Source organism: Neovison vison, chromosome 1 (assembly GCF_020171115.1).
Source record: "Neovison vison isolate M4711 chromosome 1, ASM_NN_V1, whole genome shotgun sequence".
In the NCBI taxonomy this organism is placed as follows: Eukaryota; Metazoa; Chordata; class Mammalia; order Carnivora; family Mustelidae; genus Neogale; species Neogale vison.
In genome coordinates, this window is record NC_058091.1 from 178,501,072 (window position 1) to 178,722,500 (window position 221,429).

Here is a 221,429-nt window from a genome sequence, read left to right on the forward strand (position 1 = left end):
CTTGTCATCTCTCTCTGTCAAATAAATAAAGTCTTTAATAAATAAATAAATATTTTAGAAAAATAAATAAATTTTCCAGATTTTTATTTCAAATGTTCTCACTATATAAGTGTGTGTGGATTTGTATGTGTACATAAATATTTGTGTACATGCATCACTGTAGGCTTCTCAAACAACTTAGGTTCTAAATTTCAGTTTAAAATGTTTCCCTGCCTCCTGTAGTTGAGACATAAAACAAACTTTTTATGCTGTCATTTATGGTGCTTGGTACCATTATTTTACCAAGACCGACTTGAGTTGATTCTGTTTCTGAAATGTATTCCCTTCTTACTTTTTCTCTCCCAGAGTCCAGATCTTGTGACCAGATACCAGAACTGTCTTACGTCTATGAAATACACATTCTTTCACTCCCCATATACTGTCAGTCCTGCAATCTGCTACTAAAATTACCTTTCTAAAGAATTCTTGCCACAGTACCATTCACAGAATTCCTCAGTAGACACCCCCCCCCCTTACAGACTACAGATCAAGTTCCAAATGATACAAAATCTGGTCTCAAACTACTGCCTGTCCTGGCCTTATTACCCTTTACCTTTGCTTTAATCGCATGATGCTGCTGTCTTGTGTGCATGCTCTAAGCTTTCTGGGTCCATGCTGTTGTTAATGTTACCTTGTCTTGAGTTAAACTTTTCCCCTTTACCAGCAATCATTTAAAATCCTATCCATTCTTTAGACTAAGGTCAAATTTTAAAAGTCCACATCCTCCATATATCCTTTTTAGACTCCTAACTAGAAGGACTCTGGTAACACCTCGTGCCTTTCAAACTGTACTAAACTGTTTGCTTTGTTGCATTATAGCTGACGGTTGTCTGGGCTATCTACTTTGATTAGTCTGTGTGCCCCTTGAGGAATGACTATGCCCTTGTTAGTTCTCATAGAACCTACAATGGTACAGTCACAAGATGTGTATAGTGCTGCATCTAGCCCACAAGTTTAAACCCTGGCTCTAGAATCTACGTGATTGACTTTGAGCTCATTATTTTTCTATAAAACCTAGTTTCCATCATCTGTAAGGGGAGAGTACTGATAGTACTTGTTCAGGTGCTCCTTAAGGGGATTAAGAAAATTGATGCAACTTTCTCAGCAGTAGCAAGTGCTTAATAAATACTAGCTATTTATCCAGTAAGTGTTTACTTAATATCTCCATCTGGATGAAGTACCTGCATTTTGGCTATTTGGGGCTTCTATAATAAAACGGGTGTGCGCTTGACTAGATAAATGGGTTTACCAGAAGGATTTCCTCGAAGAACACTGCCCTTGAGATCTGCTCTTGGAGCCCTGGGGTTGAGAGTTTATCGTGGAGTTGGGGTGGGGGGGCACTTCTAGTTAAAATCAGTTTGTATTCCGCCAGGAAAAGTTCAGAACTACAAACGGGTCTTGTCAAGAAATGAGCTAGAGAACTTTAAAGGAGCCTGGGGACAAAGAACAGAAGGGTGCCAGAAATGTGGGACTTGCTTAGAGAAAGAAGTTTATTTCCACCCACAAGAACTTTGTGAGAACTTTGAATATGTTGCAGACTAAAGGAAGTCATAAACAATGAAGAAAAATCACAGAGAATACAAATGTGATCATAGTTGAAGGAACAGGGGTCAGCCAGCCAGGCGTTGGTGAGGGTTTGACTACTCAGTGGAAGAAAGGAGATAGTCGAAGCAAATGGGAGATATAAGTGGGTAAGTTTCATTTAATAAATATTTGTTCAGTCTCTACTTTGTGTCAGGCCCTGAAGCAATGGATTGAGATCAGGAAAATACAAGAAAATTGCCTACAATGATGCCCAGAGTTTGGGCTTTGATGACTTCAGATACTGCTGCTTTGCTTAACCGAGATCTTAGAGGAGATGTAGGTTTGGGGAAAGTGAACTTCTTTGGGGGTGTGTTGTCTTTGAGGTACTTTTGGACATCCAACATGAAAATACGAAAGCAAGTCAGAACTAGATATTGTATCATTATAGAAATGCAAACATGCTCTCCCTTCAAACCATGACTGTTCATTGAAAGCGTCAGAGAACAAACAGATTAGTTTGTGAAGGACAAGTCCCGGGTAAAACTAATCTCTCGGGTGAAAATGAAGTTAAGAAGTCTGGTAGATGGAAAGAGTCTCAGTAAGAAGTAAAGATATTTCTGAACGAAAAGGAAGGGAAGGTTGCATGTATTTGGAAATAAAGACTGAAAGCTCTTTTCTTGGGGAAGTAGGAAATTAAGCCCTCGGGGTGCTATCAACAGGAAAGTCAAAGATTGCTGGTCAAGGAAATGGTACGTGTTTGGAAAACAAATGCGATGAGTAAGAGGGGTAATGACTCAAAAGTTGGAGATCATGAATTTACAGGGAAGCCAACCAAAGAAAGTATCCATTTTTTCAGCCATGAGGCCTCACACAGATGGTTGGATTCATTCAGAACTAGGGATTGTTGACAGGTGTAAGAGAAAGTCAAGGAGAAGGGGATTTCAAAAATCAGTTTCAAGGACTAGTGAGACAGGCACAAATTGGGAGATACAGATGCGATGATAATGGTAAAAGGAGAAAGTCAAAGAAGGAAGCCTAAGTTACAAAAATGATATTAACTATTAGTAATATTGGCATTAAAGATTTTATTTCTTTATTTGACAGCGATCACAAGCAGAGAAGCAGGCAAAGAGAGAGGGGGAAGCAGGCTCCCCACTGAGCAGAGAGCCCAACACTGGGCTTGATCCCAGGACCCTGAGACGACCTGAGCCAAAGGCAGAGGCTTAACCCACTGAGCCACCCAGGGACCACCTCTGCTGTTTATTTCTAAGTAAATTGCATGTCCTATTTTTTGAGGTGTCAATTTTAGACATCATCTACTCTTTTTTGTGGCAAATGGACATCTTGGCCATCTGTCTTCCTCAACCTTTTGCGCCCCCCTCCCCAGTGTAATTAGGTTAACAATTCCCAGTTAAAACAGTATTTAATACTTGGAATATTGTGCCTATACAAATATTGTTTGTCTACAGAAAGTTGTAGTATATTTAATGATTTTCTTTCTTTTTTTAAAAAAAAGTTTTTTGGGATTTGCTTTGTGGTTTTTTGATTTGATTTAAATTCAAGTTAGTTAAAATATAGTATGTTATTAATTTCGGGGTAGAATTCAGTGATTCATCAGTTGCATGTAATACTCAGTGCTCATTATGTCACGTGCCCTCCTGAATGCCTATTCCCCAGTTATCCCCATCCCCAGCCCACCTCCCTAAACTTTGTTTTTCAGAACAATATTAGATTTATGGAATCTTGTGAAAGTAGTATATATAGAGTTCCCCTCTCCATCTCCTTCACTCATTATTAACATCTTCCATTAATATATACATTGGTTAGAATTAATGTAGTAATTATGCTGTTGTTAAATAGAGTGCATTATCTATTCACATTTCTTAGCTTTTGCCTTAATGTCCTTTTTCTGTTCCATGATGCAGTCCAGGATGCCACATTACATTTAGTCTTCTTGTCTCCTGCTCTTCTTGGTTGTGACAGCTTCTCAGACTTCCCTTGCTTTCAGTGACTTCCTACTTTTTTCCCGAGGTAAAACATGCCTTGATTTTTTCATTTGGTTGGTGCGTTTCTTAAAATGTATCGCTAATCTTCATGCCTTCAAATAGTCTCTTAGTCCGTCTTCCCATGAGACCACTCACATCCAGGTTATCTAGCCTGATTGTTTTCTGTAAGCAAAGTCTCCTGGGACCTTCTGTTTTCCCTGGACCTGTTATCTAATTGGATATCCCTTGCTTTTGATTTTGGAAGTACCTTTAGCTTTCTCCTGGGGTTTATTTCCTACATCCTGGGTCTTGTGCCTTCCTCTTTCTTCACTTATGCTCCTCTGTGGGTGTAGTATATTTTGCAGTACTTTTGTAGGTTGAAAAGAAGATCTGTTAGAAAACATTGTGAAGACAGCTTTCAAAATGTCTGTTGCTGGAATGAGGTTGCTCTAGTCTGGACCTTTTCATACCTGGCCCACAGTGGTAATTCTGAGGATTCCCTTTGCTTCTCCCTAGGTTTTGCCTCCTGTTCTCGATAGCCCATGCCTTCCTCTTTCTTGATTCAGCCCTCATTTTGGTGGATATACAGAGTATCCTGGAAATGGATACATAGAAGCCATACTTTGAGACTTTATTTTACCTTAATTTTTCAATGATAATTTAACTGAGTATATGTTGAAAATCATTTTCTCTAAAATTTCGAAGACATGGCCTCATTGTCTTCTAGCTTCCAGTGTTGCCGTTGAAAATTCCAAAGCCATTCTGTTTTCTGATCTTTTGCATGTAAGCTGTTTCCCACCCCCACACTGCCCACCCCTCTGGAATCTGTAGGATCTTTTATCGCCAGTGTTCTGAAATCTTACAGAGATTTGCTGTTGTGTATGTCTGTTTTCATCCAGTGTGGGTGCTTTCAATCTGGAAACATGACATTCAGTTCTGGAAATTTACTTGAGCTGTTTTGCTCATGATGTCTTCCCTTCTGTATTCGTCTTCTCCTTCTGGAAGACCCATCGTGGATATTGGATGTCCTGGACTAGGGCCATTGTTTTTCTTCTATTCTGTCCCTGTCATTTTGTTCCTACTCTCTGATTGTACTTTTTAAATTTCTGACCATTTCTATTTTTAAGTCTTCTATCGCTCTGAGGATATTAGTGACAGTTTACTTTTAAAATTATTTTCTTACTTTTCTGTGTTTCTGTTTCCTCAAAATTATTTTCCTATTTTGATCTCTCTTCCATGGTAGATGGTTTCCTCAGACATCTGTTGATTTTTTGGATATCTCTTCCTGTTTAGCAGTGGGAATTGAAAGCTAATTAGATGGTCTGAGCATAGTCATGGGACCCGTGAAATTTGAGTGTCACTGAAGAGTGATATCATTGGGCTCTTTGTAGGGAACTTCAAATGTGGGTGTCTCCAGATTTTTCTTCTTGGGCTGCTCAGATTGTCCAGAGAATACTTTTCCTGTGTCCTGCCTGGAAGGTAAAGGTACACAGCTGCAAGCCTCTGTCCGCTATCAGCATTCATCATTCCATACGTGTATCATCATCAAAGCCCAGACCCCAGCTCTTTTTGGGTAAAAGCTTTCATGCCCTCAGTCAGGCTATCAACTTCCAGTGCAAAGACTCTCTTTTACCCTCTCTTGTGGACATACCCTCCAGAATGGTGTGGAGCTGGGGAGGGGATTAAGTCATCTTTTGATTCTCAGCTTTCCCTGCATCTTCCTTATTTTAGCCAGCTACCTCCCATTCTAGAGGTACCTGCTCTTCCCTATTCCCTGTTACTGGGCCTTTTGACTTGTGCTGTGTAAATGAGGTTGGTTTTCAGCTTCCTCATTTAAATTTGGCTTTTTCTTGTTTGCTAAAACAGTTACTTCTCATCCATCTGCTTTCTAGCTTACAAAAATCTTGTTGCTGTTCCCTCTCTTCCTGTTTTCCCTATTTTTATGGGTTTAAAAAAAAAAAAAAAGGAAAAGTTCCTTGTCTTATATTGAGGCTGGAGGAAGAAGTGAAATTAGTCATGGATGTTCAGTTTGCTATCCTAACTCAGACATTTCTACATGGGGTTTTTTAACAGCAACATTATATTCATAGTATAGATACACTAACATTTTTAAATCCATAACATGATAGAATTTGTTTCCAAATTTTTGCCATCAAATTCTTGTACATACCTTTCCTAACCTGCACATAAAGAACTACTTTTAGAAGTGAAATTTCTTTTTTATTTCTTTTCTTTTTTTCTTTATTTTGTGTTGTTGTTGTCATCGTTATCAACGACATCATTGTCGTCGTCATGTTTAATGCTAAAATAATGCAGGGCACCTTGTGGCTCAGTCAGTTAAGTGTCTGACTTGGTTTCAGCTTAGGTCCTGATCTCCAGGTTGTGAGATGGAGCCCCAGGGAGCCCCAGCAGGGAGTCTGAGATGCTTTCCTTTTCCCTCTCAGTCGGCCCCTCTCCTGGCTCGTGTGCACTCTCTCTCTCTCTGTCTCTAAATATAAACAAATAAAATCTTTAAATAGATACTTAAATAATACCTTGTCTTATTTTTTAATTCCTTTTTAAGTTTTTACTTAAATTCTAGTTTGTTAACACAGAAGTGAGATTTCTAGACTGACTGTGTCCATTTGGAACTGAAATAGCTACTGTCAGCGTGTCGTTGTTCTGAGATGGTCCCAGTGTACGGACTTACCAATAGTACTTACTTCCCCACATCTAATAGTACTTACTTCCCCACATCCTTTCCGATACTGGAATAACCTTTGAAATTTTGCCAGTCTATAAGTTGCAAAGTGATACCTCATGATTCAATCTGCATTGCCTTGATTACCACTGGATTTGAGCATCTCTGGTGGCTAGCCTCCAGGATGGCTCCATTTAATTCCTGCCTCGTGAGACTTAAGCCACTGTATAGTCTCTTCCCTCATGGAATGAAGCCAACCTGGGTAATCAGTAGCATGTTACAAAAACGATGGAGTGTGACTTCTGAGGGTAAGCAATAGAAAGTCATGGTGGTCTCTTCCTTGAGCTCGTGCAGATTTCTTGCCTTTGGGGGAAGCCAGCCTCCCTGTCTTCAGGACATTTAGAGAGACTGATGGAGAGGTCCAAGTTGCCAGGGATAGAGGTCTCCCACCAATGACAAACAGTAACTTGCCAGGCATGTGAGTGAACCAACTTGTGGCCTACTAAGTAGAGTCTGAAAATGACTGAGTCTTGGTGGACATTTTGACAATGGCCTAAGCTGCTCCCAGATTCCTGACCCACAGAAACTGTGGGAGAGAATAAGTATGTATTGCTTTAAGAAGCTAAATTTGGGGGTAATTTGTTATGTATTCATAGATAATTCATGCAGACTTTTGGGTTTATTAGCATTCTTCTGAGAAATACCTGTTCAAACTGTGTCCATTTCTTATTCTTCCCTTAAAAAAATATGTATTCTTTCATATAAAATACACATTAATCCTTTGTTACACATGTTGAAATATTTTTCTCTTTTATTAAATGTTTTTTAAACTTAGCGGTCTTTGGTTTACACTGCAGGTTGACCTTTGAACAATGTGGGTTTGAACTGTGCGGGTCCACTACCATGTGGGTTTTTTTACAGTACCGTATGTATATTTTCTTTTATGATTGTAACAATATTTTCTCTTCTGTAACTTACTTTATTGTAGGAATAGAGTACATAATACATCTAACATAGAAAGTACGTGTTAATTGAAGGTTTGTGTTTTGGGTAATGCTTCTGGTCAGTTGTAAGCTATTAATAGTAAAGTTTTGGGGGAGTCAAAAGTTATACGTAGATTTTCAACTGCAAGGGGGAGGGAGCCAGTGCCTGGACCCCACTTTTATTCAAGTGTCAAGTGTAATTTTAAATCCTTATATAGTCTAAAATATCTTTCCATTAATGCCTTTGACATTTTGTTTATTGCAATTAGAAGACATTGTCCACATTAAGGTTTTAAAGCTTTAGTTTTTCATAGAGATTTTTTACTATATATGGAATTCATTTTTAAAACCTATTTTATTTTTCTTTCAAATGGATAGCCAGTTATCCATAAACTATATATTATACCTTTTATTTAAACACTACTTATTTTTAACATATAATAAAATTTTACAATTTAAACATTTATGAAAACTACGTAAACACCATATATTGAATACTTTTTTTTACCCCCATGAGTTTGAAATACCACAGTTGTTCCATACTATGTTGCCATATATTCAGGATTATGCTTCTGGACTAGTTGGTTCCCTTGATCATTTGTCTCATTCTGTTCCAGGATCACACTGATTTCATTACAGACTGTCCCTGACTTACAGTGGTTTAACTCAAGATTTTCGGACCTTACAGTGCTGCGAAAGTGATCCCCACTGCGTAGAAACTATTCTTTAAGTTTTGAATTTGCCTCTTCTTTCCAGTGACGTGACATCCAGTAGCCTGGGTGACGCTGGGCAGCTGCAGGCAATCAGAAGGGTAAACAACTGACACACTTAAACAATCTTTTTTTTTTTTTTTTAACATTCAGTACAATAGTCAATAAATTACATGAGATACTCAACAGTTGTTTTGTAAAACAGGCTTTGTGTTTGATGATTCTGCTCTAATGGAGACCAACAGAAGTGTTCTGAGCATGTCTGAGGTTGGCTAAGCTAAGCCACGATGTTCAGTAGGTTGGGCTTATGAAGTCCATTTTTTAAAAAATGTTTTTTATGTATTTATTTGACAGAGAGAGAGATCACAAGTAGGCAGAGAGGCAGGCAGAGAGAGGGGGGGGAAGCAGGCTCCCTGCCAAGCAGAGAGCCTGATGCGGGGCTAGATCCCAGGACCCTGGGATCATGCCCTGAGCTGAAGGCAGAGGCTTTAACCCACTGAGCCACCCAGGCACCCCTATTAAGTCCACTTTTTTACTTCATGTTATTTTCAACTCACAGTGGGTTTATCAGGACAAAACCCCATCATAAGCCAAGGAAGATCTGTATTATGGCTTTATATATTTTGATGTCATATAAATTAACTTATCCCCTCATTCATTTTTCTTCTTGTTCAAATTTGCCCTGACTACTCATTCTTCAAATGAATTTTAGAATGTACTTGTCACTTTTCTTAACCTGTTGGGGTTGTAATTGTATTCTCTTAATAAATCATGTTGGTGAAAACCCCTACCTTTAAAATATTGATTTTTGAGGTGCCTGGGTGGATCAGTGGGTTAAGCCTCTGACTTTGGCTCAGGTCATGATCCCAGGCTCCTGGGATCAAGCCCCACATTAGGCTCTCTGCTTGGCAGGGAGCCTGCTTCCTCCTCTCTCTCTGCCTTCCTCGCTGCCTCCTTGTGATCTCTCTCTCTCTCTGTCAAATAAATAAATAAAATCTTTAAAAAAAATATTGATTCTTCCTGTCCAGGAATGTGATATAGCTATTTTCAGATCTTCTTTTATGTCCCTTAGTAAAGTTTTTTAGGTTTCTTCAGAAGGTCTTGAATGTTTGTCATAAAATTTATCCTTAAACATTATGAGGTTTAAATGTTAATGAAATCTTTCTGTTTTTCCTGTTATTTTTTAACTGATGAATGTTGGTGTGTAAGAAGTCTGTTTTATAGGAAATCTATTGAGTAGTATACATTGATTTAGTATATGGCACCTTACAAAACTTTTATTAATTCTAATCATTTTTTAGTTGACTCAGTTCTGTGTAGATCATTTCATCTACAAACAGCTTTGGTTTTCTGTCTTCCTACCCAGTATCTGTACCTCTTAGGTCTTTTGCTTGTCCTATTTCACAGGTGAGGGCCTCCAGCAAAATGTGAAAGAATAGTTGTGGTAAAGAGGTGCCGGGGTGGCTCAGTTGGATAAGCATCAGACTCTTGGTTTTGGCTCAGGTCATGATCTCAGGGTGGTGAGATGGAGCCCCGTGTTGGGCTCAGTGCAGAGTCTGCTTGAGATTCTGTCCCTCTCCCTCTTCCCCTACCCCTTGCTCATGCTCAGTCTCTCTCTAGGAAATAAATAAATAAAATATTTTTAAAAATAGTTGTAATAAAATTATCAGCACTGTTAATGATGTTTCCTCAGAGGAAGCTGAGTAGGATATTTGCTTTGGGATTATGGTAGCTAAACTTTATTAACTTAAAAATGTTTCTTGCTATTTCTAGCCTGCTAATGATTGCTAGGAAGAGGTAGACTGATGTACTAATGGTTTTTTAGGATTCACTGAGATATTCATTTATTTTTCTAATAGGGCAATGTTGAGAAGTACATGAACAGATCTCCTATGTTTAGCCATCTTTATGTTCCTGGGATAAATTTATTTGGTCATGATGTATTAGTCGTACAATCAAATGTTGAATATGTAATATACATTCCTGACAGATTTTGCTCTAAACTTCTAATATAAGGGCACCTGGGTGGCTTAGTCATAAAGCATGAAACTTTTGATCTCGGGGTTGAAAACCAATATAAGTTGGTATTTAGAGCAATTTATCATTAAATTTGCTGAAATACGTTTGTAACTCAATATTAGGTAAATGTGGCATTTTTAGTATAAGGATTTTATACCCAGATTCTAGCAGAATTTTATTATTTTGCTGATGTAAATTTTTTGCTTCTATTAGCAGATATTAACTGTTCAGTGTCTTACATAGGTATTCACCATGTATTTTTGTTAAGGTTCTGAGAAGAAATCTAGCTAGCTTGTCTCAGAGGGTAGATTCAGTCTAAAAGTTGTATAGGAACAACACAATAATACATTTGCCATGGTCTCTGTAGCACTATTCTTTTCTCCCCTTCTTAGGGATCACTCACAGAACTTGGATAGAAATTTAGCTCTTCTAACTATTAGCTAGTAATTTCATAGTATTTATTTCCTCTGAGCCTCAATTATGCCTCTGTAATCATTGAAATAGTAACAGTCCCTATCAGAATCTTAGAGGAGAACATAGGCAGTAATCTCTTTGATATCAGCCACAGCAACTTTTTTCAAGATACGTCTCCAAAGGCAAAGGAAACAAAAGCGAAAATAAACTTCTGGGACTTCATCAAAATCAAAAGCTTCTGCACAGCAAAGGAAACAGTCAAAAAAACAAAGAGGCAACCCACGGAATGGGAGAAGATATTTGCAAATGACAGTACAGACAAAAGGTTGATATCCAGGATCTATAATGAACTCCTCAAACTCAACCCACACGAAACAGACAAACACATCAAAAAATGGGCAGAAGATATGAACAGACACTTCTCCAATCAAGACATACAAATGGCTATCAGACACATGAAAAAATGCTCATCATCATTAGCCCTCAGGGAGATTCAAATTAAAACCACATTGAGATATCACCTTACACCAGTTAGAATGGCCAAAATTAACAAAACAGGAAACAACATGTGTTGGAGAGGATGTGGAGAAAGGGGAACCCTCTTACACTGTTGGTGGGAATGCAAGTTGGTGCAGCCTCTTTGGAGAACAGTGTGGAGATTCCTCAAGAAGTTAAAAATAGAGCTTCCCTATGACCCTGCAATTGCACTCCTGGGTATTTACCCCAAAGATACAGATGTTGTGAAAAGAAGGGGCATCTGTACCCCAATGTTTATAGCAGCAATGGCCACGGTCGCCAAACTATGGAAAGAACCAAGATGCCCTTCAACGGATGAATGGATAAGGAAGATGTGGTCCATATACACTATGGAGTATTATGCCTCCATCAGAAAGGACGAATATCCAACTTTTGTAGCAACATGGACGGGACTGGAAGAGATTATGCTGAGTGAAATCAGTCAAGCAGAGAGAGTCAATTATCATATGGTTTCACTCATTTGTGGAGCATAACCAATAGCATGGAGGACAAGGGGCGTTAGAGAGGAGTCGGGAATTTGGGTAAATTGGAAGGGGAGGTGAACCATGAGAGACTATGGACTCTGAAAAACAGTCTGAGGGGTTTGAAGTGGGGGGGGTGGGAGGTTGGGGTACCAGGTGGTGGGTATTATAGAGGGCACGGCTTGCATGGAGCACTGGGTGTGGTGAAAAAATAATGAATACTGTTTTTCTGAAAATAAATAAATTGGGAAAAAAAAAAAAGAAATAGTAACAGTCCCACTTATGGCTGAGAGCTTACATAGATTTTCAGCAAGGCTAAAGTAAAGTACACACTGCTATTAGTAGAATACAACAAATATTGTTATTAATATTCACATTAATGCATTTAATTATATATTATGTAATAATAGATAATTTTGTAATAATGTAGTTAATATTAGTAGGATCCAAAAATTAGTAGAATGCAACAAATAGGCTTCACTCGGACCATCTCTCAGATCTTCATAGAGCCACACATTTCTGCCTTTTAAGTTCAAATAAGTGAGCCATGCCAGACAAAAAGGTATATGCCAAGCTATCAGCAGGCTTTGGGGAAAGGAAGGTATAGAAAGCATTTTAAAGATTTTATTTATTTTATTTGACAGATAGAGATCACAAGTAGGCAGAGAGGCAGGCAGAGAGAGAGGGAAGAGGAGGCAGGCTCCCTGCTAAGCAGAGAGCCCGATGCGGGGCTCGATCCCAGGACCCTGGGATCATGACCTGAGCCGAAGGCAGAGGCTTTAACCCACTGAGCCACCCAGGCGCCCCATAGAAAGCATTTTAAAAGCTCAGTCAGGGGGCAGCTGGGTGGCGCGGTCAGTGAAGCGCCTGCCTTCAGCTCAGGTCATGATCCCAGGGTCCTGGGATGGAGCCCTATATCGGGCTCCCTGCTCAGAGGCGAGTTGGCTTCTCCCTTTCCCCTGCCCCTGCTCTCTGTCTCTCTTGATCAATCTAATAAATAAAATCTTTTTAAAAAATTAAAAATAAAAGCTAATCAGCAATCACTAGTGAAAGGACTTTATAATTACAAAGTCCTGTGTTACATTACCCACTGAGACTTTTTTTTTAAAGACTTTATTTTTAATCTCTGCACACAACATGGGGCTCCAAGAATCCCAAGGTCAAGTCATACGCTCCACTGACAGAGCCAGCCAGGCACACCTAACCACTGAGACTTCTAACAAGTTGTTTCAACCAATCTGGAAATTGTTTTTGGTCTTCTGCCATCAGCAGCCATTACTATTTTATTTTATTTACTTTTTAAACTTGAAGACTCACCATTTTTAAATTTTAATTTTAAATTTTATTTATTTATTTATTTATTTATTTATTTATTAAAGTAATCTCTGCTCCCAATGTGAGCTGTGCCCTCTTCTGACCGAGGATTCTTATTCTAACAATAAAATACAGGAGCACTCCTCCTTAGTCCTTTCCAGTCCTACTGCAGGTAACACTTCGTGGGGTTATTAGAAAGCTTAGTACTGAAACATGCTTGTAACAGTATCTGCTACAGTAACTGCTGCATTCTACTGTTTTTGTAAAGATGGAATATTCTAATGCTCCTATAAAGCTTTCAAGAAAAAATGTGCAGGCAACAGGCCAAGCGGGGATTTAAAAAAAAAAAAAAAAATTTTTTTTTTTTTTAAAGCTACACGCCGAGAAGTAGAAAAGAAGAAGAGAGGGTCTGGTCACAGAGCACAGCTCTCTGCTGAAGCAAGGAGTTCTGAGTGGCAAATCCTGGAGTTGCAAGTGTGTGGGCAAGGAGGATGGGTCTTCAGACTAGGCTAAGGTAAGATGGGTCTTCAGAGGAGGCTAAGGTAAGAAGACTCTGCGGGGGGGGGCGGGGGAAGACTCTGCGGGTCCCCATCAGGCAAGTTCTTAAAGCAAAGGAAGGGATTCGTCCTCTTCTCCAGGACTTAGGGACTCAGCGTCAGCTTTAGAGTTGACCAAGTTGCAATGTCCCCTGGCTCAAGAGCAAGCTGAGTTAGAAGCAGTTGTACGCCTGCAGCCCTAAAGATCACTGGCCCACAAGTCACCTCCAAGTTTCTGTTCTCCTCCAAGCTCCGACCTAAGGAAGAAACTCAAGAGTTTCCAAAGGTAACCTGATCAAGTTTCCTCAATTGAGACACTTCATCTTTTAGGTTAACGTTCAGGTTATTTGGTCCTGGCCTGACATTTGAAAGCAAAAGAAAATAGGTCTTAAAAATGAATTCCACAGATAGTAAAAAATCTCTGGGAAAAACTATAAAGCTATAAAACCTGAATGTGGACAAAGTCTTCTCATTACAGTATACAGTTAACAGTTAAAACACGCAGCTGCTCAAAGGAGCATTTTTTTAAAAAACTGGAGCCAGAAGCCAGAGTGTGCGTCTCCGGGACCCGCTGACGTTCGGGTTCTGTATTACAAACACCATTCCCAGCTCCGTCGGCCAACTGAGAACGAGACGCCGACCTTGGACTCAAAGGCAAATAGAAAAAAGTCTTGGTACAAGTTGGAGGGTTCACTGCTGTTAACGCCAGTCGAGAGTTAAAAGACGAAAATCCTAATCTCGGGAAGAGAAGGCGCTCCATGCTTTTCAGCTCCCCGCCGTCCTGCACATCGCTCAGGGTAGCGTCTGGCGAAATGCAAACGCAGCGCCCGCCGGCGCCCGAAGGCCACGGAGCGCCCGGGTGCGGCCGGGCCCCCGGCGCCTGGCGCGGAGGCGCGCACACCCCTTTTCTGCAGACTCACAGGTTTTCAGGCCCCGCCCCCTCCGGGCCCAGCTCCGCTCCGTCACCCTGTGGGCCCCGACCCAGGGGTCCCCAGCCCCGCGCCCTCCGCCGCCGCCGCGCCCCCGGCACCCGCCCCGAGCCCCCAGGGAGCGCGGCGCGCGGCGGGGGCGAAGGCGGCGCCTCCGGTCCGCGCGGCGCAGCGTCTGGGTCCCGGGGGCGCAGGGCAGGGAGGCGGGGCGCTCGGCCGGGGGCGGAGCTGCGGCCGCGAGCCCGCCCCCCGCTCGCCCTCCGCCGGCCGGCTGGAGCGGCCATGGAGGTCTACATCCCGTCCTTTCGCTACGAGGAGAGCGACCTGGAGCGGGGCTACACGGTAGGCGCGAGCCGCGGCCGGACAGGGCCCCCGAGGCGGGACCGCGGCTGCTGAGCGCGGAGGTGTCCCCGGCCGCCGCCGGCCCTGCGCGGGGTGTCCCCTGGCTGCCCTCCCTTCCGCGGGGCCTGAGGCTGGGCTGCGCCCCGGCGCGGTTGTCAGGGAGACGCCCCCCACCCCCCCCCCCCCCCCATCTGCCCCTCGCCCGAGCTCGGCGGCCGCGGGCGCCCGGGGCTCCGCCGGTTCGCTCCCTTCCCCCTCCCGGCCCCGTTCCCGGCCTCGGGGCAGCAGCGGCGGGACTCAAGCCCTGGCTCGCAACGCTCGCCGTTCTCCCCGCCGCCCGCCCTCTGCAGCCCGGGGTGGGCTGCGTCCGCGTCTGGCCCAGCTGCCCCCGCTGCCCAGGCCGGAGTGGCCGCGCGGCGCATTGATGTTGGCTTCCAAGTTCTGTGGGATTCATTCAGATGGAAAACATGCTAATCAAAAAAAAAAAAAAAAAAAAAAATCATTTGCAGCCCTTTATTAGCCAGAGTGAACACATGCGTTGCTTTGAGATGGCTTCCAAAGTTTTTTTTTGTTTTTTGTTTTTCCTAGTTCTGGTGGGCCATGAAAGGATATAATCAGCTGCTTATTGCGCACCTGTTCCATACCTAAGCGGGATCCCTGAGAACTGAGAAACAGGGCCCCTGATCTCCAGAGTGGAAGAGAGGGTCGGGAGGGTGAAGACCAGGGCCTGGGACCTTTGCACGAGTTAGCAAGTGAACTGTAGGTGGTTGGTTTCCCAGTGAACTTAAGACACCTTCATCTAGACGGTTATTGCCAGAGGGAGAAGTGCCTTACCCGGGCGCGACCTCGGAACAATCTGTGTCCAGTTGTTAAAGACCAGGTAGGCGGAGAAGATTGCAGAGGGCAGTCTGAAAGGACTGATGGAATGTTCATTTCCAACTCACTCACTTGCTAAACAGCAGTTCTATTAATTTGGCAGAGTATTTTAACCTTTCTTTTCCCTAACTATTCGTGGGTTTTGGTGACAGCCTGTTTGGAACCTTCCGTGTTTTTATAGGGAGAATTAATCTCCCTCTCAAGGGAGTTTTTAGAATTAGGAGTGGTGATTGAAAAAAAAAAATCCAGGGAGTATGTGGATTTTTAGGATTAAGTAGACCTCTGGGTTCAAGTGTTCAAGTGTCCTAAGAGAAGTACTGAATGCCTTCCTTTGGGGTGGAGACTGGGGCGGTGGGGGGGGGCAGCTGAGCTCTGTTTGGCCATTATTTATATAAGCTTTATATAAATAACTCTTCCTGATGAATTAATAGTTGGTTAAATATTCTGCATCTTCCTTAAAAAGGGGGGGAATTGAACTTAAATTTGAACCTGTGCGAGGCCTTTTTCTTAAAGCCTTGAAACCTTGCTTGTCTTTCATTAATCCAGGTGTGTCAGCCCCACCCCTCCCCACCGCCGTCAGCATCAGCAGCCTAGGAAGGCCTGCAGTCTTTGGGGCATTCTTTAGGATCTGAAGATTACAGCCTGCTTGTTTAGTCTTTTGATGTGTTTAGATGAAGGTGGTCTCAGTAGTCCAAACTAAAAGTTACTTACCTCCGCAAATAAGGACTTTGAAGTAGATGGGAATTAAGGCTTTTTGGCCATTACTGGTTATTCTTTTCTTACAGGATCTGTGTTTTCCCACACTGTTTTCCAGTATCTTTTGATTACTCGTATTACGACCTGGCGTGTGCCGGCTTGTGACTTAAATTGATTTGGAAGGAGCCCTTTTCTTGGCAACCGTGGCAGTCTGGAAATTGCTTATATGATGAAAGTTTGTGTGCTTTGTAAAAGCTTACTTTTTAAAAAAATCCTAACTCATTTAGATTGATAACCATATTGTCGAGATACCTCTGCAAGTGATTTTTTCCCTATGTGCGTCAATGAAGCAGCTGTTGGATACCTTGTTCCCTTTGAGCAGCTGTTTTATCATTGCACAGCAGAAGACTATACTTTTGGGGATCATTTTCTTTCAGGGATCATTACTATAGTTTGTTATAATTGCACAGCAGTTTTATTCATTTAGTAAATATTAACTGAGTGCCTGCTTGGTGTCTGTATTCTAGGTCCTAGGAATTTAGCGGTGAATAACATTTCATCTTTTTAAAAAACCCTTAGAATTTACAAATATAATCTCAGTTTTCTGAACAAGAAACTGGTGAAATAATGTATACGTCAGAGTAAAAAGCATCTTTTTTCTAAGGTGATTATGTGTATTTAAGAATATGTAAGGAGTATTGCATTAGAGCAAATTCAGTGATTGGAGGCTTATAGTAAAGAAGTGTGGTTCTTCCTTCTAGTCCCATGCCCTCAAAACATAAAACATGGGGTTGCATTCTTAGAGACTTTTTATGCCATGAAAACATATGGGTTTCTTTCTTAGAATAAATTGTAAGATTTGACTATAACTGTCATCCTGCAACATGAATATCTTTCTGTACGGATATGGATAGGTCTGTCTCCTAGCTACTAGCAAGGGGACCTTCCTCATAAGGAACATGCCATCATTTGTTTACCCAGATCTCTTGTTGCTGGCCACTAACACTTGCTTCTAATTTTTAGCAACTGTGTCAGAGATGTTGAAATGAGACATCCCTATACATGGCTTTTTTTTTTTTTTTTTTTTATGCCTACGGCTAGGATTTTTGTAGAGCCTTAACTAGAGTTGGTACTTCTGGGCCTTTTAAAGTTTTCATGGGTAATGCTCAGTTGTTACTCAAGAAGTTTATACAAAGCTATGCCCAATGTACAAGGTAATCTACCTTTAAAGAGTGAATTTTTGCCTTTTGAACCCTTAAACATTGACTGTGGGCTTGTGGGATGTTAGGTGTGGAATTGAAAGGTAAAGGGATGTTGCTCCTGTCCTTAGAATTCTCAGCCAGCAGGGGCAAGGTAGGGAGGGGCTAGGGTGCCCTGGTGTTATCTGGCAATCTTGAGGAGGAAGAGGGCTCTTCTGCACTGCCTTGAGGTCATGTGTGGTGTGGGGTTGGGGGTTGCTTAGGAATGCTGACTTTTGAAATCTGGCTAGGTTTTTGCTGGCACTGTGAATTCTAGAAGGAGGAAGTGTAACACAAAATCTCATCTCAGGGGAAAGGCATTTTAAACTCCCAGATTCATCAGAACTAAAAAAGAAAAAGAAAGAAAGGTGAGGGGGGAACCCTTCTAAATCATCTTAATTTATAAAGAATCAGGAAAGGATCTGCTACCGAAATTCACATGAACTCAGATGTACTTTGTGGGAAGGTTATTCTCTACCTGCCCTCTGTCCGCATAGCTTAGATGTTTACTGTCTGTTTCCCAGCTAGGCTCTAAACTCCTTGAGACGAGCGTAGTGCCAGTTTCTACTGCTGTATTCCAGTGCCAGGGTCTATCCCACAGTAAGAATTCAGCACTTGTGTGATGAATAAATAATGAATGCATGAGTCTTCTAATAGGAGAAGGAAACCCAAAGAGCAGTGATTATGAAGCATGAAGCAGCTCGGTGGGTAGAAAGGGGTCAGGGTGCAGACTGGAGTTTCCAGTAGCAGAAAGGATTGTGCAGGCACTTGACAGAGGAAGGTGGAGAGAGATCCCCTCTCCAGCCTGAAGAGCTGGAAAGGAGTATGGACTTCAGCCGCAGACACTGAGTTTGAGGAAGGAAGGAACATGATGAGCTTTGCATTTAGAAAGATGACCCTGGAGTTTTAATCATTTAAGGGATGGTAGCAGAAGGAGAGAGGTGTGAGGTGGAACTGAGGCAACTGTGAAAGGAAGATGACAAGAATCTGCAGGATCTGGTGACCAAACGTGAGGCAGGAATGTGACTCTCCTGGGTGCGAGTGCCGTTGGCCTACTCAGAGCTGAAGCAAGGGGGAGATTTCATGTGGGGACCTGTTGTGTTTTTCGTGATTGGTGAGGCTGTTTGATTTTGAAGCTCAGGATAGAGGTCTGGGCTAGGAATATGGCTCTAGAGGGTCATTCAGCACAAAGGATGAGAAAAGCGTAGCAGTTAATGCTATTCCCAGGAAGAGAATGTAGAGTGAAGAAAGATGAGGGACTTAAGGTAAAATCCCACAATTTGCCTGAGCAAAGAATTCTCAGCACTGTGTGCTGAGGGAGAGGAGAGAAGGATAAAGGACGAAGGATGGGCAGGGGTGAAAAGTGGGAAGACAGAATGGTAGATGCTTTACAGGAAGGAAAGGGCTGGATGTAGCTGAGTGGTCTTGTAAGGTGACGATGGAGGACAGTCCATTGGATGTGAGAGTAAGCGGGTCTGGGGTGTGAATATAGGCTAGTATTTTCAATTTTCAGATCCGTTTTTGGGAAATAACAAAAATAGAATGACTACCTAGGTTGCAACCGAAAAGTTTGAATGTATTAGATTTCACTATTTTATAGCTGTAAAAATCAAGGCATTGGATTAGATGGTGTTTCAAGTTCGTTTTAACTGTCTGTGACTCTGTTATGGTTATACAAATATATCTTTTTCTTATATTCCGGTCTCTTTGATTTACTTGATGTATCATGCTTTTCACTATGTAGGGCAGCTTCATATTTACATGATCATAATGCTGAGACATATGCAGGGATCATTGCTTTAATATTTTATGGACTAAAATTCAAAAATAGAACAATACAAGGAACCATTTACCAATTCCTTATCTTCAGTCTTTTAAATTATTACTTCATTTATCACCCCCTATTCTTCCACTTTTTAGGACTATTTTGGGGCACCTGGGTGACTCACTGGGTAAAAGCCTCTGCCTTCAGCTCAGACCATGATCCCAGAGTCCTGGGATCAAGCCCCACAGTGTCCTGCTCTCTGCTCAGTGGGGAGCCTGCTTCCCTTCCTCTCTCAGCCCGCCTCTCTGCATACTTGTGATCTCTGTCTGTCAAATAAATAAATAAGATCATTAGAAAAAAAAATTCTGGAATATTTTGAAACAACCCCAGAACATAATTTCACTGTAGCTTTCACTTTGAATACCTGACAGGTACAGACTTTTAAAAAATATATAACCAAAATGTCAGTCTTGTCACAAAATTAGCCATGCCTTCAGACCATCCCAATTCTCACTTGTTTTTGTTGTTCTTAGCGTGACCACAATGTCGACATTTCCTTGGAATTAACAGTGATCTGCTGGAGGTATTTTTACTGCCATTTTGTATTTGTGAGAATGAGAGGTTGAGTAAGGGCACTTCTCTACCCATGAGGAGCCCTCCTCTGTGCTTTCATCCTCAGAGTGCTCCCATCTGGAGCAAGTTGCAAAGAAAAAATTTGTGTATGTGTGTGCTACAGCTAGCAGAGGAAGAGAGGGCATTTCTTCAGAGTACTGGCCCTGTTTTTCCCCAGAAGCTCTGAACAAATCCATGCCCTTTCGTATCTTGTTGTCCCCAATGGGTTTTTAAACCAATTCTGTTGCCAGGGGAATTCTCTGTCCTGATTGGCTGAGGCTGGGCCGTCTGAACCAATCACCGTGGCAAGGACACATTAATTAGATGGAGTTAAAATAATGGGCCTTTCTGGAGCCGGGAGTGAGGTCAGCCTCTTCCTGCCACCTAACCCTGCAGGCATGACAGTGAGACCACAATGTCCGCCACGATGTCTTCAAGTCATCCATTATAAGCATCTGTGATGAAGGAGGCCTTTGTGTGACAAGGACATAGCTGCCTCAGGGCTTACTCACAGTAAACCGACAGCATAAGCAAACATTAAATGTGTGTCGCATAATGAAATCAAGCACGTGTAGGCTATGTTCCTTACCCTTAAGGACAGGAAATACAAGTGTGGAAATATATATTTTTTAAATTTTTATTTATTTATTTGAGAAAGAGACAGAGTGAGAGAACATGAGAGGGGGAGGTCAGAGGGAGAAGCATCCCCATGGAGCTGGGAGCCTGATGTGGGACTCGATCCTAGGACTCCGGGATCATGATCTGAGCTGAAGGCAGTCGCTTAACCAGCTGAGCTACCCAGGAGCCCCACAAGTGTGGAAATATTCTTAAAATCCTTCTTAATTCATTTATTTAAGAGAGAGGGAATTCATTTATTTAAGGGAGAGGGGATGAGAAAATGCATGCGTGGGGGCTGTGGCCCCCTGCAAGTGGGGGGAGGGGCAGAGGGAGAGAATCTCAAGCAGACTCCCCACTGAGCTCAGACCCCCCACCAGAGGCTCCCTCTCAGGCCTCATGAGATTAGGACCTGAGCCAAAACCAAGAGTCCCAGGCTTAGCCCACCCAGCCACGCAGGCTCCCAAAGGGTGAAAATATTCTTGAACATTAGCCAATAGAATGCTACCTTCACTTAAGAATCAAAATAGGTACAAGGGAATTGAATTTTGCAAGTTCCTTGCTTAGAAATTTAGAGACAGAAGTAAGTTTGTTTTCACTGAGCAAGAAATACATTGTAATCTTTTTTTAGTAGTTTTCATTTTGCAATTTATGTTTTTTAAAATAAACTTTTAATGTAATTTTAGATTTGCAGAAAAGTTACAAAGTTAGTAAGTGAGAATTCCTATATAGCCCCCAGCCAGTTTCCCTTGTTGTTTTAACATCATACATTACCATGGCAATGTCAAAACAAGGAAACTAGCGTTGGTGCATTACTGTTGACTAAGCTCCAGACTATTTGGATTCCACTGATGTCCAATCCAGGATATTGTGTTGCATTTAGTTTTGTCTGTCCTGATGTGAAACTAAGTTAATAGTCCAAATTACAGCACAGTGTCTCAAAAATGAGGCAGGAATGGCATTAGAAATAAAGCCATACAGATCAAATCAGATTTTGTCTATTTTAGATACTTTATGTGTAACTTTCACCATTTGACAAAAGCCCCTTAGACTGTTCTACCCATTTATGACAGAGGCTGGCACAGTCTAAGGGCAGAAGCTCAGGCTATAGATTCATGCTGTCTGTATTCAAATTTTGCCTCCAACATTTAGCTTGAAGTCTGATTTTGGACAAGCCACTCAATCTCCTATGTTTTTTTTTCCCCTCTCAACTGTGAGAAAGGAGAACACTAGTACCTACCTTGTAGAGTGGCTGGGGCATTAAATGACATAATTCTTGCAAAGTGCTAGGAAAGAGGTTTGTGATTTTTTTTTTTAAGATTTTATTTATTTATTTGACAGAGACACAGCAAGAGAGGGGAAACATGCTGGGGGTAGTGGGAGAGGGAGAAGCAGGCTTCCTGCTGAGCAGGGAGCCCAATGCGGGGTTCTATCCCAGGACCCTGAGATCGTGACCTGAGCTGAAGGCAGACAAACGACTGAGCCACCCAGGTGCCCGGTGATTTATTCTTATTATTTTGAATAAGGACTGCCTTCAAGTTCTTTTTTTTTTTAAGCATTTTTTTTAAAAAAGATTATTTATTTATTTATTTATTTGACCGACAGATCACAAGTAGACAGAGAAAGAGAGAGAGAGAGAGAGAGAGGAGGAGAGCCTGCTTCCTCTGCCCACTGAGCAGAGAGCCTAATGTGGGGCTTGATCCCAGGACCCTGAGATCATGACCTGAGCCTGAAGGCAAAAGCTTTAACCCACTGAGCCACCCAGGCGCCCCCTTTTTTAAGCTTTTTAAGTCAGTAGTGTAAACGAAAGTCCAGGAAAAATATTCATGCTATATAAAATAAATTCTTTGCAAATACTTTGAAGTAATTCGGAAGTAATTCATATGGAATCAACTGGTACTCTTATAACAACTTTCATTCAGTTCAGGTTTAGTTTTGTAGCATTATTGACTACTTGCGTGTGTTTTCTTTTTCCTTCAGGATGCTGAAGGCTACTATATTTACGTAAGTGAGTGGTATATATTACAGAGAGCACCAAGACACCTGCTTCTCACCTCCTGCCATCTCTTCCATCCCCCAGCATCCCTCCAAAACACAGGGACCATCAGGCTCATACCTTGGATTCTTACGATGGCTTTCCAGGTGTACGTTCAGATTTTTAAAAATAATTTTTGAATAGATTTTATTTATTTGAGAGAGAGATCATGAGTGGGATGGAGGGGCAGAGGGAGAGGGATAAGCAGACTCCCCACCAAGCCAGGAGCCCAACAAGGGGCTCCAGCCCAGGACCCTGAGATCATGACCCAAGCTGAAGGCAGAGGCTTCACCGACTTAGTCACCCAGGTGCCGCCACATACTCAGATTTATAATGGAATTTTCTGTTATTTTGCTTCATATGTGCCTTTTCTGTTTCAATTTTCTGTTTTCTTGCTCTCCTTCCCTTTTGAAAGTACGTGTTTTGTTATGAAAAATGTCAACATATGGAGAAGTGGAGAGGTGGAGAGGCTGACCCCTTTACTCAGCTTTTAAAATGATGAGCTCTTGGGGCACCTGGGTGGCTCAGTCATTTGAGCATCCGACTCCTGATTTTGGCTCAGGTCACAGGTCCCAATGGAGACCGACTGAACCACCCAGGCATCCCTCCCTATGTCATTGTTAATACCTTTTTCAATTCCTTACCTTGTATAAAGGTAGAGACTTGATCATTTTCAGATTTGATTTGCAGTGCTAGCGATCACTGAAGAACACTGCCTAGATTTTTTTCATTCCTTAGTGGTTGCTAAGTATTGATAGTTTAATTTTATCATTCTTTCTTCATTTATTGGCTTGGATACATGTATACAAAGCAACTTGGTCTCATAAGTTAGTTACTGTGAGGTTTTTAATAGGAAAAGCAGGAGAAAGGCCTGATTCTTTCTTTGGTTATTTACTTTTCAGGACAATGAGTTGGCTGTCTCCAAAGATAAAGATTATCACAGAGGCTCTTTTAAAAAAATCAGTATTGGGGTGCATGGGTGGCTCAGTGGGTTAAGCCGCTGCCTTCGGCTCAGGTCATGGTCTCAGGGTCCTGGGATCGAGCCCCACATTGGGCTCTCTGCTCGGTGGGAAGTCTGCTTCCCTTCTCTCTCTGCCTGCTTGTGATCTCTCTCTCTCTCTCTCTGTCGAATAAATAAAAATCTTTTTAAAAAGTCAGTATTATTAGGGATCTGTGGATATTAGCATCTTTGATGTAGTTGGGCCCCTTGCATTTATTATTCTTGGATACTTTCTGTTCTTCTTTGGCCATTTTCGTATTTGGCGTTTTCAAGTTGGGTGCTGTGTCCTTGACATAGCCTCAGTGGTCTTTGGTAACTCCTTGCTTCCTGGCACAACAAGATACATCTTTTACCTTTCCCACCCCAGATCTGGAATTAGGTTTTTCTCTAAAGATCCCTGGTTGTTTTTAGTGGGAAATGATCTACAGACAAGGTACTTGTGAAGGTTTTGAGATCTTTTCCATTCTCGCAGGAGAGGAATGTTTCTCTTCAGACCAAATACACAGTTATGTTGAGGACAGCAGGAATTTTTGTCTTGTCTTTTATCTTCAGCTGTGTCTTTCTCCTGCCTTGAAAATCTCAATACTTTAGATGCTGAGATTGATGGAACATTGTATGATTAGCTTTACTTTCTCTCCCATCATACCCATCAGTGTGTCTCCATTATGATACCAGTACTACCATCAACACCACGATTACTGAATACAGATTAAAAAAATTTTTAAGAAGTTATTTTGTTCTTTGATCCATCCCTCTAGAAGTGGCCAATCAAATGACTTTCAAAATCACTTGGTTTGGTTCTTCCCTGCTTATAACTCCAATGAGCTACCCAGTGTCATTTTCTTTTGTGTACTTAGGGATTTTTATAGAAGTTGATTTTGTTTTATATTGTGTAAAGTATATACTGCATTAGGTTTATTTGCTGAAATCTAGCTGCTTTTTATATTCCCTTCATTCTGTTTTCTTCCCTTTCCCTTGATGACCATTAAAAAAAAAAAGTTGTGGTTTATCTTTTCATTAAAAAAAATAGAAATACGGTGCACCTACCTGTTCAGTCAGAGGAGCATGCAATCTTCATCTCGGGGTTGTGAGTTTGAACCCCTCCCCACGTTGCATGTAGAGTTTATTGAAATGAAAACTTAAAACAAAAAGAAACAAATACAGGTACATTTGTGCCCTTAGATTAAACAGCAATCTAAAATTAAACAGTAGTATATGAAAACATTTTCTTCCACCTGTTTTGTGGGTTTTTTGTTTGTTTGTTTTCAGATTTTTTTTACTTTACAGGCATTCTGTTGTTCACTCCCAGGGGCATATATCAAGATGCAGACTCCTTTCCTATAGCTTAATTCTTCTGCATTGTTGTCTGCAGTCACTAGCCTTGTGTGTCTGGTTCTTGCATTTTTGTCAGGGTATCTTTAGAATAGATTCTTAGCCGTGGGTTACTGGATCAAAAGGTACATGCATACATACTTAATTTTGCCAGATATTGTCAGATCCCTTCCTTTGGGATTGTGCTACTTTGTATTCCCATAGCAGTTTATGACAGTGTGTATTTCCTCACAAGCTTGCCAACTGAGTGTGTTGTCAGGCCTTTGGGTTTGTGCCGATCTGATGAGGGGAGCAGTGGTGTCTCCTTGTAGATCCATTGTAATTTGCTCAGTTCTGAGGACTAGCTTCGACATTTTTGAAACATGCTAGTGTCCCTTGTAGTTGTGTTGCATTGCTTTGCTTTGTTTTTTTCTTTTCTTCCCTTCCCTCCTCCTCCTCCTTCTTCTTTTTCTCCTCCTTTTTTTTTTGGAAGTAGGTAGTGGGTAGGTGGGTATTTGAAATAAGCGAGTATCCTCTTGTTGATTTTTATTAAAAAGGCAAATGACGAGGGAGGCAAGATGGCGGAGGAGCAGGAGGCTGAGACGACATCAGGTAGCGGGAGTTCAGCTAGATAGTTATCAAACCATTCCGAACACCTACAGATCCAACAGGAGATCGAAGAGAAGAAGAGCAGCAGTTCTAGAAACAGAAAATCGATCACTTTCTGAAAGGAAACAACTGAACCGGAGAATAGTCTTGGGGACCTTGGACACACGAAGTGCCATTCGTGGAACAATATGACTTCCTGATCTTTAAGAGTCTTAAAGTATTTTGTAAATTTTGAAACTTTATATATTTTTTTCTGCTGACTGAACATCCCCACTGTGCACACCCTGCCCAGGTGACCAAGTGCACCAGAGTGATAAGGATGACCTTTCCCTGACCTGAGTTCCCCTTCCTGTCATGCCCTATGACCTAGTAACATTCAAACACACCATTGAAATCTCCTCTTGCCTTTCTCTTGTACTCCACCTTGACCTCCAATAAAGGCACGTTGTTTGTGGGGGGTGGGGGGAAGGCAAATGACATCGGTTTTCACCTTACAAATCTTACTTGAAGGAAGAACCAATATGTGAGTGGAGTCCTACCGGCCACCTTTCCTAAATTCTTTGAATTTAGATGAATTGAGGAGTTTAGAAATTGTTTTAGAAACTATTAGCTTCTCTCCTTCATCCTCACCCTTCTCTCCACCTTGCTGGTGGATATTCCTCTTACGGTCAAGATTACCTAAGGCAGGTAAAGCAAGCATTCATTCGTGTGATTAAGTCTTATGGGCTTACCTATCCCAGTCACTGTATTGGTATTGTGGGCTTCAGGCTGGCTGACAAGGAAGCTTGCTCTGGAAGGATGAATGAAAGTTAGCCAGTTTATGAAAGGGAAGAATATTTCACTGATAGCCTACAACTTCAATACTATGATATAAACATTAACAGTGCTTAAATTCTATGATATAAAGGCATTACCTCTTATGTTACATGATAAGGTGACAAGAGAAGAAAGAAAAAGATATGTCGTGTGTGTGCGTATATATATATATGCACACACACACATATATGTATATATACATATATATATATATTTATATATATAAATATGGGGGTGCCTGGGTGGCTCAGTGGGTTAAGCCTCTGCCTTTGGCTTGGGTCATGGTCTCGGGGTCCTGGGATTGAGCCCCGCATCAGGCTCTCTGCTCGGCAGGGAGCCTGCTTCTCCCCTTTCTCTCTGCTTGCCTCTCTGCGTACTTGTGATCTCTCTCTCTGTGTCAAATAAATAAATAAAATCTTTTTTAAAAACCATGAATATGTTAATAGAGATGCACATAAACATACTAGAGACAAAGTAAGGGAATACTTGGGACAATTACAGTCCTCACTCCTGTAACTTGTCACATGGTCAAGGCTGGTATTTATAACTTCCTTCTTTTACTACTTACTTGTATTCCTTTTGCCTTCAGCAAGTACTTCCCTGGTTGTGGATCTTTGCCATGTAGGGTAACTCGAGCCATTAGAATCTTTGAATTGGGGCGCCTGGGTGGCTCAGTGGGTTAGGCCGCTGCCTTCGGCTCAGGTCATGATCTCAGGGTCCTGGGATCGAGTCCCGCATCGGGCTCTCTGCTCAGCAGGGAGCCTGCTTCCCCCCTCTCTCTGCCTGCCTCTCTGCCTACTTGTGATCTCTGTCAAATAAATAAATAAGTAAAATCTTAAAAAAAAAAAAAAGTCTTTAAAAAAAAAAAGAATCTTTGAATTGGGTTGTGGGAGCTTTCTGTTGACTTTAATCACAGGGCATCTTACGCTAAGAGACACCATCAGGTGTAGACAATCTTCCTTGCCCCCTCTGTGCTTTCGCAGTCCTCTTTACTCTTGCTAGGCAGGATCCATCACACCAGCCAGCACACTCATTCTCTTTCTAGCTGTGGAATCAGAGATACAAGGAGCTGAAAGTGGCCAGTTGACAGTCTTGACTTTAAGTTCAGTGAAATTCCTGCTGTGTCTCCTGGTGGAAGTGTTCATCCTTTTGGAACTAAGACCTCTAGACCAACAGAGCATCAAGTCACAGAGACCGGAAGCAAAAAATTGGGCCGGTGGGCCACTAGGGGTAACGGTGAATGATGTCACTCCCATTTCCACCCCTTGATTATTTGGCCTATGAAGTCTGGGTATGGGGACACAGCATCATGTTGCCCCACAGAGGGTCATGTACCTGAGTCTACAGAAGGCTGTTCCACTGTTCCGTCAATCTAGGTGCTGGACGATGGTGGGGAGCTTGGTGTGAGACCAGTGAATTCCATTTTTTGTGGATCCACTGCATCATTTCATTTACCGTGAAGTGAGGTGCTTAAATAGAATCCGTGCTGTGTGGAATACCGTGGCAGTGGGAAGGGATTCCGTAAGTCGATGAATGGTAGTTGTAGGGATGTAGCATGCAGGGAAGGCAAATCTCTATCCAGAGTACGTGTCTATTCTAGTAAGAACAAAACACTGTCCCTTCCACAAGGGAAGTGGTCCAGTGTAATCCACCTGCTACCAGGGAGCTGGCTAATCACTTCACAGAACGGTGCCATATTGGGGGTTCAGAATCGGTCTCTGCTGTTGGCCGACTGAGCCAACAATCAATGTTGGTCAGAGCCAGCTGGGCCTAGGTAAGTGGAAATCTGTGTTGCTGAACACTGGCATTACCTACATCCCTCTCACTGTGATCACTTTGTGAGCCTGCTGGGCGATGACAGGAGTGGCTGGGGAAAGAGGCTGAGCAGGTCATCCTATCTACTTGATTAGTATAATCGCCCTTAGCTGCAGTCACTCTTTGATGAGCATTCACATGAGACACAAATAGCTTCACTTTCTTCTCTTTCTCCTTCTCCTCCTCCTTGTGCCTATTCAGAGAGGTCTATTTATGTACCTCATCTTCACCTTTCCACAGTGCCAATTTTCCAACCATGTTCTTTTCTATTTCCCCAACCATCCACCCAAACCATGGACCATGGCTGGTGCCTTGGTATCTAATCTCACATCTGGCCACTTCTCCTTTTAAGCAAAGTGAACAAGGTGCATTACTTGAAATCTGACCCCAGAGAAGATTTCTGTTGACTGTTGACTTTCACAGCTGTCCCGGAGAGAGAATAGCATGGTACAGGTGCGCCCTCACAGGTGGTGTTTGCTTATGTTGCAGACTCATCTGCAAACGAGGTCCAAGTCTTCCCTTCCTCTGTCAGCTAATTCTAGGGAATGCCTCATGAGGCCACAGGTGCAGGCTGGAGAGAGTAAGTAGTATAGCAGGAGTGGGGACCATGAGCATTTGGGCCACTTCTTTTTTTTTTAGAATGTAACTTTTTTAAAAATTTAAATTCTGTTTTTGCGTATAACACCCAGTGCTCATCACATCACATGCCCTCCTTGATTGGGCCACTTCTTCATGCAACTTATTTGTGCCTTCAGGGCCTGCTTGGGCCCAATCACATGTATGCCAATTCCATTTGGTAACCAAGTGTTGCTGTCCCCAGCTGTGTAGCTTGGTGGGTCAGATAACACCTAGTTCATGATGTGCAGCTCAGGTCACCTGATAACTTGATAGTCTCTGGTCAAGTGTCCAGCCCTGCTAAGGTGCAGTAGCAAGCCAAGAACTCTTTCTCGAAAGGAAAGTAGCTATCCACAGAGAATGGTGGGGCTTTGCTCTGAGGTCCTAAGGACCTGCCCTGACCTTCACCCGTGGAGGCCTGCCAAAGGTTCAGACAACATCGCTATGTATTTCTGTCACTTCATGCATTATTGGATCTGGTGGATCATAACCCAAGTGGCAGGGCAGCTTGGACCTGTTGCAGAGCCTTCTCTTGGTCTGGACCCCACTCAAAAGTCATAGCTTTTTAGGTCCTTTGGTAAAAGGGTGGGAATAACCTACCTGGACCGTTTGCCTCCAGAATCAAGAGGACCACCACATTATGGAGGGCAAACTGCTTTGCTCTGTCGATAGGTTTAAATATTAATCTCACCCAAAACCACTTCACAGAAACTCCCAGAACAACATTTGACCAAATATCTGGCCACCCCACTGTAAAATTCACCAACATATTTCCTTCTAAAATTGCAATCCACAGTTCATTCCTCAATAAACCTTGTGGTGTTTTTCTCCCTTTTGTTTTAGTAGATAACATGAGAAAATATGTTTTTTTATTTTAGTATCCACTGTTTATTGTAAACGAAGTTAGTCCTTGCAGTTGGAAATGTTTTGTTTGTTTTTTTCCTTCAGATGCATGCCCATGGAAAGTTTGCATCTCCGTTTTGCAAACGTGATCAAAGTGCAGGGAATAAAAGTTTACAGAAAAGGTCTGTTTTCCTTGTTTATTATTAGTGGACAATTAGATCTCGTTGTCAGTAATAATTGATGGCTGCAGCTTCCAAATTATTGAGCCTGTGCTAATAAATGCAACAGTTGTTCATAATTTGGTGGTAAATGACCTTTAAATGTAGATGTTTACGGAGGCAGTCCTTGGGGAACAATTTAACTTCCAAATGACACCCATGAGTCCTTGTTATCATTTAAATATGCTTCCTTTTGTCAATAACAGAATAACAAATACTGGTTAGATTTCTAATGTTGATTCAGATACCAGGGAACCTGCTGAATAAATTAGTGTACATTTGATTCATATTGACCAAAATTTTTTACATTGCTGTGTTACAGGTCAAGGTGACATGCATTTAAATGCATTGTAGCGCAGAGGTCATGCTTGACTGACAGGAATGCTTACACGGTTTTTAATTAACTTTTAAATATTATCCTAAAATTCCTTCTCAAATACCAACTAAATGATTAGGAACAGGACTGAAATTAACTTAGTAGAGAGAAACCTTATTTTGAAAGTCAATAATCTTGATCTTTCCCATAAAAATTATTGGAGTAAATCACTGCTACATTTTTATCTTACGATTTGTGAGGAAATCAGATCTGCTTTTTCCGTCGTAGACTCTGAATTCATTATCTGTGGGTTTTGCATGGATAATTTAGCAGAAATAACCCGAGACAGTACTGAAACAAATTTGTGAAATACTCAGCAGTTCTACCTAGTGCAGGAAGTACTTTATCAAAGGAATGCATTTTCTTAGTGCTATGAACTTTTTCACTGATATTATTGTTATGTATGTGGAAGGAGGATGCTTTGCAGGGCGAAGGTGTGAATTAATTTTGTCAGCCACTCATTAGTAGTCCAAAGTAGTATATGTTTTAGGGAAGCTTTAATCAACACCTCATTTGCCCTTTGAGAGAATATCTTCACAATCAGTGCTGCTTCTTTTGCACATAAATATTATTGGCTAAAAAGCATTTTGCTATCCGTGTAAAATTTATTTCATGTGTGACCCATGCAGGGAGGTTTACCTAGTTAAAAAGTTTTGAACCAGGGCGCCTGGGTGGCTCAGTGGGTTAAGCTACTGCCTTCGACTCAGGTCATGATCTCAGGGTCCTGGGATAGAGGCCCACATCCGGCTGTCTGCCCAGCGGGGAACCTGCTTCCTCCTCTCTCTCTGCCTGCCTCTCTGCCTGCTTGTGATCTCTCTCTGTCAAATAAATAAATAAAATCTTTAAAAAAAAAAAAAAAAGTTTTGAACGAAAATGCACAAAGGTTTTTGTTCTTTCTTTTTTTTTTTAATCATGAAGATCTTTGTAGTTAATCAAAAAGTGTGTTTTGGGAATTTAAGATAACCTTCTGAGCTTTGTTTCTGGGGGAGCTGCGTGTGATCAAAAGGCAGCACAGAGCTCCTCTCCTTTAAAACTTTGCATCCATCTGAACTTTTTCATGTAAAGAGAGCTCCCCTCCATGGGTTCCTGGGTGGCTCAGTGGGTTAAGCCTCTGCCTTCAGCTCCGGTCATGATTTCAGGGTTCTGCGATCCAGCCCACATCAGGCTCTCTGCTCGGCAGAAGGCTTGCTTCCCCTTCTGTCTCTCTGCCTGCCTCTCTGCCTACTTGTGACCTCTCCGTCAAGTAAATAGATAAAATCTTTAAAAAAAAAAAAAAAGAAAAGAAAAAGAAAGAAAGAGAGAGAGAGAGAGCTCCCCTTCAAAGCCAGAAAGGACATCGTCTCGGCCTGCCTGCAGCTAATGGCATCCATCCAGCCACAATGTGGTTCCTTAGCCTGGATCTTTGTCCCTCAGTTTCTTGTACCCAGAACAGCATTAATCCCAGCTTGTCCAGAACAGCAAAAACCGTAACAGTGTGGAAAATACTAATAAGAGAGACAAAGAAGTGGACATTGGAAAATTGAAAGTGGTGAGAGAATGACAAATGTTGCTTGTGCACAGGGAATGAATCATTTATTCAGAAGTAAGAATGCTTCTGAATGACGGAGGGAGAGAGTCCTGTAGCATTCCTCTTAAGTGGGCATGCACTGGGAGCGCCTGGGAGGCTCAGTGGGTTAAAGCCTTTGCCTTCAGCTTGGATCATGACCCCAGGGTCCTGGGATCGAGCCCCACATCAGGCTCTTTGCTCAGCGGGGAGCCTGCTTCCCCTTCTCTCTCTACCTGCCTCTCTGCCTAGTTGAGATCTCTCTCTCTCTCTCTCTGTCAAATAAATAAATAAAATCTTAAAAAAAAAAAAAAAAGGTGGGCATGCACTGAAGAAGCGATTGGCGAATGGAAAGGCTTCTGGGTGTCAGCCTGATGCTGAGAGAGGAGACGTGGCATTGGAGAAAACTGGCTGTCGACGTGATGATGCCATTGGTAGATGGTGCACCTGGTGGACGGGATGTTGGAACTCCATCCAGAGGAGGGGTGGCTTCTGATGCAAATACCCAGCTGCCAGGGCTCTGGTGCCTGGCCCATGCTGTGTGCTAGGGATTGTCACAAAGTGCCAGTGTCTGGGTCCCACCTTGGGGAGTCTGATGGTTCTGGCTTATACATTGAGCTTGAGAACTTTGAAAAGGTTCCTGGATGAGTCTAATGAGTAGCAGCAATAGAGCCCTGCCCTGAAAATGTCCCCAAGATGGTTGTTCAGCTCATTAAGGCAGCTTACTTGCCCCAGTACATCTTAATTGGATAAGTCATTGCTTCTTGGGAATGATTAAATATACAAATTTTCAGGCTCTCTGCCCAAAGATTCTCATGTCACTGGGGCTTATGCTTTGGGATGGTTTGAAAGTTCTCATGTTGATTTTACTTTGTAGCCCAGCCTGCAAATTATAGAGTAGGTGACTTACCCTCTTTTGAAAAAGGCACTGTACAGAGTGCACAGTTAACATGAAGGAGAATGTCGGCATTGTTTTAAAGCTTTAAAGGACTAGTTCACATTCTCATTCAGCGGAAGAGCATCGAGGACCTAGGACCTGAACCATGAACCACTCTTGAGTCTTTGAAGTCATAAACCAAATGAACTGAGGCTTTTCTTCCTGCCCTCCAATGCCCCCCAAAGATTTCTTTTTTAAAGCCATCTCTACACCCAATGTGGGGCTCAAACCCCGAGATTAGAGTCACATCCTCTACCAACTGAGCTAGCCTCGTGTCTAACTTTCCTGACATGCACGAGTTTGAGCAACTTCTAAAGAGGGTCATTACTAAGCTTTGGAGCCAGACAGACCTGGTTCCACATTCTGGGTTTGTTACTCACTAGTGAGGGCATTTGTGCAAGTCATAAACCTCCCCCAGTCTCATTTCCCTAAAATGCTTACTTCATTTTTCTCTCAAGCCTCCCCTGTTCCAGGCACATGGTAGGAAGTCACCACATGTACAGCTCTCGTGATTGCTAGTACTTGTAATTCAGTTTTTGCCAGTACGGACTAATACATCATGATGTATTTTACCTTCCTTTCATCTAATAGGAGAATTTTCCTTTCTCACTTTTGAATAAACTGCACATTGAACGCTTTAAATGCATTCTTTTAAAAAGAGTAATATCAGCAGATCCTTGCAGTGCTTTCACATTAGGGAGTGACATCTGAAGTGTCCCGGTCACCTTGTCTAGAAGAACACAGGAAGGACGTTGATTATGTGATGAAACGACCAATTGTGGAAAACCGCTGTTTCTCCATCACAGAACCCCTAGGTGACATTCCAGCCACTCTGCTTTGCTTTAAATGCTTAACAGGGGTCTCAGGTAAAACTTTGAAGTGGTTTTCTACATTCTTGAAATATAAAGTCTTCCCTTAGAAGAGGCCAGACAATCAAACTTCTGTTTGTAAGTGTTTGAGTATATGGCGTCAGCTTGGTAATGGAAGTGAGGTCAGTCCCTACCCAGATCCATTCTTGGTGCTTTGCTCTGAGCAGGAAGTAGAACTTTTTCTTTTAAGATTTTACTTATTCATGAGAAAGAGAGAGAGAGCATGCAGGGGAGGGGCAGAGAGAGAGAGGGAGAAGCAGACCTCCCACCAAGCAGGGAGCCCCTTGAGGGACTCGGTCTCAGGACCCTGGGATCATGAACTGAGCCAAAGGCAGAAGCTTAGCTGACTGAGCCACCCAGGTGCCCCAGCAAATAGAACTTTCATCTTCTCACTCATCTGAGTTTAGCTTGAGGCAGATTCAGGTAAGGCCGGCTTTAACCTGAGTTTTGTTTTTGAAGTTGTGTTTTGCAGTCAGGATTTGCTTCTTGGGTGAGCTCTGGGTCTAGGAAAGTTCTGTGGTTCCCTCTCCCTGTGGCCCAGAGGATTCTGAAATGTGCAGCAGGGCAGGTTAGCAGTCTCTTTAATGGGAAGTTGAGTTCTAGTCAATGTGACCTGCCGGGAGTACATTTGAGCACTGGGTACCGTGTGTGGTCTGAAGAGGAAACTGTCCAGGAGAGCCAGGCAGAAAGGCCAAGCAGGAGCTGTTAAGAGGTGGCGGTGGAGTTAGAATGGTCAAAATTAGCAAGACAGGAAACAACATGTGTTGGAGGGGATGTGGAGAAAGGGGAACCCTCTTCCACTGTTGGTGGGAATGCAAGTTGGTGCAGCCACTTTGGAGAACAGTGTTGAGATTCCTAAAGAAATTAAAAATAGAGCTTCCCTATGACCCGGCAATTGCACTCCTGGGTATTTACCCCAAAGATACAGATGAGTGAAAAGAAGGGCCATCTGTACCCCAATGTTTATAGCAGCAATGGCCACGGTCGCCAAACTGTGGAAAGAACCAAGATGCCCTTCAGCGGATGAATGGATAATGAAGATGTGGTCCGTATACACTATGGAGTATTATGCCTCCATCAGAAAGGATGAGTACCCAACTTTTGTAGCAACATGGACGGGACTGGAAGAGATTACGCTGAATGAAATAAGTCAAGCAGAGAGAGTCAATTATCATATGGTTTCACTTATTTGTGGAGCATAACAAATAACATGGAGGACAAGGGGAGTTAGAGAGAAGGGAGTTGAGGGAAATTGGAAGGGGAGGTGAACCATGAGAGACTATGGACTCTGAAAAACAATCTGAGGGTTTTGAAAGGGCAGGGGGTGTGAGTTTGGGGGAACCAGGTGGTAGGTATTAGAGAGGGCCCAGATTGCATGGAGCACTGGGTATGGTGCAAAAACAATGAATACTGTTACGCTGAAAATTAAAAAAAAAAAGAGGTGGCAGTCGGTGAGGGCTGGGGAGAGGCAGTGATGTGGTGTGGGACACAATTTTATCAGTCCTAGTATTTACTTACATTCATTTATTCAGCCCGTGGCTCTTGAAGACCTGTAGTCCCCCAAACTCCGAGCTGGGCCCTAGAGATGCCATCATCATCATCCCTCCTTTTCTCTCCAAGGCCCTCAGGACATTCTGAAACTCTTTCTCAAAGGGATTCTTCCCATGTCTGAACACAGGATATGCTAGAGCTGGGGTAGATGAGTCCTGTATTGCTCCATGAGGAGCTGAATGTGTGAATACAGTTCTATTAACATGCTTAAATAGGAACATATGGTCAACCTTCACTTCCTTGTCTTCAGAGTGGGCTAACAGTACTCCCTAACCCCGTGGTCATTGCCGAGTGCCTGCAGGGTCATAGCCAAGGTGACATGAAGCAGCACGTGTGAGATGCCCGGCAAGGGGTCGGCCTCCGACGACAGGTAGCTTTTTTCCCTGCAGGCCAGGCACTAACGCACAGTCTGGAAACCTGTGTGAAAGACTGGAGGGCGTCTGGGAGAGGGGTCTCTGGACAGCTGTGTGGCACTGGGAGAGCAGGGCTGGAGCAGTAAGTAGGAGAGCTTGTTCAGCCTCAGTGGGCTTTGCTGCATTTGCTGCTGAAGCGTACAGCCTCGGTGCCATCTCTGGCGAACCAGGCAGGAGCTGAGGTTGCTCTTGGGGAAGCTGTTCTCTGGGAAGGGAAGTAGCATTGTGGTTGAAAAGTGCACCTTGCAGCTGATCACCCCTGACCCCTCCCTAACCCTGTGTTTAATGTCACCATTGCTCAAATGCTGAGCCTCGACTCCTTAAATAATACCTGCTTCGTAACCAATAGGGGATGTTAAAGCAAATGAAATAATAGATGTAAAGCTCTTAACACATAGGGTTAGTGCTGTAGTACTTCTTGTTGGCATTTATTTCTGAAAACTGAAATCCTTACATTGGTTTCTATAGAGAGTTGCCCCAGTGAGGGTTGTGTGGGATTTCTGACTGGAGTACCGTTGAAACTGTAAATTCAACGCCTGCTTCTTTGCTTTTCCACCAAAGTGAAACAGAAACACACACAAAAAAATTTGGTAGAAGTTTCAGTATGACAAAGAGATTTGGGATTCATGAAGTTGAGTAGAGTTTGGCCTGTGTTGATTTTTTTTTTTTAAGATTTTATTTATTTATTTGCCAGAGAGAGACAGAGCAAGCGGGGGAGAAGCGTGCTCTCCACTGAGCAAGGACTCTGACTCTGGGCTCGAACCCAGGACCCTGGGATCGTTGACCTGAGCTGAAGGCAGATACTGAACCGACTGAGCTACCCAGGTGTGCCATGGCCCATGTTGATTTTATCCATAAACTGTGTAGAACTGTTCCTTGTGTCCAGTAGACACACCTGATCAAAACCAATTAATGATAAGAGTTGTAACAGATGAAATATACAGTACATAGAAAGAGATTACAGAGGACACCAGGGAGCTCACATATTAAGCTTTCATTTTTATTGGGGGAAAAGTGCACACCTTTTGGCTTGCCCAGGCAAAGAAGTCTTCTCTTTGAATTTTTGCCATCCCTTGCTTGAGGCTTATGCCGTCTACTGGGAGAACCTCAGAGCAGAAAGTGCCTGGGCTTGACCTGACTTCTCACCTTGGCTCCCCTTCTCAGGCTTCATTCTCCTTATCCGTGAGATGGAAGGGGGGGGGCGTTGCTAGCATGGAGAGCCTCGGGGATAAAAGAGGAATGCAGATAACAAATGACAAGCTCCTTGTACAGGGCGAGGCTCTGACGGAAAGGTAATTGCTGTTACTGTCCCCGACCTGCAACAGGTAGGAGAATGGTGGTTTCTCCTTAGTGCAAGCAGGCCATGAAACCGGTCGTTTCACTTTCTTGGTGGCAGCTCTGTCTCCAGCCTGGACATCCCTGCTCTGCTCCCAGCCACCTGCTCCGGGGCTCGCAAGTCTCATGGGTTTATGCTGCGTGGCAGTGGGGGGGAGTGGGGGAGCTGTTGAACCTGCTAGACCGATTGCACGTGGTGGACTGTGTGCTCTGGAGATTGCTGTGATTCTGGGGGCTAAGCAGGGTTTCTCTGGACAGAAGAGCCAGCAGCCCCAGAGACCAGAATCCCACTGGACCTGTCTGGGTCTGGAGGGCTCTGGTGTTGCTGGTGCCTGAGTGGTTCTGAGGGGAAGGTTGTGCCAGTGCCTGATGGAGGGTGTCCCTAGGTAGCCCAGAAACCGATTCGGGGGTCAGATTTGAAACATCCAGCCGGTTCATTAAGAGTTAACTTCGGCGATCAAAGAGAGTTTTCCAGTCCTGTCATTAAGCTCTAAAGAGGACCTTAACCCAGAAACTCAGTCCAAAGGCTGACCCATGGTACAGTGATTTTGAGAAATTTGACAAAGTGTTCTGCAACCTGAAATGTCCGATGATGTATAAGAGTTAAAATATAGGAAACATTTTTATATAAAAAATGGATATAGAACCAAATGCCAAGAACTGGCTCATTAAATAATAATGGCCAAAAAGGATTTTATGTTGATATGGACTTTAGCACTTCTCTTGTTTGATTTGCCCTGTTTTTGCTTCCTTCGGCTGCCCTGGGTCTGTTCGAGAGCAGGTCCAAGTATGACGGAGCCCTGTGGGACTACAAACTTGCCTCTGAACTTCCTGTGTACTGTTTTGTGTCGAAGCCTTCATACACAGTTCCGCTGGTTTTCTTCAAGTGATGTACAGACTGTTATTAAATGAGTGTGGGTGGACACTGGGTTCTTAAGCTGACTATAGTGCTGTCGTCATCATTGCCTTCTTCTTCCTCTGCCTCTTCCTCCTCCTCTTCCTTTTCCTCTTCATTTTTTAAGCGAGGCTCCATGCGCAATGTGGAGCCCAGTGCGGGGCTTGAACTCATGACCCTGAGATCAATACCTGAACAGAGATCAGGAGAGTCTGACACAACCACCTGAACCACCCAGGCATCCCTGAAAGTGTATATTTATTTTACATGTGTTTTTTTTTCTTTTGTTTTGTTTTTAGGTTTGGAGGTTTTTTTTTTTTTTCTTTTTTTGAAGAAACATTTACTTTATGTTACAGATACATTCATTTTTGTAGGCCACTGATAACAGCATCAGGTTATAAAAATGAAGAAATACTGGTCTTTGAAAGCACCATAATGTATTTTGAACTGATCATTTCCTTAATTAATATATTTGTCATGTTGTATGATGGTAAATTTTAAGGAAGAGTTCCCTAAGAGATGGATGGGGAATTAGAGATGATCAGTGCCTCTTAAATTCTATGCTGTTAGTGTCAACATAACAGTGGAAGCAAAGCCTTTCTCTGTTACAAAGAAGGATAATTAACAATATAACTTACTAGATCAAGTATCTGAATGCCTGCTTGGGGCCGGACACCTGTATGCGGACAATGTTAGGGCCTGATTCTAGCCCATCAAAGCCTTTGCAGTTAGACACTCGCACCCAAAGACACAGTGTTTATGAGGCAGGAATGAATGCTCTTTGGTAACAAATACCAAATAGTAAACTGCTGTTGAATGGAGATTTTGAGAATGAGATCAGAGGAGTAAATACCTTCAAGAAATCACGCTTTAGCTGCATGAGTAGGACTTAGATAAGCAGCTGGAAAGGATAAGGCTTGATCCAAGCACCACCCCCCTCCACCTGCCCAGTGGGAGAATATAAATGAACATTATATGATGGGGGTTGGGAAGGGAGCCATGTCCTGTGTGCAGGGGTCGGTTGTGGGAAGAGAATGAACGTCTTTTGGACACATGGGACAGAGCCACATGCAGAAGTCCCCAGGGGTGATTATTTTTGTTCTCTGTGTTCCTGGAGGCTAAGCATTGACCAGGATGGAAGGTGTCCAGATCCCTTCCACTTATGATAAGGAGTGGGGAGAGGAGGGCGCATTCTAATCGGAGAAGTGTCTGTTGTTCTGAAGGGAGAGGTGCAGAGGAGAGAATGTCCATCCCTGGCATCAGACGAAGGTGGGGTCAGAAACTCTGAAATCTGTGCACTTTGTGCAGAAATAAGCAGGGCTGCATGGTGCCTTTCTGAAGAGCCAAGCCAGACGGAAGTGAGACCATCAGGTTGATCACACTTAGCTTGGTGTACAGACTGTTTCCAAAGGGGGTTGTTGTTGTCCCCTGGGGGACTGTTGCTGTGGCCTCGGCTACGCTTGGGGATTGGAAGGAGGGTGGGTGCAGATGACCAGGGCTGGCCTGGGCCAGTGGCACAGGATGGACCTGAAGGATTCTGAAGAGCATGCCAGTGGGCTTGGGAAACTGTCTGGAATTGGCAGCTAAAAAAAATTTTCATTTGTTTTATGAAAAATAAAATGTAATGGCCCCTGTCTCACCTCTTCACTCCCCACCCACACACAGAGCTGAACTGCTCCCCCCTCCCCTCAGTTCCTGGAGGTCCAGGCCATTCCTGTCCCCCGAGGGCCAGAAGCCTCTCCCACTGGCCCCGTCCTGCCCTTGATTAGCTGTGTTTTCCCTTCCAGAACCAGTTCTGGTTTCTCTTACTTCCTCCAGGCAGTGCTGCAATTTTCACTTTTGCCCAGAACCTTTCTTCTTACTTCCTTGTCTTCAAGCCTATAAACCAATGAGCCATACATAATTCTCCGAAGGGGGCCGCCGTGCTTGAGCGTCCTCCTAAGTCCACCTTTCCCTAGAGGGGAAGGGCAGGCGGGGAGGGAGAGCACACTGCAGAAGCAGGGCTGAGCCGGGACGGTCTGTGACCAGCACATCTGCAGTGAGCTACATCTGCCTGGAGCAGGAATTCCCAGATAATGAGAGAACATCCTGCTCTGGACCAGGGATGGGAGAATGGGGTGGGGAAATGGGTGTCCCTTCCAGATGCCTGGGTGATAGTGCAGGGAGGCACAGGGTTGCTGAGACCCCTGTGTGCTCAGGGGGTTCCTGAGAGGACAGAGCATTGGAACCAGATGAAAAAGGAACCTGTGGAGGAGATGGGGGGCCTTGGAGGAGCAGCAGGAAGGGAATCAATCCATCAGGTAAAGGCTTTTTCTCAGAAGAGCGCAGTCAGTGTTTTAAGGTCATGAAGAGGCAGGGGTATGAGAAAGGAGAAAAGAGAGGGAAGGAGTGGGAACGCGGCTGAGCAGGAGGGGGCCAATGGCAGCTTGTGGAGTTGCTTTTCCTGTCCCGGTACAGATTCCGTGTTGAGAATTCTGCCCATGTCAAGTTTGGGTTTCAGGGATGAGTTTCAAACAGCATTGTCCAGAAATCCAATGCGAGCCACACAAGAATTTTCTATTTTCTTGTAGACATGTTTTGCCTTATTGTGTTTTGTTTTTTTTCTTTTGAAGATTTTACTTGAGAGAGAGAGTGAGCAGGAACAGGGGGAGGGGCAGAGGGGGCGGGAGAAGCAGACTCCCTGCTGAGCAAGGAGCCCTACCTGACATGGGGGGCCTGATCCCAGGAACCTGAGATCACAATCTGAGCCGAAGACCTTCGCAGCCTCCCAGGCGCCCTCTGGTAGACGTTATTTTAAAAAGTAAAAAGAAACAGGTGAAATGAACTGTAGTGATGTATTTCATTTAGCGCAACAAATCCAAAGTATTATTTCTACATGTCAGCAGTATAAAAATTACTGATGAGATCTTTTACTTTTTTTTTTTTTTTTTTGTAGTAATTCCTTAAATGTGACATGTCTTTTATACTTACCAGAACACCTCTCTTGGGACCAGGCACATTTCAGATGCCCAAGGGCAGTGTGGCCTTTGCCAACATATCGGACAAGACAGATTGAGGGACAGAGAGAGTCCAGCTCTCAGCAAAACCTCTAATGAAGCTGGAATAAAGCTGTCCAGTCTGGGGAGCTAAAATCTCAAGTTTTAGCTTCTTTAGCTGCTGGGGAAAATTTTTTTTTTTTTAAATTTTAAGAAAAACATGGGGCTTGAACTTAAAACCCTAAAATCAAGAGTCGCCTGTTTTATCCACTGAGCCAGCCGGGCCCCCCTCCCCCTGCTATTGGCCCGCTATTGGTGAGCATGCAATCTCACTGTGATTTGTATGTCCAGTCAACCTGAGTACACTCAAGGCTCTTGATTTCAGCTTGGATGAGGTATATTGTGCCTGTGGTTGACCCGCACACAAGTAGGTGGGGCTGTGGAACTGGGAAGCAGTACTGAAGGGGGTTCAATTCCCAGCCCCGCTATTTTCCAGCTGTGAGTCACTGCGCACCTTAGGTACTTTTCTGTGCCTCAGTTTTCTGGTCTCTAAAAGTAATAACGCAGTAATAGCACACCTTATCGGAAATTCTATACCTATGTTAGGGTTGTTGCGAGAATAATGTGGAGGGCTGACCCAGTTAAGGCTTAACAAATAAATTTCAGAAGAAGAAGTTTAGATTAGTTAATCTGAGTCCATGTTCCTCATCATTATAGATCAAAACAAAAACCAAAAAAAAACCACCAAAAAACCAAAAAAACCAAAACCAAAAATCTATGTAGGGACTGTAACTTTATGAAGTGTTATTTGAGTTTGGATTTTATTTTATTTTATTTATTTTTAAAAGATTTTATTTATTTATTTATTTGACAGACAGAGATCACAAGTAGGCAGAGAGGCAGGCGGAGAGAGAGGAGGAAGCAGGCTCCGCACTGAGCAGAGAGCCCGATGTGGGGCTCAATCCCAGGACCCTGAGACCATGACCTGAGCTGAAGGCAAAGGTTTTAACCCACTGAGCCACCCAGGCGCCCCCTATTTTATTTATTTTTAAATAAGCCATTTATTTTTTCATATGATATGAAAAATATGAAAAAATATGATAAAGCCATATTTTTCATATGATACACATTTTTTAAAAATTTATTTGACAGACAGAGATCACAAGTAGGCAGAGAAGCAGGCAGAGAGAGAGGAAGGGAAGCAGGCTCCCTGCTGAGCAGAGAGCCCAATTTGGGGCTCGATCCAAGGACCCTGGGATCATGCCCTGAGCCGAAGGCAGAGGCTTCAACTCACTGAGCCACCCAGGCGCCCCTACACATTTTTTTTTAAAGAGTCCATTCACTTATTATGGAGAGAGAAAGAGCCCAAGCAGGAGGTGGGGCAGAGAAAGAGGAAGAAGCAGACTCCCTGCTGAGCAGGGAGCCCTATGGGGGACTCTGTCCCAGGACCCTGGGATCATGACCTGAGCTGAAGGCAGATGCTTAACCGACTGAGCCACCCAGATGCCCCTGGGGTTGGATTTTAAACAAAAAACTGCCTCCTTTAATCATGCACTTCGGAAAAATATAAAAACATGCACTTTCACATCTAGCAAATTAAAATGCATGGAGCAACGATCGGCATGTTATTCTTAGGAGCTGCCCTAGGGTGGGTGCTAGGTTCTTTACAGTCTTCCACAAATGGAGTAGCAGTCTTGAATCGGAGACTCTGGGGTTTTGGAGAAGTATGCCATGGAAACAACACGGCTTGGTTCTCAGGGCATCCCAGGTTGGAAAAACGTTTTCATTAAGAACATCTGATGGGGGCACCTGGGTGGCTCAGTGGGTTAAAGCCTCTGCCGTCGGCTCAGGTCATGGTCCCAGGGTCCTGGGATTGAGCCTCACATCAGGCTCTCTGCTCAGCAGGGAGCCTGCTTTCCCCTCTCTATGCCTGCCTCTCTGCCTACTTGTGATTCCTGTCTGTCAAATAAATAAATAAAATATTAAAAAAAGAAAGAACATCTGATGGAAAAGGCTGATAGAATGGAGTTGGGGGTGAGGGGAAAGGGAACAGAGGAATTACTGCAAAAACCTACAGGGCCACAGCCCATGTGCCCTTTATCTGTCAGTCAATGTCCCATTTCTCAGATGAGCTTTTCCAGTAACTGTAGGGCTGGACCAGGAGCCTGCCTGCCTGCCTGCTTATGTCCAGTTCGAGCCTTCCACCTGAGCCCACAGCTGACTTTTTCCCTCTAAAAACGTGGAAAATGGGCCTGACAAAAATGTTGAGTCTGCAGAGCCTCGTTTTATTTATCATATCAGGAAAGAACAATGTTTTGTTGTGTCGTGGTCAACATGGAAGCCGACCTTGCTTGTTCACACAAGCTCCACTCCTGGAGATAAGGGGGGCAAAATAATAGAGTACAATGGAAAGAGTGGAGTGCAATTATTTGTAGCTTGTCAAGTGAAGCCCTTTCAAGCCCCGAGTGATTCAGATCTGGGAACTCTGCACGATTCTGCAAGCGAAGCGCAGCCGGCATCAGAGAGATCTCCCCCGGCCCACAGACAGCCCTGAAATTGCTTCAGTTTGTCAGCCTCACACAATATCATTTGGTTGCAAATGGGCCTGCCCCCAAAGCCCCGGAACGCATTCTCTGGTATCTGACTCTTGGCCTGTGATTCGTCATGTCCCGGCTGCTATCAGTGTCCCGTAATTTTAATAGATTCTGATGGTTTCCTCGTCGAAGCACAGGGTGCATCGGGTTTGGGCCTCGGATAGTGGGAGAGAATCCCGCTGAAGGCGACAGGGGCGTGTGCAGAACCGGAGATGCATTTTCTTTCGTTAAGAACTGGTTTTAGGGTGGTGTGATTGGAATTTAAAAAAAAAGAAAGAAAGAAAGAAGTGATTTCCCCACCCAGTTGAATAGCTGTAAGACCATACTGCATTTTTTAAAAAAGATTTTATTTATTTATTTGACAGAGATCACAAGCAGGCAGAGAGGCAGGCGGATGGGGGGGGGAGAAGGCTCCCCGCTGAGCAGAGAGCCTGATGCGGGGCTCGATCCCAAGACCCTGAGATCATGACCCGAGCCAAAGGCAGAGGCTTTAACCCACTGAGCCACCCAGGCGTCCCCATACTGCATGTTTTTATCCATAAAGCGGGTCCCTCCTTAGCAATGGGCAGCTGGCATCCGTCTTGGTGTTCAGAAGTCACAGTGTACATGTGGAAGCCATTGCATGTCACGGTTGCCGGAGCCCCTTGCTCCTCAGAGCGAGGTCCAAGGATGAGCAGGCGGTGTCGGGAGCCTGTTGGAACGCAGGCTCGCAGGCCCCAGGCCGGACCTCCCGGAACCTGGGAATCTGCGTTGTCACGAGATCCCCGGGTCATTCGCCTTAAAGTGTGAGAGGATGAGAAATTCAGGCACAGAGCACAGGCTTTGGATTCTGAGAGATCGATGGTTAAAGCCCATCTTTCTGACTTCGTTATGTTTGTTTGACTTTCTGTCCATGTTGGTTCTCATCTGAGTGGGGATTGCGTGACCACATCCTGCCGTTCCTTTGGTGATTAAACTACAGATACATGGAGATAGAAAGATCTCTTCCTATACCTCTCCAATATTTTGTAAGATTTTATTTATTTATTTGAGAGAGAGAGAGAGCATGAGAGAGAGCCCAAGCAGAGGGAGGGAAGAAGGAGAAGCAGGATTCCTGCCGACCAAGGAGCTGGATGCTAGGCTCGATCCCAGGGCCCTGGGATCATGACCTGAGCTGAAGGCAGACGCTGAACCCACTGAGCCACCCAGGTGTCTACGTCTACCTATTTGTATATACACAGAGGTTGACATGGGAAAAGTATTCAATAAAGGGAAAGAGGATGATGCTGCCTCCCAGAACTTTACCTTAAGAACATGAAACTTTGTCCACTTGTGAAATAATTCACCTGCAGATAATTTCCACAGTCCAGGGATGGTGAACTTTACAGACGAACTGTAGCTGAGTATTGATACATTCGGTGACCCTCCGCACATTATCACGTATCTCGTTAACCTTTGTCCCACAGCCTCATCCCATCGCGATCAGAGTATGTAATAGAGCCATGGACAGTGCCTGCTGCCTGGAGAGGGGTAACATGCACCTGCCAGCTCTTGGAGGCTGGGCTCAGTACCATCGCAGCATCCATGGGTTCTGGTTTTAGAGCCCTCCCCTGGCCATGGAAGAAACTCCTGCCCTTGTACCCGTGTGCAATGTTGTGGTCCCACACTGGGTGCTCAGGGTTTTCTCTGTTCCTGAAACCCCCTGATTGCCACAGGCACTTTTTCCTAGTTTTGACCTCAGGGGAGAAGTACAGAGACAAAATTAACAGATTTAAGGGATTTTTTTTTTCTTAAAAAGCACTCTTTTTCCCTTCTTTCCTCTCTGTTTTCTTCTTTCTCATCATAAATCTCTCTCTTTTTTAAGATTTTATTTATTTATGTAAGAGAGTGGATGAGGGCGCCTGGGTGGCTCAGTGGGTTAGGCCGCTGCCTTCGGCTCAGGTCATGATCTCAGGGTCCTGGGATCGAGGCCCACATCAGGCTCTCTGCTCAGCAGGGAGCCTGCTTCCTCCTCTCTCTCTGCCTGCCTCTCTGCCTGCTTGTGATCTCGCTCTGTCAAATAAATAAATAAAATCTTTAAAAAAAAAAAAAAGAGAGTGGATGAAAGGGAGGAAAGGAAGAAGCAGGCTCTCCGCTGAGCAGGGAACCTGATGCGAGGCCGATCCCAGGACTCCAGGATCATGACCTGAGCCCAAGGCAGACGCTTAACCCACTGAGGCCTCCAGGCACCCCTTCATGATCAATCTCTTAATATCTGTCAGTAGATATAAAATTTTCAGCTTACCAATGTATAAAATTAGGAATAACAAAATGAAAATTCAGTTTGTTGAGCCACTCAAAAATAGGATTTATTTCCATATCTGGAACAGTTAAGGAATTGGAAGTGGGAGAATATCTACAGAGAACCGGGGGTGGGCCAGGAACTGGGAAAAGCAGGGCTGAGCAACAGAGGGATGGGAAGTAGGAATAGAGGTTGCAGATCAAGGTCAAGGGGAACAGGACAAGGTGAAATGGAGTCCAGAGCCTGGGAGTGTACGGGCTGAGAAGAGGAATCAACTCAGCTACTAAGGTTTGTTCGTAAGAATCAACTAGCTCATCAGTGTTTCAAAGATCGGAGGTAACTTCTTCAACACAGGTTCCTCATCTCGTGATTGCGTGGGAAATTTTTTTTTTTAATTTTTAATTTTTAAAAATATTTTATTTATTTATTCATAAGAGACACAGAGAGAGGCAGAGGTAGAAGAAGCAAGCTCCCCATGGAGCAGAGAGCCCAATACGGGGCTCGATCCCAGGACCCTGAGATCATGACCTGAGCCAAAGGCAGATGCTTAACCGACTGGGCCACCCAGGCACCCTGCATGGGAAATCGTGTGTGAATGTATGTTTCCACGGAGATCCCAGATTATCAGATCTGTAATGCCAAGAAGGTTTGAAAGTCCAAATCACAGGTGCGAATGACCTTCCTGTGAAAGATGAAACTGTTCTCTGAGTTGTATTTCTGTGTATTTAAGGATTTCCTTATTTGATAAGCAGTTACTAATGTAGTAACACCTTTCTTTATTTGCTCTTTGGTTAGTATCTGGCAAAATCTCCTGATGTGTCTTAAAATGAACAAGGGGCATATATTCCTGAATATTACATTTTTTTCTTTAGAGATTTTAAGCTACCGTGATTAATGGGTTGCTTTAGTGATGGTTTGCTTCTGCCATTACTCTGTGAACTTCTATTAATGTTTATGCATTGCATTAAAGTGTTAATGCATCCAGTAAGCTTTCAGAACTGTCAGAAATGTATTACTCAAGAATGTCACATCATTGATTCTTAACGTTCGGACTTCGCTTGGATGGATTGATAAATATTTTCTGTGGTAATGTCATTGGTTCTGGAGAAGAAGCAAATTTAGTGTCAGAGTGTTAATGAACAGTACTTGATTTATTCAGCTGAATATATAAATGTCCGTTTTAACTTATGAAATTAGAGTTCGGACGTGTTAGATAGGAAACACATTTTCTAACTTTTCCTTGGGTTCCTGTAGGAATAAGTTGGTGTGGAATGAATTATGGATTGTCTCTCTACTTATTATTGCTCTATCGAATTACCCTCGGTTTTTTCTTTATCTGACAAAACGTATGTCAGACAGTTCTTCTCTCTCTCAGTCAAGTCTGTATTCAGTAATTACAGCCCCAATGGTGCTTGACTCACCTTAAACTTAAATAATAAAGAATATGCAGTGGAGACGGTAGAGGTTGTCAGGTGAGGGTTAAAAAGCAGGTTCTGACTGAAGGGGGGGCGGGGGAGGTTTGAGGTTGAAGAACCCATGTCAAGGAGTTAGGGAGCTGCATGGTGACCAGGAGCCAAGAGCATGTCCCTGTTGAGGGGTTTGTGTTCCAGTGGAAGGGACGGAGCCTCTCTGAGTGGAGAGCTTAAGATTTACGCCCAGCCTCTCAGAAAAATGCATCCACTGCAGACAGTGAAATTGTTTTTGCTCTAACACTTCTGCTACCGACAATGGTAGCAAGTGACACACATCTTCTTACAACTACATTGGCCATTGCAGAAGCATTTCTGCTTCCCCCCCTCCCCAGCCCCAGAAAAGGACATATTTGAAATGGGAGTCATATAAACAGTTTAGAAGTGAACAGGTCAAAGAGTTCAGTTTTTAAAAGGCACAAGCAAAGAGCTGGCTTTGAATAGTGGGAGGGTCTCCCTTTGTGAGAAGAAAAGGAAAAGATGCTCCAGGGCTGGGTGGGGTATGCCAGTAGCCAGCCCACTGTACTGTGGGGGCTCCCCATTTTTCTTGGGTGTCACTGCCTTCCTGACTGTCCCCTGCCGCCTTTTCTCAGGCTTATTCTCTGTGTGCCCGCTGGGGCAGACACCTGTTGCTCACAGCCTGGCCCAAGATGTCCAGGGCCCCAGACTCCCTCCTGTTCCAGGGTCTTCTGCCTCTGGTCTTTGAGTCCCTTGCCCCTCTCTCCAGTTTTATATCCTCCTGTTTCGTGCATGCTCTGAGAATCATGGTTTTCTCCATTTCTTCTTTGTAATACTATTATCTGTGACAGATGTTGGCCTGTTGAGAGTACCCGTTCTTGTTTTCTACCGTGGGTATGGATTTGTCATTCTAAAATCCATCTCTAATGTCATTTCCAGGAATTCAGGGCAGAGGCGGAGCCCACAGCCTATAGTCACTGAGCCCACCCATGTAACGCTGTACCGAGCAGGTCCTCCTTCACTTGGTGCGCTGACGTTCATAGATGAGCAGGCCGTTAAGGAATCCGTGGCATCTGAGGACGGAGTGTTTGGAGGATTCTGGGTTTGAGCAAAGAAAGAGCAAAGGCGCTGTAGTAGAACTGGGTATAGTGTGTGCCAGAGAACGGGAAGGGAGGTACTGAGCAAGGGGTAGACCTCAGAAGTGTCAGGAGTGTGGTTGTAGGTAGGAAGACTGCAAGGAGCTGCTGGAAGTTCATGGTGGGTAGCTTAGATTTGATTTAGAGTAGACTAAAAGATAGTTAATTGATGATTGACATGGGGATAGCACTGCTTTTTAGTAATTTGCAAATATCTTTGTAGAAGAAAATCAACGTTGAGTTGATCTCAGTTGACTTATAGAGTTCTCCCTTTACTTTGATCTTTTTTTAAAAGATTTTATTTATTTATTTGACAGACAGAGATCACAAATAGGCAGGGAGGCAGGCAGAGAGAGAGGAGGAAACAGGCTCCCTGCTGAGCAGAGAGCCCGATGCGGGGCCCGATTCCAGGACCCCGGAATCATGACCCGAGCCGAAGGCAGAGGCCCAACCCACTGAGCCACCCAGGTGACCCCATTTCCATCTTTTTAGCTTGTGTTTTCTGCTCATTAAGCTTCATTCCTGCCCCTTTCTCTCCTTTCCTGTCTCTTATTGGATGGGTAGTTTTCTTTTTCTCTCCTTTACGTGCACCTCCCAGATATTTTGCAAACTATATATTTTAGAATATTTAATGTTAAAGTTAACGTTTATTCTTTGCCTTACATATTTCCAATAAAATTAAAAATTTCCTATTATTGGGGCACCTGGTTAGCGCAGTTGGTTGATTTCAGCCCAGGTCATGATCTGGGGGTCCTGGGATCAAGCCTGCACTGGGCTCCTCGCTCAGCCTAAAGATTCTGTTTCCCTTTGCCCCTACCCTGACTCACATTTTTTTTCCCTCTAAAAGAAATAAATCTTCAAAAGACAAATACCTCATTTTTCTCCTGAGCAAGGGAAGAAACTTCCACATCCTTAACACATGTACCCTCCCCCATCCTATTTCCCTTTATATTCCAGGGAGGAGGAGGGAACCTAGAATTTTTGTTCCTTTTTTTTTTTTTTTTTTACATTTCTTTTTCTCTCTCTTTCATCCTTTCTCTCTCTCTCTCTCTCTCCCTTTTTTCCTTCCTTTCTTTCTAGAATTTTATGTATTTGAGAGAGAGACCAAAAAAAAAAAAATTATGAGCTGGGGGAGGGGCAGAAGGAGAGGGAGAAGCAGGCTCCCCACTGAGCATAGAGCCCAATGCAGGACTCGATCCCAGGACCCTGAGATACTGACTTGGACCGAAGGCAGAGGCTTAACCGACTGAGCCATCCAGGCACCTGTCTGTTCCAATTTTTAAACAAAATTATTTTAAAATTTTATCAATCTCTGTACTCAGTCTTTTTTCTTACATCCTAGTTTTTCCCTCTGAATTTCCATTTTATTTGCTGTGAAGTGTAGTTCATTTAATTTTATTTCTGGATGGTACACATTAATAAAACTAAAATAATAAAAAGAGGTCTTAATTTTGCTGGTACTCTTGGATGACAGTTTAGTTCCATTCACAAGTTTATTTTATCTGCACCTGGGATATATTCCTTGGTTATCTTTTGCATTTTTGTTGCTGATAAAGTCTGCAGTCAGCCTAATTGTCATTTAGCTATAAATCTGATTTTCTCTCTAATGGTTCGTGAGAGTTTCTCTTTATCTTTTCTCTCTTTTTTTTTTTTTTTAAGATTTTATTTATTTGACGGAGAGAGAGAAATCACAAGCAGGCAGAGAAGCAGGCAGAGAGAGGGGAGAAAGCAGGCTCTCCGCGGAGCAGAGAGCCTGACGTGGGGCTCGATCCCAGGATCCCGGGATCATGACCCGAGCTGAAGGCAGAGGCTTTAACCCACTGAGCCACCCAGGTGCCCCACCCGTTCTTTTTACATTGTTGCCTAGTGTGTTGTTAAACTGATGCACTGAGTTCTTAATTTCAGTGACTACATTTTTTATATCTGGAATTCACATTTGGTCCTTTTTCTTGCTCACCTGTGTACGTTTGGTTTGATGTGCTTTTATGTTTTAATTCCATTGTGCTTTTGTGTTAAAATTTTTTTATCTTTTCTAGTGGATATTGTTCCTCCCTTTCTCCATTTATCCCGTTAAGCATATTAAGTGTTGTTTAAATTCTGGGGGTTGTTCTTTTATTTGCATTGGTCCCCAGTCATGGTTTGTCGGTTTCCCTCACATGTTCTAGAGTTCAGTCCACAAACTTACTTGGAGAGAGGGCCCACCTTCCCTTCTACTATCCAAGTGTCATGGTTTGGGGGACTCCTATCCATCCCCTCTGCCCTGCCCCATCATCTCGGTTTCCAGTTCACTCCAGGCTGCTATCGTTTAGTGAAAAACAGTGTTGCACAGAAACACGCTAGAGCTTCCCTTGTCTGGAGCCGGGCATCCTGAGTTCAAATCCTGGTACTGATGATTACTCGTGTATTATCTTGGGGGATATTATTCAGCATTTCTGTACCTCAGTTCCTCATCTGTCAAATGAGGATAATGCTAGTATCCATGTAAAATGGTCCTCTTGAGAGGAGCATCTGACACATAGTATATGCTCAGTAAATGTTCTCATGTATTGGGAATATTGGATATCCAGAGAAAGACAACAGGACTTTTCCCAGTGGTTTGCTTGACTGCCCCCGTTCTCTCCTGCTACTTTGGATATAGAGCTTTGTTCAAGCTGTAGCTCTGGGTGGTAGTAGTAATAATCTTCAGCTTCAAGCAGTGAGTGATCCTCGTTCCCCTGTTTTCTCATTATGGGCTTTTGATCCCCATTACATCACAGGAAAGGAGCCATCAGCCCCATGTACCTGCCTCTGCTCTGCATTCAACAAGTAGATCTGAGGGGACCAGTCAGAAAATACTTTTAACTGTATTCTGAAATCATTTCAAGTGTACAAAAAAGTTGCTGAATAATACAAAGAATGCTCATTTCTGTGTGACCGGATTCATCGTTTTTAATGTTCTGCTGCTTTTGCTTTTTCCTTCTTCCCTCTGCCCTCTGTCGTGTGTATGTAATTTATTTTCTGAACCATTTGAGAGTAGGTTTTATACGTGGTACTTCTTTACCCCTCATTATTTCAGTCTGTATGAGACAAGAATCTTCTTTTCACCACAGTAAAATGGTCTAAACTGGAAATTGAACATTTTGTAGTTTATATCCCAGATTAGTCAGTTGTCCCAATAATGTTCTTTATGGCATTTTTCCCCCTCCTGGTATAGGACCCAGGTGCACATTGCATGTAGTTTGTGAGGTCGTTTAGTACCCTTTAATCTGAACTGTCATTCTTTCTTTGCCTTCCATGATACTGGGATTTGGTGTAAAAGATAGGGCACTTATTTCAGACTGTCCTTCAATTTGGCTTTTTCCTGTGGTTCCTGATAGATAGATTCAGGTCATGGGTTTGGGGCTGGGAAACTCCATTCGGGTTACTGTGTTCTCCTAGGGAATCTCATCCAGAGGCTGTCTGCTTGCCTGTAATTGGTGATGCTAATTTTGACCCCTTGGTTAGGTTTGGGTGGTTTTCATTATTGTATATCTACTATTTTTTTCTTTTTGTAATTCGTAAGTTACATTTGGATGTAACTTTACATAGGATGATGTAAATACTCTCTTCCTCATTAAATGTTTCCTCCTTGATTCAGCATCCACTGATGATTCTTGCTAAGTTTTTACTGTGATGCTGGCCAAGTGGAGATTTTTGAACTCTATTACTCCTTTTCTGTTAAGGAAGTTTTACTTCAGAGAGGGCTTTTTCTTTTTCACCCTCCCCAGAGAGGATTTTAAAAGCCTGAGTTTACCACCAGGTCTTGGCCATTGAGCCCCCAAGGGTGACCCTTTCTTTGACTATCACTGCTTATTTTTAAGGAAATGAGCCTTAGATGAGCAGTGAGTTTAATCCTGTTCCTTTTTGTACCTATCAGAGACATTCATTATCAGTTGAAACCTTTATCCCTTCAATAACTTTCTGTAAAAATGAGAAAATAAAACTTAAATAATATAGAAGTTTGTGAAATAAAAACTAAAAGCCTCTTTTCTTCCCCTTCTCTTATTTCTCTGGGGTAATAGTTGGGTATATGCCCTTGCAGATAAACGTATAGTCATGACATAATTACTATTCTGCAGATTGTTGTGTTTGTTTTTTTTTTTAATTAAAAAATTATTTGAGTGCGCCTGGGTGGCTCAGTGGGTTAAGCCACTGCCTTCAGCTCAGGTCATGATCTCAGGGTCCTGGGATTAAGCCCCACCACGGGCTCTCTGCTCAGCAGGGAGCCTGCTTCCCTGCCCCCCTGCCTTCCTCTCTGCCTACTTGTGATCTCTCTCTGTCAAATAAATAAAATCTTTAAAAAAAAATTATTTGAGGGACGCCTGGGTGGCTCAGCTGGTTAAGCAGCTGCCTTCGGCTCGGGTCGTGATCCCAGCGTCCTGGGATCGAGTCCCACATCGGGCTCCTTGCTCGGCAGGGAGCCTGCTCCTCCCTCTGACTTTGCCTACCATTCTGTCTGCCTGTGCTCGCTCTCTCTCCCTCTCTCTGATGAATAAATAAAATCTTTAAAAAAAAAAATTATTTGAAAGAGAGAGAGTATGAGTGAGAGTGTGAGAATGCAAGTGGGGGTTGGTGGGGGAGAGGGAGAAGCAGACTCCCTGCTGATCAGGGAGCCTGATGTGGGGCTTGATCCCAGGACCCTGAGAGCATGGCCTGAGCCGAAGGCAGATGCTTAATAGACTGAACCACCCAGGCACCCCATAAATCATTTTTTAAATGGAGAATTGATGTATCATGTATCTTGACTTAGATATTTTTTCCTGGTTAAAATTGTTCTAGAGTGTTGACTTGAAGTGCTTATTTTATTTGTTCTAATATTAATATTTTTGTCAAAATACTGATTGGTAGGTAACTTCAAAAACTGTCTAAGGCGGGGTGCCTGGGTGACTCAGTCGGTTAAGCAGCTGCCTTTTCGGTGAGGTCATGATCTCAGCGTCCCGGGATCGAGTCCTGATTGGAGCTCCCTGCTCAGTCCGGAGCCTGCTTGCACCCCTGCTTGTGCCATTCCCCTCTTCTCTATCTGCTTCTCCCCCTGCTTGTGCCATTCCCCCCTTCTCTCTCTGCTGCTCCCCTGCTTGTGCTTCCCTGCCCTTTTCTCTCAAATAAATTAAAAAAAAAAAAAATCTTCAAACAAAACAACTGTCTAAGGCAAAGTGTTAAATAGAAAAAAAAAGCCAGTTGCCAAATGCTGTATACCGTGTGTGTCTAGTTGTGGGGAAAAGTACTGAATCAGCTTTCTCTCTGCGGGTGCGCACACACCAAGTTGAAAGTCAGGTTTGCCTCTAGGGAACATACTCTTTTAGGGGAAGGAGGATGTGAGCATTTGAATGTCGTTTGGTTTGCAGTTTTTGTAGTGGTAATTTATCCATATTCAAAAAAATACAGGGGCATCTGGGTGGCTCCGTTGATTGAGCATCTGACTCTTGGTCTCAGCGCAGGTCATGATCTCGGGGTCGTGATCTTTGAGCCCCATGTTGGGCTCCACGCTCAGCGCAGAGTCCGCTGGAGAGTCTGTCCTCCTCCCTCCGCCCCTCCCCCGTTGGTGCGAACGTGCTCTGTCTCTGGAATAAATAAACCTTTAAAAAAAATACAGTCCATTTTTTTGAAAGTGTAAGTTTGGGATTATTACCTGAAGTTTTCCGTTGTCTCCTACCACCCTTATTGGTATTCCAGCAACAGTGCATCTCCCCCCAAAAATGCCTCTCATTATTCTGGAAGAGTAGTACACCATACTCAAGTTTGATCACATTACACTGGGTCTGAGTCATCTCTGTATAAACTGATTTTTTTTTTTAAACATGTGTTGCTTTGTTCAGCAGTGTTATTCTTTGAGTAGCCTTTTTGGGCCAGCCTGGAAAATTGATTCTGTGCAAAAGCGTGTGTTGCGTGTTACCTACTGACTTCGGAGCAGACTTGTGCAAGGTGGAGACTGTCCGGTGAGCAAAATGGCACTTCTGTCAGTGAGATAGGAATGGTACATGTAGGAATAGAGGTGTGTCCTGAGGTCAGAGGTGTAGGTCTGTGTGCCGTTGTTAGCTCGTTCTTCCAGCAGACTTCTCTTTGTTTTTTTCCCAGTGATTAGTTTTGAAAAAATTTCAATCTACAGGACTGTTGAAAGCCAAATACAAGGGGTACATTTATTCACTCAAGTTCACCACTTGTCACATTTTGTCACTTGTGCTTTATATTTTCTCTGTGCCTCTCTGTCTCTTTTTCCACACACTCCCTTTATTTTTCTTGGATGAATCCTTTGAAAGTACTTTCACCCTTAAATTACAACATTTCACTCCTTTGACTCACGGGTTACCCAGAGTAATGATCATTGCCTGAAGAAGCTACTGTGTTGTTAGTTGCTAAATGGTGGTTTTCTAATTTTATCATTTTTTCCACATCTGTTATTTGGCATTCTTTTGTCAGGAAGAGCTTCTTCTCTTTCTACTTCCTCACTTGTATCTCTATAGACTCACGGCTTTTCTTTTTTTTAATTAAAAGGTTTTTTCTGGTAATGTCATTATTCTTCTTAATGCCAGATTGTCACACATTTGTCCCACGGAACCTCCTTCAGTTTGATTCTTTTTTTTTTTTCTGTTAAGACTTTATTTATTTATTTGACAGACAGAGATCACAAGTGGGCAGAGAGGCAGACAGGGGGGTGAAGCAGGCTCCCTGCTGAGCAGAGAGTCCGATGTGGGGCTTGATCCCAGGACCCTGAGATCATGACCTGAGCTGAAGGCAGAGGCTTAACACTCTGAGCCACCCAGGCACCCTCTTCAGTTTGATTCTTATGTCCTTTTGACATGACCCTGTTTGTCTTTGATCAACATTTCTTTCTGTCCAACGAGACATGCGGGTTCAGTTCCTACTTTCCCAATTCTGGGCTTTTCCAAGGACCCTGCTTCCTTTTAGTAGGGAATGGTATTCAGAGCCAAGATCTAGATGCTAAGTGTGCTGCTGGATCCTTCCAGTAGGTAGAAGTGGGAAAGAGATATATTAACGTGTGAGCATATACACATTTTAAATTAGGACTGCATTATTAGGACTGCATTTTATGTATGGTTCTTCTTCATACCTAAAAATTGTGGCTTCTTAAGACCAACATTTTTCTAACAGTAAACTTAATAAAATGTAAGGCTTTGATGCAAGTCTTTATTTCTTACAGACTATTTCCCTTTATGTTTGTGTCAGTACTATTTTTTTAAAGATTTTATTTATTTATTTGACAGGCAGAGATCACAGGTAGGCAGAGAGACAGGCAGAGAAAGAGGAGGAAGAAGGCTCCCTGCTGAGCAGAGAGCCCGATGCGAGGCTCGATCCCAGGACCTTGGGATTATGACCTGAGCCGAAGACAGAGGCTTAACCCACTGAGACACCCAGGCACCCCTGTGTCAGTACTATTTTTATAAGGTATTTATTATACATCCTGTGTTTCTCTTTTGTACACCTTCACACACTTATCCCTAAATATTTCCACCTCTTGTTATATTTCCGTTCCTTACTTTCTCTTTCATAACAGCTGGAATCATGCTAAGTATGATCTTTCTTCCATGATTATTTTTTAGTCCGTATATCCTGGAAAACACTCCATCTGTGTTTGTAAAAAACTTTCTTTATCACGGCTGCATGGTACTTCCTTGAGTGGGTTACCATATTTGATCCACCCGGTCTCCTTTGGTTGCAGATTTGGGGTTTGCTTTTACAGATCATGCTTCCATAGCAAATGTGTTAGGAGCAACTACTGCAGACAAGGCATTGTCTGAGTATGGCTTGGTGACATTAGTGAAGAGTGAGGTGTATTTTCTGCCCTGGAAATGCTCACTGTCTTAGTGGAGGGAAGTTGTCCTAAGTGTGCTAGCCAAAGGAATGGGCTATATTGAATAGCTGAATATGATTTAAATGTTATCAGTAATTTGCAGTCTCTGCCTACCCATGCTCATAAAAGCAGGATGAAACAGATACATGGGAATATGCTGGAATCTGGCTTCCAAGGAAAAAATAAAAAGAAACCTTTTTTAAGTAGGCTCCATGGCCAGTGTGGAGCCCAACATGGGGCTTGAGCTCATGACCCTGAAGTCAACACCTGAGCTGAGATCAATAGTTGAATGCTTAACTGACTGAGCCACCCAGGTAGTCCTTATAAAGCCGACTTCTAAAAATTTTTTTATTAACATATAATGTATTATTAGCCCCAGGGGTACATGTCTGTGAATCCCCAGGTTTACACACTTCACAGCACTCACCATAGCACATACCCTCCCCAGTGTCCATCACCAAACCACCCTCTCCCTACCCCCTACCCCCAGCAACCCTCAGTTTGTTTTGTGAGATTAATAAGAGTCTCTTATGGTTTGTCTCCCTCCCAATCCCATCTTGTTTCATTTTTTTCCTTCCCTACCCCACCAAGCCCCCACATTTCTTCTCAAATTCTTCATATCAGGGAGATCATATGATAGTTGTCTTTCTCTGGTTAACGTATCTCGCTAAGCATAATACCCTCTAGTTCCATCCACGTCATCGCAAATGGCAAGATTTCATTTCTTTTGATGGCTGCATAGTATTCCATTGTATATATACCAGTTTTTCTTTATCTATTCATCTGTTGATGGACATCTAGGTTCTTTCCATAGTTTGACTATTGTGGATATTGCCTATAAAGCAGCCTTTTAAGCAGTGTAAATAGTCTTCACTAAATCAGTGTTTCATAGCTCCAACTGCTAGGTTTCATTAAGTCACTTCATTTTAATAGCACTTTCTAAAGGTAAATAGTGTTAGGGGAACGTTTCTCTTACTGGTGTTATCTAGCTAAAATACTAAGTCTGTTTTATTGATTTTATCTTTTTTTTTTTTTTTAATATCTAATTTTCACTTCCGCAAAGTAAAAACAAATATCATTCCACAACCCATTCGTGGTTCTGGGGCACCTAGTTACCCTGGTTTTCAGACGGTTTGTTTGATTTTGTTTTAGAGTCCCCACGTTTAATGCGCCCTCTATCAGGATTCCTTTTTCGCTCCATGCACTTATTGCATGGTGTTGTAGAATATTTAATGTAGACGTAGAAACATGTAATGAATATGTTGGCATTGTTACATTCATTGCAAATTATGTGTGTTATCCGTATATGATGATTACAATTTTCGGGTTTTGGTTTGTGGTTATACCTGAACTATATACATCAGCGTTCAGGTTTGAGCACAGGGACTCACGTGGCCTTGATGACCATTTTCTAACAGACTTGAGCAGCATTTGGCCTCTTTCTTTTTACAATCCCCTGCCTCATTGTGTAGGTTTGTTCCGCCTTGGAAATGCCCATTGACTATATTCCCACTTTGACGTTCATTCTGCAGTGGTCAGCCCCCTAAAACCTGTAGGTAGTCATTTTCCGAGAAAGTTTCAGATGAATACTTACTATATCTAAAGGACAGTTTTGTAAATTTTTTAAAATTTGTCTCAAGGATAGCTTACATTTTATTCTAAGTAAGCCCCCAAAAATATCCCACACCCCCCCCCCCGGCCCCATGTTATGACAAAGCTAAGAGTTTATACAGTTTTTAATAATTGTGCAAGAAATGGTCATCTTTTGTTTCATCACATATTAATATGTTTTCCCTGCACTGCTTTCTCGTAATTCTTTTTGTAATACTGTCTTGCCTTTATGGTACTTAATCTTTTAGTATTTTTTTTTAAAGATTTTATTTATTTATTTGATAGACAGAGATCACAGGTAGGCAGAGAGGCAGGCAGAGAGAGAGGAGGAAGCAGGCTCCCTGCTGAGCAGAGAGCCAGATGTGGGGCCTGATCCCAGGACCCTGAGATCATGACCTGAGCTGAAGGCAGAGGCTTAACCCACTGAGTCACCCAGGCACTCCGGTACTTAATCTTTTAAATGGTTTGTGTAATCCTAAATCTGGCATGCTACTCTGCTTCCCATACATCTCATTTCAAAACATTGCAAACCCTGCTGATTGGTTTTCAGCTTTTAGAATCACTGTATAGATGAATGCAGACTTGCTGGTGGTGGTAAAATAATCAATGTTAAGAATTTCTGAGACTATGAAACAGCTGTGGGTGACAGATAAGGAGAAGTTCAGGGGAAAGTTTGAAAGTACTGATGAGTATGGAGTTATTTAAAGTTACAAAAGTAACCAGCAGAAGAACTAGAAGGAGTTATTTAAAGTTACAAAAGTAACCAGCAGAAGAACTAGAAATAAAATAACTTTCTGACACTGAAGAGGGATAAGCAAAGTGGGGAGTAATGTCATGTCATGTCCTCATCTTTCATAAAGAGGTCATTAGATGCTTTTTAAGGTTGGCAAATCAAAAAGGAGAACCAGATGCCTCTTGGTCCACCTCCAGAGGTAACTACCAGAGGACCTAAAAGTAGAAACCTTTAAAAGTTGTCTCTTGCTGGAGTAGGGAGCTTTTGCTTTCCCTCACAGTGCCTGGTCTACACATTTGGTGTGCTACTATGTATACCAATTACTTTACTAAAAAACAAAACAAAACAAAAACACCTAGATATTTATAATAGGCTCTAAAACAGAAATATACAGAGGAGAAAATAACCTAGAGGACAGGTTTAGCTGCAAACTTATCCGTGACTAACTTATTCCATTTTCATTAATTTTAAGTAAAACACATTTTCCTTGTAACATGATGTCATCTCTAACTCATGGGATATTTTGCACGCAGGCTTAGAGGCCAAGAAACGTGCTGGTGGCAAGTTCATTGCCGTTGAGATTTAGGACTCCGTACTGCTGAGGCAGCTTTCGGCCATCTCATGTCCTGCACCAGGGTGCAGGCATCTTTGCCTACTGGTGACCAGACACAAAGCCTTGCCTATGCTGTGTGTTGCGTTAAATGTCCTCCGTGGAGGGACCACCTGTCACTCTGGTAGAGGACACTTGTGTGGAGTGTGTCTCATGAGCACCCCCCAGGCCCTCCCTCTCCTGGTTAATGTGCCCACTTCATCCCTGCCACCCTCCCTGTGCCTCTCCAGCCAGCCAAGGACAATCTCCCCTGGGTCGATTTCAGCCCAGGTGGGGGCGGTTTTCACAATCAATTTCCCTGAAAAACAAAGGGAAAGGCCAAATGCACAAGCAAAAAATGCAGCAGGATGGAAATGGCCGAGGTTATGAAACACATCTCTTTGTTTTAATCTTAGGATAATGAGGTTACAGATCTTTGGCACGCATGGTGTCCTTTCCCCTCTCCCTACCCACGACAGATGTGGCTTATTGATCCCAGCACTCATTCTGGTGACTCAGCCTTGGAAACCTTAGCAGTACTGTGGACCGGATCTAAGACAGTCAGATTTGGCATGGGGGGTGTGTCTCCTATTATTAAGATGGTTACATTCTGTCAGCAAGTAGACTTTGTGGAACTTCGCCCGCCCAAATCCATGGCATTCTGTCTGGTTCCACCAGGTCTACCCTCATACCTTGGTGTCTCTAGGACAGCCACCGCCCTGTATTCTTGGCAACCTCCTGTCCTATCCCAAACCCTTCTCTTTCTAAATATTTTTTTTTAAGATTTTATTTATTTATTTGACAGAGAGAGATCACAAGTAGGCAGAGAGGCAGGCAGAAAGAGAGGAGGAAGCAAGCTCCCCGCTGAGCAGGGAGCCTGATGCGGGACTCGATCCCAGGACCCCGAGATCATGACCCCAGCCGAAGGCAGAGACCCAACCCACTGAGCCACCCAGGCACCCCCAAACCCTCCTCTTTCTGTTTTAAAGTTAGACCACCTATAGTTTACCAGATAATTGATGGGCATTCTGCTCACTTGTCCATATTTTTTCTACCTGATTTCTCTTGAGCTTTCCTTATAACTAACACTTGCACTTCTATAGTCTGGGGGGAAAAAAGTCTTATAAGTCTGGTCTTGTTTCTGTGATAGACTATAGCTTATTTATAAAAGGACACCGTTTATTTATCATGGGCCCCACCTTGTTTATACAGCAGCTAATGCCTCCCAGCTACGACTTTCTTGGTTTATATGATTTTTAAAAATTATCACGTTCTGTGACTGCTCTCAACCAAACATACCGACTTTAGTGAGGTCTGAGGTTTAACTCCAACCACCAAAAATAACTGCTTATGGCTTTTGGAAAATGTGAACTGAATGGTGAAGGAAAGCCTCCAAGTCCTGTGTGTGTCTTTTTCCCTGTGATGCTCCCCAGCCTGAAACTGAACACCAGGAGTGTGGGCTTTCCTGGAGCTTACTTCCATCTTAGTTTGATACAGTGTTTCAGAATATTGTACTTAACTCAGTGTCATTTAACAGGAGACGTGTCAACATAGTATCTCGGGGGCCCCTGCCTGTGTGTGACTTTTCAGATCTTGTCTGCATTGCCTCATCATTATGCCAGTAGGTGTCACTGTGTACATTAAATGGAAATCGAAGATGTCATTAGTGAGAAGTTTCCAAAAGTATCATTACAGGTCTTTCCGAGAGCGCTCAATACTAAGCAAGAATGTATTTTCCCCCTTCCTATTTTTATGTTTGAAAATTGCCCTCTTAGGCTATTTTAAGAAAACATGACTGTGTTCTTTCTTTGCCCCGTCCTGCTACCTTACAACCTTGCATACAGGTGAAAATACCTGGTTGGGATGAATTTGCAAGACTCAGATGACAGTAGATAGCCATATTAATGGAAAGAGTGAAATGTTTTGCACATGTGTGTGTCACTCTTAGAGCTTTATTGCTAAGAACTTTTTTGGCAGGGGAGGAGCAGGATTTCTTCCCTCCAAATATTTGATCATCACCATATAAGAGTATCCTGTAAATAACTGCGATGATAAATCTTGTTTGCCACCTGAAGATTTTCTTATCAAGTTATTTTTAATACTGTGCAGATTAATTGGGGTTCTCTTCAGATTTCTTAATTTTTCCATAACAACAACAACAACAACAACAAAAACCTGTTCCATGATGATGTATCATATAATATTAGTGGAACTTAATTATGTAAATGTTTGAGGCTCTCTTGTTCTTCTACTTATCCCTTCAAAAAAAGAGAAAGTATTTGACTTTGTGTCTTCTGTTGATTTGGGGGGGGGAAAGAAAGATACTCATTATTCATTTATAAGTCTTTGATGTTAAGATCAGCAGTATCATAGAATATATTCTTCATTTCAGTCCTACAAATTGAGACTGTACAAGTGTTCTAGAAAGCTATGTGTGTGAGTGGGGGTACGTGGGGGTATGTGCGTGTATATGCACACACATGTGTGAATTTACTGGGGTCCGTTGTCAGAAATACTTCACTGTGACTTTTGCATTCTGAAGAAAATTGGTGTTAGTTTCAGGCAGTGTCTTAGAGAAGATTCATGGTGACTCAGGGTACCTGTGTGAAACTTGAAGGCATAGGCGTGTTGCTGTAGTGTCAGTCTTAAATCATCTTCAGCCTGATTGTCCCCCTTGTACGTCAAATGGAGGTGTGTTCTGTCTGAAGGCAAGGGGGAAATTGACTGCTAGACATAACATATACACATTTAAAACACAGTGCAGCTTATTCAAGATTCCTTTTCGTTTATAATTTTATAAATTAATAATTAAAGTCCAAGTCTCTGTAGGCAGTGTGGTGCTGAGCAGGGAGCTGTGTGCTGGGGGCAGGGGCATGGAGTTCAGGCCAGTCTTTAAGCGCTCGCCATTGTCTGTTGATGGGCAGAAAAGGGGAACAAGTGTTGTGAAGGTTAAATGTGGGTTGTGGGACACCTGGGTGGCTCAGTCGGTTAAGCGTCTGCCTTCGGCTCAGGTCATGATCCCAGACTCCTGGGATCCAGGCCCATGTCTGGCTCCTGCTCAGCAGGGAGCCTGCTTCTTCCTCTGCCTTTGACACCCCCTGCTTGTGCGCTCTGTCCCTTTCTCTGATAAATAAATGAATAAGATCTTTAAAAAAAAATGTGGGTTGTAGCTGAATCAATGATACATCATTTCTTAAAAGACAAAGTGAAATCAAAGTAAATATGAAAAAATATAAACATCTGTTAAATCTTGATACTGGGTAGATGTATCTCTTTGTACTGCTTTCTACCCACAGACTGATCTAATGGGTCTGGTTGGGGGTGTGGACATTGATCTCTTCCAACAATTCTGCAGGTAACCATTGTGCAGCCAGGAGGGGAAGCAGTTGGTGTCCAGAGCTTCATATTATAAGCGTGTAGGCCAGACGTGGTTGATGGAGCCATTCCCACATCAGAGTCCACGAACTGAATTCAAAGAACCTGTGTTTCCCATCCTTTGGTGAACATCACATATTCTTTGTTGGCGAGAGGCTTGCCGTGTATATACACTGGGTTTGGGGGCGGGGGCGCTGTCGGAGCCATTTTTTGAGAGCTGCTTTCTCCTCATGCTGTTGCCCTTGACTTGAAAGCTTTGCTCTTTGCCATTTGCACTGGAATAGCTTTCACCGCCTGCTGCCAGCCCTCACCTGGACATCTCTGCCCCACGGGAAGGAGCACAGGCTTCTCTGCTCTCCTGCTGCTAGTGTTCACAGCCACCTGACTGGGAGTTCTGTCACTTTGGAGCTAGAGGAGTAAATCCCTTGCCATCCCTGGCAACAGAGGTTCTAAGCAGAGGGTGGGCACTAGCTGTAGCAACAGTAGCTTGATGGACCTTATTTTTGTAGCTATCATAAAGCGAATGGAAATTTACCATATGCACCGGAAAAAAATGTGTCTGTCCGTGATGCTTCTGTTGACTAGTATAAAGTTCCTTCAACACTTACTTGGGCATTGACTCTGCTAGGCGCTTCCTACAGTGATGAAGGAATTCAGTGAGATCTCGGTTTTAAGGAGCATATGCTCCTAGCATAATTCTCATGGTCACAGTGGGGGGTTTCTTAAAGCCAATGATTCACTCACAGGTAGAAAAACCATTGGCCTTAGTAGAAGCAGTTTTTAAACTGTGAAATACAAGAACTTTTTAAAAAAGATTTTTATTTACTTCTTTGACAGAGAGAGAGAGATCACAAGTAGACAGAGCAGCAGGCAGAGAGAGAGAGAGAGGGGGAAGCAGGCTCCTTGCTGAGCAGAGAGCCTGATGTGTGGCTCGATCCTAGGACCCTGAGATCATAACCTGAGCTGAAAGCAGAGGCTTACCACACTGAGCAACCCAGGCACCCCTATATAAGACCTTCTTTTAAAAATTAAGAGCATGGGGTTCCTGGGTGGCTCAGTCAATTAAGTGTCCTACTCAGTTTTGGCTCAGGTCATGATCTCAGTGTCACGAGGTTGAGCACTTACTGGGCATCCATGCTCAGTGGGGAGGGGTCTGGTTGAGACTCTCTTTCTGCCCCTCCCCCCTCACATGCACTCTCTTTCGGGAGATAAATAAATCCATCTTTTAAAAAATTAAGAACTGAGAACATGCAAATATATGCATTAGAAAGTATGTTCAAATTTCAGTTCTGTGTGGCCATATGGAAATGGGTATTGTGTGGTGTTAGAAAGTATAACTGGAGAAAGGTAAAATCTTACCTGTCAAAGAACAGAGAGCCGTGATTTTATTCTTTTACTAATAAAAGTATTGCTCCCTTATTTTTTTTAAAGATTTTGTTTATTTATTTCTCAGAAAGAGAGAGAGAGGACGCACGCACATGCTGGGTGGGGGTGGGGGGCAAGCAGAGGGAGAAGCAGGCTCCCTGAGAAGGGAGCTGGACGTGGGACTCCATCTTAGGACCCCAGGATCATGACTTGAGCCAAAGGCAGACACTTAACCAACAGGTATCCCATGTTGCTCCTTTATTGGGGGGGGGTGATCTAGATATTTTAAAAAAAGACAAAATAGTGCTAATATGTGTTATGAGGGGTTATTCCATGCCTTCCATGCTCAGTTTTGGATTGCTTGAAATTGGGCTTGTTTTCTTTTCATTGAGCGAGATCCTCTTAGGTCCTCACTGTCTGCCGTGTGCTGTGGGTAACACTGAGGGGGATGTCAAAGATACATAAAATGCAGTTTCTTTCCCACGGGCATATAGGCTGTTTGAAGAGATTACAGTTGCAACAATGCAAACTAGCATATGGTTGGGACTAAAATACAAAGAGATAATACAGGGTCTTGGAATTTAGGGCAGACCAGCCTGAGGCAGAGGGGTTGGCGTGGAGTAAGTAGGTGTTTGGGCATTCTGGCCCCATTACTGCCCAAGTCCTGGGCCTCGTCCCTCCTGCTGTGTCTTTCACATACTCTTACTCCACACTCAAGGTTTCCCTGACCTCTGACTCATTCGACTTTGTCTCCTGTCACTGCTCTTTGGAGTTCATAAATTTATCTTCCAGAATCTTGACCCTCCGCCCTTTCCCTTGGAGCATCTTGGGCTCCTGTTCTATCTGACCTCAGCCTCTGGAGGTAATGACAGAGGCCAGCTGATGCCTGATCCAGGACTCTCCCCTGTAGTGGCTCATTTGGAATCATCCTGTCCTGTCTTCCTCTTACTCCCTGCCTGCCTCTGGGTGTCTTTCAAGTCTCCGTTCAGGATGTCCTCCATGCATTTCATTATGTCCATTCTCTCTCTCTTTCTTTCTTTCTTTTTTTTTTTTTTTTAAAGATTTTATTTATTTATTTGAGAGAGAGACAGAGAGAGAGAGCATGAGTGAGGAGAAGGTCAGAGAGAGAAGCAGACTCCCCGTGGAGCTGGGAGCCCGATGCGGGACTCGATCCCGGGACTCCGGGATCATGACCTGAGCCGAAGGCAGTCGTCCAACCAACTGAGCCACCCAGGCGTCCCTGTCCATTCTCTCTTTATCTCTTCCAAAAACACACACAAAAAATGTTCTTTTGCTTTCTATATCTCTGAGTCTAGGCACCATCGTCTGCTCGGGTGCAGCATAAAACAGGAGGATAATCATTGTCTCTCCCCTATTTGGGCGTTCGGCTGTTGACCAGAAACGTCTATGGCCGCTGGCCTCTGCTTCAGTGTCCTCCGCCTCCTCTGTGCTCTCTCAGAGGCATGCCACCTCCCTCTTCTGTAGGGGGCTCTCCTTTGCTTGGTCCCTCCGCTTAATGGTGAAGTTTGAATGTGCCTTTCTGAATATTTCTGCTGCCTTCTGGCCATCCCCAGTCCGAAGGTCAGACTTGTAGGTACGGTGAAGAAAAGCCCCTTCCCAGTCTCGTCCCACTCTGCCTCTTCCACCTCCGCTCCTCCACCCGTCTCCCTCCCTCCGTTCCCTCTCCTAAGACTCTGCCAAGATTCAACTCCTGTCAGCTTGTTGATGTCACACTGATGGATCATGTCAATTCTGGTTCTCCATCTTTGTACATGTTCTCTAGTCCTGGACTGTCCGTCAACGGCTCCATGGGCCACATATAGGGCCCATGTGAGCCCTGTATATGGAGAACCTTTGTCCAGCTCACAGACTTGCTCCTCTGAATCTCCTGCCTCCCTCCTCCAGATGGAGTTGGTTGTACTCACCTCTGTGCTTTTCATGTTCCCTGCTTATGTCTTTCTCCTACCAACTCTTGCACTGTTGTGACAATCACTGAACAAGCCTGTCCGCCACTGGTCTGGGAGCTGGGACCTGCAGACTGTGCTTTATGCATCCAGCGATCAGTGTACTGGGCACCTACACAGTTCAACCTTGTGGGTTTCTTTGTTTTTGTTTTTAACTATTTTTATTAACATGTATTATTTGCCTCAGGGGTAGAGGTCTGTGGGTCATCAGGCTTACACACTTCACAGCACTCACCATATCACATACCCTCTCCAGTGTTCATCACCAAACCACCCTCTCCCTAACCCCCTCCCCCTGGCAACCCTCAGTTGTTTTTTTTTTAAAAGATTTTATTTATTTATTTGACAAAGATCACAAGTAGGCAGAGAGGCAGGCAGAGAGAGAGGGAGAAGCAGGCTCCCTGCTGAGCAGAGAGACCGATGCCGGGCTCGATCCCAGGACCCTGAGATCATGACCTGAGCCAAAGGCAGAGGCTTTAACCCACTGAGCCACCCAGGCGCCCCCAACCCTCAGTTTGTTTTGTGAGATTAAGAGTCTCTTATGGTTTGTCTTTCTCCCAATCCCATCTTGTTTCATTTATTCCTTTCCTACTCCCCCACATTGCCTCTCAAATTCCTCATATCAGGGAGATCATATGAGAATTGTCCTTCTCTGGTTGACTTACTTCACTCAGCATAATTCCCTCTAGTTCCATCCATGTCGTTGCAAAATGGCTAGATTTCATCTCTTTTGATGGCTGCATAGTATTCATATATATATATATACATATATATATCTCACATCTTCTTTATCCTGAATAGAATTTTCAAACCTGGGATGTTTTTGTCCATATGTTTAATGTTGAATTTTATTTCTTAATGATCCTTAAATTTTGGTGCACCATAGTATATCTCCCATGCTCTATAATTAAAAACATAATTTTTCTGTGAATCTGTTTGAAGAGAGAATGTTTCTAAATTTTTATACTTTTGATAACCTCCTGCATTTGTGGCATCAGTCGATTTGGTGGACTCTTTTTTATAATTAAAATGCTCCATTTTCTCTGCAGGTATGTTCTGGTTTTCTTCTTTTCCTAGGTATACAGTACTTTCCAATAACTGCATTAAAAGATGTATAAATGTATATTAAATTAAAAACAAGAATTTATGAATATTGTATCTAGTTGGTCCTAGAGTTAAATGGTATAGTAGGGACAGGAAATACTATGTTTGGTTTTTGCATCCTTCATAAATTCTTGAGTTACATGGATTAAATCTAAAATAGTTTTAACTTTTTTTTTTTAATTTAATTAAGTAAGTTTTGCTTCCAGTGTGGGGCTTGAACTCACCCCTCTCAGATCAAGAGTCACATGCTCCTTATGGAGTTAGTCAGATGTCCGAGGTGTAACGTAGTTTTAAAAACTAGAGCAAGAAAAGCTTGAGAATGATAGGTTGTTGAAGTCACACAATTACCAAATGGAATCATTAAATTCCATCCCATCATTAAAAAATATGGGTCTGTTTCTTAATTTTTTAAGGTTATTACATGTTTTTAAAGGTTTATTTATTTGAGAGAAAGAGAGTGTGCACGCATGAGTCGGGGGAGGGACAGATGGAGAGAAGCTGAAACAGATTGGGTGCTGAGCAAGGAGCTGACCGGGGGCTCAATCCCATGACCCTGAGATCATGACCTGAGCCAAAATCAAGAGTCTGATGCTTAACTGACTGAGACACCCAGGTGCTCCTTTATTTCTTTATTTGAGAGAGAGAGAGGGAGGGAGAGCTCAGGGTTGGAGGGTAGGCAGAAGGAGAGAATCTCAGATACCCTCCCTGCTGAGCATAGAGCCCCACATACAGTTCTGTTCCACGACTTTGAGATCACAACCTGAGCGGAAACCAAGGATCCAACGCTCAACCAGCTGAGCCACCCAGGTGCCCCAGGTTATAAAATGTTTTCATGCCTTTTTATAAATCTAAAATTATATGCTTCTTGGCTTAAAAAAATGATCTTAAAGTTATACTTTTGTCTCTGTGTTATAGACTCTTAAATTACTAGTGATTTACATAGTCATCAGATAACCCAGCTTCATGTATTTAATCCAATTCAACATGCTGTTTACAAAATGAATTCTGGGGGCACCTGGCTGGCTCAGTGGGTTAAAGCCTCTGCCTTCCGCTCGGGTCATGATCTCAGGGTCCTGGGATCGAGCCCCTCATCAGACTCTCTGCTCAGCAGAAAGCCTGCTTCCTCCTCTCTCTCTGCCTGCCTCTCTGCCTACTTGTGATCTCTGTCTGTCAAATAAATAAATAAATATTTTTAAAAATTAAAAAATTAAAAAAAAAATAAAATGAACTCTGTAGGGTGCCTGGCTGGCTCCCTTGGAATATCATGCATGAGTCTGAGCCCCATGTTGAGCATAGAGCTTACTTTAAAAAAAATGAAATGAGGGGCTCCTGGGTGGCTCAGTAAGTTAAAGCCTCTGCCTTCAGCTCAGGTCATGAATCCAGGGTCCTGGAATCGAGCCCCGCATCGGGCTCTCTGCTCGGCAGGGAGCCTGCTTCCTCCTCTCTCTCTCTCTCTCTGCCTCTCTGCCTACTTGTGATCTTTGTCAAATGAATAAATAAAATCTTTAAAAAAATGAAATGAAATGAAAAACAATACAATACTTTGTGGCCAAGGGAACATAATTAAGAATGCTAAATGTTTTTTCATCGATATTAAATCTGAGGCTTGTTTTTTGTTTGACTTTGACTTAAACTGCCTGGAGTTTCATTGGGAAAAATGCCTCTGCTTTAGCGTTTGTATATGTTGAAGACATCCCAGTGCCCCAGGCACACTCCCAGTGGCCATCAGCATCTACACCACACCCACCACCCCCGACTCTTACCAGTTACACAGTCAGCTCCTAGAGGCCTGGGGAGGGTATTAGCTCCCAGGAGGCATTTTAAGAAAGTGTGGAAGAACAGAGATGTTTCAGTTCAGAAAACTTCTTCTGAGTCCTGAATGTCCTCTGTGGAACTGTATGCTAGGACACACAGTGTATATATAGCCCCATTCCAACCATATGGATGTAAAACAGGACTACCATAGACGAGTTCGATTTCAGGATTGGTTGGTTTGTTTTAATAGGTAAGAATCCTGATTTCATCTTGAGGGCATCTGCAAGGACTGGAAAATGGAAGGAGATGGGGGGCTGGCAGGTCAGTGCCTTAGTTCCTGACATTTGGGTTCATGGTGCCAGTACCCATGAGAAGCCAGTACCCAGTGATTCTTGATCTTCACTGTGTTGGTTAGGGTTTGCCCTGAATCAGCTACTCATTCAGGAGTTTGGTAAATACAGGTACTTCCGGTTAACTGCATCCAAAAGTCTTTATAATAGAACATCACAGCTTGGCCCTGGAAACACCTGTTTGGAGATCTGCCCAGGTTTTCTGAGCACAAGTTTACTGTTCTCACTTTCCAGCTCAGATGTTACTCCTGTCTGTACGATTATGTGTGTAATTATGGTTTTCAGGTTCTGGGACATTCCTTCAGATTTCAAATGTAGATGAATTTCACCTGGCCATTCTTTTTCCCTTTTTTTTTTTTTTTTTTTTTTAAGATTTTATTTATTTATTTATTTAACAGAGATCACAAGTAGGCAGAGAGGGAGAGGAAGGGAAGCAGGCTCCCCGCTGAGCAGAGAACCCAATGTGGGGCTCCATCCCAGGATCCTGGGATCATGACCTGAGCCAAAGGCAGAGGCTTTAACCCACTGAGCCACCCAGGTGCCCCCTCTTTTTTCCTTGTTAAACTCAGACCCGTCATCTGGTCCACAGAGTTGTAGATGTCTCAGGATTAATCATTCAGCCACAATTAAGTAGCTACTCTGGCAAGGCCTCTGTTATGCCCTGGAGAGAGAATCAGAGTAACGGTTAAGCGTCAGGGAGTGGATGTGTATATAAAGTCAAGTGCATGTAAGGCAGGGAGTCCCAAAGACAGCATGTATCTATGAAGAGCTCTAAGACCACAGAATGTGCACGGGGTGGCGTTCTTCTCCGTGGTTAGGTGACCACATAACTTACCATCTAAACTGACGTACTTTCGGAAGTAAAAGGTGGCAGCCTGGATCATTGTGCTGGGTTAGTAGTGGTAAATCAGGGGGGAAGATGGGGTACATGGTCACTCTGCCCACTTATCACCCCACGCCTGGCTTGCCCTGCTTTCCACCATGCTGACTATGTCTATCGTCTGTCATCATGCCCCTTACATGGTTATAACCTCCAGTTGTTTTGTACCGTAATCATTGTGAGTACAGCAAAACGGATTTGATTTGAGTCCATTTTTTGTTTCCATTCAGGCTTAGGGCACAGTGTGCGTGACGCGAGAGTGTTTGGAAAATAACACGTGGTCTGTGGTTCGGAAGCCCTGAGTTTACACGTGCCCTAAGGCATAGGCTTTGGCGTGGGTGATTGAGAAGGAAGATTTTCTGCTTGTGATCTCACTGTACAGAAAAATGCAGCTGAAGCATTTTATATGGTGTGATTTATGAAATGGCAAAGCTTAGACTATTTCTTGAAAAGTTTAGCATGTTTGAAATAAACACACTTCACCCTTTTCTGCTTTTCTGTTGACTGTTTCTCCTGATGGAAGCTGATACCCTAAGTACAAAGTCAGCTACAGTGGAAAGTCCCTTGTCCAGACCCCTGTAACTTCCCCGCTGGAGTCCTGGTGGTGCGGGCTTGGGTTTGGGCCGGGGATTGGTCGGTGTGCGATCACCCAGTCAGCTCCGCTCTGTGCATGCTGGCCGGGCAGTGTGTCTTCAGCCAGGCTCAGGTCTGAGGGGGAGGCCCCTGCACAAAACAGGTCACAGTTTGAATGGAGTGTTATTGGAGGCCAGAGGAGAGCAGTGGCCTTTACCTGAAAGAAAAAAGAGGAAAAAAAAAAAAAAAAAGGGAGAAGGAAGGGAAGGGAAGGGAAGGGAGAGGGGAACGGAGAAAGGAAGGAGGAGGAAGGAAGGAAGAAAAAGAAAGGAAAAGAAAAGAAAAGGGAAAGCAAAAAAAAAAGGGAGAAAGAAAGAGAAGGAAGGGAGAGGGGAAAGAAGAGGAAAAGGGAGGAAGGAAGATGGAAGAAAAAAGAAAAGAGAGAAAGAAAGGAGGGGGAGAGGAAGAAAGAAAGGGAGAAAGAAAGAAAGAAAGAGAGAGAAAGGGGAAGAGAAGGACCAGAGGGAGTGAGGGAGGAGGGAGCTTGGTAAGGGGACAATGGGAAGCCGATGCAGTACGTCTGAAGACCCTCCTATTACTCAGACTCCATTTTTTTGGTTAGTCTATGGGGTTTTCTTTGCTTTTCTCTTCACTTTTTTCTTTTCTTCCTGTGCTCTATGCCTTGAGATTCTTTTGCTCTCTACCCTAAGGGGGAAAAAATTTTCTTTTTTTAGAGATTTTATTTATTTGTCAGAGAGGGAGAAGGAGAGAGCACAAGCCGGGAAAGTGATAGGCAGAGGGACAAGCAGGCTTCCCGCTGAGCAAGGAGCCCGATTGGGGGACTACATCCCAGGACCCCGAGATCATGACCTGAGCCAAAGGCAGAGGCTTAATAGACTGAGCCATCCAGGCATCCCTAAGAAAATGCTTTTAACGGAAAGTCTCCGTAAGGAGATAGGAAGGAATAGACCATAGTGATTTAACATTTATTAACCACTTTCTTAGGGTCGGAAAAGATGGGAGGTACTTTATATGCATGATCTCATTTACTTCCAAAAGCAATTCTTTAAGGTTCATCTGCTCTCAGCATCTCCTTTTATAGATGAGAGGCAAGTGGGGCAGTCCGTGGAGGCTAAACAACTTGGCTAGGGTCACACAGTAAGTGGCACGGACAGGATTCGAACCTGCAGCCAGCCGTGGGCACCTGCCCACTCTTTGTCCTACAGCTGCCTTCCCAGCACTTGGATACGGGCTGCTGGTGCTACAGGCAGAGATCGGTGGGGCCTGTGTTTTAACTCATACTGATTCATAAGCAAGAAAGTTACTCTTTCTCATGTAGCTTTTAATCCTATTCCGTGTCCTCTAGTCCCCTAGAAAATTCTCCAGAAGCTTTAACTTGGCTTCACTTTCAGCCAGTCTCTCTGTAAGGAAAAGAGCTGGCTTCAGCCTCAGAACGTTCCACAAGAAACACACCTTAAAAATGAATATTTCTTGGGGCGCCTGGGTGGCTCAGGGGGTTACAGCCTCTGCCTTCGGCTCGGGTGATGATCCCAGGGTCCTGGGATCGAGCCCCACATTGGCCTCTCTGCGCAGCAGGGAGCCTGCTCCCCACCCCACTCCGCCTGCCTCTCTGCCTACTTGTGATCTCTGCCTGTCAAATAAATAAATAAAATCTTTAAAATATATATATTTCTTTTCATACTCATCTTAAAGTTATCATTACATTTTTTTGAACTAGAAAAGCTACTTATGGAAAAATAAGTCCAAAGAGGATGCAGATGTGTCCTGGTTGGGAGGTGTGCGGTGTCTGGGAATTCATATATCAGGAGACCACTCCCAACTCAAAGGAGGAATTAAAAAGGAAAGATAAAGGCCAGACAACTCTCAGGGTGAAATTTTCATTTTTTTTTCCCCCTAGAAGTCCGGGAGGACTGGTAATTTTGTCCCTTGTGGTGTTTTCCTTTTCCTGTGTGTATGACAAAATATTGGGAGTTTGGCTTAATGACCCCTATTCCAAACATGTACTGATTTAAATTTCACACTCATCTGTCTTCAATGCCGTGGAAATAGCAGGTAGTTACAGCTGTTCTCTTCAGAACTGAAAGGAACAATTTGTATGCAGAGGGCCATAATCTGGTATTTTAGTTCTTAGAAATTCCTATATTCTCTGATTTATAAGTTTTAAGTGTTTTTCAAGTTACCCATTTTTCCCCCTGACAGTGTAATAAGCATCAAAGAAACGCCCATTTAAACTTCTTTACCCAGTGGCATAAAAGTTTTCCACTGAGCAGTTACAGCTCACTGAGTGGTAATTCCATTTTTCTTTTGGAAAGGACAGCACAATTAGATTTTAGTAAGATTGAGACTTCAGTGTCTCTTGGTGCATTTGTGAGGACAGATTCACGAGTAGTTTGCAAGTGTTCATGGACAAATCAGCTTAGGAATCCATTGATACCAGCACAAATAGATTGTCCTCATCACCACGTAGACAAAACAGTCAGGAGATGGGGTTGGGGCGGTAAGTACTAGTGGCAGGATATAATGAAGTTGTATTCCATTAAGCTCTTGTGTACGGGGGGCAAAATGTCATCACCTGAATGTGGCTGCATTTCTGTGATACAACCTCATCTGTTCCGTCAACTAGTTTTGCTCTGATCAATAAGCAGTTTTCTGTGGCCTTTCACTGCTGTCAGATGTCATTGAGTGATGTAAATGCACGTCAGAAACTAGAAACTTGACAGCTCCCTCGGAGTGGGAAGGGAGAGAGAAGAGGGAAATTGCTGCGGGAGACGTGGTTGACAGCTGACATCTCGGGTAACTGATGGGATGCCGGCAGCCGGCCCTTGTCCCATATAAACACGAAGGAAAATGATCCTGGGACGTGTAAAATGCAGAACAGATGTTTTAAAATAATTGAAGGGAGAAATTATTATTGTAAACTATAGCATAGTGCTTGTGTAGATTGTTTATATGAGTTCTACCAAGAATAATTGGTTGCTGTTAGTTTTTGACTAAGAACAATGAAGTCAAGTGAAAATACGGTATTTCTGTCCATGTTCTCCATCACCTACTGCCAAAACTATAATTAGGAAACTTTGTGTCAGTCCAGAAAGAGATGTAGCCAAAAAGACATTTATTGTAACCGTACCCATGCAATGGGAGATTAGGGAGCAGGAGAAGGAAGGAAAGGACAGTATATGTCCTCATACGGAGAGACTGCCGAGGACCACTGCTAAGTTAAAAAGCAAGAGATAGATGAATGTGGAATGTGGGCCTTTTGTGTAGAAGGGAAGCACGTAAGACTGACTCAGTTCACAAATGCACGTAGCTGGGCTGGAAGGACTGTTTGTGGTTGGTACCCAGAGACAGAGTGACACGTGTGATTTGGTCAAAGCGTGATCCGGGTTTCAAGGGAGACGTCACTGTTTATCGTTTCATATCTTTTTTTTTCTTAAGCTTTTTTTTTTTTAAAAGATTTTATTTATTTATTTATTTGACAGGCAGAGAATACAAGTAGGCTGAGAGGCAGGCAGAGAGAGAGAGAAGGAGGAAGCAGGCTCCCTGCTGAGCAGAGAGCCCGATGCGGGGCTCGATCCCAGGACCCCGGGATCATGACCTGAGCTGAAGGCAGAGGCCTTAACCCACCAAGCCACCCAGGCACCCCTTTTTTTAAGCTTTTAAAATCAAAAGAATGTATTACCTGTGTGAGATACTGAATTACTAAGACATTTATTTATTTCACATTGAAAATTGTCTTCAATGCTCTAAAAGAAATGCAGTCATTACCCTCTGAACCAAGCACACTCAAAGAGCACCCTGGGTACGTTCTTCATTAACAAAGCTAAAGAAAGGCATTCAGGTATATTAGAATGAGAGGTTGTTAAATACTAGCCTATATCATTTTAATATCATTGACTAAAACTCAGGGACATTCAGGTGATGAAAGTCATGACCTATTATTTGCTGAGCGCTTACCATGTGCTAGACATGGTACTGAGTACTTTATAAACATTATCTTATTCAAATCCTCACTAGGAAAATGCTATCTCTACTTAACAGGTGGAAAAACTGATGCACGGCGAGCTTAAATAATTTACAGTGGACACATGGCCAGTAAATGGGAAAGGTGGGATTTGAACCCACTTCTTTGGTCTCCTGAGAGAAGTGTGGCATGTGTATCAGAGTGGAGAGAGCTATAAACCACAGGGCTGTGTGTATCCTATGGGGATGGTTGCCTTAAGCTGGTGCCTGCCCGCATCAGTAGAGTGCAGTGTGAAAGCTCTGGGTGTCTTCACTGTCCCCAACAGGCTGGTTTCCTTGTTAAGATGACATTGACATGGGGCACACTCCTTCCAGCTCCCACTTCCACCTTAGTCTTGTACTTACCATGGGTTCATCTCTTTGTTTGCTCTGAATTCCATGGTGGAGAGACCAGGCCCCTTTCGCTGCCCCCTGCGTTCAGCTCAGAGTCTGGCTCATAAAAATATTTAATAAATATAGTTGAGTCTTGACCACCACAGGGGTTCAGGATGCCGGCTTCTCCCACACAGTTGAAAAGCCACCTATACCTTTCGACTCCCCCAGAACTGAACTCCCAATTGCCTGTTGAAGACCCAAAGCCTTACGGGGAACAGTCAACTAACATGTTTTGTCTGCTCTATGTATGACATAGTGTATTATTACAATAAAGGAAGCTAGAGAAGACTTTAAGGAAAATCATAAGGAAGAGCAAATAAATTTATTGTGCTGTATTTGAAAAAAATCCACAGGTAGGTGGACATGTGCAGACCAAACCCGTGTTGTTCCAAGGTCAGCTGTACTTGCCGGGAGGGGGGGGGGATGACTTCTATTCAGAGGCAGACCCTATAGTAGTCACGAGATTACACTGGGGAGGTTATCTTGTGCAAACTACCTAATGGAATAATTCTTTCGAGGGCATGCCTTTTTCCCTAATGAGGAATGCAGCACTGAGGCCAGAATGGATTGAGAGCTTGTAGGTTCAAGGCTAAAAGATATCAGTTTATCCTATAAATAGTCGACCATCGACTTCACTCTTGGGAGTAACAGCTGTAAAGGCAGAAGATTAGGAAGTTAAGAAAATCACCAGAGATAAGGTTTACTTTGACGATGGGAAACTTAATTGAAAAAATCCAGCAGAACAAAGTTGCTTTAAGACATTAATCCTGCCATTGTGATGTTCAGGATTTGAGATACTCTGCCTAGTGTCTGAGTGCCTTGAGACCTTCCCCTTCTGGGCTACAGGCCAGGCTGTTCTGTTCGTGTCCACTCCATTTCTCCTCTTGTGTATTTTCGTTTTTACTTTTGAGATTCTTTTCCTCTTAATTTCAAGACCAAGGTTGTAAGAATATGGGAAGAGGTTCCAAATTAGGGCCATCCCCACTACTTCTCCATCCTGGAATCTGACAGGCTTTGATGAGCAAGAGGTTGGGGTTAGGGGGTTTAGGTAGGGTCAGCTCTAGTGAGGAGACAGGGTGGGCAATCCTGACCATGTCCCCTTTCAATCAGATTTCAGTGCAAGTGGGGAGTGTGGGGGGAAAGCCGCTAACACACACATGGGAAACTGCTTTGGTTATATTCAGTCTGCTCCCTGCCGGTCCCCTTTCCTAGGACGGGCCTCCGGAACCTTCTCCGTGCTCGAGGCAGTTTCTACAATGCATGAATAGGCTGCAGATACGTTTGCTGAATCTCCACAACCATGTCACCTTCTCCCAGCGTAGGAACCGGGACCTTGGTTGGAACTCCCCTCTTAGGCACTGGAGGCCTGTCACCAGCCTCGTCATTGCAAAGTTTTGACTGGAACCCAAAGTTGAACATTGTAACATGTAATCCCTGTCACTAATAGATGACATTGCTTTAGCCTGATGAACCCTCATTTGGAGATTATAGGTTATGGCCCATCTCTATATAGAGCCCTATTATTAGATTAGCCTGTGGAGTTAATCTGGGGACATCACTGTTCTCCCGCACAGTATCTTTCATGGGACAACTCAGATAGTTCCCCTCATTCACAATTCTGCTCCCTCAGTGGGTTAACCTCGCTGGTGATTCTGGCATTGCTGTGTCCATTTGCTTTGATGAAGCAAATGGTGATCGTCTCTCTGCCTTTCCTCTTCCTTGTTCCCGCTCTCGCACCCCTACGTTTTCTTGATGTTTCCTCTGCGAACACCTGCAGGCTGCTGAGTTGCATTGCTTCTGTCGCCCAGGAGGGGGCTCCACACCTAGTGGGTGAGCTGGAGGACCCCTAGCTCCCTCGCCTCCCCTCCTCAGACCGGAGCCCACAGCCCCAGAGTGGTTTGCTCTGTCCTCTCCTCGTAACTGCAGAGCAGCCTTCTCGCTGTCTTTCATGGATGAGGAAGGGAGAGAAGGCTTTGACGAGAAGGCTCTTAAAACGTCCTCCAGACGTCATTTTAAAAATATCTAGTTATCTAGTTTTTTTTTTTTCAAACTTTTAAAAGCCCAGGGTATTTTTTTTTTTTAAGATTTATTTATTTATTTGAGAGAGCGAGCACAAGCAGGGGGAGCTGCAGGCAGTGGGAGGTTCCCCACTGAGTAGGGAACCTGATGTGGGGCTTGATCTTGGGACCCTGGATCATGACCTGAGCCAAAGGCAGATAATTAATTGACTGAGCCGCCCAGGTGCCCTAAGGGCCCAGTTTAAAACTTGTTGTATGACTGAGTCCATTTTTAATTCACCATGGTGTAATTACTAAGTGCTTACACGAACAAGTGAAGAAATATTACCTTTTTGATGTGGACCTTTGGAAAAGACATCAACACCTTCATAGTCCATCTCCATCCTCCAAACTTCTTAGAATCCATTATTTTGCAGTCAGAGGGATTCTTGTGGCCATCTCATCCAGGCAGCTCCTGCTCCTTTGGTAAAGGTCAGGGGGTCCTTAATGTGGCCCAAGAGGCCCAGCATGATCTGGCCCCTGCCTCCCTACAGGCTGTTCTCGGTCCTTCCGCCCCGGGTCCCGGTTGCTCAAGTGCATCTGCTACTTTTGTTAAACGAACCTTCCCCTCAGACTCAGCTCCAGCTCCTCCTTAGGTCTCCAGTCTTCTTGGCTTTCTCAGAAACTGAGGTCTATCTGGCTGTGGTGTTGGACGCTCTCTGGGCCATCTGCCCTTGCCTTCGGAGCATTTGTAAGACTGCATGTCGTGCTGTTAGTTCTGTGTCTCCAGCCCATGGTGACACGCAGAAGTGATCCATACGTTCTTACTGAGTAAGTAAACTGTAGCCAGAAGTGAAGGCAAGTGATGTGTCTCTTATCTATGGCTACTTAATATCAGAATTAAGACAAAACTCACAGAACTTTCCACTGTCTGGGTTTTGTTTCTTTATTAGCAGCAGTCTGTGTCCACACATGTGACTTGCTCATTCTGATTGTCTGAGGAAAATGTGCTCCCGACATTCCTTCCAGGGAGACCTGGATCTCTGTGTTCTGTCTCCTGCTCCTCTGTGGGACTGGTTCCTTCTGGCACATTCCTCGTGCCCTTATTTAGGGATCATCCAAAGCCCTTCTCTGCTGTCTTGGTGTTTTAAGGCTAGAAGTTAATGTTGACCCATTTGTCTTAATTCTCTCAAGTGACTCTTTCAGGTTCCGTGTTTATAATTGCTAGTGCTTTTGTATCTTAGGAGCTTTTACGCTGAGTCCCAATCTCGGTGCTTCCTTGTAAAATGCTTTTGTTTTGAATAATAGATCTGGGGCCTTGACTCTATCCATCTCAGATTCTATGGTTGGGTGTTCCTATGGCTTAATGACATGCTGCCCTGGTTGACTCACTTTAAAGAAAGAGGCTGTTTACTTAACAGTGGCATGTCGTCTGTTTTCCCAAAATACAATCTCTGGCCAGAAACTGGGTTGAATTGTAATCCCTCCTTACATAAGCTGCCTGGAAACTGTCAGTTCAGCCTTATCTGGTGGGTGATTTGGGATGCTGGGTCATTATGCTTGCATGGCAAACTCCTAGTCATGATTCTTTTTCTTGGTCCTAGACTGTACAGAAAATTTACTGGCTGGTCTTAATTTTGTTATTGGGATCGACAAAACTTCACAGCAATCCCTTCTCATTTGCTCTACAAATACTTACAGTCCGCTCCGCTGGGGTAAACATATCTCCTTGCTCCTCAGGTGCCATAGGAATAGACCTCAGGTCTTGTGGTGGCTTCTCCACAGAAAAGACTGTCTCATGTGACAATGACATTCTGAAAATGTGGCATCCAGACCCAGCGCAGTACACATTTAGATGGGTGACTCAGTACAGACCTGGTATACAGGTTTTCAATTTTATTATAGAATTAAGGAAGAAACATATTGTTGGCTTGCTTGCTTCTGTTTTTAGTTTTTTTCCAGTGGCTCCACACTTTCTTTCTTTTTTTTTTTTTTTAAGATTTTATTTATTTATTTGACAGAGAGAGAGATCACAAGTAGAGGAAGAGGCAGGCAGAGAGAGAGGGGGAAGCAGGCTCCGTGCTGAGCAGAGAGCTCAATGTGGGGCTCCATCCCAGGACCCTGAGATCACGACCTGAGCCCAAGGCAGAGGCTTTAATCCACTGAGCTACCTAGATGCCCAGCTCTGCACTTTCTTGTCCCACCTTAATGGAGGAGGATTTGAAGAAACCACTGCAGACTGGTTTTTAGTTTGCAGATAATGGTGGTAGTGAAAACACTCATCATCACTTCCCAGCCCTTGATGTAAGAATTCTGTCCAAAATCCATCAGCCTACATTCTAGAAATCATGAAGTTAAGTTCTTTACATATCATCGAAATTGATCTAAAATTTAGAATGGTTGCTGCCGCTGTATGGTGTTCAAGGTAAATAATCAGCACTATTTTGAATGATGCCGACAAACCAAAATGTTAAGAACAATGAAGATTTTTCCAGAAAGTGGAAAAAGTCACAGAGACAAGGACTCCTATGCCTTTATTCAATAATTAATTTTGCAAAAAGGCTGCCCATGATGGTATTGTGGAGGACAGACCGCTGCATGGTTATGAGGCTTTTGAAAAGTCATTTGTTTTTCTGATCCTTAGTCTTTTTTCTGCAACATGATGACATTCACCTGCTCCTTGTGCCACTCGTGAATTATTAAATAATATCACCATACTGAGATAAGGACAATTAACTGATTGATATGTGACTGTTCAATGTCTCAGAGGCATTTTAGCTTGGGGATGGTGGTACCATTCACAGAATTTGTTGTTTGCCCAAGACCAGTGTTAACTGCCCCATAGTGAAAGCTCCACTATTTGCCGATAAATGGAAAGCCAAAGTCTGTAATTTGGATGACTCCCAAAGAAGTTGTATTTCCCATTTATATCTACAACTATTGCTTAATAGGCATTTTGGAAGATTTGGTTTATATCATTGGGTTAACAGTTCCATTTATTGGTTTATATTAATTATATCTTTCTTCTTGAATCAGTTTTAAGCCTTAGAAGCTTGTGTATGTTACTGAACTTAGCAGGAATTAGGAATTTAATAAATTTAATAATTATTATAATAATTAAATTAATAAATTTAATAAATATTTCATAATAAATATTTCATAGAGCTGAAAGAATACTTGTTGGCCGTCTAGTTTAACATTCTCACATATTTACAGATGGAGGGAAAAAGGAAATCCGGGAAATGAAGTGGTTTACCAGAGTCACAGAGTCCTGAAGAAAGAGCAGAGGGACATTTCGGAAATGTCATTTCTTCCTCTTTAGAACTCACAGCACCGCCTTTGAATAAAGTTTAAACAAGGATGAAGACGTGTGTTTTAAGAGAGCACACTTTATATGCTATTTTAAATAGGTCTCTCCACATAGAAATCCAAGGGTGTGTATGTCTAATCTGTAGAAAAATTTATTTTATGCTCTAGGTGCAGTTACAACTTTTTGCCACTTATTAAGACTTCAGAGATACAAACCAGTAGCTCAGTAATTGCTTTCTTGAATCTGCCTGTAATAATTACATTTAGTAAAGCTGTATCGAAAATTAGAAAGGCAGAGACTAATGGAAAACTAGATTTTTCACTGAATTAGAAAGCAAGACAATCCATATATTGACAACACTTCAAGTTGAAACAGATCAGGAAAACTGTTTTGGACTGTTTGTGCAAAGCGGCAAACCCAGGCCTGATGGGCAGTGGCATCCGCATTTTATGGAAGCAGAGAAACTCCAAGAGATCTCATGTAAATCAGCATGTTGCAAGGAGAGAGTCCAGGTCTGATTTAGATCCAAGTCTTTTGAATCCTTTAAAGCCTGGAATTTCCCCTTGGTACTAACAAAGAAGTAAAAAATGAAGAATTGTGTTAATGAAGTAAGAGTACCTTCAAATTAAAAACAAAACTCACTTGGGGGTCCTGTCTTGCAATTAGGAAGATTACCTGGACAAGAAAATGACGGACAGGCTTCCCATGGCTTGCTTCTGTGGTGGTTTGTCGTGTTTTGACTTTGTGGCCAGAAAAACTAGTCATTTTAGTTTTACTGCATTTAATAAACCATATTAAAGATTTTATTTATTTATTTGACAGACAGATCACAAGTAGGCAGAGAGTCAGGCAGAGAGAGAGGAAGAAGCAGGCTCCCCGCCGCAGAGCAGAGAGCCCGATGCGGGGCTCCATCCCGGGACCCTGAGATCATGACCTGAGCCGAAGGCAGAGGCTTTAACCCACTGAGCCACCCAGGTGCCCCTGAGAAGCTATGTTAAAGGGATCCCAACAGGATATCAACTCAGAATGGTTTAGATATCAGGGGAAAAATTACAGCTGAAATACAATATGTTAACTAAAAAAAGCAAAACAAAATCGATAATTCTTTTTCAGCTATGAGGTGGACAGTACGATTTTGCACAGTAGCCAAGACAGGGTCCCAGTGACCTCGGATGCTTCAGCTCCCCCTCCTGGCACCAGAACGGCCACACACTTCACGGGCAGCAGGTCATTGAGCCCCTGTACTGTGGAGGTACAAAGTTATAGAGCCTTAGAAAAATGCCTTTAAAAGGGCTTGATGCTACGTGCCACACTATCATGGATATACCCTAGGTGAGTCCCTCTGATAAGGAACTGATGGTCACGTCCATCCTGTCCTGAGAATGAATGCATGTGTTTGTTTGCTCACAACCTGTGGCAGTGGGTTGTGTCTCACTACCATAAGAAGAAACCTCTAGAAACTAGGGAATTCAGGCAAATAATCATATACAGATGATAGCATTTGCTTTCAGACCAAGGAAGAAAGACGGGTGAGCATTTTGTAGAAGGAAAGGTAGCCGGTGGAACCTGAAACTAGCTAGAAGGCGTGTGTTCTAGTCTCTGTGAAAAACCACAATCTGGTCCAGATCAACCCGGAGCTTCCATTTCGTGGAGTCCCCTGATTTCAGAGCCAGAAACTGTGCACGAGGTGGAGGAGGAGTAGGGGAGGAGCAGGGTTGTCTGCTTTGAGAACTGATTTGCTGTTTGGTTAAGGGAGAGGTCATGGAAGGCAATTCACTGAACAGAATCTGATCCTGAAGACAGTGGTTTTGAACAGTGAGGTGAGCATGCCCGGTTAGTTGCAGATAAGTTACCATTTGTGGGCCCTCATCAGCGTGTAAAGCATGGCATGGAAATGTGCACTTTGCACAGGCTCTGCCTCAGAGCAGACTTAGAGAAAAACACCTCTGCAAGCAATATGCAGGGGCCATGCATAAGAAAAATAGTATGCACGGGATTGAGCTGAGAAACGACTTTCCTGTCTCTTTAGCTGATCAATGCCAGAGAAGGACTTGGAACCCAAGACATCTGTTTTACAATTTTTTGTTTTTCGTTTAAAACATTTTCACTCAGAATTTTAGAGAAGGCTGTGAAATACCCACCTTCAGTGAGGAAAAACTGCTAGGGGAAAAAACCCTGAAAAGTGAACAAAAAAACCTTATCTGTTCCTTGAAAACATCTGGGTATTTTTTTTTCCCCATCTTTTTTTGGTACATATGTACATACACTGTTATGATCATGTATTTACTTTTTTTTGTTTTTTTGGTTTGGTTTTTTTTTTTTTTTTTAAGTAATCCCTACACCCAGTGTGGAGCTTGAACTTACAACCCTTAGTTCAAGTCATATGCTCCTCTGACTATGCCAGCTGGGTGAGCCTTTCAAAAAGCAAAACACTGTACTCTTTTTATAGGCAACTCATGAATCACTGAACTCTACCTCTGAAACTGACAATACATGCTATGTTAATTAATTGAATTTAAATAAAATAAAATTTTTTTTAAAAGTGTACACTATGTAGCCTACGCTTGTTTAAAAATTTTAACAAGGATAACAGTACCATTTTGTGTTAATAAATCTGAGACATGATATGAATGTGCTGTCATGTATCATCCCTTTATTTATTTTTTTAAAGATTTTATTTATTCATTTTACAGACAGAGATCACAAGTAGGCAGAAAGGCAGGCAAAGAGAGAGGAGGAAGCAGGCTCTCCACTGAGCAGAGAGCCCGATGCGGGGCTCGATCCCAGGATCCTGAGATCATGACCTGAGCCGAAGGCAGAGGCATTAACCCACTGAACCACACAGGCGCCCCGTATCATCCCTTTAAATACTAGGTTGTTACAGTTGTTTTTAATTACAAATATGCGTTTTTCACTTTTTTAAAAAAAGTAATCTCTGTACCCAATGTAGGGTTCAAACTCACCACCCTGAGATTGAGAGTCACATGCTTTACCCACTGAGCCAGCCAGGCGCCCCTTACTTTTTCACTTTTAAAAAGTCATATTTTGGGGGCACCTGGGTGGCTCAGTCATTAAGTATCTGCTTTTGGCTCAGGTTATAATCCCAGGGTCCTGGGATCAAGTGCTGCATCAGGCTTCTTGGTCACTGGGGAACTTACTTCTCCCTCTGCCTGCCTCTCCCCCTACTTGTGCCCTCTCTCTTTTTCTGACAAATAAAATCTTTTAAAAAATAAAAAATAAATAAAAGTCATATTCCAATTTCAGTGTGGTGCTGGTATGTTGAGCAAATAATTCATATCAGTATGTGTTCATATATTTGTTGAGAAATAATCTTCCTTGGGCATTTTTTTATTCTCTTTCCATTCTCTGTGTGTGTCTTTTCAGATGAGTTTACTTTTGCAGTAGACTCATGAAAAGTTACTTAATGGAAAAAAAAAAAAAAAGAAAAGGAAAGTTACTTAATGGAACTAAAGTAACTCTTCTTTCTTTTTACCCAGAATATTTAAGTTGGGTGTACTATTTATCTCTGATGGCCAACCAGCTCACCTGTCTGGAAATGTTTTCACGTGCTCAGATTTCATTGCTTTCATAAATTTTAGTCCGTAAAGGAGTAACCTTGGCAAGAGGTTAGGAGTAATCCCAAGGAGTAATCCTTGGCAAGGAATAATGGAGACTTCGTGAATATTTGGTTTGTAGCAAGTGAATATTTGCTTTCCGAAATGAAGCTAATGAACTAATCATGTTTGGAGGTATTAGTTCCCTATCTTGTGCACTTTTTTTTTTTTCTGTCCAACATCCGGAAGTTGTCTTTAAATCTCTGTGTTGTGCCATGTAGGAAATACCTGGCAGAAGGTTTGGGGTTGCACTGGCTCTTTGTGCGTGCAAACCAGGACTGTGGAGAGAGAAAAATTGCTCGTGTGTAGGTGATGTGGGTGATTTCATAGTGCATGTCTAATGCACTAAATTTTGGAGAGGTAAAGTGTGCAGAAAAGCATTATCCTTGCTACTCTTTGGAGGAGTGTTACAAGTCTTAAGGTGTAGATTTAGCACAGGCTGTCGGGAACAGCGGGAATTAAGAGTTAACCTTTTTCATTCTCTATAGACACCACATAGGTGGTATTACTAAGGGAAAATGACCCATACTGGCCACAGAAAACCTACAAAATGATTATATTTTTGGCAAGTCAACACTTTATCTTCAATTCATCTTTCTTTCTTTCTTTTAAAGATGCTGTTATTTATTTGACACAGAGAGAGACAGTGAGAGAGGGAACACAAGCAGGGGGAGTGGGAGAGGGAGAAGCGGCTTCCCACGGATCAGGGAGCTCGATGAGGGGCTTGATCCAAGGACCCTGGGATCATGGCCTGAGCTGAAGGTAGAGGCTTAAGGATTGAGCCACCCAAGTGCCCCACTGTTCCATCTTTAAAGGACTCAGACAAATTAAGTGATTATGATATATCCTGTAACTAGAAGAATCTCTTTGTTACGGGTAAATGAAATCAATAGGAGAAGCTCTTGGAAGGGCCTTCCCCCACCCCCTGCTCTTCAGCAGCTCCTTAAGTATGGGCTTAGAAAAGCTGATTCTTCATGAAGAATGTCCATGATGATACGTGCAGAGGCCCAGACTCGTTAGACTCCAGACTTCTCCTGGAGTGTCTTTGGCACTGGTGTGTGTATGTTCTATAGATTTAGAAAAGATGGCGATTGGTTAAATACAGAAATTTAGCTATACATTTTTCATGAGATAGACTTAGTTTGTAAACATTAGTGTGCCAGTACATTTTAAAAAGTGGGTTAACTTGGGCACCTGGGTGGCTCAGTGGGTTAAGCCGCTGCCTTAGGCTCAGGTCGTGATCTCAGGGTCCTGGGATCGAGTCCTGCATCGGGCTCACTGCTCGGCAGGGAGCCTGCTTCCCTCTCTCTCTCTCTCTCTCTTAAATAAAATCTTTAAAAAAAAAAAAAGTGGGTTAACTTAAATTTAAGATAAACAAGAAATTTTATTTTATTTTATTTTATTTTTTAAAAGATTTTATTTATTTATTTGCGGGACTCGATCCCAGGACCCTGAGATCATGACCTGAGCCAAAGGCAGTGGCTTAACCCACTGAGCCACTCAGGGGCCCCAAACAAGAAATTAAAAAAAAAAGATAAACAAGAAATAAAAGATACTACTGAGTTAAGTGCTTTGATACAACTTCAACGTCTTCAATCATCTTCTCAGTGATGCCAAGTCTGACCATTTTATTTAACATTGCAACTTAAAAAAAAAAAAGATTTTATTTATTTATTTGACAGAGATCACAAGTAGGCAGAGAGGCAGATAGGGCAGGGGGGGGCGGGGGGGGGGTGGGGAGCACGCTCCCTGCTGAGCAGAGAGCCCCTATGCAGGCTAAGATCCCAAGATCCTGGGATCATGACCTGAGCCAAAGGCAGAGGCTTTAACCCACTGAGCCACCCAGGTGCTCCAGCATTGCAACTTTCATGCAGCATTCCCAGTGCTTTTTCCTGGCTCTGTCCCCACCCCCCCACACCAGATAATCACTTTCTAAAACACACTGTATCTGTTGTTTTGTATCTTCTGTTATCCATCTCCCCTGCTGGAATCAATGTTTCTTGAGGGCAGAGCTCTTTGTCACTTTACTTCACTCAGAGACTTCAGACACCTTGAACAGGGCTTAGCACACAAAGTCCTCAATAAATACTTGGATAAAGAAGACCACCATCATCATTGTCTTTACAGTGTGACAGCTTTATTTTTTTTTAAAAGATTTTATTTATTTATTTGACACAGATAACAAGTAGGCAGAGAAGCAGGCAGAGAGAGTGGGGTGGCGGGGGGTGGGCGGTGGGGGAGTGGGGGGGGTGGGGGGTGGGGGGGTGGGGAAGCAGGCTCCCTGCTGAGCAGAGAGCCCGATGTGGGCTCAATCCCAGGACTCTGGGATCATGACCTGAGCCAAAGGCAGAGGCTTTAACCCACTGAGCCACCCAGGCACCCAACAGCTTTATTTTTTAAGCTTTACTTATTTCAGAGAGAGAGAGAAAGAGAGCACAAATAGGGTCAGGGAGAAGGGGAAGCAGGCTCCCCACTGAACAAGGAGCCTGACACAGGGCTGTCCCAGGACCTTGGGATCATGACTTGAGCTGATGGCAGAGGCGTAACTGACTGAGCCATCCAGGCACCGCAAGTGTGACAGTTTTTTTTTTTTTTTTTTAAGATTTTATTTATTTATTTGACAGACAGAGATCACAAGTAGGCAGAGAGGAAGGCAGAGAGAGAGAGAGAGGAGGAGGAAGCAGGCTCTCTGCTCTAGATCAGAGAGCCCGATGCCGGACTCGATCCCAGGACCCTGAGATCATGACCTGAGCTGCAGGCAGAGGCTTTAACCCACTGAGCCACCCAGGCGCCCCTTCAAGTGTGACAGTTTTAAACCAAGCTTATATTGGGACAATAAAACACTTGATAGATATTTTTTTCTTAAGAAGAACTGAAATTCTGAGCTTGGAAAGAAGGCTGAGAGTTCTAAAATCTTTAAGAGCTTGCTTGCTTCTTGTAGGAGGGCATTTTAAAAATATGGACAGATCCTCTCTAACGCCTGTCGGTAGAACAGAAGCCTCTCTGCTCTCAACAGGAACAACAGGGTGTCTTTTTTAGGATCTTCAGTTGTAGAGTTGACAAAATGGTCTGCACCCTTTCATGGCCATAGATTTCGTCCATCTCCACCTCCTCTCCGCCCATATTTCAGTGCCAAGGAGCAGAGCTTTGAAGCTGGCACTCATACTGCAGACTGCCTGTGGCCAAGCAGCCTTCCCTTTCTGAGGTCTCATAAATATATTTAGTATTGAAAGAACTTAGGACAATCTCATCTTCTTGGTGCCTATAAAAATATGGAACCCCACTCATCTTGAATGAGACCAGTAATTCTCAACCACTAGAGCTTACTCTTTACACCTTTTTTTGGTTAAAAAATTCTTTCTCTCCCCAAATATATATAGAATGCTTTAAAGTTTTTGATATTTTGAATCATGTAGTTTTTTTTTTTTTTTTTTTTTAAGAATATGTTTTTAAGAAGTAAGCCTAAGGGTGCCTGGGTGGCTCGGCGGGTTAAAGCCTCTGCCTTCGGCTCAGGTCGTGATCTCAGGGTCCTGGGATCGAGCCCCGCATCGGGCTCTCTGCTCAGGAGGGAGCCTGCTTCCCCCTCTCTGCCTGCCTTTCTGCCTACTCGTGATCTCTGTCTGTCAAATAAATAAATAAAATCTTAAAAAAGAGAAAGAAAGAAAGAAGCCTAGTGCATCATGGTACTTCATGGTGTGTTGGAGAAATAAAGGCAATTAATAGGCTCAAATTCCATTTAGATTTGTAAGAAACCCAATGATATTCAGGAAGATACTGGAATGTATGGGGTACCAACCATATGCCAGGCTGGGTGCTAAGTGCTTTATATGTTTTGTCTTATTTATTTACTCCATCACCAGCCCCAAGCAGTAGGTATTATCTTCTTTATATTACAGATGGGGAGAATAAGGCTTGAAGTGGATAAGCAACATCTATAAGGAAACACAGCTAGCACGTGAATATTTGATTTCCCAAATGAAATTTTGCTTTTCCCCCCCACTTCCCTGCAAGTGGCAGGTCTGGATGTCAGGTATGTCTGACTCCAGATTGTTCTAGCTGCCATATCGTGTAGCTTCTACAAATGGTAGTCATTATTAATGTATTAAGTGAAATACAAACTAGAAATACAAACTAGGAAAAAAAGGCTACCAGTTTCTTATAATAAAAGAGCTCTTTTATTTATTTTCATCACTTTCAGATCCTCATGAACAGTATGCTTTTGACCATCTACAACCAATTTTCTGTAAGAAACCATCTTATTCTGCACAGTCTGACTCTGTCATGTCTAACTTACTGATTGTTCTTCCTAACAAAAATAACCCAGCTTACTTTTTTTGCCATAAGACTGCTGAGCTGGCCTAAGGTGTAGTCATGTTCATCCTAGTGTGTTGTCCTCCTGTGGATGACTTGTTCCCTTTTTCTTTCTCTCTTTCCTTCCTCATTTACATCGTAGGCTCAACCTGTTTTGTTGCCGGGTGCTGTTGAAGGCAGTGGGGCTCTAACAGTGAACAAAACAGGTGAGGCGCCTCCTTATAGAGCTTGTGATTATTGTGGAAGAATAGACCGTAAACCAACCCCAACATCGTGTGTGTGTGTGTGTGTGTGTATGTGTGTGCGCGCGCGCACGCACACGCTGACCCATGGTATGTGCAAAGTGGAAAAGTGAGGCCAGGTCTGAGGATCAAGAATGGGGAGGGGCAGGACTAGAGTCCCTGATTCAGATGGAGTCGTTAGATAAGACAGACCCTCAAAGAAGATGACCGGGAACAGCAGTTGGAAAAAGTGAGGGGGCATCTTTTAGGTAGAAGCACTTCTCCAGAGTTGGGAACGTGCTCCATCCCTCTGATAGTCAACAAGGAGGCTGGCACAGCCGGACCATGGGGAAGAAGAGGGCTTGTGCTAGAGGAATGGAGGAGAGGGACGGGCCCCGGAGCTAGGTGGTGTGGAGTCTGGCAGTGCGAAGGTAAGGACCTGAATTCTGTTCTCGGAGTGATGGACGTCCACCGGAAAGATGTCAGCAGGGGAGTAGTGTGGTCTGATGGAGGATGGCCAGGGGCCACTTTGGCTGCTCTGAAACAGATGGTTAGAGGGCAAGCGTGGGGCAGAGAGAGCAGCTGGCAGGTTGGGAAGTGAGATCTCGGGCCAGGATGGAGGAAAGCACTTCACATTTGCAGAAGACCCAAAGTTTTGTGAAGACAGTGGCTCATGATATGGATGACAGAATCGGTTTTCAGAAAAATTATGCCATCCTCGTACCGTGGGTTCTCAGTGAGCGTTGACAGAGGAGGGCATGGAAGCCCACCGCGCGTATACCCTGCAGGGTGAACCAGCTCTGGTGAAGGAGAAGAGAGCCCCTCTTACCTGTAGGGACGGACGGATATGGTCAGCGAGGTGATCTCACGTAAGATCATCTTTTCCCCCTTTCCGTCCTGCAAGAGGTCTCCCCTTCCCCGTGCGGATAGAGAAACACTTGTAGCCGTGACTAGATGTTGATACTGACTTCAGGAGGTGACACTCTTGTTAGGATTCCTACCGAATGCCAGACAGTGGGGCACATTATTTTCCTGGATCATCACATTTCATCCTTACAGTAAACCTGTCTGAAAGGTACCTTTGGAAGCTCTGTGTTGTAACTGAGGAACTTGAGATGGGGACATGTTAAATAACTTTCCCCAAATCATGGAGTGTTTGTAGAGCCCAATGGAGAGCAAGAGAAAACACAGGATTCAAACCCAGGCAGTTTGACTGAAGACCTAGAACCTTTAACCAGTGTGTTATACTGCAAATCTGATGAGCAAAATAATAATGTTAGTATTGTAATTTATGCAAATTATGGGCTACCTATGGAGGGTTTTTTTTTTTCTTTTTTTTAATGGGTTGGAGTCTTTTGGACTTATTCTATAAGAAAAACCCTGCTGAGTTTTATACTGCTTCAACAATGGACTTTGGAGATGCAATCCATTCATTAATTGGGGAATACCTGTATTTCCTTACATCCTGGATTCAACATTTTAGAAGAAACAATGCCAAACTGTGATTTTTTTTTTTTAAACACTTTATTTATTTGACAGACAGAGATCACAAGTAGCAGAGAGGCGGGCAGAGAGAGAGGGGGAAGCAGGCTCCCTGCTGAGCAGAGAGCCCAAGGCGGGCTCGATCCCAAGACCCTGAGATCATGACCTGAGCTGAAGGCAGAGGCTTAACCCACTGAGCCACCCAGGCACCCCCAAACTGTGTTTTGTCCAAAAGGTGGTCGAGGTGCCAGACCTGAGCAGCAGGTCGTCTGAAGGACAGTTCCATGAGCTGGAGAAGTTTAATTTGGAAGAACACTTTTTAAATGCACCAGAGGCTTCTCATTGCTAAAATGGTAAAACCATAAACCCCATTATGATCTCAACACCCCTAGATAAACATCTTCCACGTTCAGATCAGGTCTTGTGGCTTTAAATTGCATTCACAGGGGCGCCTGGGTGGCTCAGTGGGTTAAAGCCTCTGCCTTCGGCTTGGGTCATGATCCGAGGGTCCTGGGATCGAGCTCCGTATTGGGCTCTCTGCTCAGCAGGGAGCCTGCTCTCCCCCCACCCCGCGCCTGCCTCTCTGCCTACTTGTGATCTCTGCCTGTCAGATAAATAAATAAAATCTTTAAAAAAATAAATAAAAAATAAATTGCATTCACACTCTGATGACTTCCAAATTTCTATCTCTGACTAAGACTCAGACTCCACATTCATCGCTGCTGTGCATCTTTCCTTGGTGTCTCACAGGCATCTGGAACTCACCGTGGCCGGTACCGAACTCCCTTCTGCTGCCGTAGACTGGCTAATGCCCAGTCTTCCCAGCTCAGGATGGCACCACCGTCCGTCCACTTGCTCAGACCCCAGACCTCCCTGTTATATTTGATTCCTCATTTGGTAAACAGACTCCGCGTTGAGTTATCAGTCCGTCCTCCTGTGTCTGCTTTTACTCACTGCTCTGCACCACCACTCAGATCTCTCTAACTAACTCTCCTCCCTCCTGGTCGCTCTAGGCACGCAGATATGTCAGGTATTCACAGGGATCCCCCCTCTGCCCACCCTAGAGAGTCTCACTTCCTTCAGGTCTATGCTAAAGGGAATAACAGACCTCCAAGAATGTCTACACCCTGGTCCCCAGACCTATGAATCTGTCATCTTCTGTGCAAAAGGGACATCATAGATGTGATTAAGGTTAAGGACCTTGAGTCACAGAGCCTATTTTGGATGATCTGGCTGAGTCCAGCATCATTCATTAATTGGGGAATACCTGTATTTCCTTACATCCTGGATTCAACAGGATGTAATTCTTCAAAGTGGAAGAAGATGCACACAAGCAGATCAGAGAACACCTACAAGGATTGCTGCTGCTGGCTTTGGAGATGGAGAAAGGGGGTCCCAAGACAAATAATGCAAGCACCTTCTAAAAGCTGGGAGATGTGTACTCAGCTAACAGCCAGCAAGGAAATGGGGCCCCCAGTCCTGTAACCATGAGGAAATGGAAACATTTTCTCCCAATGAACCCCTAAAGGGAACACAACCCCATCAGTACCTTGATTTTAGCCCCATGAGACTTGAAGTAGAGAAACCAGCCAGGCACACGGGACTCCTCACCCCGACAAATGTGAGAGAAGAAATGGAGCGTTATGTTTGTACAGCAGGAAGAGAAAACTAATACAAGGTCTCTGCTCAGATAGGACTTGATCTGTAAGACCTTGCCTGACCACCCCACATGACGCTTTCATCCAGGCCCTTTCTGTCCTCATTACCCAGTTCTGTTTTCCTTGGTAGCACTTACCAGCTAACCTGCATTTACCTGTGTGATTGTCTGTGCCCCTCTTCAGTGTTTTAAATGGAATCTTATGGTCCATCACTGTTGGCGTCTCCAGGGACTAGAACGAAGCCTGGCACATGGTTGGTAATTATCCTTGTTGAGCCACTGAATGGAGCTTGCTATTTGTCTGCCATCTAGTGTCTTACAGAGATGCTGTCTTTCTAGGCTGGCTGCACTTACACTCAGCTGCTCCCTCCTGTGTCTGCTATCTCAGGCCCTTTGCACTTGCTCTGCTTAGTGCGTGCCCTTCATCTTTGCCTACTTATGCTCTAGGTCTGTTCAGAAACATTGGCTCTTGAAAGAAAGCTTCCCAGATTCTGGAGAGCAAATCCTATTTTCCCTTAATGCAAACAGATTTTTTTAAATATGTGTTTTATATTGAATATAGCTCAGTTAGCTTTTTATTACCTTTATGATTTGTATCATACATCAGAATTATACATTGTTTTGGCTACTTTATTAATTGCTCTCTTTCTAGTGTGTAGGCACCATAAAGGCTAGGATGATGGGTTTGCTAACCACCATTTCTATAGTAGTTGGTGGGGGATTGCAGAACCAGACTATGTGAGTTTATAACTCCACTTCTAGTTCTGTGTCTAGGTTATGGGCCTCTGTATGGTTTGATTTCCTCACATTTTGAGTGGGAGTAATAATAGTACGTACTCATAGGGTCTCATGTGGGTCAAGCCATTTAATAAATGAAAGTGCCTTGAACACTGCATCATACGTAGGAAGCACTCAAAAAGCAAGCATCTCAGAATGCACCAAGACATTAATTATCCCACAAACTAAGATCATGTGACATGCTTTTATCATTCGTATTTTAGGAATGGAGATACTATGACTCTGAGATGTTTAGTGATTTGCCTAAATTAGTAAGTAGTGCAGATAAAAATTTATCTCTTCTCCTGCTTTCAAAGCAGGATATAAAAGAGAATAATAAAGATCATTAAACATCTGTGTTTCAGAATGCTTCATTATTTAATATACTGTTTGATGTATTGTCACAACAGTTCAGGTAAGCAAAGAACCACCACTATTCACTTTCTACAGAAAGTCTGAGTCAAAGTGATAAGATATTGAAACTAATGAAAAACTGTGTTAGCCCATCAACATGTATGACCTGATGTATTTGAGTGCGTTTTTCCCCTCACCCTGAATTGATTGATTGAATTTGTGTCATATAGATGCAGCTTAAGAGGAAAAGAAAAATGAAGACTTCATAATCAAATAATCAGTCAGAGAGATGCAGCTAAAATTAGTACTAGGGTTTAAACTGAAAACCTGTAATTTTATAAATATCACTGAACTCAGGAGGAAAATTTTCCCTTTATAACCAGAGAGATTAAAAACTAAAACATTTAGCAGAGACAATGCCATTATTAGGATTTCTGAAAAATTATATATACACACACACACATATATATGGAAAAATTTCTAATACTACATAAACATGTAAAAGGGAAGACAAAATATATCTAACACATTCTAGAATCATAAGTGAGTTGAAACATTGCTTATTTAAGCACCCAGACTCTAAATAGTACATCCAAAACTCTGTTTCTTGATGTCTGAATCTTGGAAAACCCTTAGTGTCCCTCAACTTTTAATTAGAAACTGAGTTTACGCACCCCTGCCCTGTATTACCTCCCCTCCATACTCGGTTCCCACTATGCATATGATTTCAATTTCATCATTAAAAATGAACATCGTGGCTTTATATTTAGTACACTGTAACTTGAAGCACTTTCCTGACTGATTTCTTTTTCTAATTTTATTTATTTATTTGACAGACAGAGATCACAAGTAGGCAGAGAGGCAGGCAGAGAGAGTGGGGGAAGCAGGCTCCCTGCTGAGCGAGAGCCGGATGCGGGGCTCGATCCGAGGACCCCGGGATCATGACCTGAGCCGAAGGCAGAGGCTTTAACCCACTGAGCCACCCAGGTGCCCCTCCTGACCGATTTTTAGCGGCATTCTTTGCCTTCCAGTTCTATAAGATGAACACAATTTGTACCCCGTTTGCTTTCTTTCCCCACTCACCTCTTGTTTTCTGCTAGTTACTTCATTACCTTTTATACCGACAAAAAAAATGTTTACAATCTGTTCTGTGAAAAGAATTGTCTTAGGTTGTGTATAGTGATTCTAAAAACCGAGTACAATAGTTGGTGTTCCCAATAGTATAATTATAGGTCCGTGTATGTATGTTTATGTATATTTTCACTGTGTAATCAAGTGTTTGGAAATGTGGAGGATGAAATGTCTTCTTAAAAATTATGAAATCTGCTCAGTGGAAACTGTTCCCAGCATTATCTTAAACATCCACTCTTTTTTTCTTCTCTGGACCGTACCAAATATTGTTTCATTTATTTTGCTTTATATTTGGAATTGTATCCATTTTGTTTGGTTGGTTTTCTTGGACTCTTTAAGCAGCTTTTTTTTTTTTTCCTTCACAGACCATCACTAAAGGCTTATTTTCTGAAATTCCTATTTCTATTAATTTCTATGATTCTATTTCTATAATTAATATTAATCATATCAGTTTTCTTTGGCATGCTTCTTGGAACCGTCTGGCTTCTTATTCTAATTTGAATATTGTTCAGGCTACCAAGCTGCCATTTTAGGATTTTTCTAGCATTTTCATTCTAGGTTAGGGGCACAGTTTTTTGGCTTCTTCTTTACATTCGTTTTTTTTTTTTTCAAGATTTTATTTATGTATTTGACAGACAGCGATCACAAGTAGGCAGAGAGGCAGGCAGAGAGAGAGAGCGGGAAGCAGGCTTCCCGCTGAGCAGGGAGCCCAATGTGGGGCTCCATCCCAGGACCCTGAGATCATGACCTGAGCCGAAGGCAGACGCGTTAACCCTCTGAGCCACCCAGGCACCCCTTACATTCCATTTTTAAGAAGTAACTTCAGAGATTATTTCACCAGAGTCTACATAATCCATAAAATGCTCCTGCGTATCTGGAAAGAGCCCTTTACCTTCTTGATTTGCCTGGGTGTGGAATTATGAGCCGGTTTTCTATGGATTTCTGGAGACCATAAATTTCTGCAAATTTCTGCAGATTTGTCTGCACACCCAGTACTTTAACTACAAGCCGCTTTCTTTGGTTGTGTGTGTGTGTGTGTGTGTGTGTTTTATTAAATATTTTTTTATTAACATAAAACATATTATTTGTTTCAGGGGCACAGGTCTGTGATTCATCATCTTCCACAATTCACAGCACTCACCATAGCAATACCCTCCCCAGTGTCCATCACCCAGCCACCCCATTCCCCAACACCCAACTCCCCTGCCCAGCAAGCTTTGCAGACACAAGCAACAGAGTGGCCTGTGAGGAAGCTGTGTCCACGTGACCATGAAACCCCTGTGTGTTTCCTGCTGGGAATGGCCTCAGCTGCCTCCTAATAACAGCTGCTGGATAATGTTGCCTTCCTCTGTATTCATTTACAGTGTCCCAGCATCATAGTCTTTGATGATGACAACAACAATGGCTGGCCTTCTGTATTATTGTTAAATATACTTTTTGATAGGTACTTTGGTACATATTTTTATATATTTATTATTTTATTATATATTATATATTTTATATATAAAATATAAATTATACATTTAAAATATTAAAATATATTTAATATATTTAAAACTGTATAAACAAATATATAAAAATGAGTATATCAAATATATAAAAACATATTACTTTTATATATTTTTGAGTTCTTCTGTCCATTGACAATTCTACATCTTCATTAATTTTTTGCAAAAAGCATGTGGGAGTTAGGGAACATCTGGGTGGCTCAGTTGGTTAAGAGCCAACTCTTGGATTCAGCACAGGTCATATCTCAGCGTCCTGGGATTAAGCCCCACTTTGGGCTACCCCCTCAGTGGGGAGTCTTCTCAAGGATTCTCCCTCTTCTTCTGCCCCTCTCCCCACCTGAGTGTATCATGTGCACATGTGTGCTCTTTCTCAAATAAGTAAAATAAAAATCTTTTTAAAAAAAAGTATGTATAGGGTATTCATTTTCTGAGTTTGCTCACAGCTGAAATGGCCTTTCTGTGCCTTTCTATGTGAGTGATAATTTAGATGATTATGAAATAATAGTTTTACTAAACTTTGCTGATATAGTTCTACATTTTGTAGGGGAGGCATTTAGTGTGGCAGAGAAAAAGTTTGGGGTCAGCCTAATCTTTGTTGCTGCTTTTTTTCAACTGTATTTGGCCGTTTTTTTTTTTCTTCATTACTGTAATTAAAAAAAAAAAAAATCCAGAGTAGGTAGAACACCTTATTTTTCCCTGTGATATGGTAAATACTTTTGATCTTCCCATCTTAGGAAACTTAGATTTCTTTTTTGTCCTTAATATTTCCTCTTGCTCTACATTTGTTTTTCTTAATTAGTTTTTGTTCTTTTGTCAGAGATTTTTCTTATTTGGGTGGGGGGGAGGGCCCTTTTGGTGTCATGAATTTTCTTTGCAAAGAGGCATCGTTTTTAAAAAAACACATTTATTAGTGCCCAGTTCTTACAGAGCTGTTCTCTAGTGACGATTACTTATAGAACTGTTCTTTTTCCTTAAGCAGTGGTTTATTTGAAACAGTCTTTTTTAAAAAATATTTTAAAATTCATGAAATTTACATGTTTTCTAAGGCATGAAGAAAGCTCTTAGCAGTTTCTCTGCAACCAAGTATAATAACATTAATAATGCCTCTCAGCTGATCCATGTGGCATCTTGGATTAGAAGAAATATGATTTAAGCCTCAGAATAAGAACAAATTAAAATTTTACACTAGTTTTATTGAACTGTATACCTAGTCATTGAATATCGTAATAATTTATAATGAGAGGATTTCTTACCATGTTTCCCTCCTAAAAGAACTGTCCTATGAATTCATACATGTTAAAAGCCTGGCTCCCTTGGGGACCCCTGAGTGGCTCAGTTGGTTAAGTGACTGCCTTTGGCTCAGGTCATGATCCTGGAGTCCTGGGATGGAGTCCCGGGATAGAGTCCCTCATCAGGCTCCCTGCTCGGCAGGGAGTGTGCTTCTCCCTCTGACCCTGCCCCTTCTCATGCTCTCTTTCTCTCATTCTCTCTCTCTCATATAAATAAATGAAATCTTTAAAAAAAAAAAAAAAAAAAAAAAGCCTGGCTCCCAACAGGCACACAGTAAATGGCTCTTTTAGAGGTGTAGCTTTTTATAAGTGAAATAACAATCTTTTAAATTTTATTTTATCTTTCTTGTTTGTTCCAAGTCAAGAAAGAGAGTATTTCAAACCCAGAGTTGATTTTAAGCCTAGAGTTAATATTCAGGGCATGTTGTTCTAATTGAGCAAGTATTAAAACATAAATAAGAAAAGTCATATTTGAAGCTGGTAGTTGTCCTTTGTGGCTATCTCATGTTCTCAGCATAACAGTTTTGTGACCCAGAGCACTTGGAGCTCTGGACTTTAAGCTTTATTTGATTTTTGTGTGTGTGTGCTTTTAAAGAATATTTTATTTATTTATTTGACAGAGAGCCTAAGCTGGGGGAGTGGCAGGGAGAGGGAAAAGCAGACTGCCTGCTGAGCAAGGAGTGTGGCATGGGACTAGATCCCAGGACCTTGGGATCATGACCTGAGCTAAAGGCAGATGCTTAACTGACTGAGCCATCCAGGCACCCCAAGCTTTATTTGTATATAGAATCCCCACCTATAGTTGGAAGGCATTTAAATTATTTATTAGATATTTTTAGCCTGTTACAGGAAAAAATTTGTATTTGCTTTGCTTAGAAGTGAGGAACTTTGTTAAGTATGAGCTTCTGAAGTCAGGAGGCTGTTCTGCCTGGAATATGAGTTAAATCCTTCGTTAACTTAAGTTTATTTTATCTCTTAAAACACATTCCTGGAAAATTGGGTTTAGACCCAAATTTTGAAATATTTTATCATGGACTTCCAGATCGCAGAGATACTATCACAAAGGAAAAAAAAAAGTGGCTCTAACGTTTAATGAAAACTACAAGTAGTAGGAAAGGAAATCTTGTCTTTAATGTATCTATTTTCCTTTTCAACTAAAATGTAATAACTTAATAATGTTCCCAGGACTGTGGCTAGAATTTAGTCACATGAACAATATAATTTGTGTATGTGTTCTTTTTTTTTAAGCAAACCTAAATGGAAATCTTATTATGTTTTTTTAGTTACATGAAGCCTTCCTTGCTTTATCCAGAGGGATTTCTGGAAATCTTTGAGGACAAGGATATCTCCAAGAATAGAGGGTTATACAGGGAGGTGGGACGTCTGTGTGATTTTATGTGAGATAGTTGGAATGGAAACTTATGCCACTCTACACACTGGTTAAAATACATACAATTAATTCTCATTTCACTCACCAGCTTGCCAAAGTGACCAATAGCCAGTGTTGGTTAGGATGGGCCAGACATTCCATATCCTGTTAGCTGTTGTGTAACTCTGTGAATTGCAGGGGGGGTGGTAAATTGGCAAAGTTTTTGGTAATTTATCCTGTGTGTGTGTGTGTGTGTGTGTGTGTAAGTATGTGTACAGAAACAAGGATGTCTATAATTATATATAAATAAAATACATAAACATATACAGTTGGCCATTGAACAGTGTGGGTTTGAACTCTGTGGGTCTACTTTTATGTGGATTTTTTTTTCAATAAGTATAGTACAGTACTCTAAATGTATTCTTTATGATTTTCTTAACATATTCTTTTCTCTAGCTTACTTTATTGTAAGAATACAGTATACAATACATGTAACATATAAATAATGTTAATCAACTGTTTATGTTAACAGGAAGGCTTCCAGTCAACCGTAGGCTAGTTTTGTAGCCAAGTTTTGGGGGGGGGTCAAAAGTTATACATGGGTTTTCGGTTACATGGGGGGTTGGTGCCCCTAACCCCCATGTTGTTCATGCATCAACTATATAAACATCCATATATACTTGAGTGTGTATGGTACAAAAAAGTACAGTGACTTCATATCTACCTTAGGGTCCTAATTAATTAAAGTTTGGTAACAAATATACATAGGAGTACTAGGTAGCCATTAAAGAATTGGGCATTGCAAAATGTGCTGATAAGATATTCAACATGTACTAAATAAATAAAATAAGGTAAAAAATAAAATTAATAGAAGTGAGGTAGTAGGAGCCTATGATATGGCTACAGTTAGTGTAATAAAGTAACAACTTATGTATACATGTGTACATACAGAGCTTATATGTCTGGGGACAATTTGTGAAAGAATGCTTAAGATCCTTCTTGAGTTGGCACGGACTACACAAGTTTCTATGTAAGAAACTTAAACTTTTAAGTTTACAGTCTTTGGAATTTTTGAAACCTTTTTTGATAAGTCCATACTATTTTTTTTTTAAGTGAAAGCCATACAAGTTAACATTTGGAACCACATTATAAGGAGATTGAGGGGGTAGTGTGGGCACAGATCCTGACAGGAGGAGGTAATATAAAAAAGTATCCTTCTACTCTACAGAGTTGTATGCTTTTTATAGAGATTATTGGTCTGGTTCCATTGAAAGGGGCACAGCCTCCAAAGATTTGAGAATAAAGACCTCATGACACCATGAGCCCTGACCTTGCCAGCTGTCTTATGCTCCTCAGAAGCCCATCTAGGGGACAAAACCTCCAGGGAGGAATGAATGGAAGGTGTTGTCCTAACTCCAGAACATTTCCTCCAAGAAATGGGACTATCTAAACTCTGCTCATTGAGAGTCAGTATTATGCAGTGGTTAGAAGGGCAGGTTCAGGAACTAAATTGCTGGGTTCAAAATGCAGCCCTGTTATGGTCAAGTTACTTAATCCTTGCCTCAGTTTCCTGACATGTAAAATGGGGATAATACTACCTATTCCATTTGGAGTGGTGAGAACCAAATGAGTGGTTATTATGAGTAAAGAGCTCAGAACTGTGGCTGCTCATAAGTACTAGAAAAATCCTTGTTGTTCTTGTCCCCTTGTTATTACTATTTGACTGGGCAGAAGTACTGAAATGCTTTAAAAATAATGATTAAAAATTTGGCCTTAACTTTTACATTTTATTTTACATAAGCTGCATTACACAGAACATATTGCTATGACAGTAAAACATAAATGGAATATATATGCATTGACTCACTCTTATACACTTACTTATTTATGAAAGTATTGAAGAAATATGGTATTCAACTTACCTTTGTTTTTTTCTCCTTAATGTCTCTTTTTTCCCTGGCTGCTTTTCAGATTTTTCTCTTTCTTACTGGTTTTAAAGAATTTGGTTGTGATTTGCCTAGGATTATGGGGTTTTTTCCCACCATGTCTCTTGTATTTGGATCCATTGGTTTTTTTCAGATCTGTGGTGTTATAGTTTCCCATCAAATTTGGAAAAATTTTGGTCATGATTTCTTTAAGTATATTTGTCTTTTCTGCCAGCCCCAGTCTCCTGTCTCTGCTCTCCTGTGGGGACTCCAATTACACATATATTCTTCTCTTTCAAGTTGTCCCGTAGTTTACTGATGCTCTGTTTAGCTATTTTTTAGTTTTTGTTCCCTTTTTTTTTCCTTTGGGACAGTTTCTGTTTCTGCATCTTTAAGCTCACTGAGCTTTTCTTCTGCAGTGTCTAGTCTGTTTAAACCCCATCCAGTGTATTTGTTTTAATTATCGATGTTGTTGATTTCATCAGTGGGACCCAGACTTCCTGTGTGTCTCTTTAGTATCTCCCATCGTCATGGTCACGCTTTCCTCTGGATTTCTATATAGAAGAAATTGCCTTGTAATAGTGATTTTAATGCTTTTGTCTACTGATTTTATCATCTGTGTGATTTCTGGATCAGTGTCTATTGACTGGTTGTTTTTTTTTTTTTTAATTTTTTTTTTTTAAGATTTTATTCATTTATTTGACAGAGAGAGATCACAAGTAGGCAGAGAGGCAGGCAGAGAGAGAGAGGAGGAAGCAGGCTCCCTGTTGAGCAGAGAGCCCGATGCGGGACTTGATCCCAGAACCCTGAGATCATGACCTGAGCCGAAGGCAGCGGCTTAACCCACTGAGCCACCCAGGCGCCCCGACTGGTTTTTCTTCTTATTGTGAGTTGTATTTTCCTGCCTCTTTTTTTTTTTAAATTTTAGGATTGTCTTTATTATTTATTTTTATTAACATATTTTATTAACATATTCTTTGTTTCAAGGGTACAGGTCTGTGAATCACCAGTCTTACACAATTCATAGCACTCACCATAGCACATACCCTCCCCAATGTCCATTCCCCAGCCACTCCATCTCTCCCACTGCCCCCCCTTTCCTTCTTCTTTTTGATGGGATGCGAGACCCTGTGAACTTTATCTTGTTAGGTACTAGATATTTTTATATTCCTAAAAATATTCTTGAACTTTGTCCTGGCATGTGGTTAAGTTACTTGGAAATAGTTTATATTCTTTAGGTCTTGTTTAAAGCTTTTTTTTTTTTTAAAGATTTTATTTATTTATTTGACAGAGAGAGAGAGAGAGACATCACAAGTACGCAGAGAGAGAGGAAGGGAAGCAGGCTCCCTGCCCAGTAGAGAGCCCGACGCGGGGCTCAATCCCAGGACCCCGGGATCATGACCCGAGCTGAAGGCAGAGGCCTCAACCCACTGAGCCACCCAGGTGCCCCTAAAGCTTTTTTTTTTTTTTAATATATACTGGACTAAAAGGGCCGTTAGTCTACTGTTAATTTTGTCCTACTACTAAGGCAAGACCTTTTTGAGAACTCTAACTAATGTTTCATGAATTATGAGGTTTTCTACCCTGGCATTTGGTAACAGGCTGTATGCCCAGTTATCTGTGAGCTTTGAGCACTCTTCTCACTAAGGTCTTCTTGTCCTTGGGTAAGTTTCCCCAATGCCATGTTTTGACAAGGGTTCAGCTAAATGCTGCAGGGAGACCTCTGGCAGGTCGCTGAAGTCATGTCTGTGTGCAGCTCACTCTGGCCCAGTACCCTGTCCACGGAACTGGCTTCCCCTCACTTCCCCTCAGGGCTCTGATTGCCTAACCATAGGGCTCAACTTCGTTTCTTTTGTCTCTCACTCTTCTTCATTTCCTCATGTCTGGTGTCTTGAGAGCCTTCTTTCCCACATATTTTGAATTGTTTCTGGTGGGAGAGTGAATCTGCTCCCTGTCACACCATCTTGACCAGACTTGGAAATCACCCTGCTCTAGGCTTTAATTTTCAAAAAAAATCTGTAAACAGAATTTCAGACTGGGAGTAGGTGGACAAGGACTTTTCCAGGCATTTGTGTCCAGATGTTGCACCTCTCACTGCCACTCTGCCTGGGGAGACGTTCTCTGACACTATGCTGTCTGAAACAACACCCTCATTCAGCTCTGTGTCATTACCCTGCTGCCTTATACTCCACAGGGCTTTTTATTTCCTGACTTCATTGTATTCATTCATATATTTATAGTCAACCTCCCTCACCAGGTGGGATAGATGCACCTGGAAGCCTGAGCTCTTGCCTCTTTTGTTCACTGCTGAATCCCCAGAGCCTAGAGCAACCCCTGAGTGCGTTGCAGCCCCTCAGTAAATATCTGCTAAATAAATGAACGAAAGAATGAATGAATGAATACCAGATACTGTGCTGCATGCTTTCCCAGCATTTCTTGTGCTGTCCCTACCTTAGAGGTAGGTAATAGCTACTCAGAGTTTGCCAAAAGAACAAAGCAGGAGAAAGATTTTCCAGGGAGCAGAGACAACATGTATCAGAAACTTACTAAAACAAAAACAAAAACAAAACAAAAAACAAAAAACCCCAACAACAACCACAGAAAGAAACTACGGCTGTGGAATTCAGGAAAATAAGATTTATTACATTGGTTCCATTTCTTCCTTCAGTTTGTCCTGGAAATTCTGATTAACCAACTTCCTTCCCAAGATATTAAATTTAAAAGAAGTCTGAACAATATAAGGGATATGGTACATTTTTGAAGTAGCAACAAAATAAAAATAATAGCATGAAAATGTACCACGCAGGTACATGTGTGGTGTGTGTGTGAGTGTGTATGTCCAAACTGCCCCCACCCCCACCCCCCATAAACTGAGTGACTGAAGAGTAACTGTGGAACTTGGTAATGGAGCCATCTGGTCGATAGAAGGGATGACATTCCATGAGGCAGCTGCTGTGTAATGTGTCTCATCCCCAGCCTTCAAGAGGGTGACCCGGTAGGTTGAGCCTTTCCGAGTCTTCAGCTTTCTGCTTCTGTGGCTTCTGCAGCAAACGTGCCAATTAAAGTGGTGGGTTTTATGATGACGCCTCCCGTAACTGGACTCGGAGCATAACTTCCATTTCTTTCCTGCCATTCTGCAGATGGAAAGTACTTCTCCTGCTCCCACATTGTCCTGATTTAACTCTGGGGCCTGACGCTAAAAAGGCACTCTGTGTCCTATTAACCAAACCTGTGTGTTGAAGCTGATCTTCTCGTGTCCGTGTTTCTCAGGGTGTTTCCCTCCTCCTCTTCCTGGCAGCGTCTTGGAGGGAGGGGAATTTTCTTTGGTGAATTAGTGAACAGAATATTTTTCTTAAAAATGGTAGACAGACATTCGAGACTTGGAAGCATATGGATCTGTTTTTAGAAGAGAGTATTTTCACAAATTGACCAAAGGAAAGTATTTTTTAAGGAGGTTTCTTAAAAAACCAAATGTTACTATAAGATACTGATTGAACTGGTAAATATTTACCAATTGTTTTAATAAAAGCAGGTTTCGGGGTGCCTGGGTGGCTCAGTGGGTTAAGCCTCTGCCTTCGGCCCAGGTCATGATCCCAGGGTCCTGGGATCGAGCCCTACATGGGGCTCTCTGCAGGGAGCCTGCTTCCCCCTCTCTGTCTGCCTGCCTCTCTGCCTATTTGTGAGCTCTATCTGTCAAATAAATAAATAAAATCTTTAAAAAAAAAAAAAAGCAGGTTTCTTCTGCTGAGTTATATGACACAAGATTTTGTTTCTGATTCAAAAAAGTACAAATCTACAAACACATTATGCGTTTGATGATATAATTTTGTCTTTTCAAGAAAAGTCATACGAGTCAGGGAGCAAGGTAGAGCCACAGGGAATGTGTTTTCATAATGTCAGTGTGTGCCCTTGTGTTTCATGAGCTAACTTAAGTTTTCTTTAGAATTAAAGTCAGCATGCTTCTAATACTTTCTGCTGTCCTGTGACCTCAACTCTGGCTTTTTCCAGAAGAGCAACTGAAACAAGAAATTAGGCTTACGAAACCATTGAACAATATCCATCATCTTGGCGTCGTCCACAACTTGCTCAGCAAAACAGGAGTCAAAGACACCCTCTTGAAAATAACAGATCACCTTCTCTTCCATTCTCACCCAGCGTCCTGCCCTTACCCCAGCTGAACATTGTGTTTTCATCAGCATTTCACAATGTTTCTCATCCCTTGCTCCCAGTTTTGACCCCCTGACCTAAGAATCAAGAAAATGTCATGTTAGTGCCTACTAATTAGCACACTCAGAGAGCCTTTTCTTCTGGCCTTTCAACCTCCTGTCACTGGCATCATGCCGGGAAAATGAGCCTTTACTACATTTTCCCTGTTTTGCAAACAGCAGAATAAGGCCCAGCTGAGACTAGAGATGAATATGCAGGTTAGGAAGGAATTAACCTAAAATGCACTGCCGTTTGCCTGATTGTCCTAGAGATGACACAGCACAGCCGTCATCGTCCTCATACCTGAAATGCTGGGGCCTGTCCCTTCTCTCAGGCTCTCATTCTTGTCCGAATGCTTTATTTTGATACCATCATACCCATTTGATGAAACAATCGTAAGGGGAGGAATGCGCTCTGATTAGGACGTTAAGGAGCTCGTGAACGCGTTTCAGTTTCTGTTAGACACGTTAAGGGGATACTTCAGTTTGTACTAACTAAAGCATTTGGCCTGAGCGCTCATTAATCAGTGCTGTTGGCCCAGGGTCTCCTGAGCCTTCTGGGTTTTGGGGGATCAGCTACTGTAATTAAAGGGATGAAATATATCATGGTCACAAACTTACCACATCAGACGATTGAGGGTTTTGAACGGGTGGAATTAATCTTTTTTTATTTTTTTTTTCCTTAGGTGTTTAAGATAGAAGTGCTAATGAATGGAAGAAAACACTTTGTTGAAAAAAGGTACAGCGAATTTCACGCCTTGCACAAAAAGGTAACTCCCCCCCCCTTTTTCCTTATACGGTAGATGCTGTACGGTTAAAACTGCTTTCTTTATTTTCTGAGAGCATGAATAGTTCTTGGCACAGTAGGATTTCTTTGATCGTGGATTAAGTTTTCTTTTCAATTATTTAGTCACCTGAAAGTGTGCTTCCTGAGGCGGTGGGTTTTCTGTTCAGATCTTTTACATAAATAGATGAGAGTTGCAAGCTTTTGCAGGAATTTGAGAGGTTCACAGAGAATCAGACTCAGACCCGACCCTTTCCATCAAGTAGACCTCACGTGCTTTACAAGAAGGAGAGAAGGAAGCAGATGGTGATTGTAGGGGGAGAAATTTATTAAAAGCAATGGACACTTATACGTTCCTGGAAAAGATAACATGTGTGGCGCGTGTATTCAAGCACTTGCACGTGTATTCAAGGACTCTTTGGTGAACGTGTGTAAGGAGAACATGTATCATTCTTTTGCATTGTAAAGACTTGACAAGATGGGTGTTTGAGTTCTTGGATTCATATTGTTACAAGTCTTAGAGAAAAGATACAAGAATACAGGAAGAGTGGCTGAGTTTGGGGAGAAAGAGTAAAGAATAGAAGGGCAAATTTTTTTGTTGTTGTTTTCTGCCAAAATTTAATGTTTTGCAGGTTAGGAATTATTACTGAGGGACTGACATTATCTTGATAACTGGACCTAGCTCGTGAATGTATAAGTGTAAGTGTGTGCACGCACATGTAAATGTATGCCCTGATCCATTTTCTTTACTTCTGTCACTTTATTAGGTAAGAAGTTAGATGGGAAGATACTAAGTAAATATGAAGAAAGATAGTCTATTCTTTTAATTTCATTGAAGACCTCTTAAAGTGTCTGGGAACTGTTAGCACATAAATGACATGACAATGTGCTTATTCTATACTAAAAGTTTCTTAGTGTTTCTTTAAAAATTAGATTTCCCACTTTTTTTTTTCTTTAAGTCAGGAGAGTGGAATATTGAGTATAAACTTTAACAGGATATTACAGAGAAATTAGTGAAACTCTTTCCCTCTGTATACTTTTCTCTTATGATGGTAAGGGATAATATACATGTCATTCTTCTGTTAAAATTTTGTTAAATCCAGCTTTGCTTCCAAAAGAAACAGTGCAGGTGGATGTGGATTTAGACCAGATGTTGCCGTTAGCCTTTATAAAACTCCTACCCAGGGGTCTTAAAGAGGAGCAAACTTGGAATCTGGGTCTCCATGCCTTCTTGAGGGATTGTTTTTGCTTGCTTGTGTTTCAAGGAAACAGATTCTAGGGAGATTTCCTCAGGGTACTGCATGAACTAAATTCCTACACTAAGATTAAAACCAGAGCCGCAACCCCTGCTCAGCCTTTCAAGAGCCAAGAATGGACCAAGGGGCCTGTCAAAGGCAGGCTCCCTTCCTCACCTCCCAACTCACCATGACCTTGACACAACCTTGCGGTCCCCACCAGATCCTCCTCCACCAACTCCACACCCTGCACAGCAGGTGACTGACAATTAGGCCCACCGTGCATGAGAGACTCCCATGCCACTCACCCCTGCAGGGTCCTTCCTCCTGTTCTCTAACGGGATTTTATTTTCTGCCCAAGATTGATAGGTAGTTCTCAGAAAATCAGAGTCAGAAAAAATTTCTAGGTGTCTCAGACTCTTCCCTCAAATTCTGCAGTTCCTGTTAATAATTTTAGCTATTCCTGTAATCATATCGGTAGGCCTACCAGAGTTGAGAGTAGAAATTCTCAAATTTCTCAATTTTGCATGTTTAAAACATCCTGACAGCCTGGTGGTGGCTATTAAGGAGGGCACGTATTACATGGAGCACTGAGTGTGGTGCATAAACAATGAGTCCTGGAACACTGGAAAAATAAAATAAAATAAAATAAAATAAAACATCCCGACAAAGATGTAGAGATAAAAATAGCTTCATAAGGCAGAGTTGTAGTTATGTGTTTACTTACTTCTACATTGTAGCACAGAAAGCAGCTGCCAGATGTCTCCTTTCCTTGCCCCAGTGCAATTGTATGTGGTCTGGCTTAAAGGTGACCATAGAAGATAGCTAAGTATAAATCATGGCAGGATGTGAAAAAAGCAGAAATCTGTAGCCTTGACTGGAAAACTGTGTTACGGATGAAAATCAGCAAAAAATTTGCTCAGGTTTTATTGCTTGCTACCATGATGTTGTATAGTTTGACTGTTTTATGACCATTTGGATACCCCTGTTTATATATTTGAATTTTGTGATGTGTTTTAAGTGTTATATTTTTATATGTTTATGTTATTTTTTATATATGTATATTTCCTTTTTACATTCAGTCAAATCTCTTATTTAATCTTCCGGAAATACTCACCCTTTTCGGCAGTCTGCACAGTTTGCTGTGTGGTCAGCGTCCTGGTCTTTCTGACATTCTACATTGTATTTCTTACTTGGTAAGCGTGTTTGGCCTGTGTCCCCATGTTAATTCGAAAATGATGCATGAGTTCTTTACCAAGCGCTTTGCATCTTTAGAATAATGGGCACAGAGCTCTTCTCCATACTCTAGAGGCAGACAAGTGTGCCTCCTGGCTTCTTGTCAGACTAATTTTGAGGCAGAAACTAAGACCATTAACCCATTTCACAGTTCGTGTGGTCGTCTAAGGAAAGTTCTAAATGATTATTACTTCCCCCCAATTTTTATAATTGTTGATATTAAAATACAAAGATAATATCCCAGTTGTTTACACATTTCTTAGGATTTCTTTCTATTTGTTGAAAACATTCAAGAGGTGGTTTTTTGGTTTTTGTTTTTCCTTTCCAATAAATTTTAGACTATAAACCTAAACTTCGCAAAAAGTTTGGGGTCAGGGAAGTTATCCATTGTTACTGACACATATTTCTACTATCCTACTATATATAATTCCTCTTATCCTTTGTTTCTTGAAATTTTATTTTAAGATTTTATTTTTAAGGCTAAAATTAACAACTCAGGGAATGACAGATGCTGGCGAGGATGCAGAGAAAGGGGAACCCTCCTACACTATTGGTGGGAATGCAAGCTAGTGCAACCACTCTGGAAAACAGCTTGGAGGTTCCTCAAAATTTGAAAATAGAGCTACCCTATGACCCCGCAATTGCACTACTGGGTATTTACCCTAAAGATACAAACGTAGTGATCCAAAAGGCTAAGTGCTCCCGAATATTTATAGCAGCAATGTCCACAATAGCCAAACTATGGAAAGAACCTAGATGTCCATCAACAGATGAATGGATAAAGAAGATGTGGTATATATACACAATGGAATACTATGCAGCCATCAAAAGAAATGAAATCTTGCCATTGGCGATGACGTGGATGGAACTAGAGGGTATCATGCTTAGCGAAATAAGTCAATCGGAGAAAGACATATGATCTCCCTGATATGAGGAAGTGGAGAGGCAACATGGGGACTTTGGGGGGAGGAAAAGAATAAATAAAACAAGATGGGATCAGGAGGGAGACAAACCATAACAGACTCTTAATCTCACCAAACAAACTGAGGGTTACTGGGGGGAGGGGTTAGGGAGAGAAGGCTGGGGCTATGGGCACTGGGGAGGGTATATGCTGGGGTGAGTGCTGTGAAGTGTGTAAACCTGGCGATTTACAGACCTGTACCCCTGGGGCTAATAATACATTGTGTGTTTATAAAAAAAATTATTTAAAAAAATCATCACAAGGGAAAAAAAAAGATTTTATTTTTAAGCAATCTCTACACCCAACCTAAGGCTCAAAATTGCAACCCTGAGATTAACAGTCAGTTACTCCACTGACTGAGCCAGCCAGATGCCCCTCTTTTCTTGAATCTTTTCTATTAGTAAAGCAAATGCTTCTGTGCTAACCGTGTTCCGGTGTGGTGATAATTCTAGTGCAGAAGTTCAGTGTGTAGTTCTTTAGAGCCAGAATGTTCCTGAGCCTGCCTTTACCTCTTCCTGGATCTTAAGTCCTTGGAGCAAATTGCATGGTCTTCCTAAGTGCATGTGTAGGATAGGAATAATGACAGTACTAACTTCATAGGGTTACTTTATGAGCTAAAGGCGATTATATGCATCACATGGTTCATTTTCAATCATTTTTAAAAGATACTTATTTGAGAGAGAGTAAGAGTAAGAGAGCACAAGCAGGGGGAGCGGCAGAGGGAAGAGCAGGCTTCCCCACTAAGCGGGGAGCCTGATGCGGGGCTCTATCCCAGGACCCTGAGATGATGACCGAGCCAAAGGCAGACACTTAACTGACTGAGCTACCCAGGATCCCTGGTAAATTTCCAATTATTGATAGCCTTCATAAGATCTAATCTTTTCTGTACTCGGGATGGTTTCCTCATGCTCAATGATAAAAAGAAGCATTCTCTATCGAAGGGTTTGCATGTTTTTATAGCCTCTGATGTATATTGCCCAATGATGCTTCAAAATGGTTATAGCAGATTTATAACGCAACTGGCATATTTGAAAGTATCACAAAATCTTACCAGGTTTGAATATTACCCTCCCTTCACCCCCCCGAAATTATATTTATGTATGTGGCCTTGCTTCTGTTTTCCTTGGTAGGTCTTCAGTCTGTTTATTAGACATTGTCGTCCCTCTTTTGGAATTGTCTTTCTGCGGCGGTCTCATTTGTTCTTGCCCATCAGTTTGCGTGGCTTGTTAATAAAACATTCGCCATTGGCTGAAAGTAGTTTCCATGCAGGACCCCATGGCTATGACATTTATTTTCATTTACAAAAGCTTTACATTGGTATGCTCTCTGTTAGGTCAGTTCTCCCTCTCTGCGATTTTGGGTCACATCAGTCATCCAGAGCTATGAGGAGTATTTGATTCCTTTTTCTTTTAGCTTTTCCTGGTGGGTGTGTTTCATAGCAGGCGCTTTGAACCCCCAGAATCAGCACAGCGTTGACGGACGTGCAGATTCTGGGTTATTACCCAGCCAAGCCCAGTTGTCTGCCTATTCAACCAGCATCCCACATGATGGGGCATCCCAGTACCTCTTGAAGTCTGACAGGTCCTATTGTGTGGTTCTATTTTTAGTCGCTTCTCTTCAACAACCCTCCCCACCCACCTCCCCCCATCACAGGCACTGAAGCCACAAGGTCTGAAACCCTGAGGTGTCTCTCACTCCTTTCTCTTACCTCCCGTATTCACAGGGTCATCAAGTCCTATTGATGGAGTCCCCTGAGTCCTCAAAATTTGTATACTATGCACCGTTTAACTTATCCCTTTCTCCTCTGCCCTCCCAAGCCAATGTCTTACCATTTTATAAGCATTGCTCTGTTTCTGATCCTTGTCTTCTGATTCACCCTTTGGTGCAGATCAGTTTCCCTAAAGCACCATTTCATTCCATTCTTCATTCTTTCCCTCTTCATTCCCAAATACATTGCAGTGGGTCTGTGTTGTCAACCGTATCATGGACCTTGACCCTCAAGGCCAGTAATCTTAGACTCTTTATATTAGCTTCTAATTAGTTCCTCCTGGGAGGCTCTGGAAGAGAATCGTTTCCCTGCCTTTTCCAGCTTCTGGAAGCTGCTCAGTCTGCGGTTTGTGGCCTCTTCCGTCTCGAAAGCCAGCACTAAGTCCCCTGCAGGTTCTGTTTCTGTCTTCTTCTGTCCCGTCCTCACATCTCCCCTCTCTGACGGGGACACTTCAGCCTCTCCCTTGAGGTTACCTTGGTCGTACCTGTGTAATCCCAGATAATGTCTCCATCTCAAGAGGCTTGATTTAATCTCACCCTTCAGCCATGTACTGTGACACGGTGTTAGGTTCCGAGGATCCGGAGTGGACATCTTTGGGGAGAGCCATTATTGTGTCAACCACAATCCTGTTTTCTGGTCGACCTTATTTCTCACTTTCTCATAAGAAGACAGCAATGGCCACCAAGCCAGTCTCCCCATTCACTCCAGTGTATGAAAATCACTTTTTCTGCCTTTGCTATGCCATGTGGCAAAGAGGTCATTAAAACTTGGTTGTCCCTAAGTCTTGTCCTACTAGAAGACTCATTTTTTATAAAAGGAACCACATCTTATTTTTTGTATCTTCCTCACTGCCTGCTAGTGTTGGGCTCTTATTGGGCATTATTTGGCCAATGGGATGTTTGGAGGATATTATGCATATTTATGAATTACTGGAGGAATAATTGGGGTGAAAAAAATGGGGTTTGAGCTCACTGTAATTTCTATCCCACGTTCCACTTGGGAAGTCTATTGGAGCTCTCCACTCCTAGATGGGAAACCCAGAACCTGCACCACACTGAAACCCAGGCAGGGCCCGACGCATTGGAGCTCTCCACTCCTAGATGGGAAACCCAGAACCTGCACCACACTGAAACCCAGGCAGGGCCCGACGCTGTTCTCCTCTGTTCACTTTTCATATAGTATCCTTTTTAAAAATGAAGTGATTCATTCATGTGGTTCCCTCCACACTGCTCGGGCCCAGACCCTGGTGACAGGGAGAGCCTTCAGCTTGCACGTGCTTCCCCTGTGCCCCTGCGACCTCTGCCCACATCCCCTAGAGACAGGCAGTTGCAGTGGGGGTCCTTGAGAACAGCTCGACCTCCTTTAGCTCCCTAAGCCTACGATCCCGGGAGTGGGGAGACCAGCTTCGCCAGCAGGGCCAGCTGCTGAGTCTGGGCCTCCCCGGCGGTTGGCTCTCAGCTCCAGCCTGGAGGTCTCATGGAAATAGGGAGCTGGTTCATGTCTAAATAAACTGCCCTCTTTTTTGTGACTGCCTCCTTTTGGCTTGAATAAAATATTCCATTCTTGTATTCGAATTCACGAAGTACACATTTCAGAGGAACCCCAGAGCTGCCTTACGGGGTTAAATCAGGGGCATGACACCACGGCTTGTGTTTCTAGAGGGAACTCTAGGGGCAGAGGGAGGCCAAGGCGGAGTGAAAGATTGACTTTTACCCTAAAGGCTCCCCCCTCTTCCCTTTTTTGTTCCATTTCCATCTTTTTATTCATGTGCTCTGGAAAGTATCTGTGTTCCTTTCTGGAAAAAGGTCACTACTGGTGTGCCTGGGTGGCCCAGTCCATTGAGCATCCCACTCTTGGTTTTGGCTCAGATCATGATTTCAGGTTCTGGGATCCAGCTGCAACCAGCTTGGAGCTCAGCAAGGAGTCTGCTTGAGATTCCTTTGCCCTCCCTGTTCTTCTGCTCCTCCCCAACACTCATGCACTCTCTTTCTCTCTCTCTCTCTCTCTCAAATGAATAAATAAATAAAATCTTAAAAAAAAAAAAGAAAGAAAGAAAACGGCCACTATCACCAGTGTGTAAATGGCACATCTGCATGGAGTAAGTTCTGTGTATGCTCTTCTCATGGTATGAAAAAGAAAGAGGGGGACGCCTAGCTGACTTCAGTCTGTGGAGCTGACAGCTCTTGATCCCCGGGTTGTGAGTTCAAGCCCCACGTCGGATGTAGAGATGACTTGAAAATAAATAAGTATATAAAATCTTCACACACACACACAAAAAACAAACAAAGGAAAAGGAGTGATCGCCCCACGTGAAGGCGACGGCTTGCTGTATTGTGGAATATGGGGACTGTCGTTGTGGACCAGAAAGGCCACATGGCCGGACGCAGCCTGGCCGAAACAGTAAATCATCAGAGGGAGTGGCAGACGAGTATTTATCTTATGAGCAGCTGAGCCCTGCTGGAAACATATTGTCTTGGGTTTGTCTCTCCTCATCTAAAGCCATTCATTACTCACCTACAAATGCTGTCACAGGTCCCCGCAGCTACGATGATCGGTTTCCTGCACACTCCTGACGTAAATAAAAAGGAAAAGTGTTTTCAGGACTGTATCTTCAAGATTTTTTTAAAAAAAAGAGAGAGAGGGAGAGACAGATAATGGAGTTGATTTTCTATTTTACAATGTAAGCCATGTCATGATTCAGTAGTTCTAAAGGCAGTTTCTTTTTGCTTTAAACTGGAACTGAATAAACTTATTACCACAGAATAATTGAGCATTTAGGGCTTTGTTCCTGTTTGAGAAATACCTCAAATGGTAGAGGTGAGATAAGTATTTATTTCCTTACAGACAGTCATAAATTGTTTCTCTCTCCTTCTCTGTCCCTCCTTCTCCCCCCCTTCCCCTCTTACCTCAATATTGGATCAGTCTCATCAGTAAATGAACATGGTGTAGGATTTTCTATTTAACACAATAAAACCCAGCTTTGAGGGGCGCCTGGGTGGCTCAGTGGTTTAAAGCCTCTGCCTTCAGCTCGGCTCAGCAGGGAGCCTGCTTCCTCCCCTCTCTCTCTGCCTGCCTCTCTGCCTACTTGTGATCTCTCTTTCTGCCAAATAAATAAAATCTTAAAAAAAAAAAATAGAAAACCCCACCTTCGACTCCACCCTTCTCTCCCATGTTGCCCCCATTACTCTCCTTTCTTGGCAGAATTCCTTGACAGAGGAGGCTCTGGTTTCCCACTTCTTACTCGCTCTTTACCCTCGCTGGGTGCAGCCTGACCGTGCCCACTTCTTGGAACACTTCGCTGCCCAAATCTGTGGTTTCCACCCCTGCTCAGTGAGGGACTGCCTGCTTTTCCACCCTGCCCCTCGGCGTTGGGGGCTCTCAGCCCTTGTATCAGTGCCCCATTGGAGTGGAACAGATCACCACACACTCAGCAGCATAAAGCAAGATGACTGTATCCGCTCAGAGTTTCTTTGGGTCAGGAGTCTGCAATGCAGGTTTACTGGGTTCTCTGCTTAGGGCCTCATCATGCCGACATCCGGTGTCGTCAAGGGTTTGTTCCCATCTGGGCTCAGGGTCCTCTCCCAAGCTCATTTTGGGGAGACTCTGTTTCTTGCTGTTGTGGGACTGAGGCCCCTTTTTGCTTGCTGACTATTGGCCAGGGGTAGCTCTCAGCTCTTTGAGGCGACCCCCAAGTCAAAGCCATGGGGCTATAACATGGCAAAGCCTGAGGTCTGCTAGGACTGCATCTCATAAAAGGTAACCTGCTCAAGGGAGTGACTATCCCCCACCACATTCACAGATGCTGTCTGAACCCAAGGGAAGGGATACTGTAGCACATGGACCAAGAGACAGGGGTCTGGGGGGCTGTTCTTGTATTCTGCCATTGCTATAATTTTTTTTCTGTCTGTGCCAATGGAGAAATTCACACTGTCATCTAGTTTCATGGTTCTGGATTCCACTTAGAGATCCAGTGCCCAGATCTATGACCCCTATCTACCTGCCTACCAGTTATCTCTATTTGAGTGCCCGGTGGGCCTCCTGTTAAAATCACCAGAAGCAAACAATGGATTCCTTTATGCCAAGATTATTTTTGGTTGGATATAACAGAAAGTTGACTAGGTTTCTTAAACAAGTGAGAGATGATTCTCATACAGCAACAAAACTAAAAGCAGGCAGGTCAAGCTGATATAGTAATTCCACAGTATCCATGTTCCAAGCTCCTTTTTTTTTTTTCTTTTTTAACCTTTGCACCTGCCTTGCATCCTTCTGGTTATAATGTAGCTGCTGTCCCTCCAGCCTTGTTTCTGCATTTCTGTCAGGATGAAGGGCCATTTTCTTTTTTTCTTTTCTTTCTGTCTTTCCTTCTTTTGTTTTTTTTCTTTTCCTCTTCTTTTTTCTTTTCTTTGTTCTGAGCATCTTTTCTTTCTCCATACCCCTACAGCCTCTACTTGTCCTATTTCCACTGTCAGAACCATAGATAGTATAGATAGCCTAAATCACCCTGTCTTTTGCCTGGATTTCTTCAACAGAAGCTTCTGACCGGTCTCTCCACAGTGACTCCCTCCCTCTTACAGTGCATCTTGCTTATGAAATCTAGCATGACCTCCTTAAAGTAAATTTCTATGAGGTCATTCCCTTGTTGAAGACATTGACTAAGCTTCCTATATAAAATGAGCACAATTTCCTACGTAGCCTCCAAGGCCCTACAGTGTGCAGTGCTGCCGCCTCCCTGAACTCGTCTCCTCCTGGCTGTGTCCCAAACAGCAGGCTTGGCCCCTGCTCCCCATTGCTCCATCTGCTGTAACGTTCCTTCGCCAGCTCCTTGCCTGGCTCCCCACCTGCGTGATTCCCATCACTCCTCAGACATTCCCACCTCACACAGTCCCTCCGCTCCCACCCCTTTCTGTTACTATCTGCGCCCACCCTGTTTTATTACCTCGTGTATTGTTTCTCGTCTTTTCCTGGTATGTGAGCCCCCCACGCACCAGGAGTGTCTCTAGCACTGGACTGACATGGAGGAGAGGCTCAGTGTCTTCTGCTCCATGACCGCCTTCAGGGGCTCTTGCTCCCCTCTGGAACTGATCTTTTCTAATAGAGGATTATCTCCTTGATCATTCGTCTTTCCCATATTATCTACTGCATGGAAGCAACCTTCTTCCAGAAAGTCCCCTCTCCAAATCTGCTGTCCGGCGAGTCCCTTCCTCACACGGATGGGGCAGAGCTTTGAGTCCTGATCCTCTTCTTTTTCTTCTTTGCTTTCGGCTGTTTTCGGGAGTTACAGCCTCAGCTTCCTTTGTATAGAAGAAGCCATAGAAGGTCAAGGTGCCCAGTGGGTTCTTAATCTGAAGATCTGTATGAAGTCACATAATTCTTCCATCATTTCTTTGAGAATTTCTTTTCTCCTTTATGGAATGCTTATTGATTTTTTTTAAATTAAACTTCCTGGATTAATCCTCATGGTGTTTTTCTTTTCACCTAACTTTGCTCTCACTCTCTTTTGTTGTACAGTTTGAGAGACGTCCATGATTGTATGTTCTACCTCTTTTAATTTTTTATGTCCGTCTCATGTTTTTTTTTTAATTTTCTAAAAAAAACTCATTCTTTTTTTTTTTTTTTTTTGGAATAGCAACCTCTTCTTATTTTATAGAAGCAATATCTTCTCAAAAAAAAAAAAAAAAGAAGAAGCCCTATCTTCTCAAATCTCCCTGCAGGTACTAAGTAGCTATCAAAGATCTCCTCTGTTACTTGTTTTCTTTGGAGTTCATTGTTCCACTTGTTTTTCTTGTTCTTTCTTCTTTATAGTGCTGTCTTTGCTGAAATAGCTAGCCTCAGTTGCCCATCCAACTAGAGGAATTATTCTTGGTGTTTGTACCTCTGCCTTGGGTATGCTTGCCTGGTCCCTCTGTAGGGTGTGTCAGCTGGAGGGGCATCATCATAGGGAGTGAGAGGAGAGAGCCAGCTGTTAGAGTGGGGTCCCCACGGCAGGATGACATGCCCATATCTTTCATTCATTTTCCTGAGGGACACTGCCCCTTTTTTATGGGGTAGGGGTATGAGTACTAGAGATGCAGCCTGGTTGCTAGCCCCTTGCTTATGGAGGGTAATGGTAGAGTGTCCATTGGCACAAACCATGATGTTGTGTCATCCCAGTTCTTGGCTCTGCCCTCCTCTTACACCAGTCCCGAGCACAAAACTCTCAAGTCTGCTGAGAAGACAAGGGTCTCCACTCTTTGTGATTCCTTTCTTGAGGTGGCCTGGCCAGGGGCTTCCTCCTCTCTGTATTCTTCATTGACATACTCCTGCTTTCTGTCTTGTAGGAAGTTCTTACTCTCCTGGTAATTACTTCTCTGCCCCTTTGGTTTCATTCTTCTATGTCCCATTACCTTTGGCTTTTTGCCTTTTTTTTCTCTTTCTTTTTTGGAAGTCTATCAGAATTAAATTCAGGTACATAAAACAGAAAGTCCAAATACCAGTAACCCTCCCTTGCTTCTGGGACCTGTAATAAATCTTGTGACTCTGTGTCCCTTCTGTGGGTATAATGAAACTGTACCTTTACTCAAAACAAGCCTGTGGGGTTCATTTCCCCAGTGTGGGAGCTCAGATGCTCAGGGCTTGTGCCCCTCCCTCAGCAGGTCATAAGCTATATATTCTTTTTTTTTTTTTTAAGGTTTTCTTTTCTTTTTTAATAAGATTTTATTTATTTATGCATGTGTGTGAGAAAGAGAGAGAGCAAGCACAAGCAGACAGAGAGGCAGGCAGAGGCAGACAGAGAGAGAAGCAGGCTCCCTGCTGAGCTGAAAGCCTGATATGGGACTCCATCCCAGAACCCTGGGATCATGACCTGAGCTGAAGACAATAACTTAACTGACTGAGCCACTCAGGCATCCCTAATCTGTATATTCTTTTTTTTTTTTTTTTAAGAGAGATCACAAGTAGGCAGAGAGGCAGGCAGAGAGAGAGAGAGAGAGAGAGGGAAATAGGCTCCCTGCTGAGCAGACAACCCTATGTGGGGCTCCATCCCAGGACCCTGAGACCATGACCTCAGCTGAAGGCAGAGGCTTAACCCACTGAGCCACCCAGGCGCCCCGCTAATCTGTATATTCTTAATCAGCTCTGGCTTCTCACTACAGTCTCAGTAGGTTTTCCAAGTTTTTAATTAGAACATTAAACTTCATTCTGCTTTAGTGTATCAGTTTCAATATTGCTGCTGTAACATATTAACATAATCTTAGTAGCTTAAAACAAGACAGATTTACTTTTCTTTTTTTTTTTAATTTTTAATTTTTTAAATTTCTTTTCAGTGTACCAGAATTCATTGTTTATGCACCACACCCAGTGCTCCACGCACTACGTGCCCTCCATAATACCCACCACCTGGTTCACCCAACCTTCTACCCCCGCCCCTTCAAAACCCTCAGATTGTTTCTCAGAGTCCACAGTCTCTCATGGTTCATCTCCCACTCCAATTTCCCTCATCTCCCTTCTCCTCTCCATCTCTCTATGTCCTCTGTGTTATTCCTTATGCTCCACAAATAAGTGAAACCATATGATGATTGACTCTCTCTGCTTGACTTATTTCACTCAGCATCATCTCCTCCAGTCCTGTCCATGTTGATACAAAAGTGAGGATGTTTATCCTTCTTGAGGTCAAAAGTCTGAAATGAGTTTCACTGGGCTAAAATCAAGGCATCACGAGACTGAAGGGAAGCATTCATTCCCCTTCCTTTCCAGCTTCTAGAGATCACCTGGGCTCTGGACCCTTCCTCTGAGGTGGAAGCCAGCCATGTAGCATCTTCCAGACTCTCCCTGCCTCTGACCCTCCTGCTTCCCCCTTACAAGGAATTTTACTATTACACTGAGCCCACCTGGATCATCTAGGAGAGCCACTCCATTTTAAGACCCCTAATTGAATCACCTCTGCGAAGTGGCTGGCCTTGTAAAATAAAGTAACATTCACAGATTAGGGTGTCAATGTGGTAGACAGGCTGTGCCTACCACAGGCAGCTCTAACTCAAGTCCCAAAAGAATTTTCCTTTTTCATGTGGTTCCTTCAGACTGCTGCCCAGAAAGGCTTAGCGGAGAACCATGATTTTTCTTGAACAGATTTTGGACCTAATTCTTAGGAGCATTGGAAGCATCAGTCTTTCTCTTTTAAAAAGCTAAAGTTCATTCTGTTCCAGACTTTTGAGAAACTTTCCAAATGGTGTGGTCTAGTTTGCATGGCATTTCCAGCGGGATGGTTATAAACATTGCATTTTATTTGACTTTTTACATGAACTAATATGTAGAAAGTCTTTTCATCAGAAAAGTATTTCTTCTGAGCAAAATTTCTTTCTATTAATTGATTTTGGAAATTCTAAACTACTTTACCTCCATAATGATGCATTCACTAAACTTTTTTTTTTGCATTTACTGAATATAAAATTTTTCAGAAAAAAATAATTCTACTGTGAAATACTAGATGATACCCAACCATAACTACTACCAGAAACCCAAAACTCTTATTCTGAAACAAGAACATTTAGGATAGCTAAATAATTTTTTTAAAGATTTATTTTATTTTATTCATTTGAGAGAGACTCTCCAGCAGGTTCTGCTGAGCAGGGAGCATGGCACAGAGCTTGATCCCTGGATCCTGAGATCAACCTGAGCTGAAACCAGGAGTCAGACCCTCAACCAACTGAGCCACCCAGGCACTGTTGAGAACTTTTTAACAAAATTTAAATATAATTAAATTTTCTTCTGTCTCTTTATTGGAGATAGTAGTGGTTCATTTTCTTTTATTGGCTTTCCCCCCTCAAAGAATGTGTTTATAGCTGAGACATTTTTTTCCCCCTGTTTCTGTCTTTATAGCTGAAGAAATGTATAAAAACTCCAGAAATCCCTTCTAAACATGTTAGGAACTGGGTGCCAAAGGTCTTGGAACAACGGCGACAAGGTTTGGAAACATACTTACAGGTAAGACGTGTTTAGATCTGCAGTTAATATAATGTAGCTTAAATAAACTTGTATCTCAATATTTTATTCTCACAACTTATGGTGAGATGCAAAGTACATCAAGCAGTCAAACATTCTCTGTTAAAATAAGAAAGGTTTAAAATTATAAATATGTTGTTGATTCTTTTAGCTCTAATCAGCTTCTATTTGTAATAAGGTGAATGGAGGAAGTGAAAATTGCGTGTTACTGTAAAAACCAATGGAGAGAGGGTCTGTCCATTTTTTAGTTCAACTCTGCACATTACTGTGTCTTTGGGTTTTTGTTTTGTTGTTTTGTTTTGTTTTCTCTCCAAGATTTGTTGCTTTCTCCTAGCATTTGCCGAGCTATGGGGTTTGGGTTGCTGGGGACATAGAGAAACTGAATTTTCATTGGGTCTGGCTAGTCCATCTGTGGAACCATGTTGAGAATTGAAGTATAAAAATTGCCTCTGATGAAGGACCGACCTTGAAAATTAGAATGTGTGCTTTTAAAAGAATGCGTTCACATGCTCTTTTCTGCCACTGAGAGGAGCAAGCAGAACTACGGAAGTTGGAGGATAAGACAACAACTTGTCTGGAGTAAAAAGGAAAAACAAAAGGAAGGTTAGAACAATGTCATCTTCACTGTTTTGCCTTTTTTTTTTTTTTAAGATTTTATTTCTTTATTTGACGGAAAGAGAGAAAGAGCAAGCACAAGGAGAACACAGGCAGGGGCAGTGGCAAGCAGAGGGAGAAGCAGGCTCCCCACTGAGCAGAGAGCCTGATGCAGGACTCGATTCCAGGACCCTGGGATCATGACCTAAGCCGAAGGGAGAGGGTTAACTGATGGAGCCACCCAGGCGCCCCTGTTCGTTTCTTGGCTTTAAAATACAAAGGGCAGGGGCACCTGGGTGGCTCAGTGGATTAAAGCCTCTGCCTTCGGCTCAGGTCATGATCCCAGGGTCCTCGGATCGAGCCCCACATCGGGCTCTCTGCTCAGCAGGGAGCCTGTTTCCTTTCCTCTCTCTCGGCCGGCCTCTCTGCCTTCCTGTGATCTCTGTCAAATGAATTAAAAAAAAAAAAAATCTTAAAAAAATTAAAAACATAAAATACAAAGGGCAGAGGCTTAGTATGAATATTCTATGTCCTAGTTGATCCGCAGAGCACCACAGAGGGCAGGTGCTGGGACGGCTCAGGCTAGGTGCTCAGCCACGACACTGATCCCCTGAGAGAGATGCGTGGGATGACCCAGTGAGTGTGGCTGAGGGGATGAGGAAGAGAAGAGCTGGACCTCACCCAAGGATTACGGCTTAGCCATGAAGATCTCTCCCTCTGAGACATGTGATGTCGCAGAAACAGCAGCTCATACTGTGCTTTCCACGAATAATACTGCGCGACCCCTTTAAGCTTTCACGCCAGAATAGATGCTGTGTAGACGGGTCACTGTTGGCTCTGGGAAGCCAGCACACGGTGCCCGTGACAGACCTTCTGGGTGGTTGTGCCTGAATCGCTCTCGGTGAGAAGTTGTGGAGAAGCTGGCCCCGCAGGCTTGTACTCAGTGGTAAATTCAGACGACTCTCTCCCAGTACAAAGATGCCGGGAGTCTCTTGGTGGCCTTGTCTAGTCTTCCTGTCTTGACGGCGTTCAGCAAGGAAAGCTGACGCGCCGAAGGCCTGGCGAGCATCTGAGGAGGGTTGTCTGTACTGTTCTTGTGCTGCTTTGGGGCGCTGTGGACAGACCCTTCCCTGCGTCTCTCTGGAAGCGGGAGATGAAAGGAGACAGGGCCACAGATGACAGGACCGTGTGTGGCGGCGTGTTTGAGGCTGTGTATACGGGGCTGTGAGACTTCCAGAGATCCTGGCAACACTGTCGGGCAAAACCAAACCAAAAAAACCACGAGACTTTAGATGTTGTATGCAAAGGGTAAGAATTCATGTTCTCTGTAATTAAACGAAATAGGTAAACAATGCATGCTTATAGGCCACATTTTCCACAGATATTGTATATCTTCAGGCTTTCGCTGTGAAGCGTGCTCCTCTTTTTCCTCCCGCTGAATTTGACACATGACTTCCATTACCCCTCAGTGTAAACAGTTTAAGTTTGTACTTTGGATGTAAATACGCAGATAAAATCATCTGGCACAGAGAAGAGTTTACAGTGACTCTCAAATTGAGCTTAGAATTTTCTATTCTCAGAAATAGGGCTTGAAAGATGTGGTTGGGGACCGAGAGGGCTTGCTTCCTGTCGTGCATTTAATATTCATTTTCTTGTCGCTCGGGTCCTCGAGGAGGTCCAAGGAGCTCTCTCGTCTCCCTTCCCTTCCTGATTCCGTTTGCGGGCAGTGGGAGTTGGATGGAAGTTGTTGCAAAGATGAGTGGGAATGCTTTATCAATGTCAAATGAAACGAAAACCCTGGGTCGCATGTCTGTTTGGGATGCCTTTTGATGTTCAAGTCTCTGTAGGAGTAAGACAGTCTCGGCGTGCGCTGGACAGGATGGCCCTGTTCTGGCCTGTAAAACTGAGAAGGTGTTCACACCCCACCGCCGTAGCACCTAAAGCTCCCGGTGACATTAGAATGTTTTCTATTCCATGGGGCGCCTGGGTGGCTCAGTGGGTGAAAGCCTCTGCCATCGGCTCAGGTCATGATCCCAGGGTCCTGGGATGGAGCCCCACATTGGGCTCTCTGCTCAGCAGGGAGCCTGCTTCCCCCTCTCTCTCTGCCTACTTGTGATCTCTGTCAAATAAATAAATAAAATCTTTAAAAAAAAAAAAAAAAAAAGAATGTTTTCTAGTCCAGTCTGCCTCTTGTGCCTTATGCTCAGGATTATCCTTCTGGCCTCAGTTTCCCAACGATAGAACAGGCAGACTAGCACTTGAGAGGGCCACAGAAAACAACTGTACCCCTTGTCCAAAGATCGGCTAGTACCTTCAGGACCACGGGGGAGTGTGACAGCATTCCCTAAGGTTGCCCATACTGATCTTCTATTTTAGCGATGGAGAAACTGAACTCTGGTGTGGTTATGAAACCTGCCTCACTTAACTGAGTTCATCAGTTAAAGGCCTGGACTGAAATTTTAGTTTCTTAACTCCCTGGAGGCTCTTTTCATTCTGCATTGTGGATTTCTTTTCTTTTTTTTTTTTTTTTAAAGATTTTATTTATTTATTTGACAGAGATCACAAGTAGGCAGAGGCAGGCAGAGAGAGAGGAGGAAGCAGGCTCCCCGCTGAGCAGAGAGCCCGATGCGGGGCTCGATCCCAGGACCCCGAGATCATGACCCGAGCCGAAGGCAGTGGCTTAACCACTGAGCCACCCAGGCACCCCTGCATTGTGGATTTCTTAATGTCTCAGCCTTGACATAGTTTCATGTAAGGATATATTTATGAATAATCATAAAAGAGAAGGCCCTATAGTCATAAATGGTCACAATTTAATTAACTGCCCCTCGACTCCTTTGATAGATTGGTGATTTTTTTATTTTTTGTTTCTGTTTTGTTTTGTTTTTATTTTGATTGGTTATTTTTAAAATCTGTAACTTGAATATGTAGAATCCTATGAAAACTGTCAGCATACATCTGTTTTCCCTGTTAAGTCATCTACAGAGAAACCCACATCTTAAGAAGAATATATTACTTGGGGTGGGGGGGGGTCCCAAAGTGATTTGGCCCTCAGGCATGGTTTATAGAATACATCCTGCTTTTTTTTTTTTTTTTAAAGATTTTATTTATTTGATAGAGAGAGAGAGCACAAGCAGGGGGAGTGGCAGGCAGAGGGAGAGAGAGAAGCAAGCTTCCTGCCGAGCAAGGAGCCCATTGCTGGGCTCAATCCTGGGACCTCTGGGATCATGACGTGAGGCCCATTCCTAACCAGCCGAGCCATCCCAGAATACATCCTGCTTTGAGATGACTTCCCGTTTTTCTTGAGACCCCCTCTGAAATATAAGTACAAAAACTCCACAAGGAATGAACCTCCACAGGTCCATGCATGGATAGGCAGGGGGGAAATGGATCATCAGAGGACGAAAAATTTTTAACAGCTTTCGAGAAGATGGAATGTTCTGCTAGTGCATGAACAGATACAGCAGAGAGCAGAAAGCAGCAGCCCAAGAGCCTGTGGTAGAGGCGGGAGGCTACCTGCCCATGGCTTTGCTGGAGAATTTCTGGATTCAGAATCGGCAGGTGCAACTGAGAATCAGTGGGGCCATTCAGAATGCACACATGGGACAGGTGGCCCGGCCACTTGTTCTCTATAGAATATAGGCAGCTTGACGTTGGTGACCGAGCCAAAAATATTTTCAAAGACTTTTCTGTGCAAAACAAAACAATACACCGAAATATTAAGTAGAATGATCATGGAGAGCTAAGCCTTCTCGTACAGATAGTAGGGCCCCCAGTTCACAACCCTGTCTCTGCCAACGGAGCCCGGAGGACAGCTGACCACATTGCATGCGCCACCCACACTGTCTTTCCATGTGGAAGGAGGTCGGACAGAGCCACAGAGGAAAACCCACACACATGCCCCACCCCCCACTGCTTTCTTCAGGGAGAGCTGACAACCAGGGATCACCAGGCCTTTGAAGAACAAAAAAGACCGAGATGAACTGAACCACTGGCTTGTCAGCATAGAGATAATTCACAACACAAAGCATGTCCCCAGAATTGGCTTAATAAATCTAGAGAGCTGCCCCAAAGCCTTCCATCCAAAAGATGACACTAGGAAATTATAAGTCGAACAGTCGGGGACACAGAGGAGTTCTTGGGATTTGTTGTGTCCTCCCACTGGAACTATTACGTAGCTTCTCTCCATTTGGGAAGCCGTTCCCAAAAGTACAGCTACAAAATCTCTCCATCAAAAGATAAGACGCTGCGGATCTATCCAGATCTAACATCCTGGAGTCCTAGAAAGAAAGAAAAGGGGAAACTACCCAAGTAGAGGAGGGGATAATCAAAGGAAAATAGTTGACCATTTCCCCAAGCTTGGGGGCTGGGAGCTTTTAACGGAGACAAGGTGCAGAGCATCAAGAATGATGGAAACCCACCAAAGCTTAGACACATTGGCAAAATATCAGTATGTCGGAGATGAAGATCCATCCATACTCTTCCAGAAAAGAAAAACAAAGTGTGGTCGAGGTTGAGGTTCATTGGTGGTTCCATTTCCTCGTCCGAGGCTGGCTTCCTAGGCAGGTCCTTCTCTGTTCTTCCGTAGCAGTGTGAAACTGCTAGCTGGCTTGGTTTTTAGACAGCCATGGTCTGTGGGAAGTTGGCATTCAGACCTTGTTGCATCTGTTGCAATACTGAGAGATTTATGCTTCTGAGAAAGGGACCCACGTCGTAGGTCACTTCCTTGAGAACAGCAGAGGCTTATGTTTTTCCTCTTTTTATGTTTTCCTTTTTTTCCTAAGGAGGGAACCACAGCTAAATACACAGGGAGGGGCAGCTGGGTGGTTCAGTCAGTTAAGCGTCTGACTTCAGCTCAAGTCCTGGCATCGAGCTCTATGTCGGGGCACCCTGCTCAGCGGGAATTCTGCTTCTCCCTCCCCTTCCCCCTCCTCCCCCACTCATGCTCGCTCTCTCAAATAAATAAAGTCTTTAAATATATATATATACAGGAAGTGTTGGGAGGTAGAGTGAAGTGGCTCGTAGAAATCGTGATTGAGGATGATCTAAGCTTAAAAAATAAATAAATAAAAGCCTTAAAATTCACTGGAAGAAGACATTTGCCCAGCTGGTGTGGGGCGTGTTATCTAGTTCATGCAGACTGCAGTCTTCAGAAGACCTGACTACCTAGCTAGTCTGCCCCTCATGTGTTTTTAAAATCATGCAAGACGGTATACTGTTCTGTTGAGCCAGGAATCTGCCGTGGACCAGAGTTTTGGTGTTTTTGTTTTTGTTTTTTTTTTAACTCGGCCAGTAGTACACGGAGCATTTATTAAAATTGATGCCATGGGCTTGACAGTATGTCCTTACTAATTCTTGAGGCAGTGAGCTAGAAGTTCTATATAAGTGAGCTATATGAAGTTTGCTAAGCATGCTAATCAATCAGACTTGACTTACTGATCTCTAAGAAGAAAGGTGTGTTAAAATGTCCCACTTACATTTCTGTGATTGCTCCTATGATAGAGCTAAGGGCAACCATCCCTGCTTTCTCTTGGCCCCTCTCTTCCTGAGTTTTTGCTTTTCTTGCCTGCTATTGGATTGGTGGCAGATTCCCCCCGCCCACCCCACCTTTTTCTCTTTCCATTTTCTCTCCTCTGTTAGTTTGTATCTGTTCTTATCGAAGTTACCTGTTTTCTTTAGTCTCCTCCTGAACATGACAAGGACCTTGGGATGTTTCAAGTCTGATCACTCTAGATATGGGATGCTAGGTTGACAGCCTTTTTTTTTTTTTTTTTTTTTTTTCCCTTTAGCACTTGGAAACTATTGTGCTGCTCCCTTCTGGTTTCTGTGCCTTCTTTAAAAAAAAAAAAAAAAAAAATTCCCCGGTCATATTATTCTTTCCCCTCTCTATGTAAGATGCTGTTTTAAGATGTTTGTTTTCAAGATTTTGTCTTTGTCATTGGAAGCTTAATTATGGTGTCTTTCAGTGCATATTGCTTTGGGTTTTTCTTGTTTGGAGTTCTCTTCTTTATTTTCCCTTCCTGCTTTCTCCTCTCCCTCCAGGACTGTGATAATAGAAATACATGGCTTTTTGCTCTGGTTCCACAGAGACCTGGGTCTTCTCCGTGGTTTTGTTTCAGACTTTTTCTCTCCATTGGTCAGATAAGGTCACTGATGTTTTTCTGTCTTTCCATTTGCTGTCTTTTTCCTCCGCTCCTTCCATCCTGCTATTGAACCTGGTCCACGGGGCTTTTTATTTTGGTCACTGTATTTTTCAGTTCTAAAATTCCCACCGATTCTTCTTTATAGCTTTTATTTCTTTGCTGACACTTTATATTTCTTTTTTTTTTTTTAAGATTTTATTTATTTATTTGACAGAGCATGCACAAGCAGAGGGAGGGCGAGAAGCCGACTGCCAGTTGAGCAGGGAGCCCGACATGGGGCTTGGCCCCAGGCCCTTGGGATCATGACCTGAGCCGAAGGCAGATGCTTAATGACTGAGCCACCCAGGTGCTCCCCTTTATGTGTCTTTGTTGAGTGTTTATATTGTTTCTTTTGTTTCAGACGTGTTCATAATTACACACTGCAACATTGTTACCAAAGCTTCTCTACAGTCACTATCAGATAGTTCTAACATCTTTGTCTTCTCAGTGTTGGCATCTATTGATTGTCTTTTTCATTCAGTTTGAGATCTTCCTGGTTTTGATATGATGAATGGTTTCACTTGATTCCTGGACATTTTTGCATTATGTTACGAACTCCAGCTCTTCTTTAAACCTCCTGTCTTGGGGCTCCTGGGTGGCTCAGTTGGTTAAGCATCTGTCTTTGGGCTCAGGTTATGGTCTCAGCAACCTGTGATCGAGTCCCACACTGGGCTTCCCTACTCATCAGGGAGCCTGCTTCTCCCTCTTCCTCTGCTCCTCCCCCTTCTTGTGTTCTCTCTCCCTCTCTCTCTGACACAAAAATAAAATCTTAAAAAAACAAATTTAAAACTCCTGGGTTAGTTGCTTTTCTAATGACACTGCTCAGTCCATAGAAGGTGGGATCTGGAGGACTCTGGCTTCTTTCGGCTAGGTAAAGACCAGATTCCCCATTTGGCCGTCGTTGACTTCTGGGCTGGATGGGGTGTCCTTCATGACTGCTAAGAGGACGGGAGTTCTGACTCCCCACTGTGTATCCACTGACCCTTGGTTAGAGCACATTACCGGCTTGGGCAGGGGATGAGAGTCTTGGCTTCTTGGCTCCCTACTTGACATCTCTGATACCACCCTAGGATTGAGTGCCTTGTTGTAGCTTCATGAGGGTGGAAAGCTGGGCTTCCCACTGGGCTTCGGCTTCCGACTAAACCACCCCAGTACCCCCCGGCTTGAGTGGCAGTGGACCAGCAGTCTTTTCTGTGGTGCTTGTGTTGAGTAGAGTGGTCAGTGTCTTAAGGTTTTCTGCCTTGCTAGGTAGGCTGTCTCTTTTCCAGTCTTTTCGCTAGAGGAAACGGGCTCTTATCGGGGCTTGACCTGTCTGCCTCTCTTGGTATTGCCTGGCTTCTGGCTTTTTCTGCTCCAAGTTGAGATACATGAGGCAAAAGGAAAACCCAGGAAAGAGAAAAACGCACCACTGTGTCATTCATTAGGTGCCACAGATTTCATTTCTTCCCTCAACCTTAGATATAACGTCCAGTATAATGCGGGAGTTGTATTTGGTAGGAAGAAGTGTGAAAAGTGTATCTCTTCCATCATAATAGAACTAGAAGTCTATCCTTCGACTTTTAAGGGTTTTTTTGTTTGGTTTTTTTTTTTTTCTATAGGGGCGCCTGAGTGGCTCAGTGGGTTAAAGCCTCTGCCTTTGGTTCAGGTCATGATCCCAAGGTCCTGGGATCGAGCCCCGTATCAGGTTCTCTGCTCAGCGGGGAGCCTGCTTCCTCCTCTCTCTCTGCCTGCCTCTCTGCCTACTTGTGATCTCTGTCTGTCAAATAAATAAATAAATAAATAAATCTTTTAAAAAAATAAATAAATAAAGATGTATTTATTTGACAGAGAGAGATATCACAAGTAGGCAGAGAGGCAGGGTGCGAGAGGGGGGGAAGCAGGCTCCCTGCTGACTGGGAGCCCAATGCGGAACTTGATCCAAGGACCCTGAGACCATGACCTGAGCTGAAGGCAGAGGCTTAACCCACTGAGCCACCCAGGTGCCTCAACTTTTAAGTTTTAATATTGTGCTTTTTTGCTTGAGAAATTCTCTTTGCTTTATCCACCACCCCCCACCCACCAAATCTGCTGGATGTTTGTGTAGGGGTCAGTCTGATCTTTTTTTTTTTCCAATTTATTTATTTTCAGAAAAACAGTATTCATTATTTTTTCACCACACCCAGTGCTCCATGCAAGCTGTGCCCTCTATAATACCCACCACCTGGTACCCCAACCTCCCACCCCCCCGCCACTTCAAACCCCTCAGATTGTTTTTCAGAGTCCATAGTCTCTCATGGTTCATCTCCCCTTCCAATTTACCCAAAAGCACATACCCTCCCCAATGTCCATAACCCTACCCCCCTTCTCCCAACCCCCCTCCCCCCAGCAACCCACAGTTTGTTTCGTGAGATTAAGAGTCACTTATGGTTTGTCTCCCTCCCTATCCCATCTTGTTTCATGGATTCTTCTCCTACCCACTTAAGCCCCCATGTTGAAAAAAATCATGGAAACAAATGATAATGAAAATACAACGGTTCAAAATCTGTGGGACACAACAAAGGCAGTCCTGAGAGGAAAATATATAGCGGTACAAGCTTTTCTCAAGAAACAAGAAAGGTCTCAGGTACACAACCTAACCCTACACCTAAAGGAGATGGAGAAAGAACAAGAAAGAAACCCTAAGCCCAGCAGGAGAAGAGAAATCATAAAGATCAGAGCAGAAATCAATGAAATAGAAACCAAAAAAACAATAGAACAAATCAACCAAACTAGGAGCTGGTTCTTTGAAAGAATTAATAAAATTGATAAACCCTTGGCCAGACTTATCAAAAAGAAAAGAGAAAGGACCCAAATAAATAAAATCATGAATGAAAGAGGAGAGATCACAACTAACACCAAAGAAATACAAACTATTATAAGAACATACTATGAGCAACTCTACGCCAACAAATTTGACAATCTGGAAGAAATGGATGCGTTCCTAGAAACATATAAACTACCAAAATTGAACCAGGAAGAAATAGAAAGCCTGAACAGACCCATAACCAGTAAGGAGATTGAAACAGTCTGATCTTTTTGAGCACATTAACTCTCAATTTTTCATGAGAAAAATGGTAATCACCATTTGTTATTTGAATCCAGTGGTCCATTTTTAGCGTTTTTATAATTTTAAGATTTTTTTAATGAATAATTTACGGAAATTCAAATAAGGAGAAAAGTGGAAGACAACATCACTAGAATTTTGATTGGAATTTCAACATAGCAAACTCTAAGTCAAAGTCTAAGTTTCCTCTTTTTTAAATGGGCAGCAGCATCCTTCAAACAGTATACTTAACTGATGAATGGGTCATGAATTGTTACACATGAACCTGAAACATAAATCATCTTGTAAGCACTGTAAATTCTTCATATTTCACATATATCAGTAATTTATATATACCGGTTATGTGTGTGTGTGTGTGTGTGTGTGTGTTTATAAAATATGTTCCAGTTTATCATTTCTTCTGGTTTTTTGTCTTAGTCATGATTGTTGAAATCCATATCTTTGGAAACCTTGGTGGTTAGTAGATTTGTTGAAGAAACATATCTTGGCTGCATTTTTGCAAAATACTTTCCTTTTTCGTTTTACAGTCACAACTAAAATGACTAAACTGTTTTTTAAAATCTCTTCACTGCTGTTTCCTTCTATCCACCTTTGTATATGCTTTTGTCAAATAAAAAAAGCATTTGTTAAATAAATCTTGGTACACAAACATCACAAAAAGTGGGGAAAATAGTGTTCCACATCCTTTTAGCAAAATGAAATGGTCCAGGTTCTTGATGCAAAATAATGTATGGTAAGGTTCTTTCTTTTGAATGAACAGCTCCAAGAGAATACTGGATTTCCTTTTTCATCATTGATCCCTAAGTATGAGAAAATTCGTCTGAGATGGCATCTGAAATCTCACGATCTGTGATTTTACCTATGAAAGGAATTTTGCTATATATCATGGAAAAAACTAGTCACATGTGGCTAAAGAACATTTGCACATTTGAAATGTGGCTTGTCTGAATCAAGATGTTCTACACAATAAACACAGATTCCAAAAACTTAGTACAAAAAAGAATGTAAGATATCTCAATAGTTTTTATTTTTGAAGTCATATTTTAAAGTCATATTTAAAGTAATATTTTGTATTTATTGGGTGAAACAAAATATATTTACTTGATTCTTTTTACTTTTCTCTTGTGACTACTAGAATATTTAAATATTAAATATATATTTAAAATTATTATAAGGTATATATGTAGTTTATAGTGTAATACTTATGGACTGTGGTGCTCTCGAGTAGTCCTGTCTCTGTTGTCATTGTCTAAGTCTCCTAAGAACTGGAAAACACTTTCCTCTGTCAATTTTTTTTTCTTTCCTATTTTGAGTATAAAAATTAAAATTTGAATATTTAACTCTGCTCATTGAAAACTTTGCCAGTAACTTCAAAGATGATGTTTCCAGGACACCTGGGTGTCTCAATCAGGTAAGCGTCTGCCTTCGGTTCAGGTCATGATCCCAAGGGCCTTGGGATTGAGTCCCACATGAGGTGGGGTGTCGGGGGGAGGGGTGTGGGGGGGAGGGGTGTGGGGGAGGGGTGTGGGGGGGTCCCTGCTCAGCAGGGAGCCTGCTTCTCCGTCTCCCTTTGTTCCCCCCCCCCCCCCCGCCCCGCTTATGCTCTCTTCTGTCAAATAAATAAAATCTTAGGGGGAAAAAAAAAAGATGTTCCAGACATTGAAAGATGATGAGTATTTTGGCAACATAGTAAGAAAGCTAAAGTGTGTTATAATGTTTCAGTCACTTTGTGAGAAGTGTAGGATAGGCAGAATTCAGCTGAGAGCAACAGAGTAAGTGAAACTGAACTGAGATTCAAGTCTCGTATTTTCAAAGTTCACTTACCAGAGAGGGGCTCCCTCTTGCTTTATCTCAGCAAAATTGCAGAGCACTAAAGATCATAACCTACTGGGATTGTGAGTGGTCAGAACTGGAAAGGTGAAGTTTAGAACAGGTTTCTGTTCAAGATCTTAGCATTATCATTAAGTCAGTTTTACTTCGGAAAGCGGTTTTCCCGTCATTATTCTCATTTATATAATCATCAATATTTACAAAGGTGAAAATTGTCTTCTGTAAAATATGTTCTTTTTTTTTAAGATTTTATTTATTTATTTGTCAGAGAGAGAGAGAGCGTGTGCGCACACACTGGCAGAGTGGCAGACAGAGGCAGAGAGAGAAGCAGGCTCCCCACTAAGCAAGGAGCCCAGTGCGGGACTCGGGTCTCAGGACCCTGCATTAGGACCTGAGCCAACAGCAGCTTAACCAACTGAGCCACCCAGATGTCCCAACTTCTGTAAAATATTTTCATCCTTTCTTATTCTCCACCTCCCACTTTGGTGCTTTTTTTCTTCCTTTTTTTTTTTTTTTTTTAAGATTTTATTTATCTATTTGAGAGGGGGAGAGAGTGAGAGAGAGAGAGCATGAGCAGGGAGAGGAACAGAGAGAGAGGGAGAAGGAGACTCCCCGCCAAGCAGGGGCTTGATCCCGGATACCTGACAGAGGGCTCCATCCTGGGACTCTGGAATCATGACCTGAGCCGAAGGCAGACGCTGAATCGACTGAGCCACCCAGGCTCCCCCACTTTGGTGCTTTTAAGTTATTCACATGTATGTCTTCCTAGCCATCCAGCTCTGTCTGAGGAGTAATTGAAAATTTCTGTTTTCATCTACCCGTGACAACAGGGTAATGTTTTAATGAAGGTGTGTGATGTCAGAGTGTAGCACAGAAGCCCTATGCTGTGCCCACGACTACCCCACATCCTAGAGCTTGGGTCCTGAGAGCTTTGAGTTTCATTCACAAATGAAGAAGTGGTATAATGGCAGTTTGGGTTCTTACAAAGGCGTTCCTTTAAAATGCAAGTGAAGTGAAGAACAAGATCTTACGTCTTGGAGGTGTGTGTGTGGGGTGGTGCACTCGTGAAGAGGGATGTACATTTGGAACTTGGCAAAATCACCAGAAAAGCCTATAGAAGTAACAGTATCTATGAAGGTCCTGCTTATAACATGAGACACACTGTTCTTTGTTCTTGTTAAAGATTGTGAGCGGTGTGTTAAATAATATTAATGGCTGGGATTGTCAGTACTTAACAGTACTTTCCCTGTACAAGTGATTTTATTGATCGATACCGACTCAATGTAACGGGGGCAGATTATTTTTACTGATTTTATCGAAACCTTAACCAAGTTTGTTAGTGCGCCACATATCTTTAAATAGATCTAGATGATGATGTAGATTAAGAAAAGCAAACCACCATCCATCTCCTTTTGATCTGTTAATAACTGAAATCCATCATTGCTAGAGAGTGTTTTTAGATTGTCTTGCGCATACGTTTCTGTGGTGCCTGCTTAGAAATCCTGGAACCCTGTTTCAGCAGTTGGTTGTTCGTATAGGAAAACCCTAACCAGAATGTGGTGGACAGGTTCGTCTTCATAATTGGTGAAATAAAAGACAAAACAGGGAGAAGAAAAAACTTCTCAAGTCTGTTTCCTAAATTTCGTTTTTGTCAACAGATTCTTGGGCTTTGTGATAGTTCTTTAAGACTTTTTTTGTGTTAAGCTGAAGAAACTTGGGCCCAATAGATTCTTGGGCTTTGTGATAGTTCTTTAAGACTTTTTTTGTGTTAAGCTGAAGAAACTGTGAAAGCTGTAAATACTTAGAACAGTATATGGTTTTTCTTCTCATATGATTTAAAGATTTGCATTTTAATTATAGAGAGTTCTGGTACTTATTCTCAATTGTGTTTTATTTTTCTCCATGATTTGCTTGCTTCCCCTGATCTCAACATGACATGGACTCCATTTAAAATAATTCTTAGGGGCACCTGGGTGGCTCAGTGGTTTAAGCCGCTGCCTTTGGCTCAGGTCATGATCTCAGGGTCCTGGGATAGAGTCCCGCATGGGGCTCTCTGCTCAGCGGGGAGCCTGCTTCCTCCTCTCTCTCTCTGCCTGCCTCTCTGCCTACTTGTGATCTCTCTCTGTCAAATAAATAAATAAAATCTTTAATAAAATAAAATAAAATAATTCTTAGTACAGAGAAATTTTTTTAATTTTTCAAAGTAGCCATATATATTAATTCTTTAAAGAAATCAGTACCCTTTACATTTGATGGAATAAATTAAACCGTTTTTTAAAAAATTTTATTAATTTTTAATAAATATTTTATTTTTAATAAAGTTAATTAAATGTTTAAAAATTTTTATATATTTGAAATAAGGCATTCTTGCTTCCTTTGGGTGGGTAAGCCTGCAGAGAAGCGTGATTTTTCATGCTCTGAGTGAGCTATGGATAATGAGCTTTAGAGGTAACATGGGTCAGTGGACTTAAGGTCAGTAATGGCAACTTGAGAAGCTCTTGGAACCTCAAGAAACGTCCATGTTTCATGGAGAGGAATCTGTGTAGAAGGGAATGGATTGGAAATAAAGCACTCCAGTGTACTGGGGACCCAAAGCTTGATCAGGCTTAAAACTTAAAACTTTGGGAAGTTTAAAACTATGACTTATAAAATTTTGATTAAATATTTTATTGAATATTATTAAATATAATACAATACAAAGATGATATAATTAAAACTTATTAAATATTTTTTAAAATCCAACATCTCAATAGTCTTAAAGTTGGGTTTAGTTCCCTAACCTAGAGCCCTGGGTAAACAAGGTGATTGTGTGCAGCTCAGTCCTCAGTAGTGATGTCTGGGCTTCTTGGCAGGTTCACGGCTGCATGTTTTTTCTAGAAAGGGGGCGGGGGAGATGTGGGGGTATTATCACACAGACTTGGACTCGTTTCTGGAAAGCCAGCTCAAAGCACCTTCTACAAACATGTAGTCACTGATGTCATTTCCTGTGTATGGACACAAAGCCATATACTGTTTTTTCTTCACATTCAAACTTCCACGAAAATGTGGATGCTTTTTTTCTGATAAAAAAAAAAATAATAATAACACCCTGAGCTAGCATTCTGTTTCTGTGAGTATTAGTTCTTTTAAGATGGCTGCCATGGGCTTGAATCCCTCTTTGGTACTACAGTTTTTCATTCGCAGAAGGTTTTGGGAAGGCTCACATTATTATTTATTTTTTTTTTTTTTAGATTTTTTATTTATTTATTTGACAGAGAGAGATCACAAGTAGGTAGAGAGGCAGGCAGAGAGAGAGAGAGAGGAGGAAGCAGGCTCCCTGCTGAGCAGAGAGCCCAAGGCTCACATTATTTTTGAGAGTTTTCTGGTTTGTATTTTATCAAATGTGTGTGTGATGGACTCCTGAGTTTTTTAAGAACTGGCTTTTTTAGGGGCGCCTGGGTGGCTCAGTGGGTTAAGCCACTGCCTTCGGCTCAGGTCATGATCTCAGGGTCCTGGGATCGAGTCCCGCATCGGGCTCTCTGCTCCGCAGGGAGCCTGCTTCCTCCTCTCTCTCTCTCTGCCTGCCTCTCTGCCTACTTGTGATCTCTCTCTGTCAAATAAATAAATAAATAAATCTTTAAAAAAAAAAAGAACTGGCTTTTTTAGTGAGGTTCACTTTTAGCTTGAGGACTCCACCTTAACCAAAGAAAGATCACTACCTATCTGTCCCACAGTAATTTATTTTCTGATATAAATCATCTTTTTCTTCACAGACATCAAGGGTTCTCCCCTTGCAGATGAATATATTTTTACTATGTCAGTATTTTTGTTATCGTTCTGATTTATATATGTGTGCCTATTCAAAAGCTTGGAAAAATGTAAGGAATAAAAATAGAGATGTCTGGGTGTCTGCCTTCTGCTCAGGTCATGATCCCAGGGACCTGGGATTAGGCTCCCTGCTTGGTGGAGAGCTTGCTTCTCCCTCTCCCTCACCTTCTTCCCCTGCTTGTGCGCGCTCTCTCTCTCAAGTAAATAAATAAAATCTTTAAAAATAAATAAATAGAAATAGAAATAATTGTCTGTAGTTCTTCTCCTCAGACCACTGTTAAGGAACCTGGGGCAGTTTTTCCTCACAGAGGACATTAGATGATATGTACAGATAATTTGGGTTGTCAGAATTTGAGGATGGGGTGCTCATAGCTTCTGGAGGGTAGAGTCAGGGATGCTGCTAGAAATCTTACAATGCAAAGGACAGCCCTCAACAAAGAGTCATTTGGTCCAGAACGTTCATAGTGGCATGGATGAGAAGCCCTGATAGAAACATCTCAAAATCAGAATGTGCTTCCTTTGCCTTTTCTCTGTGTGTGTTTGTAATCCTATATTTTAATATATTTGGTATGTCACCTCTAATGCTTGATAAGTTCTTCTCTTAAAAACCTGTCACAAATCTGGAGTGAGGAAAAAAACAGCAACATAAAACCATATCATAGGCATTTACCGTAACTGTGTTAAGTATTCCCCTAAAACAAGGCTTTTTAAAATATATATTATATGTGTATATATATATATAAACTTTATACATATATAATATATATATTAATTTTTTATTGCTGAAATTATCAACATATAAAAAATAGGATAATATAATAAAATTCCAGATACTCATCATCTGTCTTTAATAATTATCAACTCAGGGACAGTCTTACATATACTCCCAAACATACCCAATCTTCCCATATTATTTTGAAAAAAACTCACAGATGTCTTTTATCTATAAATATTTCAGTATGTATCTCTAATGGATAAAGGTTCTTTTAAAAAAACTATTTTAATAAAGGCTCCATAATATTTCATCCTATGATGCATTATAATTTGTTTAAGAGCCAGCTCTTAAATTTTTGAATTGTCTTTAATTTTCAAACTGGAGTGTTCGGGGTTTGTTGTTGTAGCTCTCCATATGGCGTGTTCTCCTTGTTCTACAGGTGAGGTAGAAAGTGTGCAGACTAAGCAAGGGAAGAATGAGCGCGAGACCCTTAATTTCATTAAACACTGTGTAACTGGTAAAGATTAATGTCCATATCTCTTGCTAATTCTTTCCAATTACTTAGTTCATATAAATTCCCAGGCCTGGTTAATTATGCTGAAGTCAGGTAGTAATTTTGAACAGTGTTCCGACAACAAGGGAATTTTCCTGGTCTAACCTTGCCCTCTCCCACAGACTCTCAGCAGATTAGGCCCTCAGCCCAGAGTCCATTCATTTTCTGCTCAGGCCTAATTGCGGCCGACTGGCTGCCACAGGTTCCTGGATATCCGCATGTAAGCAGGCAGGGACTTCGGAGAACAAATAAGGAAAGATTAATTGTTTGTTTTGGTTCCTCCCAAGAGAAATGTGGGTGCTTAATCAAGAAAAATAATTTCTTCTGTTGATTTGGCTTATTTGGAGAAAAGATAATTGTGTAAAGGTAGGTGCAAAATGATGCCTTTTCTAAGAGGTATTGCCACTTACCTACACAAGAGACAAGGGTACAGGGAAATAAATGTAAGACACGGACGAAATGGATAAGGATGGCCCACATTTCTCATAGTAAGTAATCTGGCTGTTGGGGTTTCATTTGGACCAATAGTGCTTGCTAGAATTGTCATTTGTTTTCTCTGGATCTTTGGAAAACTAATCAGGGAGACAATAGTGGGGGAAAAAAAATCAACAACCCTTTTCCAAATTGTTCTTAATTGCCAGAGTACAAAGTGAGCTAAATGCTGTGATGTTTCTAATTAAGGAACCTGTTTCAAGCAAGCACTATTAAATCTATCTTTCCCAGTCTGATAAATAAGCAATCAAAGAGGGGAGGAGATTAATTGAGAGCAATTAGTTCCGGATTCCTTAAAAGAGGGAATGTGAACCAGCGTTAGTAATGGTTTTTGACAATTTTGGATATGTTAACAGTGTCACGTCTTCTAGCCAATCAAAAAAGGAAATTGATGAAATGTTATCATATTGTTTACTATTTTTAGTGTCAAAAACCGTTTACTTTCCCAAATCTCAAATTATGTGAGAAAGACTTTTGTACATTCTAAATCAAAACTGACCCTTGAATTTAGTGAATGCATTGAAAGAGAAATCTGTATTGTCCCTCTGACAGGAAGAAGTGAGTTATAAACACCAGAGTGTCTACACTAGGCAGAAGTCAGCATAATTCTTCTTTGAAAGACCAGCTGGTAAATATTTTAAGTCACTCAGGCCATACAGTCTTTGTCACAGCTACCCACCTCTGTCATTGTAGTGTAAAGGCCTCCATAAGATGTTACTAGAGGGTACTTAACAAAGGAGAGGGCCTATGTTCTAATAAAACTTTATTTAGAAAAGCATGCAGCCCATCACATTTGGCCCTTGGGCTGTGGTTGATCCTTGCCTTTAGAGGCCAGTGCAGATTGGGGCACATGGCCAACAGGAGAGGGCTGGAATGCAAGAACAAGGCCTGGCATCAGGGGGATGTGGGTTCAGGTCCTAAATCGCCGCTCACTCCTATCTCATCTAGGATTGTAACTGAACCTCTCTGGTCATGGGTCACCTAAAAAGGCAGACCTTGTAGAAAAAAAAAAAGGCAGACCTTGTAGAGTTGTTCAAGAAGACCACATGAGCTAATAGACACACATAGCACCATCCTTAGGACGACGCAGGGTGTTGTCACTAGGAAGTTCTAGTGGAGGACTTTTATCCATTCGCTCACTTACTCATCAGTTCATAAAATAAACAGCTTTGAAGGACCTGTCCTTGGCCACATACTCTACATGGTGCTTTGCATGTATCCCTTCCACGTCCTTACTACCAACCTAGCTGAACAGCATCCTCTGGTATTGAAGTCATTCTTTTTTTTATTTTTTTCTTTTCAGCGTAACAGTATTCATTGTTTTTGCACCACACCCAGTGCTCCATGCAATCCGTGCCCTCTCTAATACCCACCACCTGGTTATTGAAGTCATTCTGCCTAAATATGGACCGTTTTGTATATGCTCACATGCACTAAGCCTGCGTGTAAAGCGCCTCTGATTTCCTCCATAGACCAAGTAGTAGCACGTCAATCAGGTAAATCGGTTTGAACCTTTCTCACAACCTGCTGGTGAGGGGAGATAATTTGAAGAGTGCCTGTGTAGGGGTCTCATCCCTGAGGGGCCAATGTGTGCAGCCCTCTTCCCGGCAAGTGTCCAAGGCCACGTGTGCATGGTCACCCCCACTTGAATGTGGAAAGCAGTCGTGAAACTTGCAATTCTTTTTATTTTTTGTATGGCAGGGAAGTGAAGCGGGCTTTATTAATATTGCTGTTCATACAACTTCCTGCCCTTTCACGAGTCCAGGGGTCAGACAGCTTGGAGTCCAGCACCAGGAGCCTCCCACGGGTGCCCTGGTGTGTGTGTTCATGATAGCCTCTCGTACTCCGAGGTGCCTGATGAGGTGGTATTAGCTGATTTCCACTAAACCCAATGGGTTGCATGACCTTCTTCCACTGAGACCTCTCCGAAGTGCGAGTCACTTAAAAAGATGCCTTGCAAAGGAACTATGGACTGAAGACAAAACTGGAAGGTGCTTGCCCAAATGTACAGAGAACAGCAGGAAGGGGGCAGCCTTGGTGTCCGTGCCCCCCCCGACCCAGACTCCCCCCCCCAGCTGGCCTGGCTATAGCTGTTGGCCTGGCCCACCCCCTCCCCCTGACCGCTGAAAGCCCTGAGAACCCCAAGTGAGAAAGTCAGTGGCTTTTGAGAGAACACATGCTTGGGAGAGAACATTTTGGAAGTGGATGTTTGACAAAGTTTCTGTCATTATGGGATTTGGTTGCCAGGATTAATGTGTGTAACCTAAAATACTCTCTACTTCCCTGAAAACTTGGAAACTGAATTTTCTAGCCTGTTCAAAAACCTTTCACAAGAAGAGTTTCAGTGGGTCTTGGGTCCAGATTTTTCTAAATGCAACATTTTCCGCTTGTTCTCCAAGAACAACTGTGTGACATCAGGAAAGAAGGGAATTTCGTGGCCAAACCTCGTTAAAATGTCTTTGTGTTACTGGAGGTCAGAATGGGAAAATTTGGTGTTATGACTTTGTAAGTGCAGCTGCTGGATCTACCTGTCTTTGTGAGATAACTGTTTTTGACAGAAGCAGTTCTTGACACCAAATATTTGTGAAATAAACTTCTCAGTCACTCTTGAATACCATGGAGAACAGTCACTGTGTCCCACCTTTAAACAGCATACTCAGTCACGCTGCTCTCCTGTTAAAGTGTCATTATTCATAATTTTATATAAAAAACATTCTATCATGGATAAGCACAATAAAACAAAATTTGTTTTAAATCTTATTTCATGTTTATATTACTTTAAATTTTTCTTTCAGATATGTTTTATATAGCACTTTTTTTTTTTTTAAGTAGGCTCCATACCCAGCTTGGAGCCCAACATGGGTCTTGAACTCATGACCCTGAGATCAAGACCTGAGCTGAGATCAAGAGTAGGACACTTAACCGACTGAGCTTCCCAGGTGCCCCTACGTAGCACATAACTAAAGCCGTGATAGCTTTATATGGTGTGTGATTAAGTAAACACGTGTATTTCAGGGTAAGGGCTGAGCTCTTTTTCATTTGGGAGGCGTATGGTGAAAAATGTTTGGGAGACACTGCTCCCTCTTTAGCACATCCTCTGTTCCATCCATGCCAAAGTGTTTTAAGTAAGTAAACGCATGTCATTACAGTGTGTTTAGAACTTTCAAAATATATGTATGGTCTTTCTGTAGGACTTACTTGTCATTTATTAAACAAAGTGCTCTGTTTCCCACAGTAAATTTTTTTTTTAAAGGCCTTTCCCAATTCAGAGCTTGGCCAACTCCCATCTTGCTTTTGGACTATGAGCGGTGGGTTATTTTCAGACTAGATGAAGAGCCTTGCCGCCACATCCCTGCATCCTGAATTCTAGTCGTGGCAATATGTTAAGTCTAAAGAATGTCTAATACTTTCAAAATCATTCCCTGGCTTTGCCTTCTCTTGTCCTTGTTTACAGAAGGGACAGTGTCTTGTTTTGTTCTTAACTTTACCTTTTCCACAAAGGATGTTTGCTTCTTTGGTGGGAATGGTGGCTTTTATCCCCATTTTCTGTATTCCCCAACCCTCATAGTGGTTGGAGAGGACTTGTCATTGTCTCTTGTCCTGGAGTGCCTTTCATGTAGCAGATACAAAAATAAATTGATTTTTCTCCCTCATCCACCTGGGCAGGAAGGTAGGTCAGTGGCATCTGAGCGGAGGGTATGTTGTTGGAATTCTCCCTCTCTGTCTCTGTCACTGTTCCAAACCATTCACTGTAGGAGATTCACCATGGATGCCTCATACTCTGCTGAGACCTTTTTCCTATTCCAGATCCACAGCCAAATTCAGCACCATTATACCCAGGATTATCTGGCTTATTTCCAATATTACTCATCATTGCCTTGTCACCCCCTTGGTGGAGACTTTCTCTACAGAGCCTCTCTCGTCCTGTTTACGGAAAAATCTGGGCCATTCTGGGCCATTCATAGGTTCCTTTGCAAAAATCATTCTTTTCATGAGTAATAGTCCCATGACTGTGTCCTGCAGGCTCCTCAGAATTAGAGAAGTACTTTCCTCGGTTGTCATTGCCAAGCCGTTGTCGCGGTTCACAGCTCTGTTCCCTTTCTCCAAGATCGTCATGGTAGTTTCCTCATTAGCTTGAGCTCCTTGAGTTCACCCTGAGGTAGATATTCCTACTCAAGTTCATCTCTGGCCATGATGCCCACCTGCCAAACTGTAGTTCCAGGGTTCCTGGTCAGGGACCAGACTGCTGTTCCTGGGCCAGGTGTCCAGAATTCTAGCCTTACTCTGCCTGTCTCTAATGTGCCAGTCACACTGGCTTACTTGCCTGCCCCCTTGTCTTGGCCCTCATGTTTTTCATACCCCTGGCACATCCCTTTTTCTTGTGTCTGTTTACCAGAACACCCCGAAAAGCTCATTCATAGCACCCCCTCTTTCATGAGACCTTTCTCAATTCTCCATACCCAGATGTGATCTTCTAAAGCCCTCGGGTACCTTAGCTGACCGAGATGCCAGCATATCTTACCTTCTGTTACAGCTCCTAGGGTACTGGTCTTACTCCCCCCCTCCCCAAGATTTCCAGGCCTGTCTGCCCCCCAACGGGGCACCCCCCCCCCAGATCTTCCAGCTTCAGCTCAGTCCACCCTGACTGCTCTCCGAGCCTGCTGGAGGGATAGTTTGTTTTAATGATACCTGATACTATTCTAATCCTTTCTTTTGTTTTGGGTTTTTTTTTTTTCTTTCTCTGATAGGAAGATAATCTTATATTGAAATAAAAGTAGTCCCCACTTTCTTCATGCAATATTATATTGCATTATGTTCTCTGGGATGATAGTGGTATTTCTGTGTTATTGGGTGTGCAACCTTTAAAATTGGGCTGTGTGGAAACTTTAAATTGTATACAGCAAAGAAGTCACCACGAATTCAAGTTATAAGACAAAACGACTGAAAAAATAGGCACCGTACATAAGACAAAAGTCCAATTTCTGCAGTATGCAAAGAGCTTTTACAAATCACTAAGAGGAAGATAATCCACTAGGACAGTGGACAGAATTCATTCATTTAAAAAAAAATTGTAAATGCTCAGGAAACAAGAGAAAAGGATCTCTTTATTAGTTACAGAGTAGTAAATTAAAATGAGATATTTACTTATGGAACCACGAAGATTAAAACAAAGCATTTGTAGTCAGCGTTGGTAAGGAATAAACGTTTCCATGTACCTTTAAGGTGACTGCCAGCTGTGGCAGCCTTTTGGAAAAGCAGTTTGGCAGTTCCCTCTCTATGACTTGATACTACAGTATTCCTGCTTAATTGGGCTACGCTGTATACAAGACATGTATTTCACTGCAACGTAGTTATAAAAATTGCCCAGGAAGGTGGGAATTGTTTAAAAACCTATTGGCCTATCCATACATTAGAAAGCTAGACAAAATACTCCATAACTGTTCAAAAGCATGTTGTAACTGTCTGTATATAGTGACAGGGAAAGATGTCTAAGACTTATTCATAAGAAATAAGGAAGGGTTTCCAGAGACAGGAATTTTTTAATGCTTTGTCTTAAGATGGGTCACATTCACCCTTTAAAGCCCTGTGAAGACCAAAACACAGGGAGATCTTGTCATCGCTGGGAGTCAGAGACAACAGACAAGTGGAAGATCTTATCCTCTTGTGGTTGAAGTTTTTAAAAGCCTTCATTAAGCGTAAGAAATCATGATATTTAATTTATTCTGAGAACCACCAGTTTCTCTTGCTATTCTTACCGGCAAGACAGATCGCGTGAGCTTCGTATCCTGCCGTAAGACACCAGCCGAACAGGAAAATTTGCCGTAGACGTGCAAGGCTGATAGTCAGTCTTCTGGATGGATGCTATTTCTTTTTCATTGGCACAGAAGAGGGAGCTGAGCATCGCCTGGTCAGCTTCTGCCAGGCCTCTGCGGCCGTAATTGCATTGTTCCACGTCTTTATCAAGGCATCCCTTGCCAGTAAGTTTTTGGGAGGGACGAGTGTCAAGAATGAGAAGCCACAATGAAGTCCTCGAGACGGAGCAAAGATGACACTGCTCAGGTCATTCTACAGAACTTGTCAGTTTGCTGCCCAAATAAATGCGTAGAGTGCGCAGAACATGGAGCGGAGTGACCCCAGGAAGAAAAATCAATTGCAATTCATAGTTCATACATCTATAATTGCTTGTGAAGGCATGGCACTGGTTTGTTTGCAAGGCAGCTTTGCCTCTCCTGTTGTTTCTTTCCTCATCTAATGGACAGGTCTCTCCCTGTATGTTCTGATTTCCAGTGAAGCAAAATTTGGGGCCCTTTTATTTTTTATTTTTTTCCCTCGGCCGCATTACCATCCTTATTACCGGCACCCAGCCCTGCATTTGATCCGTGCACTGAACTGTGGACAGACAGAGCCCATGCACTAGACATGGCTCTTTTGATGGGAGGTTGTTGAAGGTTTGGGTGCTTTTATTATTTGTGGATTCATTTTGCCTGAAGGTTGGGGCCGGGGGGCCGGGGGGGTGGTGCGGGATGGGGAGCTGCTGTTCAAGAAATCATAGTTCTTAGGAGATGTGTTCATCTGTTAGGATTTTAAGCATCACAGTTGGATTTTTGGGTGTGTGCTTTCTTATCAGGGCAGGGACCCCAGAATACTTGCTGATTTTGAAAACCACCCAGTCTGTCCCGTCAACCCGCTCCTGCTCCCGTCTCCCCCCAGCCCAAGTCCTTCTCGTGGGCTGCTCCTTTTGGATTTCGTAGCCCTTCTGTGGACTGAGATGTCATAGGCATGGAGAAAATGCTGCTCACTTTATGGATTACTGTTAGGTCAACAAAACTTTGGCAGCATTGATTAACTTGACAGTGAGTAGAGCAGTACATTTATCACTTATGGCTGTGCTGTAGAAAATCTAATAAGAGGCAAACAATTCCCTTTAGAGCAGTAACAGGTTCACTGTGGCTAACGGTGCATGCACTGGAAATTTCTGCCTCTAAATTATACCCTTGCCGCTGGTTGGGTCATTGACTCGAGCTACTACACTTCTAGAGTCATGCCGTTGTTATTAATTGCATCACTGTGATCTGACTTAAATAAATATTTAAATGGTTCTGCATACGTGGTGTTTGGAAAATGCGTGGATGTATTCGATACCGTTCTAGAATGACGATTTTAAAGTAATGGCTAGAAACAGTCCTGGGGTATGAAACAAGAGGCATGACAAGGAACATTACTTCCCGCCATCGGTGCCACGTAACTTATTTTGTCTCGTAATGGAGAACTTTGGGGACAGGTTAGCCTCCCCTAAATACTTCGTCAAGAAAAGTCTTTGTGAACTCGTAGTAGTCTTCAGCGTGGGTCTAGGACAAACCCATACCGACAGAAATTTGGTGGGATTTTTCTTTGTTCTTTTCTTCATGTGAAAGATACACCATTAAGGCTTTTCATATGTCACTTCCTTCCTTCTACCTATTAAGCAGCATTAGTCATTTCCCTCATAGATCACTGAGGTTTTTAACGGTGTGCTTTGGTGTACATGGGAAAAATAGGACACAATTAGGTTTATTGGGTCGCGCACATTCCCTCCAGCGATCGCAGTGCTGTGTGTAAAGTGCAGTGAGCTCAGTATGTCACAGTAAGTAAGAAAAGGGTTAGAGGGACGCCTGGGTGGCTCAGTGGGTTAAGCAGCTGCCTTCAGCTCAGGTCATGATCCCAGTGTCCTGGGATCGAGTCCCGCATCGGGCTTCTTCCTCGGCAGGGAGCCTGCTTCTCCCTCTGCCTCTGCCTGCCATTCTGCCTGTGCTCGCTCTCTCTCCCTCTCTCTCTCTCTGACAAATAAATAAATAAAATCTTAAAAAAAAAAAAAAAGAAAGAAAGAAAAAAAAAAAAAGAAAAGGGTTAGGTATTTAAACTGTTGCTGTAGTTATCTGGACGACATCATTTGACCGATGGGTAGCTTGTCACTTTCATGGTACAGTATACAGAAAATCCGAAAACATGGTGAAAACAAAGCCACCTTCTCAGGGCGTTTCTTATTCACATGACAGTGCTTTTCTGTCTCTTAAACTGCTTTTTAAACTTTCTGGAAATCTGTCCAATTTGTCTTCATTTTTTTCTTCTTCCCCATGCTATGCTGAAATTCATAATTCAGCTGGAGAGACCTGGTGGAAATGGCAAAAAAGCAAATCCAGTTTTTTGTTTTGTTTTGTTTTAGTGCTTTGTGTTTTGCAAGCAAACTGTCTTGAATGGAGGGCTTTTACATGGTAGCATCTGTGAGATGATATAGTTTTCTTTGTTGGGAGAAAAGTCTTATGCCTGAATCAATTGTCAAGAGGTTTAATATAATAAGGCAGCTTGCGGTATGACTAAAAGAAATACCGCACACAAGAAATTCCCACGGCGGTTTGTTTTTAGAAGAAAAACTGAGCTCCGGGGAAACATGAATACATTGAAAAGCAAGACTTAATAAGACAGACCTTAAGAAGGAATGGAAAGGGTTGCTGTCCAAAGGTCCGTGTCAGTGATCTCATCCAATATTTGTCTCTGAGATCCTGAAAGACATACAAACCCACATCACTTTTTCTCGAGCTTTGAGAAGGCCTGGCTTTGAATCAGTAACATTCAAGCCTGTTGATGTTAGTGTTTTGATTTAATTCCACGAGGCTGCGTTCTCCTGCTTAATCTAGAGGGTAAATGTTAACGTATCTCCCTTCCGAAAACCGTCTTCTCAGGAAGAGCCCCGTCTACCACTGTGGATTTCACAGGTTACAATAGGCGTCCCCCCGCCGCTTGCCCTAGTGAACAGAGGCCGGGTATTGATTAACTATCACGCTGGCATCAGAACTACTCTTAGGATTCAATTTTTTTGTTGTTTTGCATATTTTATTGATCACGGTGGTAAATGAGCATCAAGCGTGCAAGACGACGATGAATTGTTTACTTGCATAAAATAACCTTTCAATAAGGGAAGATGCATGGCTTACGCTTTGGTTCTGTTCTGCGGCCCGAAGCAGATGGCATTCAGCTGTTATTGATCTGCTCCTATAGTTAAGGAGCAGCCTGTAACCCTGCACGCCCACCGCATCGTGAAAAGGGGTGTCGATTCTGGGACCCAGGATGGAAGCCAAGAAGGACTGACTTGCCCTCCCTAAAAACCTACAGAAGGAAAAAAAAAATCGTATTTGAAAAACCACGAACAGCCACTTAAAGGGAAACTTGAATTAATGTAATCCAATGTGTGCTGGTGTCCTTAGAGAAAGAACATTTGCGGTCATCACTTATGCAGATGTCTACCGCGGATAACAAATTGGGGAATGATCAGAGAGTACTCATTGTAAGCTGCTTGTATCTCAAGAAAACCGAATAACATCTCTCCTCCTGCCTTTGGGGTAGAACGAGGTGATCTTCAGATCACGTCATGTCACGTCCACGGCTGGCACGTCCAGTGGGTTGTGCCGGCCGGCATGTCTTCTTGACCAGTGGTGCTGGTCTCTCTTTATGCCAGAGTCCTGCCAGAGCCTGGGTCAGCCATCACATTTGCTTTTGAAATGTCTTTCTATAATAGGTGGTTACAGATGTTGAATTTCTAAATATTTTCCTTGCAGCCGCATCCAACAATGACTTTACGTCTCAAAAACTAAGGATAGGCAAACCTACCCAGGGTGGCATTTTTTTTTCCCCTTCCAGACTTGCGAAATACTGAAAAACCACTTGTCGAAAACAATATGAGCCATAGCAAATATGTTTACAGAATAAAACATGTCAGATGACTGACAAGCTAAATAACTAATTTTTTTTTGTAATTTATAATTTTAAAAATAAGTGAAATACCCACAACAAAAATTTGTAACAAAGCTACTCGCCCATAAAAGCAGAATTTTGCAGATTTACTTTGCTGGGTTCTTTTCTCATAAATAAACTGTTATTACAAATGACAGTTCTGAAAGCATTCCCATAAGTGTTATTCTGTATTATGGAAACCTTTGATTATGGACTGTTTGTGGGGAGAAGGGCAAGTTCATTTAGTTTGTGGGGAGAGAGGAAGTTCACCTCGATGGTCCCAGGGGAGTCTTGAGTGAACATGATCTCCCTCCTCCAGCCTCTCCTCTACCTTGGGCATGAAAGTTTGGGGAGGTGAATTTTATTCGCTTCTGTAACAAGGAGCATTTATTCTTTACATTTCCTTCTCTTTTTCTCGTGTGAGAAGCGCCACCCTGGAGAATAGGAGAGTTTAGGGGGAGAGAGGTATTTGTGCCGTGCTGGTGTATTGACTGGGTAATGTGTCCTGATGTGTCATCTGCACATTTTACTTACTCCAAGTCCCTTCCACTGTTCAGTATGAGGCAGACAATACCTACTCGGTGCTTCTTGCTTGAAAAATATGCCATAGTCATGATCTCAGGTCATGAGATCGCGTCCCACGCCTTTGGGCTCCATGTTCAGCCGGGAGTCTGCTTGAGATTCTCTCTCTCCCTGGGCCCCTCCCTCCTGCACATGCTCTCTCTAAAATAAATACATGAATCTTAAAAAGAAAAAAAAAAAGATTGTGAAGCTTAGGATTGATAGACTCTCTTAGGCAGTTAGACAATAAGTTATTAAAATCCTCTACAAGTTTCTCGTTTTGGACTTGTCCTAATTTGAGGAAAACCTGTAATGTGGACCAATTTAGTATATTTGTATTAGGTAAGTACTCTTTCTTTCAGAAAGTGATGTGTTTGATTCGTCTTTCGTTGGAGAAACAAGTGCTTCCCTATTCGCTCCACAACAGCTATCCGCCATATTTAGCAATCTTTCTGCTGACCGAAGGAAAACTTGGTTAGCATACAGTACTTTTTTAGCCAAATCAACTGACGGGCACACTCTTGAATATCACCTGCAGGAGAGTGAAAAGGCAGAAAACACGTACTTTTTAATGACCCTACTGAGGGAAGTATCTACTGCATACTATGAAACACACATAATTTATGTGAGCAGTCATTTTTTAGTAAACTGACTGAATTGTGTGACCGCTAGCACAATCCATTTCTTAGGACACTTTTCTTACCCCCCAGATTTCCTTCATGCCCACAGGGTCTTTTTTGTTTCCTCCACAACTCGAGCAACTTTTATTATAAATTTGGAAAATTCAAATGCATGTGAACAGTTGGTGCTGCCCACCTTTTCTCACTCAGTCCTCCAAATCTCCACTCGGTGGTCTGCTTCAAGTTCAGAATGTGACTTGTCTTCACAGGGGAGGTGGGAAGGTTGTAGCTGCATCTTGAAATGCAGCTGTTGGAACTTGTACTCTGGAGACAGAAGGTAGGAAGTTGGGAAAAGGAAAGATAGGTTGAAAATAGTAGAGCTTTTCTTTTATTTGTGTCTTGGTCATTTCCTGTGGCACACACGTGTGTTTTCCGGGGAAGAATGGCTGGTAGATGGTAGAGACCTCTTCCATGTTTATTTCGTCTCCGATTCCTCACTCCCCCAAGTCCCCCCACCTCGCCCAGTCCCAGCCTAGTGGTTGGAGCAGGAAAGGGAAGGGGAACTTACTGCTGTGTTTCAAGGACTCCGGTAGCTTCCTACATGTGGGATTGACCTGATGGAGCCCTTGTGTCCTACCCATCCCCTCACTGGCTCCTTATCTCTCTGGTGAAGATTGCTGTCCCCTTCCTTTTGAGCTATTCTTTTAGCTCATCTTTGATCATCTTTAGCATGCCTAATGTCGTGTTTGGCAAGTTAAACTGGTTTAGGTATGACAGATCTTTAGAATTATAGGCAACTTAATTATTTGTGCTTCTGAAAAGAAAGAAGACCTAGGGTCATCTGCAATAGAACTGATAACAGAAATGTTGCTCATGGCATGAATTTTGTAGTTATCAGACTAGGTAGTACATTGTCAACGACTGGGAAGAAGTTGCTAGTGTCAGTAGATATTTATTGAGTGCCTATTGTGGGAGCTGCCTGGCACAGAGCACATTATTAGCACAAAATCCTTGTCTTTGAGAAGTTTGGCGTGGCCATTCGGATCGCTAAACAGGTAGCATGATGTAATATGTGTGTTTGCAGGAAATGTGTAGAGTACTACACAGATACTACAAGGAGATCATTTTGGTTTCTTTTGTGAGTGGTTCAGAGAAGTTACTTGGCTTTCAACAAAGGATCTTAGTAGGCAAAAACTGGTATTAGATTTAAAAGTAAGATTAAGGGACACCTGGGTGGCTCAGTGGGTTAAAGCCTCTGCCTTCGACTCAGGTCATGATCTCAGGGTCCTGGGATTGAGCCCTGCATCAGGGCTCTGTGCTCAGCAGGGAGCCTGCTTCCTCCTCTCTCTCTGCCTGCCTCTCTGCCTACTTGTGATCTCTGTCAAATAAATAAATAAAATCTTTTTTAAAAAATAATAAAAGTAAGATTAAAAAGATTAAGTCTATCCACAGGACATTTTCTTATATTACCCATTATTACATGTTTGCCTCTTCATTAGATGTGTTAACTTGGAAAACTGTTAACTTTTTTTTTTTAAAGCTATTTCAGTAATAACAGTAGTATCGATGATGATGATACAGGGTATCACTCGTTACTCATCTGCTTCCTCAAATAAAATTTTCATTATTTACTTCTTAAATTTGTCCATCAGCTTCACTTAGAAATTGAGGAAATCAGATTAAAGGAAGGATGTATTTTCTTTTTTCAAAAGATTTTATTTATTTATTTGACAGATGGAGATCACAAGTAGGCAGAGAGGCAGGCAGAGAGAGAGAGGGGGAAGCAGGCTCCCTGCTGAGCAGAGAGCCCGATGCGGGACTCGATCCCAGGACCCTGGGATCATGACCTGAGCCGAAGGCAGAAGCTTTAACCCACTGAGCCACCCAGGCGCCCCAGAAGGATGTATTTTCAATAAGTAATATTTTCCTCTCGACCTTTAAAAGAGTCCCAGAGACAGAAATAAAAGAAACTCATATCTGTTCTCAATAAGGAGCTCAAGTGAACGTTGGTTACGTTATTGTTTACAAGTGCAACAATTTAGGTTGTATTTTGATCATTCTTTCACTTCCCCTCCCTGTTTCCTCTTAAATGGAATAGTATTTATTTATCTGAGGAAGAGAAGGAGAGAGAGAGTGGAAGGTAGGGAGAGGGAGAGAGAGAATCCTAAGCAGGCTCCGTGCCTAGTGCAGAGCCCACTCAGGGCTCCATCTCACAACCCTGAGATCAAGACCTGAGCCAAAATCCAGAGTTGGACACTTCACCGAATGAGCCACCCAAGAGCTTCTTAAATGGAATAGTAATTAAATTTCGCCTCTCTCTTGACTTTTGCGTAACTAAAAGGCATCTTATAGTTAATCTTCTCTTCTTCTTTGACTCCCTTCAGGCAACTAAAACCTGTTACGTTCTAGCATTCTTGAATGGTTCGCTCTACCATATACCATATACATAAAATATAAATGATTTTCTTTAGATTCTGTTTGTTTCAGTCAAATCCACTTAAGTCACTGATCGGGGCAAACTTTCAAGCCGAGACCAGGAATTCGCTTATAGCGTTAGCATAAGCATAGTAGCGTAGCTACTCAGATTTCAATCCATCCAGAGCTTTCAAATACAAGCCGGCACAATAACAAGCAATTACGTGACAACTATTTTCATATCGCTTGTGTAATTATGTTTCATGAGGTTGATATATTTGAAAGGTGTACTTTTGGGTACATATTTTTAATATGAACAATATTCATGTGAATTGTGATAGTCAGTCGTCATATCAATAACAGAAGGCCACTGAGAAATCATGGAGATCATTGGTTTGCAATGGCATCAGTGTCATTAGTTTTGTTGTTGTTGTTTTTTTTCCAGAGTAATCCCTGTTCTGCATTAATTAGTGAAGAAATGCCTGTTGTATCAAAACTGGGTTTACTTGTGGAGACTTTACACACAGGTGTGGGTCTATCACCCTTACCCTGTGACGTCTGTAGGATCATCACAGCAATCTGTTGAAAGACTTTAACTTGAAAGGTAGTTTTTTTTTCCCCTGAAAATATAATTAGCCAATTTATTTTGACGCCCTTAAACCTATCAGAGTGGATTTTAAGAACAGCTACTGCACACCCCCCAAAATTGCATTTTATCATTTTTTAATTTCAGTGTATCAGATTGATCCTTCTTTGCTCTCTACACAAATGACACAGTTAGTGAAATTGGGGATATCTAAAGAGGATCCTAAAAAATGAGAGCATTAACCCCGAGTGCACTGAATTCCCTGAACATCTTGCATTCTCCTGCTCACACTTGAAGTAGGCACCTGCTGTTTAATGTAATTAGTTTCAGAGGGAATATGTCAGATCAGTCCTCAGGAGTTTATTCTGACCCGAAAACCATCGTAAGAAAATATCAGGGAGACAAAACAAGAAAAGTTAGCACAGTTGGGAAGCTGCTTCACACCACGTCATTCGTTATTTGGGGGCATGTTTTAAAAGATTCCTATTTGCTGTCTGGCTCTGTTATTTTCTGGTTGCAAAATTGTGCTCAAGATTGCTGTAGCAAGAAGCTGTTTTCCTTTTCCCAAAATGAGGACATGGTTGGCTGTGTTTAAAAAAAAAAAAGAAAGAAAGAAAGAAAAGAAAAGAAAATTAGAAAATATTAGGAACTGCAATTATAGTTTTTTTGCACTTGTCTGCTAGATTAAAAAAATTAAAAACACATTAAGCTTGTTCATTTTCAACCTGCCCTTTCCCATTAAAACGTGTACTGAACAAGACTCTGTCCCATTTCCCTTTTTATCCCTATTGATGTTTGGCTTATAATGAGCTGTAATAAAGGGTCAAAAAGAGTCTCATTTGAGTAGCGGGGTAAATCTGAAACACCCCATGGCAGCATCCCTGGTCTGTTTGGCTTCTTTTTCATAGGTGAGCGGTTGCTTATTTTGTTGGTAGTTTGTAAGGCATCTCATCCAGTCTTGAGAACATCCTTTGTTTTTTTTTGTTTTGTTTTGTTTTGTTCCCTCTGCCATTCTCCTTGGTTGAATATTGCTTATATATTCAGCCACACTGTGGCTGTGCTCCAGAGCTTAAGGGAGGGGCTCTGGGCCCATCTCTAGCCAGAGGCTGAAGGGGGAGCCACTGACCCCCACAGGATCAGACAATTGTGGAAGAACTCCAAGAACCCTTAAAAGAGAACGCAGCTGGGAGTTAGTGCAAGACCTGGATTCTCGCCTCTCCAACCCCGGCGGGCTGACTGTCCACCTTGGAGGATCTGGGCAGGTGCTGCTGAGAAGGGAAGCAAGTCATTTAACATCTCGGTTAGCTTTCTCATTCACAAATACTTGCGATCTGTCGACCTCAGATGTGGTAGTGAGGATTAAGTGACCTGGATATGTGGAGCCACTCGGCAAGCAAGCCATAAAACCTTATGCAAATATTAGATTTTTTTGTTTTTTCTTGACAAGTGCCTTATTTCATTCCATCCTATTGATAAATCCTCGCTGCAGCCTTCTGCAGCAAGTGGACCTCCAGCGGCTCTCGGTGACAGAACAGCTGCCGAGGTGCTGGTTTCCTCCAGCAGGCATAGTTCCCGGCTGGTTTTAGCCGCAGAGTTTTCCTTTATATTGAGCCGAAGTTTGCCGTCTCCGTATCTACCTTTGCTGACTCACACTGGGTGTGTGGAATGACCCTCATGCAGCCAAAGCCGGGTCCTGGATGGAGAGGTAGAAGATGGATGAATGACCCAGTCTGCCCCTTTGGAGCTGGAGTGGATTGGGCAAAAGCCAAATAAACCTTGAAATGAAGTCCTTGCGAGTGCTGTGCACGGAAGGAGGCAGAAGAAAGTTATCAGAGACTGAGAGGGAGTGCTTGGCCCCAGGAGCACGCCTCCAGGGGGGGCTTCAGGCTGAGCAGTGTTGGGACACCTGGGTGGTACTGTTGCTCAAGCAAGCCCTGGTGATTTTAGAGTGGTGGGACCAAGCCCCATGTTTGTGCAGAGTCTGCTTGAGACTCTCTCCCTCTTCCTCTCCCCTCAAAAACAAATAAACAAATCTTTAAAAAAAGAAAAGAAAGGGGCGCCTGGGTGGCTCAGTGGGTTAAAGCCTCTGCCTTCGGCTCAGGTCATGATCCCAGGGTCCTGGGATCGAGTCCTGCATCAGGCTCTCTGCTCAGCGGGGAGCCTGCTTCCTCCTCCTCTCTCTCTGCCTGCCTCTCTGCCTGCTTGTGATCTCTGTCTGTCAAATAAATAAATAAATTCTTAAAAAAAAAAAAGAAAAAAGAAAAGAAAAGAAAAGAAAAAAGACAAGACTGAGGCGCGTGTTCATCTTGTTGAGCATGCAGAGAAGGCCAAGGGAACAGTGCAGGGAGGGGTGGTGGGAGGAAGGGGCAGAGGCACATTTGTGGCTCTGGTGACCCCGGTGGCTGCAGTTTTCTGAGTGAGTGGCACAGGAGCTCCAGAGAGTGCTAATGAAAGTCTGAACGTGGAGCTGAGAGAAAGGAAGCTTTTAGCTTCGGCAGCCGGGTGGATGGTGCTGTCACATGCTGAGATGAGGAAGGGGATGGAGGAGAGGGTGGCAGCTGGGGGTGGGGTTTTTGGGGGTTGGGGTGGGTTTTTTTGGTTATTTATTTATTTTTAAAGGAAATACCAACTTCTGCTTTGGACCTTTTGAGTTGAGGATGTCTGTTAAGAAATTCAAGCAGAAATGTTAAGAAGGTATTTATTTCCAGAAGAGAGGGCCAGCCTGGAGCGGTGAATTTGTACCTCCCCACCATAATGGTCTTAAAATCCATGGCAGCTAGGACTGCTCGGTTCGTGGGAGAGTGTGAGGAAAACAGAGCCTGCTGGCTAAGCTCCGAACCATCCCAACATTTCAAGGTCAGGTAGAAAAGGAAGAAGCAACCAAAGAGGGTAAAAATAAGATAGGAGAAACAGCGGAGGAGTTGCAGAAACAAAGAAAAGTGGATAAGTGGTTGTCTGGTGGAGAGCTGGCTGCCCAGAAGTTGAGTGGGGTCGGGATAAAAGTGGCCGTTGGATTTAACAACAGGGAAGAGATCTGTGATCTTGACCAGCAGAGAGTGGTGGAAGCCAAAGACAGTTTGTAGGGGGTGGAGTCATGGATGGACTGAGATAAGAAAGGGAAGCAACATCTGCAGAACATTCTTGAGAACTTTGTCCACAAAAAGAGGCAGAGAAATAAGCTATAATCTCTGAGGGGGGAATTTGAGGTTTGTTTTGTTCTGTTGTTTCCAAATGAGATACTAGAGTATGTTTATATGCAGATAGCAGTGGTTCAGTAGAGATAATAGAAGGATGGATGGATTCATGGATGGATGGATGCATGGATGGATATTTGGTTGGATGGATGGAATTAGATCCTGAATACGCAGAGGAGAGAAGGGCTGTAATTAAAGAAGCAAATGCTTGAGAAAATCAAGAAGTGGATTGAGAGCCAGAGTGTAAGTAGAGGAATTGACCTCTGATTTAAGAAGGGATACTTTTTCCACAAACACAGAGAAAGAGAGTTTGATGGAAGAGGAATGTAGGTGGGGTGAAGATAAGAGACATCAACTCTTCACACAAGCTTTGATGGCAATTCAGAAACCATCAGAGCTGATGGCAGAGTTTGACTCTGCCTCTGAGAGGGAGGGTGGAGGAAGGGCTCAAGGAGATTCAAAGAAAAGTGAAGGTATGAAATGGGTACAGGTGGTTCGTCTAGAGCAGTGGTTTTCAAAGTCCTGTTTCTGGCTGGCAGTGTCCACATCACCCGGAAGTATGGAACCTTTTTTGAAATTCCAATTCTGAGTGCTCACCCCTAAACCCACTGGATCAGACAGTCTGGAAGTGAGACCCAGCACTCTGTGTTTTAACAAGGCTTCAAGGGGATTCTGCTGCTGGCTGAAATTTGGGAACCACTGTTCTAGTGAAAGGTAGCAAGATCATATTCTGTGGGTTAGAGCTTGAATTTAGAGTGAAAACAACTTGTTGGTATTGAATGGTTTTTCTTGCAGTGTTTAGCACCTGGGTTGAGGGATGGGTAAGAGATGCTAGGATTTAGCCACAGCTGTGGTGTCCCAAGTACAACAGAAGGAAGGGGAGTCCTAGGGTTGGAGGTGTTTTAGGGAACTGATTATGATGGTAGATCATGGAATCCTAAGCTGGACAAGGAGGGCAGAAAAATCAGAGGGGTCTGATGGAAGTGAGAAAGCCCCAGATCCATGCATTAGAGGTCTCATACATAGTAGAGGGGCGACACCATGGCCAGGAAGGGCTCTGCATAGCAGCTCAAGGTCGTGTGTGAGCTTCCTGGCCCACGGAGGTAATACTTTGAAGAGCTGACTAAATGAGTTCTGCATAGAAATCATGGAAATTCCTTAGAACAAAAGTTGGCCTGTGTGCGTGCTTGCATTAAGAGGCCAGGAAATTACAACATAGCTGGATTACATACAAAGCAAAAGCTTTTTAAAATAATATCACAACTAAAACCATGTAAGAAAATGCTTCCTTTCTTTAAATCCACGATTTCAATTATTTAGCTTCTGTGAGGGTCTTTTAGAGTTCCCAGGTCGAGTTCCAACATGGGGGTGGGAGTTCTTACCACACACAACACCGAGGAATTCTCAGATACCAGCAGGGCACCCTCCAGTTCAGCTCAGTTCTGACAGTACCTCTGCAGGGATATGTCAGATCCCACAGGGTAAGGATTCCGTCCTACAAGATGGATCCCCACCGCATACTTCAGACATCAGTCAAAGCTTCAGGCTCTTACCTGTACTTCGGAGTGACGGACTATGGATTGGAGGTTCCAGCAACCTCCTCCTTAAGTTCACTGAATTTGCTAGAGTGGTTCAGGGTTGCTGCACCAGTTGGCAATGCAACAGTCTCATTTTCCCATGACGCATAGCAACACCGGATTCAGTGGCATTGAATCCAGCTCTCCAGAGGTGAAAGGCTATTGGGCAGGTTTGGATGCATCTGCTCAGACTACTTCTCATGAACTCACCATTCCAAATGATTTGATTGGCTGCATAATCGGGCGTCAGGGCACCAAAATCAATGAGATCCATCAGATGTCTGGGGCGCAGATCAAAATTGCGAACCCAGTGGAAGGATCTACTGATAGGCAGGTTACCATCGCTGGATCTGCTGCCAGCATTAGCCTGGCTTAATACCTAATCAATGTCAGGCTTTCCTCAGAGACGGGTGGCATGGGGAGCAGCTAGAACAATGCAGATTCATCCATCATCCCTTTCTGCTGTTCACCACCACCCATGATCCATCTGTGTAGTTTCTGAACAGTCAGCGATTCCAGGTTTTAAATAGTTTGTAAATTTTCAGTTTTTACCCACTTTATCATCCACTCGTGATTTTTTAATTAAAGCGTTTTAATTCCTTTCTCTGTTCAGCTGTTAATAAAAAAAAAACAAAACTGTCACACTCACAGTTCCTGGCTTATTGAAGGGTATGACAAAGTCTACCTATCAGCAGTCAGATGAAGAGGGATGTAGGACGAGGTCTCAAAGAAGCTTCTGTCCTCTTGGGTTTTTATGGGGGCTTCATGACATAGTCATAATGGACTAAGTCATTGGCTGTTGGCTGATTCAGCCTCCAGCCTTTCCTCCCACCCTAGAGGTTGGGGGATGGGACTGAAAGTGCCAACCCTCTGATCATAAGGTTGGTCTTCCCGCAACCAGCCCCTGACCTTGGGTGGATCCAGAATTCACCTTCATTAATAACAAGACACCCATTTCAACTTTATGTTTATGGCTCTGAAGCATTTTCAGGAACTATGAATAAAAACCAAATATTATCTAAGAAATATATATTTGGTCTTCTGAAGTAGAAGTATGTGATGAATGTAGATATAATGTATATATTAAATCTATATTTCTTATAAATCATTATAGCACCAATTGGTTTTGCTCATCTTATACTCCTACTACTACTAAGGAAAATAATAATAAATATTAATGTTTATTTATTATGTTATATTAGGTACTGCAGCAGTTTCTTTATGGGCATGAGTCTTATTTCATCATGACTACAAGGTCTGAGACAGATGGTGTTTGTTTTTTTTTTTTCAGTTTCCAAACCTGTTTTATTTATTTTATTGACATATAAGGTATTATTTGTTTCAGGGATACAAGTCTGTGAATCATCAGTCTTCCACAATTCACAGCACTCCCCATAGCACATGCCTTCCCAGTGTCATCACTATCCCTCCCACCCCCCTTCCCTTCCAGCAACCCTCAGTTTGTCTCCTGAGATTAGGAGTCTCTTAATGGTTTGTCTCCCTCTCTGGTTTCATCTTGTTTCATTTTTCCCTCCCTTCCCCTGTGATCCTCTGTCTTATTTCTCAAATTCCTTGTATTAGTGAGATCATACGATAATTATCTTTCTCTGATTGACTTATTTCACTTAGCATAATACCCTCTAATTCCATCCACATAGTTGCAAATGGCAAGATTTCATTTCTTTTGATGGCTGTATAGTATTCTATTGTGTGTGTGTGTGTGTGTGTGTGTGTGTGTATCACATTTTCTTTATCCATTCATCTGTTAACAGATATCTAGGTTTTTTCTATAGTTTGGCTATTGTGGACATTGCTGCTATAAACATTTGGGTGCATGTGCCCCTTCAGATCACTACATTTGTAACTTTAAGGTAAATACCGAGTAGTGCAGTTGCTGCATCGTAGGGCAGCTCTATTTTCAAATTTTGAGGAACCTCCATGCTGTTTTCCAGAGTGGTTGCACCAGCTTGCATTCCCACCAAGAGTGTAGGAAGGTTCCCCTTTCTCTGCATCCTCGCCAACATCTGTTGTTTCCTGATTTTTTAATTTTAGCCATTCTGACTGGTGTGAGGTGGTATCTCATTGTGGTTTTGATTTGTAATTTCCCTGATGCTGAATGATGTGGAGCACTTTTTCATGTGTCTGTTGGCCATCTGGATGTCTTTGCAGAAATGTCTGTTCATGTCCTCTGCCCATTTCTTGATTGGATCATTTGTTCTTTGGGTGTTGAGTTTGATAAGTTCCTCATAGACTTTGGGTACTAGCCCTATATCTGATATGTCATTTGTGAATATCTTCTCCCATTCTGTCAGTTGTCCTTTGGTTTTGTTAACAGTTTCCTTTGCTGTGCAAAAGCTTTTGATCTTGATAAAATCCCGATTCATTTTTGTCCTTGCTTCCCTTGCCTTTGGTGATGTTTCTAGGAAGAAGTTGCTGTGGCTGAGGTCAAAGAGATTAATGCCTTTGTTGAGACGGATACTTTTTTTTTTTTTAAAGATTTTATTTATTTATTTGACAGAGAGAGAACACAAGTAGGCAGAGAGGTGGGGGGTTGGGGAGGGAGCAGGCTCCCCGCTGAGCAGAGAGCCCAATGCGGGGCTCAATCCCAGGACCCTGGGATCATGACCTGAGCTGAAGGCAGAGGTTTTAACCCACTGAGCCACCCAGGCACCCCGAGATAGATACTGTTATTGACCCTCTTGAAGCACAGAGAACCCAAGAAACTTGACTTATCTGAATTGTAAACAATTCAGATACATGTTTAGAAGTGCATACAGTCCTCATAAACTGAAACTACCTCATTCTCACCTCTCAGGAGCATCTGTTAAATTATGGGTGTAGTTTTCCCTTGATCATCGGCTGTCCCCAGGTGATCACACCTAGCTGAACCTTGTGGAAACACACCCAAAAGATTTTTTTACAGAAAAATGGGAGCTTTCCTGTCAGCTGCTGCCGGATACCTCCCTGGCTCCTTTTTCGGGGCACCTATGGGACAGTCTGGGGGTGAGGGTTGTGGAGTAGACCACAGCCTGGGATGGTTGGTCAACTTGGCTAGTGTGCTTCGTGCATAGGACAGAGAAGGTATCTAGGTTGTCTCCATCAGTCCCTCTGTTCTATTTGCCACCGCCCACCCCGTGTTGCATTTCTCCTCCTGCATTTCCACCTACCCCACTGATGTCTGCCTCCTTCCTTAGGCACGTCTGTATCAGGGACAAGCCATGGGCAGCGAGAAGAAACGAATGCAAAAGTGTTATCTTTGGACACAGAAAAATAACTGTCAGCCTCTTCTTCCCTCAAACTTAGCTAAGATCTGGAAGATACCAACTGCTTGAAGATGTATGTGGTCATTTCAACCTGCTAGAGTATTAGTGTAAATCATTACTATCTCCCTTTAATTGCTCTTAATAGAAAGCTGTTAAAAGATCATAAAATTTGTGATTAAAAGGACCTGTTTACGTAGAATTGTATTTTCTTCCACCAGCCGATGCTAAATTATTCCCTCTGGCTCATTCTACAGTGATTTGGACAGTCCTTTGTAAAATAAGTTTAATGAAACACTTTCCATTTCCACAGGGATGGTGCCTATGATTTGTTTAATAGACCCAATTTGGTAGGATATTTTTCTGGATAATCAGCTTACGTTTTTCTTTGTTTAGGTTCATCTCATTAGGTATATGCTTGATTTCTTCCCTGTTCCATAATATGTGTACTTGGCACCTGCTGGGTTAGGCAGACAAGTTTTTCATATATTGGTCCATTTCTTGCATTTTATAGATTGTGCAATATATGTGTGAGCCTAATTGCTTTTTCATTTTTCATAGGCTGTTCTTCATGGTATAGACTTCTCTAAAGTCGTAAGTTAAAAATAGAATATCGGGTTCACTTGGCCGTTTCTTCTCCCTTTCTTCTTTCCTTCCTTTCCTAGTCAGTACCCTAGTAATAAATTAAAGGTAGCATAGCAGAGTTGTTTTTTTTTTCTTTTCTTCTGTCTTCCCTTTAAAGTATTCTACCCAGGACTCTGTTCTCTGGGCCAAAAATAGGGCTTTATGATCTGCAGAAGCAAGAGGTTTATATCAGCAAGAGCTTGTATTCTACCTCAGATATCAGCCCAAATAAAAGGGCCGAACTAAAAGTGGGGTTTATCTTTCTCAAGCATATTATTTCTCAAGCACTACCCATGGTAGATAATTGTGGGTTTGGGTTCAGTGGCTCAAGATTATCAGGGGTTGAAAGAACCAAGATGCCCTTCAACGGATGAATGGATAAGGAAGATGTGGTCCATACACACTATGGAGTATTATGCCTCCATCAGAAAGGATGAATACCCAACTTTTGTAGCAACATGGACGGGACTGGAAGAGATGATGCTGAGTGAAATCAGTCAAGCAGAGAGAGTCAATTATCATATGGTTTCACTTATTTGTGGAGCATAACAAATAGCATGGAGGACAAGGGGTGTTAGAGAGGAGAAGGGAGTTGGGGTAAATTGGAAGGGGAGGTGAACCATGAGAGACTATGGACTCTGAAAAACAGTCTGAAGGTTTGTTCAGGTTTGAAGTGGCGGGGGGCTGGGAGGTCGGGGTACCAGGTGGTGGGTATTATAGAGGGCACGGCTTGCATGGAGCACTGGGTGTGGTGAAAAAATAATGAATACCGTTTTTCTGAAAATAAATAAATTCATTAAAAAAAAAAAAAAAAGATGATCAGGGGTTGGATCTCTTTGATTCTTTTTGTGTCTCCCTCACGAGAATCAGAGGGCAGCTGAGCTCAGAGCTCATGCTCATGTTCCAGGCGAAGAAGAGGGAGAAAGCGGGTGGAGAGATGAGCAGAAGGCTGAGGGACAGCCAGCAGAGCCCGACCATTCACTTTTGGGTGACTTTTTGGATCTTTCCCAACCAACAACTTCCACTGGCATCTTCGTGGCTCTGTCTTTGTCTCGTGCCAAGGGACTTCGGAAAATGTTGAGGGGCAGGGCTGTTGTGATGGGTTTTTTGTTATTGTTGTTTGCTTTTTTAACCTTGGCTAATTGTCACCTACCCCCTTCCCCCGCCGCCCCAAATTGACATTGCATTAATAAGGAAGAAGGGAAGAGTGGATCTTGGGGAGCAACTGACCGTCTGAACCATGGCCTCCAGGGGCAGAAGACTGAGCAGAGATTTTGTGTTTCTGCCTAAGTGTAGAGGAGCTTTCCATGCAATCATTCTGTTCTTGCTTCCTGGGGATGCCTGGGAGTTTATCAGAAAATGCCTGCTGTAATGTGAAAATCTACAGGAAAGGGTCCATGTTTTTTGTGCAGTGTGAGTCCCTGAATACACATCTGTAATTTAGTTCCAAGATATGGGAACATTTCTCTCGGTGTCAGATTTGGGAGAAGGGCTAGAGTAGAGAAGTTCTTTCCATGGACGCTGAGACCGGGGTCTTACTCAGACATCCTGTGAATGTTTAACAGCCATGTCCACCGAGGCCTCCTTTCTCCTGCTCTTGCTATTGTATTCCGTCTTCCTTGTTGTGGTCCCACTGGGCTTCTGTTAACCCACCAGTGTGTTTTAGGTGAACAGCTTTATTGACTGCATTTTTGTTGTTGTAGCCAAGAGGTCAAGGGCCTCTTTCCCCCTGTCTTTATTATTTGCTGCCTAGATGTGTTTTTAACTTTGGACTTTGGAGCTGTGTCCACGAGGGCCACTTTCCATTGTTGGTGCCGGTTCTCTGAGGACCCGTTCCTGCATCTCAGAGCAGTCTCCGCTCAAGCTCTCACCACTTCCACGCAGGCTTCCCGCTCAGTCCCATGCATCACGTGCTGTGCTCACCCACGGGTCTGAAATTCCCGTTAAACACTCAGTGTAACACAGTAACCGTAGCATTTAAGCAGGAGATTCAATGCAGTATACTATTTGACAGATTCATGATCAGATTAGGAGTCTTCATGTAGACATACAAACCCAAAAAAAAAAAGATACTTGCCAGGTACCCTATGTCTGAACTACTATGCCATAGGAACTTGGAGACCTAGGAATCCCTCATCTATCTGACTCCAACACCTGAAAACCCCAGTGCTGGAGCGGCTCAGAGTGTACAGTACGTGAGGAAGGAGAATGCTGAATAAATCAGAGGGATAAATTAGGTAGTAGGAGGAACATTGAAGGGACTTGAGAGAGCAGATTGTTTTCAAGCTCTTTAAACACTTTAAAAACATCAATTCATCAACATGCAGAGGCTATGCTAATTGTAAATCTTTCATTAAAAACCAGTCTCCTGAGGCTGTCTCCAGCCAACATCTTACAAGCCCAGTTCTGATTACTACTTCTTCCTTAAAGTAGTAAGAGCACCTTTCCGTAAGCATATCCTCTGATTTGTATTTAAATGAGTGTTTTACCACCACCCCCCCACCCCCATTATTTGAAGTTCTAAATCCATTTTGGTTTGCTTTGTAATATGCTGTTTTGTTCAAATGTGTTCATAACTTCTGTGGTCTTAACTTTGGCCTTAGAGGCAAGAAGTTAATTTATAACGGGCTTTTAGAATTTGCTTTATTTGTTTGTTTTGTTTTGTTTTTATTGGATCATCAGGGAAATGCCTGATAAAATTCTGTTGTTATCTGTAATCTATTATTGAGTCACATTATTATTCAACATTTAACTAGGTAGTTGGATCAGAAGTACATAAAATGTGGCTTTAAAGTCTTTCAACAGTCAAAAAAGAATGGAGTTGGTCAGAGATTGTCAAATAGATTTGGCAGTGTTCTGAGGCCAGATCCTTTTGAAGTATCCTTTTGTTTTTGTTTTGTTTTTTTAGGTTTTGTTGTTGTTGTTCTTGTTTAAATATAGGGAAGAGATTTGATGGATTTATTGCCTTTCTTAAAGTTTTTGTATACTTTTAAGACTTAGTTGAGATGTTAAGATACATGTAAAATCCAAGGAAAATCGGCTATGTATTTTAAGGGAGTCAATTTCATAGGCTCCTTTAAATTTATCTGTGGGATAAATTAAATTTATAAATGCAGTGGGAAAATATATATTGGGAAAAACTAGGATTCTAGTTGAATTCACTAAAGGAAAAAAATCACTAGGAAAAGAACAGCACAGTGCTGTTGCGTATGTTGTAAATATCAGTAAATACTTATGGAATGAATAAATGAATGAATGAATGAATGGAGACATCAGTTGAGCAGTAGTTTTGGAGCTAGAGAGCTGATCCTGACTGCCCCTCTGCCCTCTGAGAAAATTTGCACAGGTATTTAGCCTTTGTGAGCTCCCAATTTTTCCATCGATAGAATTTGGACAATGATAGCCTCTCACAGTATTGTGAAAATCACCTAAGATAAGGAACTTGGCACAGAGTAGGCATTAAATAAATATTATTGTAGTTTTAAGCCACCTTGGAAATTTCCCTATTTGGTAGGTTAAAATTCTTGAAAGTTAGTATGACTCACTCCACTATTAATCATCAACAGCGCATGAAATGATTCTGTTTTTTCCACGAAGATAACTTAGCCCATACTGAGGGTTTGGGGAAAGTTTCCTAAGAGAGGTAATGCTGGAGCTGTGACTTGAAGGCCAGGTAGGAGTTGCCCAGTTGAAACGAGGTGGGAAGGGCATTTCCAGTAATGGAGCCATACCCTTAGGGAAAGATAAGCTCAGTAGACTACTTCAGAAGTGTTGCCTGGAGATATTATGTCTCACCCTCTCTTACAAGCTCTACTTGCTACGGTTGGGGCAGGGTCCCCTGGCCCAGGATCCTTACCAGAAAAATATTTGAGGGGCTCCTGGGTGGCTCAATTGTTAAGCGTCTGCCTTCGGCTTGGGTCATGATCCCAGGGTCCTGGGAATGAGCCCTATATCGGGCTCTCTGCGTGACAGGGAGCCTGCTTCTCCCTACACCTGTCTCTCTCTTTCTCTCTCTGACAAATATATAAACTATATATAGTTTATATATAATAAATAAACTATATGTATTTGAACATAATGCTCCCATATATGCACATTTAATAATGACTTATATAGCCATGATCCTTTATGAATCCATACGTCAAAAACTAGAAAAGATAAATCTTTTTATTTGTTAAGTGTAAATAAATAGAAAGTCTGATACCTGTTTTCCTGGATCATAGCTGATGATCTTCCTTAATTTCACACATGCCTCTAACCTACTTTAGAGACTGCTGGCCTAAGAAGAATATACTGAGCATTGGCACAAGTTTTCCTCATGCGTCCCAATCATGTTTTATGAGAGTTTAAGGTTTATATTTTCAGTATCTGCTGGGTCTCATAACTTCCATTCTAAAAAGTTAACATAATCATTGGCTCCCTGCTGAGTATATCCCAGGGATCCCAGTTGGGGATCTGTTTCCTAGGAGCAGAAACAGAACTATTCAGAAAGGACATACCTTGAACCTGGGCTGACCTGTCCCACAGATGAGCTCAAGAACCAAAACTACAGAACACAGAAGGAAATAAACAGCTGTGACTGAGAGTCAGCACACACATAACAGCAGGATTAAACCCCAAGAATTTGAAGGAAAGGACAATTTGATGAAAACCAAAAATTAAAATGGTGACATAATTGAAGGCATAGGGAAAGAGCTAGCATCAAAGGAAAACAGATGAGGTGGACGTGGAAAAGTACCAGTAGAAATGAAAACAGTCATTGACTTTACCTCCACAGCTTGACTAAGAAGTGGTTTAGATTTAATACGTGGTCACTTGTCATGGTGGGGGGAGGGGCACTATTGCTATTTCAGTCGTGGTCAACATACCAGTCAGATCATGTCACGTGTACCCAGGTTCCCCCACCTACTGCTTACCACTAACACCACTCACTGCCCCTAAATCCATGGAGGACCAAGAGCCAAATCCTTGACATGACCCAGAAGCCCAGCCCAGCCTCTCCAGTCCTGCTTTGTTATCTTCTCAGGCACAGCCACACCGGCCATGGGATTTTTGATACCATCAATGGTTCCACCATTCAGTTTCCTGGGCTTTGCGTCTGAACTATGCCATTCCCTCTACGCATCAGCTCGCGTGTCCTCCAGTTCCAGGATCACCTTGCCAGGGAAGCATTCCTTCTCCTAAGGGGCTCATACAGTGCTTCCTTACGAACGTTTTAAAAAACAGCTAGCTATGTCCCTGCAAAGTCCTGATTTCAGTTTGTAACCCCACATTTATGACTGTGGTTATTTGAACACTGTTCATTTTCCTCACTGGACCGCACGTCCTGAGTGGGCAGGACCACGTTTCTTTGGCCAACCACTGCGCCAGTGGTTGGACCTAGGAGGTGTTAGAGAAATGTTCCAGAAATACACAGAACATAAATTTTGATGTTAAAATAGCTCAAAAGATGGTTGATGTTTCTGTTTCTCTTGTTCCACAATTAGTTTTGTCTTTTTAGCTATATTATCAGAAACGGTATTTCTTCTTTCAAATCTGTCTTGAGCCGTATTACAGTATTTCTTTGCACAGACTTTTTTTTTTTTTTTTTTTTTTGCCATTTTATATAGGCCCTTGTCAGCATTCAGCTTTTGGTGCAGGTCCTCAGATTCTTTGCAAGATAGACCATAAAACCCTAAGAAACCACAGCAGCTGAACTCGTTGAATAGTGCAGTTTTTTTTCCAGGCACAGAATTAGGTGCATCTTAACAATGGTGTCACCTACACACGGAAGGAAAGAACGGGGCATTCTTCAGATCCACCTATGATTTAGACTTTTTAGGTGGCCATCTGACTTTTTAAAAGTATTCCTTTGATAACCTTACTGTGGCTCATTTGGTGAGATTGTGAGCGAAGGCTGGGGCGGGGGGTTGAGCAGAAGCCTGCAGACTGCGAAGGCTCTGTGCACCGGGAGGCTTCCGTCCCTGAGGACAGGGACACCACCGCCCAACTTACTTCAGTGAGGAGGCATTGATTTTCTCGCTTTCTGTTCTTCCCTGCACCTCTGAAGCAGGTGTGCTAGGAAGCAGCTTTCCTGGTGGGCAGAGGAAAAACCGTCATGAACTTTGTCACCCCCACGATCGGGCATTTCAAACCCAACTAGGTAGAAGAGGAACAAGGCTTTAAAGACTCCTGAAAAACCTCCCAACTTGGTTCAGCGTTCTGGGCCGTTGTGACAGAGAGGTTCCCCACAGTTTGCAACAATCCTTGATAGACAATGGGACAGAAATGTGTGTTTTGGTTTTTTTTCTTCTTTCCTGTTTTGAGGAGAGAATAAAAGGATCAAATCGGTGAAAACAATGCAGCTTTGCGCAGCAGTCTGGGAAGGTTAGCAAAGTGGTCTTGTCCAAGTTTCCAACAAGATGTTCCGTTCCTGTTATAATTGGCTCCTGGGTAGGTTTGGACCTAACTAGAATGCCAACGTTCGATTTTACCGTGTCCTCGGTGGACACGTGTCACCGTTTATGCTCGCCTTAGTGACAATTTTCTAAAATGGAAACTCGTGGGAAATCATTACAGTGTTTATATGTCTCCCTTGTCGGACAGCGTTATCCTGTGATATTTTACCAGTGTTTTCCACTGCATGATGGCATCTAGCGAAGGTTAAGGCAGAACAGGTCCCTCTGTAATTTTGTGACTGCATTTTACTTACTGAAGAAGAAAAGATAACTGACAATTAAGTATTTGGGATGTCACAGAAAGAACATGTGCAACTAATCAATGGTATCCTTTGGGAACATGATTTTATAAAGCTGATAAGGTAGAAAAATCGGGATTTTGTGATTTGTGTTACATGATGATAATTGCACCTTTTCAATAAAAAAGACATTTCTCCTCGAGTAAACATTGAGCTTGCAGGGGATGCCGGTAGAAATGCTCTTGTTTTTCTGCCCCCATCCAGGCAATTTTTTTGGAAATGTTGTAGACCAGGAGATTTTTTTCAACATTCTTTTAGAGTGATGTTTCTGAAGGAATATCTGGTGTGTTTTTAAGGAAAGTCATTTATTATCTTGAAAGCAAGTAACACTATATGAAGAATAATAATTATTTTTTGCTTAGTACAAGGTACAGTTTCCTAGTTTTAATGTTTATCAGAGCTGGATACAGTAATAACAGTCTGTTATATAGTATATCACACACTAGTTACAGTTCTTTATTTAACCCCATTTCTCATGTGCATCTTAATAATAATAATAATAATAACAACCTGGTTTTTAGTCTACATTACTCCCAAGGGATAAACATGGAAATTTCTTTGATGCATTCTTTTGTTCGTTCTCTTGCTTCTCCCATGTGCATGTGTATCAAAGAGCAACTAAAAGACATTCAGAACCCGGCTTTTTTTTTCTTCTTCTTTTTTAAGATTTTATGTATTTATTTGACAGAGAGAGACAACAGCAAGAGAGGAAACACAAGCAGGGGGAATGGGAGAAGGAGAAGCAGGCTTCCAACTGAGCATAGAGCCCGATGCGGGGCTCGATCCCAGGACCCTGGGATCATGACCTGAGCTGAAGGCAGACACTTAACAACTGAGTGGCTCAGGCGCCCCGGAACCCAGGCTTTTCTAGAAGCTCTTGCAATGCAGGTTTTCCCATTCATGGGAGACTTTCTCTTGTTTTTTGCAATGGCTTCAGTTAGATATAGACACCTTCTTTGCTGGCTCGGACATTCCTTTCTTACTGTCCCAACAACCTGGGAAATCTCCACTCTCCTTAAAAAACATTAGTTAACTAAAAGACCATGCTCCTGGGCCCTGGAACACCTCATTCCATGCTCAGTACCTGCTGTTGGGGTGACCTTTTCTAACAGAAACGATTTTGAATCTTCTTTTCATTTTCATTGCTCCCCTGTAGGCCTTACTGCATTTATTCTTATTTCTCTTTGGGGGCCAGATAATATTGCATTAAGTGGAGCAAGAGGATTGCTCAGCTCATTTTTCTATACCTTCCAGAAGCAACACTTTTTGCTGACCTACCGCTTGAGACCAACAACACTTGTATATAAACAGCTACTCTTCATCTCACACCTGGGTACTTAATTCTGCCTCATGTAGTATTTGACTCAGGACTTAACACCTGTAAAATTTGATTTTTTTTTAAAGATTTTATTTATTTATTTGACAGAGAGAGATCACAAGTAGGCATAGAGGCAGGCAGAGAGAGAGAGAGGAGGAAGCCGGCTCCCTGCTGAGCAGAGAGCCCGATGCGGGACTCGATCCCAGGACCCTGAGATCATGACATGAGCCGAAGGCAGCGGCTTAACCCACTGAGCCACCCAGGTGCCCTGTAAAATTTAATTTAATGGGATTTTTTTTTCTGATTTTTTTTCTTGAATTGGTCATATTCATTTTGAATTCTGATGTTTTACTATATAAATTCGTTGTCCAGCCATGGGTCCAAAGTTGGATCTAGTGTTGGAACTCTACCATTAATTGATTAGACAGTCTGGGACCCATCACTGCCCTGTGTTTCAGAATGCTCTTCTCCTAATAAATGTAGGGTACTTGTGCCTCCTTGGCTGGACTCTGACCTGGCAGTGATAGACTTTATTTTTTTTTTTTTTAAGATTTTATTTATTTGAGAGAGAGATAAAGAGAATGAGAGGGTGAAGGTCAGAGGGAGAAGCAGATCCCCACTGAGCAAGGAGCCCGATGTGGGACTCGATCCCGGGACTGTAGGATCATGACCTGAGCCGAAGACAGTTGCTCAACCACCTGAGCCACCCAGGGGCCCCCCTGGCAGTGATAGAGTTTAAATAATATTTTCTCCATGTTTTGCTAACTTTGGGAACCATCAACAGTAGCCATGAATATGATTGACTGTCTAAATTCAATGCAGTGGTAGATATTTGACCTACCTGAAAGAATCCTGCAGCCGGGTACTCTCCGGCCAGACACATATTTTCAACCACAGCCCGGGGCTGAAAACACTAATGAATTCCAGTCACAAGGCACCGCACACTCCAGTGGGGTCGTAATCGACAAGAGAGGTAGAAATCTACAACGGGAAGGCTTTGGGGGGCTGGCTGGCATCCAGCACAGGCCCGGCAGTGAGGGCTTCAGGCGCCAGGCCAAGCAAAGAGGGTGCCCAGCAGCGTTGCTGCCGCACTGAAACAGGTGTCCTTGGCGGGGCTGTCAGGGCTCTTGAACCCTCCGCCACCGTCAGCACAATTATGTATGGATGCATATTTTTCAGCCAGCGAGATTCTCAGCTTTTATCCATTTTCCAAAGGGATCCATGAATCATAGAGGATTAGGAAGCCCTGTTTGCTGGATGGACAATAATCCAAACTTCCAAAACCGATAAAATAGGCTGTTGAGGATTGATAGAACTAAGAGATTGTAAGGAAACAGTGAACATTTATTGAATGCTAAGTGTGCACCAGAGACTCTTGCGGACATTGTCTTACCCTCACAGTGACCCCACGAGGTGGCTGGGGGTGTGGGAACCCAGCTCTGGCTCTAAAGCCCTGTACTTCCTACCACACCATCTTGCCTCTAAAAAATGGAAATGACTAACGAGTGAAAGTTAATAAAAAATCATGGTACACAAGCTAGGACAAAAGGGAAATAGGATTTGACATTCAAAATATAATTTATATATATTTGTATTTATTATATTTATATAAATTTTTATTTGTTTGTTTATATTTATTTACCTGTTGGATAAAGTTGGGCAGTTAGACCAGACCAGGGTCCCAAGAAGATGGAGTGGACGAGGGTGCAGCTTTAAGAGGGAGGGATCTTCTTGAGGGAAAGCTTCTCAAGAAGGAGGAGAAGATGGGGCGCCTGGGTGGCTCAGTCAGTTAAGTGTCTGCCATCAGCTCAGGTCACAAACCCAGGTTCCTGGGATCGAGCCCCGGGGCAGGCTCCCTGCTCAGTGGGGATCCTGCTTTTCCCTCTCCACACAGCTTGTGCTCTCTCTATCTCTGTCTCTCTCTCTCAAATAAATAAATACAGTCGAACTGTAAATCCTGAAATCCATATTGGTGACTTTCTTATGAAAAATATTTGAGAATTTTCAGGGACTATTCAATGAAAATTCTCACAAATTTCTGGAGTTTTATATATATATATATATATATATTTTCTTTTCTTTTCTTTTTTCCCCCAGTATGTCTTACCTAAAAAAATGTGATCATCTCTTTGGAGTGTTTCATTCGGGGAGGCTGGACAGGATTAATTCCCATCCTGGTGTTGCAGTGTAAACAGCTTTTTGCCTGTCTTTTGTCATTAATGATCATGCCGTAGATGTAGCCAGTGCATTGTAAGCCGATCTGTCAAGGCAAATAAACAATTCACCTTGTTAAAATTCCCTAAATCTTGCATTAATAAAACCAAACTAACCCCCTGAACACTCAAGAGATGTCTTCCTCCATACTGCAGTGATGGATGACATGTCTAAGGATCCTGGAAATTAAGTAGTTCAGGTCATTAAAAGTGTCCCACACTTGTTATTGATTTAATTTATTTTAAAAGGTGGGGGTGGAGATAAGAGTGTTACCCCCCCATTATTTTTTTTTTTTTTACATCTGAAAGCCACTTGTACACATAATGAAAACTATTGCCTAGGTGAACAGCTCTGTTTTTGTTACAACATTAAGCTTTATTATTCAAATAGATGTTGTGTCATTCTCCTAAACCATGTCAAGAAACATGGAGATAATCATTACAACTTACTTTATGGCAAAAATTCCCTGGAGCTTCATATATACAGTGATATAGTGATTCTTACAATCCTTGAGTTGTGGGCACTGAAATAATGACCTTATGGGCACCCCCCAAATTTCCCCGAGTAGATGGAAATTCAGAAGGTCAGTGAAAATAGTAATGAAAGCATGCCTCTAGGAAGAAGAGCTTTTTTCTATTTTATGCACTTTTTTTTGGTTCCCTACGTTCTATTGCCTTTCCTTAAGCCTCAGTAGGTAAGGAATAGGAAGAGACCGAGACAGAGCTGGGTTTTCAGATGCCTCCTCTCCAGAAACCGAACATCAGGAGGCTTGAGCACTGGTGTAGCTTGGGTCTCAGCCTGCCTCCCTCATTCCATTCACATGTCCCGAACTGGGTAACTATTTTAAAACTCTGCTAGAGAGGGGACCACGCAGTATGTAAATTATGACAGAAAGCAATAGGCTATATAGAATCGCATATTTCAGAATATCCATAATTTGACCTTTTTGTCCTTGGTGCCTCATGCATCACATTGCATAGCTGTGCCTGATCACGGTGTGGGTGACGCCTCAGCATCCCTTCTCATCGTTCTTTAAACAACACGTGGCAGGAGGACCACGGTAAATGATAGAAATGACCTTTGAAAATAATTCTCTTACTTTCCGAGACTATCATGCAATCTTTGATGTTTTTTCCATGATCTTCGTAAAAATAATAATAAAAAAAAAAACTGGGGGAGAGTGGTGGGAGAGAGGGGCGACTGTTTAATCAGAACATACACTGGGGCTCTCTTTTTTGAACACAGATGCCCACGAAAATGCACTTGCACTTGCGTGACTCGGAGAGCCAAGAGCAGGCATGGTTATGCCATCGTCCCAGCTCTTTAACAGAGCTCCCTAAATGGAAGAACCATATAGATTTTTTTTTTTAAGTATATACACTGATTTACACTTAGGGGGAGAGTTATTACTGACCCTTTAAGTGGAGCTGTCCAAAGGGCCATAAATGTCACTTGATCCAAATGCCAAAAGCGGTGACAGCCGAGGGATCTTGGCTAAATCTTCCAGTTAAAAAAGTCATGTGTAGTATTTTCTAAACAATGTGGTCTTTTGTAGACACACACACACACACACAAACACACACACACACACACACACACCCCGACCACTTAATCACCCAGTAAGGAAAATTTGATGCACGTTTCTTAGCAGTATTATTGATGCTCCCAGGTTTTTAAAATCCTCTCCTCAGAACCTCCACGAAGGCAAGAATTCTGTCTACCTGGTGGCCAGCTGCCTCTCCTCCTAGTCAGCAGCTGATGCGTGCTAGATGATCCACAAATGCTGGTTGGGTGACAGGGTAGATAAAAAAGAGCATTTGGGAACACTGAAGAGTGTGCCTGTCTCCTGAATTCTTGGTGGGTGAGATGGGGACCCCCCCCCCCACCAACCCTTACAGACTGTGATAATGATGCTGGGAAGAACTGAGGTGGGTGGTCATGACTTCTGACATAGTTCATTTGATTATTGGTTGCTTAGTAAATTTCGCTTTCTAGATTCTCTTTTCTCCTTTCACAGGCTGTCATTCTGGAAAATGAAGAGCTTCCCAAACTGTTCCTTGATTTCCTAAACGTGCGACACTTGCCCTCGCTACCAAAGGCAGAGAGTTGTGGGTAAGAGGTGTTGTTCCCCTATCAGACGTGTATCTGAAACTACCCTACAGTTGCTAGTTGGCCTCACCAATAACCACTGCCCCCCACCCTTGGGTGGTGCTGGAAGGGCCCCCCTGGTCACACCCGTTCTCTCCCAGGGGACAGCACTCCCTCGCCCCCTGCCTGTGGTCAAAGGAATTCCTCTGTGGTCTTCACCGGTATATTGTGGCCAATATATTGCCGCGGTATATTGCAGCTCAGGTTTAGACTTAAGGAATTGACTTATTAAAATATGCTGCTTCCTGGAGTGATGTTACATGGTGGGAATTTTGAATCTAGATAGCCTATGGACGGACTAATATATCTTTTTGTGGGTACTCGAGCAAAGTCTATATGCCCATGCATGTACCGTCACATCATCTAAGAGCTGTGAATGACCTTGGAGGTGATGTTAGCCAACTCCCTTATTGTTGACCTGAGCAAGCTGAGACACAGGAATTAAGTGTCTTTCCCCAAATCTCTCATCTTGTAGCTGGCAGAGCCCAGGCTTTCCCACGTGAGCTCTCTTCCCTGCTGTCTTTCTGCCTCTCTCACAGGACCTTCTCATGTGGGGCTGTAGCTCCCAGTCCCTGTGTCCCAGGAACCAGACATTTGCTATCACCATCAGTTGGGAAGTGTTCTTCTAAAGAATGAACTCTGAAACAAGCCCCTTGCCCAGTTCTGGGCACCTGGCTCAGGTTGAGCTGGCCTCTGAAGGCCATCAGCATCACCCCTGACATATCCAATCCATTTACAGGGAAACACATCATTACAAAGACTCTGCAAACCCACGCAGGGGAGGGGGTTTTGTTCATCCTCTGCCACCTCCAGAGTCCCCCGAAGGACGGACACTAACTACAAGAGGGTCATGGGGACCACACCCAGCATCGGGTTAAAACCCGGCCGTCTGCGGGAGGAAAGGCTGCAGACCCTCAGCCCTCCACCCTGCCCCCGACCCTGGCAGTGTTGCTCAAGGCCCCTTTCCACTCACCCCACAGCGAGAATTAAATACTGACCTCACCAAATAATAGGCATTGTCCATGTGGCCTGTTCTGACTGAGTGCATTTGCTAGGACCTTGGGGAATGTTTTTAAGAAGAGATTTTAGGAATGACAGAGTGAAATCTTAACTCCATTATAGAAGCCTGAAAGTAAAACCATAGGGTTTGTAAGTGATCCTCAAGAAAACAGAAGTTCAAGAATATGGCGGTCTTAGATTCTTTAGAATGAGGCATCACAATCGCTTCTCGGCCTTTTGGCTAAGATCAAGTGTAGACTGTAGTCATCAGTCATGCTGTGGCTTTGTCAAGGCACCTCTCTTTTCCTAATGTTTCCCAATTTAGAGCTTTAAGAATACAGACTTTTTTCCTTGGTTTGCAACAACATTTACCCAACTGACATGGTCTTCCTCTTCTTCTTTTAAAAAAAAAATTCTAGATCTTTTGATGAGACGGAATCTGAAGAATCAAGGTAAGAACTAATACTAGTCAATCAAGAGTTACATGAAACCAGAAACAGGACCGTAGTTTTGCTAAGTGGTGAATTACTGTGGCGTAAGTGTATCCCGTCACATTCTTCTTGATAATATGTGTTAGGCAGTTGATTTACAAATATGTGATAGAAAGTGAAAGAAGTCACCAGCTATATCGAACCCTACATTGTTTTATGCCAGTCCTAAGAATACTATTTTATCAATCACTGTGCTCTGAAACGGTGCACTTTTCATCAGTGATTTGTCAAATAGATGGTATACCCATTTCAGATTCCTCAAAGAGATGTTGAGAAGGTGAACGCAGGGCTGGTTTGTTCCCTGTAACTCTGCTCACTATTATTCACCCACGCAGTGAGATACATAGACCTTGAGATGTCCCCACACAGCAGTTTGATCCCCTCAAAGCTAGTTTGTAGTGTTTTCTGTTTACCATCGTCCCCTGATGCTGACATGCCTGTTCTTGACCTTTCCAGCAAACTGTCCCACCAGCCCGTGCTGCTCTTCCTCAGGGATCCATTCGTCTTGCCTACAGCCAGCGGTAATCAAACCTGTCATCTGCTAACAGCTCTTTACTGATCTGACCCTGCACCACATAAACCACGTTTTTAATACAGGTCTAACAGAGTGACATTGGTCCAGGGCTTAATAATCTGCCAATAAACCGGCGCTCTTGGTGTCGGAGACATTCAGAATTTTAATTGGGGCAGGCCTTTCCGCACGAAATGTGATTTTTCTTTCTACCTGACCAGGCAGTTTTCAATGAGAGTAATAAAGAGGAAAGATACTTATTGGCTTTTCTTTTCTTTTTGTTTTTGTTTTTTGTGGTGTTATGTTTTGGTGTCTGCTTGTTTTTATCCAGATGATAAGGTTTGAGTCTAAGGCTCTGGTTCTTTTTTTTTTTTTTTTTAATGCTTTTTCCCCAAAGTGGTGTATCTATATTACATGTATATATTTACTTCTATTTAGGTTATAGCATCTTAGATGGTCAGCTGTGTATTTTTAGAAGTTATATACTTAAATAGAATGAATTTATGCACACATGTAATCAATATTTTATTTTTAAAGATTTTATTTATTTATTTGACCGACAGAGATCACAAGCAGGCGGAGAGGCAGGCGGAGAGAGAGGAGGAAGCAGGCTCCCCACTGAGCAGAGAGCCCATTGTGGGCTCGATCCCAGGAGCCTGGGATCAGGACCTGAGCCGAAGGCAGAGACTTTAACCCAATGAGCCACCCAGGTGCCCCTGTAATCAGTGTTTTAGCCTTGGTCCTCTCTTTATGCCAAGAAATTTGAATTCTTCAGAGTTCCTCTCAAAATGTCCTGCTCTACACCTCTTCAAGAGTGCCTTCTCAGATGTTACTCCTTTAGTTTTTTAATAGCCTCATAAAATAGGCAAGGTGGGTATCCTCATTGGCTAATAAGAGAGTTGGAACCCCAGGAGGTCCCCAACTTGCCTGGTATCACATGGCTGATGGGCAGACCCCTTGGTGCTTAATTTCCTTACGTTAATTGAACATTCAGCCCTTATTAGTAGGAGTAACTAAATAGCAGAGCAACTCAATGGCAGTAGATAAATGATTTGTTGAAACCGTTCCTACATTCTGACAATAAAACCCTATCACCAGCAAGAGAGAGGGGACCATTCTGTGGCAACGGCGCGTGCACGGAGATCAGTGACTTAGCTGGTAGCGTGAAGAAGGCAGGCCAGGACCCAGTCCCGCTCCGTGGAGGGACCATTCCTAGCGCCCTGATCTGGGAGAGCTGACATTCCTTTGCAATATGGGAATATGTTCTCAGAGTATGTTCCCTGTACAGCCCTTTCCGTAAGACATAATTGCCTTTCTCTAGCATTTGCTTCCCGTGTTTAAAAAAAAAAAAAAAAAAAAAGCATATTATATCAGTTGACTTTATTTAGGTCAACAAAATGTTGCCTCACGTAAACTAGGCTAGATGCAATGGGCGATGTTCTGTAAAGCATTCTGTTTCTCTTCAGAGCAGGGTTCTACCAGTGCCCTGTACGATATAGTACTCTGTGCAGGTATTACAGAGGGTCAGAAGTTTCCGGCATGGGCCCGACGCTCCTGGGGAGGTGGGGAGCACGGGCCGATCCTGTGAAACATAGTGGCCAGGGTGCTCAGGGGTCAAGGAAGGCGTTTTATGATCCTTGAGTCCGCATCATCCCGCCGACTGAGCTGCGTGTGCTGTGCCCCTGGTGGGCAACAAAGAACGGGAGGTACTCAGGGGAGAAAGAACTCCAGGGGCCGACATCTGGAGCTAGAAAGGGCAAAAGTAGGGATCGTTGGTAGAACATTGGCATGGACGGAGGACTCGCGCAAATGGGGGATAGCAGTTCGGAAAGGACACGGGAATCACGGGTTTTATGGACAGGATGGCCCCAGGTGGGGGAGGGGCGGGCACCAGATCCGGTTTTGGTGCAGTTTGGCTAACCCACCTTCCTGAGTCGGATCCCCGTTGCCTTACGGGCGTGACGCAGCTGATAGGCTCTCGCAGATCTTAAGCATTTAATCGAGAGGTCAGTTTTACTGGCATCGCATTTCTGGGTTATTTAGGCCTCTTAGCAAAACGTGGGGGTACTCTTCCAGAGGATTCTGACCGTGGAAATACCATCGCAGGTGACCTGACAGTCAGACGCTATCCTCCTATAAAATGTTAATCATCAGTCTTCTCTGAACATAGGCTCTTTGGCCTGAGTTTTAATTTCTCAGGGGAATTTGGAACAGCTCTCGCGCTGGTCCCCAGCATCCTCTCTGGCACGGCTACACTCCAGATATGTTTCCATCAGCTTTCATCAGACCTCCCGTCATCTTTGGCCACCGTTGACCGCTCTCTCCCCTGGGCTTTCCCACTCTCCTCCTTTTCTGCCCATCCCAGGCAGCCTACCGGTGGGCTGTCATAGACCCTCTTGTCTTCTCCTGGGCTTTCTCTCAGATCAACTCCTTGCTTGTGGTCTTGATGGCCTTGTGTGTGTAGCTGGGACACCGTCTTGGGTTTCCAGCCCCACTTTCTCCTGGTAGAGTTTGACTCTACCAGGCTCTCATAGCCCTCCTAAGAGGACTCCCTCCTGTGCTCTGCCGACTTCTTTCTGGGTCTCATAGGTGTGCACTCCATTCCCCCTCAGGGCACTGCTGTTTCCCCCACCACCTCCTTGAGCCCCCTTCTCGTCCCCACACGGTCACTGCCTCCGCACCTTCCAGGAGCTTGAGAGAGCCTTTGCCCGCTCTGCCCTCAGGGGGCTCTGAGGAGTCTCCCCGCCCCAATCCCATTGCCTTTTTTTTAAAAAAGGTCCACGTAAGTGTTTACCAGCATAAATGAGAACCAACAAAAGACGACAAGTAAATCTTTCCTAAATCACATTCCTTGTCATCCCCTCTCAATGGGAAACAAAGGCCCCGGGCAGTTTTCAAGTAACAGCGGACATGGAATTAAAATCACACGAATGACAAAACCAAAATCCAAAGTGTAGAATGGAGTGGAACAGAGGAGGGAGAAGATGACCTCTGATAATCTGCTCGTTGGCCCCCAGTCGGTGGACCTGGTCATAAAACACCTCTGTTCCATTCACGTGGATCATCTCCTTCCTTTACTGTCGTGATGACCGACCCGGTTCCCTTATTCTCTCTCTGTCATGTTCACCTTCTGAATCTCCTGCCTCTGCTAGTTGCTCGGCACTTGCTGGACCGTAAACACAGCGCCTTGGTCGGCCATCTTCCCTCTGCCGGGGATGCCCCTCGCCCGGACACCCTGGCGCGTGGCCACCGCACCCTCCTTCCCCGGGTATCTGCCCGCAGAGGTCTTTCCTCACCTTCCCGTCTCCTCACCCTCGAGCCTCGCGCCCTGCTTCAGTTTTCCCCTTTATCCTTCTGAAGACTTATTTCTTTATTTGGGAGACAGAGGGAAAGAGAGCAGGCTCAAGCAGGGGGAGGGGCAGAGAGAGAATCTCAAGCAGAGTCTGTGCAGAGCGTAGACCCTGATGCAGGGCTCCATGTCGCGACCTCAGGATGGCGACCTGAGCCGACATCAAGAGTCGGACGCTTAACCGCCTGAGCCACCCTGGCACCCCTTGCCTTGCGCTTAAACCACTGCTTGACCTATTCAGGTGGTATAGCATTACTCAGAGTAATTAATGGTATTTTCCCCTCTTCGTCCTTTTCCCCCAAACTTACTTAAATTCCTTTGAGCTGAACATGCTGATGATGCCATCACACTAAGCTTCAAACAAACTGTTAGGTTTTGGCTGGCCGAGAATAAATACCCACCTGCTAACGCACGTCGACGTGTTCTCTTTGGGCAAATAATTGAAAATTGATCAATATCTCCACTGATGGCTCTTGGTTTCAGTACACTTCTGTGGGGGAGCAATTCTTTTAAAATTGAAAGGAACTTCGGAAAATCATTGCTCTTGATCGGGAGGAAAAAATACATAGGTTTCAGTCCTACTACAGAGTATTAAAGATACGTTGCATGGAAAATGATGTTGTTTCATGCTGGATTAAAGCAAACACTGAGAAATCAAGTGTCATCACCCAGAAGTCACTGAGCTGCCTGTGTACTGAAGATATGTTTTAGGCATAGCTCGTGGGTGTGTTCATTTGCTTGTCTCCCTCCTAGCGTGGAAATTCCATGGTATGGGCAGGGACTGTTACTTACTTCTCTTCCCAGTGATTAGACCGCACTTGGTAGGTGACGGTAGCAGGTACTAATCATGTGCCCAGCACAGGTTCAAGTGCTTTGCTTCACCCTCCAATTTGTACAACAATCTTTCAGGCAGGTACTGTTAGGAAACTTCCCTTTACTCCTCACAGGGAACCCACCACCACTTTGAACTTGTCCCTATGTATTCTGAATGGCAGCCAGAGCCATCCATCTTTGCCAAACAGGATTCAGTTCTGTATCACTTTGCTTAAAATCCTTGGGGGGGGGGGGTGTTGCTGGTGGTTCTCCCCGCTTTTTAGACAAAGCCAGAATTTCTGGGCTTGCATGCCCTCAGGCTTCCTCCCTCACTCTCTTATCAACAGTAACCTCCATTCCAGTCTTTGAACTTGCCTGGCTCCCTCCTCCCTCAGACTGCCCACCTGGCTTGCTTCTCCCCTTCCCTGCCCCCCCCCCAGAAACTTTCTGCCCTCCCTTTGCATGTGGCTTTATGTAGTAGGTACTGTACAGGGGCTGAGTTCATAAGTGAGTGTCCTAGTTTCTGTCTGCAAGTATTGGACGAACTCATTTCCTTGCATAATAACGATATTTATTGAAAGTGGTGGGCTTTCATGTAAATCCTAGGTATAATTAATTACCTGCAGAATGAAGTTGAGAAATTAAACCTCTGGGTCATGTGATGGTTGGGGGTGGCCCCATGCAAAGTATCCTTTCATATTTTACCTCCCCTGATAACTGGAACGTGCCCCACTGGACGCACGCCTCCTCTAAAAACGTGGCTCGTTTTTCCTGACGGGTTGGCTTTCTTCAAAAGGTGCTCTTTTCAGTTAGGAAGACCGCCCCTGTTCCTCCTGCTCCCTGGACGCCTGCGCCACGGAATGACCGTCCTCAGGACAGCTTGGACTGAATGCTGCTGTAAACCACAATGGAAAAACTGCAGCCAAGTATTCCCAGTAGAAATCTTGGAATTCCTTCAAGTATATTGAGATTTTGTTAGAAATTGAATTGCCAGTGTAATCCATCTTCCTTGTGAGAAAACATTCAGATAAAGAGCTGGGGCCTAGCAGCATTAACCATTAGAACATCCCCTAAATCAATAAGCTACAAATCTGGCCGTGCATTCCTGCAGAGCCTGGTCGCGCACCCAAGCGGCTTTCGGCCGCAGCGACATGACAGATAACGTGTCCTCAGTGAGAGCGGGCTGCAGGGTGACTCGGTCCCTGAGTTGCTGGGGGGCCTCGCCTTGTACCGTCTGCAGAATGCAGTTGTTGCGTTTTACTGCTGTGCCTAAGAAAAGCCGTTTTCCTTTTGTTTTTCAGATTTTCCAAATGTGGTTATTGAAGGGGTCCTCCATGGGGTATTTTACCCCCATCTACAGCCCAGGTAGAAATCCTCCACGGCTAGAAGCAGCTGAAGCGGGTTTCACGGAAATCGATATCTGCCAAATTAACCTAAACTCTAGGACATAACAGCTCTAGCTCCAGTCAAATTCACAGCCCCAGCTTAAGGCAGGGCAGGGACATTTCCATTAGAATGGTGCTTTTAAAAATAGAACCTGAACCTGGGCGGTGCTGAGGTTAAGGCCAAGTGTTTGAGACATAGAAGGTAACTGCCAAGTTTCGAAACTGTAGGCAATGGGGGGGAGGGGCAAGTGTAACAAAACAGAAGTTACTCTGTGCTTTAGTTGCACTGTTTGCTGATTGAACATCTTACCCGGAAGCACGGCTGAGACCTATCTGCTTCGGTAGCTTTTTTTGTTGTTCGGATTTTAGGATGCCGGTCTTTTCATCATGAGATTTTCTCGGTCAGTGATAGGTACATTCCATGCGAGGGTCACAGAAACAGCCTGTGCTCGATGTGAGGACGGACCTAACTGGAAATTAAACTATGCTGACGATGTTAGGGCATTTTTAAGACTCTTGTCTTTGCGATTCCCACGGCAGTGGAGTTGCTTCATACCCGGGGCTTAGCTTCTAGTGTCAGGACCTAAGATGAAATGGAACGTGGAGAGCAAAGGCGCCTGATGGGAAATCTGCGCATCCAACACAACCAGGTTTTCCTCCGGTGTTGGAAGAAAGGACAGTTTCTTCCATTGAAGACCATTTGACATTGTCTTTGGTGTTCGTTTAGGGCAATGTTGCCTAGAACCGCATACCTTTCAACACTAGAATCAGTCACCCTGCGCTCTCCAGGCTGCTTGTCTTCTGAGAGACGGACGTGAACTGACTTGACCTGAGGAGACGCCACAGTGGTCGCGCTTGGTTTCCTCGAGGTTCTTCAACCCTCATCAGGGTTTACTCTTTCATTCAACTGGTGAGATTTTCATGGGATTCATTGTTATTTTCCTTATTGCTTCCTTTTCGCTGACCTCCTATATGGAATTGATGTAAGTTCAACGAATGAGCTGACCCCACTGTACATCTCACTGACATTCATATTTTGAGTAGTAAAGGACAAAAGCATATATGCAGACTTTATGTATGTGCTGTATGGGGGCATTTCGTCGAAAACCGATTAATAGCTAGCCTATTTATGGTTATTCATTTTACTAAGCATCTGTGTGGGAGAAAAATATTTGGGTTCAAAGTGAATAACTAAATCATGGTTTTTGGTTAGGATCTAAATATACGGGTTTCAAGCCTGCTGCGGACTTTGAGAGATCATGTTTATGATAGATGTGTTACTTCATGCTAGAAACAGGCAAGGACTCTGTAATCTAGTGTCGTGAACCAAAAATAACTGAATACTCATGTGTGGGAGATATTTTTTAAATGTTTTGTTGTTAGCTATTTTGAGTTAAATAAAAACAAAGAACAAGAAGTGTTTGAATTTGTCTTCTAGGATTTTACTGGAAACACAATTTGTGTCTTGTCTTTTTACACACACACACACACACACACAACTTCTCACATACTCATAAGAGCTTATTTCTAATCTAAGTATTAAGTTACCTCATCTGTAAGCCAGTAAGTGCTCATTCAATAGGTAATGACTTACAAAGAGGGCAGGATTTTTTAAAAGATTTTATTTATGTATTTAATAGAGAGAGAGAGAGCCCAAACAGGAGGAGCAGCGGGCAGAGGGAGAAGCAGGCTCCCCGCTGAGCAGGGAGCCCGACGAAGGACTTGATCCCAGGACTCCGAGATCATGACCTGAGCCCAAGGCAGTTGCTTTACCAACTGAGTGACCCAGGCTCCCCAGGAATTTTTTTAAATATAAAAACCAAGCATTTTTGGTGGCACGCTGCTCAGGAAATCTCTTCTGAGGATTTTTTTTTAGCGATGACTTTTATTTATTATTTAATAATTTTTAATATGTAATTTCGTATTCCATTTCAATTCCATTATAAGAAATAGAGGCCACAGTGGTTATTTCAAGCAGAGTGGACTAATAAGAAACTGGATGCTCGTAGAATCTTTTGGAAGGATGAGGAGCGTGAACTCCTAGGAGATAATCCAGGAGTGACTTCTGGAATCCTCCAGCAACATCTGGTACTCTACCTGCCAGGAGAGCTACAGCCTCTGCCTTAAGCAGGAATTCAGAGAGGCTGAATTCAGGAGGAATTAGGAGCCTGCTCCTGGAGCTGCTGAGGTAAAGAAAAGAAAAAACACCGCTGCACCTATGATCCAGCTACCAACAAGTTCAGGAAGTCACTGGGACCACCTTAAATGCCTCATAGCAGTACCCAGGAAGCTGAGGCCTGGGCCTGGAACAGTGTCCAGCTGATTCCACCTACACCACCATTGCCTCTGAACCCCTATGGCCTTGCTTGCCCACAACTACAGCCCTATGCAGTGGGAAGATGGTGTTCACCCACTTCCATCTTCTACTCTTATCTCATGAATGCACGTCCATTAGAATCTTGTATTGATGCCCAGCTTCAAGGGAGTCTGGAAGGGGCTGGAACTTCCTGGCCGGTGAAGTTTGGGAATGGACATTGGAAAGACGATGGACTATACTTCCACAGTTGAACATGTAGTAGCATATGAAAGGATCTGTAGAAAAGGAAAATCTCCCACCCCGTCTCCTGTATTCCCACTCCCACTCTCGCCGCAAGCAGCTGCTGTGCTTAGTTTAGGTGTGTGTTTGCAGAGAGAGTTCATCCACATGTAAACAAATAATGGATATTTAGTCTACGTGTCCCAACCCCCTCTCACCCCCCACTTTTTTAATAGGACGTGGATTTTTCAAAGCACAGATTTATAGACAATAGAGCAGTAAAGGGTAGAAGGACATAAACAGAATAAAGAGAAGGAAAAGAAACCCCATTGCCACCGGAGGCAGGATGTGGGGACAGCATATCTGCTGTGCTCCTCCACAGTGCATTTGGTGGTGTGTCTGGGCTTGGTCTGTGATTCCCCCAGGGCTTCATGCAGAGCCCCTCTTTGGCCTCACCTCCACCACACGGCCATTTCCAGACCAGCACCCCTGGTGTCCTTTCTCCCTCAACCCAATGTTGCAAACGACTGACCATCTCTACCACCCCGATAATGCTGACCATCCCTACCTGGGAAGTCTGCGGTCTCATTTCACTTCGAAAAGCATAGAAATCTCATGATCACAGTTCAGAAAGAACAAATGGCTTTCATCTCCTTTGTAATGGTAATGGTGATGGCCACGCAACGTGTTTGGCCGAGGATGCCGGATGCCGGCACAGGCATTAGGGTGGCAACTCTCAAAAGCAGCCAATGACAAATGTCGGCGAGGATGCGGACACCGCGAAACCCTCCTTGCTGGTGACGGTGCAAAATGGTGCGTCCTCTGCAGAACCGTCTAGCAGTTCTTCCAAAGATGACCCTGTGAGCCAGCAGGTCCCCCTTCTGGGTGTATACCTGAAGGGAGCCAAGTCAAGGGACTTGAACAGATTATTTGCACACCCCAATTCTTAGCATTGTTCACGAACGCCAACAGGTGGGAACAATGCAGGTATCCATCCGTAGATGAATGCCCAAACAGAATGTGGTCTGTGCATGGAATGGGATGTTACTCAGTGCCCAAAAGGAAGGAAGTTCTCACACATGCTATAGCTTGGGTCAACGTGAAAGGACCACTCCTGTGTGATTCTACTACAATGAGATACCCACAATAGTCCAGCTCCTGGAGACAGAAAGTAGAACGGTGGCTGTCAGTGGCTGGCAGAGGGGGGAGATACACACTGATTCAGCAGGGGAAGATGAGAAGGTTCTGGAGAGGGGCGGCAGGGATGCTTGGATGACAGTGTGACTGCACTTTACGCCACTGAGCTATACTCTTTGTAACGGTCAAAATGGTAAATGTCGTGTCATGCATGTTTACCAAAAAGCTTTTCAAGTTTTACTTTTTAAAGGATTTTAAGTGAGTATGGATGTAATACACTAAAATGGAATCTGCCGGGGAGCAGGAGGGATTTGGACACACATCCTGGGTGCCACGCTCCTCTCCCCGACAGCCTCTCCAACAGCAGTTCTCCCTCAGGGCTACGTCCGTATCGGAATCGTCGGGTCTCGGAATCACTAAATCTGGGGTGGGTAGAGGATTTTCTCTGGGTACTTCAAAAAACCACCCAGTTGATGCCGATAATGCACATATGTTAGGAGGGATGTGAGGCGGTAAGACGCTTTACAAACTACTCTTCTTTCATGGCTGCTGACTTTCCTACCTCCTGCAGGACCCGCTGTGAAGAGAACATCCCTCCGACTCCCGCAGGAGGCCACAGGGAGGTAGGTGTACCTCACAGTCCTTCAGAGCGTGTAACACACGCACCGCAGACTGGGTGACTTGTGAACGGCCTGATGCATTTCTCATGGTTCTGGAGGCTGGGAAGACCAAGCTAGGGTTAGGCACATTGGGGATCTGGTGTGGGGTGACCTTTCCTGTGTCCTCACATGGTGGGAAAGGGGTGAGGAATTCTCTGGAGCCTCTTAGAAAGGCACCCATCCCTTATTATCTCCTAAAGGCCCTACCTCCAAACACCACCATACTGAGGATTGCGTTTCAATGTACGAATTTGGGGCTGGTGGGAGGGACACCGACATTCAGACAGCAGGACTCTGCAGAAGCAGCAAGAGCGACAAGCACCTGTGAGTTGTGGTCTCACTGATGCTCTTGTTGAACATGTATTCAGTTCCTCCTCCATGCCTCCGAGCTCCCTCACCGGATTAAGGCACTGTGTCAGGCATCTAAAGAACAGAGACAGAATCATTGCTTTTTTGGAATTTGGGGCCATTTACGAGAGAGTGTCTTTCCGTTTAATTGCATTGGTTATGAAGTTCAGGGAGTAAGGCTGGCCTCTCCAGCCTCTCCATAGACAAAACTTTGAAGCTGTCCTTTTCATCCAGGCTTTGTTGCGGTTTTCTGATAATTACTTTGTTGCGGTAAATCTGATAATTACAGATTTTGAATTCCGCAGCGGAAACCCAGGGAAGAAGCAAACACTAACTCGAAACTGCTATTTCTGCAACATTTGTGTTTCCTGCCCCGGGAGCATGTGTAGTGAAAGTCTGAACTCTGGTGAGGATGAAGAGACATTCATTTCCGTGTGAGGGAGAGCAGGGTACATTGAAATGGTAAACCTCTGAAGTCCCTAGAATTAGGTAGAGAAGAATCTGGTTTTATATCCTAAGAGTAGAACTGTTAAGTCTGACCTCTAGAATGTGAAACGTTTTCTGTCTTCAGGACTCTCCCGTCATCAGTCAGAGAGAACCGCAACACTGTCTCCAGCTTTGACACTCTATTTGGATACTCCTGTGTGCTGAGCTCCTCCTGCGTGCTACATAGTGTTGGATAGGGTTTTTTTCAGACCTCATCCCAGTATAACTTCACAAACTTTTTATGAGCTTTCATTGAAAAAGAAAGTAAAGTTCAGAGGGATTGGTAAGTAGCTAATGCGTCTGAGGGCCAGTTTGGGTGCCGAGAGGTACTAGGCTAAATTCTTTCCATAGATTGTCCCACTGAAGACTCATGACATCTTTATGTATTCTGTATTCTTACCATTCCACTTTTACAGAGAGAAATAAAAGCTAGAAAGACAAAAGACCTTGGCCAAGGCTACCAGTTAATAAAGGAGATCACATTTTGAAACTTTATCCCCCAAATTTAGGCTCATGCACTCCCCCATCAGTTTCCCAGTACAGTGGTTCATATTTATGCACATATTTGAGCCACACGTGAGTACTCCAGTGGAAAAGAGCTGGGCGTATAGTGGTTGCTGATCTTTCTACAGGACGTTGCAAATTACCGGGTGCTTTCCTCTCCCATGTGATGAAACCAGGTTATGTTTGCCCAGCTGCAGCTCCTCCTGCATCTCCCTGTGTCCACTGTCACTGCAGGCTGATTGGCACATCAGAGCCACAGGTGTCTTTTTCAAGTGTCCATCAGATCCTGTCACCTGCTGCCCATCTTCCAGGAGCTTCCATTCCCATGTAAAGCTGAAATTCCTGCCACCCTCTCCAGGTTCCTCCTTCAGATATTCATCCCATGGTGACACTGGTGTTTCCGTCCCCAGGACTTGCCAACCCTGGTCCTTCCTCAAGACCTGCTGGTCTCTGGCTGAAATAGCCATTCTCCCTTGGGGAGGTGGTCATTCTCAAACCTGCTATGTCTCCGCTTGTACCTCCCCTCCCCCGAAGAACCCCTCTTTGGTCACGCCAGTCTGCACCATGATTTTTAAACATCCCTAGCACTGAAGTAGAGTTGACACACACTAGTTTCCAGTGTGCAACATGATTGAACAATTCTGTACATTACCCAGTCCTCACCGTAAGTGCAGTCACCATCTGCCACCGTACAACCTTATTACAACATTGTTGACGCTATGCCCTGTGCTGTACTGTTCATCTCTGTGACTTACTTATTGTGTAACTGGAAGTTTGTATCTCTGGATCCCCGTCACCTACTTAGCCCATCTCCCCACCCCCTCCCCTCTGACAACCGCCAGTTTGTATCTGTGAGTCTGCTTGTGTGTCCGTTCATTTATTTTTTTGGTTGCACATGTAAGTGAAATCATGTGGTGTTTGTCTCTCTCTGACTTTTTGTGCATTAGAGCAAACTGTTGCTTCATAGCAGTTTTCATCATCTGTAATTATCCTGTTTGATTATTTGTTGACTGTCTTTCCCCTGCAAAGAACTTGAGCTCCGTGAGAGCAGGGGCATCTCCTGACTTGTTTCTGCTCCTCCTTCAGTGCGGGGGTCAGTAGATCTCAGGAGACACTGTTGAAGGAGTAGGTGCCCAGTGCCCATGTTCCCAATGCCCAGCTCAAGGGCAGCAAAAACTTCATAAATGCATGTGGAGTCAGTGACCATGAATGAGGATTTGCTAATATCTTCCTCAGTTCCTGTAACGTTTCATTACATCCTGATCTGAAAACAATGATTTCCTACAATTGCTCACTAATTTGACTGGGTTGGGTAACTACACACTTGGGTGATTTCTTAAACTATCCTACTTAATAAATGATGAAGCTAATTCAGTGGTTAGAAGCCATGTTTGCGAGAGGCCCTAGGCCAGTGATTTTCAAAGTTTGGACCTGGAACCAGCAGGATTGGTATCACCCAAGAACTTGTTGGAGTATTATTTCTTAGGTCCTGCCCCAGATATAGGGACTCTGGTCACTGCTCTGAGTGTGGGGCCTGGAGATCTGATAAGCCCTTCAGGTGATTCTCGGGCACAAGGAAGTCTGAGAACCACACTAGGACATTTCAAATTATTTTCGTAATTTTTTTTTTGTTGCCTTCTATTTTTTAAAAAATATTTTATTTTTAAATGTTTTTTAAATATTTAAACTTTAAAAAAATGTTTTTAATTAAAAAAATAACCTCACTATTTCTAGGGGGAGCGGACACAGAGTCAAACATTGTCAGTCTGGCTACAACAGAAGGCTGATGATACCTTTAGGACAACAGTCCAACCCAACAGCATCTCCACAAAACTGATAAGGTATTTTAAATGTAGTAAAAGATAAAAGCTCTCACACTGCGAAAGTATCTTCTATCAGATGAACTTTTATATCTGTCATTATGGTAATTTTTCTTCATAGAAGGCAGCAAAATGTCATAGAAGGCAACAAAAAGATACCCTTGGTATCTTTCTAAATTTGAATCTGAATTTGAATGTGACTTCATGGAACTTACAGAGTATTATACTATTGGATGGATAAAAATCCCTGAAATTTGTCATTATGAAGTGTGTTCATTGCTATGAGGAAAAAATGAAAATTGACTTAAATTGCAAGGAAGATACCTAATTTAGATCAGGGCAGGGCAGAAAACTTCTCTGAGGAAGTGGCATTGAACTTGAGACCTAAAGAGTACTGGAGGAATTAGGCAAAGAAAGGGGGAGAGGAGTATATAGCAGAGAGATGAGCAGGTTCCCTGATCAGGAGAGAACTGTATCATGAACTGTATCAAGAACTATATCAAGACGTATAAATAAGTCTTCACAGAAAGCCAGTGAGTGTGGAGGACAATGAGGGGCTGATGCCGTATTCCACAGCACTCCCCTCGAGCGGTGGCATTCAAGACTTTGACTCGTAGCCTATGTGTGATCAGAAGCCACTGATGGGTTTTACACAGAAGAAATATGATCTATTTTATTTTCCTTTATTCAGCTTTACTGAGGTATAATGGACAATCTTATTTTTTACATTCATTTAATTTTTGATCAGTCATGAGACATTTTAAAAGTTTTTCAAGTTGTTTTATTATTTAGTTTGTCTCTATTCCCCACATGGAACTTGAACTCATGACCCAGAGATCGAGAGTCTCACTCTCCTCCCACTGAGCCAGCCAGCTGCCCCAGCATGAGACATTTTATTTTATTTTTTTTAAAGATTTTATTTTATTTATTTGTCATAGAGAGAGAAGCGAGAGCAAGCATAGGCAGACAGAGTGGCAGGCAGAGGCAGAGGGAGAAGCAGGCTCCCCGCCAAGCAAGGAGCCTGATGTGGGACTCGATCCCAGGACGCTGGGATCATGACCTGATCCGAAGGCAGCCGCTCAACCAACTGAGCCACCCAGGCGTCCCAGCATGAGACATTTTAAACCATGAACTTTAAAAAAAATCCTTCAGACAGCTTGTAAATATCAACAAACAATATACCACTTAGGGTAATACCCATAATGAATCACACTTGAGCCAATTTATTGTTAAAAGATCCCTCAGGAGGGGCACCTGGGGGGCTCAGTGGGTTAAAGCCCCTGCCTTTGGCTCAGATCATGATCTCAGGGTCCTGGGGTCGAGCCCCACATCGGGCTCTCTCCTTGGCGGGGAGCCTGCCTCCACCTCTCTCTCTGCCTGCCTCTCTGCCTACTTGTGATCTCTCTCTCTCTGTCTAATAAATAAGTAAAAATCTTTAAAAGATCCCTCTGGCTGCTGATGAGGAATGGCCTGGCCAGGTGCAGGATCTGAAGCAGAGAGACTATTAGGGAACCCCTTGAATAATCTGGGTGAGCGATGACCCTTTATGGGAGGGTGGTGGCTCTAAAGAGGATGAGATGTGGATATCAAGATGTTTCACACAGCTTACCCATGACCTTAATGATGAACTTGGATGTAGTATGGAAAAGGAAGGGAGAAAGAAGTCAAGGATGGGTTTTGGGCTTGCAAACGGTGGGGTGGGGGTGCCATTCATTGACTGGGGCTGGGAGTGGGAGGTTGGGACCTGCTTTATACTAAATGTTTGCCCCCACCCCCACCCACATTCGTATGTTGAGACCTACTCCCCAGTGTGATGGTATTTGGAAGTGGGCTTTTAAGAGGTGGTTAGGTCATGCGAGCAGGGAATTTCCTTGCTCTGTCCACCAGGCAAGGACACCACAAAAAGACATCAGTCCATGAAACAGGAAGAGGACCCTCCCCAGTACCCTCTTTGGCCACCAGCCTCCAAAAGGGTGTTTACAAACCACTCAGTCTGTGGTACTTTGCTGTAGCAGCCTGAATGAGAACAGAACCCCTATCCCCAGGGAGCTCCAGGTTTTTGGATAAATGCTTTTCCATCTTGGTCTCTTCTCCAGTGCATACACAGTGACCCCTCCTTCATGAGTTATAGCTGCAGCAGCATGAAAAGGAGACTAGGTGCATCACCGAGCCACCAGCAGAAGGAAACTAATCTGGATTGTTCCCATTGTGGTGGTAGTTGGGAGCTGAATTCTTCCCCACTTTTTGCACTAAGGTCTGTAAGATGCTGTGTACCCAGGAGCAGAGCAGAGCCCTGAGAGCAAACTTGTGATGCTAATGGCCAAGGGCGTGATAACGATCCCTGCCTGAGTTTCCAGGTGGTGTGTGGTGGGATCATAGACACTTTTCTCATTGGCCATCCCCACCCCCTGCACCAGGCACGCCACAGGAATCCCCCAACAGATGAGGGTTCATACGGGAGCCTTTCTAGGGTGGACGACCTGACTTCCATAGTATTTACAACCAGAGAGAGTAGTTTCTCATCGCCTGTCAGGTCGAACCCAAACAGCTCAGCTCAAGGCTGAGCCTCCACCAGCTGCCAACAGTCGGCCATGCTCTCAACCAAGGAATGGCATGGAAGTCAACTAACGCTGCCGCTTAAATCTTACCACCACCTGGACCTTTCCTTTGACTGCTGGGCACCCACCTCATCTTTGTCGGTCTACTTCTACCCTACCCTTCAAACCTCAACTCAGAAGATATGTCTTTTTTTAAAGGCAACAGTCTTTGAAAAAGCAGAATGAGTCAAAAGATGAATGCCAATGTTGAATGATCTTTATAGTCCTGGGAGATTTTAAGTACCTCATGGTTATACCATGTACCTCATGGTATAGCATGTTCTTTCTGGTTACTGGTTCTGAACACACTTACTAAGCATCAATTATGTGTAAAGCACCAGGGGTGGGTGTTACAGTGAAGATGTAATCCTTGCCTTAGAGGAGCCTCCAGTCCCAGAGGGGATGGGAGACATCTAGAAGTAAGCAGTTAGAACCCCAGCTGAGGACGTTACCAGTGAAGGCTCACAGACGGAGCCTCATACTGAGTCCTGAAGAGTCACGGGGAGCTGAAGAGGTGAGGGAGACTTGCAAGGCAGAGCATGTACAAGGTTTGGAAGCACCTCGGAAGTTCTGAGATCTTTGTAAGAGAGCTATCCTTCCCAGCTGGTGGGGATAAACGAAGTCTTGAATCTGTCTGCTCCACGCTGGTTGGTTCTCAGTCCTGTCCTCATGCTATCCTGTCGAAGGGTGGCTCCCGGTGCTCAGAAGAGGCTCAGGGAGCAGACCTGTCTCCGTGTCCAGGTTGGAAGAAAAGATTGTGGTTTTCAAATGGAAGTATCTATCCAAATTATAGGACCTGCTACTTAGCACCTGGGACGGAAGGGGACCAGAGTTTTCACAGCACTTTACGTGCCCAGTGTGCTTGGAGAAGAAAGTCCTTCCCCTCCTCTGAAAAAGTAATGGATGTGCGAACAGATGACTCCTAAGAAAACCTCAGAAGTGGGCGTCAGGGGGATATTGGCATGTTGGGTTCTCTCCCTATGCTCCAAATCCTGACTCCTCAGCATTCTGTGGGAACTAGTGATGGGATGAAAATTCCATGTATGGATTTCGTGATGCATGTGGTCTTGGCTTGAGTATTTGTCAGATGGACCTTTTTTTTCCCCTCTCTCTTCCAGACAGGACTCCTGTGACTCGTCACTGTTGTTCTGTGTTAGTGCCAAGTGCTTTTCCATCACTCAAGAATATCAGTAACACCAGCAAACCTTCAGGCAGGTGATGTTATATTACACCTAAAACCTATATGCTTGGCCGAAATGGCAAGTCCACAAGATGAAGGACAGACTTAAGTAAAAGCCCTTATGTATTTAACAGCACAAAAATTTTCCATTACAAATACTGTTTTTACTCTTTCTTAATTAAAAAAAAAATGCCTTGGGGGGCTTTGAATTTCCAAGCCTTCCAGATCAAAGATTTCTTTAGCTGTCTGAATTATAGGAATGTTGAAAAACAAAAACAAATCCTTTTCCTGCTATAAAATCCTTGCCATGTTTTTGTCTTTATGTAACTCAAAACGGCTGAACTTTTCAAAAAAGGAGTTTGGTGAGTTCTGCTCGAAACCCCAAAACTCATCAGAAATGAAGTAATGAATGCTTTTTCAAGTATTATCAGTCTGTCCCAGGAATAAATGTTACTAAAGCTTATCTTGTTTGATGATCCCCAGAATTGTTAAACAGCACTTGGAATAAAACAACTCAGGGCTCAGGATACCAAAATATTTTCAATTGCTTATTGAAGCGATTCAGGACCCAATTTTAATAATAGGGGCACGGTGGTGGCAGTGGCCAGGATAATTTTCCTCTGCGTCTGCGCATGCCCTTTGCTACTACATGTCCTTCTCACAGCATGATTGCCCAAAGAGCGAACTGTTGGCTTCAAAAACTTTTGCAGAAAGCATAGGCTTTTTGCAGAGCAGTAGTTGATAGTTGTGACTTAGTGGATACTTTTGGTCTAAGGCGTGGCCCTCTATGTTTGAGACACAAACAGCTCTGAGCAGGAGGTGTGTCGTTGAGGTCATTGGCTATCTGCTAGAACACGCAGCCTGGCGGTTTTACTCCCTGGCGCGAAGTGCTCTCAGAGTTTCCACACTTCGAAAATGAACCCCTTTTTGCTTTGTCACTAGGGGAAGGTCATGATGCTCGTACTAATTAAAAAAAGCAAAACCAAACAAACAAAGAACCCCAAACTACATGGCCAAAGTCCATGTCCCCATGCACACGGGGAGCAGTGGCTCACATGTCCGCTTTCTGACACTGAGATTTGTGGCACTTTGTTGCGTCTTACCCATTTTTGTTTCCAATTTTCTCCCATGTTACCTTAAAAACATTTTTAAATACTTTTCTTCTAATTATTAATAAGAAATGCACCTTAGAGGAGAATTGGAAGACCAAAACAAGCAAAAATATATGTACGTGTATGTATGTATATATACACTTAAGAGCTTAAAAATCCCACCATTTGCATTTGCTTTATGATAATTTATATTTTGCTGCATTTGCCTTGTGAGAATGTATTTACCTGCTTGAGATCATGCCGCACACAGAATTCCTACTTTTTTCTTGAAAAGGGCCATTTTCTCATGTTGCTCTAAGTTTTGTATCATTCATCTTAATGAATGCATGCTAGCCTATTATGGGATGTATAACATAACCATTTTGGGAACATTCAAGTTGCTTCAGTATCTTGTTAGCATAAATAATTCTGCAATTCACATCTTTTTTTTTTTTTTTTTTTTAACGTTAACTCTACTCCCAACATGGGGCTCAAACTCGTGATCCCGAGATCAAGAGTCACATGCTTAACCAACGGAACCAGCCAGGCGTCCCTGCAATTCACATTTTTGTACATAAAACTTTTCAGTATTGCTCTGTTAAACAAAGACTTTCAGTTCCAAGTCACAAACATTCAGTTTGCCCTGGCTTAAGCGGAAAAAAAGGGAATGTTTTAGCTTACAGAGCTAAAGAGTTCAGGGTAGAGATTGCCTGCTTCAGGCATGGCTGGACTCAGGAGCTCATTGGCGTCTTCGGGAATATAGCTTTCTGTTTCCTGGACGGACTTCCCTTTGTGAGGGTTTCATTCTCAGGCTTGCTCCTTTACAGCCTCTGAGAAGCAAGACAGCAATTCCATCCCAATATTTCCATTGACAGTCCCACAGTTAAGACTCACTACCATAATTCAGGTCAAATGCCTTTCCCTGAGCCAGTCACCAGGCCCAGGAGGACATCCTTCAGGACATTCCTCTTCCACCTCACTTCCCTACCACCCCTGCTCTGCACACCTGGACCCTGATCTTTCTTGAAACCACCAGCCCGACCATCACCCAGGGCCACGGCCTCACATACCCTTCACTCCATGTCCCCATGGCTAACTGCCCCCTCACTTCCTTCAGCCTACACTCAGGACTTCCCAGATCACCTCTTGACTCTCTGTTCTTTCTCCCTGCTGTTTCTCTTCAGAGACTATTACTACCTGATGTCCTGTTACATATTCATGTGGCAGATGTTTGAATCATTTGTCTTCCTTCATGGGGACCACAATGGCTGCCCCCGTTAGCAGCTCTACCCAGCACTCAATAAATAATTATCAAGTGAGCTAATGAGTTTTCCGGCCACATCTGTACCCATCCACAGGGTCTGCCTCCCCTACCAATAAGAAGTACTTGAGGGAATGCTCTGATTGCTGGAAGAAAATGGGTGGCCATCCCCAGGCCATGGGGACTGGATGCTGGACTGACCAAACAGCGAAGCCCATGACAATTTGACGTCACTTTCCAGAGCAATGTCCCAGGAACAGGACTTCAAAGGATGTGAATGTTTTGAGTTTCTGGATGTGTATGCTAGCTCCCCTATAAAAATCCTCCTTATAGAAGAAGTAGTAGTGATTCTTTTTTTTTTTTTTTAAGATTTTATTTATTTATCTGACAGACAGAGATCACAAGTAGGCAGAGAGGCAGGCAGAGAGGGAGGAGGAAGCAGGCTCCCCGCTGAGCAGAGAGCCAGATGCGGGGCTCGATCCCAGGACCCTGAGATCATGACCTGAGCTGAAGGCAGAGGCTTAACGCACTGAGCCACCCAGGCACCCCCAAAGCAGTCTTTCTTAAATGAGGACCAACTCATGCCCTTCCCCAACTTAACACTGATAGCTTCCCACTGTACTGTGCATCAAGGAAGAACTCAAATCTGGCACTTAGGCCCAGAACAGTCCAATCTCAGCCTGGGCCCTCTGGCCTCTCAGGCCCCACTCCTTCTCACCTCAGGACCCTTCTGACTTCAACTTCCCTCTCTGCCGGGTAGGCCCACAGTGCTGCCCTCCTGCTCTCTACTCTCTCAGCCCCTCAGGAGGCCTGCCCAGACCCCTCACCCAGCAGTCCCTTCCCAGCCGCCCCGACACACATGGGCATGCCTTCTTCATACCTTCGGCATGCTTTTTGTCCCCTTATTTATTCTGTCTCCACATCTAGAATGTAGGTTCCCTCAGGTCTTTTTCTCACAGTCCCCTGCCAGATTCCAAAATTAAAAACTGGTACCCGGCGTATCTAAGGCCTTCAGTAAATTTGCTAAAAATTTGCTAAAAATTGCTAAGAAAGTTGTAGTAAGGGGTGCCTGGGTGGCTCAGCGGCTCTCTGCTCATCAGGAGCCTGCTTCCTTCTCTTTCTGTCTCTGCCTGCCTCTCTACTTGTGATCTATGTCAAATAAATAAAATATTAAAAAAAAAAAAGAAGGTTGTAGTGATTAACTGAGACTGCCCATTTCATCTCATCTCCTGCTAAAATAGTTTTCTTAGAATACAGCTCAAGAGATGGAATTTTCCTTTTAAGATCTGAGAGAGTGACTGAGAGAAAGAGAGTGCTCATGGGGGGGGGCGTGCAAAGGGAGAAACAGACTCCCTGCTGAGCAGGGAGCCAGATGTGGGGCTCAATGCTAGGGCCCTGGGATCATCATCTGAGCCAAAGGCAGACACTCAACTGACTGAGCCGCCCAGGTGCCCCATGGAGATGGAATTTTTTTTTAAAAGGTAGTTGTCAAAATTTATTTACTTCTTATTTCTTCTTTTTTTATTGACGAGATGGAATTCTGGGGGTCCTCACTCACTCCACAGGTCCTAGAGGAGAAGCAATGGGGCTGTTTTCAAAGATATCACTCCCACTGAACAGAGATCAGGCACTCTGTTCCGGCCAGGTATGTTACAGCAAGACAGTGGGGTTCTACTTTCCCATCTAGTTTAAGTACAGTCCAAATCTTCATGCTCCTTATGTTTTAAAAAAAAAAAAAAAATGCCCTGTGTTGCAACTCGATTCAAGGGAACTTTGTATAAATGTTACAGTGAGTAAAAATTAGCAAATTAATCTGCTCAGGTATTTGGGATATGGTTAGGCATCATTTCTGGCCCTTCCTATCCCAAATTATCCAGTTATGTTAGCATTCTGATTTATAGAACCCTCTCTAATCAGTTCATTGCTAGCATTACAGTACATATGTTTTTGTCATCAACTTTAAGAACTTTAACTTAAAAAAAAAAAAGACTTGCAAAAAGAGAGTTGACCTATATAAAAAGCATTTAATAGGACACAAAAGCACCTTTTATCAGGTAGAAGTCCCTATGACATATCTCAGATTACAGATTACACTCATCAAATCTCCCTTTACCTGCAAAGAATTTGAGTACAAAATAACAAACATCACTGTCCCCACCTTCTTCAGATGAATCTTCAGCATCCTCGATGTAATTCGAGTCCCCAACTTTGGGGATTACAATTAATTCAGCAAGATAATGACTGTGTTCTCCAAACAAAAACAGACAATACAAAGTTTTCTAGTTTAAAAACAGCACCGTCGGAGGAAGGGGCGAGGTCTTTGAAGTGCCAAGTCCCTAAACACAAGTGATTTACCAAAATTCATGCAAACTAATCTCTGAGTGGTTGATGTTTTGAACTTTCCTGTGATGGGGAGTGAAACACAGAGGTAAGAAAACAGAGCAAAACAGTAACTTTGGAAACTCAAAAGACACACATGTGCAAGCGCACACACACACATCCCTGCCACAGTGTTTCTTGTTTTCGGCCCGTTGTATCACCAGTCAGAGACCTCAACCACAAAGGGGGTCTTCACGTCTATCTTGCCGCTGTTGACGATGGAGCAGTCTGTGAGCGGACGGTCGTGCCCATCAGTTGCCTGAAGTTCTATGGAGTGGACCACCGTCTGGTGAGAGAAAAACAGATTCTGGGTTCACATCTCGCCAGCAACTATGACGATCGCAGGTGAAATCAGTGCCCAGTCAGAAAGCCCAGGTAGAAAACCGGGTTTGTGGCTGTTGTTGTTGTTGGTATGGTACAAAAGTCATGCAAGCCAACTATGGAAAACTTAAAATATTCAGGAAATGTATATATAACAGAACAAAATTTACCCACTACCTGGCGACTGAAAGAACATACTTGTGTATTTTCTCACTTCTTTTAATTAGCATTTTATATTCTGGGGCGCCTGGGTGGCTCAGTCGGTTAAGCCTCTGCCTTCAGCTCAGGTCATGATCCCAGGATCCTGGGATCGAGCCCCGCATCGGACACTCTGCTCAGTGGGGAGCCTGCTACCTCTTCTTTCTCTCTGCCTGCCTCTCCGCCTACTTGTGATCTCTGTCAAATAAATAAAATTTTTTAAAAATTAGCATTTTATATTCTAAAAATAATATTTTCATAAACACAGAGCTCTAATCAAATGTATTTCTACCCACTTTCTACCCCAGTGTAACAGTCAACAGTCAACATGGAATATGAGTCAGTTTCAACAATACCCTGTAAATGGTCAGAAGGCAGATTTAGAAGTGGACCTAGTTCTGTGTTTGCCCATTTTATTTTATTTATTTTTTTTTAAGATTTTATTTATTTATTTGACAGAGAGAGATCACAAGTAGGCAAAGAGGCAGGCGGGGGGGGCGGGAAGCAGGCTCCCCGTGGAGCAGACAGTCCAATGCGGGGCTCGATCCCAGGACCCTAGGATCATGACCTGAGTCGAAGGCAGAGGCTTTAACCCACTGAGCCACCCAGGCACCCCTGGGTTTGCCCATTTTAAAGTTGACCCACGCCCAACCAGTGGAGTGAGAGACCCCACCCCCACAGTGATATGAAGACCCGTTCTCTACCCTGGAGGACTACACATCTGAGGAAACCACCTTGAGCTTCACACGGAAAGAGGGAGAACTGGTTCAGGACCAGGGACGGTGGCTTATGACCAGCTTCCCAAATGGGTCTGAGACAAAAATAGCAACAAAGCAACTCGCTGCCTTGGACACAGTGCCACCTAACCCAGTCGCTGGCCAATTTAGGTTAACTTAAGATAAAAGACCAGCATTCTTCTAATAATAATTATATATATTTCTAAACGCTGTGTCTATGCAAACATGTGTACACATGTCTGCCTCAAGCAGTGGCTTCCCATCTGATGACTTGTGGAACATTTTAAAAAACGCTCATTTAGAGTTAAAATAGAAATTTCTATGTATATTTTCCCACAGTTTTAAAAAATGCTTATTTGTGGGGCTACCTGTGGACACTGTGATTCTGTGAGTCTGAGGGGAGCTCAAGAAAGTGTAGCAGAGGGCGCCTGGGTGGCTCAGTGGGTTAAGCTGCTGCCTTCGGCTCAGGTCATGATCTCGGGGTCCTGGGATCAAGTCCCGCATCGGGCTCTCTGCTCAGCAGGGAGCCTGCTTCCTTGTCTCTCTCTCTCTGCCTGCCTCTCCGCCTACTTGTGACCTCTGTCTGTCAAATAAATAAATAAAATCTTTACCAAAAAAAAAGAAAAGTGTAGCGTTCACAAAGCAAGCCAGATGATCTCTGGGTTAGAATTCAGGAGATTCTGAAGATTCCTTGGAATGGTATAAAACACACACATACACACACAGAATTTTTTTTTTCCGCCTGGAGAGAAAACCTATAGTTTTCATTACTATCTCAAAGAAGTCTAGGACTCCTAACACGTAAAGGACTGTTCCTCTAAGACCAGGCAGCGGGTCTCCCAGGATGCACCCCAATGGGTGGAAGGAAGTTGGTACAGTCGGGTAGGGCGTTAAGACAGAGGATCTAGAGAGCGAGAAGAAAAACCATGACCGGAAGACAGCATAACACTTGCACTCTTCATTTCTCTTACACGTTAGTATGATATATTCACATATATGCATATATGCAAATATATGCGTGAATGTCTGAACTTCATTACATTTAAAATATTTTAAACCCTGGTTACGCCCACCGATCAAAAACGCAAACTGATGGAGCACAGGCATATGGACGTTTAGCTCACTTCAAGGGCATCATTCTGTGTGAGACTTGAGGGATGCTGGCATTCATTACTGTGTGAGAATAGATGCCTTGAGGGGTGCCTAGGTGGCTCAGTCTGTTAACCGTCTGCCTTCAGCTCAGGTCATGATCCCAGGGTCTTGGGACTGAGCCCCACGTCAGGCCCCCTGCTCAGTGAGGAGTCTGCTTCTCTGTCTCCCTCTGCCTGCTGCTCCCCTACTTGTGTGCTCTCTCTCTGTCAAATACATAAGTGAAATCTTTAAAATAAATAAAATAAGTAGGTGCCTCAAAGGAAGTTATGGCTCGTGAGAATATAGGTCTGTCCTTTATTGTGATAGGATGGACAGTGATCTATGAAGGGATACGTATCTGCTCTCTTTCTCTCTCATTCCACTTGCCAATGAGAACCCTATCTTTGGCGGCTCAGGCTGAACACTTCCTTGCCTTGTGAGAGAGGTTCTTAATGGGTCAACTCAGTTCCTGGCTCTTCAATGGGTAGAATCAGGATGGGGGTAGAAGCTGTGGAAGAATTGTCACAAGTGAGCTTGGTTCACTTGGATTTGGATGGAACAGACAGAACAGCTCACATGAAAATGATAAAAAATCGGGCGCCTGGGTGGCTCAGTTGGTTAACCGTCTGCCTTCAGCTCAGGTTGTGATCTCAGGGTCCCGGGATCGAGCCCCACATTAGGCTCCTTGCTCAGCAGCAAGCCTGCCTCTCCCTCTCCCTAAGCCTGCCTCTCCCTCTCCCTCTGCTCACGCTCACTCATTCTCTGTTTCTCTCTGCCTCTCTCTCCCTCAAATAAATAAATAAAACCACTTTTCAAAAAAAGAAAGGAAAACAAAAGAAAATGAAACCAAATCAAATATGAAAGAGGACAGGGGGTGGTCAGGAGTGGTCCAGGATTGGGTTGGGCAGACCTTCCATCTTCTAGTTTAGGAACTGGGAGAGATTCTGTGAGCAGATGCTAAGGAGGAAAAATGTTGGGAGTGGAGGAGAATGAGGATTTTTAAGAAGTGTTTCTCTGGATTATGAACTGGACCCTTGAGATACTCTTTGAGACAGGTTATGTCTGCAGGAATTTAAATTCCCTTTAGCAACTGTCATCACTCTACTGACTGTGTCTTTGGAGGGGACTTGTTTCTGCACCAAACCATGTGGTGTTCAAGGGATTTTTAAAAATATTTTATTTTCAACCATGGTAAAAAAGTAACATAAAATGCACCACCTTATCTATTTCGAAGTGTACGGTGCCATAGTCTTAAGTATATTCCCATTATACTGTGCAACTATTATTCCCATTATGTGCAACTCTTCTGCAGAACGCTTTTTCTCTTGCAGCAGTGCAGCTCTGTACCCACGGAACACTCCCCATTTCTTCCTCCCTGCCGGCCCCTGGCAACCCCCATTCTACTTCATTTTACATGTATCTGACTACTTTAGATACCTTTTAAAAGTGGAATCGTATGGTCTTTTGTGACTGGCTTATTTTACTCAACATATTCAAGGTTCATCCATGTTGTACCATGTGACGGGATTTCCTTCCTTTTTAAGGTGGCATAAAACCTAATATATGCACATATGGGACCGGGGTTTTACTTGGTTATGTTAAAGAAGAGTTTCCATTTATATCAAGTAGCGAGATAAAGGAAGCCCTCAATTTTTCCACGTCAAGGCTCCATCTTCTGCCCCGGTACGCCTCACAGTTAAATTACCACATGCAATTCACCTTTAAAGAGGCAAGTCAGCATGGAATGATGGATCTCTAACAAGCACATTTTAAGATGAAAATAAATCACTGAAAGTACTCTCGCTGTAAATATGAAGCTCTGAATGGGGCATAATAACATATCACATTACCATTCCATCAAGGACTTTTCCAAATACCACATGTTTGCCATCCAGCCAGGTGGGCTTGGTCAAGGTGATGAAGAACTGAGAGCCGTTGGTATCAGGTCCAGCATTGGCCATGCTTACCCACCCAATGCCATAATGCTTCAGCTTGAAGTTCTCATCTGGAAATGTCTCACCATAAATGCTTATACCTGGGTGAGACAAATTAAAAAAAAAAAAAAAAAAGAGGAGAATCAGCAGATGTTATATGAAAGCCAATTCTTCAAAGGGAACCATAAGGTTTTAATAGAACTGGGACCTGGGGATGGGGAAAAGATGGTGAAGCATACAGAGAAACAAAGGAAGTGGTAGAATTCACTCCTTGCGGAATCAGGGCATCAGAGACCCAGATAAACACACGAAAACCTTAAAGATGACACCATCCTCTGACCTCAAGGCAAGACCCCAAACAAGCAAGTCAACGATTTTGCTCTGAAATGAGAAGGAAGGGCAGGATGACACTGTTGTGCCAATGGGGAAACCCGGGCTATGTTACTGGCACCATGTCTGACCTGAGCTTCACGTGGTCGCTCCGGCTTCAGCACCCAACCCTGGCACAATCAGCACTTAATATACACCCTCCGCTAATCCTCACGACCCTACAGAACAGGTCTTCTCAATCCCACTTGAAATGAAGAAACAGAGGTTACAGAGCTTGAAAACTGCATAGCAGAACCCGGCGCTCACGTGACATCCTGTCCCTCCAGCGGCGGCTCTTGCCCACCCCCGTGCTGGAGGAACGGCAGCCAGCCTGCATGTAATGAGGCCCAACACCTTCCAGGCTCACCAGGCTACGGAAGGGGTGGCAACAGGAGCACCTAGTGATCTGACCTTGAGCGGAAGAGCTGGAAGCAGCCATGGGGACTGAGCTCCAGCCCAGCAGCAAGGAGGGGAGAAACGGGTTCTGCCCTAAGAGAAGAGTACAGACCATGAGAAGTGTCTGCTCTATCCTCCAACTCCTTGAATGCATGTCATGCCCACCTCCTCCCTTTCTTCAGGGCTCTACCTCCATTGGCTGTGAACCTCAAGATCCTGGCTCGGCTGCATGGACCAGAAGTGGCTATCCAAGGCAGGCAATTTAGAGCTGATTGGTCAGTGGCCTGGAAGGAAAGCTCTGCTCACAGAGAAGTCTAGGCCAAATGTAGGTGATCCAAAAGGTCCTTCCTCCAAACTCAAAAGAATTTCGATGCAAGACCTATGTCCGCACACACACCCACGGCAGGGAAGGCAAAGAGAGAGAGACGAGTCAGGAAAGAGGACACAGTAAAGCTCAGCTGCTGTTCCTGCTGGGCTCCAGGATGGGAGAGTGGGACACCAGTGTCAAGGGCATTGCTACAGGGAGCTGCACACTCTTCCAGGGAGACCCAGCTCTGCACCAGCGAGGGAGGGAGGGCTGCTCTCCTACGCATCCCCCCGGCACCACCACCACCCCACTGACCCAAGGAACCTGCTCCATTCTCCATCCCTGAACCCTTACATTTTTGTAAGGACTAAAAGTAATGCTCCCGAAGACCCTGGCAAATCCAAGAGTTTAACGGTAGCCATTTTCTTATAAAGAAATCATTGTAATCAACCTAAAATTAGCAGTAGTGCATGAAAAGTGGGCCTAAGGGTTTCTCCAAAAAGCCATTTCGTACCCATCAGAACACGTATTTGCTGAATTAAAAATCTTAAACCTGAATAAATTTACATCCTAATGTAGCTAGCTCTATTGTGTGCATTCAGGAAAAGGACTTATGACAGTTCTGAGCCCAGAGAACTTGGGTACGTGCAGTCCCCAGGGAGGAACAATCAGCTCTGGTGTATGTGACAGTCCATAAATTTAATTATTTGTGCTTCACAGCACTCTACCTTGGCTTATAAAAACATATAATATGGGGCGCCTGGGTAGCTCAGTGGGTTAAGCCTCTGCCTCTGGTTCACGTCATGATCTCAGGGTCCCAGGATCAAGCTCCGCATCGGGCTTTCTGCTCAGCAGGGAGCCTGCTTCCCCCTCTCTCTCTGTCTGCCTCTCTGCGTACTTGTGATCTCTCTCTCTGTGTCGAATAAATAAAATCTTAAAAAAAAAAAAAAACATGTAATATGGACAACTCATTGATTACTTATTATTATTGGAAAAGCCGACAACAAAGTAAAAGAATTTGAAAAAAAGGGGGGGGTAAATCCCCCTGCAATTCCACCACCTCAAGCCCTGTCTCTCCCTTCAGGTGTGCTGCCCCCAGCCCTCCTGCACCACATCCGTGTCTGGGGCCGGCTGCTCCCCTCCCCCACACCAGCGTGTGCACGCTTTCTCGTTCGACCTTTCCTTCCCTTGTGGGCCTCTTTCTCCACCACTTCCTACTGGGAGTCTAGCATGTTAGTAACTGCAGAGCCGACTCCTGGATGAATGTATCTCCGCTACGGAAAGCTAACGAGCCAGAGCACTACTGTTTCCCGTGAAGGGGGCCTCACTCGCTTGTACGCGTGACTAGATTTGAGGAGCTGAGGCCCTCCTGCCAAACCCTGTCCTTCTGAAGATTAGTCTGGTGGTCGTGAGTAGTTCATTTCTTATGTCTGGGAATTCAGTTCCGGGGGGTAAATGCACAGACTTGATCTTGGGTTTCAGTGTGGTATAGAGAAAGGAGAAACATAAAAGACTTGATTACCACCGGTGCCGTCCCCACTCGTGAAGTCTCCTCCTTGAATCATGAAATCTTTGATGACGCGATGAAATTTGCTTCCTTTATAGCCGTATCCTTTCTAAAGAGATTACGTCAGTTGAATATACAAGTAGATAGAACCTGTACTGCAAGGTGAACCCCACCGTTTTTAGTACATGTGCTGCCATAGTGAGCACAGTGAACCCCGCTGTTTATCGGGACATGACCCAATGAGAAAATGACACAAACCTTATAGAATTAGGTCCCTGTGATGATGTACGTAGAAACACATCGATGGACCCAAGACAAAGAAATAAATCAACTGTGGAAGTACGGTATGAATGTGAGTAAGTCAAAAGAGTGCCCATCTGTATTCTCACGTGGTAACTGCTTCCCCTCGATTTCTAGGACCCCAAGGACACTGAGCACCAGAAGAGTAAGATTTTGTAGGAAAATAAAGTAAAATATTTTAAGAATGTCTCGGGTTCATTGGACCTGCTCAATCCATGCTCATTTTCCCAGCAGACAACTTTATGCTGGGCTTAAAAGAAAGAAGACCCCGGGGCGCCTGGGTGGCTCAGTGGGTTAAGCCTCTATCTTCGGCTCAGGTCATGATCTCAGGGTCCTGGGATCGAGCTCCGCATGGGGCTCTCTGCTCAGCTGGGAGCCTGCTTCCTCCTCTCTCTCTCTGCCTGCCTCTCTGCCTACTTGCGATATCTCTGTCTCTCTGTCAAATAAATAAATGGGGAAAAAAAAAAAGAAGAAGGAAGACCCCCCCCCCTCCTGGGCGCATTTAAAGGAACCCAGACTGAGACTGACCTCCCCGGTTGCAAGCGCGACAAAATTTTCCACAGTCTTGGGCACAACCTTGCCGAAGAGGCCAATCACGATTCTGCCGACATCTTTGTCTCCAATTCTCACATCGAAGAAGACCTGCGTTGTGAGGGAACGGCGGAGCAGAGGGTTACAACGGGAAGAGAAAGGTACAGTCTGAGAATGCGTCCCCACGTGAAAGCCCTTCACGCCCCCCAGCAGCGGACAAAGAAGCTCTAGATTCATCTCCAATCACTGGTGTGGCTGCATTCCACCTGCAAAAAAAAACCAAAACGTTCATCCCGCCAACATTTCATGAGCACCCCCCTCTGGGCCCAAGCACCCCACGAGACCCTGGGTTTGCAGACTGACTCAGCACTGTCCTGAGTCTGCCGGTGAGGTCTCTGAGAACCCCACAGTCCCAGCAGCCCTGCGGTCCCCTCCCCTTTCCCAGCCTTGCGCTCTTCTGATGGGTGATGTTTTTGATCTTGGCAGGAGAGAACAACACATAAGAAGAGAAATAGTCTAACCATCCAGATTTATTTTTTTGTAACTTCGACCAGTGCCCGATTCCCGGGGAGTGCTCAGCAGACACCTGCCGTCAAGGGAACTGCAAGACGTCAAAACGCACGGCCAGTCCTCCGAAAGGCCTGCCACTCACTTCGGACTCTTGTCAGGCTCCAGGTCCCCAGGCTTGTCCCAAGCCCCAACCGAGCCATGGGCCCTGCACACTCAGACACCCAGCTTCGTCCTCATGCACCCAAAGTCCCACGGGGATGCTGGGTTCTCTTTGTGGCACAACATGTCAGGGCAGATGAAAGAAAGCACGTCCCCAGAAGGGTGCATCAGTCCCGTTGCACGCACGTGAACCCCACAGGTTCCCTTCCCTGAAACAAATTTTGAAAACCTGTTTCATCCAAATGAAATGATACCCGTAGTGCTTCACAAATCACCGTGTTAGGGTGACGCCAACGGGAGGCTTGAAAAGGCTACGGAGTCGAAGGGCATTCTATTAGTGGGTTTAGATTATATGAAGCAATTTACTGTTCGAATGCGTTAAAAATAAGAGAGAGAGAGACCTTCGAGAGATGGCTCTAAAAAAATATAAGAAGGGTTGTCAAAGAAAAAAGATGTCTCACAGTTTAGAAAAATCGTGAAGTAAAGACTGTCAAGCTTTGGTGCAAGACAAGGGCTCCTGCCAATACGTCAGCACGTCTGTCACGGGCTGATGTGATATTTAGTGCTCCGTGTGGCATTTTAGAATTTCCCCGTGGCCACGGCAGCCGCAACTGTATTATTATTTATACAGGAGGACTTTATAGACTGGAACAGAGACCATGCCCTTGAGATGAGCCTGTGCACTTGAGGGCAACAGTTGTACATGGCTCCAGGACAGGCCCCAGCCCTGACACGCCGGGACCGGGGTCACCAGGGCTGGTGTCAAAGAGAAGCACCTTCCCCAAAAGGATTTCCAAGCCCAGGAGTAAACCCTGGCACATGCAAGGACGAGGCAGCCCCCGGAGAAGAATTAGGGACCTCATCTTAAAGGAAGGCCATACAAGACCCTAGAAAGGCCTGCCAGACTTCTAACGTACAGAAGAGAAAATAAAGCCTGTGGGTGTCTGGGCAGCAAGGAGCATAAAACGTGGGAGAGCAAGCCGGAGAAGGGGAAGGAAAAGGGTCTGTCACGCAGCAATACTCTTCAATAAAAATCTGCTGTTCTGACGTGCGGCCTTGCACACTTACTAATAAGATTTTTCTCCAAACTGCAGGGTCCTTCCACTTGGTGACTGGCAGCAAGAAAATACAGCAGGGTTTTCCCTGAGTCCGGGGGAAATGATAACCTCACATCTTCTCTGTCACCAAGTACACAGGAACGCTGGCTCCCGGGCCCAGAGGGATGCTGAGGGCTGAGGGAAGGCATCCTCCATGGAGAAGGTGTGATGGGAAGCAGGCCTGGAGGGAAGGGAGCGGCCTCCAGGGACAAGAATGGGCCTGAGCCCCACAGAGGCAGAGTTCCTTCTAGAGACCAAACACCAGGGCAGGAAATGGGCTCTTTGTGCCTTCTGACTGCAATTCACAGGGAAGGGAGATTCTGACCAGTTCCAGAAGGCGAAGGAAGGCTGCTGGCTAGGAGACCTGGGTTTTTTTTTGCTGGGCAGCAGAGAGAGGGGAAAGAACAGGGCCCCAGAAGACTTGGGGGAAAATTACTCGTGTTGGGGGGAAGGAGAATCTGGGAGCCCTGAGACCAGTTGAAGGAGGAAGTCCTAGGGCCTGTGGTGGGGTGGTGGCTGAGGGGACTCAAGGACAGGGGAGAGAGGCCCTGGGATAACGGAGAAGAAACTGGAAGAGGAGGAGGAGGAGGGAGGGAAGGAAAGGAACAGGAGCTAGTCCGTGGGGTCTCAGGGAGCTCTGCCTAAACTGGGATAGTGAAAGCCAGCCGTGCAGTCCTGTCATTTATCCTGCATAGGGCACTCGCAGCCCAGGCAGGGAGTCCTCTAAGGGGTTGAAATGGTGTTTTTAGATCCCAGGTGCCTGGCACAGCGTCCTCGTTCAAGCAGGTACTCAAAAAACGGTGAGTACTTCAACGCCCCATGAGAGGGGATGTGAGAAGCAAGGCAAACTACCTCAGTATAGGGTGCAGGGGACCCAAGGTGGCAGACAGGCAAACACTCTCCCTCTGCACCGTGTCACCCTGAGATCATCTCTGACTGCTTTTGAGTGCCCTAGGGGACAGGCCCTGTTCTGGACACAGGGTGAGGCTGCAAAGCCCCTGGCCACATGGACGTTATAGTCCCCCAGAAAACACATATGTAAGTAGCTATAATATAATGGACAATCTGGTTTTATAACAAGATAAGTACTGATGAAATGTCATGGGTAGAGGTGATAATCTGTGGAGATCAGGGTGGGCTTCCTGGCAGAGGTGGTAACTGGATTCCACACTGTACTTCAGGAGCAAGCTCAAGTCATTTCTGTTTTCCCCTTGAGGGCTGCCTTTGGAAAGTCCTTTGAAAATGATGGGCCACGGGAGGTAGAGAAAAGAGGGAACAGGAAAGAGGCACTCACAGAGCCTGATCCTAACCCCGGAAGGGTTAATCCTGCTTCCACTTCCAGAGCAACTAGGGTAGATGCCAAGGACAAGAGCCAACCACCCCGCTCCACTGCTAACTGGCCATGGGTCCTTGGGCAACTTAATTCAGCTCTGAGCTTCTGTTCCTCATCTGTTTCAGGGCTGCGTTAATAAGGTCACATAAATAACACTAACAATGGACCTCAGAAATCTTGGCTAAGCACTTTACCTGCTTTATCACATCTAATATGCAAAACAAACACACAAAAAACCCAGTAGGTAGATATTATCTATGTTTCCACGAACAGAGAAGGAAATGGAGCTTCACACATTAAATCACCTGCCCCCAGGGCACCAGGCCATGCTCTAGGAAAGTGCCAGCAAGCTGGGCCAGGCATGAGTGCAGCTGGAAAGACAACACTATTCTCTCTCATCTAGGTGCCTGACCTTGCGCAGAACCTCTAGCGTCTGCTCAGAAGTACAGGTTGGCAGATGCCTATTCCGGGGACTTTGAGACCAGCAAGCCGGAGCGTGGACCAGAGGCTCCAGGGCTGGGCAGGCAGCGGAGGGGGGTGCTGGTGAGTGCCACTGAAGGAGGGGCAGTGCCTCGCCCCTCTCGTATTCCAGATTCCTAGTTAAATGAAGTCAGAGGAAAAACAAAGGACCATTGGGGAAAACACTAGAGTGATGGCCAGTTTATCATCTACTTTTGAGAACTCAGGGAAATTATTTTTTAAATTTAAAAATATATATATTTATTTATTTGACAGAAAGAGAGGAAGCACAAGCAAAGGGAGTGGCAGGGCAGAGGCAGAGGGAGAACCAGGCTTCCTCGCTGAGCAGGGAGCCCAATGTAGGGCTCGATCCCAGGGTCCTGGGATCCTGATCTGAGCTGAAGGCAGACGTTTAACCAACTGAGCCACCCAGGTATTCCTTGGGGAAATAATTTTTAATGTCTCTCTTTTCCCATATATTGAGTTGTTTTAAAAAGTCCACTGAAAAAGTCACCTGACGGGGCCAAATCTGTAGAAGACTCGCCTACACAATTAGCTTTTAGAACTTCATGATAGAGGCACCTGGGTAGCTCAGTTGGTTAAGCTGTCTGCCTTCAGCTCTGGTCACGATCTTGGGGTCCTCAGATTGAGCCCAGCACCTGGCTCCCTGCTCAGCAGAGAGTTTGCTTCTCCCTCTGCCTATACCCCTGTTTGTGATCTCTCTCTCTGTGTCAAATAAATAAATGAAAATCTTAAAAAAACAAAAACAAAAAAACAAACAAAAAAAACCACTTCATGATGAATTTGGTAGGAAGGGAAGGGAGATACATTACTAATTCTGAGAGCAGAGTACAGGAAAATTTGCTGAATGACAGCACCCTAGCTGAGGGGCAGGGATGCTCCAACCTCCCCTCCAGCAGCTTTCTCTTGGCACCCCTCCTAGACATTCCCAGCCTGGGTGACTCACAGATCGTGACTGACTTGATCTAGGCTGGGTCTCTGCACTGGGTAGGTTTAAAAGCTTCCCTGGTGAAGTCTGTTCCCAAACCCCGCAAATGACAGATTCATGGTAAGAAATGATTCATGTTTATCTGAAATTCACACCTCACTGGGAACCTTATATTTTATCTGGCAATTCTACTTCGTTTCCCCTACCCCCCATCTAAACCATCAGCAAGTCCTATTAGTTGCATTTCAAAACATCTATTTCACATCCCTCCCCTTTGCTCCCCATTTCCATGGTTAGCACCCAAATCCACGCCATGGCCATCTGGACTCTGACATGGAGCCTGAATGACCTCCCACTTCACTGTCCGTGGAGCGACCACAGTCTCTGTTTAAAAGCATGTATGAGATGATGTCAATCCCATGCTTAAAACCCCAGGGAGCTAACTGCACTTAGACTAAGACCTCAAATTAGAAGATTAAACTGCCTCAAAACCCGCTCCTAACTGTGGACTCCAAGACCCTACACGATTTTTCTGCTGCTGACCCTTCCTGCCTTGTCTCAAGACACTCCCCTCACCCCTGGGTGGAAGCCTGTCCCCCATCTCTGTCCTCTGAACTCTGATGGCTTTCCTGGCACGGGGCCTTTGCACATACAACTCCCTTTGCATCCCAAATGCTTGCCAGGCTGATTTTTCTCCAGGTATTTTTTAGTATCACCAGGTCTATTAAAGGGTTTACAACAGTCCCCGCCCCCTTACTCGAGGTTTCCATTTTCCCCAAGGTTCAATTATTCCCCTCAGCCCTGGGAGCTGTGGTCAGAAGAGGAGGAGGAGCGGAACAGCTCGGAATGCCTACCGCGGTCAGGTCACCTTACTTCCTCTCATCAGGTAGACACTTGATCATCTCCCGGCATCGCAAGAGGAAAGGTGAATGCCCTTAAGATATTTAGAGAAAGACGGCATCTGCGTAACTTCTTACTGTGTATTGTTATAACTGTCCTATTTTATTATCAGTTATGATTGTTAATCTCTTTCTGTGCCTAATTTATATATTAAACGTTCCCTTTGTTTATATATATATATGTATATATATATATATTTAATATATATGTTATGTATAGGACAAAACAGTGTATGGGTTTCAGTATCCACTAGGGGCTCTTAGAAATTGGCCCCTGCAGATAGGAGGGGACTACTATATTTTCTTCTTCATTTTATGAACGTTACCTTTACGGTTGTATCCCAAAAGAGCCAAACTGTATCTGCAGACTGAAAGACTCCCTCTCCCCCACCCTTTCAGTTCTATGGCCTTGGACAAGCCATTTCTCAAAAATGGATACGCCTCAAATATCAAGGGGCAGGGCTGAGAATCAGTGCTCACAACAGTGGGGCTACGTTTCCCCCTTTCACGCACACAGAGACTGCAGCATGGTATGGCCTTTCTGTTCATTCTTAGGCTACATCAGATGTTTAGGGGATCTCCCTCTCCCCACGGAACCTCATTCTCCTCTACCCCCACCCCAGGTGGGATCTGTGGGAGAGGACTTAAGCAGTCTACTTCTTTTTTTTTTTTTAGATTTATTTATTTATTTATTTGACAGATCACAAGTAGGCAGAGAGGCAGGCAGAGAGAGAGAGAGAGAGAGGAGGAGGAGGAAGCAGGCTCCCTGCTGAGCAGAGAGCCCGACATGGGGCTTGATCCCAGGACTCTGGGATCATGACCTGAGCCGAAGGCAGAGGCTTTAACCCACTGAGCCACCCAGGTGCCCCAAGCAGTCTACTTCTTGTTCAACAGTATCATTCCCACTGGCAAACACCCGACTGACTATTAAAACAACTTGCAGCTGCCCCTCCTCCCAGATTCCAAGACGCTGCTGCTGCCGGTGGTTTTTTTCTAGAAGTAGTGATCAAGGGCACCAAATCATTCCCTTCCCTCCCTCCCTCCCTCCCTTGCTCTGTCTCTCCCCATACCCTCCATTATCTTCTAGCCTGGGTAAATATGCTGAAAAAAGCACGGTGGTGCTTGAAGAGACAGTCCAAGGCAGATCCCCGCCCCCATCAATCCCCCCCCCCCGCCCAATCCCCTCTAGAGATTAAAAGGCTGTGGGTGCTAGCAGATTCCCAAACTCAGGATGCAAAGTCTGAAACAGTCAAAGGCTAAAGGCGCACCCCCACCCCAGGCTGGGGGGGGACAAACTCTCACAAAAGCAAGGCTCCTAATTTGTCCGGACGCCCCCCACCCCAGCGGGCTCCTCCAGGCTGGGTGACAGCGGTGGCCGTCTCCCACTGCACCCCCGCGGCTCAGAGCTCGTCTCTTCGCCACCCCCGACCCCCACCCCACCCCCCGCGCCTGCATTCTTCCTGCTTCTATTCCACAGTCCTCGCCACGCAAAAGGAAGTACTCGGGCCGCCTCCTTCCTGGAGAGAGAGCCCAGTGGTTCCGGAAGCTTCCCGCAGCTCCCAGGGCAGGTCACGTCGGACCGCCGCCCCGGAGACGAAGTTCAAACTGCTGGGCCTAGCGCCCCCGAGTCGCCCCGGACAGCGCGGTCCCCGAGCCCTCGCACTGAGCCCCGCGGCCGCCTCGCGTCCCCGGCGCCCGGGAAGTCCCCTCCTCGCCGCCGCGGACTCCGAGGACCCAGTCCCCAAAGCTTCCCCCCGTCCCCCTGGCCCGCGCGAGGGCAGTTTGCTGCCCGCCAATCAGTTACCTTGGCCGTCACGGTGGGGCCTCGCCTGCTGACGCCCGAGGCCCCCGCAGAAGTCACGAGCGCGCCGAGCCCCACGCAAAGCGCGAGAGGTAGCAGCAGCTGGGGACCCGGGCCCATGGCGAGCGCCGGCAGCGGCTGCAGCGGCTCCCGCGCCACCGCAGCCTCCGGGACGGGTGGCTGGACTTCCCCGGCCGCTGCGCCTGCGCGCTCCCGGTTTGGGGAGGTGGGGGGGCTAGGATGAGGCGGTCGGGGCAGGGCCGGAACCTGGGGCGCGCTCCTCCCAAGTTCAGCCCCGGGAGCCGCTAGGGACTGGGCGCGACGCGCTGCTGACGGACTCTCCAGCGGCGGGGGCGCAGGACGCCGGGGGCCGCAGCGAGCCAGCTCTGCTCCCGCGCGGTGCCCCAGAGAGGCACGGACCCTAGGCGCGGTGGAGCTGCAGGGTGCGCGCGGGGCATCTCCCTCAATGTACCGCGTAGGCGCGTGTTAAACCTGGCGGAAAGTTCAGGACTCTCCGCGCTCCAAGTCCTCCTGGCAACTTGTGCGCTGCTCAGTCAGAGGCTCTGCAGACCGGTTGGTGTCCGAAACCACTGCTGCCCTTGGAGGAGCCCTCGCCGCACCTGTCAGGTTCTTGGGAGACCTTAGCTCATCAAAGACTTCAGCCTAAAGTTTTCGATGCCTATCAGTGCTTTGGGACCCCTGGATGGGCTGACTCGATTACATGCAATGAATGTCCCATGAGATGATTCAAGTTGGAGATACAATTTTTTACAAACTTATGAACTGGGTTTAGGAAGACTAATGATATGGGGAAAGCTCGTACTTTTTAATGGAAAACTCAGGCTGCAAAATCATATGGAAATCCTGATCTCAACTGTGAAGAAGTGTATATAAAGCCTTTTTTAAAATGGAGAGAAAGGTACCAAAACATTCACAGTAGCTGTCGTGATAGAATTACGGGTTTTTGCTTTCTTTGTAATTTTCTGATTTCCCAGGTTGTTCTATATCGAACATGTAAGTATTTTATAATCAGGGAAGCGTTATTTTAAAACTCAGTGCTTTCCGAATTTGGACTTAAAACTTTTTAATTTTAGAGTCATAGCTCCAAAATTAACTACAAATTAATAATAGTATTCTCTTGGTTTTCTGAGTGGCTGCCATGACCTTCAAGCCAAGATTTTCCTTGGGTAAGCAGATACGATTCCTGCATGTAAGTGTAGATCTAAATATTACACTGGAACTTTTTTTTTTTTTAAGATTTTATTTATTTGAGAGAGTGAGAGAGAGAATGAGTGGGGGGAGGGGCAGAGAAGAGGTAGAAGCAGATTCCTTGCTGAGCAGGGAACCCCAGGCAGGGCTCAATCCCAGGACCCCAAGATCATGATGTGAGCCAAAGGAACTTGCCCAACTGACTGAGCCACCCAGGCGCCCCAGAACCATTTCTTTTCTTTCTTTCTTTCTTTCTTTTTTTTTTTTTTTAAGATTTTATTTATTTGTCAGAGAGAGAGGAGCCAGAGTGAGCACAGGCAGGCAGAGTGGCAGGCGGAGGCAGAGGGAGAAGCAGGCTCCCTGCCAAGCAAGGAGCCCGATGTGGGTCTGGATCCCAGGACGCTGGGATCATGACCTCAGCTGAAGGCAGCTGCTTAACCAACTGAGCCACCCAGGCATCCCCGGAACCATTTCTTATATAAAAAATGCATGACTGCCACTTTGGAGGAATGAGTAGAACACACCCGAACTACTTTGATAATTCAGTTCCCTGAAAGATCTAAAGGCTTTCTTTATAACCTACCACTCCCAATAAAGAAAGAGTCTTCTCTATTACATATACATATATATGTATGAGGAAAAAAAAAGTCATCCTTTTGTAGCAATCCAAGGGTATCAAAGCACTTATCCCACTAAGTGATGGTATATATTTTTCTGTATTCATTACTGTAATTGTTTTTATTTGCCTGTGTTACCAGAATGTAAGCACCACCAGAGCAGGGCACATACCCGTTTGTATGACTGCTGATGAGCCATATCTAGTACAATGTCTGTTATATAGTGATTTCTCAGTACATATTTGTTGAGTGAATGAATGTGTCTGTCTACATACTTTTAAAAAATCACTTTATTGGGAAGATTAATACAAGTAAAGGTGCACAGGATGTAAATCAATGAATTATCACAAAGCAAGAACAGCTAAAACCACACCCCCAAAGAAATGAATATTCAAGAATTCCCTAAAAAATCCTCTTGTACTCACTCCCAATTACTAACATTTTCTTTTCCCCAAACTAACCATAATCCTGACTTCTCACATTGTGGTTTAGTTTTTTAACTTCCTAGAGATGGAATTTTGCAGACTATATTCTTTTGCTCAAATGTATGCTTGTGCAGTGCATCTATGTTTTTGCACATAGCTGTTTTGGTAAATATCAGAAGGTAGGGGACAAATTCAGCTTTTAGGGGGATGGCCATTTATCCCAGCACAATTTATTGGGAAGTCGCTTCTTTACTGATGGCTCCATAATGACATTTCTATCATGGAACAAGGGCCCCTACATGCCTGGATCTATTTGTGGGCTGTCTCTTCTGTCCCACTGACATCTTTGTCATCATACTTTGTGCCAGTCCCACATTGTCTTTTTTTTTTTAAGATTTTATTTATTTATTTGGCAGAGAGAGATCACAAGCAGGCAGAGAGGCAGGCAGAGAGGGGGGCGGGAAGCAGGCTCCCCACTGTGCAGAGAGACTGATTCGGGGCTCGATTCCAGGACCCTGAGATCATGACCTGAGCTGAAGGCAGCGGCTCAGCCCACTGAGCCACCCAGACACCCCCAGTCCCACATTGTCTTAATGAAAATAGCTTGATAGTAAGTCTTCATATTTAGTAATGCAAGTACTGTCACTTTGCTTAGCAGATTCTGGCTCTTCTTGACCCTTTTTCCTTGTCCATGTAATCTTGAGAATCAGCGTGTCAGTTTCTGTAAACTGGGATTTTGATGAGGATTGCCTTGTATCCATAAATCATTTTTTAAACAGCACGTTTGTACTATTCCAATTCATGAGCGTGACATATTCCTCCATTCACTTAGGTCTTCTTTAATTTCAATAAGATTTTATCCTTATCTTCCTAAAAGTCTTATACATATTTTGCTAGATTGACTTCAAGGTATTTAGGTGGGTTTTGTGTGTGTGTGTGTGTGTGTGTGTGTGTGTGTGTGTACTATTGTAAATTACACCTTTTAAAAAACATTTTATTTATCTATTTGACAGAGAGAGATCACAAGCAGGCAGGGAGGCAGGCAAAGAGAGGGGCGGGAAGCAGGCTCCCCACTGAGCAGAGAGCCTGATGCAAGGCTGGATCCCAGGACCCCAGGATCATGACCTGAGCTGAAGGCAGAGGCTTAACCCGCTGAGCCACCCAGGTGCAGGTGCCTAAATTACACCTTTTTAAGCATTTATTCTCTTGTTTGTTACTATTGTGGTAAAATTAATTTTGTACATTGATTTTGGATAGACCAACATTGTTAAGCTTACAAATTTGAATCATTTATCTGTGAATTATTTAGGATTTTCTGCATAGACAACTGTTTCATTCATGAGAGTTTTATTTTTTCCTTTCTCATCTTTATATCTTTCATTTCTTTTTCTTGCCTAATTGCATTGGCTAAGACCCTCAGTACCAAAGGAGATAACAGTTGGGGGAGTCATTGTTTTGTGAGTTAAGTTGTGTTCCCCAACAAGATTTGCTGAAGTCTTAACCCCCAGAGTCTGTGAATGTGACTGTAGTTGGAAATAAGTTCTTTGCAGATGTAATGAGTTATGATGAAATCATACCAGAGCATGGTATACCCATATCAGAGTCATCCAAGATGACTGTGACTGGTGTTCTTATAAAAAGAGGTGAGATAAAGACATACACAGAGCAAATCACCATGTGACGGCAGAGACAGAAATTGGAGGGATACATCTATAAGCCAAGGGATACCAAGGATCATTGGCAGCCACCAGAAGCTGGGAAGAGGTAAGGAAGGATCCACCCCTAAGCCCTTCAGAGAGAATGGAGCCCTGCCAATGCCTTGATTTCACCTTTGTAGCCTCCAGAATCGTGAGATAATAAATTTCTGTTTTGAGATGTCCAGTTTGTGGCACTTTGTTATAGGAGCCCTAGGCAGCAAATAAACATGTCTTGGTTCCAATTCCAGGGAGAAAGCTTTCAATATTTCAACAGTAAGTCTGATATTTGCTGAAGTTCTTTTGGGAAAGGATATCATTTTTTAGCATATGAAAATTCCTTTCTAGTCCTAGTTTGTTAGGACTTTTTGTGATGAATTTGATCAACATCTTTTATTGAAATCAACTGAAATAGTGCTCCCCCTCAGTCTCTGAATGTGGTGAATTGCATTGACTTTTAAATCTTAACCCAAAGTTGCATTCTGGAATATGTCCACATATATTGGCCTTTTTATATATGGCTAGATATGGTGTTTTGTTTTGTTTTGTTTTTTACCAACTTACTGAAAACTGGGGAAAATGGCATTTCTCCTGAGGTTTGGGGAAAAAACAGTGGGTAAAGTGGCTCTAGCTTTCAAGCTGATATCAAACTGATCTTTAACATTCCATCTTTACGTTAATGAAGAAGTTTGCTAAACTTATTTTCGGGGTATCTGTGTCTGTAATTCATAAGTCAGACCAGCCTGAAATTTTCTTTTCTTGAAATTTCCTGCCAGTTTTTATATCAGAATTATTCTGGACCTCTTAACAGGAGTTGGCAAATGGACACTGTTTTTCCTGTGCTCTGAGTGAGTTTGGGAGAGATTACCTTCATTTCTTCTGTGAACATTTCTTAGAATCCCTCAGGGCCTGGAGTTTTCTGTATTGAAAAGTTTTATTTTATAGGTTTGATTTGTTTTAAATAGTTGAAGGATTATTTAAATGTTCTCTTCTTCCATCAGTTTTTACATATAGTATGTTTTGAGGAATCTCTGTATTTCATTTATATATATGTATATATTTTTTAAATATTTTATTTATTTATTTGACAGACAGAGACCACAAGTAGGCAGAGAAGCAGGCAGAGAGAGAGGAAGGGAAGCAGGCTCTCTGCTGAGCAGGGAGCCAGATGTGGGGCTTGATTCCAAGACCCTGAGATCATGACCTGAGCTGAAGGCAGAGGCTTAACCCACTGAGCCACCCAGGCACTCTGTAATTTACACTTTTTAAAAAGCTACATGTTACTTAAAAGTACAATCGTTTATTTCCAAAATATGGCTTTAAAAAAATCTTTTGGTTAGTGATTCCCAGCTTGCCTCTATTCTTTTAAAATATGTGGACACTTGCTTAATGATGTAGGACTGGTCAAATTTTTCCAAACTGTTCTCTGTGTATTGAAGGGTATTATTCTACTCTTGGTAGATTCTCTAGTGTCTGTGTGTCCATTGGATCAAGTTTGTCAATACTGGCTTTTATATCTCTCTCTTTACTTGACTCTCTATCTGTTTGTTATGGGTTACTGAGAAAAGTATATTAAAATCTCTCATTATGACTGTACATAGTCTATTTCTCCTTGTAAGTTTGTAAGCTTTTTATGTTTTTTTCCCTTTGTATGTTTTAAGGCAATTTTACTGAGTGCCAACAAATCTAATATTATCTTTGGATGAATTGAATTTTTTGTCATTTTGAAGTATCATTCTTGATTGCCAGTAATGCTTTTTGCCTTAAAGTCTGATAACCATCCTTTTGGTTACTGAATGCATGGCTTGTCTTTTTCGATGACGGTACTTTCGGTCCTTCTGTCCTTATGTTTTAATATATCTCTTGTAAATAGCATAATTTTAAAAATACAGTTTGGTTATCTTTTTCTTAAACAGAATGTAACCTTTTTACATTTAATGTATTCACTTATATATTTGGATTTAAGTCTAACATCCTAATGCTTTCTTTTTCTTAGTGCCCTGTTTTATGTTCCTCTTTCCCTCTTCTCTTACCTTATCCTGATTTGATGGGAAATATTTTGATAGTCTGTATTTTTTCTCTACCAGTATAGTAGTTACACTTTTCTTTGAATACTCTTTCAGTAGTTATAATAATAATTACAATGTTCATTCTTGATTTTCCAAAGCCTAATATTTACCTGTGACTTTTACTCTCTTTCTGACTAATCAGGAACCTCATCACACTTTTCCTTCATTTGTCCTTCCTGAAATTTTACACAATTGCTGTCATTTATTATATTATTTTATTTACATCCCGTAGAACATAATCGCTATTGCCTAGTAAAGTCATATATACTTAGATTTTATCAGAAACTTACATAATCATTACTTTTTATTACTTCTGTATGTCTGACTTCACACATGTGGCCATTTTCCTTCTGCCTAAAGAACTCCATCTGGTATTTCCTTAAGTGCCAGTTTGCTTGTGAGAAATTATTTTTTGTTTATTTGAAATTGTCATTCTTTTTTTTAAAGATTTTTTAATTTATTCATTTGAGAGAGAGAGAGAGAGAGAGCACACAAGCAGGGGAGGGGCAGAGGGAGAAGCAGACTCCTCAATGAGCAGGGAGCCTAACACGGAGCTCAGTCCTAGGACCCTGAGATCATGACTGAGCTGAAGGCAGCCTCTTAACCGACTGAGCCATCCAGGCGTCCCCTGCAAATGTTGTTCGTGAATGATGTTTTTGGCCAGTGTAAAATTAGTTGGTTTGGTTTTTTTTTCCCCAGTAATATGAATGTGTCATTTCTTTTAACTTAGAGCTTCCATTATGTCTAATGAGAAAACCACTCTTATTCTAATTGTTACCCCTTTAAAGATAATGTGTGTTTCTTTTCTAAGATTTTACTTTTAAGTAATCTCTACACCCAGTGGGGGCTCAAATTCACAACCCTGAAGTCAACAGGCAGATGCTATCCTGACTGAGCCAGCCAGGTACCCCCCATATCTGTTTTTTTAACCCTGGTGATATTAGTAATTTTCTCTCCATATTTGTTTTTTTTTTAAGCAGTTTCACTAGAATTTGCTTAGCTGTAGATTTCTTTTTATTTATCCTGCTTGGGATTCATAAGACTTTCTTAAGTCTTGTGACTTGATGTCTTTTACCAATTTGGGAAAATTCTGTCATTAACTCTCAACAATCACTTATAATCAATCTCACTACCTAATACAGTTACTTTCATCGGTGTACATTCCTTTGTAGTCTCTTTCACATGTTTCAAAAAACATTTGAAGCAATCATAGTGTAAATTATGTAATTAAAATTATAAAATATAAGATTAATATTAAATTCATGCAAATATATTGTCTGTAGGAATTATAAGAGGGAGTAGCTAATCTGTTGACAATTAACTTCTATAATATCCAAATAAACCATGGATGAATAATCCTGTTATAGCTCACCACTTTTGTTCTGGTTTTCATTCATTACTGAGAAGGACTGCTTGTGTTCCATTTATTAATGATTTGTGAGTATGAGTGAGTACAGTTTTATCATATGTAGCTTCTGCCCTGGTATATAAGAAGCAAATTTTAGCTTTCTGCCAGTTTTAAAATAAATGTGACTCTCAAACCTACATTTCATTGTCTTCCAAAACCCTTTGTTTTTTGTGCACTGTTAATTTTTTCCTCATTTATATGAATAACATCTTAGTTGAGTCAGATATTACTTTATCTTCAAACTATAATGATACTGGCCAAATACCTTTCTTAAATTCAGTTCGTGCTTAGCAAATAAATGCCTAAGGCTTTTGTCAATAGCTAGCTATATGAATGGTGAGTTTTTGCCTGGACATTTCTTTCAGGTGTTACGATGAGGAAGGAAAGAGTCATCTTAGCTCATCAGAAGGCAGTAGGGTCTAGGGTCTACTGGCTGGAACTCAGGACTGGGGTAAAGCTCCTGGGGCTCTCCTACTATCCTTGTCTTCATGGGCACAGCATATCTTTCTGGAGCTAGTCACTTTCCCAAGCGTTTTCCCCTTTGGGGACTGCCCTGTCAAACTTACCGTGACAACGTCTCCAAGGAATCAAAAAGTAATCTTGCTTTTATTTGCTAACCTGATCAAAAGTGACCAACATTTTTTTTTTTTAGTTTTTATTTAAATTCCAGTTCGTTAAAGTACGGTATAATATTAGTTTCAGGTGTACAATACAGCGATTCAGCACTTCATACCTCATCCTGGGCTCATCACAATGGATGCTCTCCTTCCTCCCCATCACCTAATCTCACCCGTCTCCCATCCACATCCTTTTGCCTGACCAATACTCTTTTTTTTAAAAAAAAAAAAGATTTTATTTTTTATTTATCCGACAGACAGATCACAAGTAGGCAGAGAGGCAGGCAGAGAGAGAGGAAAGGAAGCAGGCTCCCTGCAGAGCAGAAAGCCCGATGTGGGGCTTGATCCCAGGACCCTGGGACCATGACCCAAGCCAACAGAAGCAGAAGCTTTAACCCACTGAGCCACCCAGGTGCCCCTGACCAATACTCTTTTTTTTTTTTATTAAAGATTTTATTTATTTATTTGACAGAGGGAGATCACAAGTAGGCAGAGAGGCAGGCAGAGAGAGAGGAGGAAGCAGGCTCCCCGCTGAGCAGAGAGCTTGATGCGGGGCTCGATCCCAGGACCCTGAGATCATGACCTGAGCCGAAGGCAGCAGCTTAACCCACTGAGCCACCCAGGCGCCCCCAATACTCTTAATAACAGGTGTGTCTCCCTTCTCTCCCTGCCTGAGCTCCTTCACCAACCAGAAAAGCAGCAGTACCACTGACATTTGTTGGCACATCCCCATGGTCGGCACTGGGGTACAAAGGCAAAAATGCATGGATGTCTGGTTCCTGCACACAAGGAGCTTCAGGTAAGATGCGGACACAGGAAGGGCTTAAACGATCTAAAGTCACATTTGTTGCAGGTCAGTCAATGGGCCAGGGGTATGAGGTGGGACATTCTGCCCCGTGAGAAAGACTGCAGAAGGGAAATCTCATGGTCACTCAGTTCCTACTGTGGACAAGTCACCTTGGACACACTACCCCTTTTAAGCCTGTGAGGCAGCTACTGTTAAATAAAACTGAGGAACTCAACTGGACCTGGAACTTCAACAGTCCTGCTTCTGTGAATTTCAAGCGTCGGGGACCTCACAAATCTCTAACTTCAAGTCAGCGGTCAGAAGTGCTTAGTGAAGGGGACATGGAAGCCCGGTTGGCTTTGGGTATGAGAATTGGGAAGCCATGAGAAGTGGCAAGCCAGTGAATTGTAGTGCTTGCAACTTAGAGTGATGTCAGAGATTGATTAAATATTGATTATATTCCAAAAATTAGGGAGAGTCATTTGTGAGAGGGCACTACAATCAGCTCAGATGATTCCTCCTTTGTGCTGCATTGATCTGAGTGCTGGGTGAGTCTACCCTGACGGTTCAGACAACCTTCTGCAAAATTCTCTGGAGACCATCTGTTATTTGGTTGATCTGTAGATTTGTGTTCTCTTCTCTGTTACCTACTCTTCACCAAGGCTCCCAACTTTTAAACAGTCCTGGTATAAATGTGTGTTCTTAAACCTTTGTTGATAGATGTGTTTTATGCAACAGTTACAAAGTCCATTAACACCGAGCACTAAAACACAAAAAGAAACTGAAGAAGTTTCTAAGCATACAAATGCCCTCACCAGAGCCAATTGAAATAATAAATCCAAAGTCAAGGAGATGTTTATGAAGTTACTATGAGCATATTTATGTACTTCAAAACATGTTCTGAATCATGTTATATATGAGACTTAGTTCAAAGGGGAAAATACAAATTAACTCATTTACTGGTAATGAGGTACTGTGTTTAAGGAAACCACACTATTGTAGAAGAGAGAAATCCCCCTTCAAATACATTTACGTCGGTTGCATTCCTGGAGACAGAAATTGTCTGAATGATTTTTCTTTAAAAACTGGAAATTTGGGAAAGCTCAAATGATTTGTATTTTTAAAGAGGCATGAAAAGACTTCCAGCCTGACTGTTTTTACAAAAAACACGGAATCTCTGGTAGCAGCAGGAGTCTAGAGGCCAATTTTTCCTTGGGTGCCATCTGAGATATAATTGGTGTCCTCAGACACATCCCCCACCCCCACCAAAAAAAAAAAAAAAAAAGTTGGCAAAGTAAAAACGGCAGCTTCTATCTCCTCGTTAAAACATCAGATTGACAAAATCCATGTACTCCTCCGTTTCAAAAAGTTCCAGCTCTTTTAAACACTGGCATTCTTATCATTTTGTGCGCTCAGTGCGGGCCACTGGCTACCAACATCGGTGTGGATTCCTCCTCCAGTATCTTTTCCTCTATCAGCTGATAAGCAGAAAGCAAGCCGATGGTACATATTTGAAATTGTTACAGAAAATGTTCTTCTCCTCTTGCTCTATTTGTTTGTTTGTTTGCTCCTGTTGGAAGGTAGGTCTGAAGAGCAGAGTTTTCAGGGTGACGAGGCCCCGGGTGCCGGAGTGGCAGTTTAACGTGCTTTCCTGGGAGAGAAAAGACACCGATATTGTAAATCTGGCCTGTACTCACTGTCACAGGGCTAATCCGTGGCCATAAAATTAGAGTCAAATAGAAGATAAACTGCAGGCCACTGTTTTCATGTCAATTCAAACAAACATGCTCATGCATTATCTTAGGAGTGAAAACAAAATTCTTAATTACTCCTTAAACATGGGGCTCTCGGTATGGGCCTCCTCTAACAAATAGTTTTGAGCAAATTAATTTTTCTTCTATGTAAAAAATTATAAAAGGTTATTATGGTTCAGGAAAATGAAAGAAAAAAAGATTTTTCAAAAGTCCCAATCTCCCTAGTATAAATACTTTTAATATATTGGTGTTTTTCCTTTCAGCCTTTTGGTTCCTCTGCTCATCTAACTTTGCTTTTTTTTTTTTTATTTCCCATTGAATTCAGTTAACACAATGTCCTGGGATGTCTTTTCTGATATGTTAGTTATATGTTGAAAACATTTTTAGAAAATGTGAGATGGGTTGCGGAAATGAAAAAGCAGTAAGTATCATCTCTCCTGCAATATAAGAAAAAAATTTTTCTTTTTTTTTCAAAAGACAAAATGTTCAAATCTTGTCAACATCGCACCGTAGTTTCCAAATGTAGCAACTGAAAATGGATTGGAGAAGGGAGCAGGCAGCAGGAAGAAGAACCCGGGCCTAACCAAGAAAGTCTCTGGAGCCTCAGGTCCCCACCTGCTCGCAGGGCCACACCAGCCCCTGGCCAGCCTCCTGTGCCTCCCGTGGTGCCACCACCAGCCAGCCAGGCTGGGGGAGGAATGTGGCCTGGGGCTGGCGGAAACGCCCTGTCCCATCTGCCTGGCTCCTAGAGTCTTCCCCTATCACAGCAGGAAAGCCTTTCATCTCTGCCTGGGGTTTGACAGATAAGACTGTGAGGTCTGGACTAGGACATCAGTGAGGGGCTGGCTCTGCCACCGCAGGGCCGGGTGTCCCCCCCCCCCCCCTACTCCACAGCTGCTAGAGTCCCTGGCTGACCCCATCCACGATGTCCCAGCACTTGGGGCCACAGTCAGCCTGTCTGTTGGAGTCAGCCCAGATGAGAAGTTTGAAATCCGAGAGAAGGAGGCTCGTTAACTCTCCTTCTACCAAGGGCATATGGGAAGCTGTTGGGAATGATTCCGAAGAACCTCTCGAGTTTCCATTCACCGAGGGAACGTGCCAGAGAAACTTGGACATGATGACATTTTCAATAACAGGACCCAATAAAGTGCCTCAGGGCTTGATGTAGGTGCTGGAGTTCTAGACTTTGGTGGCGTGGAGGGGCTTTTTTCTGTGACTTTCTTGATAGGAGCGGATGACTTCTAAGCTCCAGTTCACAAGAAACCAAGGAGGTGGTTAATTCCATCCTCGGAGGTCACTAAGATTCCTGTCTTCCATGGCAATTATTACAAAAATAGTATTTCCAGTCTTCTGAGCTCCTTAACAACCGGTGGGACATCAGTGATCACACTGATGGGTGTGTTTGCCTTGCTAGGAGGAGGGTGGAATTTCTGTACTGGCACTGAATGCCGAAACAGGTCAGTTTAACTTACCCACGTGTGACAGGTGGTTTAATGACGACAAATCCCAGCCCCCATCCCGGTCCGTAATGGCCCTCAGCTGCTCATCTCCTCCAGGCACGGGGTCCATTTCTGCATCTCTTGAAGGC

The 221,429-nt window shown here is 43.4% G+C and overlaps 2 protein-coding genes across 6 annotated transcripts; one reads left to right on the plus strand and one right to left on the minus strand.

Moving 5' to 3' along the window:
- Window positions 1–13,163: 13,163 nt before the first annotated feature.
- On the plus strand, window positions 13,164–179,742 carry SNX24 (sorting nexin 24). Of its 5 annotated transcripts, none has more exons than XM_044263792.1 (8): window positions 13,164–13,180; window positions 104,228–104,311; window positions 118,379–118,483; window positions 170,647–170,741; window positions 172,196–172,228; window positions 172,724–172,788; window positions 178,242–178,305; window positions 179,053–179,742. In XM_044263792.1, exons 2-8 carry the CDS (start codon window positions 104,249–104,251, stop codon window positions 179,141–179,143), a joined length of 516 nt encoding a protein of 171 aa, XP_044119727.1. In that variant the 5' UTR covers window positions 13,164–13,180; window positions 104,228–104,248; the 3' UTR covers window positions 179,144–179,742. The 5 variants fall into 5 exon arrangements, with proteins under 5 accessions (XP_044119727.1, XP_044119702.1, XP_044119735.1 ...); XM_044263767.1 differs by lacking the exon at window positions 13,164–13,180 and adding an exon at window positions 14,383–14,473; XM_044263776.1 differs by lacking the exon at window positions 13,164–13,180 and adding an exon at window positions 80,988–81,030.
- A 14,206-nt stretch (window positions 179,743–193,948) lies between these two features.
- Window positions 193,949–209,451, minus strand: PPIC (peptidylprolyl isomerase C). The gene is made up of 5 exons (XM_044263813.1): window positions 209,265–209,451; window positions 202,052–202,165; window positions 201,239–201,332; window positions 198,561–198,745; window positions 193,949–194,609 (listed from the first exon to the last, which is right to left on the minus strand). The coding sequence occupies exons 1-5, from the start codon at window positions 209,379–209,381 to the stop codon at window positions 194,481–194,483; spliced, it is 639 nt and encodes a 212-aa protein (XP_044119748.1). The 5' UTR covers window positions 209,382–209,451; the 3' UTR covers window positions 193,949–194,480.
- Window positions 209,452–221,429: the final 11,978 nt, after the last annotated feature.

Coding starts and splice junctions, on each gene's coding strand:
- SNX24 (XM_044263767.1), top strand. CDS start 14,414: ATGGAGGTCTACATCCCGTCCTTTCGCTACGAGGAGAGCGACCTGGAG. Junction 14,474..104,227: donor ACCTGGAGCGGGGCTACACG/GTAGGCGCGAGC, acceptor TTTTTTCCTTAG/GTGTTTAAGATAGAAGTGCT. Junction 170,742..172,195: donor CCAAAGGCAGAGAGTTGTGG/GTAAGAGGTGTT, acceptor AAAAAATTCTAG/ATCTTTTGATGAGACGGAAT.
- PPIC (XM_044263813.1), bottom strand. CDS start 209,381: ATGGGCCCGGGTCCCCAGCTGCTGCTACCTCTCGCGCTTTGCGTGGGG. Junction 201,333..202,051: donor TCGCGCTTGCAACCGGGGAG/GTCAGTCTCAGT, acceptor TAATCTCTTTAG/AAAGGATACGGCTATAAAGG. Junction 194,610..198,560: donor GAAAAGTCCTTGATGGAATG/GTAATGTGATAT, acceptor TTCTCTCACCAG/ACGGTGGTCCACTCCATAGA.